We start from the raw sequence: 288358 nt of genomic DNA, 5'->3' as shown, positions 1-288358 counted from the left end.
GACCACAAAACTGACATCCTGATCCTCACCGAAACCGGGCTGAACCGTACTAAAAACAGTGTTCTTCTTTTCCTGCCCACCCCGCCTTCTACTCCATTCTGAGAAATTACCAGGTAGATAAGCAAGGTGGAGGCCTAGAATCATTTTATGGAAACTCTCTGAGCTGTAGGCTTCTCCCCAATACCCACTTTCAATTCTCTAACATCGGGTTGAACGCACCGCTCTCCACCCCGGTAAGATCAGCATCTGCATCTTGGAGTGCACTGAGCTCTTCACTGCTCAATAAATCAGCTCTGACAACATCATCTTTCTCAGTGACTTCAACTTCCATTGGGGTTCCAAAGGAAATAAAACACTGGACAACTTTGCTCCTTTTCCAGCTTTTCTAAAAGACAATGACCTTCACAAACCCGGCCAGATACCCGCACACCTCGAAAGCGCCACTCTCAACTTGAGCATCTCCAGAACTCCTCGCCCATCGACCAGTGACCTCATTACGGTTGATTGGTTGGGTCACCTGCAGATTCCCTTAGAAGTGTCTTTCTCAAACAAGAAGTCCCTTGCACAGCTGAATAAAGAGAACAATTTCGTTCAGAGATACCAATAACATCAATACTGAAACCATCGCTAATCGAGCCCTCTCAACCCTATCTACAATAGATCCTAAACTGGACATCAACAAAGCATGAACAATTTCAACTCCTGCATAGACTCCTTGATCAAGGACTTTGCATCCATCAGGAGCAAGTTCTAAAGACCCAAACCCTCTCCAAAACCCTCTATGGAGAATGGAGACATATTAGAAAGCTGGAGAACGTCTCGCGACAGAGCACCCTCATTATTAAGTCTTTGTGCTGTGAGACAAAACAACAAAGGCCACATCTTTAGAACGAAGGCTTGACATATCGGATCCCTCCTGGATATGGCCAAGAACAGACCTAAATGACCATATGAGATAATTAATCAAGCCATCAACCCTCCCTCTATTACCTCATTTAAGGTATCTGAGATCCTTTACAATACCTTTGCAGAATTCTTAAACAAAAAAGACAAAGAAATTAACACCTCCCTTCCGGTCAATCTCAACATAGTCAAACAAAATCCGCCCTTCAAGGCCCTGCAGCCAGGGTCCTCTTCCTCCTAAATCTTGGAGGCAGATCTTCTATGAACTCTCTTCAAGGTGAAACCTCTAACCATCTGTGACGCAATTCAGAGCTCCACCAGCAAACCTCTATCTAAACTGCTTCTCCTCATTTGGAAAACCCTGGTTAACTTATCACAGACTTGTTCCCAGGCTGTCTAAAAAGGGGTCAAATTTCTCCACTCTTAAAAACTATCTCTGGGCTGTGATGACCTTAACAACTTCTGTCCAGTGTCCACCCTGCCTCTCTTAGACACGGTGATTAAAAGTTCTGTTGCCTCCAAACGGTAATCCCACATCGAGGACAACAACCTCCTGGATGCCCTTCCATCCGGATTCCACCAGGGTCACGGCACTGAGTCTGCCATTCTAAGCGCTGTAGACAACGCCCGCCACATACTCAACGCTGGTAACTCGTCTACTCGTGTTCCTCAACCGCTCCACTGCGTTTGACACAATCAACCATCAGGGTTTGCAGACACCCTGAAGCAGGGAATGGGTATTGATGGTGTCGTCCATAAGGGGTTCACCTCATAGACACCAAACTGCTCCCAAATAGTCGAAATTGGTAACACTGTCTCACAACCAGTCAGCATAAAACAAGGGATCTTCCAATGTTCGATTCTCTCACCAACCCTTTTCAATCTCCACCTCGAACCCCCTACACTATCCTCAGGAACTCATACACCACCCATACACCAATGACACCCCAATCTACCGGACAATCTCATGCCCAAAAGACTTCACCCGCCTATACAACTCCCTGGAAATAATTCAAGCCTGGATGGTAACCTGAAACGTAACCAAGTGAAGATATAATATTTTCTCACCTCCCCAAAGAAAGCAAACTCTTCGATCGAAGACTGGATGGATCTCCTCCCGGACATTGATGGTTGCCCCTCCATCATTCAGAAGGAAAAATCTCTTGCATTTACCCTCAACAGATATCCTAACCTCCAGAGCCATGGCCCCTCCATGGCTAAGAGCGCCCGGTTCCAGCTAAGGCTGTTGGGGACCCAGGAACCTCATCCCTGCACAAGACCTAAATCTGTTGTCCAGGCGCCCGTGCTCTCCAGACTCGACTATGGAATTACACTCTGTTCCGGCATTCCCAAAGTCCACCTACGTCCACTTAGAGCAGTCCTTCATGTGGCAGCCTGTTTTGTGAGAAGATACAAGAATTTCAAACAAATCTCCCCCATTCGATGCTCCCTTCAGTGGCTTCCCATAGAGGTGAGAGCTCGGTTTAAAACCACCTGCATCACTCTTTAAGCTCTTCACTCCTCTTTACCCTCGTACCTCTCAGAGAAACTGAAAATCTCAGACACCGACCCTAAAATCAAGAAATGCTCCATCACTTCTCCTTGAACCCCCAACCTTTAAGCATGAACCAACACTTCTCCGGAAATGCCACAAGAATCTGGAACTCCCTCCCACCGATGATGTCATGTCACCTTGGAAAAAGACCTGACAGGTCTTCTTTTTGAACAACACCTGGCCTAACCCGCTCCTCATGCTCCCGCCAATCGCAAACCACCCTCAACCTACACGTCCTGTTCATGATCCTTACGAGCTGATGTACATGTTTTAACATGAATGTGTGTGAAGCGCTTCATCATTCACTCCACCTTATGTTATATGTTATAGTGGAATTTATATCGCGCACTAATGCTCTGGAGTGTTCTGGCGCGTAAGTGGGCAATGGCAGGAGGGAGCAGAAATATTAAGGCAGCTGTTTAAACAGAAAAGTTTTAAGATGTTTTTTAAAGATACGGAAATCCTGAATATGCTGGAGATCATCCGGTAGAGAATTCCACATCGTAGCTGCTTTGACTGAGAAAGACTGACCACCAATCCGCGACCGACGGAAGCTTGGGACCACCAGCTGACTTTAGGTACATGTCATTTTGCTGCTTCATCGTGAGGCGCTTGGATGCCTTCTGTACATGTATGTTTATTTGTTATTGATATGCTCTGGTTTTATTGAGCGTCAGGACCCCAGGCTTTCCATCCACTAAGGTCTGAACTCCGAACCCTAGACCCAGGATGCACCAACAACCCTGATGAACCTCCGAGCAGCAGCAAACAGCTCCAGCGCCTCAAGACCCTCACAGGGGATGTGCGGCGCTTTACAAATGTTTGATTGATTGATTGAGAAGCACTCGGATGCCTCTGGGCCATGTCCACGCTAAATGAAATCACATAAATAAATAGAAAGGGCACATACAACCTTTATTGCACCGATTCAGAGTTCTTTACGCTCACTGGCCCCAGCAGTCATCAGTTTGGACGGAGAGTACAAACTCACATCTACTGCCCACGTCCAAGGTGCGTTGCCCATTCTCCACACATGTGTCCTAGTGGGAAGCCGGAATCACGGTCCCGCATCCGGGCGCAGCGTGGCAAGAAGACAGGCAGCACCTAGGGAACTACAACTTGTCTTTTGTGCACACAGGATGGATGCACAGTGCTGGAGAAGCATGGCCCACCATGAATCCAGGTCCTCTAGCTCATCATGAACTTCACTGTTTGTCCTCCTCACTTGCTGCTGGGGTTGTAGCTTCCATTGATGCAGCAGGTGCAGTGGCACCGGGGCCCAGATGTCAGAGGGGCCCACTGAATGAATGAATGAATGACTAGGCTTACACAGCACACGGCTACTCTGACAGTACCCCAGCCCTAAGGCTAAATACAGATTATTAACGCTGCAGGCTAAACCAACAGTGGCGGCTGCCTCTGTACGGGCGTGGTGAGGCAAGAGGCATGAAAAATGTATATACATATATTTAAAAAATGTACCTTCGTCATCGCAGCCACAACCGCCGCCGCACATTTCTCCTCCGTCCTCGCTCTCTCTGCAACTGTAGTCACTCAGACTTCCGGACTCTCCCAGTCAATCACGACGCAGCAGGACCAGCACTGTGATTGGTCTGAGCAGCCTGTTTCATCGCTCAGGCAGAACCTGGGAGGCTGGGCATGTTCTCCACTCCGCTGTGCAACACAGCCCAGTGGAGAACATGGCAAGTGCACATGACTGTTTGATCAGCCCCAGGGGTCCGGCCAAGCCGCCATACGCACTTAGAGAAGGAGTGCAAACCACTACTGCTCCCCTTGACGGCGGGTAACCCAGCCCTGCCCCACCCGACCTGACTGGTGTCCTGCAAAGAAAAATAAAATGATAATAACTTCTTATTATAATTCTTTCTTTTGCACGGCTCAACGAGCCGTGGGGCGATGCTCCTCCGCCTTAGCGGAGGGGCCGCCACTGTAAACAAATGGTTTTTTAGCAGTTTCCGAAAGGCAGTCTCAATAATCATGTTTGTAAGTTGGAACAGGAGATGGTTCCAGTCTGTGGCAACACGGACTGAAATAGAAAACCCTCCTCGTCTCGATCGTTTTAAGCGAGGGAGCACTATCAGCGTGCATCACCCGTGCAGCGCCCTGGACCCTGATTACTGCTGAGTTTTATAACACAAACAGAGGCCAGGGGGGCCATTTGCTCCCTTGTACCAGGGCCCGTGACAGACTTGCTATGCCACTGCTTCCTGCACTTCCCAAGCCCTTGCAGGAAGTGATGTCATGTGTCTGCCTGCTATGCTCACTTCCCAGTTTGTGGAAAAGTACATTTTGCCATATTCTGTGTCCCTACGCGTCCTCCATCATATGTTATGTGTGCATGATTAATATGCATACGTATTTCCCATGTTCGATTAAAGACGCAATTACAGTTGTGTCCATCTCTAGTATGCCAGTTTCCAGTTCTCGTGAATACTACGAATATCAGGCCTATGTAAAGTTATGTTGCCACGTTTCTCAGTGTACACGTTATTTCATTGTATAGTTCCCGTTTCTAGGCCTCAAAAGGGCCTGGACACCAGATTCAGCTTCTGTCTCCTGAGCCCTCGCTGAGGAGCGATACAGCCCCCACCTGTGTTCCTGACCCTTCACTTACTTCCTGCCTCACAGTGCCCGGTTCAGCCTGGCTCTGTCTCTGAGTCTGCCAAGAGTATGTTATGATTCCAGTTATCAGTTCAGCCCTCCTTCTCTGCATTCCTCAGCTACTGAACTGCATCAATAGTTTCCGTCATTGTCTAGCCTTTACGTCTCCATGTAAGAGAAATACTGTATTAATGGTCATTTAATATTCTTCATCACGCACTACATGTAGAATAATGCATGCTCCAGTCTTAGAGTCTGTTAGCCTTTACCCCGATAACTTTTGGATTCTATCAACATGTTCTCTAAACATCAGATACTAGATACTGTTTAGGTACATGTCGCCCTGACTCTCCAGACTTCAGTCTCTGCTCCTAGCACAGAGTTCATAGCCCCCAGCTTCTCCTAGTAACACGTCATTGCCAGTTTGCGCGCACCATTAGGTCAGAGGTCCCGGCTCCTTAGGTAGCCCCCTCCATGTCTCCACCCCATTCATGACATATTCTGTTACGTTTGCATCACATGTCTATGTATACGCCTCTGTTACACCTACTTTCACCCTTATCTTTCGCGACTGCTATTGACCACACCCACTGCTCCGCCTATCGTATGTATTGTAATGCAACTGTTTTAGTATATATGATCGTGTATTGTTATTAAATGTTAGCGCGCTCATCCCAGATCCAGCCCCGGCAGCTGCCGGGCTCTGCCATCCTATTCCTGTGCAGGTTGTCCTGTTCCTGTCCTTTATGCTGTAATAAACCTGCAAACTCCTACTACCTCGAATCTTGACTCTTATTTATTGAGCTATCTGTTATTGCTATGCCTAGACAAAAATAGATCCGGTATTATTTATTTATATACCACATAATGGCGCCCGAATAGGGACTTGCCCTTTCCCCACGCGTCGGTGAAGCCACGCCGACCCCCTGACCCTCTGCAGTTGTGACGGAACTCTTCTGCGCACCGGCAGATATTTCTGCTTCAAGTATCCCTCAGGCCCACGGAGGAGACGGAGGAGGCGGTCCAGCATCCAGACGAGACGGTGGAGGAACGCGGCGAGTCCCGACCAGAGCCCAAGCCGAGAGTCCAAGGTCCGAGGTATCCGGAGGCCCACCTGTAACAGAAGTCCGAAGTTCGTCCGTCCAGCGTCGAAGCAGTCCAGTCCAGTCCGAGGCCTTCCGTTCTTGCTGCCCGGTGAGTACCGTTGCTGGGGTAGTATCTAGACAGGGTCAATCTAATTGACTCTGGTCCGTGGGGTTTGGTGGTACACATATCCCAAACGAAGTGTCCACTTCGGTGGATGCGGGTCCTGACGTGTCTCTTTATGAGACCGGTAAGTTTAGTACTGTTTTAGCAGTGCATCTAGTTCCTGTTCTAGTCAGTCCTGTTCTCGAGAAAATTCATGTATTCTGTTTTCCGTATTCCAGGTGGTATTCTGTTCGAACTGTTATTCACAATGTTCTTCATGTATTTTAATGTCGTGGTATGAGTGCGAAGTAATTATCGTGTTTATTGTGTATTGTATTGTGTCCAGATTATAGTTCAGTCATGCCACTCTTTTCAAAACTGCATCAGTTAAAAACCAGAAAAGGTCTGCTAGAAGCAGCAGTTCCTGTTCCGCCTAGGGACAGTCCAGGTCATTTCATGTATCAGAAGCATGGCATAAGCGCCATATTGTATCTAGATTTATGGGTAGAGTATACCAAGGAGTTAGAAGAAAAGTATAGATGGCCCGTATCAGGTACGTGGGATGCCGAGTGCATCATGAGAGTAGAGGAGGCATTATGGAAAAAGAAAGCCAGACAGTCACAGAAAGATGCCATCGAGTTATGGCGCAAAGAATCTCATAAAAGAACCGAAAAAGAAATCAGAAAGTCTGAATTAAGTAGGGAATCCTTAGAACGAGCACAAGAAAAGGAATTAATCGAGATAGGTGAACGAGTCAGAACTGAACAGGCAGACAGACAGAGGCATGCCCTCATTAAGGGTATGTATCCTCTTCTTGCCGAGGGCTTGCCAAAAGCGACCCCGGAGGCATCCAGTAATTTTCCGCCACCACTAGTTCCGACCAAGCTACGTCACAAACCAACCGCAGCTGATATTTTCATTTCGTCCTATTTGGACGACACAGTCCCAGAATATGCAAATCCTGTTCCCGCTCCGCCAGTCCCTGTAAATCAGGCACTTCCCGTTCCTCCAGACACCGGAGTACCTGTTACGGTACCCCCGGTCCAGCCCGCCATACAAGTCCAGCCTGCATTTCCATTTCCCACTCTGCCAGTACGAAGAACATCAGTCGATGATTCTAGTTTAGGGGCCGCAGGAGGAGGTCCTCCAGGAACCCCGCCGCCACACAAGCGTTTAACGTTAGCCGAATTACATGCACAAGCGTCACAGCGTACGCCCAGATATCAGTCTGTTGCAGAAATAAGAAAAGCTCTTACCGAATGTGGCTATGATCCAGTCCCAGGCGAGGATAATATTGTTTTATATTCATTACGCGTGAGAAAGGTGACCGAGTATCTAGTCACCCTACCAGATATGAAAGAAGATCTAGACAGAATATATCGTTTTATCCGTACAGGGAATGATCCAGAAAGTATTAGTGACGTCATGTGCCAAAGAAAAGCTGAAGTCCAGCTCATGCTATTAAAGTTTCTGATTAATTGTTTAATACGAGAACAAGATTATCCGACCAAAGATCGAGCCGAAATGAAAGTCCTGACAAGGTGGAGTGATAATATAGCCGAGGGTAAGCATAAGACCATCAGTAGTATAGAGAATATGTACAAGAAGATTCGTAAAGAAATAATAAGGATACACGAACAACGCAAAGAAGCACGAGTAAGCGAGAAAGAAAGTAACTCTGATACTGAAGAGGTAGACGACGAGAATCCCGCCAGAATAGCGTATGTAGGAAAATCTAGATTTCCAGATCGCCATTTACGCCTAGAACACAAGTCAATTTTTCACCATCCAGCACCAGAACAGGGTTCTCTAGAACAAGTATTCCAAGCTACCGATCACATTCTAAAATCACGAATCGGTTATAGCGAGTTAAGTACCATGCATGAACAAGAACTAGTCCGATCAGCAGTCCGATGGATTACTGATTCTACCACTTTTCCAGACGAAATAGTGGCACAAATGTTTCTGAAATTGCCCCCAGCCGAGCAGCGACTGGTGGGTATGTATATGATCCAACACCTCATTACATTGTATGAGGGTCAACATTCTGATCCAGGTCCGTTACACGATGTCCTGAACGAGTTACTCCAGTATAAATGGAAAGGTTTAGGTACTGATTTAATTAGTGTCATTCTAGAACAGCGGCACAAATACAGAACGTTCTTGAACCCGCATTTTGTTCATGTTTCACCCCCAGAAAGTAAACCCTTTTACATAGACAGACAGAATCCGTTACGAGAAGTGCATCCAATTAAGACAGACGGTGGTGAAATGCAACGAGTATTTGTTTACACCCCGATTACAAAGATGGAACTCTTAGAGATGAAAAAGTTAATTCCCTGTCATGATAAAGATCCAGCAGGGTTCCACCGAGAATTAAAAGACATGCTCCGTATGGGAGAATACACGTATCCAGATATTATTAAAATGCTAAAGGTCCTGTTGCCCGCAGGGGTATATGAGAAACTCAAAGAAAAAGATTGGGAGGTGGGAGAGAAAAAGATCGATTGGACAGTTCTAGAAGCCGAAGATAAGGCACGAGTACCAGGTACCGGTCTTGGAGATAAATGTAAAGAATTACCAGAATTATTGATTCAAGTTTTACCCAGATTATTGACAACTAAAAAGGAAGACTGGGATGCAATCTCAGCCTGTAAACAGAAACAAGATGAAGATATTAGTGATTTTTATTCTAGATTTGAGAAATGTTTTAGCATCAACAGTGGCCTCAAGACAAGTAGTGAATCATACCCTCATCTTTTTGTTACTAAATTAGTCGAGAATTCAAGTCCACAAATTAAAAACCGAGTTTTGAAAGTCGAAAGTACCTGGCAAGCTAATACCCCGTCCCAAATGCTCCAGATGCTTCAATATCACCAGAATAGAATCAGAGAAGAACAAGAACAAGAAAGGAGACGTATGAAAGACACGAAAATGAAAGTACTAGTTGCACAATCTGTTCCTCAAGACAGTCAGAAGAGGGGTCCGAATCAAGCCAGTCATCCTGCAGCTCCCGTTAAAGGAAACTGCAATTATTGTAAACAGCCAGGTCATTTTATAAACGAGTGTGCAGTTCTGAAACACAACATAGCTACCGGTAAGACTAAAGAAAGACCACGTCCGCCTAGACAAGAGCAAGTTTCACAGACTCCTCAGCCACAGAATGCACAACAGACAGTTACAGCACCGCAGCCTATTGCTGCAACACAGCATGTTACACAGCAGATGTACCAGTATGCACAGTCCGAGTATCCAGAGTATCAGCCATATTCATGAAACAGCCTAGAGAGGGAGGTAGGCTTGCCTCTCATCGAGATACCTGTAGATCAAGAAGGTCCCTATGTTCACAGTCAAGTATTAGGGAAAGACAGAAAGTTTCTGATTGATACAGGGGCAAGTAGGACCACCATCAGCCACGCCGAAGTTCCAGGGGCTCCGCTCTCAGGCTCTAGAAATGTTTCCCTTGGATTTTCAGGAAAGCCTATCGTAAATGAAATATCTAAGCCAGTTACTCTAGAAGTAGGTCCATTGTCCCGTACTACTGATCTGTTACTTACTAAGTCATGTCCAGAAAACCTATTAGGCATTAAGACACTGAAAGAGTTAGGTGCAGTTATATGTTGTTCCCCAGAAGGAATACGATTGTTCCTACGTGACTTCAAGGGTCACTCTGTATTACGAGATTTTGATCCTAGATTGTCTAATGTTCCGCAGCATCTATGGGCGCAAGGTCCAACTGATGTTGGTTTTATGCATATCACACCCCATCGTGTGACTCTCAAGCCAGGTGTAGTCCTGCCACGAATCAGACAGTACAGATTGCCACCTGAGGCTGTAGCGGCCTTATCCAAAATTATTGACGAGCTCATGGCTCAAGGAGTAGTTGTAGAAACTGACTCCAATGTATGTAATTCTCCGATCATTCCAGTCATGAAACGTACCGATCCAAATGCACCTCCAGTATATCGATTGGTGATTGACCTTCGAGAACTCAATAAATGTATTATTCCTCAGTACCCAGTTGTCCCAGATATTTCTTCCCTATTGACAGCCATTGATTCCGAAGCATCATTTTTTACAGTCATAGACCTCAAGAATGCGTTTTTCAGTGTCCCCATTCATCCAGACAGCCAGTTTCTTTTCGGATTTTGTTTAAATGGAAGGAGCTATATGTTCACACGCGCTCCTCAAGGTTTCACAGAGAGTCCTAGTATTTACAGTCAAGCACTCAAGAGACAACTAGACAACATTCACATGCCAACTGACACTGCCCTGCTCCAGTATGTCGATGATCTACTGATCACAGCCCGTTCTGAACGTGATTGCGAGCGAGCATCACTTACAGTCTTGTATTTCCTTGCCGAGATGGGGCACAAGGTGTCCCCTTCGAAGCTTCAATTCTGTGTCCAGCAAGTGATCTATTTAGGCCACTTACTGTCCAAGTGGGGTAGGCAGTTGACACCAGACCGTATCCAGCTAATAGCGAGTCTTCCTCAGCCCAAGACCCAGAAGGAGGTACGTGCTTTTATCGGCCTTACTTCTTATTGCAGACAATGGATTCCTCAGTATGCATTTCTAGCTAAGCCACTGATACAGTTAACGACACAGGAGGCAGCCGTATCGACTGTCCTCCCTTGGACATCTGAACATACACTTATTTTCAATGAGTTAAAGAAAGCTTTATGTCAAGCTCCAGTTCTAGCTACACCGAACTACAGTAAGCCTTTTACACTTTTCGTCACTGAACGTGAAGGTACAGCATTATCTGTTCTCACAAAAGATCAAGCAGGACAATACAAGCCCTGTGCTTATTTCTCGAGCACATTAGATCCTGTAGCCCAGGCTCTGCCTGCGTGCCTCAAGTCAGTTGCAGCCACAGCACTAGCTATCAGACAAAGTGATTCCATAGTATTAGGACACTCCCTGACAGTACAAGTTCCACACTCCGTGGAAGTTCTTTTGAACCGAACACAAACTCAGCACTTGACAATTGCACGTTTAACAGGTTATGAATTGACACTGTTCCAGCCACACATAGAGATCAGACGCTGCAACGTCCTAAATCCTTCTACACTGTTACCGTCAGTTACTTCGAATCCTACCACACACAATTGTGTGGAAGTAGTCAACATTATGACAAAACCAAGACAAGATCTGACAGATATTCCATTACCAGATCCCGACCTGACACTTTATGTGGATGGTTCATGTATGAGAACAAGTACAGGAGAACTAGTCGCCGCGTATGCAGTGACTACTGACACCGAAGTTATAGAGACACACCGCATTGACACTCTGTCTGCTCAAGCAGCAGAGCTAGTTGCTCTGACTCAAGCCTGCATACACGCTAAGAACCTGAAAGTTAATATTTACACAGATTCACGCTACGCATTTGGAGTCGTACACGACTTTGGAGTGCTCTGGCAGGAGAGAGGTTTCATGACTTCTCATGGAACCAAGATTCAGCATGGTCTCCTTATTCAAGCTCTGTTAGATGCCATACACTTACCGACATCCATTGCTATCATGAAATGCAAAGCACATACGAAAGTTACTGACATTATTTCCCAGGGTAACGATCTAGCAGATCGCACAGCCAAGCTTACAGCTCAGACTCCAGACATTCCAGTTAATCCGACACAGACACATACTCCAGATCCAACTACATGTATGACAGTTAAGGACCCTACTCAAGATGTCATAGATATCCAGTTACATGCTACTCCCGATGAAATCAAGAAATGGTCCGAACAAGGAGGGGTCCAGACAGATCAGGGATGGGTAACGAAGGGTAGAGCCACATGGTTTCTCCCCGACTCTATGGTTCAAGTCATTGTTAATACCGCACATAGTCCAGCACATTTAGGAGAAAAAGCAATGTTAGACAGTATCCAGAACATTTGGTTCAACAAGCATTTATGAGCTGCAGCCAAGCAGAAAGTCCGTACCTGTATGATATGTTGTCAGTTTAATCCAGGTAAAAGTGTCCCGGTGGAACAAGGTGGATTCCAGCCCCCTGACCACCCTTTTGAAGTCCTCCAGATGGATTATATTCAGATGGAGCGATGTCGAGGTTTCAAGTATGTCCTTGTAGTTGTATGCGCTTTGTCCAGGTGGACAGAAGCATATCCAGTCCTAGATTACACAGCCACGACCACTGCCAAGCAGTTGGTTCGTGAGTTCTTCCCCCGTTACGGACTCCCTAGAGTCGTATATTCTGATAACGGCCAACCATTCTCATCTGAACTCATGAAGCATGTTTCCCTTCTATTAGGGTACCAGTGGAAGTTCCATTGTGTACGCCATCCTGAAGCAGCCGGTCTCGTAGAGAGACATAATCAGACCCTGAAAATCCGTATTGCAAAAGTTTGTCAAGAGAAAGGTGTGGACTGGCTAATAGCTCTGCCAGTTGCCCTGTTCTATATGCGCATGGTCGCACATTCCAGATCAGGTCTGTCCCCGTATGAGGTCGTATTCGGCCGCCCCCCTAACATGTGGGGTACACCTAGACCCCGAAGTATTACCGATGTTTCAAGTAATATGCTGACAGATTACCTAGCTTCCTTGATGTCTGCCCTCAACTCTTGTCGTTCACAGGTTGCTGCCGCATTTCCAGACAATACCGAGGTGGCACCGCATGAAATCGTTCCCGGATCCATGGTCCTAGTGCGAAATTTCGATCGTTCAAGTCCGCTGGAGCCTCGCTGGAAGAAGCCCCGACAGGTCCTCCTCGCCACCCGTACAGCCGTGAAGTTGGAGGGACGCAAAGGCTGGGTGCATCTTTCGCACATCAAAACATTTTATGGATTGAAGCCAGTCTCAAAGAACATTTCCGAGCATTTTAAGGACTGCCAAAGTACTATTCTTAAGGACTGTCCCGCAAAGAACAATGATACTGCACCCTCCCTGTTAGAAAAAACTCCGCAACAGGAGTATAAATTAAAACTAAGGTCTAGTAAAATAAGTCAGCCAGTTTGATTGTCTAAGTCCTCCCCTAGGTGAAACGGTTAGACCGGTTTCTGACATGTATAACATAGACCCCCATAGTGAGAGACTTAGTCAAAACTCAATCCGATGTATCGTTTTTCTAAGTTTCGTTTTGTTTCTCAGCATTATGATTTCCTGCACTAGTTACGCATTTTACCTGTATTTTCCAGTTTCTCATGTAAATAATTCTTCTAATGTTACAGTAGAGCACACGTTTAGTGATCTGCCTCCTCATGAACTCTCTTACCGCCTCGCTATGCGTAACAATTCTTTTATCCGCATGTTACATTATTCACACCAGACCAGCAATGCCACTAATTGTTGGGTGTGTGGTCGACTCCCCCCTTTCCAGACACCGAAGGGAGTTCTGCCACTCTTTCCTTATCCATTTTCACATAATGGTTCGTGTGGAGCATGGTCCACGTTAACGTCATCCTCAACAGATATGTCTTTTCTTAACAGTACATGTTTTCCAGACAAGCAAGGTCTTCCCCACAGAACAGGGTTAGATCTAGAAAATGAAGTTTACAATTTAGGTAATTATTCTTCGAATTTCATGGTCCTGAATGTTCAGTCTGATTCTACTCCAGACTTACCTGCTATTTCAGTACTACCAGTCAAAGGCGAATTATGTGTCCGAAATAATGGTTCCGTACATGTAGGACATAGTGATTGTACTACTATTGTCAAGTATAGTGACAGTGGGAAATCTATTTTCAAAGCTTCACGTCATTCTTATTTTATTTGTGGTCAAACCGCATATGTTCGTCTGCCCCTCGATTGGGAGGGAACCTGTTACATTGCCTTCCTACTGCCACCAGTTTTCCTAGCCCCATCTGATTATCACAGAAACACACATCTAGTACACATTAGACATAAAAGGGAGATCGAGTCCCCAATTGTCGATTATACTGAAACCACTCTAGAACAGTATACAGATTTTAATAAAGGTTTCTTCTTCTTTATAGGACCTGTTCAGAATAGTAAGCTAATCCGTAGGTTAACCAGAACCCTTGAAGCTGTAGTAAATGAGACTGCCTCTGCTCTAGGTAACTTAACCGAAGAGCAATCTGCTATGAGATTTGTCGTTTTACAGAATCGTCTTGTCCTTGACGTCATACTGGCCGATAGGGGCGGGGCATGTAGAGTCATCGGATCTAGTTGCTGCATTTTCATTCCAAATAACACGCCGTCTGTTTATTCAGCTATAACCAGACTTCATAAAATTGCCCATCTGTTACACCAAGATCCAGGCACCTGGACATGGTCCGGTTGGTTCTGGAATATAATTTCCGCTTGGGGATGGAAAGTCTTGTCCTTCCTAGGTATTGCAGTAGCGATCATATTCAGCTGCTGCCTCTGTATACAATGTGGCCCTGCGATTTGCGGCATTTGTGCTACCTCTTGTATTCCTAGTCCCAAGTCCCGTTCTAAATCCCGTTCCAAGAAAATTCGAGACGAGCAAATGATGCTGTATGAAATGATAGATGGTATCATGAATATTGATGTTTCCTGATGGAAACGTAGTGACAAGGAGGGAATGTGGAAAAGTAAATTTTGCCATGTTCTGTGTCCCTACGCGTCCTCCATCATATGTTATGTGTGCATGATTAATATGCATATGTATTTCCCATGTTCGATTAAAGACGCAATTACAGTTGTGTCCATCTCTAGTATGCCAGTTTCCAGTTCTCGTGAATACTACGAATATCAGGCCTATGTAAAGTTATGTTGCCACGTTTCTCAGTGTACACGTTATTTCATTGTATAGTTCCCGTTTCTAGGCCTCAAAAGGGCCTGGACACCAGATTCAGCTTCTGTCTCCTGAGCCCTCGCTGAGGAGCGATACAGCCCCCACCTGTGTTCCTGACCCTTCACTTACTTCCTGCCTCACAGTGCCCGGTTCAGCCTGGCTCTGTCTCTGAGTCTGCCAAGAGTATGTTATGATTCCAGTTATCAGTTCAGCCCTCCTTCTCTGCATTCCTCAGCTACTGAACTGCATCAATAGTTTCCGTCATTGTCTAGCCTTTACGTCTCCATGTAAGAGAAATACTGTATTAATGGTCATTTAATATTCTTCATCACGCACTACATGTAGAATAATGCATGCTCCAGTCTTAGAGTCTGTTAGCCTTTACCCCGATAACTTTTGGATTCTATCAACATGTTCTCTAAACATCAGATACTAGATACTGTTTAGGTACATGTCGCCCTGACTCTCCAGACTTCAGTCTCTGCTCCTAGCACAGAGTTCATAGCCCCCAGCTTCTCCTAGTAACACGTCATTGTCAGTTTGCGCGCACCATTAGGTCAGAGGTCCCGGCTCCTTAGGTAGCCCCCTCCATGTTTCCGCCCCATTTATGACATATTCTGTTACGTTTGCATCACATGTCTATGTATACGCCTCTGTTACACCTACTTTCACCCTTATCTTTCGCGACTGCTATTGACCACACCCACTGCTCCGCCTATCGTATGTATTGTAATGCAACTGTTTTAGTATATATGATCGTGTATTGTTATTAAATGTTAGCGCGCTCATCCCAGATCCAGCCCCGGCAGCTGCCGGGCTCTGCCATCCTATTCCTGTGCAGGTTGTCCTGTTCCTGTCCTTTATGCTGTAATAAACCTGCAAACTCCTACTACCTCGAATCTTGACTCTTATTTATTGAGCTATCTGTTATTGCTATGCCTAGACAAAAATAGATCCGGTATTATTTATTTATATACCACAAGTTCCTAGAGGTCCAGTGTCACCAGCTTGACGACCAGTGCTTAATTTGAGTGGGTGGTTTCTGGTGCGCGATGCCGGCACTTAATTGGCTTCCAGTGCTCGACACCAGAACTTATTGTCACCACCACACTTATGACACTGCTGCTCACCTAATTTATGTGTTTATGAATACAACAAACATAAAAAAAATACTAATACCTGCCTCCCGGCCATTCCTTTAGCTTTGGGACCTGGAATAATCTGAAGGGTAGAAATTGCTGGTGAGAGAGGGTTAGTAGTTATGTCAGCGGTGACGGGAGGTAGGTGGAGCAAGCTGCAGTGGCCTCCTGGTCAGGTCCCCGGTACTTATTATTTTAGAAATAAATGAAGCATGATGTGCCTCTGGTATGGCAATGAGCCTGCAGCACTGTGTACTGAGTTTATTTCATAGTTTTTCAATATAACGAAACTCCACGGAGTATTTAGCAACTCACGGGGGTATTTCGCAGTAGCTAGTTTCTAGTGAGAATATATATTTTTTAATTGCATGCACTGGAACGGGAGAGTTTTTGAAGCTAAAAATAAAGTCATAAAACTCAATATTTTTGCTATCAAAAGCCGCCGCCAGTAAGTGTGCTTCAGCGCGCACGTGGCATTGATCATGAGATGATACTGGACTTTGAAAACCTCACTAGTCCAATGCCAAAGGATGGAGAAAAGGACACAGATGCTCCTTTATTAATTCATTAATGACAATAAAAGGTCCCGCCGCGGCTCCTGTGTGTCCCTTCTGTAGAACAACAGACTGGCCACCAGATGGCGCTCTTCACTCAATAATGCGGCAATACTTAGCTCACTAGTAGGTCTTTAGTATTACCTGCTGTTGTGTGCTGGGTCTCACGGTGCCTGGCCCTGTGGGCTCAGCACAGTAGGGGGCAGGGCTGCGCCCCTCATTCCAGATGCTCGCCTGTATCTTGAGGGCGCTCCTGGACGCCAGAGGCCCCCGTTGGTGTGTCCACCAGGGGCTCGTGCAGGCCAGCAGGGAATCCATAAGGAATGCAAACAGACAGGGCAGCTGGAGTGGGGGCTCCCAGCACTGACGAGGACCCCCCCTGCAGAGGTGCGAGGGGCAGCATCTGAGAGCATCAGGAGGAAAGACTCCCAGGCCAGGAGATGACCACAGGCCACATGTTCAATACATTTACCTTTAAAGGTTCTAAAGAGGAGACATGGAGAACTGAGGATGGAACTGCCCTGAAAGAGCAGGTGACATGCATTTTACGATAGTGCTCGTGTAAGGTGCACAGGGGATGCAATGAATGGTAAATGGTCATAGATCAAAGTACTTTTTGTTTTGTGCAGGTATAATTCAATATAATGGTAGGAAAGCGCCTCTTTTGACATGGTTAGCCTCCACTTTTTGCCTGATGTGATTTCGAACTGTAGGTGCACGGGGTCCCTGCTAAAGAGTGCCAGATCTCCTTTCCCTAAAACCGTACCACGATTGGCAACACCTTGGGTTTTCTCTGTAAACCCCCGGTAAACAGTTCCCCCAGTACCCGGAGCATAGGTATGGAAGAAGGTCCCCTAGGGGCCCCTCTCTCGTGCCTGGCGGTGCGGCTGTCACAGGCTGCGTGTCCCGGTGCAGGAAAAAATGAAGAGTCGACATGCCACACTGTCCTGTGTGCCATACCATCCTTACACTGCATAAGGTATAGATAAGTCACCCCTACTGCAGGCCTTGGGCTCTAAGCCAGGGTGCACTATATTCAAAAAGAAAAAGCACTGACAGTGGAGCCTTCTAGCTACCAGCACCTAACCCGATTTTTCTACTCTATAGATGATGTACCCACTGTATTGGGTGGGAGCTGTGTGCACACTGTTTAGTACCCACCGTCACAGTACTTGTTCCCAACCGGGACTAAACAATTTACAAAAGAAGCAAAGGTGCACCACCCAAAGCACTTTATCAACACGACCAAATCAATTGTCCATATCCAGAAAACATAGAATTCTTCAGTATTTTCTTTTTTCTTTCTTTATTTTTATTTAATTTCCATTCCGGATAAAACACAGCATTCAACACAACAAACAGCCGACGTGTTTCGTCCTTATACAGGACTTCTTCAGGGCACTAGATTAGGATGGAGTAAAGCCCCTCCAAATACTTTTTTGAAAAAACGGGTTCCCTTCTGAGAGCAGTCCCCCGTCCAGTGTAGTGTGGGCATACCAGCATGAGCAGATAGGCCCCAACAATGTCCAGTCTATTCTGAGATGTTGTAAGTGAACAGGGAAGCCATGAGAGTACATGGGCTGGATTCTTGTCAACACGAGTTTCCTAGCTCCATGATAGCTTCACTGACTTCTGAGATGTTTGGTACCCAACATTTTGTCCTTATAAATCCTCACTGATGCCAGTATGGGATTTATTAATACATTCACACAGTAGAGCCTTCAGAGAGTCCCCTGAACCCTTACCTACCACTGGTGTGGGCCATGTCTACTTTTAGCCAGCTTGCCATGACCAGACACGTTCTAGAGCCTGGGCAGACAGCCAGCATTCCTCGGATCCAGAAACAAAGCCTGCTCTGGGCGGAGGTGGTCCCACCTTCCCCCCGCAAGATCTGCTTTGGTAGAAGATGGGGAACTTCAAACGCCCTACAGCCTTTGAACCCTGTCCTTCCCGCTGCTGTTAGATGCAGAAGTAACCCCTCCGCCCTGCCCCATTTTCAAAGGTAGGACTGGCAGGAAAATGATATGAAGTAGTAGGTGGGTCTACATTCACTCTGAACCACCCATCAGGTGAACCCCACTTTGCACTATCCGCCATGTTAAGGATGGGGATCGTAGCCTATTAGGATTCAGGGGTGCCCTTAAAGAGGGTGTAGGCACCCTAAAGGTAAGCAGCCTATTGGCTCCTACCTGTCCTCCCCTAAATTTAGTAATTAAGCAGCTCCCCGAGAACTTGACTTCAGATCTGACAAACACAAGAAGACGATGGAAGAAACCCACTGCAGTTCAAGAACTGAGATCCGACGCAGAAGAAACTGGCACAAACCCCTGCCACTGCTAAAGACTCGACCTCTGCAACCTGCTGTCCTTCCTGACACCTGTCAGGTCTCATAAAAACCCCAGAGCCCTCCAGTCTTCTGCAAATTGCCTAGAACCCCCCTTTGGGCTATGGGCTCTAGTCCCTGGGGTCTGCCGGTAATAAACTACTGTGGTCAAGGACTGGCACACACCGTGTCGATGTGACTCACCACTGAAGAACAAACTTGGCATCAATGAAGGCTTGTTGGTTCACCAGCTCGGTTGAACCGACTCCTGCAACCCTCCATCAACTCGAGGGATCCTCTCAGCCCTATGACCAACCCTGGAAACAGCCCCATGCCCGAGAGCCTGTACCCTCTTGCCAGTGGCATCGACGTTGAAAAGCAGCAGAGTTGACATCGCTGCCTCCTCCGTGGTGACCTGCCCTGCACCCCACCTGTGGCCTGACTGCTACCAGTGACCTATGTAACCAGCACAGACGACCTCTGGTGCATCTGCTCCAGCTACAACGCGACTGCCTGCTGTACCCGAGTCCTGGGCCCCCAAAGACCTTTATACCTTCGGCGAAGATGGTCTCTGACCTTCCAAGGGACCGTGGTCATCCCAAACTCCGTGGAGAGTACTCCTCCCAGCAATCGCGTCGGTAACTGAGTTGACGGTCCTCCCCTACCAAGAATCCATACCACAACCACAACCACTGGGTTGGCGGTGTTCCGAATCTTATAGTGACCTGCTGCCGATGACCACGGCGGTAACCGTGTTAGCGGACGACTGAATGCCATTATGCTGTGCACACAGAGTGCTCACCGCTGATGGTGAAGGTGACTATTTGATGGTATCAACCGCTGAGTGCCTAGATACTGAAAGAAATGCATACTTTGAACTGCACTTTATTTATTTCCATCACCACCAGTATACAACATATTTATTCATATATTGAACCTGTATGAAGTATATTTCCGATTTGAAGTCTTGCTTCTCAAAACATATATAAAGAATCCTGGTATTTTTATACAAAATGTGTCTCAGATTTATTCTTGAGTGTGTGTCACATTTATTGCCTCGGTGAGCGCAACAAACGCTGTCCTCTAATGAGCCTAATCCCTCGCCCACACTACCACAAAAGAGAGTTAGTATTATCTGTTTACTGCCTCTATCTTCCTCTGGGATCCCTCGTACTCTCTACTTCATTTTAGTTCACTGTACAGAGAGGCGGGCTCCTACAATAACGGTACTGGTGAAAAGCACGGTATTTGCGTGTTTGCCGGTTCTTTTATTTTCCTGTACATTATTCAGGGTTGAGGTGAGAGGGGGCTGTCAGCCGGTAGGATCGGTTCTTGCACATGACCAGGACAAGTTGGCCAGACCTGATTGTGGGAAGAGCAGACTTTATTCTTGATGAATGTTCCCTTTTGCAGAAGACGGTGTACCAGGGCATCTTCGATAGCCAGGCTAGGAGCAGCCAATCTTTAACCATTCTTTTAAATTCTAGATTGTAGGCAGTGGCTCTTATTGTCCCTAGGAGGGAATTCCATAACTTGGCCGCTGACTGCTGTTGGAGACAGCAGAGCTACTGACAGCTTTAGTTTTGTACGGTAAAATGACTGACCAATGTGCTGTACTTTGCATTGCAAGTGATACATAAAGTTTGAATGAATGAATACCTATGTGTGCCTGATAACCAATGGAGACCCTTAAGGACAGTGGAGATGTGTGACTGTGTCTTTAGGTGAGTGTGATCTTGCAGCTGAGCTCTCAATTCTCTTGTGTCTTCTCGAGGTCGAAAGAGGAACCCGGTGATGCAGACCGCGCGCAGCATCTGGAGAGAATGAGCGACCTCGCGGCTTGAACCCAAGATGAGGACTATGCAGTGTAGAGTCTTCAAAGTAAAGAAGGACAGCTGTGTTAATTTCAGCACTTGGGCGTTCAGATAAAGTTAACCTCTTCGGTGCTCATGACGAGCTGGGCTCGTCATAGCGGCTCCACTCCGCCCACCCGCGAGTAGTTTCCCGCCTGTGCAGGTGAATTAATTAGTGGGCGGGGTCATGACGAGACCAGCTCGTCATGAGCATCATGGCGCCGCGCTCATCCCCCAACCCCGCACCATGGGGGAATTACTCCTGCAGGTTAGGGGTTACACCCCACAACAATTCCAAGGTTTCACACTTCTTAGATATTTTTGGCTTTGTACCTAGATCGTCTGGCCCATCCGTTAATGGATCAAAACTTTTCCAGGCTCCATAATAAATAAGCATTTAAGTTTTTGTTTCATTTAGCTTAAGATGGTTCCATGCCATCGATGGGTCTATGGCCTTGAGACAGTTCTGGAGTTTAGAATTTCTAATGTCATTGGGGTTTCCCTGTTTTAGTGTTTGGCAATTGAGGATGATGATGAGAAGTGGTGTGCAGGTCGACTGGTGCTTGATTGAGGGCGTATGCGATGAGCTTCTTTGGGCAATCAAGATAGTACTCAACAGACCTTCTCAACGCCCAGCCTCACTGTGCTCTCTGCCCGGTCTGGAGTCTTTGGCCACACTCACTCACGCTTGCCACACTCTCAGACCCCTCATCTGGCCGTCACCTCAGCTGCCGCTTTGTCAACTATTTAGTGGTCTCTCCTGGACCCTCAGAAATCTTTTCCCCCAGCCTCACCTACACATATCAGCGGAGTCTCAATCCCTATTCCCAGGGTCTCTGTTCACATCTTGACTTTCTTTGTCTTGCTCTAAAGCCATTACTGTTGTGCTCCTTGTACACCGCTATCCTGCCCCTGGCGTCTTTTGCCATTTCTTACCCTGCACTGCTCGGGCGCCTTCTGAAGACGACGCAGCACTTTGAGACCCTCACGGGTGAGTAGTTGTGCTTTATAAGATCACTGATTGATTAATTGATTGATTGATTGACCCTGGTGTGGTGCAATAATCATCGGAATCAAGATGATCACAAAGTAAAGTCAGGCTTCGAGGAGCAGTGGAAAGAAGATGCCACTGCACAAGGCCGATCTCAGCCTACGTGCGGCACGCTGTCCACCACTGCCTCGTCTGAAGGAACAGATTCCTGCAAGAGCCTAACTTGACATGCTTTTGGAAACATATGAAAACTTGGCCTTATGTGCAACAGAAATAGTGCGGCCTTTACATAAACGATTGGCTCTTGTGTTTGATATCCTTCCTTTGACGCTTCTCTTGCATATTATAGCACCAAGACGCCCTCGGGCATTCGCTGCGCCTTATAGATTATATCAATAACTTGTCGTTCTCAGAAGATAAACCTGATAATGAAGTTGCGGAAGTACTTTCCCTGCTGTTAATACGCTGCCTGCTCTCCTCATTGTCCAGGTCTCTTGACTCACTGTCCCTGGGAGTCCCTTTGAACCTCAGTCGGGCCGCCACTCACAACCTGTGTCCGGGGGTCTAGTTCGGCCTTTATATGAATGCACTCAACACTGAAAATGACGAATGCCTGCTTCACTGACTACGAAAGGAATTTGAATATATTATTTTCCAGCCTGAAGAGGGATGGAGAGATTCCTATGATAAACTCAAAGGAAGTCTGATGGCCCATTCTCTACAGAACCAATAAAAGGTAGGTTATGAACTAGATATATTTCCTTTCACTGTTCAGAAGCCAGGTGAAACCATTAATTTATTTGTTTCTTGCTTGAACTTGTCCACAATTGTCATTTTGGCAATGACAACAGAGAGGTTCTTCTGTCTCAGATAATCAAAGGTTTCGTCCGCCCCTTTTCATCAAAAGCTGCTACAAAAATCTAGCAAACTAGAAGACATATTGACAACAGTTAGAGCATCACGCACAACCAACTAGTGAAGAACATAAACTCTGTAATACTACTCAAGAACAGGTCAAGTGAGTAAAAGAACTACCTCTGACCAGAAGTGAGCCTTGAAGCAGATGTGCCTGCTACAGTTTCCACCTCCCACACCCAGGAGCCTGCCCTACTTTCCAGAACATACTCCACAGCTGTGGGAAAGTTGTCTGTTTTCAAGACACTTGGAGAAGTCAAAATGAGAGCAATTCTTTTTTAAACCCTTGTGTGCTCAGGACGGCCCCCAGCCATCCTACGTCACACTGGGCGTGTGCTCAGGACGGCCGGGGACCGTCAGAACGCCGCCGCTTCCCCAGCGGGGCGCGAATTCCCCGCCTATGCAAAATAATTAATTAGTGGGCGGAGTTCAGGCAGCCCCCGGCCGTCCTGAGCACACGCCCAGCGTGACGTAGGACGGCCAGAGGCCATCCTGAGCACGCAAGGGGTTACGCCTCCTAATTGACTCCCCGCAACTCGGCAGAATTCGCGCAGAGGGTAAGGGGTTAATACCTCCCTGACCAAGTAGACGAACAACCACAAGCTCAAAGGCGCATCCCCTGTGATACACCAGGCTTAATGCACGGCAGAGAGCAGGCGTGACTGGAACCTTCCTGGTGCCTTAATGCTTGTCCCTGCCAAGTGGGGCATCCTGTGCTGTTCCGTGCCCAGAACATGGCGGCAGCAGGCTGCGGAATGTCGCGCTGGAGGGCGGATGTCAAATGAGGGCTTCTTCTTCACATCCCATGTGAGAGCCATGATTTTCAGAGTGACGGCATGGTCAAGTCTTACAAAGAGCCCTTTCCAAGATGGTGGTCAGCCCATAAGATGTGGTCTTGAAATCCCATTCCAAGATGACGTATGGTCCTTTTCGTGTTATGTTAATAATTTATAGAGCGTGCAAATGTCAACCGGCGTCTTGGCGCAGGTACCCAAACAAGGTCCTAGAGAGAAGAGGGTGACTAATGGCCTAATTAGCAGGGGGGGGAGAATGTTTTTAGTTGCTTTCTGAATTTTAAGAGGTTTGGCTGGGTCCTGAGATGGTCAGGCAGGTCATTCCACCCGTTGCATGTGATATGGGTAAACTTCTTCCTCCCCAGTGAGCCATTTTTTTCCTGGTGATAACTACCCTTCTCACTGTGGAAGCCCGCACGATGTGAGTCGGTGCGGACCACTTAATAATCATTCAGAGAAAGAAATGGCTAACCTTGTGTAGGGCCTTATGGCTTTGAACTGGATCCGCTCCCTAATTGGTAGCCAATGCAGATCAAAAATGGATTGCGAGATTGAGCTAAATTTGGGAAGGTTCATCAACACTCGGGCTGCCTCATTTTGGTGAATGAGTAGATTGTTTTCTAGGCGCTGCAGGGTGTCTATATACAAAGCACAGCAGTAATCTAATTTTGAGATTACCAAAGCTAATATAACTGTTTTCTGCAGCTCTGTGGGAAGAAAAGGAATGATCTTCTTTAAGATCTTGAAGGTGAGGAAGCAAGAATATGTTACCCGATTGATGTGATCAGCAAATTCTAGTTTGACATTAAAAATGACACCTAAATTCTTTGCTTTTTGGACCAGAGGCAGATGCGACCCTTGATTTTGGAGTCACCAGCAGTATTCCAAAAAGAGGTGTCACTGCCAAAAATCAACACTTTGATCATCTCAGAATTTAGTTTCAAACTATTTTTCGGCATCCAATCAATGATGTCACCCATGCAGAGGTTACATTGTTTGGCTACCTTCTCGCAGTTAGGCGAAATGGACACCACTATCTGAGTGTCGTCAGCATAGGAAAGTACTGAGAAGCCACATGATTGTCTAAGTTCAATTAGAGTGGTGAAGTACACATTGAAAAGTGTTGTGTAGTTCCTATAAACCTATATAGGATCTGCATACACTGTAGGATTGGTGTCCAGACTGATTCTAGACACCCCCACTGCATATGTCAGCCTGTGTACCAGCTGGCTCACAGTGCCACTAGAAACCCCTCTTACCAAGGAGAGAATAGTTCTTAGCAACTATCAAACATTACAACCCCGATCCCTCTGTCTCATGGAAACAGTGTACTACTTTTCGCTCCGTCACTCGTGCTCACTTAGGGCCATATATGGTATGTATAAAGCAAAATCTGGTGCAAAACAAGGAATCGTAAAATTTGCGATCCCTTATTTTGCAATTGACAGTAACAGATATAAATGATTATTTTGTACTAACAGAGTAAAAGGATGGTAGATTTCTACCATAGTGCTAAAACGATAAATACAGGCAGGTATATGAAATACATGACAGTAGAATGCAAACTCCTACGATGGGACCCAAACTAGATGTACCTAAGTGTACCTGAAGTGAGAGACTGTGGGACCCCGTCTTGGTCTTGAGATGGGGTCAGACCACTGCGAGCTGGAGTGTCTGCATGCAGGAACCTCAGTGTTAGTGTGTGGGTATGGACGCTCTTTTCGCCTCTGACTACCGCAGCAAGATATGGTGTTTATATAGCCAAAGTGGTACCCTCGGGGGTTCTACCTTGCTGTATCATGTTGGATCTAGGAGAACAGAAGGAATGACCCTTGTACATAGCTTTTATGCAGGAGATGGTATTCCTGCTGAATTTCCAGGAATCCTCATGCATAATGAATGAAGCTAGTTTCAGGGAAAACCCTACGTCCTGTAAGCACTGTCGTAACTGGGGAAAAGGTCTGTCCCATGAACCGTTATGTAGTGTAACGGTAGGGGAGAATATAGGTGAAAGGTTAGGTGACTACCTGAGCCTATATTGGGGTACCTATATGGAACATAACAAAAGGCTGGGACTTAGTAAGGATCCCTGAGGCACCCTGCATGGGAGTCTGAAGGGGTTTGAGGTGAAGTCCTCCAGGGGAACAACTTGCTCTCTGTTGACAAAGGGAGCTGAGCAGTTCCAGTGCCAGACCCTTGATGCCGGGTGAGATCACTTTATTACACAACAGATAGTGAGACAGTTCTGATTAAAGGATGCCTGGCAGTGCATTTGTTCCCTATTTTTAGTTGTGTGATTCATTACTTTCTTCTATTTTTGTCCCAGATTTCTGCTTCTTGCAGATGGACTTTCAATTGGATATTGCACTGGATATTGGTCTAAGTCTTTTTTCCTTCCTGTTCTGTCAGGAAGATTTTTGTGCTTACCTTTCTCATCATTAGCTTGTTGCATCAGTAATCAAAGCTCTTAGATGGCCAGGATGGTTCCCTTGTGGGTTTTCTACCAATGTGGGACTCTCTTAAGGAGACCATCTTCTCTCACCTTTCACAAATACTATTCTGATCTAGGTGACATTGTGGCTACTAGGAGGACCTGCCCTGTTACAGGCGGGCCTGCCTTTTCTTGTGCTTGGATACCCTTGCGGGTGATTAGCCACACTCTACGAATCCAAGATGATTGATTGATGATTGGCCAATCTAGGAGGGGACCCAGAAGACCATTCAGGAGTCGGTTCCTTCGTCAAATTTGTGTAGCTTTGTGTTGTTAAAACTTAGCCGTAAGGCATGAGACGTGTGGCACCCAGAATCCAGGACATGACACATCAATTAAATGAACAAAATACTTCCCAGGTCTGTTTATGAAAAGGGGTTACCAGTAGCTGTATTAGAAGAAGATTCATGCTATCGTACAACTTTTGGTGTGGACTGCGGCCCAGCTCAGGTGCTGTGGTTTTTCAGAAACAAAATGTCATGTCACGCGGGGCATCGCGAGCTGCTGGAACTATGGCAATGACAAACTAATATTGGAAAACCACAGAAACAGCATGATGAGATGCCCAAGGTCCAAAGAGCACTGTGAACAGCAAGCCTGCTGCTTCACAAAGACAGATGTCATTTTGGACATAGCTTGCATGGCACATCTGTTCATGGACGCCACAGAGGAAGCTCAGCTTTCGTTTTTGAGTCTGCCTCAAAATAAATGTAGCTGCTCTTCGCTACTTTTAGGTCTCTCAAGTGAATGTGCTCAGTCCATTCCTGATCAGTGCATCAGTGAGAGAACTCACAGACAACGTGGTCCAGAAGGTATCCGCGGGCATTCGAGATCATGGGGACAGAGCCTGGCCTACCTGGACCCATCCTTACTCTGCGATTTGTAGTGGACGCGAGTCCAGGTGGCCTGGGCGCCATCCTGTCTCAGAAGGACATTGATCCAGGATGGACATGTGAGTAGTTCCATCTCTGATAATCCAAACGCCAGAAGGATTGACAGATGGAGCCTTCATTCACAGGACCATAAGTTTAAAATAACAGCACTGAGAGCCTTCTCTGGAGTGAAAGTTGCACTTTACAAAAGCCTTTAATTAAATAACTAACTGAAATATGTCAATGCCCAGGCAAATACAAAAATCCTGATGATTTGATCTTCAGATTCCCATTTGCTACGTGTGGAACAAAACCATCCATCCAGTCGTCCATGAGCACTAAGTGAAAAGATCATAACACAAGCATCGAAGAAGGAGCCCACTTTGCAGGCAGCATCTAATCTTTTTCTCATAATTTAGGGTGGGTGATAAGTTCCACTTCGCTGGCGGAATTTGAAAGGCTTTGGTCATTCCTCCTTACACTTATAAAGCAGAGTTTCGGCTAAACTCCGACAATTGTTGCAGAGTATTTTCTCAAGGATAACTTGCCAATGGTAAGCAAGAATCGGCGTCCCCTAGAGCCATTTTCAGGCGCTAGGAGTGTACCGGGCAAGATTTTATCAATGTCGGCAGTTGCGACCGTTCGCGGTGAGAAAGCTGCCACTTGAGGAGAAAATCTTCTCGTGCCACAGCAAAGAATCGTTGTCCTCTGGCGAGCCACGTGGTGGGTGCCATATGTGCAAACTTGGCAGAGAAGAATGGGCTCCTGGGGGTGACACTCGCAGAGTGTTCACCCCCGGGCGATTTCGGGCTTTGGTACGCCCTTAGCCTCGTGGGTTTGGGAGCAGCTGTTTTGGCAGGGGCACGGGACACGGAGGCCGGCTCTGACGTCAGCGTTAATCACAAAGGTGGAGCAAGGCGAGAGAGCCGGCTCTCCAGTGTCATCATGTTCAAGGCAGCCTTTCTGTCAGGAGGGGCTGTAGGGAGCTGCATGTGCGATAATTTATCGCTTTATCTGACAGTATGGAGTAAGTTTCTGCTTCGGTGAGAAAAGCGCTACGCATGCTGGCTGAGGCAGGGAGAGAGGACCTGCTGGTTCCAGGCACACTGTCTCAGGCGTGGGTCGGCCTGGAGAGGGGTGAGCGTCCGGCTGCTAGAGGAGTACTCACCAGTAATAGCGCCACGGCTGCCTCTAAGGCCTCTCACATTACAGCTCCAGAACTTTAACTACCCCCGCCACAGACATAATCGCTCCATTGACTGAGATACACGGTCCATGTTCTACACAAGTCAGAATCAGCAGAGGGCAGTGAGAGTGCTTCAGTCAGGTTTCAGGCGTCCTGCTCCTCCAGCAATATGAACATGTGGGCAGTTTCAGCGACTTTCCCGACACCAGTGGCCATCAAGAGAGCGGCCCGCTTTCAGAAAGCGGTAAATTGGAGGAAATTTGATGGAGGTGTAGGGGATGGAGAACTCCCTGGTAGTAGCGGTTCAGGTGGCAGGTCCAGTGGGGGATGTATGATGTTACAACGCATACTTTTACAACGCATACCGTTACAACGCATTTTTTACAACGCAAAAACTTTTACAACGCATACCATTACAACGCATGTTTTTACAACGCAAGTACTTTTACAACGCATGCCATTACAACGTAAGTATTGGTAAGTATATAATATATTTTTTTTAAATTAATTGTAATTAATATAATTTAATTTAATTTAATTTATTTAATTTAATTTTTTTACCCTGTACCCCTGTACCCCCAAAACCCAAATTAACCCAGAAACCTAAAAATACCCCTGTACCCCAAAAACCCAAAACTGTCCCTGAACCCAAAAAATACCCCTGTATCCCATAAACCCAAAACTGTCCCTGAACCCTAAAAATACCCCTGTACCCAAAAACTGAAAACTAACCCTGAACCCTAAAAATACCCCTGTACCCAAAAACTGAAAACTGACCCTGAACCCTAAAAATACCCCTTTACCCAAAAACTGAAAACTGACCCTGAACCCTAAAAATACCCCTTTACCCAAAAACTGAAAACTGACCCTGAACCCTAAAAATACCCTTTTACCCAAAAACTGAAAACTGACCCTGAACCCTAAAAATACCCCTTTACCCAAAAACTGAAAACTGACCCTGAACCCTAAAAATACCCCTTTACCCAAAAACTGAAAACTGACCCTGAACCCTAAAAATACCCCTTTACCCAAAAACTGAAAACTGACCCTGAACCCTAAAAATACCCCTTTACCCAAAAACTGAAAACTGACCCTGAACCCTAAAAATACCCCTTTACCCAAAAACTGAAAACTGACCCTGAACCCTAAAAATACCCCTTTACCCAAAAACTGAAAACTGACCCTGAACCCTAAAAATACCCCTTTACCCAAAAACTGAAAACTGACCCTAAACCCTAAAAATACCCCTTTACCCAAAAACTGAAAACTGACCCTAAACCCTAAAAATACCCCTTTACCCAAAAGCTGAAAACGTAAAAAAAAAACAAACATATAAAATATTAAATATAATTATATACTTACCAATACTTACGTTGTAATGGCATGCGTTGTAAAAGTATTTGCGTTGTAAAAACATGCGTTGTAATGGTATGCGTTGTAAAAGTTTTTGCGTTGTAAAAAATGCGTTGTAATGGTAGTGCGTTGTAAAAGTTGCGTTGTAAATGTTGTTTACCCCAGAGGGGACGGGGTGGTAGCCTCTTGTTCAAGAGATGAGGGCTCTGTCTTTTTAGAAGAAGGGGAACTGTCTGAGTCTGAAGACAGGGAAGTGGTTTTACCAAAACATTTTGGGGGTCCGGGGGGGTCTTCTAGAGAACTGTCCAGTTTTTATTTCTTGCAGGCTAGGGCAAAGGACAACGACACTGCCAAAGGAAAAAAGAGGAACAAAGGGGCGATGGAGGCTCACGTGGCAGAATACCACACTTTGAATAAGTCAGGTAAGCAACACTTTCAGAATGTGAAACGCATAAGATTGGACAAGGGTGTGGGCACTGCACAAGGGGATACACGGTCTAACATAGTTCCAACATTGCCAGCTAAGGATACTGACAAAAAAACAGATTCTGCCTCTCAACAGACTTTTCATTTCAAACGTTTGCCCTACATGGGTGTTGCTATGCCTTTGAGGGCACATTTGAGCAACAAAACAAAGGATAAGCTATGGAAGGGGGATTTCATTGATGTTTTAAACTTCTTCACAGGGACGTACGAGCGAAAGAGGGTTCCAAAGAAGAGGCTTGGGAACTTTCTAAACGGCCAAGGGTTCCTACCAATATAGGTTCGTGGACTTCTGCTTTTCTTATATTTGCTAGCGTATACGGCGAACAATTTGCTGACAGATCTGTTTCCCTTTTTTAAATATATCGATATCATTAGGAAGGCAGCTAACGAGTTTGGTGGGTACGCATGGCTTCATTATGACGAGGAATTCAGGGCCAGGTTATCACTGATGCCGAACAAACCTTGGGGGGAAGTTGATAATGAACTATGGGTTCAATGGATGTATCCTCAAAGGCCACCCCCTTCCTTACACACGGCCAGCGGCTTAGCGGTGACTTACAGGCCCTTTCTGTCTAGACCCACCTCGGGGGGCTGGGGGTATGGAACAGACCTCAAACAATGTTATCCGGCGCATGCTGGAATTTCAACAAAGGCTCCTGCACTAGGAACCCTTGCAAATACAAACACGAATGTTCCAGATCTGGGGGTAGACATGCAGTCACACAATGTTTCGGGGACAATATGCAGTGGGGGAACAGTTTTCCAGGCAGTTTGGCAACAAAGGCTTTTACACCAATTAAGGTGGGCATACTATGTAAATGGTTGCGTTTATACCCTGATACTCAAGTTGCTAACATGCTACACTGGGGCTTCCAAGAAGGTTTTCGGCTAGGTTATCAGGGTCCACGAGGTCTCAGGTTTGCACAGAATTTAAAATTTGCTAGGCTTTTCCCTCACATAGTACGGGAGAAACTTTTGTCCGAGGTTAGTTCAGGCAGGATGGCGGGACCTTTCAATCAATGCCCTTTGGACAACCTAATTGTGTCTCCATTGGGCGTTGTTCCCAAAAAGGCTGAAGGAGAATACAGAATGATTCAACACTTGCCTTGGCCACAAGGTTCTTCAGTTAATGATTTCATTGCAAAGGAGGATTCCACGGTACATTTTGAGTCAGTGGATTCCGCTTAAATCATGATTAAAGACATGAGTGCGGGGTCACAGTTAGCTAAGTGTGATATTAAATCCGCTTTCCGATTGTTACCCATACACCCTTCAGATTTTTCTTTACTAGGCATCTTTTTTGAAGGTTAATACTTTGTTGATAAGACCCTTCCTATGGGCTGTGCCATATCCTGTAAACTGTTTGAAGCATTTAGTTCTTTTCTCCAGTGGAGTTTTTCGTTCCGCACAGGTCACAAGGGAATTACACATTATCTGGATGATTTTTTTTTTTTTGGGGACAAGCTAATTCACAACAATGCATATTTGCCTTATAGGAATTTCAACTACTTGCAGAGACCCTGGGTGTGCCGTTAGCAGAGGACAAAACTGAGGGCCCGTGTTGTTGCCTCACGTATCTGGGCATAGAGATAGATACTATCACGATGCAGGCTAGACTCCCTCCACAGAAGATTACGGAAATTACAAGACTGTTAGTACATGCACGCTCTGTACAGAAATTGACGCTGGTGGAAGCACAACGTTTGCTAGGTCATTTGAATTTTGCTTGTAATGTCATACACACTGGCAGGTCTTTTTGTATGAGACTTGCCTTCTCTATGTCTGGCATACAGCTTCCTCACCATAGGCTTAGAGTGGCGGCACACATGCGAACTGATTTTGAAGTCTAGTCCACATTTTTATCAGATTTCAATGGCATTACACTTTGGTCTCTTGGCGAAGATTTCTTTTGGCAATTGCAACTTTTTTCGGACGCCTCTGGCGCACATGGTTTTGGCCTATTCTGGGACGGTAAATGGTGGGCAGAACGATGGCCTGACAATTGGGTTTCTGAGAAAAAGAGCATTGCTTTCTTGGAGTTTTTCCCCCTCCTCGTAGCACTCACGTTATGGGGTTTCAAATTGGCTAATAAAACTGTACTATTCAATGTGGACAACAAAACAGTGGTGGATTTGGTAAATGGGCAGAAATCAAAAGACAAGCAGATGTTGAAGCTGTTACAGATCTTTATGATGGGATGCTTAAAATGTAACATTGTTTTCAAGGCCAAACACAATGCAGGTACAGCTAATAATATCGCGGATGCCCTGTCTCGTTTTCAGTGGGAGAGATTCCGTGGTTTGGCGCCCGGAGCAGAGTTGCACAGGACTCCCATTACCAGCGAGATATGGAGCTTGGGGATATGACTGCTTATCTGCTCGTCGAGAACTCTCTAGCACACAGCACCAAGTTGGCTTACAGAAGAGCTTGGCTGGAATTTTTGGGGTCAGGTGCCACATTTAGAAGACGCAATGGACCAGGTTTATGTCAGCATAGATATGATGTAGTAAACTTCATTATGCTTAATATCAAAAAGAATGTTTCCTCCACCACTATTGCTGGTAAACTTGCAGGTATTTCCTTTTTACGGGAAATCATTTTGGGGTTATGAGCCTTCAGCTGGGGAGATGGGAAAGCGCATACTTCAAGGTTGGGCTAAGTCCAAAAAACGGGGTTCATGTCAAAGAGAACCTATATCACTACACCTACTTGCTAGGATTCTCAAGGTTCTTCCCCAAATTTGTTTTTCTAAATTCAAATGTCATTTGTTCAAATTGTGCATGGTTTGGCTCTTTTTTGGAGCATTCAGGGTTTCAGAACTCTTGGGGTCCACTCTTTACGATGACTTAAAACTACCCAGCGTTTCAAGGTTTTCCTCATACATTAAAGTTTTTCTTGAACAATCCAAAACTGATCAGACGGGCAGAGGTTCTAAGGTTGTGTTACAGGCTATAGGAGGCCCCCTTTGCCGTGTACAGGCCTGGTCTGACTTTTTGACCATAGGTGGTGCACAGTCCAATTTTGTTTTCCGCCACCCTAATGGCTTCAGACTTACAGCGCCACAAATTCTTGGTATCCTTAGGAAGTCTTTGAACATTATTGGAGAGAATCCCCAGCATTTTGTTACACACTCTTTTCGTATTGGGGCGGCTTCTGAAGCAGCTAGGTGGGGTTTCTCTGTGGGTGACATTAAGAAGCTGGGAAGGTGGTCTTCTGATTGTTTTTTACGTTATGTTAGACATTTGTAAGTTTTAATCTGATTTCAAGGATACTAATTGTCCTTTCTTTCCAGGCACAAAGTCACCTCGCAAGAATGTTTGGGTCATCGGCCATTCGTTTATAAAATGGGCGGCTACACAGGCAAATAAGAGACAGTTTGGCACGTGCCTGGGGTTTTCCTCTGATGCAGTGGCTATCTCATGGTGGGGTAAGAGTGGTATGCGATGGGGTCAGTTTTTACCTTTGGTTGCCGAATTCCCTCCCCAGAATATGCCAGACATTCTGTTAATACACCTGGGGGAGAACGATCTAGTACAGCTATCAGGTCTAGGTTCGATAATAGAAATGAAGACAGATCTAGAGCTCTTCATAAAGACTTGAACGCAATCACGACTCATATTCACTGCTCTCTTGCCCCGCAGAGTGTGGAGAGGGGCGGACAGTCATACTGCCGCGGAGAGAGCACGTAGGAAAGTCAACCGGCAAATGCAACGTTTTTGTTTCATTACCAGAATCTTTTGGTTAGTACATGATGAAATTCAAACTGCGGATTTTCAATTCTTCCGGCATGATGGGGTTCACCTGTCGTTCATAGGGAATTACATTTATTTGTTGAACATTAAAGACATGCTGGCCGAAATTTTGTGCATTAATCCATGGTGGTAAATGGGTACTGTTATAGCGACAGCGGGCCAGGTTTATATTGTTATCAATAGCTTTGTTAGTTTTTGCTATTTTTTCCTTTCTCTGTCTAGTCCATTTCATCCAGGTTTCTTCACCTTTCTGTCCCCTCTCCTTTCCGGATCCAACACCCTTCTGCAAATCCTGTTTTTTCTCTGCCTTCCTCCGTTTTTCATGTTTGTTCCCTCCTTCTTTTCCAATTCTCTCATTACCTTTCTCACTTACTTTATAAGAGCAGTTTTTACAGAATTTCCGTAGGAAAGGGGGGTCTTTGCTATTTTGTTACAATTGTAGTGCAATAATGTGTTTTTGGCTGTTTTAGCGGCAGTTTCAGTTGTCGTTTCTGTTGGCGCACGTTATCGTGGTAGTAATAACGTTTTTCCTGTTTGGCGACAGTGGTTTTCTGTCGGTAACAATTTTAAAAAACCAACGGTTACGGGAGGGGGGGGACAGGAAAAACACCAGTGATAGGGTTTTTCCTGGTGGCAGATTTGGAAGAAAGCAAGACAGGCAGGAAGGGTTGGGGGCATTAGGAATAGGTTTGGGCAGAGAGAAGCAGGGGAGAGTAGTTGGAGCCAAGAGGTAGGCAGGAGACTGAGTTAGGCGTTATGGGAGGAGCTTTGGTATGGACAAGGTGGGGAAATAGTGGTTAGGGGGTCATGCTTAGGGGATGGGGGTGTTAGCTGGGGAAATGTCTGTATATGATATGTATGCATTATTATTATTATGCCTATCTGTCCAATAAAGCGGCCCTTTACCCCACTTTGGCGTGAGGCGTGGTAATTGCCCGACAAGCTCCTGGAACCGAAAATCAGTACGAGTAGCGTGACGTGCTGATTTCCGTCCACTCAAGCAACTCAGCAGAATCTCATGGAGTTTTTATGTAACTCCACAGAATTCGATGGAGTGACACTCCGCGATTTTCGCACACCTCTATTTATATTCAGAGGTTTTAAGTTATATCGACCTTGTCATTTGAAGGATGACAAGTGAATAATGAACTGTGGAAGCATACTGAATAACACAAGTGTATCGAGGAACTCAAATTTATTCAGCATCACAAAGGGCTCACACTCCGAGAAACCTGTTTTTTTTTGTCAAATCTGTTTATTAGCTTTTTGTTTTTTACCTTTTGAAGAATAAAAAAAATATCACATTGCATTGGACATTTCAACAGTATTAGTTCAACAACTGGTCTTGTCATGTACGTATTTAGAGACATTATAACATACAAGTAAGAGGTGCAATATCACATGTGAAATAAGAAAGTAAGAAAGTAGGTCCATGACTGTCTGCACGTTGAGGTTATCTGTATGAGTATTGTCGGGGGGTGGATCTTCCCAACTCCAATATTGTGCATAAAGATGACTTTTATAATAATAATATAATAATAATACAGCATTTTATAAAGCGCGAACAGCTACCTCACAAGGAGGTGTCCCGGCGCTGAAAAGAGCACAGTTGACCAAGAGGACTTAAGTGAAGAAGCCTAGTGTGGTTGGGTGAAGAGCCATGTTTTTAGTAGCCGCTTGAAGCAGATTTCAGAGGGGGCTTGCTGAGTTGCTGGGGGCAATGTGTTCCACAGTGTCACAACATTAGCCGAAAAGGTACGACCCCCCAGTCGAGCCCTTTTCACTCGAGGGGCCGCAAGCTGGACGCGGTGGTTGGAACGTAACGCACGGGCCTGGGAATATCTCAGGAGCCGAGCTTTCAAGTATTTAGGGCAGGAGCCAAACAGAGATCTGAAGGCCAGCGTAAGTGCCTTGAATTTAATTCTGCTGGCAACTGGTAGCCAGTGAAGTGATCGAAGATACGGAGAGACTGAGTGCTTGAAGGGAATCCTCATTAACAGTCTCGCAGCCGCATTTTGGACCAACTGAAGTTTATGAATTAGGTATTTTGGTATTCATCCAACAGGCCACATCTTGGAGACAACCCTTGAAACTCGAGAAGGACTCCTCCGACACCTCTGAATATGGAAATATCAGTGGGGTGTCGTCGGCATATGAAATTGCTTTAACACCCCAATTGGCAATCAACGTAAAGAGGGGGGCGAGGTAGATGCTGAACAAGAGGGGGCTGAGTGCCGACCCTTGAGGGACGCCACAACTAAGAACTTTAGGTGTTGAAGATACAGATCCCAGCGCCACCTTCTGTGTTCTCTCGGACAGATACGAGTTTATCCATCCCAGTGCCTGGTCACGGATGCCTATCTCCTCCAGTCGCATCAGGAGTCTAGCATGATCAACCGTGTCGAAGGCGGCCGACAGATCCAGGAGTACCAACATCGCTGAGCTTCCCAAATCCATCGACCACCTTACTGACTCTGCCACCTCAATTAATGCTGTCTCTGTGTTGAAGCCAGGTCGAAAGCCAGATTGTGTCTCATGCAGTATCTTATTGTCTTCAGTAAATTTACTCAGCTGGCGCTGTAATATTTTCTCTGAAGCTGGGATGGTGCAATGAGCTAAAGAACGGTGTTGGATCTGGCCCAGATCTCTTGACTGGGTGAGAGTATTCTGCTTGGTTCAGAGACTCTGTCCCTCACCACCCCTTGTTGTAATATTTTCTCGAGCATTTTTCCCGGTGCTGCTAGCAAAGAGATCGGGCGTAGATTGCTAAGGTCTTTAGGATCTCCATTTGGTTTCTTTTTTAGCGGGAGGAGTGTTGCATGTTTCCAAATGTTAGGGAAGACCCCAGAAACGATGGACGTATTCCAGATCTGTTGTAATGTGGGTGCGACAAAGTCAGCTATGATTCTCCAGAGTTTAGGGGGATATGGATCATCCGCGGAGCCTGATTTGCAGCAATTTAGTTCTTGCCTAACCACGAGAGGGTATCGTCTGGAATTGGACTAGGGTTTCACTCGCCACCTCTTTGATGGCTAGGTCCGTTTTCACTGTTTTTTCCTCGGGCCCAAAGGACTCATAAACGTGTTAAATTTTTTGGTCGAAAAACTCTGAGATGTTTTCGCACAGAGTGGTTGACGGTGGGACCTCCCTTTCAATACATTTAGGTTTGAAGAAGGATTGTACCACCTTGAAGATCTGTTTGCTCGAATGCTCCGCTTGCTGGATTGAATCCAACAACAACTGTGTGTAAACAATTAAAGGAAAAAGGAAGAAGGAAACCATAGCGGCAGAACCAATATCACCTGTACCCAGTAGCTCTCTCTCCCCCCTCCCCTACGCGCACACCCCTTCCACAACTGTACTGGCGCCTAAATCCCAAATGACCCCAGGAGTCAATGATGGTGTCTAGCCATCCTATTTAGCAGAGGAACAACCCGCTGCACACCTCAATCCCATAGGGCGTCTCTCAGTCCTCCACTCCGAGAAACCTGTTTAGCCATTCTCGTTCTCTCCAAGGCCAAGATCGGCGCATGAGGGCCACAGAGGCACAAAACATTTACTGCAACAAATAGTATTGGTTTCCTGCTGTTGAGGATCGTGCATGAAATAATGGGAAGAATAGGACTTTTGTCAGACAATGAGGAAAGATGTGGCTCCAGAGCTGCTACAAGTGTCAATGCTGCCAACAAACATCTGGGAAGGGGTTACAATTGACGACTTTGGACCCATCACTACAGGGCGACATCTACTGGTGGGGATGGACGAATATTCACGTTTAACAAAAGAAATGGCTGTTTGCAGTATTGCAACATATGTGCTCATACCTGCCTTGAAGAAAATGTCCTCCACCTTCGGCATCCCCTATGCAATAATATACCACAATGAACCCTTTTGCTGAAAAGATTCAAAGATTTTGCAACAATTCTAGGATTTAAACAGAAAATAACTGTATTGTTGTCCCAGAGTAGTGACATCTCAGAGAGATGTACTGGAACATTAAAGAAAGCATTGCAGATCTTTGCAGCATTTAACAGTCTCCCATCCTCATCCAACGCCTACACAACATTGAAACCCATGGATTTGCTCCTTCCTGACTGGAAGTACCAAGTTAGTCAGCCTGGCGCCGGACACCTCAGACACCTGTAATCTCTTCTACGGAGTTTCGCAAGGATTCTCCCTGAGCCCGACCACCTTCATTGCATACATGACCCAACTCGCGAGCATCATCTTCTCTCACAATATAAACATTCTCTCCTACGCCGACGACATGCACCTCATTCTCTCCCTCGTGGACAAGATGACCAGTATCCAAAGATAAACACACACACAAGACCAAAATTGTGATCTCGGGGAAGAGCACATCACCAGGGGACTCCACCTAGTGGCCAACAGAGCTAGGACTGACACCAATCCCAACCAACCACACCAAGAACATCGATATCATCATCGACAGCAAACTCAACATGACCACCGAAACTTAGTGCCGTCACCGTCTCATGCTACCATACCCTGAAGATACTGAGGAAGATTTTGGAGTGGCTCGTAATCAGCACCCGGAAAACCATCACACACGCCCTGATCACAAGCAAGCTGGACTACGGGAACACCCTCTATGCTGGAATCAACAGCATCTCAACAGAAGACTGCAGACAATTCAGAACTTGGCAGTCAATGTTACTCCCATGCCCCACTCACATCACAGCACACCTGAAGGAGTTCCACTGGCTCTCGTCCACAAACAACCCTAATTCACACTCTCACCCACACATTCAAGGCACTACATACCACTGGGCCAGCAGACCTCAACAATCACATCTGCTTTCACAAACATTCCAGACACCTCCACTCGTCTGGACTTCTACGTGGACAAATACCACGCATACAGAAAACAAAATCCGGCCGTCTAGACTTCTCCTACATCATTCCTAAAAAGTGGAATGGCCTACTGTTACACATAAGAGCCTTCTCCTCACTTGTTGAATTTTGCAAGAAGCTAAAGACCTGGCTTTTCGAGTAGTTCTACTAGGCGATGGGTTTGGCTAGACTTGCACCTGCTCAGCACCAAGATGCCCTCCTGGGTGACAGTGCGCTCCACAAATCTATACAACAGAACTTAAAAAAATCAACAAGACCACAAGTTCTTCCATATCACACACTCTGCCAAACACTGTGATTATATAGACACACTACACAGCACTAGTGGAGACTCATACGTAGAACTAGTGTTTCACAAGAACAAAGTATCTCACCTTAAGGAAGAACCACTCTCGACTGTTTCGTGATGCTGCAAAGAAAGAGAGGATGTGGTCCGTCGGCTAGACTGCCAACTTTGGTGCCAAGGTTCGAGCCTCAGAGCTGCGTCCACCTCCTGTGATTCTGGGCAAATCACTTAATCTCCCGGTGCCTACCACAAAGAAAATGTGTTGTTGTGTAATGTAACCTGTGCTCATGTAAAGCGCTCCAATACCTTCGGGTCGAGTTTTCGCTTTGTAAAACTGTAAAAAAAAAAAGATCAGATCTTATGCCAACAGGCGACTGCACACTAGTTCTCTCATTTGCATCAAGGAGATCAGGTAAGGCAGAGAGGGTGAACTGGACTATGACTCTCAGACTTCTTTCATCACCAACAATAAAGGCTCTATGGGCACAGCTCGGTGAGATTTTCATGTCATCACACAAAATCCATTTTACTTCAGACCTCCTCAAGGTATCTCAGTGAACTATTGTTGGCCAAAGCACCTTATACCTCTTAACCCCACCCTGCGGTGCTGAGGCCAGCCTGGACAATCCTTCATCAGGCGGAATTGGACTCACTGCCAACAGCAAGTCACTCTCTGTCTGTTCTTATTCTCTGTTTCCTCCTTTGACCTTTCTCTTTTCTCTGCACTTATCCTTATTCTTGACTCATCTACCCTTTAGCTAAGAGACATTGACCCTCCTGAGTGGCCGTTATTGTCAGGGAGTGACAGCGTTTAGATATATGTTGGGTATGTTGGGGGCTTGGGGAGATATAGAGTGCCGCGTTTCACCTGGTCCAGCGTCACTTCCTGAGTGCAGTTTGGTCCTTCCACTGCACTCAGGAAGGGATGTGAGCCGGGCCCGTGAGCGTGTGCGCCAATCCATGCCAATGAGAGAAGACCTTCTACCAGAGGCTGAAGTCAATATAAAGTGCTGTGTCTTGGCCATAATGCAGTTTCTAATAAGGAAACCTGCTTTACTGTCGGGTAATGAGTGAAATAGAGCTGCAATCTATCCAGAATGCGGCAGCACGTCTTGTTCTAAATCTGCCAATGAGAGCATCCTCAAAGAATTCACTAAATTTACTACATTGGTTACCAATCCAGAAAAGAATCACATTTAAGGCCCTGTGCACTGGGCATTGAATCTTGCATGGTAGGTGTCCACTGTACCTTAAGGACCTTATGACTCCTTACGAGACAGGAAGACAATTGAGATCCACAGGGACACATCTGGTGAAAGTACCGAGGATTAGGAGGGCACGAATGGGAGCACGCTCCTTCGGCTATCTGGCAGCAAAAAGCTGGAACTCCCTTCCCCTGACCCTTAGGGGGGAACCATCAGAGAAACTCTTCTGAAAAAAAATAAAAACATGGTTGTACACACAAGAATAAAATAGCACTTAAACTGGAGTTACAAAGCCCTAAAGGATGCTAAGCAGTCTTAACAGCGCGGGGACACACCAGTTGGTGTAACCAGGCGCTCTACTAATGCAGAAATAATCAATGTAAAGGTGAGAATCTGCAATATATATAATTTCAGCCATGAATAGTTATTCAGAAATTCTTTCTTCCAAAGAGCTACAATTGATGAGTCTAATATTCTAGAGGTCCCCAGATATTATCTCCTTTTCTTCGCCGTCTTACCTTTACATTCATAAGATGCTTCCAGATGAAAGCCGGCTAGGCAGCGTGCCCACCACTGATGAAAAGTAGGGGATCAGCGTCCAGCCAGGCTGAAGTGATGCACGTGCCACCGAGGACTTTAACAACAAATAAAGCATCATGAAATCCACTTGAGCCAATTAATGAGTCATCTATGCCCATGATGAGATCTGAAGGGGGTATAATTTGCTTATGCAGTGTTTTCCATCCAACCAAATATTTTATAACGTTAACCTTGCAGTACTGTGCGATTATCAACCATATGTACAATGTCCGCACCCGCCTGATGACAGTGTGGGCAAATCATATTTACCCTGGCAGCCCCAGTTAAATAATTTAGCAGGAGTATAATACAGGTTGTTTTTAATTTTGAAGCTGTACTTTGCAGAAAGAAGAGGAGCATTCCCTAAGCGAACAGATTACGGAAACTTTACTTTTCCCCAAGTTGAGCTTTTCACTCCAGCTCTATACCTGAGAATCTATGACATTAGTTTCTATTTCAATAAAACATGTATAATATAACTTGATTTTGTGGGCTTTCCAGTTAGCTATAGTATGTATTGTTAGCAAAATGTATTGTTATCCAATTTATATATATCTAATCTCTAACTTGTAAATATTTTTTAAATCTCTCTTTAGGAAGAGCATATTTTTCCTGTAGGTAAGAAAATGTATGGATTGTTTTATCGGTACATATTTCACTTACCCATTTGATACTGGTTTTTCCCCACACTCTAGAATGTTCATCATGGGAGATTTCTATACCTAGTGTTGATATGCATTATGGGGTATAATAATTATACTTCAGAAGTGTGAATATTCTTACCCACATTTTCCAAGTCTTGGTAGCTGACTGTACAACTTGAAGCACACTCTTTTGTAAGGTTCTGTTCTGTGAATCTAACTTAAAAGCTGTTCGCATCTTTACCAAGACATAATTTGCATACAGATGGAAGGCTTAGAGGCTTATGTGATCTGGAGTTTTATCAGTGTGGCTCATAATTTAAAAGCACATATGTTGAATAATATTGTAAAATAATAAAATATGAAATTTGGAAAAAACCGCCCGCCTCTCGTTAATGGTAGCCTGAGGTATTTCAAGGCTTGTCTAAATCGTTTATAACCCAAAGAAAGATATCGCACATCAAATCTATTTTATTGAACCAAGCAGTATGCAAGTCTAGAGGTAATGCTATAAATAAGTAAAAAAACATAAACAATATTGTCATCCTAATGAAACTACATTCACCAATTAAAGCAAAATTTAAATGAATCCATTTTTTAAGCTTTTTATCTTACATTTTAGTAGATCATCATGATCCAGAGATACTACTTTATCAATAACCATCAAGATTACCCCTACATATATTTTATTTTTTATCTTTCTGGAATCCTGTATTTTGGTGTATATATCTGCCAGTATCTGAGATTTGTTGGAGATTCCTACAATTGCACCACATTTCTTTGCCTCATGTTCTATTCCTCTAAGGGATGTTTCTACCGTTGTGGTCATTATGGCAAGATCATCTGCTTATGCTAGCAGCTCAGTCGCAAGCCCATATGTGGCTGTAACTACTCACGTACGCGAGTATAAGTGTATACCAAAGAGTAGAGGGGGGCAGGGGGAGCCCTGCTGGGTCCCAAGCTTTAGCCTTATACTCTCTTTCCCCATAACCTGTCATTTGGCTTCATGTTGGTTGTAAAGAACCTCTATTGATTTAATGAAATGTGCTGGAACAACCATCTCTTCTATGACTCTCCATGAATATATCCATGCCACTCTATCAAAGGTTTTTTCTGCGACGAGCAGGATCATTGCCAAGAAAGAGCCGCTGTTTGCTGCTAAATCAAAAAGAGTGACTGCCCAGTGAATATGACTGGTTGTTTATTTGCCGGGTATGAAACCATGCTCCATGCCGATACATCCTTGCCAATAATCCCTCTCAGATGTCAGGCCATAATCTTTGAATACAGTTTCAAATGACTGGTAACTAGGGAAATGGGGATATGAGTTTGTTGGGCATTGTATTTTGGTAAGAAATACAATTGTATTGGTCAGTGCTCACAACTGTGGAAAAAATTAACCCTTGTTGGACCCTCTTAGGAGTGGACATAAAGAATAATAATATGAGAGAATTTTTTTTATAAGAATTCAGTGGGGGGGGACCATTGGGTCCGACCGCCTTTCCTCTTCGTAAACTTTCCATTGCACATTTTAATTCTTGCAGTGATATCGGGACGAACAGCATCTCTTTGCCCTGGTTCTTGAAATCAAGTTTCATTTGGTCTAAATGCATATTTATCAGCTGTTGTGGGGATCTTCCATCTGGGAAGGAATGCACAGAGTAAGTGTACTGTTCTTAGCCTGTGTTTATGCTGGTGCAAAGACCCATGCCTAAGGTCACACTGTGCATCTTTAGAAAGGCCACCTTGAGCCTGATCTCGAGCGTCATCAGTAGATAATGCAGGTCACATACCAGCCCCATGCGGGCTCTGCACAGTGAGCTGCCAACATCCACCCTTGAGAAGTTGCTATTTTTGGGAACTGTATACTGAGAGCGGGAGATATTAATTACAATGACTGTGCTGAACCGATATTTAAAATAAACAGGGATTGAGCTATTCTTAAAGGAGCGTTGTGTTTGTCTTTTCTCAGGCTGTTCCTCAGTCATTTGGGGGCATATTACCAATGACATGCGATAATTATCGCTATCGATAGTTAGCGAGAAAATTTTTATCGCCTAACATCGCATGGGAATATCGCCGCAGTAGCGAGGTATTACCAATCCTCCGCTAAGCGGCGATATTTCCCCGGAAATGCGATAAAAGCATGCGATAGAAGTAGCGTGACAACGCTAACCCGTCGCACGCTAACGTAAAAAAAAATGCACGTTGGGCCTATCAGCGATGATTATCGCTAAACCAATAGGCCCAAGGCTACCATATAACGCGTTAGCGGGACGAAAAAATGCCCGCTAAACCGAAAATCGTTGCTAACAATGGAAAATACTGAAAATGATGGTGAGCAGCCAGAGACAAGTGCAGAGGGCAGAAACAACACCCAGGAAGGCCAGGCAGACACCCAGGGAAAGGCCAAGAGGAAGAGAAACCCAAAGTTCACTCCAGATGAGAACCAGGTAATGGTTGAAGAGGTGACGCGACACCCGCAGGAACTCTTTGTGAGTTCCACCGTCACCATGGCGAGGAAAAGGGACATATGGCAGGACATCATGACCAAGGTCAATGCCGCGAGGGAGCGCAAGAGGACAGTGTACGAGTGTAAGAAGCGGTGGCACGATACGAAAAGCAAAACAAAAAAGAAACTGGGAGAAAACCTAAGGGCAGCAAGTGCGACGGGAGGCGGTGGACCAGCTCCACAGGAGGAGCTGGATGAGCTGGAGGAGCAGGTGGCGAACGTCATTAGTGAGGAGACTGTTGTAGGAGTCACAGGCCAGGATTCTGCTGTACTGGAAGTCATACAACAACACCAGGGTGAGTGTCAAACAGGAACAGGTGGAAGTGGGTGGATGGCAGGCACGGCCGGTGGTAGGTGTAACTGCAGGGCGGTGATGTAGGGAGGGGGAGGGACAAGGTGGGGGTTGTAATGTATGGATTACGGACTTTGACAGGTAAGTAAACATATAAATTAATAAAATGATTTTCGTTGCGCGCACTGCATCGCATTTGGTGATGCAGTGCACACAACGAAAATCGTTTTATTAATTTATATGTTTACTTACCTGTCAAAGTCCGTAATCCATACATTACAACCCCCACCCTGCCCCTCCCCCTCCCTACGGCACCGCCCTGCAGTTACACCTACCACCGGCCATGGCTGGTGGATGGGCACAGTGGCACTCATGTACCATGCAAGTCATGACATTGCATACCCTCATGTACTGTACAACAAGTCCTGGAGAGCCTTGGTCATGCTGGCATAGGGACACATCACCAGGAGGATGAGGGCAGAAGTGTCGCTGTTGCACAGTTGGCTCATGATGTCGTCAGTGGCGGACATGAGTTCTGGCAGGGTGCTGTGGACTTTTATGATTCAGGCCTGGGATGGGTACAGGATGTTGTTATCTACCAGGTGTTGGGCCAGTTGCATGTTGAGCAAGTCCCAGTGATCGGCCCTGGAAACAGGAGCAGGGAGAAATGCTGGAAGCACTTGAGGTCCTTGTGGCCTGGCTTCAGCTAGTTGAGGAGGGTGTAGATTTAGTTGTGCTCCACGCGCCATGGAAATGTTGTTGTACTGTAGTCAGCTCAGATAGCAGCATCTGCCATGTCATATACGTGGTGTGGGAATAGGTGTGACATGGAGCGTGAGTGGATGGAGTACATAACCTTGTGTATCTTGTTGCTGTTGACATTGGCCTGGGAGGTCAGGTGGCATGCGCTGCTGGTGTACACAGGGGAGGTGGGCCCTGGCATAGTTTGGGTGGGTGTCGTATTAAAGCTGTCATGGATATCAGCGAGCTAGCAGTGGAAGAAGATGGCTAGTGAGTAGCACTGTTCTACTCAGGGAGTCATGTTGTTGGTGTTGGTGCTGGAGTCGAGAGGTCCCTTACGATGCAGAAGAGACCCTTGCTCCCGTGTGTGTTGTCATCCAGTTAGGCTTTGAAGGAGCAACCCTTGGCCAATCACAAGAGGTGGAGATGTATGTGTATGGCATCCTTGTGGTCTGCGTGGTTGTCTGGAGTGCATATGGTGACCAATATCCACTCCTGTTTCCGACATCCAACTCTGGATACACACCAGCACATTGGTGAAGGTGGCAGCTGGCCTGCTGGTGTGGGGGTTACAGGGTTCCTTGAGTGGCACAAGTGTGTTGTCACAGTTTTACATACACTGCCTGAGGTGGCGGTCTTCAGCGTTGGAGTTGGTGGAGTTGTTGTGTGGCCTGTGGGTAAGGGTGGTGATTAGCTGGTCTACAGTCACTCTCCTCTAGCAGTGGTGAGTTACCCATTGTGTGCGGTGGTCTGTGGACTGTACATTGAAGGGGGAATGGATGCAGCACGGTACAGTCATGTGGAAACAGGTGGTGTGTACTGAAGTAACGTGGGTGCCTGTGTAGAAGGTGGTGTCCAACGTGTGACCAGCGGCGTGGGTGGAAGGGTGGGTGGGTGTTTGGGGTGACGAGTTGGCTGAGGCTGAGGTTGGCTAGTGTGGCCGACAGGGTTCTGGAGTTGGTGTTGTTCTTGTTCCTGAGCTGGAATGTCAGCTCCACGAGGAGGATGTAGACTGTGGAGGTGAGTGCATGGTTGCAGGCGACGTAGGCGAGGGATTTGCTGAATTGACATTGTGGTCTGGGGGTGCTGGACATGAGTGTACGTCTGAGGGTGGTGTTGGGGTCGGTGTGGATCTGGAAGTGGAGATGTGTGGCAGTGTTGAGGAATAAATCTGCATGGGTGGTGAGCTTGAGGGTGGCAGTGGTGACCCTGAGGGTGGCAGTGGTGAACTAGAGTGTGGCACAGTTGAACCAGAGGGTGGTGTGAAGAACAAAATGGTGCCAGGTGTGAACCAGAGGGTGCTGTGAGGAACAAGAGGGTGGCGCAGCTAAACTGCCTGGGAGACCTGTGTGTCTGAGCCCCGTGCAGCAGAACTGCCCCTGAGCCCTCCCAGTGTGAATATATTATTTAGCACAATTGCCGGTAAGCCCTCAGGGTGTGAGCACATATTGTGCCAAGTTACCCCCTGCCCCCAGTACATATATACCTGTAACGCACAGCACGATCATGTTCTTGTACCATGAAGTCTTGTGGCTGGATACTCCATATCTGTGTAGTCAAAATGTAAAGTCACAACGACCTACACAGCACCAATAAACATCTGTCCCCCTTGGCACAGGTATGTGCATGTACCATGCGTGCAGCACCTGCATGCCACTGCACCCTACTGCCCAGCTCCAGCATAGTCCTGTATGGGGCATTTAAGTATGAGATGGGATATTGTCCAGCAGCAGCTGCATGCGCATGAACACACTGAGCAGGATCTGAATGGCTAGGTACCAACACGCGCAGCAGAGCAATCTTGGACATCTGAAGGATTCTGGGGTCCAGACCCAAACGTATATTAGCATCCATTACTTTCCCAAGCGCCATCCCTGTGAAGCTCCTGTGACAAGGTGCCTGCATTCTCCGCACCTGATGCTCTGCTTGGTCTCTGACCCCTCCTAAACAAGATGCATGTGAACTCCCATAGAAGCTCTCCCTGTTTGGCAAACTCCACCACACACTAGCAGTATGAAACATCTTCTCGGCCGTCCCCACTATAACGTCCAGTTCACTAAAGGGACCTCGTTGCATTATGGTGTGCTGGCAAAGTGACAGCCACATGTGGGCACATATTTTTTCTAAATGCTACACAAGTACGCCAGCAAATTAGCAAACATGTGGACTGTCTTGCCATCTAGTGCTAAATAGCAGAATGCTAAGTAGCAGATTTGGCCCATACACAATAAATTATATGTAATCTGTCAACCATGCAAGTCAACAGATACCACAGCTAAGGTTTACTTAACACTATACATGCATCCCAGTAACCGGTTGCATCCAAAGTCACACATACAGGGATCACACCACTGATGACCTAAGAAGCATACTATGTGTGAAGACACACACTCTGCAACCTACCTGACAACAATGCAAGTAGTAACAAATTCAAAAGTATTTATTTTATGAAAAATTACCTATCTAAAACTACACTAAACACTAAAAATAACACTATATCTAAAATCCCTACACACATATAAAACTAAACTACACATGTAATACTAACTAAACACTACTACACAAACAAAAAAATGACATCAACCCCCCACCCAAAGAGAAAAGAAACTTACCCCCAACACTATCTTAACCTAACAACATCTCACTACACTAAACTAACTATACATATTCTAAAACTAATCTAATTCTAAATCCTATAATACAACTATCTACAACTAAACAAGTAAAAACAAGGAGGGAAGGCAGAAGAGGGGTGTGGAGCAGAAGAAGTCCAGGTTTACGGAATTCCAAGTTTCTGTCCAATTTCATCCACCCGCCGGCTCAGGGTAATATAATCATTCCTCAGATCGAGGAGCAAGTTATTGTTCCTGGCCAGCTCATTGAGGATCTTGTTCAAGGTGTCAGCCATTTGTGGCGTTGTGGTGGGTGCCCCCAGATCCTGGCTTGTTGTGGTCAGGGCTGGTCCCTGGCTGGGTGCAGCTTGACCCGGCCCCTGGCTGCTGGTACCTGGAATTGCTCCTGTGGTTTGGATTGGGACAACAGGTGAGGCCACTGTCTTTGTGTTCCGGACTCGGCCAGCCTTGCCAGCAGCCTTGGAGCTCTTTGCTTTGGTCTTGTCTCCTACAGTCTCTGGCATTGAGCGCCAGGTCCCATCCTTTCGAGCTGCCGCGTATGTACGTTCCATGGCTCTGTACCCCTTCTTCACCCTGCGGATGTGTACCCACCGTTCCTTGGCCACATTGAATGCATGGGTCTCCTCTGCATTCATGTTGTCTGGAAAAAAATGGAAATGTCAATCCCAAAACAAGGACACTGGGTCATTTGCATATCATCATATTATTTGGCACTAATCACATACCACATGGGAGGCAACACACATGTGACATCCTGTAACGTCTCTAAGTGATCTGACCACATCATTGACAAGCCCTACTTTCCACAACACAGGCCCTGGAACGTGACATGACAGGACATGGAAGGTGTGATGTACTGACAAATTAGATGCCAAATGAGACAGTGATAACATGTCACCATTGTGCATCCTGAGAGTGTGCAAGTAGTCCAATTAACATAAGTAGTGTGGCACAACCCCTCCGTGGGCAGCACCACCCTCATCTGACCCTGTGACACACTGCTGCTACTGCTGTACGATGCACATGTGCAGACATGTGTGTATCTGAAAATGTGTACAGTTCATGTAGTCACTGACATGACTGGCACTCTTTTACATGGTTGCCAGTGTGGCTGTATGTATATGCCAATGGCAACCGAATATAAGCTCAGCCTACATGCACGGGAAGAAGACCGGGACACCCCTACCAACAACAGGTGTCAAGAATATCAAGAAAGTTCTCCACAATATTGCAGCGTACATCGGCAGGAAACAGATGCAAAACACGCTATAAAGGCCTTGACAATATGCACCTGAGAAATCACATAGCTGTCCTGGTCATGGGGTTAAGGATCTGTCCTAAGTCCAATGCTGTTCAATGTATACTTGAGCCTGTTGGGCAAAGTTGGGAATTTGTACGGCTCATCTAAGCGTATTGTATGCTGACAATAACCAGTAACTGAGTACGTGTGGGACAAACGACACTGACACACGTCTCTGTTGTACAAACAGCATGTTTTACATGAGCAACTAGAAGGGCATCAACAAACTCAAACTAAACAGCAGTGAAACAGACATCATTCAGTTTGGCAGCCCTGAGGTATCTTGGTCACCTGAAAGGTGGCAGCTGGAACTGTGCTCCTGTCCCCCTTGCAAACATGTGATCTTTGACCTACGAATAACAAAACTACATGCCCTGTCCTGGACAGAGCTCGTCAGCCAGGTAATTGTCACCTGCTACGGGTTCATGTGTAAAATATGGAATTTCTTCAAATGCCATCCTATTGAAGCAAGGAACCCATTGCTGCAGGGCCTGCCCATCAGCCACACTGATGACAGCAATCCTCGGATTTCATTACTACATTTAAGAATTTGTGTTAAACACCAGACCCTGCTGAATCTGGCAGCCACACTGACTCACAACCTGTCGCCTATAACCCCTTCCACACCTACATAGAAAATACACCACATGCTCATCATGTGGCAGAAAAGGCAGTTTAACAATCAGAGTTGCATGCATGACATCCTGTCTAACCCTGGACCTAAAGACCTCATAAAAGAGAAGAACTGGGATGGGCCAAATAGACCCCTTAGATCCTGGTATAAAACATTCATGACCCAGTCTTGTGTTAGTCCCTCTCAACATGGCTACGCTAGGTAACTGCTCTTGCCCCTTGGCGGTGTAATGAACTTCTCCCTCAACCATTATCCATCTATCAACACAAACTCTCCTGTGAAAGTTGGTAAACTTGACTGTTCCCAATATGTGGTGCAACATTGCCTGGAACCTCTATGGCACAGTTTCATCTGATTTACACTGCAAAAGGACCTTCAAACCTTGTGTGGATGATATGTGATCGATTCATACTTTACACATGACATGACCTTAACCTGGCATGATATGGGAATGTCCCAGGGCATATTAGTAAACCTCTATGTCCGCTTCACTGCCAGTGTACTGCAGATAAAGCGTGGATACCTCTTCTGGCTGGTCTTGATAATATGTAGCCATGTGTGACAATCCTGTAGTGTAATGCCTGCATGATCCCTGGATCATTGGCTATTTACCTATAATCAGTGCTGGATGTCATGCACAGGAAATCAGAGCTGTTGCATTGTCCCTTCATGGACAAAGTCACAACTTAGATAGATATGCGTCTAACCACACTCTTATACATATTCTCTGAATAATAACATAACAATACTCTGCACCTTGTGGCCCCGTGACATGCGGAACACACCAGCATTGCAAAACGAGCGTGTGTTGCATTAGTTAATGACATCCATTACATCACACATGGCAATTTACATAACAATTACTCACCAGTGGCTTTTGGGTCCCTGAAACGATCCACGTCACCCTGTGTGATGGGTCGCCGACCATCTGCGACTGAACCAAATAAAATATGTGTCATTGCATGGCATCCATAAACATTACATAAACATGATGAACAACTTTTCTGTCACAGGAAATGCTACCTCACTTTGTAGGGGATTCACACATAGTACTAATGACTCTGTGCACTTTGATTGGCATGCAAACTTCTTCAGCCTCCAGCTCGACCAAGCAAAAAACCGTCCAAGAAAACTGTTTGAGCTAATCAGAACACAAGCCAAGGAACAACCCCAACCTCTAAGTACTTTATGCGAAGCACCCTCCTGTGAAGACTTTGCCGCTTTCTTTACCCAAAAAACTGACAACATAAAGAGTGATCTCCGCACTGACGCAAGCCTCTTCGCCACACCCAACTGCATAACACCCACCGAACCAAAAAACAATACTACATGGTCTTCCTTTGACACCTACTCCGAAGAAGAAATAGGCAAACTGCTCAGCACCTTGTAACCTTCCAATCACCTCACAGATCCCCTCCCTGCTAACGCTGTCAAAGATTTCACCCCATTGCTCCTTCCACTCTGGACTAAAATTATCAACTGCTCGCTCCAACAAGGAACCATCCCATACTCCCTCAAAGTTGGACAAGTCACACCTTTACTAAAGAAACCTACCGCTGACCCATCCGACCTAAACAACTACCGCCCCATTACCAATATTTCCACTCTAGCCAAACTATTGGAAAAATGTGCACAACTACAACTGACTAAACACATTGATCAGTTTGATCTCCTCAACCCTCATCAATCAGGTTTCCGAGCAGGACACAGTACTGAAACTGCTATGACTCACATAATTGACGACGCCCTTCAAATCCTAGATCAAAATCATACCTGCCTCCTCATCCTTCTTGATCTCTCTTCAGCATTCGACACTGTTAAACATGAGAATTTACTCGAACTTTTGAACACAAGAATGGGTATATCTGGGACTGTTCTCAAGTGGTTCACCTCCTTTTTACACAACAGGTCGCAGAAATTCAAGAGTAACAACCTGATGTCCTCGCCAATACCTGTTTCTTTAGGCGTCCCCCAAGGATCTTCCCTATCAACAACTTTGTTCAACCTAGTTATGGAACCTCTCACCACCTTGCTACAAGCATCCAATGTACTTTTTCACATGTACGCAGATGACACCCAACTATATCTCAAATTACAATCCCCCAATGACATTTTACTCCTGAACTCAACGATCAGAAGCACCCAATCCTGGCTTGCCGATAATCATCTCAAACTCAATGCTCTGAAAACAGAGTTCCTTCTGATCTCACCTCCTGCGAAGATCTCTACCACTCAAACCTGGCTTAAACAGCTAACTGCACTCAATGTCCAACCCACCATAGTGGATTCAGCAAAATCTCTAGGCATAACTTTCGACTCCCATCTCAACATGCAGCATCATATCAGCAAGGCTTGTAAGGGAGCGAACTTCCAAATCAATATCCTGAGGAAACTTAAACCCTTGTACAAAAGGTAAGGGAGGTAGAGGAAAAAGGGGGCTAGGCTCACCCTCCAAATACTATAATCAACAAAAGATTTCTCAGAAGAGAAATCAAAAAAGCCTAACCGATCACTACAGTTCCATTCACAACACTCATTTGGGTTGGACTGGTAGGTATAGTGGATAGAAAAAGATAATTGCTCTTTTTCTTGGTGTCCCCTCACTCACCAGGGTTGCCCCATGGTGACATGCTTCATCATAGGGGCCATCCCAGCCCTCTACTGACTGGGGCGTGCTGCGACTGGCGAATTACGTAGGAGCACTTATAGTTTGACTATGTGTGGTGCGGGTGTGATAGTGGAGTGGGCTAAGTGAATAGTTTAAAAATACCTGCCTAGTAAGCCTTCAATAAACTTTATTCCTGCTTCCAGGTGGTAACCTTAAAATATGGGGTGGTAGAACTAGGATAACCTAAACGCAATGTATCAAGGTGTACCTATCAACTCCTGTCAACATGTTTCGTGCATACCCCAAGCACTTCTTCGGGACTACACAGGGACCAGCCCTGTGTTCGCCACTCCTTAAACGCTGTAATGAGCCTTTTCAATGCAATCAATACATGCATATAATACCTACGTATTCTATTGAATCACGCGGTTTATGTAGTGGGACCTAACTGTGCCCCATGGACTCGAAGGGGATCAGTATCCCAGCGATTTGCTGACAGGATACATCCCTCTTATAAGCACCTACTCGCGCCGCTTCTGCGGCGCGAGTAGGTGCTTATAAGAGGGATTAATAAGAGGTGCTTATAAGAGGGATGAAACCAACCTCCATCACACTTTTTAAGAAAGAAGTAAAAGCTATTCTCATGGCCAAATACACTTGACCTATTAATGTGGATCTGTCAAGACTCTGCACCGATCTGTATTATTCTGCTCGATCCCTACGACTATGTGTTTTACCTGTATTATTGACTTACCTGACTATCTATGCACACATTTATCTGTAATACTTGCATTATTGATGTACCTGTTCTACTTTATTCCCTAATGACCTGCTTTTCACTCTCTTGTTGGTATTCCCTGCTTTGTAAAGCGCTCTGATATCTGCAAAGATCTTGTTCGCGCTATATTAAACCTTCAAAATAAATAAATAAAATAAATGCACACATGGGCTTGCTAATGCAGTGGTGGCCAAACCTAACATTACCACAGTCATACATGCACATAACATTTGGGTTATGCCATTTCTAAGACCCATGTCCACACAGGCATCATGTAGAAGTTGTCCTGCGTATGATGATAACTATGCATTTAGTAAGAGGCAGATACACAGTCCCTTGGGATGTAAAACACTCTGGAGCTGTCAAACTCACACATTGCATAATCACCTGGCAAGGATATATCTACACATGACCCATGTACAGGGGCCGTGTAGATACAGTCCTGCTGCTCATGGATTTGAGCATCTGTCACACTGTGTACTGTCCTGCACATAGGTCACACACACACTGGCATTGCTCAGATGTGTACAGTTACACATACTGGACACACACACATCATCCTGCACACAGTCACTGCTCACATCTCTGACTGACTACAGCCGTGATGGTCTCCTAAATGCAAACATCCTCTGTGCCTTGCCACCCTTACTGGCATGTGGTCATTCACCATCACATAGTAATGTGAATGAAAGTGACACACAGAAAACCTCTGTCCCACATCTGGTCTGCATACTGCTAATATGTGTTCACACCTCAATGATAACGTGACTACTCACTCCAACTGTCAAATCATGGAGCTATACAAACAGGCACATTAGCATTGACTACTCACACACCTACTCTACTGTAGCACACCAAGGGACAGTATTACAGGTAATTGTGCATGCCACCAAATCAGCATGGAGGCAAGAGTAAATGTGCACATAGGAAAAAAGACCTATGTGTAGGGTGGGATTAAACACTAACACACTAGGGATGTGTTTGATATTCTAACCATATCTATGTGTATGGGGGGGGGCAACACTAGTTGTTTTTAGTTACCCTCACACACCCTAGTGGTGTCATGCTTCATCATCGGGTCACCCCGACTCCAACAGGTCGGGGTGGGCTCCACCACAGTGTTGGGAAGCTCTTATGATAGTGAAGGCAAAGCAGCCACAAGCCGGGAAGCGAGACAGTTAATTCCGGTAGGGAGCGTCCTCCAAATAAGAGAGTATGCCTAGCGTCCCACTTACTGAGGTGCCTGCGCCCAACATAATTTTGATGGAGCCTGGCATTTCTCACCAATATTACCACACAAACACGAGAAGCTACTCTTCCCTCGCCACATTGATAGACTAGGGAACTCCCCCTCTTTAGCATCCCCACACATAAGGGGTTCACTGAATCTTGCCCTGAAGAAAGTCCGGGACCTTTATGGCCATACAAGGACTGAAACATGTCGGCACTTCACTAGGGTAATAGGACCATAAAAATCCTAATTGACCACATTTTTACTCATTTATTAACCACCCAACCAGACCCATGAATAAAGGGATACTAGAGGTCTGATTAAGGTTTTTTATATATACCCTTTTGCCTTCACTATCATAAGAGCTTCCCAACACTGTGGTTGAGCCCACCCCGACCTGTAGGAGTTGGGGTGAAACAATGATGAAGCATGACACCACTAGGGTGTGTGAGGGTAACTAAAAACAACTAGTGTTGCCCCCCCATCATACACATAGATATGGTTAGCATATCAAACACATCCCTAGTGTGTTAGTGTTTAATCCCACCCTACACATAGGTCTTTTTTCCTATGTGCGCTACCTACATTGAACTATCAGTTCTCTCAGTAGGTTTCCTTTGGAGTATTTTTTTTTTTTAAAGTATTCGCTGGGAGGACGTACTCCATATACCCTCTCAAATCCCCCAGGACCTTTGGATTAAGTTACAGTGGTCCCTTGTTTTGCAAGAGTAAATGTGCACCATGGGCCAACTCACATGGTGAGCTGCATTTCCCATGCTGCGCACCATGCTGCTAAAATGGCACCTATACATCAGGCATCTGTGCTGTAAATGCAGTGCATTGCAGGAGTTGTGACGCATGTGCGGCGCAGCTCCAGCAATGCTCTTGTTGGCCCTATCTTGTCAATGTTGCGTCAATCCTCATGCCTGCTTCAGGCAGGGCAAGAGTTAAGACGCAGCATTGCCATGAAAGTGACTGACAGAAACTTGATATATTTCACTCTGTCACATTACAGAGGTGTTCCTGTGTATGAATGCCCTCCCCTGCGCCAGAACGCACCCTAACGGTGCATAGCTTAACAATGTGACGATTCTCCCAGAATTGTGATATTGTACATACCCTGCACCATGGCGCTAATCTTGCGCTGACGCTTTGACACGTAAGTAATGCAACTGCACCGCTAAAGAACCCCAAGTGGCTTGTAAATCTGCTAAAATGTGCCTGGAAGTGGGAGTCCAAATTAATCTTAACAGAAGCGAATCATGTGCAAATCACGTAGGGACATATGTATCAACATTCCGTTTAGCGATTACTAAATAGCTAATTTGAAATCGCAAAATGCTAAGTATGTAGGAAAATGCTTATTGTTAGCGATCCATTAATATTCCTAAATTGCGATTAGCAAATTGCTCATTTCAAACTTCCCATTCATTTCTATGTGGCAGGAGGCCCATAGGAATTAATGGGAAATTTGCTATTAGCAAATTGCTAATTGCAATTTGTGAATATTTTCTAGGGTGCAGGGGCGTCATAAGAACACCCTGCTGCACCCGTGAAAATTACATGTGTGCGTATATGGCGCACATACATGCCCTAAGGGCATGTATGAGCGTCACATGGCACCTTTTGATGTTTACAAAAAAGCTTAATTCAAATATTTCGCTAATTACCACCAACTAGAAGTTGGTGGTAATTTGTGAATCCTTAATGGCAATTAGGAATGTTATTAGCCTTGATACATTGCATGTAAGGAATTGCTAAAGTAGCTATTCCTCAAATGCTATCGCTAAATAATGAAAGGAAAATGTAGTGATTCCTTACTTTGCACCAAAAATGTCTCATAAATACCATTTAGCGAAAAAGGGTTCGCTGACGCCGGAAATCAGCGAATGTCTGCGTTAGTGAACACATTTTGGCTTGATACACATGGCCCATAGGGAAATTACATTGTCATCAACACTTAGTTACAGTATCACAGTAACGAGTCAGTTTGTACATGCCATACTCACATGTCACACACGTAACTCACTTACATTACATTTGAATATTAAAGTGAAATTATGGCTTTTAGACTTACCACCCTGTATGCCTGGCATCACTCCGGTGTAATCCAGGAGGTCGGCCTCCCGCGCAGTCATGTCCTGCCAGCGGTGCTTCCACTGGTGCACGGAGCGTGCAATCTGAAAGTAGTGCTCCATTTGGAGCCTCACACGCTCCGAGTGCACATTCCATGCCCCTACAGCATACCCCTGCAGGATCCGCCCCCCCGCCTCCAACATATTTGGCAGATAAAACTTCATCATCCACAAAAAAAAAAACAATGCCTCCTCACTCATCCTCCCTGACCTCCCAACAGCAGGCATCTCCCTGAGCCCCGTAACTCACTTAAAACTAATAAATAAAAACCCAACTAACTATATAAAAAAACTAACTAACCCCTAAATAAACTCTACAAAACAGAGGACACTAGACACTCAAACTGTGTAAAATACAACAAAAACAACTAACAGACACTGCAGACAAACCAGAAGACAGTAGACACACAAACAGTATAAAATACAACAAAAAGTATTAAAAGACACTTCAGACAGGACACAGCACACAGCACCACTATCCAAAACCAACTTCCAACACAGCAACCACCATACACCTCCTCCACTCAGCCTATGCACCAGCAATGCGCTGAAAAGAGAAAGTGAAAGTAAAAAGCACACCCATGTGACAGGAAGCAGTAATACACCACTTCCTGTGTTAGCTGCAAAAAATTCCGACTTAGCGACAAAATTATTTGCGTTAGCGTCGAAAATCGTGACATAAAACGTCGCTATGGTAGTTATATACAAAATCGCTCGAAATGCGAGTCGTTTTTTTGGAATTGCGACGAAAATATACTCGCTAAATGTCGCTGAGCGACAAAATAATAATATTGGAAATCTGAAAGAATAAAATCATGGATTTCATGCAAAATATATAAATAAATAGCAGAAAACATAGGAAAAATATTGACAATATTTTTAATACCACCACAATTTTTTTTATGATTAATAGGTGTAACCACAAATGACAATATATATTTTATTAGACAAATAAATATACACAAGATATAGGGGTCAGGGAACGTGATCATGCACAGATTTCCTACAGGGAAAATATTAACAAATAATGCTACAATACTGTTTCATCGTGGTTCTGTTGAAAAGTATGGCAGGACGTTCAATGATTCACGTCAAAATGCATTTAAATAGACGGTAATGGTCCAAATCTTTGTTTTGCCTCTACATGTCATGCATTGCGTGATAAGTGAAATACCATCATGCAGACGTAGAAAGGCAACACACAATAGGAAGAGGTGTGGCGCCGCGGCCAGGGCGACTGACGCTGGAATCTGGGGACCACGGTTCGATCCCCGGCTCCGGCGGCAGGTTAGCCCAGCACCATGTGACTCTGGGCAATAGCTCGCTTAATCTTCCCGACGGCCCCCAGCGCCTAGAGACCCTTACGGGTGATTGTGCGCTTTACAAATGTAGACTTTACAATAGGGGAGATCAGAACACCACAAACCATACATCATGGTGCAGATTTACTAGTTCCTTGCACCCCTGAAAGTCAGCATCAGCGTAACTTTTTGTGCAGCTGCTGTGGCGCAATCCATGTGCAGCATATGTGGTGCAAAGGATGCCCAATGCTGTGGCAAATCCTCAAGGTCTTGCCTCATAAAGAGATGCACCGTCACTAATGGCTGCCACCGGGGGTGGCACAAATGCACAGAAGGTAGTGTACTGGCGTTGCTACGCGTCATTCCATTGGCTCATGTAATGTAGAATGATACCAGCCACTCACTCTTGGACCAATGCTGCGTCCTATCCCTGCACTTGCTTTCAGCATGCGTGATGCTTCATGCAGGGCGGTTGTGGGGTCACATGGTGCTTTCATTGATATCCGTGTGGTAATGTACATGTCTTGGGCCTCTGGTGGCGCAGGCTCGCACTGGTCTAGTGTGTGATTGCAGCCGAGGCCTCATGTATATCCCATGGTTGCTTCGTTTGCTTTGGGCTCTTACTGCCTTTGTACCTCCTGAGGATGTTGATGTTCCGGTCACACTGTGTGATGGTGGTGTGAAATGCCATATGTGTGCGTTCCCACCAATTGCACATGTTTTGTGGATCCTGCTGCAGGTTGGACTGGCTCGAGCCTGCTACGTGGGGAGGCATCGAGTTTGTTTGGGGTGGGTCTGACTCCCTACATTGTGTTTGGCAGTGGGGCCTTGCTGCCAGGCCCGGACTGACCGTTGTGGGCAAGGGCAATCCCCCAGTGCGCCGCAAGGGTAGGAGCCGGTTTAGGGCCCCTGGGGTCCGTTTTAGCTACAGGGCTGTTGATGCAGCATAGCTGCAAACTCGTCCCTGTAACGAATTCGGACGAATACCGGCCCTGGCAAGGAGCTCTGTTGCACCCCCAACCTCCCCAAGGGGGGCAGCCAAGCACTTTGCCTGGGCCAGTTTTGGTTCCCAGTCTGGCCCTGCTTGCTGCGGCTTGCCGGAGGTCCCTTGTTGTTTCACATCTCGGGGTGTCTGCTCTGCTTGTGGGGAGGCTGTGGTGTGTCTGGACCTCCTTGCATTAGCCTGTCCTCCTACTATGGGTGAGTTAGGACCTGGGTTTGGTAGGCCTTGGCCCCTCGGGTCCCATGCCAGTCATGTGGTCATTTTACCTGGAGTGCTGTCCGACACAGGGTGTGTCCGCATTTGAATCCGGGATGTGTTTAGGATTACGTGGTGTTTGCCTTCAACTAGGGTCGGGCTCTGTCCTCCCTGCAAGCTCTGTGTGTGGCCGGATGGCCCTTTGCCGGTTTGTCGGTTGAGCATGTGAGCCCCTTGTTGTCCCGATGGACCTTGAGTAAAATCCTCCTGGGGCAGGTTTTTACTTCCTTTGCACATTGTCAGAGTATATGGTTCTAATATTGGTCTGTCGTGTACCTCTTACTGATGTGTATGTGCAGGTGCTCAGATTTGCGTTTGTGCATCCTCTGGAGGTGTGCCTCATTCATGCTGTGCCTTTGTTGTAGGGTGGTTATCCCTTTTGGTTCCCTTTGGCCTGGCTGGTCATTATCTGTGGTATTCTGTGCCTACTCTCCATCAGTGGCTGTGTTGGCTGTGGGGCCTGTGTTTCGCCTTGTGGTGTGTTGGCACATGGGCCGTTTGGAGGTTGCTTGCGTTGGGTGTGGCAGATCATTGTGCTTGCTTCTGGAGTAATTCCCTGGCCAGGTTGTGCATGGATGCCGTTGGGTGTTCTCAGAACACTCTAATGTCATGTGGACATAGGGTGATGTGTGGGACTGTGTTTCCTGGCTTTGGGAACGCAGTGTTGTTTAATGCTTGCGTAACTTGCTGCTTGTGCTGCTTCTGTCTGTTTTGCTACTGTGTGAATCCTAATCTTGTTTAGCTATCTGCGCAATTGTAAGGACTGGTACGTGGAGGGCTATGACTCCGAGTAATGTTCATTTGCATAGAGTCACCCGGCAATACTACTCCCCAACCTGCATATCTCAACACCCTGCACATACTACCACTTGCATCTGTACCTGGCTGACTTGCACTTGCAAACACACTCCAGCAATGCCACACATTTACGGCATAGATGGCTCACACATACTGTTATTTTACGGACCAGGCTGCACAACATTAAATACGCATCACATCCATGCTGGCTGTGGCGTTCTGCCCAATTACTGTGGCATCCCTGCAGACATGCAGGGAGCCAACAGGTATTGGAATTCTGCACCTCATTGTGGGACACTGTGGGACATAGGAGACATGTAGTACGCCATAACGTAATGCAGCCAACCATGGCATGGGCATTGTGGCTAGCTGGACACATAGCAACTCCCCTATTGGAATACTGATTTTAGATGGGTGGTAGGTTTGCAGTAATTCATTATTACACCAGGACATGTATCAGCCTTCCATTACTCTGTCCACACTAAGGATGTGTCTGGTGCGTCAAGATAGGTATCTTTTATCCAAATGACATACAGCATGAACCAAAAGCAGAACTAAGATGAGCCACCCACTAAGGGGGAGGTGATGTCAGTGACAGTATTGTGTGGAATGATGAGCATATGAGATGAAGTCCCACAAGGGCTGCCAGATAGCCAGTGTAAATATGCATCACAGTCCAAATAATCAAGCACTGTGTTAACATACACTCCACACTCATTAGGCTATTTCCTAGTGCAAAGGCAGAGCCCTTTTTGTATGTCCCATTGAAAATAGGGCACTGTGAGACCACCATGTACCACTACTACTTCTCATGTGACATCTCCTCAGATCATTTGCCATTTGTCAAACACAAGTCCTTACCTCTAAACAAGTATGATCAGACAATGTCATGCTGTATCAAGGTGTAATGAACAAATGCATGATTGTATGTGACAAACAGTGATGTCATTCATCTCCCATGTCACATTGCAGAGGGCGAGACAGCACCTCCTGAAGAGCAACCTGGCTTGGCACCCACTGATGACACGGACGTCTATGCTACCATCGACATCGACGACCTGCAACTCCTGTTCAATGAAATTGCCTCCCCAGCCCCTGGTGCAGGGCAACCCAGTAGCCCTCCGCAGAGCCCACACCCTGCTCACACCAACGAGCAGCAGGCATCCACCACCCCACCCACCTGCCTGGGGCCAGATCCAACGACACGTGCATTCCAACAGCGGATCATAGAGCTCCAGGAACAGTTGGGGGATAGGGTGGAGCTATTGGCATCCGAAGTTGCAGGCCTACGTGGGTGGCTTACTGACACCGACGGCCCCTTCCATGGTCTCCACCAGTCCATGGCTGACATTGCTGGAGTCATGATCCAGAGGGAACAGGCATTGTCTGCTCAGGGTGGTTCCAGCAGTGTCAGCAAGGATCTTGACAACATCAGAAAGATCCTGGAGAGCATGGAGCGGATGCAGGCCCAACATCTGGCTGCCAGGGCTGAACACATTCGCCAGGTTACTAGAATCTACACTGCCCTGCACCTCCTTGTTGCCTCCTTACTGCCACAGGGTTTGTCGCAGATGGATGCTGCTGCAGCCTCCACATCCTCAGCTCCAACACCAGGTGTGTCAGTGCCTCACATGGCTGCTGCCACAACACCCACTGACACCTGTGAGGCACATGACACCGATGATGATGGAGATGAGGATGACAGTGGAATTCTGCTGAAGAGAAAGCGGTAGTATCCCTCTGTGCCAAAGCCCCAGTTTCTTTTGTTTTGCTGCACTCTGAATCGTGCCACCCATGAACAGCTTGCACTCACTTTCGCTGTCCCCCGGAACATCCTTGGACCCCCCCATGGACTGCCATATGAACCCATTCCTTGCCACTTCAACCAGCCTGTGGAGTGAACTATGCCTCTTCCCTTGAACCTGATAACATCAATAGTCTCTGTCTGGCCATCCAATGGGCATCCTCTGCACTAGCCCTATATGCTCACCATGTGTAAATACTGTAAATAAATGTATATTTTCAGTTTAATAAGTGTTTTGGACATATGTTGCTAAGGAAATAACTTGCTTTTTAGAGTCAAGAGACTGATACCTTAGGAATGTACAACAATGTCAATACGAGCAGTGTACATGTTGATACAGATCCTGAGAGGGTGGAAACTAATGTTGAGATGTGTAAACATGTGGAGCCAACATTGCACCAATGCTATGCTATGACATTGTCACTATGTAAATGGGCCATCAGGTAAGGTCATCTATTGGGACATGCCAGTGAGCATTAATTTGAAAAATGTGATAGGAGAACGCCCCCTGGCCCATGTTTGGATGCAGCAAGGCAAGTACTACTGTCCTGATATCTCGTATGCCATGCACTGCTACATACCACTGGTTGACCTCCATATTGGCATCATACATTAGAAAGGATACACACTGTCTGAAAGAATATTAGTTCCACTCCTGCATACACTGAGTATTCCCTGCCGTCACACTGTTATGTGTGTAGTCTGTGATTCATGAGTCTGTGGCCCTGAGGTGCAATGAGCATGCCTTTCATCAACATCAAATTTGTGGAAGGGTTTCAGCAGGTGTGTAGTTGGGCCACAACTTACCAACATGGGCAGCAGCTCTGCATCCTACATGTGTAGGTACAATTAGGAAGGTAGCTCCAGGCAGCCCCAAGCACGTCAGTACTATTTGTACACTTAGCCACCACACATGCCACGTCATGTTGTCATTGCTCACAAGTGGTCCATGAGTGATGATAGCCCCGTCTTACATGTGCTACTCCCCCATGGTGGACACGTGACATAGGGCCATCACTTCCAGTAAACTTCGCGGTGTGTGCACCTGCATGTGTAATGTCAGATGTTGATGTTACGATGTCACGTAGTGGTTGAAATGCAATGACAGATGTGTCGAACTGGTATCTATGAATGACCCAGGGGTCAGTGTGTATCCACATATACTTGTCTGTCCAGCTGTAGGAGGTGTCTTCACCCAGCCCTGTAAAATAATTTGGATGTTGCAGTTATGCATGTCATGGTGATGGTTATGGTCCATCGATTCTGCAAAGTATCTGGTCAGCATAGTGATGTATGGCCTTGTGGATCTGTAGCTGGTAGTTGTTTCCGGGCTGAGGTCTTGTGACAGACAACCTAATGTTGTACCCACATTAGACGCAACATCAACTTGTTACTCTAATTTGTCCCATTACTTTTAAAGTGGTCTAATTCATAGGCCCTTTCCCCTGTTCATATGGTGCCACTTTTCACCGGCCATAGCAACATTTCTGGCCATTACATGACCTTATAGCAGCTCTTATCACATTCCACACATGCATCTTTGAGGCATTTGTTCAGGAACCTCATTGACAGTATGGCCATCTGTGCAGATATGTACTTGACATTATACATCAACAATGAGCTTGGTAATATTCAGGATATGTAAGTTATACGTGCCCTGGTTATTTATACGGCACATCATGTGCCTGCTTCAATGGGAAAAGAAATTGGCTGGTAATCCGGAACATTGTTCACATTTTAAGGGTCAGTTTACCGCAGCTACGACGGACATGGTTTGGACAAGTGTCTTGATGATTGGCACCATTGTGTATTGGGATGTTGCAATGACTATTGGCATCATGTACACCATTTCACACACTCCAAATTTGTGTGATTCACACAACATACCCAATCCATCATACATGGATTGGGGAAATGGACTCAGAATAGGAATGAAATCCTAATCACAAACAGCACCCTGGTTTGCTAGTATTTGAAGCATGTGACACAACCATATGACATAGTGTAGCCTACGTAGTACCTTGACAAGTAGAGTGTCATATATTTGACACAGTGCAGGGCATAACTGTACTGCGTACACATTCCCATACTCCATTGAGATTTGTCTCATCTGACCACTCATTGGGACACGTAACTGTTTAATGGGTACAGTGCCCATGCCAGACAGTAACACATAAACATGTTATTTATTAGACTATTTTATTTAACAGACACCACGTGACTGACTCAGGCAAAATAATTGTTGATGATGCGGTTTCTCCGTGCAAGTCCTGCAGCATTTGGTGTGGGGTGTACAGCACCAGCCTCTTCTTCTTCCTCATCCTCATCAGGTGGGTCTGGCACTTGGATCCATGGTGCTTTGGTATGGACACATATGTGGTGCAACACACAACATGTCAAGATAATTTTGTTCACCATTTCGGGACTGTACAGCAGGCTGCCACCTGAGATATCCAAGCACCGGGACCTGGACTTCAAGACACCAAATGTCTGCTCTACAATGGACCGTGTGCGTATCTGTGCCGCATTGTACTGCCTCTGGCCAGGAGTGATGGGTTACGTACTGGTGTCATCATCCATGCTCCCAGTGCATATCCTTGGTCCCCTGTTACATACAAGGGAAAGCGAAATTAGTAATTGGTTGTGCTGGATGTGTTGTTGATGAGCATGGATTTGTGTGTTGGGATGGATGTCAAGTTGTATATCAAGTTGCCCATGTGTTTAAGCTGAATGCTGTAGTGCATGTTAGCATGTGATTAAGGCTCACTGCTGTGACTCCATCCAACATCATTTTAGTGTGCAGATGAGCTGCATGTGTGGCTCTTTTCCCATCTGCAACAGACAGTGATCCACCTACTGCACTGTAATTTACCTTAGCTGTATAGGTGGCATGATTACACACAACACACACTTGACCTACTGTGCGCCAGCATACAGCAATCCTACTGCAGAACATCATGGTCTGAACGGGCATGGTCTGAAACAAATCACCAGTCAGCTACCCGTTACATGCATGGACCATTGGGCGCTTGTTAGATTCAACAACAACATCAACTCCAGCATGTGCAACACCATCCACTACATGTACTGTGTGCTCCTTCCTGTCCTGGACTCAAAACCAAATGACATGAGTGCTCAACAGACATAATCAATGTTGCTATATCACATCTCTTATGTTTCTGATCTTTTAGTAATAAGACTTTTTGTTATTCTTGAAAACATACTAAACAAAACTAAGGGCCTTCATGAATTAAGGCCATCCGCTTGCCAAGTTAAGACTGGACAAGTATGCTATAAGTAATAAAGCATATTAATCACCCCCAGTTTTGATGCCATCATGCCCAGCCCATCAATGAACCACAATCGTGCATAAATACTGGTTCATGATTATTATACAACGCCCCATCATTGGGCATGCACATTGACCATCAACTCCCATCCTCCCACCCCGGCCGATGGTGCAGTGGTGTACAATCTATGTGTTGCAAATTCACAACTGATGTGTGTCATGTACCAATGAGTCATCGTACGCTCTATAGTCTTGTTCTCTCTATAACCTCCTATGTTGCGGGTGCCTCTCACTGTGCTTGTCCCTCTCTATCCGAATGGAGCTACTCATGCATGTCCCACCCCCACTGAGGACACAGAACTGCTATCCTCCTCCCTGTCTATTATCCAGAGTCCCGCCACCAGGGCCTCCCATGCACGTGAAGCTTCAAGCACTTTTTCATGATGGGACCTATGCGCCAGCTGCATTCTGATGGAGCTCTCACTCCCCGGACATTTGAGTATCGCTGCCTTCCACCTAACAAAGCTGGGGCAAGCCGCTGCCTTCCAATGTGCCGTATTTCCCTCTTGTCGGGAATGAAGCCTAGATCCACCAACTTAGTAGTCATTTCATTTGTTTATAGTGTGTGCGAACCAGTGCAGCAGGCACGTCCCCTTGTCCATATCAGTCTTCCGTCCAGTCACCTCGCAGAGCAGCCCGGTCACCTCCTCCCAGTACGTGCCCAGCCATGGGCAATCCCAGAGCCTGTGGTTGAGGTCAGCTCCCTCAGCTCGCCATCGGGGCCATATCGCCGTTTAGGATTGGGAAGATTGATGATTTTAACCTGGTGTGAGGTATGCCCTATGTGACACAGAGAAATCGATCATCTGGAAGCTAGCATTCCTAGTACCCTTCCACACCCTTCAAATGATCGGTGAGCAGGCCGTCTACGGGATGTCCCTCCCAAGGTCCTCCGCCCATTGCCCCCTCAATCTTTGTTACGGGGTAAGCCCATCCCCTGACCTCCGTTTAGAGAGGCTGGTAATTGCCTTGTATGTGCCTGCTGCCACCACCACATTTTGACATACACTGCTCAGAGGGAGTTCCTAAATACCAGCACCCAAATGTATTTTATGAGCGGCACTCAAGGCTGCGTGCATCAGAAAGTGGCCTTGCGGGAGGCCAAAGGCTTCTTGCTGCACACTGTAGGGAAGCAGTGCTCCGTCTGCGTACAAGTTGCCCACCATCTGCAGGCACAGTTCCTCTCACTCCGCCAGACCAGACCAATCACACCCATGTTGCAGTGCTGTGCACATGCCCAGTGGTATCTTGGGTGCATGAGGCCTCAGCACTCCAATCCTGCTAATGGAATTGTTCCCAACAGTAGCGAAGGCAATTATCCGCTATGGATAAATCAGCGATCCTGAGTCTCTGCAGCAGTATCAGAAATGACAACACATGTTGCAGTACATTAGGCGCTGTCTCCCTCTCCGGCCCTCTGACCTCCAGCGCTATTGCCAGAGTGAGGGACTGCTACTGCGCAGCTAGATAGTGTAACTTGAAGTCTGGAGTAGCCAGGCCTCCCTCCGCCAGTGGTCTCATCTGCGTATCCAATGCTACTCGACGCCCACCCGCATCACAAATAAAGCCTCCCCCCGCTGGCAAGCATTGTCATCAATAAAACAATACACAATACATAATAATGCCAATTTGACGAATAGGCGCATCAGCAGGCAATGTCCCCCAACCAAACAAATCACAAACCCCAAAAAACCCACACCCCCACTGACCCTCCCAGCCCCACAAGAACAGGCACCTTCACTGTGAATTCCATCAGAACTGGCACAAATGCACACCTCATTCTAAATCAAGGCAAACCTGCCATTACCATCGAATGGAGGTTGGATAGGGCCTAGGTCACAATCTGCTACTAATCAAATAAACACAACATCCAATGCTGCCCCCCATTTCCACGAATCATCCTGCCTCCCAGGACCTCCCTGAGCCCTTCAACGTTCCACCCCAGCACTTCACCCCCATTTGCTGGCGAAACAGGCACTCATCGCCCCCCATCTGATTCATCTCTGCCATCTTCAAACCACTAATAACAACACGTCAACATTATTACTCAAAAGCAAAGTCCCACCTCCACAGACCCTCCTATAGCTACTTATCCAACAATCCGTCAGCTGTCCCAGGGGTGAACAATGGCAGTGCCTGGTTGTCCGATACAGAGGATCCACCCTCCGAGTGTTCCTTTCCACTCCCATGCCACAACTCTGCCGACACAGTGTTTTGCTATTTCCCAGAGATCGCCACCACCGCAGCCAGTGCTGCCTTGCGATCAATGGCAGTGTGCGAAGCCAATGGTTTCCGCAAGCCGCACCTGCCTCGCTGTAGTCGTTGCGATCCGCAAGGCTGTGAGTTGCAGACCAGCTCATCCGCCTCCCCCTCCTGACCATCCTTCCCTGCTTAATGGGACTCCAACCATTCCCAGGCCTCCTCGAGTGTATCATGAAAGTGTGCTTTACCGTCCAACACTATGCGTTATTTGCCTTGCAAATATTGAGAATATTGAATCCCTTCCGCATGCTGTTCTTTCTTCCCAGCTTGGGAGGACATACGATGCCGCTGTGTGGCAAACGAGTAGTCTGGAGAGAGAGTGACGTTGCTGTCGTCTACTTGGAAGGGGCCATGGCAGCGGCCTTTCCGGAGTTGCAGGTTGCGATCTTGTAAGTGCTGTGAACACAACACCTACAGTCTTGGAGCAGGGCCCTGTGCCGGCCGTCTGGCCGGGACATGATGTGCCCGTTCCAGAGTGTAAAAATTGAAAGTCCCTCAGGGGCCACAACTGACCAGAGCCAAGACTCAATATACACCTCTATGTCCGGCCCCTGAATTTAATCAGGCAGGCCCAGGATGCGGATGTATTTGCGCATGTTTCAGCCTTCCGCCTCCTCAGCTCGCCGCTCCACTACTGAGAGACGGTCCAAGAGCCCTTCCATTGATGCAGATGGTGCCGTCTGCGCTGTGCCAACCTCCTGAAGTGTAGCTTCCAACTGTTTTAGTGAGTCTGCAATTCTTGAATGGTCTGCACGCAGTAGGCCTAATCCAGTCGCAACTTGTGCAATGTCCTGCTGATGAGCAGTGCGTGTGTCCGTGATGGCCATCAGGATCTTGTCAAATTGCTGCTGAATACCGGCATTCTGCTGCAATTCCGGTTCAATCCAGTCTTCCACCGGTAGGGATTCTGCCTCCGACGGCGATGGGTCCCCCTCCTTCCGACCTCGGGGCTTGCCCATGGTTGCAGATGGCGATGTACTCCAATCCTGCGCCCCGTCTACTCACACACACTGCACAGTCCTGTTAAGCTGCACCTCCCGTGCCATCCCGGCCTCCTCACGAGCAAGGTCACTCTGCACTGGCCCCTACACTTGCGTCCACAGCTGTGGGGCCCACTCCGCAGCTCTGCCACCAGTAATCCCTCGCTCAGTGGGCAGTTCCGGGTGTGCACACATCCTCTTTGCAGAGCAGATTTCAGCAGCCCGCCACCACTGGGAGGTCTAACTTCCTCAAGGAACTTCCCACACCTCTATCGGTGGCCGTTGCTGGCTCTGCATCCTTTGCGCCCCTTTGCAATTTGCACTCAGTCCACGCACAAATCAACAGGGCAATCCAGTGCCATCACCAGCCTATCCCTCCCTCAATCCACAGTGCGTTCACACAGCTCCAATATTGCTGGAGGTCGGTGTAGGGTCTGCAGCTTCTCGAGGGTCTGTCACCCTCCAAACAGCGCCGCTTTAACTCAGATACATTGGGGCGGGGGGTGCTCCCACCCAGCCACAAGTCTACAGCACAGCTCGCTCTGCCCTACAAGAAGTCCAAACCCCACCTGCTCAGCCTCCACAGTCGTAATCTGCACTTTCAGGGTAGGGGCCATCAGTAGCAGGCTTCAGATGCGACCCACTGCACTCACCGGGGGAGGCTCAGCAAACTTCGCGGGGCATATCACATGGAGGGCCGAGCGGTGTCGTTCACAGTGGGCTTGCTCCGCTCTTTAGGGCAACCGCCTGCCGCTCCCTTCACCAGCGCACCCCCAGCTCCTGGCCATCCGCACCAGTCACCTCAGGCCCTGCCTGTATCTCTGCCGTGCCGGGGGTCAAGTCACTGTGCAGGAGGGTATATCTCAGAGCCCCCATCCTCTTTCGTTGCCCTCCTTGCTGGGGCTGCGCAACCGGCGTGCGATCAAGGCTCCACAATCAGCAGTCGCAGAGCTGTGATCCACATCAGGGCCCACCTGTATTTACAGAGGCCAGAGTGGCTGCACACATAGCCCAGGGTGTGTGCTCCAATGTTCGCTATGGAGGCCCCGTTCCTGCTGTCGGCCGCATCACACTGCCCCCCCACCCTGTCATGTGAGGGTGCCAGCGCTCCCCAGGCAGCCGGGAGCAGAGCCACAGGTCCACACTCCTATATTAGTGGCGTCACAGCTGGGCACAGCCATTACGGAGACTTTGCCCCGGCGCCATATGACTGTGGGTGGCAGCTGGTACTCCCGCTCCATCACGCAGTTAGTGGGGCCCCCACTCGCTCCTCTCTGGGCAAGTCTCGGTGCCCCTCCGCGCCAGGCCGCCCCCCGCTCCTGTGGCTCTGATTGTGGAGTCAGGAGGCATCAATCCTAGGATTACTATGGGGGATTAGGCGCGGAGGTCAGTGCTCACACAGCCTTCCCCATCGGCACAGACACCACGCACCAGTTGCCATATCGCATCTCGGACATTAGGCTGACCACCACCATCGAACTGAATATGGCCTGGTGCCAAAAGGCCACCAGGGCTCCAAACACGCACAATGAAAAAAATACTCCTTTTAAACAAACTGCAATGTATTTACCACATGAGTTTCTTCAACCAAAGTTCATTTTCTTACAATCATTTGTTTACTACAAACATATCAATTTCATCAGTAAATCAGGACATCAAAGCATCATTAGTTCAATCAATGAAACTATGAAACATAATCAAAACATAACAAAAACCCAATGCATTTCGGGGCCCTGCCCCTTCGTCAGGGGTCTGTATAAGAAAAGGGAAAGAAAAAGGAAAGGAGACCGTATTACTTTTGTTGCCAAGGGGGACAAAATGTATATACACTAAAACTTGCGTTTTGTTACATCTGGCTTACCTAGTAATTGTTATATTGCGCGTTGCCAAAATGTTGACAGGGCGCGTAGTTCTCTTTTTTGGCGTTCTATGGGAAAACGAGTGGAATTATGCGTTCATGAATGGTTGACTGACAGTCAAAGAAGTGTCATACTTCAAGTCAATTCAAAAGCTCACCTGAGTATAGAAAATTATGTCCAATCTGAAAAACGCGAATGGACATCTATCAGTATGATTGTAAATAATACTGAACAAAAGGTAACATGAACTGAACCAAGAAAAACGTGCATTTACCTGTGGGGTATGTGTGTATTCTAACCCCAGACAATCAATCTTGTCAACAGGGTTGCCTACAAAACAATAAAATCGAAATGTTGGAACTGAATATATCGCCAAAGGTTATCTGCCATTCTTGCCGCTTTAGGCAGGCACATTTGCTTACCTGCGGGGAGATTAATATTGCCAGTCCCGCTTCGTAATATGAGGTACACTCGTCCGCTCTACATAAAGAGAACGAGTGTTACTTAAATCTAATGTGCACTCGTTTTGGTAACCAAAAACGAGAAAATAAGTTTCTAACTCTTACCGATTTGCAGCCGAAATGTTGGCGAAAATCTGCTCAATCCTAGATGTGCCGAGTAAACCACGGGTACTCATTGAGTCCCTTTACTCTGTTTATTGGAAACTCCAACATGAAAATAGGACTAGGAGCAAAAAAGGCGTCGGCCATTTTTGAGTGGTGTTTTCGCAAAAACGAGTGTGAAAAAAACTTAAGAGGAGAAAGAGAGGTGAAGTGAAAAAAAGGGGAAAAGATTAAAGTGAAAGAGAAAGAATAAAAAAATAAATAAAAAAATAAACACGACAAAAGGAGTCATTTTCCCATCTATGCCAAGCAATTCCTGCCTATTTACAAACTGAATCTCAACATTTGGATGGTAATGGCAATCATATAATGAAATATACGTGACATTAAACCTGTGAATTTCTAGCCATGTTGTGATGGTCAATGTTGGATAATGAGTGTGGGTCATCGTGTGGGAGTTTCCCTAAGGTCCCAAGTAAGTGTGCTTTAAAGGAAACATGCCATGTCCATTTTGTCATTAAGCCCAAAAGGGGTCAGTGTTTGCAGTTTGCGAATCCAGAAGGCCTCTTTCTGAAGTAGGATCTTTGAGTTATCCAACCCCAAACGCTGTGGGAGTAGTTCAATCACCTGGAATCTTAGTTGAGCGATAGTGTGGCCAGCTTCCCACCAGTGTTTTGCGAGTGGTGATGTGTAGTTCTTATTCCTTATGCGGCTCTTGTGTTCCGACAGTCGCAATTTCAATTTGCGCTCAGTTTTGCCGACATATAAAAGGCCACATGGGCATTTGATTGAATATACAACAAACTCAGAATTGCAGGTTGTGTTGTGCCTTAATTGAATTTTTTCGCCTGTGCGAGGGTGTAGTAAAACATTCCCCGGTATTATATTGTTGCAGTTTTTGCAATTATAACAGCGAGTGGTTCCTTTATACACTTCAGATTGTTGGGTGGTGTCCATATGGTGACTTGGTTTATTGAGCAGTTCTTTGAGATTCTGGGCTCTCTTATAAGCAAACAAAGGTCTTTCACTGAATAAGTTACCAAAGTCTTTCTCAACTTGAATGATCTCCCATCGTTTCAAGATGATACGCTTTATGTCTCTGGAAGCAGTGGAGTATTTAGACACAAATACCATTCTTTTGTTCTCAGTTTTGGGTCTTTTTTTCAAAAGGTCTGCCCTTGGGATAGCCTTAATGTGATTCACATGTGCATCCAGTAGTTTACGCGGATAACCTCTGTCTAAATAACGTTGCTTTTGTTCTTCAATATGCTTATCACAGCTAGTTTTATCAGAAGATATTCTTTTTATTCTCATGAATTGTGAGACTGGTAAGTTGTTGACAAGGTTTAAAGGATGGAAGCTTCCATACAGAAGTGAGGTGTTTCTATCTGTAGGCTTTTTGTAAAGAGTTGTAATGATGGAATTCTCACTGAGCGCAACCCAGACATCCAAAAACGGTAAGGCTTCCTTGCTGATATTATGCGTGAATTGTATCCTTGGATTAGCAAGATTCAAACTTTTGATATTTTGGATTAAATCCAGAACTGGTCGTTTCCATATGATGAAAACATCATCTATGTACCTTTTATAATACACTAGGCCTGCCTGCCAAGTGCTGTCTTCCAGAATATAATCAAGCTCGAATTTTGCCATGAAAATGTTCGCGTAAATGCAGGCCCCTGGAAAGCCCATGGCTGTCCCAGTGAGCTGCAAGTAATACTCTCTTTCCCATGAGAAGTAGCTGTTAGACAAACAGAATTCTAGCAACTGCAGAATTAAATATTTCAACTCATCCGGCTTATCATCTAGGAGTAAGGCCCACTCAATTGCTTCTAAGCCTTCCTTGTGAGGAATCGATGTATAAAGAGCCGTGACATCGATTGTACATAGAGTCCAATTTCCTGTATCTGTCGTGTCAATGGTTGAAAGACTTCGCAAGAAATCTGAGGTGTCTTCCAAATAAGTCGGCCATTTTTTGATGAAGGACTGCATGTGTGCATCAATGAAGATGCCCAGATTCTCGAAAATAGAGGCACATCCCGAAACTATCGGTCTAAATGGGGGGTCTTTCAAGTCTTTATGCACTTTTGGCAAAAAATATATCCTAGGTCTTCTTGGGTATATTTGCCTCAAGTAACGCTTGGTTGTGATGTTTATCCAGCCGAGTTCTTCGAATTTGTCTAGTAGTCCATCAAGGTTTTTGGCTATAGCATTCGTAGGATCTTCGTCCAGTTTAGCATAAGTATTTACATCTTGCACATGTTCTGAGCCTTTCTTCACGTAAAATTCCAAGTCCATTATCACAAGGCTTCCGCCTTTATCTGCCTTTTGGATCATGATCTCATTATTGTTGGCCAGTGCGTGTAGAGTGCTATATTCCGCTCTTGTTAGGTTGTTGATCTTTTTCTTGTATTGAACTTTATTCAAATCCATCTTGACAAGTAACTCAAATGTGTCAAGGCTTTTATGAGAAACTGGGGCCATAAAGGTGCTTTTAGGTTTGAACTTAATGGAGGTACTGTCTTCGTTTTCAATGGGGTTAAGCACTGTGAAAAAGTGTCTAAGCCTCAGGACCCTCATAAATTTATACAAGGCTATTTCAGTCTCAAGTAGATTGGTATGGTAGGTGTGGACAAAAGATGTACCTTTGTTAAGTAGATGTTCTTCCGCTTTTGTTAGTTGGTAGTTAGAAATATTAATTACAAGGCTTTGGTCTGGCTCCTTAGGCCTGATTTCTTCTTCTCTACCTCCTTTTCCTTTTCCTTTGCCTTGTCCTCGTCGCGTCTTCTGTCGCTCGTTGTGGATGGTATATCCGGAGGTTTGGGTGGTGCAATGTCCTTGTCTAAAAAAGAGTCGGATGTGGAGGCTGTCGCACCTGTTCCTATTTCTGCCTGGTCTTGCTGGTTCGGTGTCGACTCTTGCTGTTTAGATGTAAACTGTTGTTGCTTGCTCATGGGTTGCCTAGTAGCACTGGTGTCACTATCCGACACTCCGCTCTCTTCTGATGACGCTGTGTGTTGTTTCCTGGTTGTGTAGCGCCTCTTAGCGTAAATTTCAGCCCATGTATATGCTTCGTTCAACTTGTAGTCGATAGTGTCCCGTTTGAATTTGCGCAACTTGGTCTCTTGCAGCTCCTTGCCATATTTGTCAAGTTTAATCTCAAGTTCCTCAAGGAATTTACTCCATGGTTCATCCTCTATTCTTTTAGACAATTCGTTCTTAACATTAAAGATTTCCTCCTCCAGATCAGTGATTGTCTTAGCCAGTTCTTCTACCAATAACAATATAAGATCAAGTGAACACTTGTTGAGAATCTCAAACCATTTCTCCATGAATTGCGGGTTATTGTTTAATCTGTATAACATAGGTCTGATTGCTAGTCGTAGGCCCCTGGGGATCCGCCTCACACGATGGTATTGAATTAGTGTGGACGCATGTAGACGTTGATTTAGTTCACGTCGTGCCAGATATTCAAGTTGTTTTAACTGTTGCGCGGTTGATCCTCCTTGGGTATCAAAAGTTTTGGTTTCCTTTATGAGTTTGTAAATTTGAGAGGCTTCTTCTGCAGAGTATCCTCTAATATTCGCTCTGTTGTCTGTAATTCCCGCTATAGATTCAAACGACATTGTACAATGGTGCAAGCTCCCGTGTGGCAGTGAAACTATAACAATGTATGAAAGGGGGCTGCACTCAAATATTCAAACTTAGTGCAAATTTAAACCAGTGTATGTGCTGTGTCGGGATTAGTGCCTGCACACTGTGGATATGAACTGAATATGGCCTGGTGCCAAAAGGCCACCAGGGCTCCAAACACGCACAATGAAAAAAACCACCATCACCACACTGATCTGCAATGCAGGCAAGACCTTGGACTTGGCATTATGCACAGCTCCGGCCATCACCTTGGCACCTGTCTACGCACAGTCCGGGCCAGTTCTTAAGAAACATACAAGTCATACACACCATCAGAGCATTGGGTACACACCAAATGAACTGCAGAGCAGGTCTGCCACGTTTGTACATGTATGTCAGCATTGGTGAAATGGAGACAAGTAACCTTTATATGGTGGACACAGCAACAATGACATCACACATTTGATTACGGTCACACAACTGGCTAGAGACCTGTCCTTCCGCAAGCTGATTAATCTACACATTAGCTTCCATGATTCTGTATGCAACACCATACACAAGGGACACAAGGCGACGTGAGATGCACATTGTGAAGACGTTGCTTGTTCATGATTCCACCCCTTTAATCCTCAATGCTGTACCTGGAGGCTCGGGGTTTACAAGTGATCATGTGTGACAAGGAGGGATGGTCTAGCAATGTCTTAGAGACTTGATTGCACATGCAAATTGTGATAGAGTGCAATGCAAAGATGTTGAGGATGTGTATCCACACTCAACATCATTGATTGAAATTACACAGCATGTTTCCTGAGTTGCAACAGCAGTGGGCCAGGATCTCACATGACTTACTTGGCTGTTGGTATTCATTTATCTACATTGAGGGACACTTTGCAAAAAGATCCTCATCCCAGATGATCTGTACATACACTTAGTAGGATTTGGGAATACAGGGGTACCATTACTGTGTGACGTGCTCATGGTGCAGCACGTGAAGCAGATTTGATATTGCTCACACACAACAAGTACTTCACTTCCAAGTGTCATTCTTCACTGACCTGACTACCATGGAATAGTTTTTGCTTGTGCCCATTTCCATGGTCATACCAACAAAGTAACACTTTTCCCATGCCATGTCTACTTGTAACACCATGCATGACCAATCAAACAGTGACACACAGGCAGTGGGATGACTCATGACAAGCACATTTTTTGGCGTTTTACATGATTGTGAAAGCATGTTGGTTCCAGACATTGACATAGCCTACAGACGACTATACACCTGCTTCACATTGGCACACAATGAGTTGGCACCATGGTTCACTGACAATGCCAGGGCAGCTATGATGTCTACAAAGAAACCAAACAAATAATACATGTACTCACAGTAGGTACTGCCAATGGTGCAAACACTGGCATTGCCATGTGAGAAGGGTGGTTTCAAGTTCCATACATTTGTATGTCTACTACCTTTGTGTCCAAACACAGTATGCATACAACTGGGTATGACCACATGCCTTTCCACCTCATGTTGCCGTAGTAGACAGGGATGCAGGTCCTACCCCACTACTGAACGTACTTACACATGTGAACAGTCATACACAAAAAACATGTATGAAGACAATACACACCACTATAGCAGTGTGTCACGCAATGGCTAAGCGGAGAGAAGTAACATTATATGCACCTGCACTCCCCCTGCCATGTCACGCAGCACTGTCCGTTACACAGGAGTAGGGTCCTTTGCGGTCTCTCCGTGAGGTTAGCATCGTGCAGATGGTGGACTTATATCCTGAAGGGCACTACATGACAGACATTGACTTAGGCTATATCCATACGCCCTCTCCACTTTTTCACTATTCCTGCTTTTGCCTACAGCGGACTATACATGATCAATACCCAGACTCCCCCTCAGAACCATCAACACTACAGGCCCTGCAGTTGCTCCTTGTCTTTCCCTCAATGAAGTAATACATTTCCTACCTTTAGAAGGCGGTGCAGGAGGAGATGGGAAGGGGACAGACAGAGGCTTACACAAATGGAATACCGTATTGTATCAGCCTGTATCTGAGGAGGAGTGGGTGAACGTCAATCTATCAAATTTGTAGAGCGCACTACTCACCCGTTAGGGTCTGAAGGTGCTGGGAGGAGGGGGAGCCGCTACTGCTCCAAGACCCAAGTCTTGAGTAGTTTCCTGAAGGAGAGAAGGTCCTGTGCCAGCCATAGGTGGTTGGGGAGGGAGTTCAATGTCTTGGCTGCCAGGTAGGAGAAGCATCTTCCTCCAGCGGTGGTTCAGCAATGGGTTTCTCCAGGAGGGTGCTGAGCTCTGCATGTTTCCAGCTCTCCGGAAAGGTGGCGGATGCGAGGGAGCTGTTAATGATGTCCCGGAGTTGGGGTGCCATGATGGAGTAGGCTTTGTTGAAGATGTGTTGTGGACAGGGGTCGGTTGGCGAGCCGGAGTGGATGGTGTTCATCATGCGGGTGGTGTCTTCTGAGCTGACCGAGGTCCAGGTGCAGAGGGTGGTGGGAGGTGGGGCAGGTTCGGTGGTTTGCTGTGTTGTCTGTGTGCTGATGCTGTTGTGTATGTCGGAGATCTTGTGGTGGAAGAACGAGGCAAGTGAGGCGCAGAGGTCTTGCGAGTGTGTGATGTCATTGTTGCAGGTGTAGTGGTATGAGACCTCTTTGACGATGCTGAAGAGTTCCTTGCTGGTGTGGTTGTTGTTGTCTAGTAGTTCTCTGACTCTTGTCCTTTTGGTGTTTGGGATAAGCTGGTGTTGTTTGCGGACGGCGTTCTTGAGGGCTGTCATGTTTCCTGTTGACTGGTCATGGCGCCAGGCTTTCTCAAGGGGGCTGCAGGTTATCTTTGGATTCGGATTTAGTAGTACAACGAGGATTTGTTGCTGCCAGGTCTGCTGGGAGGATACTTCAGCAGTGCAAGCTCATTTGCAAAGTTGTTGATCCACTGTGTGAGGTTTGGGGCAGGTTATTTGGGGTCCGTCGTGTTGGTGGGAGGGTTCTAGGTAAGGGAGGTGGTGAGGTGGTCAGCAGTGATCTTGCTCCAGCTTCTATGGGGTACCTGTTGCAGGTGGTGGTGAGTCGTGGTTCTCCTGAAGTAGAAGTGGAAGCATCTGTGATCTGTCCAGTGATGTACGGTGGAGTGGCTGAAGGAGATGTGCTTGTTGGAGGAGAAGACGGGGTCAATCGTGTGGCCGGCATAGTGGTTGGGGGTGTTCACCAGTTGCTTGAGTCCGAGGTTGGCGAGGTTGGCCAGCAGGGTGGTGGTGGTGTTTTTGTCATTGTTGTTCTCCAGGTGGAAGTTGAGGTCCCCAAGGAGGTTGTAGTCTGAGGGTGTTTGGCCCTGCGAGCTGACAAAGTCTGCGATGGATTTGCTGAATTGTGTGCGTGGTCACAGGGGTCTGTAGATGAGAGTGCCTCTTAGGGTGGTGTTGGGGCCATCCAGAATGTCTATGGCGATGTGGGGGGCAGAAGAGGCATTCATCCATTTTTATGAGCGCATGGCAACATCTGGTGATGTTGTGTCGAGGAGGTTCCAGAGTTCAACAGTGTGCCTGTGGACAGAGCGGGTGTTGAGCAGGATGCACTTGAGGTGGTTGTTTCTGTGGCCTGGCCGGGCGGGTGCGGTGCTGGTCCAGAGGCAGGTGACCTTGCAGGGTGGCCAGGTGAAGGGTCCGTGTGTGCATTTTGGGCTCGCTTGGTGGAAGGTGTTGTTCAAGTTGACGTTGAGTGTGTGGAGGGTGGCGGCATCGTAGTTCGGACCGGTGGCCTGGTGTTGTTGAGGGCCAGGGGTCCTGGCGCTGGGCACCATCCATGCGCAGACGGGCACAGATGGGCTACCTTTGTTGCGCCTTCGACACAACAGCAGTGCGCCCGCTGCACAACAACAATGGAGCAATAGTGTATGATAAATAATACCACTCAACACTCACATGAGGTACAAAATGAGAAGGGATGAGGCCAGGCACACAGGGACCCAGAAGGCAAGGGGCACAGGCACTCAAGGGGGGCCATGCAGCAATGACACAGGCGAATCAGCGTCGATCTGAGGAAGGGTCAAAGCTGGAAGAGCGGACAGGGCAGACGGAGCTGCAGCAGTGGGTAACCGACCTATCCAAGGGTCAAGGGTCGCTGTCTCCACTGCACAGCAGCTGCGAAATAAGGGGAGGAGGGGAGGAGGGGTCAGCTGGGAGGCGTGAGGCATGAGGCAAGGACAGCCAATGGCACCCAGGGTGCGGTGCGGCAGCATGGGGAATGACAACCCCGGAGGCGCTAGCACCGGCAAAGTGTGCCATCGGACAAGCTGCCTCACCCCCAATGCCAACTTTCTGATCATTACTTTACTAACTGGGCACCAAACATACCACCCACCCGTGGAGCTCCATAGATTGGTTCTCAGGGGAAATGATCATTGCAAGTGCTGTGAACAATCCGGGGCAGTGTTTATTACTTTGTCCTGGGTCTGTATTCCTGGTCACCTATGCTGGGAGGTAGTATTGAGATACTTGCACACCACGATGGGTTAGCAGTTTCCGTGTACACCTCTGTTTGACTACTTCATCATACTCTGCACATTAAGGGACAGTGGCCAGGTTGGTCAGATTTGCTCTCAGACTGGATATACGCCACATCTTATTTACATGGGATGGTAGGGCGTAGGCAGGTATGGAGTGCTGGCTGGAAGACTTGGATTACTGTAGGGACCCTGTCAACTTATGCTGTAGAACTGGCAAGGACGTCGGAACCCAAGTACAACTGGGGTCAACTGCTGAGTTGCCTTTCTCCTCCATCACCTGTAAGTGTCACCATTCATTCTTCCACGAGTCATACTTTCCATAGTTAATTGTCAACCGTGGTTGATGCGACACCTATATCATCAAGCAAGAAATAATATGAGGTATGAACCTTATGTTTTTGTCCATGCCCGTGCTGTATTATCCACTGACGTCTCTTGTTTTTCAAGTATGTACGGCCGTAGATTGCAGTATTACTGTGTTATGTTGTGAATAGGTAAATTAAGAATGTAATGAGGGAACAGTCCTGTATCAGCTCCATATTTGAGGCTCAGTCTCCATATACCTAGAGGTGTACCAGGTAGTCTGCATCTGCCTCACATGTGTCGGCGTACTCCATACAGCCTTAGCAATTATGCACACATTGTAGTGTGCTACTGGGTCACGGAGGGTAAGTGACATGCAGCAGTACTACACTAGCACATTAAATGGCAACATGTCAGTCTCTCCTGTGGTATTCATCATGCCTGTCCAGCACAGGACATGCACAGTGAGAGTTGTGTTGCAAGTTTGCTTGTGAGTGATGTTTCTCCGTCACACATGCATGTTTCACACATCTTGCAACTTTGGGGAGGGGGACAGGGATGTACAACTTGCAGTGATTTTGGTCTATGTATCTGGCTACAATGACCACAGTTCATGGTGTCAATGTGTCTGGTGTGGGCTGTTGTTTTTGGACATCTTGGGGCAGATTTAAACGCCCCTTGCGTCTCATTTGCAACATCCTTGCGTCACTTTTGTGCAGGAGTACTTACAACCTGAGGCATCTGGGAGATGCGTAACATTGTAATGACCTGCACCACATGTATGCGTTCCTGTGCAGGGGGGACTTCCGCCGCTGGGACACCTCCTAAAAGTGGCGGAGTGAAATCTACAAGATTTCACTCAGTCACTTTTAGGCCCATGCTGCATCACAACCCTGCGCCTGGCTGAAGCAGGTATAAGGATTGACGCAGCATTAACTAGATGGGGCCCCCAGAGCATTGCTGGAGCTGCGTGGCGCTTGTGACGCAATTCCAGCAATGCATCACTTTTATGGCACCGTTGCGTCACACATCTGTGCCGTTTTTGCACCATGGTGCACCGCTTTGTAAATGGCGCCCATCCATGATGTCGGAGCTGTGGTGCACAGTAACTGGCGCATCCCTGCTGATTAGCAGGAATGCGCCAGTTATTGTAAATGTGCCCCCTTGTATGTGATATGGTGACATTGTAATTGGTACATTTCTGTTATGCATGTATGTGCTGTAGATGGAAGTGGTATGTTGGATTACTACTTACAACTAGGACTGCATTCCCATATCTTCCATCCTGGAAGCGCTGGTTGATGACTGACTGCTGGAAAATATACGAATCATGCACACTCCCTGGGAACTTTGCAATTACATTTGTGAACATTCCACAGTGGTCCACTATTGCATGCACATTCATTGAGTGAGTGTGCTTTCGGTTTCTATATATGTGTGCACTGTCCGCAGGTGGCACTAATCGGATATGTGTGCAGTCTATTGCACCCAGTACTTGTGGAAACCCAGCTACGGCGTAGAAACCCTGCTTGACCAGGAGCTGTTCACGCACAGTATTGGGGAAGTGTAGTTCCTGAGGTATCAGGCTGATTATGCCATCCAACACAATTGGGAGGAATCTTGAAAAGGCTGCCTGTGAGACTCCACCCACTCTGGATGTTGTGGGTTGAAATGTCCCTGAGGCCAGGAAATGCAGCACAGCCAGTAGCTTTGTTCGCGGGGGGATATTGGTTATCCGCTGAGTTGCTGGTGTGAGCCTGTGGCCAATGTGGTTCAGTATATACTCAATAGATGTCCGTTTGAGCCTGTAGTGGGCTATGAAATCCTGGGGTTGTAGATCTCCAAGGAAAAGTTGTGTGCGCATTGGCCGCCGTCGTGTTTGCCGCTGCCTTGGTGGTGGTCCAGGAGGCGGTGGTGGTGGTGGCGGTGGTGGGGGTGGTGGGGGCTGTTGCCTTTGTGGGACTCCAAGCTGTATGATTACTGCTTCCATGACGTCTGCAGGTCCTCAGCTTTGTGGTGGGTCTGGGCTGGCCTATGTCTCCTTTTATTGGATTTTTTTATCTCCAGTTTTGCTGTTTTAGAACTGCTTTCAGCAGTTCTTATTTATCTCCAGCTTAGGGGCGTTAGCGGGAATTTTTTCCCCGCTAAGCATGTCCATGCGTTAGTTGTTAATAGTGCGATATCGTTTTAGCGAGAATTTTGGTGAAATTTTGCGAGGGTACGCCTACCTTGCATATCATTAGCGATATTTTTCGCTTCCGTGTTTCGCGATAATTTTTTCTGTAGCTAACGCATGGAAACAGTCGCTAACAGTAGTTAGCGGCAGCTTGATCATAGGGTGATAGTTTTACCGCCGCATTAGCGGGAAAAATTCCCGCAAAAGCGGCGATAAGGCCCTTGGTAATATGCCCCTAAGTTCTTCCTGCAGAAGAGCAGAATATGACCCCCCCCCCCCCGAGTTTCATAGTGAAAGCAGCCAGTGCACAGGAGAGCTGCACTACAGGGCACCAATTCCAAAGTTGGCTGTGCTGACCTTATGCTTGGCACACATGACTTCATGGTTGGAAAGATTGTTCCTTGTAGACAGCGAGTCCATGGTCTCCTTTACAAGGTCAGCTGGAAAGTTCAAAGGTCAGCTGCATGGATACTAGGATGCCTGTTCATGCGGAGACAGTCATGCAGGCGATTTGTATTTTACTTTTGGTGCGAGTGCATCATCGGGAAGGAGCTCATCACACAGCTGCAGAACATATGACATCCCATAGATTGGACTGAATAAAGGTCATAGCAGTGGCTGTTGGGCCAAAGAAGTGCATTTAGGATATTTAATGGCTGTAAGGTGGATACACAGTAGAACTGTTAAGGATACATTTTTCTAGAATCAGGGTGAGGGAATATTAATGAAGTAGATCACTTTTAGGGCTTATTTCCTCCTAATCTCTAGACCGTGGCTGCAGGGCCCAGAAAGTTTAGAACACAAAATCGATGGGACAACACTGTAGGAGGCTTGTGGTTGGGAGTCTGTTTATTTCCTTTTTGTGCATTATGTGGATTTCATGGCTTCAAGTTGTGCAGTTTTTAGTCGATTTACTAGGTGCCCTGATGAAGTGAGTGTTAGGAACTTTTAAATGATGCAGCTGCTCTTGACGGTGCAAAAAGTTTAAAGTGTCAACCAGACGAGGGATATGATGGTGAAGTTAATGCGGTCAGAATTTCTCTTAACGGTGCAAAGTGTGCGGTGGTCTGTAAATCAGAGATGAGAGGAAGGGCTGCCGGACGCCAGTCAGCATGCCAGCATTGCCACAGTTGATATAAGAGATGGAAAGTACTTTCATTGCTGCTTTCAAGGTAGGGTATTGGGCACCAAGTATGGGGATTCTTCTAAAGCCCTCTTTACATGTCAGGTCAAGTCAAGTCTAAATATGCTTCATTGGATTTTAGCCATTAAAAATCAGAAAAACAAACAGTTAAAATACAAATATGCACAATAAGGCCACAGTTCATTTGATAAAAAGAGAAGACAATACAAAAGCTGAGCATATTAAAACATTTAAGAACAGCTAATAATACGAGCACATTTATTTACATATACATTTTTAACTACTTACCCTTTTCCTTACTTTCATGATGTTCTTTAAAAAAACAGTCATAACACCAATACAGCAACTGCAAATATAAGAAAGCTGGAAGACATTGTCTCCATCCCCCCTCCTTCAATAAGGGCATAATCCATCTAGATGACATCATGTAGTATGTCATCTTGAACTCAATGCATTGGGCGGCAGGTAACTAATGAATCTTTGGGGCCAAAGGTGGCCTGTTTATATATGAGAATTAGACAGTCCCTAGGGAAATGAGGTCTAGGACCTCTGGAGTATAACCTTCCTTCATATTAGGGAGTAAGTGGTCCCTCTGGCAATCACTCTCTCTTTACAACAAATGTAGATCCAGTCGCCTTACTCTGAACTTACATTTTGATAATCAGTTACTGATTGCCGTACATGTACGTACAACAGACTGTCTGAAAAATGAAGAGCCGGTGGAATTCGTTTCCGGACTCCAGATCGCAACATACCGGCTGTCATTGAGTGCAAGCATCTGTCAGCCCTCTAGATTGTGTGTACCTTGGAGACAAGGCCCAGGCACACAATCAAAACAACCAAAGAATGCATGCGAGAGTATCTACATAAAGCTCTTTTAATTAGAGCTTCGGTCCTGATGATGACTCCAAACTATTAAACGAGTTTGAAACGTGTAGATCATATTTGTTGAGCCATAAGACCACAAAGAACTCTCTTTTTAAAGAGTGCTCCAAATATTTAAAAAAAAGATTGATATATCTGCTGTCTATGGTGTTTTGTGAATACTGTAAATGAAGATTTAATTCTAAATATTTTGTGGGAGTTGTGTGTGTGTGTGTGGGACTGAATGTTTGATGTGTGGAAGCATTGTGAGTATGGAATGAATAAGAATATGTAGTGGGTGTTGTTTTATGAAAATGTAACAGTTTTTGTATTTACTGTAGAGATGTTTGTATAGATGTTTAAAAATATGAATTTGGTGAAATTTAACCAAACAAAGAATCTGAAGTAAAGAAATGAATAAAAAATAGATGAACTCTATCCAACTAATCGTGGATCTACCTGTGGTTTAATTCGCTCGCAGTTTGAAATAAGGTTCTGAGTAAAGAGAACAGTATTGGCATTGGTTTTGTTCTATATTGGTCAGAAGCTTGGCTGTACTGTGGAGAGTACAAAAACACACGAAAGATACCAAGGGTCTTATGGAATTTTTACTATGGTCGGTACCTATTTGTGGTATACGGACTCATAAATACCAAAAGGTTATCAAGGTGACATAGGAGAGAGAAAAATGGGTGATCTAAACAGAAGAAAGAAACCCATCAGCCCACCTGTTGGCGGAGCTTCATCATCTGGGTTTTGTGGAAAAAGATGGTATCCTCTAGACACCTCCTCGTTGCATTCCTTGAGGACTGCTAGTGTTGGATCATCAGAAAAAAACATCAACCAGAAGATGAGTTTTGAAGGCTGAAAGGGTAAGTTGCAGTGCTCAAAAATTGTGAAGAAAATAGACAAAGTTAGTGGTGATATAAAAATGCCATGGAGATGACCACTTACTTAAAAACAGTAATCAATACCACGAAGCAAGGTTTCAGCTTCAGTGCTTCGTGTATATGCCAAAAAATGCAAACAGGGAATGAAGATTCAATCTTCAGTAATCAATTTCACCCGGCAATAAGCTTAAAGAAGAAGGGGGAAGAGTTAGCTGTGTCTATGTATACTGCTTTATTCAGTTGAGAACCAAACCAGTAATTTTGATAAATGCATTTGTAATGTGGAGAAGTGTGGCTCAATGGTTAGAACCCTTTATGTAACCACACCCATACGCGTCACACGCCGACTTTGCTGCGGTGAGCACAGCAGTTCAGATAGCGCGTTCGAGCGTTCAAATGATTAAACATTGCGGTAAGAATTTTCTCTCGAATGTTTACATTTTTTAGCGAGTGTACCCATTCACCGCGCTCTAAGATTAAACACAACAGCAGTTCAGACAGCGCATCCGAGTGTTTAGATTACCAAACATCCCCATAAGCATTTTCCCCGAACGTTAAAACCTTTTAGCGAGCACATCAACCGCGTGTTTAACATTTAACTTGCGCTTACTATTTACCATATGTCAACTTTGGTGATCCGCGATATAGTTTTTTCCATCAAATGTGTAAAATGAGGGAATCCCGATTATGTAGGATATTTTTTGCATTAGCCATGTGTCACATTAATCAGAATACAGTGAAATGTATTTATGAGAAAAAATTTGGAAGTTTACTTGTCATCTCAAAAGAGTTTGATTACAACATGTTGATAATTTGTTTTAAAAAAAACGTTGTTCATTGTTAAAAACATTTAAATGTACAATATAGTGATAGACATATATTTTGTTTCACAGATTTCCCTGATGAAGGCCAGTAGGCCGAAATGCATTGGAATGTATTTGAAACGCAATTGAAAAATAAGTTGGAAGGAAAATCACAATTGTTTGATATATACATTTTGAGGCAAAGCAAACCTTTAATATTTACAATAATCAACTTTTATGAGTATGAATAAAATACTTAAGAAAAGTGAAAATGAAAAAAGACTTTGTTGAAAATCTTTATTGATCACACCATAGCTGGTGAGTCCAGCACATTTCATCTGTGCCCTAGGAGACACTTGCACTATCTAGTGCCAGCGCAATCCTTCTTGATTACTTCAAACTCCTGAGCGGGGAGTTATCCCAAGGAGCTCGACTCACATCCTAAACTTTTCATATAATCACACGCAGTGCACGGCCACTATCTATTGTACTTTTCCCACATCTGCTCAGTGACTGTAGCACGCATCCTAAGCAACATGCAGTACGATGAAATCACCAAACTTACGGAAACCAAAGCAGACACGTTTGCATACTCGAATGAGGAATCATCTAAAATATATTCACTCATTCATGAAGAAACCATCGAATACACCACAACTAAATCTAAAGATCAACAAGTGAAACAACTTTTGTACCTATCACGTAGAATTATCAACCAGCGACTACATGCCAGCACAATGGTTAGATATCATAAGGCGTCTAGAATCCCAAGGGGACTGAGAATATCACTGAAACCATCCCTTTGTAAAAACTCAAAGAAGTTCACCGACAAATGGTACGCAATTCTTAATAAGTGTTCCTTAGACTTAATCCTGCTGATCATCGAAGAATTGTCTCAAATCCTAGAAGAATTATAGAAAGACATAATCACGGTTAAAGAAGAACTAGGCAAAATGATGACACCAGAAGAATTAAACAAAATATTAGACGACATCAAGACCCAATTGGTAAAACACACTGAAGAAGTGAATGAAAGAAAACTACGCAAATATCGTCAAGACACCGTCGAATATAAACTGAATGAAGTTTACAACTGGGCAGAAGTGTATGCAAGAAAAAGACAAAGCCGTCCATACACACAACAAACAGACACATCCTCAACAGATACAGAAGGCACATCAGAAACATCCAGAAAAAGACCTACAGTACCCAAGCCAACAGACAATTCTAATACCAAAGTGCAGCCTTTTTTAGAAGCAGGCCCCAGTACAAGAAACGACCCAGGAGGTCAAGAAGAAAACTCAGAACAAGAGAGGGAGAAGGACCCCCCACAAACCCACCATGCGGCGACCAAGAAAGACAAGAAGAAGAATCGATAGATAACTTGGTAATCAATATCTCAGATGTTAATCTCACTAAATTGCAAATTAAAACTCTACAAAAAGGAACATCATTTGTGCCTACTGCACACACTAACCTGCTAGAAGTTAACATCAGCTTGTTCAAACTTATGAGAAAACTTAGACTTCGACACTTTTTCAGTAACATTGTAGGAGAATCTCAAAAGGCAAAGGAAGATTCCCTCAAGGGTCTCACCACCACAAGTACTTACATGGCCCCCATTAGCCATAAGACCTTAGATTTGTTTGAGCAATTAGTCAAACAGGATTTGAACAAAATCAACTACCGAAAACAAACTAAAGTCAAGAACCTTACTCAAAAAGAATTTGATATTCTTAAAACCATAGCAAACAACTCCAGGATCATTTGTCAAAGAGCGGATAAGGGTGGCGCGCTCGTCATCATGAACAGGGACTATTACAACTCACAAGCTGCTTTACATCTACAAGATGAAAATACATACAAGATACTGAACACTAACCCAATGAAAGAAATACAAACAGTACTCCAGAGTATCATTGCAGAGGGCATAACCAAAGGATGTGTAGATGATAAGATGAAAAAATACTTAACCACGGAGTATCCCAAGACACCGAAATTCTATCTGACACCAAAAATCCACAAAGACCCCATCAACCCTCCCTGTCGCCCCATAGTGTCAACATGTGGGAGCATTCAGGAACAAGTGGGCAAACTAATTGACAAGTACCTTCAACCCTATGTCATCACCATGAATTCTTTCATTAAGGATACAACAGACTTTTTGATTAAACTTGACAACATAAAGCTTGATCCAGAAGAACACATAATAATGTGTACTATCGATGTCCAAGCTTTATATACCTCCGTACCCCACCTCACGGGGCTAGAAGCAGTAGAAGAAGCATTGCTTCAAATGGATTACGAAGAAAATATGAAAATATTCTTGATGGAACTACTCAACTTCACCTTGATGCATAGTTTTTTCAGATGGGAAGATAAATGGTACTTACAAAAGTCAGGCACAGCCATGGGAAATCCGGCAGCTCCCTCAAATGCGAATATATTTATGCATCAATATGAGACCAACCACATCCTTCAAAAAGAACAATGGCAACAAGGGTTGCGCCTATATTTACGATACATCGATGATATTTTTCTATTGTGGAAAGACACCAGAGAAAGCTTGATCTCCAACATCACACAACTAAATCAAATAGACCAACGAATACAGTTCACTTACGAAATTCAAGACAGTCAAATCAATTATCTGAACGTAACCATCAAAAAAACGAATGATAAGTTTGAAACAACACTTTACTCCAAGACCACAGATCGCAATAACCTGTTAACCTACCAGAGCTTCCATCCAACTCCCCTCAAACAACATCTACCATATTCACAACTATTACGAGTGAAAAGGATTGTCTCAGACCCTGAAGAATCAAAGGCGCAAACTCAAATCATGCTAAATAAATTTAAAAAAAGAGGATATCCAAATGAAGTGCTAAACGCAGCTTTCGAAAGAGCACAATCCAAAGATAGAAAAACATTACTTTCTACGCCAAAAACTGAAAAAACTAATAAAACTACATGTGTAAGCAAATATTCCACAGTCAGCCCACAGTTTAAGAAAATCATCAAAAAACATTGGCGAATTCTACAAATTGAACCTGATTTCAATAACATTTTCATTGATGAACCTATATTTGCTTTTTCTAGAGCTAAAAACTTAGGAGAAATCATCAAGAATGTTACATGTATGAAACCCAACGTAAGATACAAAGGTACTATCCCGTGCAAAAACTGCAGTAATTGTAATAACATTATGGAAGGCAACACCATCGCCCACCCTATGAAAGGGAACAGAATTAAGTTACAAGTTAATGGTACGTGCGATACCAAGAATATTGTTTACATGATGAAATGCCCATGCGGTAAAGCCTATGTTGGACAAACAGAACGCAAACTTAAAACAAGGTTAACCGAACACAAAAGCAATATTCGTACTAAAGCATTGAAATCAGCAGTAGCGACCCATTTTGTGGAACACAACCATCAAATCAACCAGATTAAAGCGTGCATATTGGAAATTGTGGAAAAAAATGAAGAAACAGACAACAGAAAGGTGCTGTTAAAACGTGAAAACCATTGGATATAGTATTTGCAGACTTTTCGCCCACACGGGATGAATGAACGGACTGAGTTCAGTTGCTACTTATGATTCATTTATTTTTCAGATTTAATCACCATTTGTTGATTTGTGCTGAGCAAATATGTTGCAATTGTTTATTAGTTACCAATCATGATACATGTGTTCAACATTGTAGCAGGATGTTGTATATGGCACACAACAGTGGCGCCGCCCTAGTTGATTTAACATAACTCCTCAGATAGTGTCATTTAAAATATCTACCGGACACTTTAACATTAGTATCATGGCTCTTTAAATTACAACAGCATGGCCCTTTAACTACAACGCGCGGAACCCTTTATATAACCACACCCATACGCGTCACACGCCGACTTTGCTGCGGTGAGCACAGCAGTTCAGATAGCGCGTTCGAGCGTTCAGATGATTAAACATTGCGGTAAGAATTTTCTCTCGAATGTTTAAATTTCTTAGCGAGTGTACCCATTCACCGCGCGTCTAAGATTAAACACAACAGCAGTTCAGACAGCGCGTCCGAGTGTTTAGATTACCAAACATCCCCATAAGCATTTTCCCCGAACGTTAAAACCTTTTAGCGAGCACATCAACCGCGTGTTTAACATTTAACTTGCGCTTACTATTTACCATATGTCAACTTTGGTGATCCGCGATATAGTTTTTTCCATCAAATGTGTAAAATGAGGGAATCCCGATTATGTAGGATATTTTTTGCATTAGCCATGTGTCACATTAATCAGATTACAGTGAAATGTATTTATGAGAAAAAATTTTGAAGTTTACTTGTCATCTCAAAAGAGTTTGATTACAACATGTTGATAATTTGTTTTAAAAAAAACGTTGTTCATTGTTAAAAACATTTAAATGTACAATATAGTGATAGACATATACTTTGTTTCACAGATTTCCCTGATGAAGGCCAGTAGGCCGAAATGCATTGGAATGTATTTGAAACGCAATTGAAAAATAAGTTGGAAGGAAAATCACAATTGTTTGATATATAAATTTTGAGGCAAAGCAAACCTTTAATATTTACAATAATCAACTTTTATGAGTATGAATAAAATACTTAAGAAAAGTGAAAGTGAAAAAAGACTTTGTTGAAAATCTTTATTTATCACACCATAGCTGGCGAGTCCAGCACATTTCGTCTGTGCCCTAGGAGACACTTGCACTATCTAGTGCCAGCGCAATCCTTCTCAATGGTTAGAGCGGCAGACCCTGATGCAGAAGTCTGGCCCGGGACCAGGGTTCAATTCCCCGCCTCGGTGGGCCTTGGGCTCAAAAATTCCACGGACCTGATAATTCTCGCCTCAGTGCTTATTCCAATCATGGAGTACCACTCTGCAACTCTGGGCAATAGCTTGCTTAATCTCCACAACGGCCCCCACAACGCTAAGGATGCCTGGCCTCCACCTTGGGGGTGCCCAGGAGTGGACACCTCACAGGGAAAGCCAGGATGGGTTCCACAGCGGTATTCGTACAAGCGCCTTGAGACCCTTGCGGGTGAGTAGTGCGCTATACAAGTATCAATTTACATTTACATTTTAATTGCAGAAATTGCTTGTCGCTCAGTGGACTATTTTGTCCTGATGATGACCGCGCAACTAAACAGCGGTTGAAACGCCGTTGACACATATGTGGCCAATCAATTTCAGAGGACACATAATCTTTGTATATGTTGTATCTTTATTGTAACATATTTGTAGTTTGTCACCTTGTCTGGTCCTTCTGTGATGTATTGTTTTGTATACCAGCAAATATTTATCTGAGCGTTCTTACTTAACTATATATTTATAATAAATTTGTGAGATTTTTCTAAAGATTTTTCTGATTTATCTGGTTTATGGTTCTCCCTGATTCTTCTTTCTTCCTTTTCCCTTTTCTATAAATACGAATGTGTTTATATGTTGTTTATTAATTGTCTCCTGAACTGTTGTTAGGAATATATATTGACTGCCCCTGGTTCAAGTTGGTGGGTTGCCCCTGTAGTTGTTCATGATCACTAATATGTAAAAATGCATATAGAACTAGTGAAGCTTTTTAAAAAAGTGGGAAATATAGATTTTTCTTTTTTTTTAGGTAGAGCTTATATTAGCATATACTTATATGTGTATGTACTTTGTGGGCTCTGGAGATCAGCCCTAGGACTTGTCTGCTTCCACTTAGGGACTTTTGTTTCTGTTCAACTGCCTCTGTTTAACTGTCTTAATAGAAAAGGACCAGTAGAGGTCAGTAAAATACCAGAATTTCTTTCTACTGATGGACTTAACTTTGATAGCAGACCAGCAGAGGTCAGTAATTTACCAGAATCACTTTAGCATTCTCAAGGTTCCAGTCCATAGCAATTGTCTTCCAAGAGCACCCGTAGACAATATTCTTTTCAAATCTTGTATTTTCAGTGATATTACCACCAACGGCCCTGATTTTATATGAAAAACAGAGCTTTGGACTATACCATTTCCCGCTGAAAGGCAATATTTCTCTCTATGTGTTCCCATACCTGGCTTGTCACGCAGTTTGGTGTTTACTCTCCCTCCATGTTAAAGAAAAGTGGATGTTTCAGCACCCAGGCTAATGTGCTGCATAGCTAAATACATAAAAGGTCCCAAAGGCGAGACCGATTGTATTGCAAATGCTTGTTAAAAATGGCAGAATAGAGGTTTCTGGGCAATAAAGGTGGCACACCCAGGAGCGTATTAGTCGCTGAGGCTAATAGCCCATTGGCTACTTGCATCCACACTCCTAACACACCTAAATCTAAGATTTAAGGGGCACCCCTGTCACCAGAACCTCAGTTATGATTTGAATTGCAACAGAGGTCAAAGAAGGGACCCAATTCTGCGACTTCAGGACCTGCGCAATACAAAGGCGCAATACTATGCACCTCTAGCAACCACCCTGCAGCTGCACGACTGCGACTTGTCCCGGACCACAGACCAGCTCACCACACAGAGGGATCCCTTTGAGAGCCAAAGACAACTCCAACCCCTTGGATTAGTGGCACTAGTCCCCCTAGCAGTCTTCTGGGACCAAACAATCACTGCCCATTGGACCTTTCGAGGGATCGCCCAAAAGTAGATGGCCGAACACATTGTGGGAAACGTAGTCATGACCTCCAGAAAGTTTCAGGTGGCTACCATTTCCCCATGGACCTCCAGACGTCATAATATCTTCTCCCTTACTTTACACGGAACCAGTCGCAGGATGCGTGTTTCCTGTCCAGGGAGGACCTGGCCTGGCCGTTCAGGCTAGACTGTTCCCATGGGGAGCAGGGCCAAGCCTGATTTGTATAACTTCAATTTCATCTGTGGGAATCATACACTCTCTACGGTATTGTCTGTGACTGTTCAAGCACCTTTTGTTTGAACAAGCCATTTCTACAGATTTGCACACACTACTCCATGGAGTAAAAGGACCAACTGCAGGCACCATGGCAGGAGAATGTAGAAAATGACGATATCACAACTTTTTGAAAAACCCTTTACCGCCCCACCACCTCCCTCACCAACTGAGTAGACCAACCCAATAAGGTGAACATTTCAGGAGCCAACATGCCAGGAGGATGTGGAACATAAGAATATCAGACACTTGTCTGAAAAAACATTAGACACTCCCGCCAATCTCTCCCTCTGGCTTGACCCACCCATGGACAGGATGACCAATTAAAGAATCCGTAGGTGAGAGACATAGAGTGAGCGGTTGGTGATGATCGTGTTTGGGGCCAGTATCAGATGCAATCAACATATGAGGATCATCAGCTTACCATGATGTGCTGAGGTTGACCAGTATTATCATGGGGGATTCACGCATATTGAATAAGATCAGGATCGCCTCTTTCAAAAGTAGATTATGAAAAGACTAAATCCATTGCTGCTGCAGATAGAGAGATTTTAGAACTGACTTCTGAGAATCAGAGCAGTGACCCCTCATGTAGAAGTTAAATTCAACTTGGATTCTCAGACTCTCTGAAACATTGGAGCCATGTGGAGACAGATTCAATCGTAGACCACACTGAATCTGGCTTTAATGATGATCAATCTCCGTGCAATAAAGTAAGTAGTTTGGAAGCTGCTGGATGTAAGATAGGCACAGGGGCCACCAGGAGCTAGAACACTACAAATCAAGAAGCCTTTCTATGCTGATATGACCAATTTCAGTATCATGAAATAGGAGATTTGATGCAACATCTATCAGAAACACATCGCAAGAATATCATGACTGGTCAGTCTTATCTTTTGTCCCTTATCACCCCAATGTTTGTCCTGAAATTACTGCCTCACAGTGTTTCACTCTCTCTAGTCTTTCCAGAAGTGTCCTAGTTATTCCCATCCCTCGTGTTTGCAGACCCTGAGAAGTCTCCATTTGCAATGGGCAGGCAGAGAGCTAAAGGAGCACTCCCTCCTCACAAGAACGTTTGGCCCCAGGATCCAGCACGAAAAACGTGTGAGATATCTTGGGTGTGGCCCTTTTTAAACCGTCCCCTGCTCTGACCCGATGTTGAATTCCAGGAAGCCCCAGTTCCTGAGTCCTGTCTACACTTACCATTTTGGCACTCCTCATCGTCCCATCTTTGTGGTCTCTGATCGCTTGTATCTCTAATACTCATCTTTTTTAACAGGAGTATGGGAGTTTTACAGCAGCTAACAGTAGGCACAAAAATCCCTGGTTAATGAGTTTCGCAATGACAAGGCAAATTCCAGCTTCCTTTTCAGGACAAAGTGAATACTGGGCAATGCGTGGCAATTTCTTCAAAGGGGGTCACCTTGATCTTAATAGGTTCACACAAAGCAATATACCCCCCTCATTTGCACCTGTTGACAATAGAGTCATGGGGCTGGCCAGATCCATTCCTTCTGCAGGAGACAGATTTGACTCACACAGAATGTGGTGGTGAGCTTCAGCAGGGCCTACCAGTGCTAGGGGTTCTCCCTTCTCGGCACAGAGTCCTCAGACCAATAGGAAGAAGTTGGCACAGAAACTGGAATAGAAAAGACAAAGTTTATTAAACCTCATGAGGTGGAACTACATTCACACAACACCCTTCGGTAGTGTATGAGGTAGCACACTGACTGGAAGGAGCTTGGTCCTTTTATACCCACACAGGGGCTCAAATGAAGGCGGTACAAAGTACAGAATGCTGGTTTCAAATACATATAAGGTCATACAGAGAGTGTGCTAGCATGTGTGCTAAATATATCTCGTCTCTAGGCAGATTTCAAGAGCAGTTAACAGGGAGGTAGGGTGAGCATGTGGCAAACAAAATGGCTGACAGAAATACAAAATGGATTCCGCAAAACGGACAAGATAGTCTCTAAAACAGGATGTCTTCTGCTAATGCTTAACCTAATCGCTGCTAAATTACAACAGGCGACCCTTTCAGCATTAGCTGAAGACAATCGTTTATCTGTGGTAATCTAAATATGCATTCTGTACATTGATGTTCATCATCTCAGTAATTTCTTTGTTTAAAATTTGTTGTGCGTTTATGTTTGCAGTATTTCCTTTAGCAGGTGCAGTGATGCACATGGAGCAAAGTATAGGACCACATTGTATACAAATACAGCATGTTAATAGTATCACCAGTAGTATACATAGAATAGTCAGTAGCTTCCAGCCCCAAGTAGCAAAGAGTGTCCATATCCAGTTTGAAAATGTCCATGTACCAGTCTCTGAGTAAATTTCTGCAGTAATCTTATGCAGTTTAGAGATTGCATCATAAACTGAAGGTGAGTGATCAGGTATGAAAACACAGCAACTGCTACCGATGATGCGACATGCACCACCTCGATCATCCAAAACCACGTCAAGCACCATCCTATTCTGGAGTGCTACAATTTTTGCAATTTGCAGTTCTTCTGTAATGTTCCCAAGTGCCATGGCTGTCTGATTGGTGACCGTTTCCACAACACGAGTCAATTGTCTGATCTTTCTGCTATTCAATGCAGCACCCACAAAGAAGAACAAACCCAAATTGAAACCAACATATTGTTGTGAAGTGGTATCTGTCTGGTCGACTTGATCTGTACTTATTGTTCGTTTGTATATATTCTTAGAAATATCATTGTTCAACTTTAGGTCAAGGTGATATGATGCGGGTGCTAAAAACTCAGGGGGTAACAAAAATGATATGTAACATACCCCGGACCACCCAACAGGCAATTGATAGTATCCTTTATTACCACACACGAAGTATGTATTGTGCGACAATGTAAAACTACTGTTATTAGCACATTCAATAGTTAATGCAGAAATACATTAACTTCGTCCTACGGGAATTCTCCCAACACTGCCAATACATAAATCTGTTTTACCTCTAGTTACAGAAATTACAAAGGGTCCAGTGTTTTTAATAGTTCTCACATTTGTGAAAACATATGGTGTCGAAATATTGTCCGGTTGGTACTCTTCCCATTCCCATTTAATCCCTTTAGCTTGAGGATAACCATCTTCATCTTGGTAGCATGCTTTAGTTAACCGAAAAATGATTCCACCTACTGAGGGCTTTCCAGAAGCAAACAAAAGGGCATACCAAGCTTGACATGAACAATTATGGGAAAATGGTAGAGGAATATAAGGTGTTCCTCCTTTCTTTTGGTATGCAGGTATCATCCCACACACCCAACAATTGGTAGTGTTAATGGCATTGTGTGTATGATGCAACATCTGGATGAATGTGTTATTCAGGTAGGATTGTCGATGCTTCTGCTCATGAAAGGGAAGCGTGTAATAATGGTGTTCCACTGGAGCTGTAGAAGTGGCAACCAAAAGCTGTCGAGCAGGAGCCACTTTCTTAACAAACCAGGTGATTATTGCCATAACCACCACGGCAACAGAAAACCCTACAGCACAAATAATTATTTTGTTGTTCATTTTCGCAACAGTGATGATTGATCTTTTAAAAAAAAATTGTTGAAAACAATCGTTGGAGCTCTTCTCCCTGGGCAGCCGTTGATTTCTTCACCACGGGCCAAAACGGGTGTCACTAGACTAATGCAGGGCTGATCCCCCCCCTTGCCACATTGGCGCTCCGTTTCACAAACCCAGAGCGGTAGCTCAACCAGTCTCGTTCAACACTGCTAATTCTTTCCTCGGTCTCAAGTGGTATCGCGATGCTCCAGGAATCGTATGGTCCGGGAAGACTTCCACAGATTTGTCAGGTTAGATAGCTTGACCTTTCTTCGTCTCCAGAATCTCTCGATGGTCGGTCAGCACAGCAGGTTCCACCAAGGCGGGCGACACAAGCTTGCAATGCATGCTGTGGACCCAGTTCTTTTTGTTCATCACTCGAACTGCTGTCCTTGTAGCCAAAAGCACCTGCTCTGGATCTCGCCACCTCGGCTCCAAGCTGTTCGATCTGTCGAAGACCTTGACCATCACGGAGTCGCCAGGACGTAGTTTGTGGGCCTCACCTGTAGATCTGTCAGGAAGCGCTTCTCGAACCTGTTGATGAATAGAGATCAAACTGTCGGTTAACTGTGCCAAATAATCATTCATCAGAACACAAGGAACATCATGTATGGGGCATGGCTTAGGAACTCTCCAAATGTTCATCGGTCTCCCAAATACCACCTCATACAGGGTAAGACCTGATCGTGAGTGTGGCACTGATCTTATGGATAATAATGCCAAAGGTAGTGCATCTGGCCACTTTAGGGACGTGGAAGCCAGTATTTTTGCCAGCTTCAATTTTAAAGTAGTGTTATACCTTTACACCAATCCTGCTGATTGCGGGTGGAAGACTGTATGGAATTTCTGTTTGATCCCTAACCCTTTCAGGACATACTCCACAACTTGCCCAATAAAATGAGGTCCGTTGTCACTCCACAAAAGCTTACAAACACCATACCAAGGAAACAAATCCTTCAGAAGCACCTTTGCTGTGGTAAGAGCAGTATTATCCTTTGTAGGGTACGCCTCTATCCATTTACTGAAGGCACATACCACCACTAGGACGTATTTTAGATCATTGCAGCGTTCAAGTTGGATGTAATCCATCTGCAAAACTTCAAAAGGTGCGGTTGGTGTAGGAAACGCCCCTGTAGGAGTTTGTGTCCCTTTTCCAGGATTACACTGCAAACAGATCAAACAGGACTGTACTACTCTTTTAGCTGTTCTGGCAATTTCAGGATGCTCCCAAACTTGTGTAAGCAATTTAGTTATTGCTAGAGCTCCAACATGTGCCAGCCCATGTGCCATTTGAACCATAGGTTGTAAATAGGCTGCAGGCAATTTCCACGTATTCATTTCTTTGTTATGCCAACAACCCTCATCATCTAACATTCCTTCTTTAGACCATTGCTCAAATTCTTCCACAGAGGCAGATCTCTATATATCCAATACTTCCTCTCTAGCATCATGACAACGTTCAGCTTGTGATTTTACTACGTACATGGATGTAGTGCTTCGCTGCATTGCAGTTTCACGGGCTATGCGGTCTGCAAAGGCATTGCCTTGTCCTATTTTGTCAATGATTTTCTTGTGTGTGCTACACTTCATGATGGCAACTTTCTTTGGGTTTGTAAGTGCAGTCAAGAGATTATGCACTAGGGGCCAGATGTAGGTAAATCTCATTTACCGATTCATAAATATCGAATTTTACCGATTCGGTATTTATGAATCGGTAAATGAGATGTAGGTAAAAATTTGGTATTATTTACCGTATCGGTAAGATTCGGTATTTACCGATTCGGTAAATACCGAATCGGTATTTGCTATTGAATCCTATGGGCCCTGAAGCCCATAGGATTCAATAGCAAATACCGATTCGGTATTTACCGAATCGGTAAAAATACCGAATTGCAAAGGGGGACAGGGTGTCACTTTGACACCCTGTTGCAGCCCTGTAACTGGCTTGAGTGCCATGTGGCACACATACATGCCCTTGGGGCATGTCTGTGTGCCACATGGCACAGGTGTACATGCACAGATGTGCATGTACACAGGGATTCGTTATTTACCATGCAATTGTATTACATGGTAAATACCGAATCCTGACAGGCCTGTAGCACTGTTCAAAGTGCTACCTACATCTGAAAATACAGAATCTGTAATTTTACCCGTTGGTAAATTTACCGAATCGGTAACATTTACAGAATCGGTAAATTTACCGATTCTGTAATTTTACCGATTCGGTAAAATGACTGATTCTGTATCTTTTTAAAGCCCCTACATCTCCATAGCCCAATACCGGTCGGAAACGGCCGAAAATCGGTATTTTCGGCCGTTTCCGACCGGTATTGGGCCACCTACATCTGGCCCTAAGTCTTTGTGCATTATCTGCATCCCGTGGGATGTAAGAAAGCCTCTTTCCTTCCAGAGTAGGCCAAAATCATGAACCTCTCCAAAAGCATAGCGGCTATCCGTGTAAATGTTCACATATAAGTCAGTGCTATGTTCACACGCTCGTGTCAAAGATATTAGTTCAGATGCTTGAGCCAACTTCTGAGGTATGCGAGCTGTTTCCACTACTGTCTCAAGCGAGGTGATTGCATAAGCATCTGAAGTCGTGCCATCTGGTAACTTCAGTCAGGACCCATCAACCCTCAGTTCCCCATCTACATCTGGAAGGGGAGTATCTTGCAAATCGATGCAACCCTTTGTCTGTTTCTCAGTAAGGAATATACAATTGTGAGGTTCCTTTGACTGGGTCTGAGTCGCAGGATAGGGCAACAAAGTGGCTGGGTTCAGTGTCACGCACCTCTTCAGGGTAATATGAGGTGCTAACAGTGTCAATTCGTATCCTGTCAGGCGAGCACTAGTTAAGTGTTGTGTCTTAGTCTGAATCAAAAGGGCATCTACTGCATGGGGTACTAGCACCAACAGTTTGTGTGACAAAACTATCCCTTCACTGTGACGTATGGACACAGCTGTTGCTGCAACTGAACGGAAGCATCCAGGCAACGCACGAGCAACAGGATCAAGAACTGCAGAAAAATATGCACAGGGACGCTGCTTATCACCATGTGTCTGTACTAAAACTGACAATGCACATCCATCTTTCTCATGTACATAGAGTGTAAAAGCCTTCGTGTAATCTGGTGTGCCTAACACTGGTGCAGAGCAGAGAGCTTGTCTTAACTCACAAAAAGCGTTTTGGCATTCATCTGTCCATGGAAGGGGGATCGGAGTGTTTTTAGTCAAAAGTGCTAGCAGGGGTTTAACAATGTGTGAAAATCCCAATATCCATTGCCTACAAAACAAAGTCAAACCAATGAACTCACAGACATCTTTCTTTGTGGAAGGTACTGGGGTGTCTAAAATTGCTTGAATGCGATCTGGTGTCAATGCACGGCCCTCCTTAGACAGAAGGTGACCTAAGTAGGTTACCTTCAGACTACAACATTGCAATTTCTTTTGTGATACTTTATGATGGTGTGTAGCAAGAAAAGAAAGCAAAGGCAAAGTACACTCTTCACATAGTTCAGGCGTATCGGCTGCCAACAAGATGTCATCGACATATTGTATGAGAGCCACCCCTTCATGTACAATGCGTGTGAGTGCTTCTTCTCCTTCTAGAGAAATTTTATACTGAGGCTGTCTTGGCAATGAAGCACCCTCCTTGACACTAATATGTACTGGTGGAATAACCACTTGCCCTACATCGGTGTCTGAGGTAGCCCACAATGTACTAGGGAACTTCAACTGATTCCTTACCCCATCGTAGGCAATCCTATGCATAAGCAGAATCTTGAAAAGCAGAGGGCACATAGTCGGACATTTGATATTGGTTCCTTCTATCAAAAGTGTTAAACCCATCCTGCCCACGTGTATTTGCATCAAACCTAGCGCAATCATTCGTGCTTCCTCTAGGCCCTGAATATCCTGAGCGATTTCTCATTTGACCCCGACCACGTGGACACTGCTGAGCACGCAGTACTGGACAATCAGAAAGCCAATGTCCAAATTTCTTGCAGTACGCACACTGGTCAACAGATAAATTCGAACGAGTATAAGAAGAAAAAAGACGAACCATAAGATCCACGTCCGCCTCTATCATTACCTCTAGTAGGCGGTCCATATGATTGAGCTAACATAACCTTTGTTTTCAACTCATTAGACTTTTTATCCTCATTACCTTTAGCTTCTAATTCTTGTCGCTCATAACACTGAACCATGGTTAGGAGAGAAACCGGAGACGAGGTAGTCCATGAACTCTCACTGGCCATTAGGCGACTAGCTATTCCTGGCAAAAGGTTTGAGACATATTTATCGACAAACAGATGCCTACCAGTGTCATCTATCAATGACTGGCCACTAAAATCATGGAATGCCTCTTCAAAGCGTGTAAAGAAATCTGAAACCGATTCATCTGGCTTCTGCTTACACAATGCTAATACAGTCCAATCTATCTTTTTAGGGGGAATAAACGTCTTTAGCTTAACTAATATAGCTGCCGGAAGATTTAAAATTAACTGACAAGGTTTCTGTGCAGGTTCTCTATCTTCATCTAACTGCTCTAAATCTTTCCATAATGCTCCAAATGTCACACGGCCATCAACTTTACGCACAGTTCTCCATATATCAGGCGGTAATATTAATCCAAAAAACAGATCAATATCAGGCAAAGTCATAGTACAAGAACTAATTGCATCCTCATAAAAGGCTGCTGAATTCTTTCGCAGATCAGGCAATGCATTTTTAAGGGCCAAAACATCTGCTCTATTCCAAGGAGTATAAACCCAATTATAAATAAAATATCCTTTAGCATCTACAGAAGTCTTATCATCATTTGTACCCGTTCCTTTAGGAGGAACCTATAAAGGTGCAGCTTCCCGCATGGGCTTCACATTAATTACAACATACTTATCGGAGTAGAAGTTCGTGCCATGCTGATTCGGGATGTTTGTGCAGCTGCGTCTGCTGCCTTTTTCTCCTCTCGCAAACGGACTGCTTCAACACGCAGTGTAACCAAGCGTCTGACCATGTCAGCCACCTGCGAGAAGACAAAAAGACCTTCACGTCGTTTTTTACAATCAGCTGCTACATCATCGGGCTCTATTTCTAACAAATATTTTCTAAACCGTTCGATTACCTCTGCGGCAAATGTATTGGTAAAATATATTTGCTCCCTTTCCTGCCAATCTTTTATACTATCTAAAAGTTCAGAAGCAGTGGCAGTACTACGAACGGCTTTACGCGCAGCAGATCTAATCTGAGACGCACGTTCAGCAGATAATATCGAGCGAGTTTCTCTAGCTTTGTCCTGCTCAATAGGAGAGTCTTCATCTGACTCATAAGGAGCAGAAGGAAGAGTATACGTAGGTGGACAACAATCTAATAAGAGAGAATCATCTTGGGGTTTATTAAGAATAGGATAAAGAGGTCTATGAAAAGCGTATTGGCCATTTACCTGTAAATGGCGCTCCCTATCTTCCCTCTCTTTAATTTCCCTATTTTTAATTTCCTATGCTTTCGCATGGATGTTCTTTCGCTGTTCTTTTTCAATCAAGGATTGCTTACGCTTCATTAGTTCAAGCACTTCTTTCTCCCACATTCGTACACAGTCAAACACATCTTGCCTAGCCTTTCACTTAAACATCCGTTGCTCCACATACTGAATCTTTTGCAAATCAAATGACCCATTCATAGGCCAACGCAACTCAGGATCTTTACGAGTGTATTTGTTCCATAACTTGCTGTACATTATGTAAGAAATACCATACTTAACGTACATGTTATAGGCGTCCCCTCTGAGGGGGCCGGTTGTGCTTCGTCGAATCTCAAATTGGTACCACTACAAAAGCAACACATCCTACGAAGTGTACTGGAAACAGGCATGCCAAAAATAGTGCAAAATATGCAGTATTATAATCAAAAGTAGCGCTTAAGGTACTCTTCGTACGTTGCGCTGCTCAAAAATTTTTAATAGAGAAAAATCTACTCATTACCTGCCTATATGTATTGCAACACATATATATATTTATCAAACGAAATTCAATATTGGCCAATCTTTCAATCAAAGCCGCAGTAAGAGTTACTAAACTACCTTACCAATCAAAGTCGTCAAACCAACAGCAAGTGCCGCAGAACGGCTCTTACCAATCAAATGGTGTCCAGGTTCCAACTGCCAAGTTCTCAAATCGACCAAATGGTCACTGCACGGCGAATCAACAGAAGAGATCTCAGTCGAGGACCGGCACCACCTGGATTGTCAGATCTGAAAAAAAGGAAAAACGCTGTGGGTGCCAAGACTCGGGTCTCCTCAGGAAGCGATCGGGTCCAAAGCGAGATTCCAATCCTTCGTCGCGACGAATCCTTCGGGCATCCGAGTCGCCAATGAGCCCCGCGTTTAAAGCGCCAATTTGTGGTGGTGAGCCTCAGCAAGGCCTACCAGTGCTAGGGGTTCTCCTTTTCTGCACAGAGTCCTCAGACCAATAGGAAGAAGTTGGCACAGAAACTGGAATAGAAAAGACAAAGTTTATTAAACCTCATGAGGTGGAACTACATTCACACAACACCCTTCGATAGTGTATGAGGTAGCACACTGACTGGAAGGAGCTTGGTCCTTTTATACCCACATAGGGGCTCAAATGAAGGCGGTACAAGGTACAGAATGCTGGTTTCAAATACATGATGTTTAGGGCCACACATTACTGGTTTCCCCGAGTATATTAAACATGAAATTAAGACCGTGTGGGCGACGTACCTACTATTAAACAAGGTGGGTAGGACTGTAGACATTAACATAGCGGGAGTTTGCTGACTGTTCCTGCCGCCAACGCCTAGGGAGAGAGGGAGAGCAGCCGGACTCCAAGGACCAGGAGTCCCGCACCCGCCAACCCGTGTGCCCCTCCCCTGACGTCCTTATCACCGCTCGTGGCCCTCGCTTCCCGGGAGCCGCTCGTAGCGGGAGTTTACTGACTGTTCCTTCCGCCAACGCCTAGAAGAGAGGGAGAGCAACGGGACTCCAAGGACCAGGAGTCCCGCACCCGCCAACACCTGTGCCCCTCCCCTGACGTCCTTATCACCGCTCGTGGCCCCCGCTTCGTGGGAGCCGCGCGTAGCGGGAGTTTGCTGACTGTTCCCGCCGCCAACGCCTAGGGAGAGAGGGAGAGCAGGGGGACTCCAAGGACCAAGAGTCCCGCACCCACCAACACCTGTGCCCCTCCCACTGACGCCTACAAAACTGCACACGCCCGCTGCTGCGCGGGACGCAGGCGGGCGTGCACCGGCGTCTGCCGGGCGAAGCCCAGGCCCGTCTTCGCCCATCATCGACAGGAAGGGGCAGGGCCCCCACTCTAACATCGAGGATTTGGGACACAAGGTACTTTTTGTTAACATCGCCATACGACTGTGTGTGAACACCTGTGGGGTCCTGCCACTGACTGACTTATTACCTTTGGGAAGTGACCTGCGGGGGGCATTCTAATATATTTATTGGGTGCTGCTGTCCAAGCTGTCCAAGCCCTACTTGGATAAATACTGTTTTAAATGGGCAAAAGGAAGGCCATGGAGGGTGGGGGTGTAGGCGGAATTAAAAAGGGTAAAAAGTTAAAAAAAAATCTAGACATGCGGCTAGTAATTGTGTTTTAGTTAGAATAGAAAGCATTGTAAGCGAGTGTGAAGAAATTTTAGGAGGCGAAAATCCAGCAGCCGATATAGGTGAACATCAGGAGGTGGGGCTGGGCAGTTATCCCCATAGGGTTATTCCATCTATGTTTAAAAAAATATCGTCCTAACGGTTTAACCACTGCACTTATAGCTTACTGCCAGAAGGTACTGGGTTGTCTAGTGCATTAATATCCCCAGTGCCCCCATCGAATTTAACCGTGAGTGGGAATTCTGGGGATAAGGAAACGGATGCTGAACCCCTCTCACTAATTCCCTGCTCCAATCGTTTTACAGCACTTGGTTGTTCGGAGGGGGGATTGGAAATTGGAGATGAGAGGGCTGGTTGGACCCACAGTGGAATGGGTCTAATATCCTCATGCAACTGTAGAGACTCCCATGATGGGCTATTACTAAAAGTGGAAATTCTTCAAAGAGAGGTTGATTCGCTCAGGAAAATTGTTGAGGATCTGAATATTCGGATCAGCTGTCCCCCCCATGCTTTGTGGCCAAGATCTTCTTCTACTACAGCTACTCAACTTGGGATTAGGCCCTTGATTGGCTCGCCCTCTAAGAGGGTCAATGGGGGTCCTAATGTTTTCTGTAATAGAGCAACTCTTGCTCCTCCTTTGGCTCCCCTATCCAGCCCCAAGAAGACATATGTTGAGTCACTAAAAATCCACGAGGCCTCAGGGGACTGCTTATAACACTAGGGGGGTCACAGGTTCACCACTCGGGTTCTGGTAATGATACACTCAACATCAAGGGGCCACAGGGACAATTCCCCACAGGTAGATTGACCAATACTGGGACTATAGTCTACATGGTGAAAGTCCCAAAATGTTCTTCTAATCAGGGGCATGAAGAAGGCGAATCTCTCCGTAATAAGGCCATACATTGGCTGCGACATGTCAGGGGTTGCAGATCCATAATTAGGGGCGACATTGTCAGAGCCAGGAGGATTGCATCGTATAACCCTGTGTCAGACTGTATTGAGTTACAGCTAACTGATGCTGTCCTTGCAGAGAATTTATTGGCCCTGGAATTCCGTACCTCTTCCCCAGAGACCTCTGCCATTCAGATCAGGGCTTCTCCTCTTTGGACAGCAAGGGGGGCGAGTGTCAACAAACTGCTGGGAGACCAAGAGGGGTGTCAGGTCTGAACAGGGTAGATTGACCATTACCAGGTCGAACTGAAAATTCGAATACTCCCCTATTACCTTCCAGTTGTAGTGAGATTAATGTCTCAGTTGTTTCTTGTCCCCTAGGAACTGTAACTGCTCAGAGCCAGGTGGTTGAAGGGAGGAGGAATCACGTGATGGTTTTGTTGATACACCTGTGGTGGTTGAAATTAATAAAAAATCCCCTTAACCTTCTTTCCTAGAATGTAGCGGGGTTAGAGTAGAAATTATTGCTCCCCGAATGGAATAGATTTATTGAACAGTTTGAGATTTGTCTGTTCCAGGAGACGTGGAGTCTAAACCCCATTCACAAATCAGGCTACACCACTTACTTTATTCCGGCTACTAGTTCAGGCAGAGGCTGCCCTTCTGGGGGGCTTCAAATATCGGTTAGTATCAACTTGAATTGTTCAATCACCGTGAACAAGTCTGCCTTAAGGGATATTCTGCACCTAACCATTAGAGGTATACCTAACAGCACAGCCCTAGAACTTTTTAACATCTATGCAAGGGGCTCCGTGGGTGCTCAGCATTCGTTGACTGTAACAACTCTGGAAAGCATGATATCCTGCATCCCGCCACATTCTAACATCATTGTAGGGGGGGACTTTAATTGTACATTCGAACCTCTTAGTACTGAAGACTTCCTGGGTATGGCTGAAGAGGATGCAAAATGGGACATTCCTGCTTTTAATTTAGTACCTATCAAGAAGTGGTCTCAGAGGGCAATCCAAATCAATGCCCTCTCTCTGGAATTTAATCTTAGAGCTGTAAATGGGAGAACAGGCTCGGATCCAAATGGGGCAAATACCTTTAATAGGATAAGTTCCCCGTCCAGAATAGACTATATTCTTATGGATATTAGACTATGGAGAGACCTGATAGATATGGAAGTTAAATCCTCCATAGATAGTGATCATAATCTCTTATGTTTAAAAATCACTAATGTCTGGCGGTCTTTAGGTGCCGAGGCTTCCAGCTCCCCCGTCTTGTCCACCAGAGAGGTAATTCCTTCTGACTGTAATAGACGCCTTAAATGGCTCAAAGTTTCTAAGCAGGAACACAAACTGGAAAGCATTAGGGAAATCTTAGAGGTTCAGATCAGGGAACTTGGGGTGCTTTCCAGGGAAATGGGGGCCCAACCTAATCTCTACCGGATCTATGAAGATTTAGTAGAAAAACTGAGTTCATTTTTTATCGTTGAGGGGAAAGTGAACTCAAGACGTGATCAGGTAAGGCCCTCCATCCCATGATATTCCCAGAGTTGTAGGGAAAAGAGGGCGGCCCTATCACTCGCAGTTAGGAGGAAAGATTCCTTAGCGATTAGAATCGCAAGGAAGGAGTATTCAAGGGCTCATGTGGAAGCTAAACGTAACTGGGAAGAAGATCATTGGCAGGAATTAAAGCATGCCTCCTTGCAGAGGGACTCAAAAAACTTCTGGGAGCTAATTAATAGTAGGACTCGACAATGGCAGGACCATTTCTCTAATCTTTATTCGGATGCTGATTATTCTGTCCCTTCAGCATCGGATCTATCCATAACCCCTTTGCCCCTGATCTCAACTCAGATGGTTTTGAGCTCCAAGAGGTAGAGCTAGCAATTAATACCATTGCTCCCGGTAAGGCGGCGGGCCCTGATGGCCTTCCTGGTGACCTGCTCCTGTACGACCCTAAGCCTTGGGCCTCATTCATCCTATTGTTAATTAATTTAATAGCGAGGGGATCGCCTGTCCCCGACTCCTGGAAGGGAGCCGAGGTTGTCCCAATCTTTAAGAAGGGGAACAGGGAGGACCCTGCCAACTACAGGCCGATAAGTTTAATCGACGTGGTGCAGAAAGTGGTTGGCAGGGTCCTCCTTGCTCGGATTGGTACATGGATGGAGGATGGCAGCATCCTGTCCCATTATCAAGCAGGGTTTAGGCAAAAGGTGAGAACAATGTATCAGGTGTTCAGATTCTTCATTATCTATTGGAAAACAGTCACTTTGGGGGAAAGGCAGTTTGTATTTGGCCTTCATAGATCTGAAGACTGCGTTCGACCTGGTGCCCCGGGAGAAACTCTGGTATGTCCTCCAACAACTAGGAATCTCACCCCTGGTTTTAGACATTTTACAACGTTTGCATAATGACAACTATGCAAACATTAGGTGGGGAACACAGGGGCAGTTGACGGATAGGATCGTGGTGAACAGGGGGGTCCGCTAGGGATGCGTGCTGGCTCCCACCCTGTTTTCTCTATACATCAACAGGGTGGCTGATTTTTTAAAGCAAGAACCAGCAGACACACCCTCACTGGCGGGGGAGAAGACCCCAACCCTCCTGTTCGCAGACGACACTCTCCTGATCTCTAAGTTTCCGGGGGCTCTCCAAAAACTTCTGAATAGGTTCGGCGACTTCTATAACGACCGGGGGTTGACAATTAACACAACAAAAACCAAACTTATGGCTATCAACCCTTCCAAACATTTTAAAAATGGCATTACCCTAAATGATTCCCCTTTGGACACTGTTGAGTAATTTGACTACTTGGGAATCCGTGTCTCTAAGAGTATGAGGTGGGCTTTCCATTTAGCCAAAATGCTCTTAAACCACAAACAGGTCTCTGGGGCTATCAATAGAGAGCAACATCTACCCAGGAGTAGGCCAGTAGCCCCTGCGATTGCAGTCTATGATGGCAAAGCACTCCCTTCGGCCCTCTACGGGTCCGAACTTTGGGGCTTCGAGAACGTTAGCGAACTTGCCAAATCTGAAAATAAGTTTATGAGAGATCTTATTTCCCTCCCTGTCTCAACACCTCTGAAACCCTTATTTTACGACATGGGAAGGCGTTCCATCCATGACATTGTACGTTTGCGTCCTCTTCTCTTTTGGGCACGCATAAGAAGGACCGCTGAACTGTCCAATTATGCGGCGGCCCTGGATGAATTGATATTAGCCGATACGGGGAACAGGATCAAGTGGATAACGGACCTCCGACACCTTTAAAAGGCCATAGGCCTTAAGGCCTGGGTCAGTCAAGCCCCCCGTCAAAGCAGGATTTCAAACGAGCCTATTGGGATTGGGTCCAGACGAACGTGATTCTGAACACCAAAACGGGGAAACTTACCGAGGGGTTCTTCGAACATAAATTGATCTGTAGATTGGAACCCCATCTGGACTTTATACAGATCCCTAGGGAAAGAGCACTGTTTTTGAAGTTAAGATTCGGGACTCTGCCCATAAACAGTGCAAATGCCTCTTGGAAAGGGCTATATTCGACACCTATGCCTTGCCCTGGTTGTGATTATCACAATGAGTCAACTGCCCATCTTTTATTCGCCTGCCCAGCCTACAGATCGGCTAGAGCCAAGTGGCTCAAGCGGTCTGCCAAATGATTGGCCCAATGAACCATCGTGCTGCACTCCGCATTTTGAGTACAGATACATCCTCTCTGTTACTAATATGCGGGGTGGCCAAGTTTTTAGGCTGTGCATGGTTGATAAGAAATAAGATTTTGGCAAAAAAGGCAGTATGCCCCATCAATCCTACCATCTTATGAGAATAGAGCTTGGGTCTAGCATACCATATGGTCAATTCAATTGCTGCTATGTTCTTGTTACAGTGTTTTAGCTAACAAAATGGCCTATATCTGATTGTTTGTATTCTGTTTTTATATGACTTATATTTATAGGCAAATTAGTACTGTAAAATGTAGTATGATGCATGTTGTATCTTAAAATTGCTGTATAATATTTTAATTCTTTTTAACTCTTTTTATCAAATTGTATATGCTTTTATGATATTTTGTATATCGAATAAAGTTCATACTACTACTACATATAAGGTCATACAGAGAGTGTGCTAGCAACAAGTGGGAGAGGCTGACAGTTAGCTAATTCTGGTGGACACATCCTGACAGTTACAATTTGGGTACAGCTGTAAGCTCAACTGAGCATGTGCAAAGCAGAAGAGGCTAAATATATCTCGTCTCTAGGCAGATTTCAAGAGCAGTTAACAGGGAGGTAGGACAGAGCACATGGTGAGCCCATGGCAAACAAAATGGCTGACAGAAATACAAAATGGATTCCGCAAAACGGACAAGATAGTCTCTAAATACAGGATGTCTTCTGCTAATGCTTAACCTAATCGCTGCTAAATTACAACAAGAAGTGACAAAACTTCCTCTTAATGTTGTTGTGTTGCTAGTACTGAGAATTGCAGATCTGTTCAGCCATTCCCTACCTAACAGATTTCTGGCTGGAGATGCCAACTGCACCGATGGACCAACGTGAGAGAGGGAAGGAGGACATTTATAAGATTGAAGGCAGATCGTCTACTGCCAGTACCAATGATACTCGAAGAGGGTTTTCTGTTAATAGTACACTTCACATAAGGGGCGTTCTAATCAACAGGAATCACAGAACTCATTGTGCAGTCATCACGGCAAGGATGTCTAATATTCGGGATACTGGCTTTGGGTAATTTAGACAAATTCTGGAGGGTTGGATTGTGCAAGGCTGCCTGGAGAAATGTTCCCTCTTCAAATGTTCCAGTTGCTCACAATTAAAACACAAGTCACTCAGGACAGTATGAGCATCTCTCCTGCGCCTCCACCCACTCTGTGAACCCAGCCCCCTCACTGGTCACCCACTTGGGCTCTTTGTTAAGATTCTTGTCCACCAGAACCTCTTCCTCTTCCCTTCACAGTTTGTTGCATGTGCTGCATTTTGAAACACATCAAATTAGACATATTAGATTATTTTTTATGTTCATGCACAGACATGAATGATTTGCTTTTCAGTTACAGTCTTTGTTTTCTATGCATTGCTAATCCTCTGCAGCTGACTATGCACCCTTGGTAGTAATCCATGTATGAAGACAGCTCCCCGAGATAGGTCCTTAGGACGAGAAATAACAAAATATCAGGCTAAATGAAAAGCTGGTGATTCACCCTTGTTCTGTTTGAATTTTGGAAGTTGAGTTGGATCTATCTTGACCAGGCACACCCCCATTACCGCGTTCACTAAATCTTTCTATGCACCATTCAAAGCACCATGATCCTGTGGTGCCTATTGTTGCAAATGACTCCTTAATAACAGTCGATATCCAGATCCACTTGGAACCACCAATAACAATAACGGATTCACAATTTGGCCTATATACTTGAAATACTGTTTGCAGTTCTTCTCAGAACTTAGCAAGATGTTCTTTCATTGTAGGGAATTGCTTCTTTATGTTCGTTAAGTCAGACGGGGACCCAGGACAGGCACGATTACTCTGTCCCCAGGCCCCGGCATTCCCTTAGAGGGAACAAAGCACTTGGGGGTTGGACTGGGGGCTCCTGCTCCATAGCATCCTTGGAAGGTGGGCTTGCTCTGTTGTTCAGTGGCTCCCCCCTGTTTCTGGATGCAGATGCAGGCGTACACACAGCCACGTTCACCGACATGGAAAACCAAGGATGTCAACAACATCCTCATCTTTCCTCTGTTACTGATAGCTTAGTTAAGTGGCAGAATAAGTAAGTAAAGGAGAGATGGGGCAGTGTGGACACAAGAGCTAACCATGTGTCTCTCCTGGGTCTGCTTCATTCCATTGATCTGAGATTCATGTGCACGCTTATTAAACTCTTCAAATCAAATTTAGAAAGGAACCTGCCTAATTTCACCTGCCAGTCCTGCTGACCGGAGAGCCCAGTTGCCGCTGGAGCGTTTTGTTGGAGGAGAGGGGGGGCCATCGCGGCTTAACCCGCCTGCATCCCGCTGCCTGACTCCTTCTTGCCACCTTGGAGTCGGGCTGCCGAGTGGAGAGTGGGCTGGGGTGAACTACAACACCCAGCAGCCCTAGCGGCCCCCCACGACAGTTTACCGCGCCAGGAGGCGCTTAAGAGAAGCGTCAGCCCCGCCTCGCGGAACGCCGGGCGAAGCCTGGGCCAAGGGCGGGCCCGTCTAAGCCCGTCCAAGACAGACCAAGGCTGGGCCACCCTTCTTGGATTCACCACCCAGGACCGCCAGGACTAACACTACAGTAAGGGGAGGTCACTGTTAGAGGTTGAACATAGCTTCTGACCCACTTTTCTTTTTGAGTATTTTGGTGGTGTGCTGCTCATGTTAAAACATGCACACAAAAAATGTCTAGCAAATTGGGCAAAGGTAACTAACCGCAGAAGGGGAGGACTATGAAAGGGACTTTGGACGATTACCTCGTTAAGGCTGTTACTAATTTGGACCATGAAATCTCCATTGCAGAGCGCCGTCTGTCTTTGGAGCTCCAGCTACATACTAAGCGCACTTCACCAGGTCCAATAGTGCCATGCAATGCACCTATGCTAAACAGCCCACAGAGTTCAGGGAACACTTCTATGATAGACAACAGCATTCCACGTCTGCTCCAGGACATATCATTATCCCCCCCCAAACGTCAACTATGAGACCGGTAGATACTATTGTCGACCTCGTGGATTTAGAGCCTGCAATAGATTATATCCTGCAAAGATCACTTAATCCTACCCTAGTGACTAAAAAGAACAACATTTCGAATATGGGGTCAGGGAAAGGAGCCCCACAGAAAAGGAAGAGGGCGGGTCTTTCCCATCGGGGTAGGAGACCCAAGATATCTAGAACAGTCACAAGAACACCTCCTGACATAAGCCCCCCTGACAAAATCAAGCCTGTTTTTCAGAAACAAGTTCCCCCCCACGTATCTATCTCTCAGGACAATGACAAACGGCCGCCTATACAATATGAGAACCCGGGGTCACAACAACAACATTCATGCATGATCCAGAATATAGAGCACCTTGTTAGATCACTCCTGCTCCCACTTTTTGAAAGGGTAAGCAGGCTGGACGCCCGGGTTAGTGCCCTTGTGGATGCGGCAACATCGAATACGGCACTGCTGAAAGGCTTGGTGGCCTACAGGCAGAACGCCGTAAATGATGGGGACAAAGCTACCATCATTCCCACCATGGGGGACACTCCATCGGGCACTGTAACCCTTAGTAATACGAAGTTGGCTGAGCCAACTGCTCCTGGGATTAAGAACAAGAGTGACAAATTATCTTGACTTAAAAAACCTGGTAAGATAGTCGAGGAAACAGCAGCAACACTAAGCAAGCCAAAGGATAGAGATCCTAACAACAAGACATGCCCACCTCCTTTGATAGCACCCAGAGATTCCAATTCGGTCAAGGCTGACCCCCTGATAGGGATTTAAAAAGGATAGGAAGCCACATTGATCTCCCACCGGAGGCGGCCCCATAAGTTACAGTTCTCACAGGGGTCCCTGAACTTAGAGAGGGGAAAAGAGAGAGCTACACTGAGCTAAAAAATAAAATCATCTATTGGCTCAGGCATAATAGACCACTCCCGGCAACATAGATGGGGTAATAGCACATGTGCGTAGACTTGCGTGGGTGGGCCCAAGACCTAAAGACCTCAAAGGGGACGTAATTGTACTCAATTTCAGAGACCGAAGGGCGGTAACACATATTCTGGATTGGTACCAAGAGCAAGGAGGTAGCGGTATAGTAACTAGGCCCCTGACTTATTTCTATCCGGAACCATTACCACATCAACGAGGGCTGGCTAGTTTCACTTTTAAATCCAAACACTCCATGTACAATTCCCATCCTATATATAATAATCATCAAAGACTGATTCACCCGGCCTATAGGTATGCAGATAGGCCCTTTTTCCATCAGGACCTTTACCCACCAGTCCCCAGGGGGCGAGATAATAACACATACCCCAACTTTTCACAAGGAGGTACGTATTATGATCACTACACTAATCAATACAGAATACCTACTTCCAATCGATTTAATGTCCTTCACCTTCAGGAAGTTCTTGAGGGAGTAGATTGACTCCTTAACCAGACTGGTCCATCAGTAACTTGTGATCTACCCGGATTAGGTAGCAGCGCAGTAAATAAGGAACAAATGCATTTGGACAGCGTAGAATCACTCCCATTAATGACTCCGGGGTTAAGGGAAGTGCATGAGAAACACCGGGGGCAATTGGTGGTAGATACTGTATTACTGAGTAAAAATAATTTAGTTACAGTCCCGCCCGTACAAACATGCCAACCGATAATGTCGCTGGAAATTATGCAGAATAATGCCCCGGTTTTAAAAATACTAAGTGGCAGATTTATGAAGGCCTTGCGCCGCCGGTGCGTCACTTTTTCCCATGTTAAAAGTGACGCACCGGCGGCGCAAGGCCTTCATAAATCTGCCCCTAAATTGGAACATTGCGGGCCTTGAACCTAGACTAGCGGATAAAGACTGGGTCGAGTTAATTTCAAGGTACGATATAATAATGTTTCAGGAAACCTGGGCACCCTACGACCTTCATGTGAATGGGTTCCACTGCTATAATATAGCAGCTCGCAAATCAAATTTTGTCCGAGCAGCTGGGGGACTGTTAGTTGGATTAAGCATAAAGGCCGGGGGGAAACACAGAATCATTAATACTGAAAATGGGAAAATACAAGCCATTGAATATACGCGGAAGGTCTCTTTTGTTTTGATACATTTGTATAATAATGATTTTATTTCTATCCCAAATCCAAATTTTTTAGCGCTATCGAAATTCATTACCAAATTAGAGGACACCTGGGGTCAAACTGAAGGACTAGAAATCATCCTAGGTGGAGATTTCAATGCTCAGCTTTTAAGAAATAAATGGCAGGCAAAACTAAGGAAGGGGGATATAGCCAGCCAAAGGGGGCAAGAACTGGAACATTTCCTAGATAAACATATCTTGACCAATATAATGGATTTTGATCAAAAGCCATTATCACAGCAAGTCCCCACGCACAGAGGCTTGGCTAGGACCTCAACTATCGATTTTATTTGTGTCTCTCCTGGTATGGCAGATCGTATAATAGTAACTGATGCACTAGCATTAGATTATGGGGACCACAATCCCGTAACTGCAATCCTGAAGCTTCAACACCGACCTGTCTTCAGCAGCACGCAAGGTGCAAGGGATCTCACTGTATCCACAGACAAGTTAAGGCTGAAAGGGAGAAACATAGACAAAGACGGAATTACAATGTCTTTGATAAGGGATGGACAGACATTAATAGATCGCTGCTCTGATTCTCAAACTAATGGCCAGGCAATTATTTCTTGTTTCAGTAAAATATGTTCCACAGTTGGAGCTCTGCTGTCGGCGCCAGTAGGCCAGGGTGCTAAAGAGCCGAGGTGGTTGGACAACAGTTGTTCCGTGGCGAACAGGAACCTACGCAAGGCCCTGTCAGAGATCCCTAGAGTCAAGGCAAATGTTAGTGCGGCAAGGAAAGCTTATAAATTAGCTCTAGATAAGAGGAAAGCTACACATTTGGGAGAACGTTGGGAGGCCCTGGCCGAAACTGCAGGAGGGAAATTAGGTAACTTATTCTGGCCCGCAGTGAAAGATCTTCGGAATATGGGCCAACAACTTACCCCAATTAGCTGCACAATTGCCAGTAGCTCCTGGGAAGCACATTTTTCTAAAATCTATGCTACACCCTCGAGCGATTCGCCCCCAAACACATTTGAGGCATCCTGTAACCTAGACATAAACTTGGGTGAAGTGGAAGAGGCAATTGCTCAGAGTTTAGGAAATAAAGCCCCAGGTCCAGAGGGGCTACCTATAGATTTAATGAAATGGCAGCCGGATCTTTGGGCCCCAATACTGGTGAATGTCTTCAACAGCTTACCCCAAGCCAAAATGCCAGAAACTTGGGGTACTAGTATAATAGTGCCTATATACAAGAAAGGAGATAGGTCTGATCCTGTGAATTACAGACCAATCTCACTGCTAGATAACTCGTTAAAAATTTTGGGTCGTGTCATTTATAACAGGTTGATTACATGGACAGAAGACAGCGGGATTTTATCTCCGTGTCAACTTGGATTTAGAAACAGGGTTGGCACGATCGAACAATGCCTCAATCTCAAATTAATTATTGATAAATATAACATCGCACGGATAGTCCCTATTTATTTAGCATTTATGGACCTGTCATCAGCTTTTGATTTTGTCAACAGGTCCAAACTTTGGTCCATTTTATTGGAGTATGGTCTGGACGCTCCCCTGGTACACTTCTTGGCTTTTTTACATGCAGATTTACAGTCCAGAGTGAGAATAGGAATGGGTGGAGAGCTGTCAGGGACGATTAAAATAGGAAGAGGAGTAAGGCAGGGGTGTGTTTTAGCACCCTTGCTTTTTATAATTTATATCAACGGTCTCAGCAACCACCTTGGAAAGACGACTCCGGACGTCCCGCTAATAATTGGCAAGCCGATACCCGCCCTTCTGTACGCAGACGATGCGGTGCTATTGGGACGTACACCTAACTCACTACGTACTTTTTTAAATTTCACAGAATTCATGGACAACTTAGACCTGCGTGTAAATTTTAAAAAGTCTTTTATAATGTCTTGTGGGCCAGGTAAGCAACAGATGAACTCCATACGGGTGGGTGAAGGAAAACTTACTGCAACCCATAATTTCCCATATTTGACCTTTGCTGCGAATGGCTCGTGGACTGGGCATTTGGCCCAAGCCACGGGCAAATTCTCAAAGGCCACTATTTCGATTTTAAGTATCCCGAGACCTAAGAGATCTGACGTCGCCAAAGCGATTGTTAACACAATGTGTCCCAGTAGTGACCTACGGGGCAGAAATTTGGGGGATAGGGCAAAGTACCGCTATCCAGCGAGAAGAAAATAGGTTCTGCAGGAAAGTGTTAAGTGTTCCAATCCATACTTCTAATTTCATTGCACATAACGAACTTAATTTACAATTTATCTCTGATTTTGTCAGTACACGCCCAGTGTTATTCTGGCGCTCTGTTTGGATGAATCAGTCAGCGACATTTACACAAGATATAATAACAGACTGTTTAAATTGTGAAAGGGGGATGAAGATTCCGTGGCTTTCATATGTGCACACCCACCTGCGAGAGTTAGGTTTGGAACATATCTTCCTTAATCCCAGTCAAGCCAGCACAGTACAGAAATCCAAACTGAAAGAAGCACTAAAAGCACTTTATTCTTTGCGAAGATTAAAAACTGAATCAGGGAAAAATACAGTTGTTAGGTACCTGAATATAGAGCAACCTTGACACTTTTTTGCACTATATTTAACGTTACCATTGTCAAATTGGGAAAGAAGTTTGTTGTTTCGCTTAAGGGCTGGTACCATTAGGCATTTGTTTAACTTTCCGTTGGGTTACCAGCAAAGCACAGTTAAAATTAGTTGTCCTTGTGATGGACAAAGTACTCAAAACGATCAGCACTTTCTCTTTTTTTGCAAATTTTATCTGAAATATATAAAATGGCTTTTAACCCCATTTTTTAAAAAGCACAGACCCATTACGTTGAATCAATCCGATCAGGCATTGTTATCTCTTGACAATGAGGAAATAATCTGCTGTACCAGTACCTTTTTAAAAATTGCTGTTAGCGCTCGCAGAATGATGGAAAACGCGTAAAAACCTGCCTAATTATATTATGTATTTTAATGTATAACTGTGTTTTTATGTGTATTATGATGTACTTTTATGAATTGATACAATTCGAATAAAGATTCTTTGAATTGAATTGAATTGGTTCCGTTTCTATTTTATTTTAGTATCTTTTGCCTTTTTCCTCAAATTTGATTATTCTTCTAGGTTGAAGGTACTGTTCTCCTGAAAAGACCACTTTTCTTCTTCGCTAGCGAGTTCCATCCACTATTTCAAAAACCTGCTCATGTTTTTAGGTCTCGCCTATGCACTGTGCATGCGCTGCATAAGAAAGAGACCTCTTGAGATCGCTTCAGCTTTCCAGGCAAAAACGTGAACTCCTTGCATTGCTTTCAATGCAACGCATGCACGTTTTGGCGATTTCCTTGCGGGAGCGCGCGGCGCCATATGGTGGCACGCTCCCACAAGGGAAACGCTGCCTGCTCTCGGCCGCACCACCAAACCCCCACCCCACCCACTTGTGCGAGGCGCACGCGCTTTCACACGTGGGTAGTTTCAAACCAACCGGGTTTGAATGCTTTGTTGTGCCGGCTCGTAGTGTGTGCGAGCAGATCGACGTTAGATGGCGTCTGGACCTTTAATTCCATAAGGGAGTATCTTGAAAAGGTAGCCTACAGCCAGTACTTCTTTTTGGCGGGTCAGCCAGTTGTAAGGCAGAGAAAATATCGATTTTTAAATATCGACATACAATAATGTCGATGTTTAAATATCGAAGGGAAAGAATAGAGAAGGTAAGTAATATCGATATTTTTAATATCGATGGGACAAAATTTCGAAGGTAAGTAATATCGATTTTGTTAATATCGATGTTAGTCATATCGATGTTAATAATATCGATGTTAGTAATATCGATGTTACTAATATTGATTTTTATATGATTTTTATGTATATTATTATGTATTTAATATGTATTTTTTATGTCATTTAATAAAATTTTGTATTTTAGTACTGTAGCGTGTTGTGGGTTTATAGGGGAATAGGTTGGGTAGTAATTTAATTATACTAAATTAAGTATTAATTTTAATGATTTATAAATTAATTTGTATTAATTGGTAATTAATTTAAATTAATTGATTAATTGATCATTATGTTTTGTAGCAGTTATGGGTTTATAGGGGAATAGGGTAGGAAGTATTTTAAATGTAATTAAGTAATACTTTATTTTAATTAATTGTTTTCGTTAATTATATTATTGTTAATTAATTATTAATTGGTAAATATTTTTTATTAATTGATAATTATATTCTGTAGTGGTTTATGAGTTGATAGGGGAGTAGGGTGGGAAGTAATTTAAATGTAATTAAGTAATACTTTATTTAAATAATTGTTTTTGTTAATTATAATATTAGTGAATAATTTTTATTTGGTAATTAATTATTACTAATTGGTATTTATTCATTTATTTTGACTTAATTATTCATTGGTAATTATGTTTTAATAAATATGTATTGGTATTTGTAAATAGATTAGATTTATTTAATATTTTTTTTAAATATTTTAGAATAATAATTTATTTATAAGTATGTTACTTTTAACTTTTACAATATCCAACACTTTCCCTACTGTTGCACTCTCTGAAGTGGGAATAGTTATTTTTACCCCTACGCTATCCAACACTTTCCCTACTGTTGCACTCTCTGGAGTGGGAAAAGTCATTTTTACCCCTACGCTATCCAACACTTTCCCTACAGTTGCACTCTCTGGAGTGGGAATAGTCATTTTTACCCCTACGCTACCCAACACTTTCTCTACTGTTGCGCACTCTGGAGTTGGAATAATATTGTTTACCCCTACGCTATCCAACACTTTCCCTACTGTTGCACTCACTGGAGTGGGAATAGTAATTTGTACCCCTACGCTATCCAACACTTTCCCTATTGTTGCACTCACTGGAGTGGGAATAGTAATTTTAACCCCTACGCTGTCCAACACTTTCCCTACTGTTGCACTCTCTGGAGTGGGAATAGTAATTTTTACCCCTAGGCTATCCAACATTTTCTCTACTGTTGCACTCTCTGGAGTTGGAATAGTAATTGTTACCCCTACGCTATCCAACGCTTTCCCTACTGTTGCACTCTCTGAGTGGGAATAGTAATTTTTACCCCTACGCTATCGAACACTTTCCCTATTGTTGCATCCTCTGGAGTGGGAATAGTAATTTTTACCCCTACGCTATCCAACGCTTTCCCTACTGTTGCACTCTCTGGAGTGAGAAGAGTAAGTTTTACACCTAAACTATCCAGCGCTTTCCCTACTGTTGCACTCTCTGGAGTTGGAATAGTAATGTTTACCCCTACGCTATCCAACACTTTCCCTACTGTTGCACTCTCTGGAGTGAGAATAGTAATTTTTACCCCTACGCTATCCAACACTTTCCCTACTGTTGCACTCTCTGGAGTGGGAATAGTAATTTTTACCCCTACGCTGTCCAACAATTTCTCTACTGTTGCACTCTCTGGAGCGAGAATAGTAATTTTTACACCTACGCTATCCAGCGCTTTCCCTACTGTTGCACTCTCTGGAGTTGGAATAGTAATGTTTACCCCTACGCTTTCCAACACTTTCCCTACTGTTGCACTCTCTGGAGTGAGAATAGTAATTTTTACCCCTACGCTATCCAACACTTTCCCTACTGTTGCACTCTCTGGAGTGAGAATAGTAATTTTTACCCCTACGGTATCCAACACTTTCCCTACTGTTGCACTCTCTGGAGTTGGAATAGTAATTGTTACCCCTACGCTATCCAACGCTTTCCCTACTGTTGCACTCTGAGTGGGAATAGTAATTTTTACACCTACGCTATCCAGCGCTTTCCCTACTGTTGCACTCTCTGGAGTTGGAATAGTAATGTTTACCCCTACGCTATCCAACGCTTTCCCTACTGTTGCACTCTCTGGAGTGTGAATAGTAATTTTTACACCTACGCTATCCAACACTTTCCCTACTGTTGCACTCTCCGGAGTGGAAATAGTAATTTTTACCCCTACGCTATCGAACACTTTCCCTACTGTTGCACTCCCTGGAGTGGGAATAGTAATTTTTACCCCTACACTATCCAACACTTTCCCTAATGTTGCACTCTCTGGAGTGGGAATAGTAATTTTAACCCTCCCGCTATCCAACGCTTTCCCTACTGTTGCACTCTCTGGAGTGAGAATAGTAATTTTTACCCCTACGCTATCCAACGCTTTCCCTACTGTTGCACTCACTGGAGTGGGAATTGTCATTTTTACCCCTACGCTATCCAACACTTTCCCTAATGTTGCACTCTCTGGAGTGGGAATAGTAATTTTTACCCCTACGCTATCCAACGCTTTCCCTATTGTTGCATCCTCTGGAGTGGGAATAGTAATTTTTACCCCTACGCTATCCAACGCTTTCCCTACTGTTGCTCCCACTGCAGTGGGAATAGTAATTTTTACCCCTACGCTATCCAACACTTTCCCTAATGTTCCACTCTCTGGAGTGGGAATAGTAATGTTTACCCCTACGCTATCCAACGCTTTATCTACTGTTGCACTCTCTGGACTGGGAATAGTAATTTTTACCCCTACGCTATCCACCACTTTCCCTAATGTTGCACTCTCTGGAGTGGGAATAGTAATTTTTACCCCTACGCTATCCAACGCTTTCCCTATTGTTGCATCCTCTGGAGTGGGAATAGTAATTTTTACCCCTACGCTATCCAACGCTTTCCCTACTGTTGCTCCCACTGCAGTGGGAATAGTAATTTTTACCCCTACGCTATCCAACACTTTCCCTAATGTTCCACTCTCTGGAGTGGGAATAGTAATGTTTACCCCTACGCTATCCAACGCTTTATCTACTGTTGCACTCTCTGGACTGGGAATAGTAATTTTTATCCCTACGCTATCCAACAATTTCTGTACTTTTGCACTCTCTGGAGTAATAGTAATCTTTAATAATCACCTTGCTGCTTCTGTGTGTGTTTTGCTCAGGTTTGTATTCTTTGTTCCAGCACCATGCTTCTCCTGAAAGGTAATCGGTGTGTTAAGAGATTATTTTTCATTTGGTCTAAAGTAATCCTTGAGGCTGATCTCGAAGAGTGGTTTGAAGTGTCTCTGCATGGCGCTCATAGATGTGCTTCGGAAAAGAAACCACTCGCGGCTTTGTTTTATAAGGCCTATTGGCAGAGTAACTGGGCTGGAGGTGTTTGGGTGTTTGGGAGTCTGGGCGCGCCTGGTAGCCAGGTCGATGCAGCGGGCAGGTCAACAAAGGCAAAGCTCCTAAAAGCACGCCGACCTGTTGCCACGGGAGGCGCTTCTCTGTGTATGTTTCCTCCTCGCACACGTCCTCAGATGTCATGCATATTTGAGGGAGATGAAGCCGGCAGAAGTGGTTTATCCGCTTGGCAAACCAGTCCACTTGTCCGCAGGAGGTGCCACAGGCAATAGATCAGATAACAGGTTCACTACAGTGCAGGTTGTGCTCTCTAGTACTGCTGAGTAACCAAAGAGGTAGAGGGTGCAGTCAGTCACTAGAGTCTGAGCAAACAGGCTTATTGAGTCAAAATCCTGGGCCTCATTTATGAAAAGTGACGCATCCCTGCGTGAAAACAGCGATGCGTCACTTTTCACTGCGCACTCCTTGTGACACTAATGATGCGTCATAATTAATGTATGACGTATCATGTCGCAAGGAGTTACAGATACGTCAGTATTTCTGACGTATCTGTAAGCGCAAAAGTGACGCATTGCTGGAGTGTGTCACAAAAGTGACGCAACTCCAGCAATGCGCCCTTTCACATGGGGCAAGCCACATGTGAAAGGGCCTGCGTCATTCTTACGCCTGCTGTGAGGCAGGCGCAAGATTTTGACGCAACAGCGTCCTAAAAGTGACGCAGTGAAATCTCATAAATTTCACTGCGTCACTTCTACGACCCTTCCTTGCGTCAATATGCCCCCCTTGCATACATTATACCTGGCGCAGGTATAATGTGGTACAGGGGTTTACAAAGTGACGCATCTACCTAGATGCATCACTTTGTAAATATGGTGCAACAAGGCACATTATTTACCCTGCTGGTGCGTCACAAAAAGTGACGCACCGGCGGCGTAAAAGTGACGCACAGCCTCATAAATGAGGCCCTCTGTGTGTAACTATAACTCCTTCCCTCTCTCCAGCAAACGCTTTTGTAGCACAAAGTTGGGCAGACCCTGCAGTTTATTGCGCATTTAAAGAAAGTGCCAAGAAGCCACAAGCTTTTAAGGATAATCTGAAAAAGCCCAATGCTTATGTTTGCTGGGTACCCTGAAGATTTGTACATTAAGGTGGTCGTACAGTAGAGGGAAAGCAATTACGTTTCTCCCATTTGCAACTCTAGCTACCATTATAGGATGTTACTCTGACGCCTGCCGAGTGTTGTGATAGACTGTGGCATCATACACCGGATGGGCCTCTACTTTATAAGGCGATTAATGTAGAAACAGAATCCTGCACCTGAATGGAAAAGTATGGTTATAAATAATCATGTGTGAAGATATAACTTACAGCTCCTCTGTCAATCAATATCCCATAAAAAGAATCCTGCCAAAAAATAGCATCAAAATAAAGAGTGACCCGCAGACCCCAGAGGCAGCCATTGTCAGGGCCACTTGAGTTATGTGGCAGGGGTGGGCCACATTATGTGGCAGGGTTGAGTCAATTATGCAGCAAGAAAATGCAAATTATGCGGGGTAATGCAGCACATGCTTGAATGCTGTTACTTTTTAGGTAATTCTATTTAAACTTGGTAACATTCTGGGCATTGGTTGCACCTCATTAGTACCAGTTTAACAGCCAAATATAGCAATAAGAAACAGGAAGGCGTGCAGTCCAATGCAGTGGGCCTTCCTCTGCGCGGCAACACCTCATTGCATTTTTTGTAACTTTTAAACCTTTTGAGCTGGAAACAATTTATGGGTTAACATCTGTAGATTATGTGGCAGAGGATGGGTTATGTAGCAAATGAGGCAAATCTATATTTATGTGAAAATCTCCCAGCTCCACTGCTGCATAATTCCATTGCCCCAGGCCATTGTATACTGACAATATATGCAAGTGTGCTGCAATAGCACTCAGAAGGAAAGTGTCTGTCACTAACCCTGTGTCAGGAAACATAAGACTCGTTTTAGGAAATGTGCCAGGAAACATTGCTCACATTCTAGGTTCATTGCCAGTGAATACCCCATCAATATCCCTGTAAAATGAAATACAATCCTATCAGAGTGTGCTTCCTTGCAGGCCAGGGTACTTCCATCACGGGGCCCCTGTGGATGGCTATCTTTAAACTCTTATCATGAGAAACAAGCATTGGTATAGCCAATAGGGCTCGCTTTTTGGACCGTATAAGTGTTTAGTTATGCAGCAGAATATCCTTGGTGCAACAACACCATCTGTTGCATGGCTAAACACTTATGAGGTCCCACAGGCGAGATCTGTTGGCTATGCCAATGCTTGTTTTCATGTTGGTTCTGCATAGCATGGACAGTTATCTATTTTCCTTGGGGTTCTATCTTGGATATTTTATCCTGCATTTCTACTGACGCTTTGTCACTCCAGAAGGACCTGCCTGCCTTGTGCTGCAGCTCATCCCATGGAGGGAGGGACAGAGTTAGGGGGTGATGGAAGGAAGGGGTAGGGAGGGTCCTTCAGCAAGTTTGATATATATAATAGCAAGGAGGGAGGGAGGAGAGTACCCCTCACTCTCACCTGTTGACCTTTCTTTGGGCCACTCTTCCAATGCGCGCTTGGAGACGCGAGTTAAAGAGCTGCTGCGGCTGGATTAACAAGACTCATTTCCACGCACTCTTTCTAACTGGGCCTATGTTCAGGGTCCTGACACTCTTGTTTATTTCCTCCTTTGTGCACCTTTCTACAACCCACATGCCATATACTGTAGAGTACACACACCTTTCATCCGCGAGACACCACCCTTTCTACCCAACCCTCCTGTCTCATGCAGCTCCCACCTATCCAGACTCCTCTGACAGCACCCTATGTAGCAAGCACAACAACAGAGCAATATTCGCGTTCAGACCCCGTATTACAGGTATTTGGGTTGCACTAATGCTCTCTGAGTCCTGAGGGGGCCCCTTGCAGCTCGGAGCCCCCCCTCCCCGCACTGCGGGGGATGCAGGGGGCCTGTGTTATGCCTCAGCTGGTTAAGTGCTGGGCCGTCCTCCACCCAAGTTACCCTTGGAGAATATCTCCCTTACTTTTGGTGCCTGGGGTTGTCATGTGGAGTTCAGTCCAGTTCTCTTCCAGCTTCAGGCCAAGAGTAGGTATTTCTTGACCGCTGCACCAGAAATATAAAAGAAGAATCACTCTCTCCACTTACTCAGTCTTTAAACTTGTATGTTACAAAAGCAAAAAAGTTAGTCATTGCAAGACAGTGCAATGTAGCTGTGCAATGTAGCTTTTACTCAGAGAATTATTGAGCATATAATGCTACCTCCTACCCAAATTGCGTTTCCTTTATATGATTTCTTCACGGAGGCCATATAAATGTCATATGTTTAAGCAGAAACTTCGGATAATAGAAGCTTAAGATGCTCTTTGATCTCCGAAGAAATCACCAAGAGTCATTGAAACTAAAATACATGGCAAAAGGTTTTCTGCTGACCTAATTGATTCTGAGTTTCTCTTTCCAAGTACCAAAGCCAAAGCAAGACCACTGACTCATTGTCAGTGAAATTGCTCTCCCTCCCTCGCAGCTCCACCATTAAGTGAGGCCTTCCCCCCGAGCCCCTGCACTCTCAACTGTTGGTGTTCAAGGCCCTCCTCCACCCACAGGTTTCACCTGCGCCTCATCCCTGGTGGACCTCTGTCTCCATTCTCTTGCTCCCCTTTTTCTCTCCTTTTTTTACTCGTTTTTCCCTCACTTCTATCTCCCCCCCTTCACTCTCCTTCTGGGTCTCAACATCCATTTTCTGAAGTTTCCCTCATTTCAAGCTCCCCCTTCACTCACCTGTATCTTTCCTCCACTTTTCACTCGTTTTTTACCCTCATCTCAGTCTCCCCCTTTCACTCTCATGTGTCCTCTGTGTCTTTCCTTCACTCTTTCTTGCACTTTTGCTGCCTTATTTGCACTTTCCTCTCTCTTTTTGCCTTTTTCCTCTTGCCTTTTTTAGCCCGTTTTTCCCCGCCGCTGCTGACCCCGTGGCCCCTCCCCCCAGCACGATCAGTGCGACTGACCCAATCCAGCTCTCTTCCCCGCTCCCGCCTCCAAGCTGTCCAGCCCTCCCCGACCCCTACTTAATGGCAGCCACTGTGGGGATAGGCGAGCAAGACCTCTGACTCATTGTCAGTGAAATTGCTCTCCCTCCCTCGCAGCTGCCTCCATTTTTCACTTGTTTTTACCCTCATCTCAATCTCCCCCTTTCACTCTCCTTTGTTCTCTGTGTCTTTCCTCCACTGTTTCTTGCACTTTTGCTGCCTTATTTGCACTTTTCTCTTTCTCTTTTTACCTTTTTCCTCTTGCCTTTTTTAGCCCATTTTTCCCTGCCGCTGCTGCCCCCGCAGCCACTCCCCCCCCCAGCACGACCAGTACGACCAGCTCAATCAAGCTCCCCTCCTCTCTCCCGCCTCCCAGCTGTCCAGCCCGTCCCGACCCCTACGTAATGGCGGCCACTGCACGGCCGCGCCGCCGGGGCGCCAAAGGCAATCCCGTCTGTGCCCATCCACGACCCGACTACGATGAGCGCAAGAAATCCTGGCTCTCTGCACCGCCAATGCTATAACCCAGCGGCACTCCACACTCTCAACCCAGGCCGCAACAACAACTGCAAGCTAGCATCACCAGCCGACACCCAAGGACCCTTCAGCTGTCACCACTGCCGGCACACCTGCAGCACCACCAAGACCACTGACCCAGCGCAATCCGCCTGTAGGAACACAACCGAACCTAAGACCCTGTAATGCATCCTCCTCAACGTACGATCCCTCCACAAACATGCCACCGACAGCACTACCCGCCGACCTTTCGCCAACCCGCCGACCTTTCGCCAACTCCATCACAGACATCATCTCCCCGCATGCCATTGCGTCCACCAACTACACACTACTGGGAGAACTCAACTTCTACCTCGACAACCAACTGGACCCCAGCACCTCATCCCTCCTGGACAACCTCCACAACATTGGACTCCGCCAGATTGTAAGCGAATCCACGCACTCAGCAGGACATACCCTCGACCCCCTCTTCACAACAGGAAACTCCATCACCTTCAGCCACACCACCGAACTCCCATGGACTGACCATCGATGCGTCCACTTCACCTTCAGAATACCCACCATCCACAGACACCAGCACCTGCTCCCACGAAGAAACTGGACCAAAATCACCGACAACCAGCTAACCTCATCACGCAGCAACTCCACCCCAACCATCACGGAAAACGACGACGCCAACACCACAGCCCGAACCCTGCACAGATGGATCTCTGACAGCACCAATACCATAGCTCCCCTCAAGAAAAACAACAACACCAACGCCAAAAAAGCTAGATGGTTCACCACCGAACTTCGAGAGTCCATACGCACTTGCTGCCACCTCGAAAAGGCCTGGAGGAACACCAAATCCACAGAAGCCCACAACAACTTCAGAGTCGCCTCCAACGCCCACCACCAACTCATCAGAAAAACAAGGAAAAAAGTGATTGAAGACAGAATCTCCACTCATGCACACAACAGCAAAGAACTCTTCAACATCATCAAGGAGTTCACCCAACCCACCAGCGAGTCCAGCGACATCCCTCCCTCACAACATGTCTGCGACAAACTCAGCACCTTTTTCCACCACAAAATCAAGAGTATCTACGACAATTTCGGCAAAGACAACCAGTGCACTGAACACTCACCTACCACCCCTAACACCCTGAAGCCAGCGATCGACAACTGGACAGCCCTCACAACCGAAGACACAATGAAGACAATGAAGTCAATCTACTCCCACGGACCCCTGCTCCCACCACATTTTCAACAGAACCGCCAACACCTTCGCACCCATGCTCTGCCACACCATCAACCACTCCCTGGCAACCGCCTACTTCCCTGACGACTGGAAACAGGCTGAGATCAACCCGCTCCTGAAGAAACGCTCGGCGCACCCCACTGACCTAAAAAACTACAGACTTATCTCCCTGCTCCCATTCCCAGCGAAAGTCATCGAGAAAGCCATCAACAGCCAACTCGCCACATTCATCGAAGAGCACAACATCCTCGACTCCTCCCAATCCAGCTTCAGAAAAAAACACAGTACGGAAACCGCCCTTCTTGCCGCAACAGACGGCATCCGTACCTTACTGGACAAAGGAGAAACAGCAGCCCTCATCCTCCTCGACCTCTCAGCAGCGTTCGACACAGTCTCTCACCGCACCCTAATATGCAGACTCCACAACGCAGGGATCCAAGACAAGGCCCTCGGCTGGATCCACTCCTTCCTCTCCGGCAGAACGCAGCAGGTTAGACTCCCCCCTTTCCTCTCAGACCCTACACCTACCACATGCGGAGTCCCCCAGGGGTTCTCCGTCAGCCCTACTCTCTTCGTCTACATGGATCCGCTCGCCCCATCATCAGAACCTACAGACTCAACATTGTGTCATACGCAGACGACACCCAACTCATTCTCTCCCTATCCAACTAACCCAACACCGCCAGGCACAACCTTCGAGAAGGCATGGAAGCTGTCACCAAATGGATGAAAAACAGCTGCCTACAACTAAACACAAACAAAACGGAAGTACTCATCATGGGCCCAAACCCAGATGCCTGGAATGACACCTGGTGGCCCCCTGGCCTCGGAAGCCGGCCTACCCCCTCGGACCACGCACGCAACCTGGGAATCATCCTGGACTCAGACCTCAAAATGGACCGCCAGATCAACTCCGTCTCGTCCTCCTACTTTCACACCCTCTGTCTCCTACGTAATACCTTCAAATGGATCCCACTCGAACACAAAAAAACCGTCACTCAAGGCCTGGTCACCAGCAGGCCCGACTAAGGCAACGAACTCTATGCCGGAATAAACAAAAACTTCACCCACAAGCTACAGAACATCCAAAACGCCGCCACAAGACTCGTCCTCAACCTGCCTAGCCACTGCCACATCCCCCAGCACATGCGCACACTCCACTGGCCACCCATCGAAGCTAGAGTTACCTTCATGATGCTAACGCACGCTCACAAGGCCCTCCACGACACTGGACGAGCATACCTGAACAGCCAACTCAAATTCCACGTACCCCAAAGGACCCTATGATCAGCCAAACTCTCCTACGCCATGGTCCCCCACACCAGAAAGACCAGATCGGGAGGCCGCTCCTTCTCCTTCCGTGCGGCCAATGCCCGGAACGACCTTCTGTTCCACCTCAGACAGATAACATTTCTCCCCATCTTCGCAAGAAACCTCAAAACCTGGCTCTTTGACAGACCCCCTTCTTGATGAACTGGAACCTGCGAACCCCCTCACACCCCCAGCGCCTTGAGACCCTTACGGGTGATAAGTCGCGCCTAATAAACACCTGATTTGATTTGATTTTTGTATGCTTGCTAACAAGGAGGCCTGCACATCCTGGTATAATGAGGAAGTACATTTCAAATGCAGTTTAAACAACAATTATTAACCAAATCATCATTCATAGGCCTGGGCAGAGTTCCACTATGCGGAACTCCGCGAAGTACAAATAACCTCCGGCACGAGACGTGAAGCTCCGCAAGCGGTGGAGTGCATTAGATAAATGTCGTTCACTGTAATTTTCAGTGCCAGATGCTTGTCCGCACTGTGCAAACATCGCGAACAGCACCATGCACAGCGCAAGTGGGTGCTGCTTCCTTTCTGCCACTCGAGTAGATTTTTACTCGAGCGGCAGCTTTCTCAACACAAACGGACAGTTTCTCACTCGCAATGAGAAATCTGACCACCCACGTTGAGAAATCTTGCTGGGAGGTTGATTTCCCAAGCTTGCTCTCGACAACTTGATGTCGACGATCGCGAACAAGGAAAAATCTCGCCGGGAGGTAGATTGTCCTCGCTTGCGGTCGCCAACTTTACGTTGACGAATATGAGTGAGGAAAAAAACTCTGCTCCGCAGAGCGGAGTTTTTCAGGACTCCGGGAGCCCTGTGTAATGCGGAGTGCAGAAAACTCCATGAGCAGCGTGGAGTTCACTGCCCAGACTTGCATTTATACTGATACAGATTCTGCATTCACTCTACCATGAAGGAGATCGTGCTATTGACTGTTATCAACAATTTCACATACTTCATTCACCCAAACACAATATACTTGTCGCGGACCAGCTGAGGTTTTACCCGAGCAATTGAAGGAAGTGGGTGTGGGACACTTTCACCAACAAGTATTGAATAGAATTTGAACATTTGCACCATCATCACCGTCCAAGAAAAACCAACACAAGAGCACACCAATTTCCGCACTTCTTGGAAGAAACAGCAATGTTACTGAAAACACTGTCTCAGTGGCTGACAGTGCGGAAGCAAAGCCTCTTTTGAGGATAACGGCAGCAGGATTTGCCCAGTAAATGCTGCGGATGCAGGGATTGCAAGCAAGTCAGTTCTACCAAGATCTATTGTTAGTGGCAGACACATCTAAAACAGAATCATCTTTACAGTGGTGGAACTCACACATATTCATGTAGGGTAGATCTGTTGTAGACTCACAGTTGCAAATGACCATTACTACTGAAGCATCCCAGATGGGACGAGGAGCACATATTGGGGCACGGGGCGGGGGGAGGTTAATATCTCCATTAATGATTGGTAGGCCTCCGATAAAGCTCACAAAAACATCACAAAAGCAAGGTGACACACTCATATTGGTTGTTCAGGTTAGTGCAAGAAACAAGGCAATTGTCACTGACAAAGCACGTACACTGGTTGCCAGGACTTTTAATGAGTTTGGACAATGATCTTGCAGACATCATGAGAAGACTTGTGTAGGAGCTGAATGTGCCAGTCCTTCAGACACAAAAATACCAAACACCGATCTCTTTGCCACAATAAAGAAGCCCAGTTCAAAGGGAATTTTCTGTAGTATGAATGGCCAGGAATATCTGTGGATGGTTCCCACTTTTACCACTTTTGTACGTAGTGCAGAAGATGTCTTGGGTACCAATGATAATGCTCCATGTAGCTCCTACTTGGGCCAGACAGGCGTGGTACTCACATCTGAGGGAAAGGTCAGTAAACACAATGAAAGAAGTAGCCACTGCAACACAACCTTCTCATTCAGCAGGATACCATCCAGATGCAAAGTCATTGAACGCATGATCCAAGTTTGAAATTGGTTTAACACCTGCGCTTCAGCCATTCAGACACCGAATCAAAGATGAACTAATAATTGGGAAATCTATTCTTTCTGGGTTTCATTGTTCCATTTGATGTATACAAAAGATAAATGTATTAAACATTTTGAACAGATGTTTGAATAAAACTGCTAATGTATATCTGGCCTATAGATGTTGGTTTGTGTTAGACCAATTTCAAACTTCAATCATTTACGCACTGTTGTGAGGGCGTATCTTTCCTCCTTGGGTTTTAGTGTTCTGTAAGGCTGACTGTACGAGGGTTTTAGTTAGGCTCTGTTTTGAATGAGGATGATTTCCAAGGAATGAGTGGTATGTGAGAAGTCTGATTGTGTGATGGTACAGTTTGGGAGAAGGATACTTTTTTTGTATGTATTGATGCTTAAATCACGGCTTTCAAATTATGTATTTTGAATAAATAAAAGTAATAGAGATATTTCAAATATATAGAATTTCTGTGTTGTTGGATTTCATTTTTGACTCTTGATATCAGCATAGATTTGGAGGTGGGTTGTTATTTCTTCTTATTGTAATTAGTTGGATACTGCACCAGAAGGGGCTGCAGCGCCGGAGGCTCTCCGGAAAGTGGGCCTCCCCTTGCGATGCCCCCAGCCATGCGGCGGGACTCGAGGCCCTCGATGGACGACAGACAACAAAATCAAGAGGAATGACTGCTTGATGCAACCCTGTGCCTTGGGCTGCCCAAGGCTCGACTCTAAGGATGGATATGTTGACCCATGGGATCAAGAACAGTCTCTGGAGAATCCACTTTGTGGACCTGGATAAGGCTGTTTCTGGGGAAGGCTGCGGTCACTACGCTGCTACATGGAACCTATCCCCCCCCCCCTTAAAAGGGCAGCCTGTGACACCATGCATCCAGGGGATCAACATCCAAGGGGATCAAGAACGGCTTCAACACCCCAATTCCAAGGTGTCTGGGGGACTGAGGGGATCCCTTCAGTGCCTTGACCAGCGATGGCAGTTGTGCCCTTGTGGACATCTTCACTGCACCTCCATGGAAGCTAACTGAGTGCACCACAATGGGGGTCGACGGGGTGGGTGGACGCCCAAGTACTGTCCTTGGTGGGCTGCATGGGCCTGGATGGCCAGGACACACACCAGGAATGGAGGCTTACTGCCTGCAAGTTGGGGTGAGCGGAGGAAGGGTAAAGTTTCAATGGGGGGACATGTGACTATTGTAACTGTTTACGGCAAAGGCTATGTAGTGATAATGTTAACGTTACCTCTGTACACACAATTTGCAAAATGCCTGAGCCTGTACCCACCCCCGGACACAAGAGGGGCGAACAACTGTACTCCTTTTTGGTGTAAAACTGTAATTAAAAGTCTTACACAAAATTTGTTTTGAAGAAATAAAATAATTTCTCCTTGATAGCTTCTGCCTCAAGGAGGTGGCAATTTTCTGTGTCTACCATTTTTAGTAGAGGGGCTTTACGTCAACAACCATGGGTGTCAGAGTAGGAGCACCCATGTAGCACCCATGGGATGTCCCCTTGACTCAAAATATTGCAAAGAGCGCAAAAAGCTTATTGCGTTACTTTACAGACAACTTTTGCACTGGAAAGCAAATACTTTTCCTTAGGGGCCGATTCCGATTGGAAGGGCTCCGAATCGGAACGTGTCGGCCAGATTCCTTTCCGTCAAAGCCATTCTGATGGGCTCGGTCGGAATGGGATCCGACTCGGATTTCCGGATGGCTTACGACTGGCTCGGAGAGCCCGTCTGCCATTCGGAAATCCTTTAGTACTCCCCCGGTCACCTCTTTACGACAGAGAGAGAACAATGGCAGTTTTTGAAAAGGCAGTCGGAAACTGCCTCTGGGAGCTCCCAGCAGGACCCCCATGGGTGCGAGGCCACCAAATAGTGGCCTGTAAGCACCTATGGTGCCCCTCTGTTGATCCCTGCACCCGGTGGCTGGCACCTTGGGGTGCCGGCCACAGGGTGCAGGGAAGAACTGCACCCCTGCTTTACACAATGCAGGCATGCATTCCGCTTGGAATGCATGCTTCTATTGTGAAGCATACGAATGCGATCGAACAGGGTTTGGTCGCATCGTACTAGCAGGGGCCATAACCGACGACAGCAGGTCGGTCGGTTACGGCTCCTGACCGATGTCGGACGGACCTGAGTCCATTCGACATCGGAATCGGCCCCTTAGAGTGGTTTTGCATCCCGTTTTGTGACCACCCTGTTGCAAGTGTTGTTAAATCTTCCCTAAAATATCTCTTGGACGGAATCCTTACCTGGATGTACTATAGTCAAATAAGATCTTTCTTTTCACTTTTTGGAATGAAAACTCTTCACCTAGGTGGCTTTGTTATTTTGTGTATGTAACAATGACTGCACTGCGACAATGCTCTCCCCCCCTCCTCACTCCTCCGTTCATCCTAAAAAGTATTGGATACTGCCCTAGTTGAGGAATTTGTAAATCAGTAGCTCATCGGAAGAGGGTATTCAGTTCAGGCAACATATAGATTCCAAGTTGGAAGCATTTTTGCATACCCTGGTTGTTCCTTTGTGGTGTCTCAATGTGATGTAAAGCAAAACCAAAGGGGTTGATGGACAGAGTGTTGAACATTGCGAGCACTCACCCCCAGTCAACTGATCTGGGTTTAATCCATCATTATTCTTCAGCTCACTCCACCACCCCAGGTCAGACATGGCCATATGCAAATCAGTCTGACCCTGTGCCTCAAGGGAACAGTCCAGCCCGAACTGCCAAGCCAGGTCTTCCCTGGACCGGAACAAGCATCCTAGGACTGGTTTGGGATAACCCTCCTCAGCCAGGCTATCTTCAATCCAGTGGCAAAGTGAGCAAGGGACCCACGTCTGGGCACACCCTGTGATGTAAGCATGGCACCTGCAGCCCATGGGCTTTCTATACCCAACACTGTGGATGGCTCCAGAGATGTCTTTGTTCAGCCTCAGGCTATGGCAATGCTTGAACTGAGAGGACACTGTGATCCTGCTCGTGGTGACTCTCAGCCAAGCTCCTTGCATTTCTAATGGTCTGAGAATCTGTGATCCAGCCACTATACTGTACATCTTTCTTGTTCAACACTGAGCCCTCCTTCAAACCTGAAATTAACACTGTCTCCAATCCAGCATTCAACCACTTAAGTCTACACATGTACGTCCTACCATTCCTTCCCCTCTGTCAGAAAATATACCTAATCTTTGCCAGTTCCACACCTTGATTATTGTACAGACACCAAAGAACATTAAACCACAAAATCCATAGTGCGGATGCATGCCACTGATTTTCTGTATGGGTGCAAACAGTATAACCACATCACACATTCTGAACTGTTTTCACTGGCTCCCAATAATGTAAATAGCTCATTTATAATCCTGAATCAGAAAGTGTTTCATGGGTGGTGTACCTGGCCAAGTAATTTGGACCTTATTTTCCAAACAGAAGATTAAGATCATTCAATCTTAACTTTCTGTCCCCATGACTGATCTACTACAACAAATGCGGCATAAGGGCCATCCATGTGCAAGGTTCATCCCTGTGGAACTCTCAACCATAACATTTAAGACTGAACATTGACTTTCTCAGATTCAGCTCTTCAAGCAGACGTATGGCACACATTCCATGTGCGACCATTAACCTCTCACTTTGACCCCACAGATAATGCATTCCAGTCTCCACTGTACAACTCTAATAATAGTTCTGTGACAGTGTGAGTGTTTAGCTAACAAAGGATGCCATGTTATGGACATCTAACCACCTTAACCACCTTTGTGTTATGCTCCACCGTTCAAACCCTACACATTCCATATAATAACATGAGCCCATCCAGCCATTCTTGATATGATCCTATAACACCAAAGTACTGTGTCTCCGCCCTACATCCCTCCATCCTCACTCTCCCTTTCACTCCTTCCATGCTCAGGACTGCTCCCGGCCATCATGAGCCACAGTAGGCGTGTGCTCATGATGGCGGGAGCCGTCCGAATATTGCTGCTCCGCACAAGCGGTATTAATTCCCTGCTTGTGCGGGAAAGTTAATCAGTGGGCGGAGTTTGTATGGCACCCGGCCGTCATGAGCACATGCCTACTGTGACTCATGATGGCCATGAGCTGTCCTGAGTACCCGAGCGCCACGCCCAACCCCGCCCCCCCCGGGCACCATGGCGGAATTTGCCCGCGGCAAAGGGGTTAATGGACATATTTCTTGCATTTTCCCCAAATCCATCTGATTTCCCACGAAATCTACCGCACAGCCCCACCCAGTGGCGGCTGACATCACCCTCTCATTGACTACTACCAGCAGCCTCTTGGATTAAAGTAGCACTCTACACACCACCTGACCCACCCATCACCCTATTGATGATATTTATTTATGTCCCATACCCTATACGTGTCATCTTATAGAAACACAATGTAACTCCTGACGTGCAAACTGAATCCATCTCACAATATGTAGGTATGTGGGTTCCAGAGAGAAGCTCGAGGCTCCAAAGCGCAGATGGGGTTGGCATGCTGATGAACACACATCAGTGTGGACTGTAGTCCCCGTAGGGGTAAGTAAGCCTTAACCGGGAAGAAAGCTGCCAACATTTCATCCGTTGGACACGTAATTTCCACCAGTGGCATGCCAGCAATACCCAAAGGTCTAGATAGTTGAGTTCTGGTTGGACTCATCTTGAATGGGAAGTAATGGGTTATGAGTAATTCACATCCACATCTTTATAGAACAATGTTCTTTATTGTTGTCTCAAAAGCAAAAATAAATACTGTGTAGTAGTGCCTACAACCAAGCGACCGGAATATAATGCACACATTATAACGACCCACCCCGACCCTCCAACAACATACGTTCTTTGCATGTGACCTCTAGCTTCCAGTGTAAGTCCATGAAGTGGCCACCCTTATGACTGTTCCAGTCACCCCGCATTGCATGAATTCTGTCTATGCCTTAGCTCTGTGACCCAGTTTACATTCGTTGCAGCCTCTCACCCCGCATTGCATGAGTTCTGTCTATGCCTTAGCTCTGTGACCCAGTTTACATTAGTTGCAGCCTCTCACCCCGCATTGCATGAATTCTGTCTATGCCTTAGCTCTGTGACCCAGTTTACATTAGTTGCAGCCTCTCACCCCGCATTGCATGAATTCTGTCTATGCCTTAGCTCTGTGAACCAGTTTACATTAGTTGCAGCCTCTCACCCCGCATTGCATGAATTCTGTCTGATGCCCTAGCTCTGCGACCCAGTTCACATTAGTTGCAGCCTCTCACCCCGCATTGCATGAATTCTGTCTGATGCCTTAGCTCTGTGACCCAGTTTACATTCGTTGCAGCCTCTCACCCCGCATTGCATGAATTCCGTCTATGCCTTAGCTCTGTGACCCAGTTCACATTAGTTGCAGCCTCTCACCCCGCATTGCATGAATTCTGTCTATGCCTTAGCTCTGTGACCCAGTTCACATTAGTTGCAGCCTCTCACCCCGCATTGCATGAATTCTGTCTATGCCTTAGCTCTGTGACCCAGTTTACATTCGTTGCAGCCTCTCACCCCGCATTGCATGAATTCTGTCTATGCCTTAGCTCTGTCACCCAGTTTACATTCGTTGCAGCCTCTCACCCCGCATTGCATGAATTCTGTCTATGCCTTAGCTCTGTGACCCAGTTCACATTAGTTGCAGCCTCTCACCCCGCATTGCATGAATTCTGTCTATGCCTTAGCTCTGTGACCCAGTTTACATTCGTTGCAGCCTCTCACCCCGCATTGCAAGAATTCTGTCTATGCCTTAGCTCTGTCACCCAGTTTACATTCGTTGCAGCCTCTCACCCCGCATTGCATGAATTCTGTCTATGCCTTAACTCTGTGACACAGTTTACATTCGTTGCAGCCTCTCACCCCGCATTGCATGAATTCTGTCTATGCCTTAACTCTGTGACACAGTTTACATTCGTTGCAGCCTCTCACCCCGCATTGCATGAATTCTGTCTATGCCTTAGCTCTGTGACCCAGTTCACATTTGTTGCAGCCTCTCACCCCGCATTGCATGAATTCTGTCTATGCCTTAGCTCTGTGACCCAGTTTACATTTGTTGCAGCCTCTCACCCGCATTGCATGAATTGTGTCTATGCCTTAGCTCTGTGACCCAGTTTACATTCGTTGCAGCCTCTCACCCCGCATTGCATGAATTCCGTCTATGCCTTAGCTCTGTGACCCAGTTCACATTAGTTGCAGCCTCTCACCCCGCATTGCATGAATTCTGTCTGATGCCTTAGCTCTGTGACCCAGTTTACATTCGTTGCAGCCTCTCACCCCGCATTGCATGAATTCCGTCTATGCCTTAGCTCTGTGACCCAGTTTACATTAGTTGCAGCCTCTCACCCCGCATTGCATGAATTCTGTCTGATGCCTTAGCTCTGTGACCCAGTTCACATTAGTTGCAGCCTCTCACCCCGCATTGCATGAATTCTGTCTGATGCCTTAGCTCTGTGACCCAGTTTACATTCGTTGCAGCCTCTCACCCCGCATTGCATGAATTCCGTCTATGCCTTAGCTCTGTGACCCAGTTTACATTAGTTGCAGCCTCTCACCCCGCATTGCATGAAATGTGTCTATGCCTTAGCTCTGTGACCCAGTTTACATTCGTTGCAGCCTCTCACCCCGCATTGCATGAATTCTGTCTATGCCTTAGCTCTGTGAACCAGTTTACATTAGTTGCAGCCTCTCACCCCGCATTGCATGAATTCTGTCTGATGCCTTAGCTCTGTGACCCAGTTTACATTCGTTGCAGCCTCTCACCCCGCATTGCATGAATTCCGTCTATGCCTTAGCTCTGTGACCCAGTTCACATTAGTTGCAGCCTCTCACCCCGCATTGCATGAATTCTGTCTATGCCTTAGCTCTGTGACCCAGTTTACATTCGTTGCAGCCTCTCACCCCGCATTGCATGAATTCTGTCTATGCCTTAGCTCTGTGACCCAGTTTACATTCGTTGCAGCCTCTCACCCCGCATTGCATGAATTCTGTCTATGCCTTGGCTCTGTGACCCAGTTTACATTAGTTGCAGCCTCTCACCCCGCATTGCATGAATTCTGTCTATGCCTTAGCTCTGTCACCCAGTTTACATTAGTTGCAGCCTCTCACCCCGCATTGCATGAATTCTGTCTATGCCTTAGCTCTGTGACCCAGTTCACATTAGTTGCAGCCTCTCACCCCGCATTGCATGAATTCTGTCTATGCCTTAGCTCTGTGACCCAGTTCACATTAGTTGCAGCCTCTCACCCCGCATTGCATGAATTCTGTCTGATGCCTTAGCTCTGTGACCCAGTTTACATTCGTTGCAGCCTCTCACCCCGCATTGCATGAATTCCGTCTATGCCTTAGCTCTGTGACCCAGTTTACATTAGTTGCAGCCTCTCACCCCGCATTGCATGAATTCTGTCTGATGCCCTAGCTCTGCGACCCAGTTTACATTCGTTGCAGCCTCTCACCCCGCATTGCATGGATTCTGTCTATGCCTTAGCTCTGTGACCCAGTTTACATTCGTTGCAGCCTCTCACCCCGCATTGCATGAATTCTGTCTATGCCTTAGCACTGTGACTCAGTGTACATTCGTTGCAGCCTCTCACCCCGCATTGCATGAATTCTGTCTATGCCTTAGCTCTGTGACCCAGTTTACATTCGTTGCAGCCTCTCACCCCGCATTGCATGAATTCTGTCTATGCCTTAGCTCTGTGACCCAGTTTACATTCGTTGCAGCCTCTCACCCCGCATTGCATGAATTCTGTCTATGCCTTAGCTCTGCGACCCAGTTTACATTAGTTGCAGCCTCTCACCCCGCATTGCATGAATTCTGTCTATGCCTTAGCTCTGTGAACCAGTTTACATTAGTTGCAGCCTCTCACCCCGCATTGCATGAATTCTGTCTGATGCCTTAGCTCTGTGACCCAGTTTACATTCGTTGCAGCCTCTCACCCCGCATTGCATGAATTCCGTCTATGCCTTAGCTCTGTGACCCAGTTCACATTAGTTGCAGCCTCTCACCCCGCATTGCATGAATTCTGTCTATGCCTTAGCTCTGTGACCCAGTTTACATTCGTTGCAGCCTCTCACCCCGCATTGCATGAATTCTGTCTATGCCTTAGCTCTGTGACCCAGTTCACATTAGTTGCAGCCTCTCACCCCGCATTGCATGAATTCTGTCTGATGCCTTAGCTCTGTGACCCAGTTTACATTCGTTGCAGCCTCTCACCCCGCATTGCATGAATTCTGTCTATGCCTTAGCTCTGTGACCCAGTTTACATTAGTTGCAGCCTCTCACCCCGCATTGCATGAATTCTGTCTGATGCCTTAGCTCTGTGACCCACTTTACATTAGTTGCAGCCTCTCACCCGCATTGCATGAATTCTGTCTGATGCCTTAGCTCTGTGACCCAGTTTACATTAGTTGCAGCCTCTCACCCCGCATTGCATGAATTCTGTCTGATGCCCTAGCTCTGTGACCCAGTTTACATTCGTTGCAGCCTCTCACCCCGCATTGCATGAATTCTGTCTGATGCCCTAGCTCTGTGACCCAGTTTACATTCGTTGCAGCCTCTCACCCCGCATTGCATGAATTCTGTCTATGCCTTAGCTCTGTGACCCAGTTTACATTCGTTGCAGCCTCTCACCCCGCATTGCATGAATTGTGTCTATGCCTTAGCTCTGTGACCCAGTTTACATTAGTTGCAGCCTCTCACCCCGCATTGCATGAATTCTGTCTGATGCCCTAGCTCTGCGACCCAGTTTACATTAGTTGCAGCCTCTCACCCCGCATTGCATGAATTCTGTCTATGCCTTAGCTCTGTGACCCAGTTCACATTAGTTGCAGCCTCTCACCCCGCATTGCATGAATTCTGTCTGATGCCTTAGCTCTGTGACCCAGTTTACATTAGTTGCAGCCTCTCACCCCGCATTGCATGAATTCTGTCTATGCCTTAGCTCTGTGACCCACTTTACATTAGTTGCAGCCTCTCACCCGCATTGCATGAATTCTGTCTATGCTTAGCTCTGTGACCCACTTTACATTAGTTGCAGCCTCTCACCCCGCATTGCATGAATTCTGTCTATGCCTTAGCTCTGTGAACCAGTTTACATTAGTTGCAGCCTCTCACCCCGCATTGCATGAATTCTGTCTGATGCCTTAGCTCTGTGACCCAGTTTACATTCGTTGCAGCCTCTCACCCCGCATTGCATGAATTCCGTCTATGCCTTAGCTCTGTGACCCAGTTTACATTAGTTGCCGCCTCTCACCCGCATTGCATGAATTCTGTCTATGCCTTGGCTCTGTGACCCAGTTTACATTAGTTGCAGCCTCTCACCCCGCATTGCATGAACTCTGTCTATGCCTTAGCTCTGTGACCCAGTTTACATTAGTTGCAGCCTCTCACCCCGCATTGCATGAACTCTGTCTATGCCTTAGCTCTGTGACCCAGTTTACATTAGTTGCAGCCTCTCACCCGCATTGCATGAATTCTGTCTATGCCTTAGCTCTGTGACCCAGTTTACATTCGTTGCAGCCTCTCACCCCGCATTGCATGAATTCTGTCTATGCCTTAGCTCTGTGACCCAGTTTACATTCGTTGCAGCCTCTCACCCCGCATTGCATGAATTCTGTCTATGCCTTGGCTCTGTGACCCAGTTTACATTCGTTGCAGCCTCTCACCCCGCATTGCATGAATTCTGTCTATGCCTTAGCTCTGTGACCCAGTTCACATTAGTTGCAGCCTCTCACCCCGCATTGCATGAATTCTGTCTATGCCTTTGCTCTGTGACCCAGTTCACATTAGTTGCAGCCTCTCACCCCGCATTGCATGAATTCTGTCTATGCCTTAGCTCTGTGACCCAGTTCACATCAGTTGCAGCCTCTCACCCCGCATTGCATGAATTCTGTCTATGCCTTAGCTCTGTCACCCAGTTTACATTAGTTGCAGCCTCTCACCCCGCATTGCATGAATTCTGTCTATGCCTTAGCTCTGTGACCCAGTTTACATTAGTTGCAGCCTCTCACCCCGCATTGCATGAATTCTGTCTATGCCTTAGCTCTGTGACCCACTTTACATTAGTTGCAGCCTCTCACCCGCATTGCATGAATTCTGTCTATGCCTTAGCTCTGTGACCCAGTGTACATTCGTTGCAGCCTCTCACCCCGCATTGCATGAATTCTGTCTATGCCTTGGCTCTGTGACCCAGTTTACATTAGTTGCAGCCTCTCACCCCGCATTGCATGAATTCTGTCTATGCCTTGGCTCTGTGACCCAGTTTACATTAGTTGCAGCCTCTCACCCCGCATTGCATGAATTCTGTCTATGCCTTAGCTCTGTGACCCAGTTTACATTCGTTGCAGCCTCTCACCCCGCATTGCATGAATTCTGTCTATGCCTTAGCTCTGTGACCCAGTTCACATTCGTTGCAGCCTCTCACCCCGCATTGCATGAATTCTGTCTATGCCTTAGCTCTGTGACCCAGTTTACATTCGTTGCAGCCTCTCACCCCGCATTGCATGAATTCTGTCTATGCCTTAGCTCTGTGACCCAGTTTACATTCGTTGCAGCCTCTCACCCCGCATTGCATGAATTCTGTCTATGCCTTAGCTCTGTGACCCAGTTCACATTAGTTGCAGCCTCTCACCCCGCATTGCATGAATTCTGTCTATGCCTTAGCTCTGTGACCCAGTTTACATTCGTTGCAGCCTCTCACCCCGCATTGCATGAACTCTGTCTATGCCTTAGCTCTGTGACCCAGTTTACATTAGTTGCAGGCTCTCACCCCGCATTGCATGAATTCTGTCTATGCCTTAGCTCTGTGACCCAGTTTACATTAGTTGCAGCCTCTCACCCCGCATTGCATGAATTCTGTCTATGCCTTAGCTCTGTGACCCAGTTTACATTAGTTGCAGCCTCTCACCCCGCATTGCATGAATTCTGTCTATGCCTTAGCTCTGTGACCCAGTTCACATTAGTTGCAGCCTCTCACCCCGCATTGCATGAATTCTGTCTATGCCTTAGCTCTGTGACCCAGTTCGCATTAGTTGCAGCCTCTCACCCCGCATTGCATGAGTTCTGTCTATGCCTTAGCTCTGTGACCCAGTTCACATTCGTTGCAGCCTCTCACCCCGCATTGCATGAATTCTGTCTATGCCTTAGCTCTGTGACCCAGTTTACATTAGTTGCAGCCTCTCACCCCGCATTGCATGAATTCTGTCTGATGCCTTAGCTCTGTGACCCAGTTTACATTAGTTGCAGCCTCTCACCCCGCATTGCATGAATTCTGTCTATGCCTTAGCTCTGTGACCCAGTTTACATTTGTTGCAGCCTCTCACCCGCATTGCATGAATTCTGTCCATGCCCTAGCTCTGTGACCCAGTTTACATTCGTTGCAGCCTCTCACCCCGCATTGCATGAATTCTGTCTGATGCCTTAGCTCTGCGACCCAGTTTACATTCGTTGCAGCCTCTCCCGGTGCCTGTAAGATGTGAAGAAGATCTGCAATCAGAGACTTGCAGAATTAGGTTTTGTTGGGGGTGGGGGGTGAGACATTTAGGGGTTGTGTTTAGTTTGACATATGTGAGCATTTTTGTGTATTGAGGTTTTAGTTTTGTAAGGCAAAAGGCCCCGGTTTTTATGTGATCTGCACCTGTTTCAATAAAGCGGCGTTGTCCACACTAACCGGTGTCAGTGTTCTGTGCTCCGCCCCCTCTTCCCCAATAGTTGTGGCCTCTCCTGGTGTCTGTAAGATGGGGGAACCTGCAAGTAACTGGGCAGGTCAGTTCTCGGACGTTTGAGGAGACGAGCGTGACAAATGGGACTCCTATTGTTGCAAGTTCTTTCTTTGCAATTCCAAGGCCATAGTCTGTGTCTCCATCCCTAACAGGCCCCGGATGTGGGGAAGCCAAACTCTGTGACCAGGGATTCAGTCCCCCAATAAGAGAGACTCACTTGGCTAGCAGAGTACAAGGACAAGGCAATTCATGTTGCCCTGATAGAGTGAAACTGGTAAGTCAGCTTATTAGGAAGGACCAACAAAATATATATATATCTCCTTTGCCCTTAATTTGTGGACATCATCAAGTACTTCCTTCCTGTCCCTCGTCAGCTTGGGACAGTGACCGCAGGTGAGTGACTGCTCCTGGGATTTCACAGCCTCTCCAGCACAGGGTTGTTTTTGGAGGACACCAATGGGGGCATGTTTATGAGAGCCTTGCGTCACGTTTGCACCAAGGCTCGGAGTCAGGTTCCGCAGAGCACATAGAAGGAGTTTTGTTTATTTATTTATTTATGCATAGTTATTTAAAACCACAACAAACACCAAAAAAAGAACAAAGAATTTGCAAAGATTACACATCAAACACATTTCATCAAATATTATTTCAAAATGATAGAAAAAGAAGGAAGCTTTTATAAAAGCATATACTGTTTGTAAAATGTGAACAGCGTTACATATCGGAAACACGATCTTTTTATCTGGCTATTCCTGATACCTGGAGGTATTTTGTGTCCCTAAAGTGCATATGTGCTCTGCTGTTTTAAAAATGCAATGATATTAGCAATGCTACATAGAAATTAGACATGAGGTTATAAATGATCAAAATATTGCAATATAAACTTCACTTATTTTTTACAATCTCATGTGAAAGCCAAAGCCCAGCTGCATCTAATAGTTTTTTTCCGGTAATATTTAAACATTTTGTATAACAACAGTTGATCACTGGGTCTCTAGATTTTAGACATGCCATGACAGCCTGCCTACAAGTGCGGATTTCCCGCTCATTAAAAAATGTTTTCCGCATTTCTTCTTTCGGTAATTTGTCTCAGGCATGCACATGTAATGTGTATAGTGTTCTCCTCCCCTATGTTACACAGTCTATAGAGAGTTTTTGTAGATATTTTATGCTATTCATTTTCTTCACCTGGGGTTTTGCCAAAACACATGAAATCAACTTTCAATATTCTTGACAAGCCTGCTTCTAGGTATGGTTGAGTTTTGATCACCGACCAGGCATGGACCCTGGTGGTAAATGTTTCTTTATCATTTAATAAAGATACTCCCTTAACTGTAATCATTTTTATGACTCAGACTAGGCAGCGCATGCGCTGTCTCGTCAGAGAGATGCTGTATACAGTATAGTGGGGGAAGCTCCGCCCACTTTCCAGCCATATTTTTGATTGGGTTTACTCCTAAATGCTGCCTTTTGATTTGTTTTCAACTCCTGATGGCCCTGTTGTCTTTTATATCCTTCCCTGGCTATTTGCCCCTTTACTCTGAAACTATTTTTGTCTTTTGTTCCCCCCACCCCCTCCTGCAGTCCGTGACTTTTTGGCCTCCCCCTTCACCCCCTCCCCACTCCCGTTTGTGCCTTCCTGGATCCCCACCCTCCCGTTTCCAATGTGATAGGACTCTCGTAAATACAAGTCCTATTGCATTAAGAAATGCTTGTTTTTTAAGCAGGGAATACAAGGAAGAAAACACCTGTATTGATTGTTTTGATGCAAGAAGGTGTCCCTTCCTGCACAAAAACAATCCTGCGAAGAATACAGATACAACCTTGCACCCAGTCGCGGCTGCTACCTAGAAGCAGCAGTGGGGCGGGTGAGGGCGCAGGGGCTGGAGCAGGTAATAGGTGTAAAACAAACAGATTACTTACCTCCCGGCCGGCCGGCTGGCTGGCCACATCTCCTGTGTCCGGTCCGTCCTATTCCTGGCTTCTTGTGAGAAGCAGGAAGCCCAGGGCTTCCATACTTCCGCAGCCAATCACAACGCTGCCATGCAGCATTGTAATTGGTCTGAGTGCCGTGACACGACGCTCAGCCGGGGCTGGAGGGTGGGCCTGTTCCTCATGCAGGTTTTATGGCAGCCTGCATGGAGAAAAGGTAAGGGCGCATGACTGCATTGGGTGCCATAGCGGAGGGACCGCCACTGCCTGCACCGTGATGCAAGGGTGCCTGAATTGATGCTGAGCTGCGGAAACAGCACCAGTCAGGGGGTAGAGACAGGAATGCACTGTATTGAATAAAAATGGTGCACTCATGTCCTTTCACTTTGACGTAAGGCAACGCGGCATGGCGACTTGCTGCGTTGCCCTATGCCAAAATCCCATAAATGAGGCCCCATATATGTTATCTGGCTGGCGTGTAACACCGGTGCGCTGCTTATTCCATCATTGTTTCTCTGCTTGCCGAGGCGCGTGCTATTGAATACGCCTTTTGCCAAATGTCCTTCCGTTCTTTGTCTGTAAGTGCCTGGTCTAACTCTCCCTTCCATCATGTCTGACCCGTGTACCTGGGGCTGCTTGGAATTGTGGGTATAGATCTGTGATATTCTGATCATTGGTCTTGGAAGCAGCAGTGGTGTCAATAACCTACAGGCTGTTGTTTTATTGCCACTCTTGAAATCCAAGGTTGCACCTGTGTGCATCTGTTCGATTCCTGTAGACCCCACGCCCTCCTCAGTTCATCAGAGGAGCATATCTCCTCCTGAGCCCCCTCCTCGCCTGTATCTTTACAGCCTGCCAATGGCCTAGAGGGGGTACCTTTGAGGTCGGGGGTCAATTCGGGATTGGATATTTTGGGTGTAAGTGGGGAGGGGAATGTCGTGAGCCCGTTTTTACTGCAGGTGAATCCCAGACCAGCGGTGTCGCCATAGAAACTGGCGCTGAGGAGAGGCCTCGAGGTCATTGACCCTGAGTAGCCAGGGAAGTGGCCAGATGTGCCCCCCGCCTCTTGTTGGCCCCTGAAGCCCCAATGTTTCTCCGTCTCTTCTCTCGGACATTAGACCCTGGAGCCGGCTCTGCTGCCTGACTCTATTCCACCAGGTTATGAGCCCCAAACCACGCCCAGTGAGTGTTGTTAAGATAATGTCAGGCTTCTTGTTTCCCCAAATAAGATCGTTCCTTCCTTTCTGTAAGGCTGAGAGGGTCGCAGCACCTGTTGCGGTGGGAGTGTTTGGAATAAATATACAATCCTTGGGAGCTTAGTCATTTAGTGGCTGCAATCCGCCCCAGCCCTACAGTCTTTGCGTTAGTAACGTTTGGTAATTAGCCTGGCTGTAGTTCATCGTGTATTCGGTATATGAATCCCGGGGTGGGTATGTTTGGGGTTAAAGGCGGATGGAAAGAGAGCGCAGTTTGCCTGGCGCCCCATCGACACCGAGAGGCTGAGGGTTGGAGACTTCTGCGGGCGCAGCTTGAACCGGAGCCTTCGGACCGAGAGAGGCGCCTTTCATTGGCCCGGGGGCGCTGGCCTGGTTAGCTGGAAAGGAATCACTTCGGCTGTGAAGTGTTTTGTGTGTGTCACTTTTTGTGCCAATAGCTCCAAGATTGGGCAAATGAAAGGGAAGAAAGAGGGTGTTCCTGGCGCCTCTCGGGAGGGTGTGTTGAATTATAAAGGGGCCTAAAGCCCTCTCTTGACTCCTTGGGCTGGTGGGTGTGGATAGCCCCGTTGTATTCACCTTCAACCCTGTCTCCATCTCTAAACTCCCCGGGAGTGTCTGTGCATCCGGTGATGGATTCTACTGGGCGCTTCTTCTTCTTTAATAGCTCAGAGTAGAGTCAGTCGAGGCGCTCTCTGTCCTTGTTATCCAATCCAGTGTCTTTGATCTGCCCGAGTTTCACCCCGCATTGCTCGGTCTAGACTCGGCTGAATGCTGACCCTCGGTCCGCGCTGCTTCCTCGTTTAGGTTTGGGGCAGATTCTTCCTGGTTTAGGTTTGGGGCAGATTCTTCCTGGTTTAGGTTTGGGGCAGATTCTTCCTGGTTTAGGTTTGGGGCAGATTCTTCCTGGTTTAGGTTTGGAGCAGATTCTTCCTCAGCTGAGGGGCTCGACCGGCCGCGGCTCCTGTGATAACGAGTCGAGTGTGCGGCCCCCTCGGCCCACGAGCAGCCCCCGACGCCGGTCCTAAATCAGAGGATCACGCACGGCCCCGCCTCTCGCTCACTCGTTGTGCGTGACACGCCCCTGACTGATTCGAAGCCCCCAGACGCCAGACTGTGTGTTGTATTTACACACTCGTACAGAGGTTCAGGTGAGAAGTTTGTTTATTGATCTTCTTACAGGAGCAGCGCAGGCAGCTCGGCTCGTATGTTGAGCTGAGAAAGGGGAAAGACGTACAGGTAAAGCACAGGAGACAATAGGAACAGAGGAGTCAGTCCTGTTCTGCGCCTGTAACATGAACCAGGAAGACCAAGCGCGCATAGAGGGACAGACACACAGACACACCCACTGCACACAGAGAGGGGCAGACACACAGACACACCCACTGCACACAGAGAGGGGCAGACACACAGACACACCCACTGCACACAGAGAGAAACTGAAACTTAACTTTCCTTCCTGCATTTCTGCATCATGGCGGCGGCAGCTCAGCTCGGAGACCTCCAGGAAGAGGCCACGTGTTCCATCTGTTTGGATTATTTCACTGATCCGGTGATGATCGATTGTGGACACAACTTCTGCCGCTCCTGCATCACTCAGAGCTGGGGGGGGGGAGGTGGAAACTTCCCCTGTCCTGAGTGCAGGGAAACATCTTCAGGGAAAAACCTTCGACCCAACAGGCAGCTGAGGAACGTGGTGGAAACATTAAAACAGCTTCATTTGTCCCCCGTGAAGCCCCCGGGGGAGAATCTGTGCGAGAAACATGGCGAGAAACTGAGGCTGTTCTGTGCAGAGGATCAGAGGATGATATGCTGGGTCTGCCGGGAGTCCAAGGAGCACAAAACTCACTCAGCAAGTCCTATAGAGGAGGCTGCCGAAGAGCACAAGGTACGTCTGTGGGTTTTCAGGGACCACAAACTCACAATATTAACCCTGCTGAGGAGCCTGCAAAGGTGTACATGTTGTGTATGTGTGTGTATGTGTTTGTGTTTGTGTTCTGGAAGGACACCAGAAGAGGACAAGGTGTATCAGTGGAAATTCAGAGACCAGAGGTCACTCGGTGCTTCACATCAAGGGGCAGCCTGAGCACAGACCCTGTGTGTACAAATGTTCAGGGGTCACAACTCACCCTGTGTGTCCCACAGAGGAGGCTGTGGGAGAGGACGAGGAAAGTTTGTGGATTTCGAGGGATCACGAGGCACCGCGTGGCTCTATATAGGAGGCGGCTGAAGAGCATTATGTATGTGACGCTGTTTACGCATCATATTGCACTCAAAGAGAAGGCGCGACAAGGTCTGTGTGTGGAGGTTCAGGGTCCCAAGTAAAGACATTGTAGGTTCCACACAGGAAGAAGTTGCAGAGGAGCACAAGGTATGTCTGTGGGTGTTCAGGTTATACAAGTGAATTCCTTCGTTAAGTCTTTTAAGAGGAGCTAAAGTTTCTTTTAGGGTGTTAAGGGATCCAAATTCACACTACGGATCCCATAGAGAAGGGTGCCTAAGAGCACACAGTGTGAATGTGGGTAACCAGGATTCACAAGTGAAGACACACTGTGAGTCCAAAAGAGAAATACAAGGAATCAATATATGTCAGCTTTCAGGGATCACAGGTTGTCCACTTACTATGTTGTCTTGGGCTCCCTTCTCTTTGGGACCCTCAGGGTGAATTTTGATCAATTAACACCTCAAACATACCTGAGTATGTGAAGGATGAGCGAGGCCTCGCAGCGCTGGAGCAGGTGCCTAGTGTGACGTGAACATGTGAAGGAGGAGCTAGGCCCAGCCCTGCAGGAGACTACTGCTAGTGTGAGGGGGTGGGCCCGAAGCGCGGGGCCCGCACCGCCGGAGGAGGCCCAGACAGGAAGGGCCGAGCTGCGTGTGGGTTGTGCTGGGAGGCCTCGCATGACTGCGTGACAGTCGGCGCTATAACGCCCTGTGGAGGCCCCGCACCGCAGGAGGGGGGCAGTGTGAGCTGGGTATGTGTAGGAGGAGCTAGGGCTCACACCGCAGGAGGGGGTGACAGTGTGAGGTGGGTATGTGTAGGAGTAGCTAGGCCTCACACAGCAGGAGGGGGGCAGTGTGAGGTGGGTATGTGTAGGAGTAGCTAGGCCTCGCACCGCAGGAGGGGGGGGTAGTGTGAGGTGAGTGTGTGTAGGAGTAGCTAGGCCTCACACAGCAGGAGGGGGGGACAGTGTGAGGTGAGTATGTGTAGGAGTAGCTAGGCCTCGCACAGCAGGAGGGGGGGACAGTGTGAGGTGGGTATGTGTAGGAGTAGCTAGGCCTCACACCGCAGGAGGGGGGGCAGTGTGAGGTGAGTGTGTGTAGGAGTAGCTAGGCCTCGCACTGCAGGAGGGGGACAGTGTGAGGTGGGTATGTGTAGGAGTAGCTAGGCCTCGCACAGCAGGAGGGGGGGACAGTGTGAGGTGGGTATGTGTAGGAGGAGCTAGGCCTCACACTGCAGGAGGGGGACAGTGTGAGGTGGGTATGTGTAGGAGGAGCTAGGCCTCGCACAGCAGGAGGGGGGCAGTGTGAGGTGAGTGTGTGTAGGAGCAGCTAGGCCTCGCACCGCAGGAGGGGGGCAGTGTGAGGTGAGTGTGTGTAGGAGTAGCTAGGCCTCGCACCGCAGGAGGTGTGCAGTGTGAGGCGGGTAGCTGTAGGAGTAGCTAGGCCCCGCACCGCAGGAGGGGGGCAGTGTGGGGCGGGTAGCTGTAGGAGTAGCTAGGCCTCGCACCGCAGGAGGGGGGCAGTGTGGGGCGGGTATCTGTAGGAGTAGCTAGGCCTCGCACCGCAGGAGGTGGGCAGTGTGAGGCGGGTATGTGTAGTAGTAGCTAGGCCTCGCACCGCAGGAGGTGGGCAGTATGAGGTGAGTGTGTGTAGGAGTAGCTAGGCCTCGCACCGCAGGAGGGGGGCAGTATGAGGTGAGTGTGTGTAGGAGTAGCTAGGCCTCGCACCGCAGGAGGTGGGCAGTGTGAGGTGAGTGTGTGTAGGAGTAGCTAGGCCTCGCACCGCAGGAGGGGGGACAGTATGAGGTGAGTATGTGTAGTAGTTGCTAGGCCTCGCACAGCAGGAGGTGGGCAGTATGAGGTGAGTGTGTGTAGGAGTAGCTAGGCCTCGCACCGCAGGAGGGGGGCAGTGTGAGGTGAGTGTGTGTAGGAGTAGCTAGGCCCCGCACCGCAGGATGAGGCGGTGTATGCTTTGAGTGGCAGTAAGGACCGAGCTGTGTGTGGGTTGTCCTGTGGAGACCTCATACATTTCAGTGGAGTGGAGCTTGCAACGCCAGATTGGTGGGTTTTGTGCCGTGATGAGAGTTATTAAGTGAATAGATTAAACATTAGCTGTTCAGGTCTATATTCTGGACATTTTTTAAGCACTGCTGACTAAGCTCCAGAGAGAAATAAAAGATTGTTTTAAAGAGAATTAATGTAAAGCATTGAGCTTGAAGGTACAGTTAGTTAGTTGTTTAGCAGTTATAGGGGGAACAGTGGTTGGATGGAGCAAAGGAATGGTTACCAGTGCAAATTTAGGGGATCAGAGGGTCTATAGACCAAGTCAATATGGTCGACATGGGTGGTTTGACTTGCCTGGAAATCGGACAGCGGTTGGGGATGTGCATTTAAAAGGGCATCGCAAAGTGTCAACTCATGGGCAAGATCCTTGCTCCAAATTGAAAAGGAGCTTCAAGTGTGAGGCTAGTTTGAGTTGCTGCACGGAATGGTATAAAACGATAATGCACTCAGCCTTCTCTCCCTCGTGCACACAGGCATGCATTTCACACACCACAAAAAAGGACCTGTTCTATCTAATTCTATGGACGACTACGAACGTCCACCATATCTTTTCTAATTATACAATTTTATGTGACACGACAGTGAAACAATATCTCACATCTGCCAGACAGTGACCTAAATCACTAATTTAAACCCTGATCTGTGGTGCTGTATCTGCTTGATCAGACCCTCTCACAAGTGTGAGGGGGACGTAGAGGTGAAAAATGGTGAGGAAAAGTTGGCCGCGCCTCACGGGAGTAACACCATGGGAGTTTTCAGACTGGTACTCGCCTGTATCCTCAGGTTCTCATTATTAGCACCTGCCAACTTGAAAAACAATACATAGTGAGGAGAAAAAGAAAACCAAAATTGTGTTCTATGTGATACATGTGACCCTATAAGGAGTACCAGGATCAATCAATCAATCATCAAATTTGTAAAGCGCGCTACTCACCCGCAAGGGTCTCAAGGCGCTGGGGGGAGGGGGAGGGGGTGCCGCTACTGCTTGAAGAGCCAGGTCTTGAGTTGCTTCCTGAAGGAGAGATGGTCCTGTGTCAGCCGGAGATGTGCGGGGAGGGAGTTGCATGTCTTGGCCGCTAGGTAGGAGAAGGATCTTCCCCCGGTGGTGGTTCTGCGGATCCCTGGGATCTAGCATCGAAAACCTGGTGCACCTTAGTTTAAAAATAAAAACGAGCTAGGCCCACAGGCTTTACTACTTTATTCATTGCTGTGTGTCTGCTCAATTAAAACCAACATGTTTCATTGCCTCACAGAATTTGCGGCAATTTCATCAGGGTTAGGGTCAGTGTCCTCACTACACCTCTTTTCTCCGTTTATTGTACCTGCAAAAGACAGCATACCGCATTTCATCAACACATATAACAGACAATGCATCAAGTTAAAAAAGATATATGATATCTGTGGGGAATCAAGGCATCACGTGTGATATATTTACCGGGTAGTTGCCCCTCGTCGGCATACCTGCAACCCCGTAAGAGAAACAACTTTCAACACTGTAATTGTAATTATAATGATGGTATAGAAAAAGTGTTTTAGACCCCTGCAGTTATTCAAAAAGGGAACACACTGTGTTTTTAAAATACCCCTCACACACTGAAAATTAATTCAGTGTCATGCTTCATCATAGGAGTTTTCCCGTCCGTCTACGAGGCGGGGCGTGCTACGACCTATGTAGACGTCAGGGCACGTATTTCAGTGAAAAAAGCTATGTGTAGTGCAAAGGTGGTAGAGTCGGAAAAGATAGTGGTGCAAAGTTCCACAGTCAACCAGTCTGATCTTAACACCCGGTCTTGGGGACAGGGACTAGGGAGGCAGAAGCCACACTAAAGCTCGGCTCGTTATGGGCTCGAGGTCCCAGCAGGGCCTCGAGCTGAACCAGACTTCAGGCTCATGCCTGGCTCAAGCTTTCAGTAGCTCACCCACCTCTACCACAGATAAGTCTTATAAAGGTTTGGGGTGGGGGTTGCCTAGAAGGAACCTATATCTCAGCCAACACAATTTTCACACAAGCATGACAAAATGTTTCGAAATTTGTAGCTAAAATAGCACATTGCACCGGGCCATATTTGAGTTGCTGATCGCAGTATTGTGTGGTGAAAGGTACTTCTGAGGTGGAACCTTTGCACATTCAATGTTAGTATGTGTTAAAATGTCAAAATAGAGAAGTAGTAGTGCCATTGAACGTGACCTATAATGCCACTTAATTTGCTTTTTAGGTCGAGCCTGGGCAGCGCATGCGCTATTCTGCGAGGCATGCTGTATTCTATTAGGGACTTGAAGCTCTGCCCACTCTCCGCCAATATTTAGGTCTCGGCTGGCGCTAGCAGTGTTCATGCGCTGCCCTCGCCATTCGAGGGCATCTTGGAATCAATACATATTCCAAAGCGTGCACGCAGATGGACAGAAGATGTGCACGCTCGGACTGGATGCTTCACTGGCGGCATGACACATTGAAGACTTTTTTTTATCTAGACATCCTTCTGCCGTCACTTGTTTTTTGAGGGTCTGCAATCCCAAACGCAGTGCACATCTGGAAGTTATTTACCGTCCAAGCTCTGTTTTTCTTTTAATTCTCGTTTAACCTTTCCCTTTATTTGTTTCACCACACGTCCACCCTTTTTCTTACGCCTCTCTTTCGCTCTCTGCGGCAGGCGAGGCATGAGGCCCAGAGACCGGTGTGAGTCTGCGCACCTGGGCGTGCATGCTGCCGGCGGCGGGGTGGTGAAAGCGGTGTCTCCTGGCATCGGGGCCCACCATCGGGGCCCAGGCGCTGCCCCCGGGAGAACACAGGGCCAGCGTGGAGAACGCCTGGTGCCCACACGCGCTTCAGCCTGGCACACGTCGCTACATGGACATGAACACACCCACCTTGGCGCAGCGCCTGCCAGGCTCAATGCTTTCTATTTTATGGGGGCATGTTGTGGCAATATTTGCGCCCGTTTTTGAAAATATCACATTTTGTGTGTGTAGAGAGGAAGGGAGGCGATCAATCTTTAAGCGCACCGGCGTCACTGGTGGAATATTTCACAATATTTCTTTCTCGGTTACCGTTCTCTTTCACACACACACACACTCGCATTTGTCTCTCAATGTATTTCTCTCGAGTTCCTTTCTTTCCCTCTCTCTTCACCTCCACCCTTGACGCCTCTATACTCAACCCTCTGGCTCTGTCTTACCACCGCCCCTCGAATTGACGCCGTCTCTCGGGTTGGCACCTCGCCCACTGTTTTAACTATTTCACTACATGTATTGAGGAGAGAGAGAGGGTGCAACCCCTAGAACTCCAACCCAGCATTGAGAGGCGATTTTGGAACCAGGCGTCCTCTGTGGCCTTTCACTCACACAAGAAGGTGATGGTCTGCGCACAGAGCGCCACGTTATTACCACCCGCCCTCCTTCACGTATAGCGCCCGCCGTGAATGTGCTCGCCCCTGTACGTCGCATGCACGCACGCAGCGCCCTGCCCACCTCCTTATCACCTTCTATGTATGGTTTGCTTTATATTTGCACTTAACTGCAACCTGCTGGATGCCCTCTCTTCAACCCCCCACGCGATCCTCCCATAAAGCACAGTCCGAAAGCGTCGCTAGATTTGAAGTCTGGCTTTGAAGCACTAAAGAGCCTTTCATTCGTAATGCGAATATTGCAGACAGAGCCCCTGCAGAAACACAAATAAAGTAAACACGGTCATCGATGGCTGTGTGATGTGTGCAGACAGGGAGGGGGGGGCGATCTGTGCTTTATATGTAAACAAACACAGACGATTATATTTGCTAACTCAGCCGTTTATTTGAATTTCTATTTAATTTTTTCAGGGCTTGGCTGTATTTGATTTTTTTTTAAAGAATTTAAAGTAATTAGTGGTAAATTATATACTCACTGGCAGCCAGTATTATTTTTCATGTCCCTCATACTTAATTTTCTCATGTGACACGTGTGTTCATCTGTAAATACACCCACATACATTCACATCCATCTATCTATCTATCTATCTATCTATCTATCTATCTATCTATCTATCTATCTATCTATCTATCTATCTATCTATCTATCTGCACTTTGGATATATAAACAAACACACACACTCTTATATTATCCATATACATATATGTATAGTTATTCCTACATACAAACACACACACATGGCAGAGGGTTATTTACAGCTTCTTACATTAGAACCGGAAGTCATTTAAGTTTTTAGGTCTCACTGAGGCAGCGCATGCGTTGCTCCTCAAGACATTTAGGAGTGGAGTTTTACAAGTCCTACCACAGCTTTGTGTGGCATACAGTGTGCGGTTACGCGCACAGGCACGAGCAGAGGCGCTATATGACTCAACCGAAAGAAGAAACGTGATTGGTTCAACTAAGAGCAGGCAATATAACTAATATTGTATAGCGTTCCTTAAATACGCCTTTCTGTGGCCCACACACGACTCGTTCTGCGTTTTTCTGCCTATGCACAATTGTGCACTTAGATTACCCATGGTGATATGGTCGGTGTGCAAGACGACAGGAAGTTGGAAAATGAAGTCATTGCACCAGTCGCACTCATTCACCGTAAACTGCTAGTGATTCCGGCATTGCCATACATAGTACGAAAGTCAGTCAGAGTTAAAGAGGGACACACTTAACTTAATTAAAAAAATAACCTCAATGCACAGTAGGTTGCTCGGTGAGACACTTCAGTACCACAACTCCAAAAAGCATTGGCATAGCCAATAGGTCTCGCCTTTGGGACCCTATAAGTGTTTAGTTATCCTGCACAATATCCTTGGTGCAACATCAACTGTTGCATGGCTAAACACTTATAAGGCCCCAAAGGTGAGACCTATTGGCTATGCCAATGCTTGTTTTTTCTTGCCTTTTGTCTTTAATACCTCTTTCACAAAGACAAGAAACTAGTAGTGCTGATCGATAGGCTTTTTTCCAATCTGTGTCAGCCAAGACCTTCTGGTTTACTAAAATTATGTGTATAACATTCATGTGTTCATTCATTTGTTCATTCAGTGCCAGACAGTATTATGGTAAATTGAACTGAAACAAAAAAATAAAACATTTTGCATTTAGTCCCAACAGGTTCCCAAATAATAAAGCTTAGCAAAAAACATAATAAAACAAAAGGCTGGTGGCCAACGCCAGGCCTATTGGCTTTGCCAATGTTTGTCCCTTCGGGTGCTTTTATACCACAGGCTGAAAAAAAGTCAGATTGTCCACCCTCAGAAGGAGATTATCCACCCGCAGAAGGCACTATGCAAAAATCAACCTAATGTATAAAAGTAACTATTTATTTTATTTTATTTTAGTTTCTTCTATAGCGCAGGAATCAATCCCGTAAGGGTATCTCCGCGCTTTGCCAGCTATAGAGTTGTCAGGTAGTGCATCCCTGGAAGTTACATGGAGAGAAATGCTTCTTGATAAAGAAGGGTTTTTAATGTCTTTCTGAAGGATAGGTGATTGGTGGTTGTTCTTACATCAAAGGGAAGTTTGTTCCACAGGGCAGGTCCAACTGAGGAGAAGGCCCGGTCTCCTTGTCTAGACTTCTTTGTGGCCGGGGGTTTTAAAAGGGCTAGGTTGCTTGAGCGAAGAGACCTACTGGGCTGATACAGCTCCAAGGATTGAGATAGATATTTAGGACTTGCTCCATAGAGGCATTTATGAACCGTGCAGCAGATTTATTTTGAAGTTAATGCGCTGTCGTATAGGAAGCCAATGCAGTTCTTTCAGCAAGGGCTTAGAGGGGGTCCTGGCTGGTGCACCCATGACCAGTCTAGCTGCCGTGTTCTGGACTACCTGCAAACGACCTACTACATCAGCATTTGCTGAGAACAAATAGTTTATAGTTTAACTAGCTGCCCAAACCCAAAACAAACTCCAGTCCTTAAACAATGTCTTACAGACAGCTTACCACATGTATCCACCACACCTGACAGCCCAAAAAAATGTGTAGAGGAGCGAGGCAGAGGAGAGGAAAATAAGCCATTGTTAGAAAGTGGCTCTATATATACTGGACTAGAATGAAGTACAGTGTGTATAGAGTCCACCAACCCCAGAGGTACAACAGAGGTTAAAGTCAGGACTGACCTTACTCTCCAAAGCGGTAGCTTGGTCGAGCAGTAAGGCAGTACCAGAGGACAGTGCAAAGCATTTGTTGTACACACTCAGTCAGCAAAGGGTTTCACACACTCAAGGACTGAACTCCAGGCCAATTGTTTTTATATCCACAGATATAGTTGTTTTATTTTTAGAACCAACAGGTATCAAATTATACTTTTCTAAATATGAGTCCTCTCATGTAATTACTTTGCAAAGAGCACATAAAGTTTGTGAACACAGTAGATACAGGAGTTGCAGTAGGCAACACAATTATAAAGCACACTGTAGCATTGAGCTCAATGGGTTTCCAACATAGAAGTACAGTTGGTTACTATATAGATTACTTTAGTAGTTCCAGGACTAGATCCTAGATTCAGTACTGGGGTCTAAGCTGAAACCAGATTAGCAAAAACGTTTTAGTTATTGTAGTGAATTTTCATGAATATAAAGCTGTTTTAAAAGTTCACACTTAGAAACTTTTCAATGTAAATCTGGCAATGTTATTCAATGGGAGAAAATGCAGGTTGCAGGTAAAGTACGATCTCGTTACTTTTGTAATCCATTACTGGGCTCCTAGGGCCAGCACTGGGGTCTCAACTTAAAACAGGTAGGTAATTGCGTTTCAGTATTTTGTAGGATTTTAAAAGAATATTTTAAGTTTTCAAAAGTAGACACTTTGAAGAAATTTCATAGAAAAGCAGACAATGGATTCCTATGGAGAAAATACAGATTACTAGTAAACCCGGAAAGGATTACTTTTGCGGTTCAGTACTGGGTTGCAAGATACAGTTCTGGTTTCTCCCCTGATCACAGGTGAGTACTTCGGAAATCAGAATTCGGTTGGTTTTATATGAATATTTTCAGTTTCCAAAACTTCACACTTAAAACATTTCGAGTCAAAACCAGTCAATGTTATCCAATGGCAGGTAAGTGAGTTACCGGTTTCTAGGTGAGTACTTGGCTGGTGAAGTTAAGTTTCTAGGCAAAGACTCAGGGGTCCCCCAGGGTCAGGTAAGTACAGTTGGTTCACCCTCAGCGGCACAGGGGCAGCCGGGTGCAGAGGTAGTTAGGCCCAATATTATCCAATGAGGGACAGGGGGCCTCTGGTTGGTGGCTGCTGGCTAGCAGGCCACACGGCTGTGGGAGCTGGGCTTCTGGTCACTTGCTCAGGGCAAAGGGGGAAGGAGGATAGGACAATGGTGGCACAGGCTTCGGCAATCCGGTGGCTGGGTGCAGGGTGCTTTTGAGCCGTCGGGCGCTCAATGTTATCCAATGGGAAAGGTCAAAAAGAAACAAAGGCTGCAGGCTCGGGGACGGAGACTCTCCAGGGGCGACCAGCACCTCGAGAGGTAAGTTGGGATCTTGGAGCACAGGTAGGTACCCCAAAGGGAGGCACAGGGGGCTGTAGGGCCCGGTTGCAGGGGTCTCTTTGGGTGTCAGAAAAGCTTACCCTCAGCTGGTCGTGGTTGGGGTGGCCCCTGGTTCTGAGTCTGCAGGCGTCGTCTGGTTCGTCGAGGAGGGTCTTTGGGCACTGGACTTCAGGTCCCAGTCACCGGGGGACATCCTCGTGGTCCTGGTTCACTTGGGCACGGCCCAGGCTCGGCGGGTGCAGAGCGGGCTGGTCCGGAGCGTCCTGGCTGGTGCCAGGGGGGTTGTTGCAGCAGAGCCTCTGCTGATGGGAATCCCAATCTTTAGGAGGGTCTAGGCAGGCAGGTCCTCTGGGTGTACCAAGGTTACTGTCCGCAGGAGTCGCCGGGATTTAGGCAGGAGCAGGTTCCAGGGTCAACAGGCCAGTAGGGCTGGGGCCAAGTCAGTTGTTGTCGTCCTGTTGTTAGCAGCTGAACGGCCGGTCTTCTTCCTCTTGATCTTCTTTCTTTTTTTTCTTTCGGGATCTGAGGAAGGAAGGTTCAGGGAGCCCCTAAATACTGAATTTAGGGGCATTTACACCCCCTAGCCTGCTGCTCTCCTGTGGGAGGGGGGCAGGAGCCTAGCTGTGATTGGGCAGGGCTCCCCATCTACAAGATGGCCGGAGCCCGGAGTCGTGCTCCGCCTCGTCTCCCCCACCTGAGGGGTGGGGTTGGAAAAAGGCTGGCACACCCACTTCCTGACGTAGTTTTTTCCGCCAGTCTTCCCACCAGAGTGGGGGACAGGACTTGTTGGGACCAGTTGCTGGGTACAGCAAATGGCCTGGAGCAGCTCACAGAGGCAGCATGCCTTTGAAGCTTCCCCCTGCCCATCCTGGGGGAGGAGACCTAGCATCTCACCCAGGATGTGCATTGTTGAAGGCCCTGGAGAGCGGGGGGCTCTCCACCCAGGGGTCCAGCTACATGTCTGCTGTGTGGCAGCCTCTGCAGCTACTCAGCCCAGACGTGGATTGTAGGTTAGGGTGTCAGGGAGCATCTCTAAGATGCCCTCGGGTGAATTTTACATTAAATCCCACACTGCCATCAGTGCAGGTTTAATGTGCTGAGAAATTTGGTACCAAACTTGTCAGTCTTCAGTGTAGCCATTATGGTGCTGTGGAGTTCGTAATGACAACCTCCCAGCATCATATACTCTTAATGGCATCACTTCACTTATAGTGCCCAGGAATGGCCCTGGGTACTGTATGGGCACAGGGCTCATGCACCTGTGCCCACACCTCTGGCATAAGGCACCCAGCTAGAGGGGTGACTGAAGTATGCCAGGGCAGTGGGTTCTGTGGGCATGGCACAGAGGGATGTATGCCATGTCGACTCTTTGTTTTGTTCTGTACTTAGACACTCAGTCTGCAAGGGCAGTGTGTGGGTGTCAGGGTACAGGGCCCCGAGGGTGGCACAATAGGTGCTGCAGCCCTCAGGGGTCTTCTCTGGTCACCATGCCCTGGGTACCTAGGGTACCATTTACTTGGGACTGACAGGTGGCCAGAGATGCCAATTGGGTTTTAGTTTCAACACAGTTTTAGGGAAGGAACACAGGCCTTGGGTACCTGGTTGGCAGGAACCCAGGGCACACTCAGTCAAAGCACATCAGCAGTTCAGAAAAAAGTGGGGGCATACCAAAGCAAGAAAGATGGCACTTTCTCACAGCCATTAAGAGCATGGTCCCAATAATATGCATGCTACCTTGTCAGAATTTAATCCTAAGGGTTTCCAATGTGGTCGATGTCCCAAAATTAACTTAAGAAGCAAACCAGTGTCATCAACTCCTATTCTCCAAGCCCCCTCCACCCTCAACTAAAACACCCCCGTCCCCCTGCCCCCCAATCATGTGTGAACAGTTGACAAGCGTCTGCCAATAAAGGTTACCTTTTCACAATATAAGTACTCTTTTAGACTGCAAATAGCGAGAATACAATGTTTTATTCAGAAAGATGTAACGTAGCATAAATATATGTATTGTCTTATTTTTTATTTTTGCCATTTTAAATAGCACGGACATGACCGGAAGCATCAGAGCAATTTACAACAGTAGCAGGATACATAGATTACAGCGAGTTCCATTATAGTAATTAAACTCAAACACTTACATCAGAAGATGCGTGCAGTAGTTACCACATGAGACAATTACAGCATTGATTTAGTTGGTCGGGTCACATAACAAAGGTAGTTCAGAGTGGTGGAGAATAATTAATTATGGTCTTACTTTACATTTTAATACATACCTTCTGAAAACGTGAATCTTGATTTCCAGACCTTTGAAAAGTAGTATATTATCCCGAATACTGAGGTCCCTGGTAGGCTGTCTGTACTGGAAATATACAAGTAAATAGTTCATGAAAAAAACTGAAATTTTTCTTGTATACATTGCAAGAATTATGTTAACATAATGTTGAGAAAATGATAAAACAGAATGGACTTGCAGATAGTGGTGATTTGCATTTGGGATCTGTAAGGCGTGAACTGGGTCTGATGTGGAGGTGTGTTTACCACCGAATGGAGCAGAATAATACCGGGCGTCACATTGAATCGATCCGCTGTGCACCAATTCTGTTATATATGCCGGGCAACGAATGTGGAGATTCTGACAAGTGAACCACACACCGAGGGTATCAGAGCGCTTTACAACATGTATCAAAGATGCAAACAAACATAAGAAGTGACCATAGTAGAGCATAGTGATTCGTAACGAGTAAAGATCGGACACAAAGAATAGCAGAGAGAACGTAAATATACGTGGCGAGTAAAGTTGAAACAAACCAAGTCGCCGATAGACTCCATGGTTCGTGACAAATCCAGAAAGGTGAAGGGGAGCACCGGAGAAAAACGAGAGTTAAAAAGAGGTTTCAGTCCTCTTCAGAGTCTTTGTATACTATCGTGTGCGGAATTAGCTGTAGAACCTCAGCTATCTATTCGGAAGAGATCGTTGAGAAAAAGCTCTTTGAGCTGGCTTTTGAATTTTGGAAAGGAGGGGTTAGTCCTGATATGTACTGAGATGGAGTTCCAAATTTTGGGCGCATTTCCAGTAGTTCTTGTGCGATGGTGGCAGAGGCTCTATGGAAGATGTGCTGAGGGCAGGGGTCCGTGGGTGCTCCTGAGTGGATGCCTTTCATGGCCGATTCAGTGCTGAGTGGGGTCGGCGGAGATGGTGGATTGGCTGGCATTGTTGGAGGGGGGGGGTAGATTTTGGAGTCCGGAGTTCGTTCGCTGAAGTTGTTGTCCAGAGACTTGATTTTCAGTTGGATGTAGTAGCTGAGCTTGTTGCAGAGGTCCTGGGAAGGGGTGATGTCTGTGGCCACGCTGGGGGAGTTTGGTGAATTCTTGGATCATGCTGAAGTGCTATAATATTCTCCAATGATCTCTCGTAAAGAGTACATGGGATGGCTGGAATTTAGTCTAACAGTGTGGCACCCGCTTCCTCTCTTAAGTAACAAATACACCCAGGGTATCAGACCGCATGAGCGCATGAGTTATTGTGTCAATATAGTTTTGGGCCGTTTGCATATTCGTCAAGAGCCTGCTAACGCCAGAAGACCATAAGGTTCTCCAGCTATGCTTCTATATTAAAGGTACAGACTGGAACTATGTTAATTCTTTAATTTATAGATGATAGCCCCCACCAAAATACAGCGACTTGGGTGACCCACGAAAAATGTATAGGGCACCATTTCAAGTTAAGAAGCTTTCTAGAGCAGTACTGTCTACCGGTAATAAAACTTTAACATGAACATTTGAATTTTCATAATCAGATTTTAGTTTTGGGGAGCTTAAGATCCATATAAGACATCGACGAGGAGCAAGAACCCCTAACGTAGGAATTGGGACACTGTTATAAATGCCACCTGTAGAGTGCACAGTACAGCCCTAGCTTTCTAAATAAAGACAAGTGTCTTAAGATATCTAACAGGTAAGAAAACTAGAATAGTCCAGTACATAAACAGGTGAGGGAGGCATGTATATGAATAAAAAGGCCCTCAAGAAATCAAAGGGTTAACAAAACAGTCAAGGGTTCCAACAAATAATAAGCAGGTTAAACCAGGGAAAGAAAACAGCTCTTGGCATCTGGACTAGAAAGAGAAGGCCGGGCAGAGGAAGTTTACTCTATTAACTGGTGAGTGTAAAGGGTTTGCAGTATGATTTTAAGATATGTGTGGGTTTGGAACCACTGGTTGTTTTGACAAAAATTTGACTGAGAATTAACTGATCCTTATAATTGTATAAAACTGAAAACCGGGGAACCAAAATGATAACTTGGAACCCCGATATCCTAATGAGAATGGATGTTAGGTAGAATTAACTTCACTGTGCGAACAAAGTAGAAGGGGGTGCTGTACGAATGCACATGGGTGTTGAAGGTAATACCTCCACTGTATAATGCGTGGGAACAAAGTCCAACGGGGTGCAGGACAAAGGTATATGGTGGTACTCAAACAGTAGGAATACCCCTTTAAGAAAGGATATTAAAGAAGAAATTATTCATGAGTGTGATGTAAAGTATCATGTCTATGTCCTTTGCACTGAGATGTCATGTTTGGGAAATAACAGTGGATTCATTGTTATTTGATATATTTCTCTACACAGGATTTTTTTTTATTATTGTTTTTTTTCATTTTGTGTTGGAGATTGCATTTTATGTTTTGTGCTGAAGAATATCAAGAAAATCTACCAGAACGCGTCGACGTACAATTTTTTAATGCACAATCTACTTGATATGGTAGATAAATACCTTTGTGATAAGACCACGTTCTGTGTATCCCTTGATGAGGAGCGGACCACCACCACTAGAATAAATTCATGTGTAGTGTCTTCTGCTGTCTCTCTAGCATCTATTTCTTAATAGATTATGTGATTTTGTTGATTTTTAATTGTTATTAAATTGTTGCCCCTTGTGGTGAAGGGGTCAAGAGTTGCATCATGAGAACTCAATGCTTTGGGCCCTTCCCATTTGTAATTTCATTCTTGTTAGAACACTATGATGAAATGTGGATTTTGTACTGCATAATGATGTATAGGAGTATTTTGTGAACTTCGGTGTAGAATTGTCTGCAAAAATAAAACTCTGGTGCAAACTTGACATTGACTTGGTATGGATTTATGGCGGTAGATCTTTGTAGTAAAAGCGAAGCTTGTGGAGTGAGTGTCTGAAGATAAATAGGTGTTTTTTCTATTTCCTTCCCCAAGGGGAGAATTGATTTTACTGTTAATACGGTGCTCTGTCCCCTTGTTTTGTGGGCCCTTTCTCTTGTCTAGTTGATCTATTTAAAGTGGTTCCATGTATAAATGTTGCTAAGCGATTATGGCTAAAGTGCTGAACAATGTCTTTATCAGTTAGCAATAAGTGCCAATGATTAAGCTAATTTATCAGGGATTCTGGCCCTAGACCCAAACAGGCCTAAAGAAGTGACACCAGTGTCTGTCTCCTTGTCTATGATACTTGGGACTGGTACCTACAATCTGGATATGTGTGGCCGGTACTTACATTCCTGATATGTATGACTGGTACTTACAATCTGTATAATATGTGCCTATACATACAATATCGTTTTGTTATGTGGATTTGTAGAGCGCTGCTCATCACCCGTGAGGGAATCCAGGCACTGAGTAGGACAGACTTTAGGGTGGAGGAGGATATCATGCCAGTATCGTCTGGAAGAGCCACGTCTTGAGGTTCCTTCTGAAGTCCATGAGTAAGGGGGAGGTTCTGAGGTGTTGCAGGAGGTCGTTCCACGGCTTGAGGTTACTTCTGAAGTCCATGAGTAAGGGGGAGGTTCTGAGGTGTTGCAGGAGGTCGTTCCTTCACGTCTTGAGGTTCCTTCTGAAGTCCATGAGTGAGGGGAGGTTCTGAGGTGTTGCAGGAGGTCGGTCCACGTCTTGAGGTCCACGTCTTGAGGTTCCTTCTGAAGTCCATGAGTGAGGGGGAGGTTCTGAGGTGTTGCAGGAGGTCGTTCCACGTCTTGAGGTTCCTTCTGAAGTCCATGAGTGAGGGGGAGGTTCTGAGGTGTTGCAGGAGGTTGTTCCATGTCGTGAGGTTCCTTCTGAAGTCAATGAGTCAAATGCGTTCTCCGTCAACTGAATCAGCACATGGACAATATCAACATGCTAGACCAACACCAATCAGGCTTCAGAAAAGGCTGTAGCACTTAAACTGCGATCCTTAACATCGTCGATGACCTCCTCAAATCCCTTGACACTGACCAATGTTGCCACCTCATTCTCCTAGACCTCTCGGCAGTCTTTGACTTGGTGGATCACAATCTTCTCATCAAGGCTCTCAAAGACCGGGTAGTTGCAGACGAGGTGGTCCTTCAACGGTTCTCCTCCTTCTTTCACTGTTGCTCCCAAAGGATGAAAATCAAATCCTTTACGTCCGACCCATTCCCCGTCAACAGAGGTGCCCCCCAAGGTTCAGTACTCTCCCCTCAGCTGTTGAACATAAACATGGAACCCCTCACAACCATTCTAAAAAAAGCCAACATACGCTTCCACCTATATGCAGACGACGCTCAGATCTACCTGGAAACCTCCTCCATTAACGAAATTCTAAGACTCAACAACACTATCAAAGAGGTTGAACAATGGCTGGCAACAAATCACCTTAAACTCAATCAAGAAAAAACGAAATCCTCCTCTTCTCCAACAAAGATGAAAACCCGCAAATCGTAGAGTGGCTGAAAGCTATCGATGCCCTCAACTGCAATCTCACCCTGGCTAACTCAATAAAATCACTAGGAATCACCCTTGACCAGAAACTAACCATGACCAACCACATTAAGACCTCCGGCAAGAGTGCCTTCCTTAATCTGAAGCTCCTCAACAAAAGTAAACCTTTCATCCCGCCCATGGACCTCAAAGAAGCCACCCAGTCACTGGTGTTATCTAGACTGGACTATGGGAACACAGTTCTCCACGGTACAGCTCTCTCCCCTTAGCCCCACTCAAAACAACTCTCAATGCTGCTGCCAGAATGGTCACTGGAGTAAAAAAATACGACCACCTATCTCCGGCACTCAGAGAACTAAAATGGTTCCCAGTGGAAATGCATGCCAGCTTTAGAACTGCCTGCCTCACTCACAAAGCCTTGCAAACAGGGAAACCAGAATACCTGGCCTCCAAGCTCAAGAAAGCCGGCATGTCAAGAAACCTTAGAAGTTCCAACACCCTCTTACTAATCCCTCTGAAAACACGCAAGCAAAAAACTGCGGCCCGTTCATTCGCAGGAAACGCACCCAAAATCTGGAACTCCATCCCGGTTTATATCAGGACTACTCCCTCCTTCCTAGAATTTGAAAGACTCTTAAAAAACTTATACCTCAACCGTGCCTTCCCAAACTGAATTCCGAAATGCACAAGCCGGCACCCTCTTGCCACCAGTCAATTGCTCCAACACTCCCCACCTCATCCCTGCCGCCTAACCCCCTACTCTCCTCTACTCCCGGAGGAAGACTGAGCTCAGGACTTTATCCACGCATCAAGACTACCTCGGAACCACTCTACCTCAATGTCCTCCTCGGACGCACAGCACACTGAAACTCTCGAACACTTATGCTTTCTTTTGCCTCTTTTATGTGTTTTTTCTCCCCTATATACTGTAAAGCGCTCCGATACCTTTGGGTCTGGCTAGCGCTATATAAAACCTCTTAAATAAAAAATAAATAAATGAGGGAGGGGGAGGTTCTGAGGTGTTGCAGGAGGCTGTTCCATGTCTTGGCTGCGAGGTACAAGAAGGAGCGTCCTCCGCTTCTGGCCTTCTTGATGAGAGGGAGATGTGCTCTTGCCATGGACGCATATTGAAGGTGTCTGGCGGGTTGGTAGAAGTTGAGACGGTGGTTGAGTTATGCTGGACTGATGCTGTTGTGCGCTTTATTTGCTTGGGTGAGTAGCTTGAACTTACATCTTTCCTGGACTGGGAGCCAGTGGAGGTTTTTCAGGTGCAGAGAGATGTTCAGAATGAGTCTGGTGGATGATTTCTGGGTGATTTGGAGTTTGGCATAGAACATGGGCCGGGGTTCCAAAGTAGAGTGTGTTTCCGTTAGTCAAGTCTGCTTGTAATAAGTAGCTTGGTGACTGTTCGTCGGTTGTTAAGTGATATCGACTTGAAAATCTTGCTGACCATTCACAGGAGGAAGTAACATGATCAGGCAGTGGCATCGAGCTGTATGGTCATGGAGAGGTTGGTGTCCAGTATGACCCAGAGGTCTTGCCATGGTTCATAAGGGTGGGTGGGGGCCAAGTTCCAAAGGCCACCAAGAGGGATCCCAAGGGAAGTGGTTGTTCCCGATGATAAGGACCAATGTTTTTTCTGAGTTGAGCTGGAGGTAGTTGTTTTTCATCCAAGCAGCAATGTTGCGTCTGCAGTTTGCAAATTTTGCTTTGGCGATACTGGTAGAGTCGGTATGGGAGAGAATGAGCGTCATGTCATCAGCGTAGGATACTATGTTGATGCCATGAGCTCTGTGCTGTCCCCGAGGGGTGTCAAGTGGATGTTGTAGAGTGTTGGGCTGAGCGACGAGCCTTGAGGGTCGTGAGGTCAGGGTTCCTGGCTCTGGGAGCGGTCCAGGCTCAGATGGGTGCAGACGGGCTTGCCTTTGCCGTGCCGGCTGTGCATATCCACTATGGGATCGTCTGCAGCCTGCATTAAGTCTGGCTTCGAGTAGGCGGAACTTCTGCCAGTGGGAAGAACAGTGAGTGGGAAAAACCTGGGTGAGAATGCCCAGTCCAGAAGAAACAGGCGTGAACACCTGGGCAATGGCGGTGCCAATTGGTCAAAAGTCGTTAACTGGATCAGGCTGGAACAAGTTGGAACTGGAGTCCACAGGCAAGTGGCGGGCGAGGCTTGAGTGCTACTTAAAGTCTGGGGGCCTGATTCACAAAGGTAAACTTAGACCAAAAGTTCAAGTTTAGACCTAAAGTCTAACTTTACAGGTAGTAAAGTTAGAATTTAGGTCTAAACTTAGACTTCAGGTTTTGGTCGAAGTTTACCTTCGTGAATCGGGCCCAGGGCTTGTCCTTTTAGTGATTCTTTTCTGTAAGTGAGACCGCACCCTATCCATCTTTACATATTTCTTGCACTCTCATCTCCGCAGGTGAAACTTCAGGAGTGGCTGCGTACTCTGAAGAAAGAGGAGGAATATTTCCTGGAGTCTAAAGTCAAGGAAGAGAAAGAATATAAAACCCTGAGGGTGAGTGCCAGCAGTGGATCCTGTGTCTGTTCATGTCTGTGCCCATGTCTATGTGTGAACCTGTTAAAATCGATGAGTCGCCCAAAGGAATGGGTTATCATCCCCACCAGGTAAATTCACTGACCGGAGTCACTGCCGTGGATATTGGGGCTCAAATTTGCCAAGGGTTTGTCCTAAAATAAACAAAGTGTAGTGTGCGCAAAGACCTTTTTGCAATTTAACTTTTCTCCATTCCTAAAGGCTATTTGTTGGCCAACTGAAGGTCAGAAAAAATGTATATGTATTAAGTTTCAAGATAATAGTAGGTGAGTGCTTAAATTGAACCTAGCCACCTCGTATCTTATAATTTCTAAAATAAACAAAAACACTAAGGGGCAGAGTTACAAGCCCCTTGCGCCACTTTTGCGTCACTTTTGCGTCACTTTTCCCATGTTAAAAGTGACGCAAATGTAGCGCAAGGGGCTTGTAAATCTGCCCCTAATTACTCTTCTGACCTTAAGGTAGCACTTACATGGTGAGCATTAGCGTGCGTATGGACAATTGTGGCATTATCTGGCTGTGAGTATGTACTAGTTTGAGTGAGCGTGTTCAAGCTAATGTGTGCGTGTCTTAGTATGTGTTCATATATGGATGGCTCTGGAGTTATCTTTGGGAGTGCATTCTTGTCTGTGCATCTCTGTTTTTGTGGACATAGGTAAGTTTTGTGTGTGTGTGTGTGCATTTATGGATGTTGAGTCATGCAAATTCATGTGCACATTTGTGTGTGTGTGTGTTTGGGGGTTGTGTATGCTTTGATCTGGATTTATTTTCTGTGAGTTGGTACTTGCATATGTGAATGCCTGTCGATAGGTTTGCATATTGCAAGGTCTTATGTATGCATGGACTGGAGATGTCCATCTGTGAGTATGTGCATGCATCTATGCATCTGTGAGTGCATACATTAATGTGTGCATCTGTGTGAATGTGTGCCACTGTGAGGTTATGTATGCATGGAGCAGAGATATCCATCTGTGAGTATGTGCGTGCATCTATGTATCTGTGAGTGCATACATTAATGTTTGCATCTGTGTGAATGTGTGCCACTGTGAGGTTATGTATGCATGGAGCGGAGATATCTGTGAGTATGTACATGCATCTATGCATCTGTGTGCAAGTGTGATCATGCACTTGTGCATATATATGAGTGTGTGCCTCTGTAGGTTTGTGTGCGCATGTGTCAGAACACCGTTCAGAGGGCCATGGGGGATGCAGGAGCTACTGGGCCCATCCGAGGTGTCTGAGGCCTTTTGCTCCTAATGTTCCAGGGCCCGCCCTTCTATGGATGCTGTTCAACTGGGTCAAGCCCCTCCTTCTGCACCTGACTCTCATGTGGGTAGTGTAGCTCAAGCAGGCAAGGCTCCTTCGAGGGAAGCTCATATACAGATCAGTGAACACGACCTATAGCTCAACGTGCGAGCTGTGCAACAATATATCAATGTCCAGTCAAATACTTGTTTTTATATCATAAGAAGTATTTCAATTCTAACTCTACCCAAACAAAGGTAAACATTGTGCAGAAGCAATATCACAGATCCCTTGAGGTCGGGCTCTGATAGTTGTCAAGCAACTCCCTGTCCTCCTTCTTGTAGTGCAACGGGTTCAGTGTTATTCCCCATTCACTGATGGCTGCATCCAGGGGATGTAAACTAGTAAGCCGTACTCAAGAGTTCTTACCTAGGACTCTATTAATAAGTTCACTCACTAGAGCCTAAGGGTTTGCGGCACCAATAGCGGTATGTCCCCAGGGGTTCAAAGGGCCCAGTTCTTTGCTTAACCATTCTGGCATCAGGGAACCCATTGGCGATGCAGCGTGGTCCTCGTCTGGAGCAGCTATGTCGGGCTGCGAACAATCACACGTGGCAGCACCTGGCAGGACACAGCTCTCTCTCGAGCCACTTTATTTGCGGATTTAGACGGTGAGGGTTGCTCCTGCTCCAGCAGTCATGCACTAAGTCACTTCTTTCTCGACAGGGATGGGGGTGATCTCCTGCTTCCAAAGAGGTTCCAGCTGTGTCCTGGTTCTCTTCGGTCCTCCATCAGTGCAGTCCACAGAATGCGGCTTGGTCCCACCTTAGTCAATGCAGTGTCTCAGTCCAGCCCCTGGCCTTCCACGTCTCTGGCGGCCCCTCCTGGTATATCCCCGGTACTTGCATGTCCGGTCACACTGACCTGATGTTGGCGTCCACTGCAGCCCTTTCCAGCATACGGGCTGCTCAAGTTCAAGTTCAAGAATTTGTATAGCACACTACTCACCCAGAGGGTCTCAAGGCGCTTGGGGAGAGATTGCCGCTAAGGCAATCTGGCCCACGGGCAATGGCTTGATTGGTGCGGGAGTGGGTTTCTCACGCTGCACTCCTTATTTGACTCTACGGCGGCCCCTCCTGGCATTTGCGTTCACCTACTCAGTCCAGCACACTGGCTACGGCTCGATCGGAGCAGGGAGCGGGCAGACCGGTCTTGGCGAGCAGGCAGACAGTGCTGCTCCAGGGCAGGTGATCTTCTTTTCCCTGGGGGATATCCCTTACCCAGCAGGGAGACTAGCAGGCTTGGGCCCCGAAGTCTTGCAGTGCTACCCGTGCTCACGCAGCCCATATGTCTCAGACCTTTAGTGTCTGGGTCTGTGAAGATTTATGTTGGTGTTCTGCTTCTTCGAAATGGACATCTCTCCCCTTTCTTCTTCCTCCTGAAGGAGCCTGTCACAGCAGGCAGGAGTTCAAAGCTGATTGACCCACAACAAGACTCGGGGGAGTGACAGAGTTCACACCTGGATGTCAACCTCAGTGTTATGTGCATCAAAGGGTTAATCTTGAGCCCTCAGCCCCACTCTTTATGATTTCCTTGTCAGCCTCACCTCTCACTTCCTATGAGGTGTTTAGGCTCCTACCTTGTGAGCTGTCACTGAATTAAAGAGCCCTCCAGTTCATGTCCTACCCCGCTTATGGGAATGCAGCAATGCACAACTCTGTCTGGGGGGATTCCTCTACTCCTCGTGTTTGCAAAATGGACCCCAAGGTCCTCCAGGTAATGCACCAGTGCAGACTTTTCTGGACTCGGTGTACATCCACAGCACACACATTGCTCAGTACTGTTATCTTCATGTATTATGCTACCGACAGCATACCCATATGTAGCACACTCACTGAGCCGGCGCACACTGTTCAGTACGGCAGTGTCTCTGTGCTGTATCAGAGTGTGTTACTTTAAAAACACACACTGCCAGCACACACATTTGCCATTCGTGCACTGCACCACACTTCACCCTTTGTGTAATTTATTCCTTGTGAGCACACACGCACTCGGCTCATGTTTCCATCACGCATGCACTTCCACATCTACCTGGTGTAGGCCAGGGGTGAGTTCAGCACACAGCAGCAGAACTTGTACAACAGTGAGTGAGCCTCTAGGCCACACTGCAGTGACATAGGGTAAAAAGTAACTGTTCACTACTACTGATCACTACATGGTATGGTGTCACCACCGCGCTTGTGCGAATAAACTCCTTGTGAAGTGCGGTAGCCTTCCACCACTATGAGGGCAGCACTTTCGCCTCTCTCCCCAGTCCAACAAGACCACACTCCATGAGACAGGCCTGTGCCATGCTGCAAACGTATGATAGTTTTTGCCTGTGACAAACAATCGAAAATCAAAGAGGGCCTTGACTCCTTACTCTGGAAGGCTGAGTCCAGCTATACTAATCAAACAAAACAAATGCCAATCCTGGGACTTTGTTCCAAAAACACTAGAATTTCTAAGACAAGCTGTTTTGATTCAAGCAAAAACAACCTTATGAATATTTTAGACAAATTTATTCTTTTTTATGACAATCTCATTTTTCTTGTAAGCACCTTGTTTATCGTGCATGGAAAATACAGAATACAATAAAGCATACAATTATATATACATTATATACAAGCAATTAGATCAAAAATTACAAACACACTTGGCCACTCATTCATACACCATCCATTCTCAACAATAAAACAAACAATATTGGATAACAAAGCGTCCAAGCAACGGAAAGCAATTCAGTCCAAAATATTTCTTTTCATATTTTTGCAAACTTATTTGAAGTTTGAGTTCTCACAAGATCCCTTGTGTAACCAATTAAATGCAAAAAAAGGATTGGCCAGATGCTGGACGACAAAATGGTCGACGCGTTTCAAACCCCTATAATTAGGGTGGGGTTCTCCTCAGGACCGTGTAGGTTCTTAATCCCAGACAAGATGCGGGGTCAATGGTGAATAGTAAAGATGCCAATCAAGTTGTATTATCCCAAAAGGGTGTAATGGCATTAACCGCTGGAGCTCAGTTCTTCGTCTGCCGCTTAGACGTCAGTGTTCATGGTGTCAACTCCTATTCGATGCGGGACGGAGAGCGCAGTCCTTCTCTTCAGACGGATTCCATGTTCGGCAAAACAGGAGGAGTTCTGTTTTGCCGAACATGGAATCCGTCTGAAGAGAAGGACTGCGCTCTCCGTCCCGCATCGAATAGGAGTTGACACCATGAACACTGACGTCTAAGCGGCAGACGAAGAACTGAGCTCCAGCGGTTAATGGCATTACACCCTTTTGGGATAATACAACTTGATTGGCATCTTTACTATTCACCATTGACCCCGCATCTTGTCTGGGATTAAGAACCTACACGGTCCTGAGGAGAACCCCACCCTAATTATAGGGGTTTGAAACGCGTCGACCATTTTGTCGTCCAGCATCTGGCCAATCCTTTTTTTGCATTTAATTGGTTACACAAGGGATCTTGTGAGAACTCCAACTTCAAATAAGTTTGCAAAAATATGAAAAGAAATATTTTGGACTGAATTGCTTTCCGTTGCTTGGACGCTTTGTTATCCAATATTGTTTGTTTTATTGTTGAGAATGGATGGTGTATGAATGAGTGGCCAAGTGTGTTTGTAATTTTTGATCTAATTGCTTGTATATAATGTATATATAATTGTATGCTTTATTGTATTCTGTATTTTCCATGCACGATAAACAAGGTGCTTACAAGAAAAATGAGATTGTCATAAAAAAGAATAAATTTGTCTAAAATATTCATAAGGTTGTTTTTGCTTGAATCAAAACAGCTTGTCTTAGAAATTCTAGTGTTTTTGGAACAAAGTCCCAGGATTGGCATTTGTTTTGTTTGATTAGTATTGTGACAAACAATCAGCCTTGGGGATCCAGACAACATTTGGGCACTGAGGGCAGGGATGTACGTCTCTCACCACACAGAGGACTCTTCCATCCCAACAGCATGGACCTTGAGTTATTTATTCATCCATCTGACTGATTCTGTCATTTTGTTGAATTTCTTGCTGGGGTGTGGACATGGTTACCTATGACCTAGCCATGTAGATGGTATGTGCAGCCCCATGACATCTGACAAACCTGTTTACAAAGAGAAACTGACATCTTGATAGTTTTCCCACTCATAAATTACTCACTCTACAGGGTATTATCTTCTGATTAAAGAAAACAAATATTTATTGTGATTTTAAATCCATGAATAGTTAAGGTATTAGAAACCAAATACCCTATAATCTGGACACGTTTCGGGACATGTGCATACCCTTCTTCAGGACAAATGCATTTCTAATCCTCAAAATGACATGGGCACAGTACTCTTTAAGCCGCTGACTTCAGACATTAGCTGAGCAAGATAGGGAGGAGCAGTTTCGATCACACCTCTGGCCTCCCCTCGGAAGACTGGTTTCGATCGCCCCTCCGGGCTCCCTGAGGGCTGGCCCCACGCCCTGCTGGGTGTCTGGAATCCCCCAGTCCCAACTTCAAAGGATAACAGGGCCGGGTGGCAGGAAACCCCGACAAGCAGCCCCCAGGCTCCAGACCTCTGCCTGCGAGGGCTCCGGACTTCAAAGGGAAACAGGAATATAACAATGGGTGCTCTGGAACTATCGGTTGTTGAATCCTGGACGAAGAGAGCCCTGCTGACCTGGTCGCGGCTCGACGATCATCGAAGAAGAACGCTACTCAAACTTTGGAGTCTTGGAGAGCCCTGCTGACTTGGTCGCAGCTCAAGCTTTGCAGAGACGAACATCTACCTGACTTGGTCGCGGCTCGGAGAGTATTCTGGTCCGGCTGGACCCTTGACTTTACCGTATCTCCCGGCTCGAGGATGGAGAGCCGTGCGCCGGATGTGCTGCTCATTGACCCTAAGTAACAAGACTGTCCCGCTACCCACACCCTTGCAACCAAAACTTTGTGAACTCTTTATCCGAATGTAAATATTTGTCCACGTGTTGATCATAAAGATCCACATACTTCTGTTGGATAAAGAACCTGTTCTCCAGTAAACTACCGTGTGGTGTCCCTTTGTCGAGTGGTGAGATCTCAGCGCATATGATCCTAGATACTAGACTCTTCTCCTGAAGGGTCTCCCGCCAGTGCTCGGCAGCGTTCCTAGGAGAGGTGGGTCACGGGGTGGTCGGAAGACGTCTTCTGTGCCCCCCTGGGATCGCCCCTTCTAACATTGGTGGCAAGCGACGGGATCCGAGCCGACATCTAGAGATCGTACAGTGAGTGGCTGACACTACCTAACAAAGACCGAAAAAGACGGAAGAAACAACCACCATGAGTCCCACTGGAACCAATGCAAGTCCTACGTTCCGAGCGGACCGGTTGGAGGAATACACTCACAGAGACCTAAAACAGTTCTGTAAAGATTTTAAAATCGCTACCACTGGGTTGAGCACCAAAGAAGATCTCCAAAAAGCCTTGAAGGCCTGGGTGGAGTCCGGAGCCCCCCTCCTCCAAACAGAAGGAAACGGCGGAGAGGAGGAGCAGCAAAACAAACCAAGCATCTTCCAGGGGGAGAGCAGCGGCACCCCAGTACGAAGTAACGCGTCAGAGGGGGGCCTGTCCCCAGAAGAACTGACGGACCGAGAAAGAAGCTGAAGCCATGAGCTAGAGCTAGCTAAGCTCAAAATGGAAGGAGAACTCAAATTAGCTGAAAAGAAGTTGGCCGTGGAACAATTAAGCTTCAACGAGAACACGAAGCAAAAAAACTTCAACTGGAGCCTGAACGCAGCCTAATAGAGATCGAACTCAAGGTGAGGAGTGAGGAAACCAGGCCCATGGGGAACCGAGAGACCCCTCCCCCGGTGGAAACTAAAGTACACATCCCCAAGGATGTGGTGAAAGAGTACTACAAAAAAAAGACGACATCCAGCAATGGTTTAAAGCCTATGAAGTAGCTATGACCTCCCACCTAGTCCCACAGAAGGATTGGGGGGCCGGGTTGTGGGGTCAGTTCCTGAGCGAGGGGAGAGACACCCTGCTAGACCTGCCATCCACAGTACTGAACTCCTGCAGCCACATGAAAGAGGCCCTATTAGCCAGGTATGGGGTCACCCCCGAGATGTACAGGCAATGATTCCGAGACTGCAAAACAATTCCCGGCACCACGTAGGTAGAGTACGTGAACTTTTACAGCAGGGCCTTCCAAGGATGGATCAAGGGCAGCAAGGTCACCACATTCGAAGAATTGTTCGACTTAATAGCTTGGGAACACCTGTCCACAAATTGTTTTGTAGAATTACGCCAGCATCTCCTAGACAGCAATCTAACAGACCCTCGAAAACTAACCGGCGAAGCAGATCGTTGGGTAAACAACCGGGTCCCCCGGGCCCCCATGGGAGACTATGCCCGGATCAGTCAAGGACCTCTCCGCCAGAGAGGGGAGGAGGCCAAGGGAGACAGCGGGAATTCCAGTCAGGTCCCCAGCGTAGCCCCCCAAGAAACCAACCCCAGAACTTTCCATCTCCTCCTCCGTCCAGCACAGGCCCCCCAGGTAAGCAAGGGCCCGAGTCAACATAACATGTTACAAATGCCAGCAGCCAGGCCACTATGCCAGTGACCCCCAGTGTCCAATGTACCAAAGGTCCGCGACTGCGGGGCCCCCAGCCCGACAGATGGTCACCGTGGCCCTAGGAGAGTAGGTTGAGGATACGGAAGAGTGGGAGCCTGCAGCCATGTCCCTGGTCTCCCTAGGAGACCGAGAAATGACCCCTGGAGCCCACCTGCCAGCCATCACCAAGAAATACCGGCAGTGGGTAACGGTCAATGGACACAGAGTAGGGGCCCTTCGCGACACCGGGGCAAGTGTCACAGCTGTCCGCTGTCACCTGGTCACCGAGGAACAGATCTTACCCCACATCTTTTGCCCAGTTATTTCCTCTGACAATTCGGAGAGCCTCTACAAACTGGCCCAAATTCCTTTCGAATGGGGGGGGAGTTGCCGGGACATTGCGAGTGGCCGTCCGACCCTCCATGCCTGTGGACTGTTTACTGGGCAACGATCTGGAGAGCTCCCTGTGTGCGCAGGTCGAGAGGAAGGCCGACCGAGGAATGCTGGGCCTACCCAAATGGGTGTGCGCTACCACTCGGTCCATGACTGCCCGACTGCCCCCCCTCCTGGGAGTCGAGCCAGAAATCCTAGGCCAGACCCCAATCGATGGGGACAGGGGCGGGCTACCCGAGCCCCGTGATCTCCCCACGGGAGGAGAGCCCGTCACAGACGACGGCCCCCTAAACCCCGACCTCGAACCTGTCGCCGAGTTAGGCTACCTGCCCGAGTTGGCTCAGTGGCGCCACGAGGGGGGCCCCTCCCAGGAGGAGTTCTGCCAGGAACAAGCTACCTGCCCTTCCCTCATCGGACCCCGGCAACAGGCCGCCGCCCAAGCTGCGGGCGACCAGTCCGGAACCCATTGGGTCTACTGGGAGAACGACCTCCTGTACAGTGAGCAGAAGTCTGCCGAACTAGGGTCAGCCCGGGTGCTGGTGGTACCCCTACGATTCCGAGACTTCCTCCTGGGCCTGGCCCATGACGTACCCTAGGCGGGGCACTTGGGTCATAGAAATGGAAATGGGTGACCTATCACCGATTGGTCACCCATTTCTATTGGCCAAAAACGCGAGCCAACATGGAGGCCCACTGTAAGTCTTGCCCAACGTGCCATACCAGCGGGAAGAGCGGAGGGAAGCGCAAGGCCCCCCTCCAACCCTTCCCCGTCGTCTGTATCCCCTTTGAGCGAGTGGGGATCGACATTGTGGGACCTCTGGATCCCAGGACCACCCAGGGTCATCGATTCATCCTAGTCCTGGTGGACCATGCCACCATGTACCCCGAGGCCATTCCCCTCCGAACAGTGATGGCCCCCGTGGTGAGGCGGGCCTTGATGGGGATATTCTCCCGAGTGGGTTTTCCCCGAGAGGTCGTGAGCAACCGCGGAACCAACTTCATTTCGAAGTACATGATGTCCTTGTGGCAACAATGTGGAGTGACGTACAAATTCACCACCCCGTACCACCCCCAAGGGAATGGCCTTGTTGAGCGGTTTAACCGGACTCTCAAGGGAATGATCATGGGCCTCGAGCAGCCCCTACGGCGCAAGTGGGACATCCTCCTACCCTGCCTCCTGTTCGCCTACAGGGAAGTCCCCCAGAAGTCCTTGGGGTTCAGCCCTTTCGAACTGCTCTACGGACACCCCGTCCGGGGACCCCTCAGCCTGGTCAAGGAGGGCTGGGAGGCAGCGCCCCGAGACCCACCCCCAGATGTGTTTCGATACATCCTGGCCCTCCGTAACCAGACTCGGAAGTTCAGAGAGCTCGCAGAGGCCAACCTACAGGCGAGCCAGGAGGAAATGAAACGCTGGTATGACCAGAATGCCACTCTGGTCGAGTTTCAACCAGGCCAGCAGGTATGGGTGATGGCCCCGGTGAAACCTTGCGCCCTCCAAGACAAATGGACCGGGCCCTTCAAAGTAGTGGAGCGGAAGAGCCAAGTCATCTATTTAGTTGACGTACAGTCACCCCGGAACCCCCACCAGGTTCTCCACGTGTACCGCCTCAAGCCTCACTTTGTGCGGACGGAGTTGAGATTGCTCCTAGCCACCGACGATGGGGCGGAAGAGGACACGGAGCCTCTCCTTGACCTCCTGTGTGCTAAGGAGAAAGATAGCTCCGTAGAGGGAGTGAGCCTCTCCTCCTCCCTCACTCCACAGCAACGCGAGGACTGCCGCCAGCTATTGAGGCAATTCTCAGACCTCTTCTCCCTCGTCCCCAGGGTCACCGACTGGTGCGTCCACGGGGGACAGCCCGCCGGTACGGCACAGAGCCTGTCGCGTCCCTGACAGAGTCCGGACCTGCATCCAGGCTGAGGTCTCTAAGATGCTAGCCCTGGGGGTAGTCGAGCCTTCTGACAGCCCTTGGGGCAAGCCTGTGGTACTGGTTCCCAAGGCACCCGCCCCCGGTACTGCCCCCGAACTGAGGTTCTGTGTAGACTACCGGGGGCTCAATGCAGTCACTCGAGCCGATGCTCACCCTATTCCCTGCGCAGATGAGCTCATTGACCGCCTCAGGTCTGCTCACTACTTCAGCACCTTCGACCTGACCTGCGGATACTGGCAAATTGCGCTCACAGAGGGAGCCAAGGAGCGGTCCGCCTTTTCCACCCCGGATGGACACTATCGCTTCCGGGTGATGCCCTTTGGGATAAAAAATGCACCGGCCACCTTCCAGAGACTGGTTAACCGGGTCCTGGCCGGGCTGGAAGAATTCAGTGCCGCGTACCTGGACGATATCGCGGTGTTCAGCTCTCACTGGACCGAACACCTCCGGCACCTCCGGAAGGTATTGATGGCCCTGCGCCAGGTGGGCCTGACCGTCAAAGCCAGCAAGTGCCAAATTGGACAAGGCTCGGTGGTCTATCTGGGGTACCAGGTCGGGAGCGGACAGGTAGCCCCCCTCCAGCCCAAGATCAATGCCATTCTGGTCTGGGAACCCCCCACGACTCAGACCGAAGTCAGGGCCTTCCTAGGGCTCACCGGTTACTACCGGAGATTCATCAAAGGGTATGGCAGCTTAGTAGGCCCCCTCACAGGGCTGACCTCTAAAAAACAGCCAAAGAAAGTGCATTGGACCCCCTCCTGCCAAGAGGCGTTTGAAGCCTTAAAGACCGCTATGTGCACCGCCCTCGTGCTCCAAGCCCCCGACTACTCTCGAGAATTTGTGGTCCAAACCGACGCTTCTGAGCATGGCATTGGAGCAGTCCTATCTCAGCTCAATGAGAAAGGCCTAGATCAGCCCGTAGCCTTCATTAGCCGGAGGTTACTGCCCAGAGAACAACGGTGGAGCACCATTGAGCGGGAAGCATTCGCAGTGGTTTAGGCCCTGAAGAAGCTGCGGCCATACCTGTTTGGAACTCACTTCCGGGTCCAAACCGATCATCGACCCTTACGATGGCTGATGCAGATGAGAGGAGAGAACCCCAAACTGCTGCGGTGGTCAATTTCCCTCCAGGAGATGGACTTCAACGTAGAACACCGCCCCGGTACTGACCACGCCAACGCTGACGGCCTGTCCAGGTTGTTCCGCCTCAGCGAAGAGAACCCCCAAGGGGATGGGTAGTTCTCCCTGACTTTCAGCTGGGGGGGACGTGTGTTAGACCTGGCCTCGTGGCATGGCCCTCCCTGACCTATATCGCCCCGACAATGACCCGTGCACCGCCCAAACCCCTGGTCGTAATGTGGTATATAAATAAATAATACCGGATCTAGGTTTTACTAGGCATAGCAATAACAGATAGCTCAATAAATAAGAGTCAAGATTCGAGGTAGTAGGAGTTTGCAGGTTTATTACAGCATAAAGGACAGGAACAGGACAACCTGCACAGGAATGGGATGGCAGGGCCCGACAGCTGCCGGGCAGGATCTGGAATGAGCGCGCTAACATTTAATAACAATACACGATCATATATACTAAAACAGTTGCATTACAATACATACGATAGGCGGAGCAGTGGGTGTGGTCAATAGCAGTCGCGAAAGATAAGGGTGAAAGTAGGTGTAACAGAGGCGTATACATAGACATGTGATGTAAACGTAACAGAATATGTCATAAATGGGGCGGAAACATGGAGGGGGCTACCTAAGGAGCCGGGACCTCTAACCTAATGGTGCGCGCAAACTGACAATGACGTGTTACTAGGAGAAGCTGGGGGCTATGAACTCTGTGCTAGGAGCAGAGACTGAAGTCTGGAGAGTTAGGGCGACATGTACCTAAACAGTATCTAGTATCTGATGTTTAGAGAACATGTTGATAGAATCCAAAAGTTATCGGGGTAGAGGCTAACAGACTCTAAGACTGGAGCATGCATTATTCTACATGTAGTACGTGATGAAGAATATTAAATGACCATTAAATACAGTATTTCTCTTACATGGAGACGTAAAGGCTAGACAATGACGGAAACTATTGATGCGATTCAGTAGCTTTAGGAATGCAGAGAAGGAGGGCTGGACTGATAACTAGAATCATAACATACTCTTGGCAGACTCAGAGGCAGAGCCAGGCTGAACCGGGCACTGTGAGGCAGGGAGTAAGTGAAGGGTCAGGAATACAGGTGGGGGCTGTATCGCTCCTCAGCGAGGGCTCAGGAGACAGAAGCTGAATCTGGTGTCCGGGCCCTTTTGAGGCCTAGAAACGGGGACTTTACAATGAATAACGTGCACACTGAGAGACGTGGCAACGTAACTTTACATAGGCCTGATATTCGTAGTATTCACGAGGACTGGAAACAGGCCTACTAGAGACGGACACAACCGTAATTGCGTCATTAATCGAACATGGGGAATACATATGCATATTAATCATGCACACATAACATATGATGGAGGACACGTAGGGACACAGAACATGGCAGAATTTACTTTTCCACATTCCCTCCTTGTCACTACGTTTCCATCAGGAAACATCAATATTCATGATACCATCTATCATTTCATACAGTATCATTTGCTCGTCTCGAATTGTCTTGGAACGGGATTTAGGACGGGACTTGGGACTAGGAATACAAGAGGTAGCACAAATGCCACAAATCGCGGGGCCACATTGTATACAGAGGCAGCAGCTGAATATGATCGCTACTGCAATACCTAGAAAAGACAAGACTTTCCATCCCCAGGCGGAAATTATATTCCAGAACCAACCGGACCATGTCCAGGTGCCTGGATCTTGATGTAACAGATGGGCAATTTTATGGAGTCTGGTTATAGCTGAATAAACAGACGGCGCGTTATTAGGAATGAAAATGCAGCAACTAGATCCGATGACTCTACAGGCCCCGCCCCTATCGGCCAGGATGACGTCAAGGACGAGACGATTCTGGAGCACGACAAATCTCATAGCAGATTGCTCTTCAGTTAAGTTACCTAGGGCAGAGGCAGTCTCATTCACTACTGCTTCAAGGGTTCTGGTTAACCTACGTATTAGCTTACTATTCTGGATAGGTCCTATAAAGAAGAAGAAACCTCTATTGAAATCTGTATACTGTTCTAGAGCAGTTTCAGTATAATCGACAATCGGGGACTCGATCTCCCTTCTATGTCTAATGTGCACTAGATGTGTGTTTCTATGATAATCAGATGGGGCTAGGAAAACAGGTGGCAGTAGGAAGGCAATGTAACAGGTACCCTCCCAATCGAGGGGCAGACGAACATATGCGGTTTGACCACAAATAAAATAAGAATGACGTGAAGCTTTGAAAATAGATTTCCTACTGTCACTATACTTGACAATAGTAGTACAATCACTATGTCCTACATGTACGGAACCATAATTTCTGACACATAATTCGCCTTTGATTGGTAGTACTGAGATAGCGGGTAAGTCTGGAGTGGAATCAGACTGAACATTCAGGACCATGAAATTCGAAGAATAATTACCTAAATTGTAAACTTCATTCTCTAGATCTAACCCTGTTCTGTGGGGAAGACCTTGCTTGTCTGGAAAACATGTACTGTTAAGAAAAGACATATCTGTTGAGGATGACGTTAACGTGGACCATGCTCCACACGAACCATTATGTGAAAATGGATAAGGAAAGAGTGGCAGAACTCCCTTCGGTGTCTGGAAAGGGGGGAGTCGACCACACACCCAACAATTAGTGGCATTGCTGGTCTGGTGTGAATAATGTAACATTCGGATAAAGGAATTATTACGCATAGCAGTACGATATGAAAGTTCATGAGGAGGCAGATCACTAAACGTGTGCTCTACTGTAACATTAGAAGACTTATTTACATGTGGAACTGGAAAATACAAATAAAATGCATAACTGGTGCAGGAAATCATGAGACTGAAAAATAATATGAAACTTAGAAAAACAATACATCGGATTGAGTTTTGACTAACTCTCTCACTATGGGGGTCTATTTTATACATGTCAGAAACCGGTCTAACCGTTTCACCTAGGGGAGGACTTAGACAATCAAACTGGCTGACGTATTTTACTAGACCTTAATTTGAGCTTATACTCCTGTTGCGGAGTGTCTTCTAACAGGGAGGGTTCAGTAACATTGTCTTTTGCGGGACAGTCCTTAAGAATAGTACTTTGGCAGTCCTTTAAATCCTCGGAAATGTTCTTTGAAACTGGTTTCAATCCATAAAATTTCTTGATGTGTGAAAGATGCACCCAGCCTTTCCTTCCCTCCAACTTCACGGCTGTACGGGTGGCCAGGAGGACCTGTCGGGGCTCCTTCCAGCGAGGCTCCAGCGGACTTGAACGATCAAAATTCCTCACGAGCACCATGCATCCGGGAACGATTTCATGCGGTGCCACCTCGGTATTGTCTGGAAATGCGGCGGCAACCTGTGAACGACAAGAGTTGAGGGCAGACATCAAGGAAGCTAGGTAATCTGTCAGCATATTACTTGAAACATCGGTAATACTTCGAGGTCTAGGTGTACCCCACATATTAGGGGGGCGGCCGAATACGACCTCGTACGGGGACAGACCTGATCTGGAATGTGCGACCATGCGCATATAGAATAAAGCGACTGGCAGAGCTACTAGCCAGTCCACACCTTTCTCTTGACATACTTTTGCAATGCGAATTTTCAAAGTCTGGTTATGTCTCTCTACGAGACCGGCTGCTTCAGGATGGCGTACACAATGGAACTTCCACTGGTACCCTAACAATAGGGAAACGTGTTTCATCAACTCAGATGAGAATGGCTGGCCGTTATCAGAATATACGACTCTAGGGAGTCCATAACGGGGGAAGAACTCATGAACCAACTGCTTGGCAGTGGTCGCGGCTGTGTAATCTGGGACTGGATATGCCTCCGTCCACCTGGACAAAGCGCATACAACTACAAGGACATACTTGAAACCTCAACATCGCTCCATCTGAATATAATCCATCTGGAGGACTTCAAAAGGGTGGTCAGGGGGCTGGAATCCACCTTGTTCCACCGGGACACTTTTACCTGGATTAAACTGGCAACATATCATACAGGTACGGACTTTCTGCTTGGCTGCAGCTCGTAAATGCTTGTTGAACCAAATGTTCTGGATACTGTCTAACATAGCTTTTTCTCCTAAATGTGCTGGACTATGTGCGGTATTAATAATGACTTGAACCATAGAGTCGGGGAGAAACCATGTGGCTCTACCCTTCGTTACCCATCCCTGATCTGTCTGGACCCCTCCTTGTTCGGACCATTTCTTGATTTCATCGGGAGTAGCATGTAACTGGATATCTATGACACCTTGAGTAGGGTCCATAACTGTCATACAGGTAGTTGGATCTGGAGTATGTGTCTGTGTCGGATTAACTGAAATGTCTGGAGTCTGTGCTGTAAGCTTGGCTGTGCGATCTGCTAGATCATTACCTTGGGAAATAGTGTCAGTAACTTTCATATGTGCTTTGCACTTCATGATAGCAATAGATGTCGGTAAATGTATGGCATCTAACAGAGCTTGAATAAGGAGACCATGCTGAATCTTGGTTCTATGAGAAGTCATGAAACCTCTCTCCTGCCAGAGCACTCCGAAGTCGTGTACGACTCCAAATGCGTAACGTGAATCTGTGTAAACATTTACTTTCAGGTTCTTGGCGTGTATGCAGGCTTGTGTCAGAGCAACTAGCTCTGCTGCTTGAGCAGACAGGGTGTCAATACGGTGTGTTTCAATAACTTCAGTGTCAGTAGTCACTGCATACGCGGCTACTAGTTCTCCTGTACTGGTTCTCATACATGAACCATCCACATAAAGTGTCAGGTCGGGATCTGGTAATGGAATATCTGTCAGATCTTGTCTTGGCTTTGTCATAATGTTAACTACTTCCACACAGTCGTGTGTGGCAGGATTTGAAGTAACTGACGGTAACAGTGTAGCAGGATTTAGAACGTTGCAGCGTCTGATCTCTATGTGTGGCTGGAACAGTGTCAATTCATAACCTGTTAAACGCGCAATTGTCAAGTGCTGAGTTTGTGTTCGGTTTAAAAGAACTTCCACGGAGTGTGGAACTTGTACTGTCAGAGAGTGTCCTAACACTATGGAATCACTTTGTCTGATAGCTAGTGCTGTGGCTGCAACTGACTTGAGGCACGCAGGCAGAGCCTGGGCTACAGGATCTAATGTGCTCGAAAAATAAGCACAAGGCTTGTAGTGTCCTGCTTGATCTTGTGTGAGGACAGATAATGCTGTACCTTCGCGTTCAGTGACGAAAAGTGTGAAAGGCTTACTGTAGTTCGGTGTAGTTAGAACTGGAGCTTGACATAAAGCTTTCTTTAACTCATTGAAACTAAGTGTATGTTCAGATGTCCAAGGGAGGACAGTCGATACGGCTGCCTCCTGTGTCGTTAACTGTATCAGTGGTTTAGCTAGAAATGCATACTGAGGAATCCATTGTCTGCAATAAGAAGTAAGGCCGATAAAAGCACGTACCTCCTTCTGGGTCTTGGGCTGAGGAAGACTCGCTATTAACTGGATACGGTCTGGTGTCAACTGCCTACGATCTGCAATAAGAAGTAAGGCCGATAAAAGCACGTACCTCCTTCTGGGTCTTGGGCTGAGGAAGACTCGCTATTAACTGGATACGGTCTGGTGTCAACTGCCTACCCCTCTTGGACAGTAAGTGGCCTAAATAGATCACTTGCTGGACACAGAATTGAAGCTTCGAAGGGGACACCTTGTGCCCCATCTCGGCTAGGAAATACAAGACTGTAAGGGATGCTCGCTCGCAAGCACGTTCAGAACGGGCTGTGATCAGTAGATCATCGACATACTGGAGCAGGGCAGTGTCAGCTGGCATGTGAATGTTGTCTAGTTGTCTCTTGAGTGCTTGACTGTAAATACTAGGACTTTCTGTGAAACCTTGAGGAGCGCGTGTGAACATATAGCTCCTTCCATTTAAACAAAATCCGAAAAGAAACTGGCTGTCTGGATGAATGGGGACACTGAAGAACGCGTTCTTGAGGTCTATGACTGTAAAAAATGAAGCTTCGGAATCAATGGCTGTCAATAGGGAAGAAATGTCCGGGACAACTGGGTACTGGGGAATAATACATTTATTAAGTTCTCGAAGGTCAATTACTAATCGATATACTGGAGGTGCATTTGGATCAGTACGTTTCATGACAGGAATGATCGGAGAATTACATACGTTGGAGTCAGTTTCTACAATTACTCCTTGAGCCATGAGCTCGTCAATAATTTTGGATAAGGCTGCTACAGCCTCAGGTGGCAATCTGTACTGTCTGATTCGTGGTAACACTACACCTGGCTTGAGAGTCACACGATGGGGTGTGATTTGCATATAGCCAACATCAGTTGGACCTTGCGCCCATAGATGCTGCGGAACATTAGACAATCTTGGATCGAAATCTCGTAATACATAGTGACCCTTGAAGTCACGTAGGAACAATCGTATTCCCTCGGGGGAACAGCATATAACTGCACCTAACTCTTTCAATGTCTTAATGCCTAATAGATTTTCTGGACAGGACTTCGTAAGTAACAGATCAGTAGTGCGGGACAATGGACCTACTTCTAGAGTAACTGGCTTTGATATCTCGTTTACAATAGGCTTTCCTGAAAATCCAAGGGAAACATTTCTAGAGCCTGAGAGCGGAGCCCCTGGAACTTCGGCGTGGCTGATGGTGGTCCTACTTGCCCCTGTATCAATCAGAAACTTTCTATCTTTCCCTAATACTTGACTGTGAACATAGGGACCTTCTTGATCTACAGGTATCTCGATGAGAGGCAAGCCTACCTCCCTCTCTAGGCTGTTTCATGAATATGGCTGATACTCTGGATACTCGGACTGTGCATACTGGTACATCTGCTGTGTAACATGCTGTGTTGCAGCAATAGGCTGCGGTACGGTAACTGTCTGTTGTGCATTCTGTGGCTGAGGGGTCTGTGTAACTTGTTCTTGTCTAGGCGGACGTGGTCTTTCTTTAGTCTTACCGGTAGCTATGTTGTGTTTCAGAACTGCACACTCGTTTATAAAATGACCTGGCTGTTTACAATAATTGCAGTTTCCTTTAACGGGAGCTGCAGGATGACTGGCTTGATTCGGACCCCTCTTCTGACTGTCTTGAGGAACAGATTGTGCAACTAGTACTTTCATTTTCGTGTCTTTCATACGTTTTCTCTCATGTTCTTGTTCTTCTCTGATTCTATTCTGGTGGTATTGGAGCATCTGTAACATCTGGGACGGAGTACTAGCTTGCCAGGTACTTTCGACTTTCAAAACTCGGTTCTTAACTTGTGGACTCGAATTCTCGACTAATTTAGTAACAAAAAGATGAGGGTATGACTCGCTACTTGTCTTGAGGCCACTGTTTATGGTAAAACATTTTTCAAATCTAGAGTAAAAATCACTAGTATCTTCATCTTGTTTCTGTTTACAGGCTGAGATTGCATCCCAGTCTTCCTTTCTAGTAGCTAATAATCTGGGCAAAACTTGTATTAACAATTCTGGTAATTCTTTACATTTCTCTCCAAGACCGGTACCTGGTACTCGTATCTTATCTTCAGCTTCTAGAACTGCCCAATCGATCTTTTTCTCTCCCACCTCCCAATCTTTTTCCTTGAGTTTCTCATATACCCCTGCGGGCAACAAGACCTTTAGCATTTTAATAATATCTGGATACGTGTATTCTCCCATACGGAGCATGTCTTTTAATTCTCGGTGGAACCCTGCTGGATCTTTATCATGACAGGGAATTAATTTTTTCATCTCTAAGAGTTCCATCTTTGTAATCGGGGTGTAAACAAACACTCGTTGCATTTCACCATCTGTTGTCCTGACTGGATGTACTTCTCGTAACGGATTCTGTCTGTCTATGTAAAAGGGTTTACTTTCTGGGGGTGAGACATGAACAAAATGCGGGTTCAAAAACGTTCTATATTTGTGGCGCTGTTCTAGAATGACACTAATTAAATCGGTACCTAAACCTTTCCATTTATACTGGAGTAACTCGTTCAGGACATCATGTAACGGACCTGGATCAGAATGTTGACCCTCATACAAAGTAATGAGGTGCTGGATCATATACATACCCGCCAGTCGTTGCTCGGCTGGTGGCAATTTCAGAAACATTTGTGCCACTATTTCGTCTGGAAAAGTGGTAGAATCAGTAATCCATCGGACTGCTGATCGGACTAGTTCTTGTTCATGCATAGTACTTAACTCGCTATAACCGATTCGTGATTTCAGAATGTGATCGGTAGCTTGAAATACTTGTTCTAGAGAACCTTGTTCCGATGCTGGATGATGGAAAGTTGACTTGTGTTCTAGACGTAAATGGCGATCTAGAAATCTAGATTTTCCTACATACGCTATTCTGGCGGGATTCTCGTCGTCTACCTCTTCAGTAGAGTCATTTTCTTTCTCGCTTACCTGTGCTGCCTTACGTTGATCGTGTAACCTTATTATTTCCTTACGAATTTTCTTGTACATACTCTCTATACTACCGATAGTTCTGTGCTTACCGTCGGCTATATTATCACTCCACCTTGTCAGGGTTCTCATTTCGGCTGGATCTTTGGTCGGATAATCTTGTTCTCTTATTAAACAATTAATCAGAAACTTTAATATCATGAGCTGGATCTCAGCTTTCCTTGGGGACATGGCGTCGCCAATACTTTCTGGATCATTCCCTGTACGGATGAAACGATATATTCTGTCTAGATCTTCTTTCATATCTGGTAGGGTGTCTAAAAACCCGGGCACCCGTCTTACACGTATGGAATATAGAATCATACTATCATCACCTGTGACTGGATCATAGCGACATTCAGTAAGGACTCGTCGGATATCTGCAGCGGACTGATATTTGGGCGTACGCTGTGACGCACATTCATGTAACTCGGCCAACGTTCTACGTTGGTGTGGTGGCGGGGTACCAGGAGGACCTCCCCCTGCGGCCCCTAAACTGGAATCGTCGACTGATACTCTTTGTGCTGGCAGAGTGGGAAATTGAAATGCAGGCTGGACCGGGGGTACCGTAACAGGTACTCCGGTGTCTGGGGGAGCAGGAATTGCCTGATTTACAGGGACTGGCGGAACAGGAACAGGATTTGCATATTCCGGGACTGTGTCGTCCAAATAGGACGAGATGAAAATTTCAGCTGCGGTCGGTTTGTGACGTAGCTTGGTCGGAACTAATGGTGGCGGAAAATTACTGGATGCCTCCGGGGTCGCTTTTGGCAAGCCCTCGGCAAGAAGAGGATACATACCCTTAATGAGGGCGTTCCTCTGTCTGTCTGACTGTTCGGTTTTAACTCGTTCACCTATCTCGATTAATTCTTTTTCTTGGGCTCGCTCTAAGGATTCTCTACTTAATTCAGACTTTCTGATTTCTTTTTCGGTTCTTTTATGAGATTCCTTGCGCCATAACTCGATGGCGTCCTTCTGTGACTGTCTGGCTTTCTTTTTCCATAATGCCTCTTCTACTCTCATGATGCACTCGGCATCCCACGTACCTGATACGGGCCATCTATACTTTTCTTCCAACTCTTTAGTATACTCTACCCATAAATCTAGATACAATATGGCGCTTATGCCATGCTTCTGATACATAAAATGACCTGGACTGTCCGTAGGCGGGACAGGAACTGCTGCTTCTAGCAGACCTTTTCTGGTTTTTAGCTGACGTAGTTTAGAAAATAACGGCATGACTGAACTGTAATCTGGACACAATACAATACACAATAAACACGATAATTATATCGCTCTCATACCACGACATTAAAATACATGAAGGACATTGAGAATAACAGTTCGAACAGAATACTACCTGGAATACGGAAAACAGAATACATGAATTTTTCTCGAGAATAGAACTGACTAGAACAGGAACTAGATGCACTGCTAAAACAGTACGAAACTTACCGGTCTCATAAAGAGACACGTCAGGACCCGCATCCACCGAAGTGGACACTTCGTTTGGGATCCGTGTACCACCAAACCCCACGGACCAGAGTCAATTAGATTGACCCTGTCTAGATACTATCCCAGCAACGGTACTCACCGGGCAGCAAGAACGGAAGGCCTCGGACTGGACTGGACTGCTTCGACGCCGGACGGACGAACTTCGGACTTCTGTTACGGGTGGGCCTCCGGATACCTCGGACCTTGGACTCTCGGCTTGGGCTCTGGTCGGGACTCGCCGCGTTTCTCCACCGCCTCGTCTGGATGCTGGACCGCCACCTCCGTCTCCTCCGTGGGCCTGAGGGATACTTGAAGCAGAAATATCTGCACGTGCACGGTATGGTTCCGTCACGGCTGCAGAGGATCAGGGGGCCGGCGTGGCTTCACCGGCGCGTGGGGAAAGGGGAAGTCCCTATTCGGGCGCCATTATGTGGTATATAAATAAATAATACCGGATCTAGGTTTTACTAGGCATAGCAATAACAGATAGCTCAATAAATAAGAGTCAAGATTCGAGGTAGTAGGAGTTTGCAGGTTTATTACAGCATAAAGGACAGGAACAGGACAACCTGCACAGGAATGGGATGGCAGGGCCCGACAGCTGCCGGGCAGGATCTGGAATGAGCGCGCTAACATTTAATAACAATACACGATCATATATACTAAAACAGTTGCATTACAATACATACGATAGGCGGAGCAGTGGGTGTGGTCAATAGCAGTCGCGAAAGATAAGGGTGAAAGTAGGTGTAACAGAGGCGTATACATAGACATGTGATGTAAACGTAACAGAATATGTCATAAATGGGGCGGAAACATGGAGGGGGCTACCTAAGGAGCCGGGACCTCTAACCTAATGGTGCGCGCAAACTGACAATGACGTGTTACTAGGAGAAGCTGGGGGCTACGAACTCTGTGCTAGGAGCAGAGACTGAAGTCTGGAGAGTTAGGGCGACATGTACCTAAACAGTATCTAGTATCTGATGTTTAGAGAACATGTTGATAGAATCCAAAAGTTATCGGGGTAGAGGCTAACAGACTCTAAGACTGGAGCATGCATTATTCTACATGTAGTACGTGATGAAGAATATTAAATGACCATTAAATACAGTATTTCTCTTACATGGAGACGTAAAGGCTAGACAATGACGGAAACTATTGATGCGATTCAGTAGCTTTAGGAATGCAGAGAAGGAGGGCTGGACTGATAACTAGAATCATAACATACTCTTGGCAGACTCAGAGGCAGAGCCAGGCTGAACCGGGCACTGTGAGGCAGGGAGTAAGTGAAGGGTCGAGGATACAGGTGGGGGCTGTATCGCTCCTCAGCGAGGGCTCAGGAGACAGGAGCTGAAATCTGGTGTCCGGGCCCTTTTGAGGCCTAGAAACGGGGACTTTACAATGAATAACGTGCACACTGAGAGACGTGGCAACGTAACTTTACATAGGCCTGATATTCGTAGTATTCACGAGGACTGGAAACAGGCCTACTAGAGACGGACACAACCGTAATTGCGTCATTAATCGAACATGGGGAATACATATGCATATTAATCATGCACACATAACATATGATGGAGGACACGTAGGGACACAGAACATGGCAGAATTTACTTTTCCACAGTAACAATCCCTGTCCGATCCACTCCCCCATGACCCCACAGAAAGGACGAGCTTTCCCCGCACCCGCCATCTATCCTCCCGGTGCCGGACGCCCCCACACCCCATCACACCCAAAGGCCTCCGGTCACCATTCCCTCGTCTCTAAAATGGCTGACCCCGGCCCCAGCGAAACCTAGGCCCTAGACGCGCCATGCCCGGCTGGGGGGTAGAGGACTTCCCGTGAGCAAGATAGGGAGGAGCAGTTTCGATCACACCTCTGGCCTCCCCTCGGAAGACTGGTTTCGATCGCCCCCTCCGGCCTCCATGAGGGCTGGCCCCACACCCTGCTGGGTGTCTGGAATCCCCCGGACCCAACTTCAAAGGATAACAGGGCCGTGTGGCAGGAAACCCCGACAAGCAGCCCCCAGGCTCCAGACCCCTGCCTGCGAGGGCTCCGGACTTCAAAGGGAAACAGGACTATACCAAGGGGTGCTCTGGAACTATCGGTTGTTGAATCCTGGACGAAGAGAGCCCTTCTGACCTGGTTGCGGCTCGACGATCATCAAAGAAGAATGCTACCCGAGCTTTGGAATCTCGGCGAGCCCTGCTGACTTGGTCGCGGCTCAAGCTTGGCAGAGACAAACATCTGCCTGTAACCGTCTGAGCCCTGCTGACGTGGTCGCGGCTCCCTTGAACCCTAAAGAAACACCTGAACAACTCGGCTGGAGCCCTGCTGATTGGATCGCGGCTCCCCAAAGACCGAAGGACCCTCCGTTCATTCCTGCTCGAGCCCTGCTGACTTGGTCTCGGCTCGGAGAGTATTCTGGTCCGGCTGGAGCCTTGACTTTACCGTATCTCCCGGCTCGAGGATTGAGAGCCGTGCGCCGGATGTGCTGCGCATTGACCCTAAATAACAAGACTGTCCCGCTACCCACACCCTTGCAACCGAGACTTTGTGAACTCTTGATCCGAATGTAAATATTTGACCACTTATTGATCATAAAGATACAAATACTTCTGTTGGATAAAGAACCTGTTCTCCAGTAACCTACCGTGTGGTGTCCCTTGTCGAGTGGTGAGATCTCAGCGCGTACGATCCTAGATACTAGACTCTTCTCCTGAAGGGTCTCCCTCCAGTGCTCGGCAGCGTTCCTACGAGAGGTGGGTCACGGGGTGGTCGGAAGACATCTTCTGTGCCCCCCTGGGATCGCCTCTTCTAACAATTAGGCCTTATCTTGGTCGTGACATTTAAGTGTTCATCATGGGGACTACAGCGGTCAAGTTAAAGAGAGTTTCAATATAAATATTTTGGTGGTATCTGATAGTCCCTCTCAGAGTTTTTGGGAAGTGTTTTCCTGGTGTACACCCTTCATTCTGTAGTGGTTGTTATTTTACTTGGCGTTATACGCCCAATAGTATTGACAGCTGAGTGACCCTTTCATTGCTGCTAAACTCTGGTCATCGTATCATAGCTCTGCTCACCAGCCTCAGGGTTGCGACTATGCCCCGGCAAGCTGGGCCAAGGACATCCCTTTCTGAACTTGACTCTCAGGGTAGCGAGGTTGAGCAGTCAAAGCCTTCCTAGGGAGGTAACCGGGTGGGGCAAGCACTCAGGACTCACCAGTCAATCAACCAACACAGTAATGTTATGTCTAGCCCAGTGCTTATTTCTAGTTACAAATTTACTGAACAATAGTTCAGTAAATTTATAAATACAGGAATGCTATGTACAGTCCCAAGAAAGTTCCAGCACCCCCTCTGGTGCCGTCTTCCCTCCCTAGGAGGTCTAATGTTTATAGACCCCAGTATGCAGTATGGACCTAGGCATTATTCATGCACAGCTTCCCTTTAACATCAATCTCCTTACTGGCTGCTGCGTAGATCAGTTCAATGGCTTAGGTCTCAGAGTTCACACGGGCAGACACTATAGTGCTTACACTGCAGATTTCTCCGAAACCTTTGCTCTTTCAGTTTATTGTAAGTTAGGCCTCATTTACCTTCTCAGTGGGGTTGTGGCTCTCGTGGAGTTCATGGACGTGCTGCGCGTACCCATTCCTGTAGCTGCACCTTCAGTAGAAAGCTTTTTAATATCTAACCATCTTTTCTTTGCGCCTGACAGGACAAGTTAAGAACTGAGAAGCAGAAAATTGAATCTGAGTTTGAAAAACTGCAGCAGCTCCTGAAAGAAAATAAGCAAACACTGCATGCAAAACTAGAAGAGATGGAGAAGAAAATCACCATGGTAGAAAATGCAAATATCACCAAACTGTCCAATCAAATCACCTCTCTCAATGCTTTGATAATGGAGATAGAAAAGAAGTGTGAGGCACCGGCATGGGAACTCCTGAAGGTGAGATACTGTTTGGTAAATACAACAAAAGAAGGAAGTGAATTAGTCATATTTTGTATACAGTGTTACATGTGTTGACAGAACACACATGATCTCCTGCCAGGGTCAATGCACAGTGACGCCATGCTCTCCGACAGGCACACAACATACAGACAGACATTTTTATACTGTCGCCTTTTATGCTGAGAGCTCAATACAATAATGTTAGAAATGGGATTCTGGTTGGTGAGGGTTTGCGCCTAAGCCAGGCAGAAACCACCTCTCTAGTCAGGGCAAGGGAGTTACACGCTGAAGATAACCCCTGCTCACCCCCTTGGTTGCATGGCCCGAGCTTTGCTGCAATGTGTAAAGCATTTGCGCAACACACACACAGCAGCAACATACTAGGCACACCACAAAGGAACTCCACACAAGGTTATATATAAAAATAGCCTTTGTATTGTCATAAACACATTAGAATAGTAATCACACAATAAACACTGTGCCAACTGGCACAAGGCAATATTTACAGGGGATTATATACATATGACAGGGCCAATTGGGCCACTGTCAGAACCATCACAACGTGAAAATAGTAATTGTAGAACCAATAATAAACATAGAACACAACCAGTAATTACTGGCAAACACTGTACTCAGCATTATATCCTGCAATACAAATCATACTATGCACCATATCACATCTGGCCTAAAATACATTATGCGCCAACCTCATAAGCCTAAACATATTGGACCATAACCTCCTAATCATGAATCAAATCAGGGGCATAAATCACAGTAGAGCATACCCTCACAAGCATAAACCACATTATGCAAATAACCTCATACATAAACCACATTAGAGGCATAAATCAGGGTCCATTAACCATATGTTCGAGGCATATGAGCTGCAGATCTCACACTGAACATTAGATCGCCACCTGGTGTTGGGCTCGGTTGATTGCATGTTGCTGTCGAGATAGGAGACTCCTCCCTTGGACTATAGTGCGCATGGGCATCGACTCCATCTTTAGATTGTTTTTTTCCGCCACTGGGTTCGGATGTAACTTTTCCGCTCCAATTCGAAATCTACTTAATAGTAGTTTTTCTGCGCATAAAAAATTACAAACTTTGCCAAGCAACTTTCGATATCAAAAGGCATCGATTCGACTTCACCAGTTCGATTACGGTCGTCCCCGCTGCCCGTTGGGCCTATCCACGCCGTGAGGCCTACAACTCATGGAAAGGACGCGATTCAAAAGATGCCCCGAGTGTGGAGCAAAGTTTCCACACAGTGACCATCAAGAGGTCTGTAACCTGTGCCTATCGCCAGATCACGACGAGTCCAGCTGTACAGCCTGCGCATCCTTTCGTTCTAAAAAGACCATTCAGGATCGGAGGGCCCATCGATACGATATGCAGAGATCGGCTCCGGAACCAGTGGCTATCTTCGACGAAGAAGCATGTGTCCCAGAGGAAGATTCAGGCAATCTCCAAATCGTATTCGAGGCAGACGATTCCATACCTTCGGGTCAGCGCGTGAGTACTACTGCCCCTTACACAGACCCAACACATAAATCGAAGGCAAAGGCCAACACTCCGCCTCCGGGGCCCAGTCACGACCGAAAAAATACTTCGAAAGCCCCGCCATCAAGCCCGGCTCCGAAGAAAATGCTCAAGCCTTCCGGTAGCTCCGTAACGAGCAAACCGCACGTGCCGATACTACCAGCTCCCTCGGCACCGAAACCGAAGGAAGCCCCGGTTCCGAAAGACAATACAAAACCGTCGACTCCTAAAGATAAGACGGCTCCGAAAACAATGAAGACTCTTCCGACGCTTCGAAGCCGACGAAAACAGCTTCGACTCCAAAGCCTATATCTTCGTGCCAAAACCAGGAAGGCCTGCGTCTGATGCCCAAAAGCCCACGAAACAGGCTTCGACTCCAAAGACAATATCTTCGGTGCCGAAATCTACGTCAAAGGACCTTACAACAGCTTCTAAGGCTAAAGACAAGCACCAACCATGTCTGGAACTGAAAAAATCGGCGCCGAAAGGAGTTCCTCAAGAAGAGGATCTTTTTCAACCTGATCCTTTGCAAAAAAGGATCTACATTGACCCTAAAACAGGACATGTTTCCACTATACCACAAAGAAAGAGAAAAGCAGATTCAGCACCTACACCTACAGTGCCTGTCAAGAAGAAGGACTCTGCCACATCTCCTATGCATCCTTCTTCTCCTGTACCTTCTCCTCCACCTCATTCTCCTTCAGACATTTCACCTCAAAATTCTCCTCCTCATTCTTCACCACATACATCTCCTCAGAATGATGATGAGTATAGCATAGGGGGAGGGGGAGACCCAGATGAGCGTTTTTCCTATACGGTATAAACAATGAGAGAGAGTGAAGGGATTTTATCCACCGGAGTGGACGGAATAATACTCCTGGTCCCCTGGGTTAGGTATCTTAATTAACAAAATGAGGAGTACCACCAGAAAAGGTGCTCAAAGAGCGATTCCGGCGGGATGATTCAATATAAAAAAGAAAAGTCCTTCTTTGGTTATTAATAACCCCTCACTCACCGACCTGGTCGGTGACATGCTTCATCATCGGGGCCACCTCGATGGCCGAGTGCCATCAAGGTGTGCTACAACACATGAACTACAGTGGAGCTGGTATGTGAGTGATGAATGTGAAAAAGAAAAAAGTGGGTGAGTTAGAAATTGTCCTGGTATGACTTATTGGAAAAAACTTTATTCTTAAGACTACTGGACAATAATAAAATGTAAGTGTCGATACAGTTACAGGTATATTTATGACCAAATGTATCTGGAGAAAATGTGGTGGGTCTACATGTTTCAAACCGTAATAGGAATTACCGGTTTTTCTTCAGGACCAGATCAAAGGAATGGGTGGTCAGGGTACACTAACACCCTGCCGTACCAACATCCCTTTGTGCCTAGGTAACAAAAATCGTGGTACCAGGCAGAACAAAATCAATAGAGGTATAACCCGGTGGTGGTTATCCTAAAAAAGACCTGTGGAGAGAAAAGTAATAATCACAATAAAACTCGTTACAAGCCTGCAGCGTAGTGAAGTGACGGAGTCTCCTGTCTTCGTGTCTCATGAATCATCCCATATTAAGTTTATATGGTTTAATTATAGTGCATTATTATTCAGGGGTGCACAGTGCAGCTCAAAAAGTATTGTAATTAATTGTTGGCGCAGAAAACCTTAATGTCTACCTCACACACCTATCAATCGTAGTGTGCTTAGTGGTAGTGATCCAAAATAAATTAATCATTCACACGCATCCCAAATCTATCGGTGCGTGGCTATGCAACACTCACGTAATTCTAGGTGAAGGGCATAGCAGTGTGATAACTGTCTCTTGATTCAACATATGACAATACCAAACGAACACAACATCAAACACAAAGTCGAAAGGCTTACTCCTTATTAAGGGTCATTGGGCAGCACGGGATGAGGGAGGGGAGGCCTGCATTTGAAAACATATTCTGCAAGATAAGGAGTAAAAAATGCTTAAAATAATGCTGATTAACCGATCAGGAGATTAGGGGCACTCGAAAAACTCGAGTCGCGAGGCATACGGATTCATGTTGCCTCGGGGTACGGAGGGTCTGTACTTACAGTTTCGCAGGTCTAAAGAGGCAGAGTACCTATGGGGTCCCTCCACGCGCCCGTAGTCGGAGTGAAAACGGGGCCGGGGATAAGGCGGCCGCCATCGGGGATGTTGGGGGCGTGGCCATTACCAGACGTTGGAATCAGATCCTACTGGTGATCTGAAATCAGAAATTGTGCAACTAGTGGAAACTGCAGAAGCTACTGGCAAGATATCAAAACAGGAAGCGGACTATCTATGTACCACTGAAGAAAAAATTCCCTATTTCTATATTCTTCCCAAAATGCATAAGGGCAGACTACCACCACCAGGACGTTCAATCGTATCAGGGATTGGATCTTTATTGGAACCTCTATCGAGATTTTGTGATTTTTTCTTAAAGACCATTGTTCAAAACACAGTGACTTACTTACAAGACACCAAAAGTCTACTAAACCTATTACAAAACCTGAGTGTAGACGAGCATACAGTACTACTAAGTTTCGACATTGAAAGTCTTTATACAAGTATACCCCAAGATGATACCATTCGAGTCCTTGAGGACACCTTGGCAAATACTGAGTAGCCACATAATACACCAAGAGCCTTCATTTTGGAATGTGCGAAACTAGCTTTGAAATGCAACTACTTCGAATTTGAGGGCACCCTCTACCTACAGACGGGGGTACATCAATGGGAAGTGTTTTTGCCCCTAGCGTGGCCGGACTCTATGTCCATGATTTTGAACAGAAGTTCATCCTCAATGACACCAATCCCTTTCGCAAAAACTTGATCTTTTGGAAGCGTTATATCGACGATGTCCTAGCAATTTGGCAGGGACCCACCGAACAATTGGATATGTTTATCTCCTGGATTAATACCCTTGATGGCAACTTGAGATTTACAAACTGCTATGACAAGGAGGAAATTGTGTTCCTGGACGTGGTGATTAGCAAGGAGAACAACCGACTGGAGACCCGTACTCATTATAAACCAACTGCTAAAAATAACCTTTTAAGGTTCGAGAGCTTTCACCCTCGTCCACTCAGGGAAAACCTACCATACGGACAGTTCCTCAGATTAAGAAGGAACTGCAGTAAACTGTCTGAATATAAGGAACAAGCCACTGACCTATCAGTGAAATTGCAGAATCGCGGATACCCCAACAAGATCATAAATAAGTGCCAGAAGAGGGCTAGGAACCAACCGAGAGAGGTACTCCTGGAAGAAAGAACAAGAGCTAACAACTCCATACCATTGACCTGCGTAACTACATACAGTGCAATATCCAACCAGGTGACCAGGAGTATAAATAAACACTGGGCGATCATAAACTCTGGAAATCTACACTGGGAGAAACCCCTTTTCTCCTTCAAGAAGTCACACAGTCTGAAGGACACCATGGTAAAAACTAGGCCCAAATTTAAAACGGTTCCAATCATCCAATCTATAACTGAGATTTGGGGTCTCCCCAATGTGACTGGTCACTATCGATGCGGCAATTGCTGTATATGCCACCTCACGAGGAATACAAAGACACTGAACTTGGAAGAAGGGAAAGAATGGAGTCAAATTGCACACACAAATTGAATAGCTGCAATGTTGTCTACTTAATTGAATGTACCTGCAAAAAACAATATGTAGGAATGACCACCCGTAAGATTAAGCAACGAATCTGCAAACACCGCAGCACCATTCGCTGTAAAAAAAGTGCAACCAGACTGACTGACCACTTTCTGGAGAAAAATCACACGCCAAACGACATGATATGGACTATCATTGAACAATTACCTACTGGGCCAAACCTACAGAAACGTCTATATGAAAAAGAACAAAGATGGGTGTACAGACTGTCCACACATATCAATGGTCTCAATGATAATATACAATGGGCCAATGTCCTGTAAAACACTCCATGCACTGATGTTTACAACATGCCTTTAGCACTCCAGGCACCTTGGGGCTGTTAACTCCCAGCCTTCGTTACAGTAGCTCATGACCTTCCCTTGAATGGCGTGTCCATGTTAATATATACTTTAATTTAATTTTTGCTGCGTCTGTTTTTTTCTTCATGTAAAAAACGCACGATAAGCTTTACTATCCTGAGCCAGGACACGTCATGTTCTTTTTTGTTTGTGCCTCTTAACCTAAGATTCTCTCTGAAACAATAGGCATCTCCCTGAAGTACCAAGCTTCTCCCTTTAGACCTCCTCTGGATCATTTTCCCCGTGCACCTAATATTTAACCGAATGCATACAACGGAACCATTATTCTGTTTCTCTACTCACCACTGTACTAATGTAAACACCAGAGTGCGTATGTCCATCTGGCGACGTAACTATGGTAACCCTTGTACCCGCGAGGCTTCCGTAGTAAACGGCGTGGCGTCATTACGCCAGGCCGGCCACGCCCCCAACATCCCCGATGGCGGCCGTTTTCACTCCGACTACGGGCGCGTGGAGGGACCCCATAGGTACTCTGCCTCTTTAGACCTGCGAAACTGTAAGTACAGACCCTCCGTACCCCGAGGCAACATGAATCCGTATGCCTCGCGACTCGAGTTTTTCGAGTGCCCCTAATCTCCTGATCGGTTGATCAGCATTATTTTAAGCATTTTTTACTCCTTATCTTGCAGAATATGTTTTCAAACGCAGGCCTCCCCTCCCTCATCCCGTGCTGCCCAATGACCCTTAATAAGGAGTAAGATTTCGACTTTGTGTTTGATGTTGTGTTCGTTTGGTATTGTCATATGTTGAATGAAGAGACAGTTATCACACTGCTATGCCCTTCACCTAGAATTACGTGAGTGTTGCATAGCCACGCACCGATAGATTTGGGATGCGTGTGAATGATTAATTTATTTTGGATCACTACCACTAAGCACACTACGATTGATAGGTGTGTGAGGTAGACATTAAGGTTTTCTGCGCCAACAATTAATTGCAATACTTTTTGAGCTGCACTGTGCACCCCTGAAATAATGCACTATAATTAAACCATATAAACTTAATATGGGATGATTCATGAGACACGAAGACAGGAGACTCCGTCACTTCACTACGTTGCAGGCTTGTAACGAGTTTTATTGTGATTATTACTTTTCTCTCCACAGGTCTTTTTTAGGATAACCACCACCGGGTTATACCTCTATTGATTTTGTTCTGCCTGGTACCACGATTTTTGTTACCTAGGCACAAAGGGATGTTGGTACGGCAGGGTGTTAGTGTACCCTGACCACCCATTCCTTTGATCTGGTCCTGAAGAAAAACCGGTAATTCCTATTACGGTTTGAAACATGTAGACCCACCACATTTTCTCCAGATACATTTGGTCATAAATATACCTGTAACTGTATCGACACTTACATTTTATTATTGTCCAGTAGTCTTAAGAATAAAGTTTTTTCCAATAAGTCATACCAGGACAATTTCTAACTCACCCACTTTTTTCTTTTTCACATTCATCACTCACATACCAGCTCCACTGTAGTTCATGTGTTGTAGCACACCTTGATGGCACTCGGCCATCGAGGTGGCCCCGATGATGAAGCATGTCACCGACCAGGTCGGTGAGTGAGGGGTTATTAATAACCAAAGAAGGACTTTTCTTTTTTATATTGAATCATCCCGCCGGAATCGCTCTTTGAGCACCTTTTCTGGTGGTACTCCTCATTTTGTTAATTAAGATACCTTTTTCCTATACACCAGACTCGGAGTTCCCAATCCCACAGGATGTACCAGATATTCCTGACCCACATACATATCCATCCAAACCTTGCCCTCCAGAAGACAGTATTGGTTTTGGATACTTACTTAATAGAGCTGCCATCTATCATAGTGTCACAATGCACTCAGATGAGGCAGAAGAAGATTTCTTATTAGACACTTTTGAACACTCACAAACATCTGTTCAAATACTGCCTATGATTAAAGGGGTCAATAAACATGCCCAGAAGTGTTTAACCCCTTCCGTGCTCATGACGAGCTCTGCTTGTCATGAGGCACGGTGCTCGTGTGCTCATGACGAGCTGAGCTCGTCATGACCACACCCATTTCTATTATAGTCCTGCACAGCAGAAGGAGATCCCAAGCAGAGATGGTGTTAAAGATCCTGTACGAGCTAGGATCATAAACCCAAGAATAGAGAAAAAGTAAAGACCAGCCCCGGCAGATCCTGCCTACATTAAGGGACAACTACCCTTAGATTCCCTTGTCGTTTCAAATGCTAGGGAAAGGGCAAACTCCCAAACATCAGGGAAGCACCGCCCCCTGATAAGGAATCAAAAATAATAGATGCTTCAGGCAAACAAATAGCTGCCCAAGCTAGCAATACATAGTGCATAGCTAACACACAAGCCCTCCTCGCAAGATATGACAGAGCTCACTATGATCAGTTAGAGAAGCTTTTACAACATCTACCTGACCAATATAAAGCACAGGCAGATGACCTTATACAAGAAGGTAAACTAATCTCAAATGCCTTAATAAAATGTGCACTTGATGTAGCAGACACTGCATCTAGGGCAATAAACACTAGTGTCCTCCTTAGACGTCATGCTTGGCTACGCATTTCAGGAATTAAGCAAGAGGTGCAAACCACTATCTTAAATCAGCCATTCAACCAACAACAATTGTTTGGACAAGAGGTAAACACAGCACTTGAGAAAATGAAAAAGGACACTGATACAGCCAGGTCTATGGGAGCTCTGCAATCCACCCCTGCTAGAGGCTCCTTTCGTCGCTCCTTTTATAGAGGAGGCTCCAAACAAGCTGGAGCAGACAATTCAGTTTCCTTTAAAAATAGTACACAAACATCTTCCGATAGATGATATTTTAGAGGAGGCTATAGAGGCAACAACAATAAGGAGAGAGGTTGAGGAAATAACAATAGTCGAACCTCTCCCACCACAAAACAGTGACTTTCTTCAACTTCCCCAACAGCATTCCACTCCTGTAGGGAGAAGACTAACACAGTTCCTACCTGTCTGGAATTCCATCACAACAGAGAAGTGGGTAAGACAGATTATCCAGTATGGCTACTGACTAGAACTTACAGCAACCCCTCCACACATACCACCCAGGCAGCGTCCAATGTCTACAGAACGTCTCACGCTGCTCGAGCAAGACGTTCTATCATTGCTTCAAAAGGACGCAATAGAAATAGTTCCGTTACAACAAGAGGGAACAGGGGTTCACTCGCTGTATTTCCTAATACCCAAGAAGGACGGGACACTAAGACCGATTTTCGACCTCCGGCCCCTCAATCTGTATATACACTCGGATCATTTTCATATGATCACATTACAACAAGTGCTCCCACTGTTGCAACAAGGCGACTTCCTGACTACACTAGATCTGAAGGACGCCTACTTCCACATTCCCATACATCCTTCTCACAGGAAGTATCCAAGGTTTGTGCTACAAGGACAACACTATCAGTTCAAAGTCCTTCCATTCGGGGTCACAACCACACCAAGAGTGTTTACAAAGTACCTAGCAGTAGTAGCAGCACATCTCAGGAGGCAACACATCCATGTCTTCCCATACCTAGACGATTGGCTCATAAAAGCCAAATCATTCAATCAGTGTGTCCAACACACATCCCAAACTATTTAGACATTACACGCCTTAGGGTTCACAATAAACTATACCAAGTCGTATCTCCAGCCCTCACATGTACATCAATACCTAGGGGCTACAATAAACACGTCTACAGCTCTAGGGTATCCCAGTCCAGCCAGGATACACAGCATTCAGGCGTTAGTCACAAATTTTCTTAACCAACACTCTCTCCCAGCCAGAGTGTTCATGCAATTAATAGGCATGGTGGCAATTTGCATTTTATTGTACCATATGCAAGATTGAAAATGCACCCATTGCAAGAATGTCTAGCACGTCAGTGGAACCAGGCTCTAGGACAAATTACTGACCTGGTGTTGGTGGACAGCCGCACACATCGCTCTCTGCAGTGGTGGAACACCAAAAACTTGTCCAGAGGGCGGCAGTTCCTCAAGCCTGTTCCACAAATAGTACTGACAGCAGACGCATCCCTGACAGAATGGGGAGCCCACCTCCTACACCATACAAGTCAAGGAAGATGGACCACTTAACAAAAAGTGCTCCACATCAGTCACCTAGAGCTGCTAGCGATATTTTTAGCGCTCAAGTCCTTCCAAGTACATGTACAAAACAAAGCTGTCTTGATCCGGGCAGACAACATGACAGCCATGTACTATGTACAAAAACATGGGGGGGCACACTCTCTACAACTGTCCCAGCTTGCACAGAACATTTGGAGATGGACCATTCCACAAAAAATATATCTATTGTCGGAACACCTTCCAGGAGTTCACAATCAGATAGCAGATCTGTTAAGTCGACAGACACAAGAGATTCACGAATGGGAACTACATCTGCAAGTTCTCACACCATGTTTTCAGAAGTGGGGTCATCCAGACATAGATCTGTTCGCCACACATGAAAACACAAAATGCCCAACCTTCGCCGCCAGGTTTCCACACCCGTTGTCCAAGGGCAATGCGATATGGATGAACTGGTCAGGCAGATTTGAGGATGCTTTTCCGCCACTCCCGCTGATACCATTAGTAGTTTGCAAGCTAAGACAACAGTCTCTCAAAATGATCCTGGTAGCTCCCACTTGGGCACGCCAACCGTGGTTCACAACACTGTTAGAACTCTCTCTATTTCCCCACCAAAGACGGTGTCTGACACCATCCATGCTAACACAGAACCATGGAAACATCAGACATCCAGATCCAAGTCAACTGAATCTGGCAATCTAGCCAAAAAGCCCCGACTGTGTGCCTCGATCGGCACCAACTCACCGGAGCCCTCGGGGACTCTTACTAAACGAAATTTCCCCCAGCATTGGAGCGGTCGCCAACGGCGGGACCGCTCAGGCACCAACAATGTGCACATGGAGCCCCCACTCACCGGAACTCTCTGGGCTCCTCTCGTCTCGGGCGGCATGCTCAGGAGAGCCCCCTCTCCTCTGGGACTCTCTCTCCTGACTCTCTGGTCCCACACTTGGATCTTCTCCAGCCTCCCCTGGACTGGGGACCGGCACCGGGGATCCTCTGCCGCATACGCGGGGCTTCCCTTAGCTCACGGGAGCCCTGCTCACTTCCTGCGGCATGCGGCAGGCTCTGCCCACCGCCAGGCAGCCTGCCTGGCTTCCGGTTTGCCACGCTCGATCATGGCGCCCTCCTGGAGATTTCCATATGCGGGGTGGGCACCCGCAAAGTAAATAAGTGGGGTGGGCACCTGCGAGGCAAATATAAACTCCTCAATGCAGACTGGGCACCCGCGAGGCGAATATAAACTCATCAATGCGGGGTGGGCACCCGCCGTAAATAAAGATAATTCGGCATGAGAGCTGGGTGGGCTCCTGCCTCATCGGCAATGCGGGGAAACCCTACGCCGGGGATATCCTCCTCCACGGGCAGCTCAGAGCTGTGAAACCCATGCATTCCTCTTCTTTTGGAAATTAAAATATAGCACTCATGAGGAGCTAGGAGCCATAGCTCCAACAGCAAAAGTCCTGAGAGATCCAGGAGGCAATGCTGTGCTCAGGGAGGCAAGCCCTCATGGCGTTTCCTCCTGGTCTTGCAAAACAAAAGAAGGAGTATGCTCCGACGTGTCAGGTGGGGGTCAACCCAAAGAAAGGAGAAATGATCCTTTTCTTTTATAAACCCCTCACTCACCACCTAGTGGTGACATGCTTCATCATCGGGGTCCACCCTGGTGGCCTAGCGTCACCAGGGTGTGCTTCGACACCTGAAATACAGTGGAGCGGGTTTGTGAAGTGTAAGTGCAAAAAAAGGGGTGATGTTAAAAATGTCCTGGTTTGTCTTTCAAAAATGAGTTTTATTAAAAAGCAACTGGACAATATTAAAACAAAATGCGAGATACTGGAAGGGGGAAGTTACGACCTACGTATCTCTATATGTGTTGGTGGTGTTTTTAGGTCAACATGTTTCTACCTTATGGGATAGTTCCCGGTATTCTTCAGGACCAAAGGAGATGGACGGTATGAGCCTCCTAAAGGACTCACCCTATCCTAAATCCTTGTGCAACCTAAGGCACAGTTGTACCTAGGTAAAATACTCACAACGTTGTGGAGCAAAAATTAGAAAAACAAAAATTATTTTCGTTTTTGTTTGGTGCCTCGTCGGGCAGGGAGTAGGTACATCACGCGGTACAACGTACTAGTTGTCTGGCATGGAGTATGGCCCGTTACCTACATCTACAGTCCGCTGCTCGGCTACTCCTGGTCCCCAGCAGCAGCACGCCCCAGCAGGTTCAGGAACAAGCACAAGCACCCAATCATGGGGTCACAACCCCTATACTTATACTACCTCTCTCCTTTGTCTGCAATGCAGGGTTTGGGGGAACCAGCAAAAAGGGGGAATTGGAGCACTTTGTTTACCAGGCTCCTCTTTCCCTTTGTCAGGTGGGGGCTCAGTGATCAGACACATCACAGGGGGCGGAGCCAGCATTGTACAGGCTAGGCACAGACCTATTCATGGTCAGGGGATTACTCCTCCCACTACTCCCAATGCAGATGTCCCATTCAGCATGTGCTGACTCACCCTGCCCCTCCTGGAGCCACACACACCTCCCAGCCCCTGCCACTCAAAAAACAGACATGCAATTCACGTCAGGCACCTAGACACATAGCACACAGAAAGGCCAACTTCTGAAAGTGGCATTTCTAAAATAGTCATAATAAATCTGTGCACACCATTGCGCAGAATTTATTATTACAATTCCAAATATACTAAACCTGACCATGCTGCTCCTCTCATATCTGGAATTACCACTGAAACACTTAACAGGGAATCCTCAATGCATCCCTATGGGAGGGCAGCCCCACAGTAGTGAGAAACCAAAATGGCTGTTTGTCACTACCAGGACATGTCACACACTCAAGGTGCATGTCCTATATTTTACCTACTATGCACCCCGCCCATAGGGCTAGCTAGGGCCTACCTTTGGGGTGGCTGATATGCAGGAAAAGGGGTGTCACAGACATGGCACACACTGTAGGTGCCATGCCACAGCGGCAGTGACACTACGCACACAGGCCCTGCAATGGCAGAGACCTGGGATAGGTTTACAAGGCTACTTTGGTGGATGGCGCAATCAGCGCTGCAAGCACACCAGTAGCATTTAATCTATCAGCTCTGGGTTTATGAGATATCACTTTAACAAGGGACTGATAGGTAAGTTACATATGCCAAACAGGTGTAGACCTATCTTAACAAATGTAACACAGAAAGTGCACGCACTTTACACTGGACAGCAGTGCTAAAGTGCCCGGAGGCCTAAAACCACCAACACCATGTCAGAGAAAAGGCTAGGAGAAAAATGTTTAGGGATGACCCCGCAAAAAGGGCCAAGTGCAACACATATACAAACGGTTCTTACCGTCACATATTTATTTATTTATTTATAGAGTTTTATATAGCGCGAACGTGACCCACGAGGGTATCAGAGCGCTTTACAGTAGAAGAATATTAAAGGATGAAGTAGACTACAGTAAACAAAAACAAATGTCCCAGTTTATAAAGAAATAGAGATCAGAGAAAAAATAAATAAAAAGGAATACATAGCAAACCTAGAGGACCAGAATAGACACATACATACATGTATATACATAAATATATGTATACACATGTACATACACACAAACACACACATGGATGATCAAGCATATCAACATCCAGCTAGTATTGAGCTGCATGCAGATATAAGGCAACAAGGGTTGTGATGAAAATCTTAAACTCAAATACATCCTGTATTTAAACTTAAACTCAGGACATGAATTTGATCATTAGTAGTCTTTTTACTTCCTTTCTGAAAATAATGAAGGAGGTGATTCCACGCACAAGTGGTGGTAGAGAGTTCCAAATCTTTGGTGCAATCCCTGAGAAAGCTCTACAGCCTGTTCTCTTCTTCCGGAAGGATTGGGGTTTCAGAAGGAAAGTGCTCGCACTTCGTAATTGTCTACAGCCTCCAGATTTTTCCAACTTTACCGCCAGATAACTAGGTGTACTGTTGTGAATTGCTTTATGCGTCATGCAAGCCACTTTAAGGTGAATTCTTGCCTCATAAGGCAACCAATCCAGTGCTTTCAATGTTGGTGAAATGTGGCTGTTTCTTTTAGTTCCTGAAACCAGTCTAGCCGCAGCATTCAGGGCTGCTCTCAGCGGAGCAAGTCTGTATTTAGGGAGACCAGCGAGGGTGGAGCTTCCGTAATCTAGTCTTGGTAGGACTAGAGCTTGTACTGCAATTTTTAGATCAGCCTGAGGGAGGAAGTGTTTGAGTTTCCTTAATATACTCATCTTGTGATTAGCTCCCTTGGTGGCAATAGAAATGTGCGACTGCATATTCAAAAGTTTGTCAATGGAGACACCTAGGGATTTTGCTGAGTCTATGATGAGGGGGACACAGTCAAAGGAGGTTAGGTGTTTTAGCCAGAGGTCTATCTTAGGAGCGTGATTTGGAGGTGAGATGAGAATGAATTCAGTTTTTTTGGTATTCAGCATCAGATGGTTGTTAGTGAGCCAGCTTTGCGTGTTCATAAGCGTAGTGTTAAGAGCAATGATGTCATCAGGTGAGGTGATTTCCAGGTATAGCTGGGTGTCATCCGCGTACAGGTGATATAGAATGTTTGCTGATTTCAATGCATTTGCCAGAGGCTCCATTAGGAGATTGTAAAGAATGGGTGAGAGGGACGATCCCTGAGGCACACCAAGAGTGACCATGGAAGGTTGCGAGAGTGAGTTTTTCATCTTGAATATTTGAGATCTATTGTTCAGGAAGGAAGAGAACCATTGTAGCACAGTGCCTGAGAGGCCCATCCTTCTTTTCAGTAGAGACAAGAGGTTGTCGTGTTTGACCGTATCGAAGGCGGAGGGCAGGTCAAGAAAAATCAAAAGGCATGATTTGTTACGGTCAAGCATAGTTAGTATATCATCCAGAATGTGAGTGAGCGTGGATTCTGTGCTGTGCCCTCTTCGGAATCCAGATTGGTGACAATCTAAGAGGTTGAAGTTCTCAATGTGATTGCATAATTGAATTTGAACACATTTCTCCAATAAGCCAAGGTGGGGATGTTCGGTTATAGGACGGTGGTTGTTAGGATCAGATGGGGAGGCGTCAGCTTTCTTTAATATAGGAGTGACCTGACCTATTTTAAGACAGTCCGGGATGACACCTTGACTCAGGGAGGCGTTTACAATTTTTGACCATAAAGGTAGTATAGAAGTTTTTAAGATCTTGAACAGGGCAGGAGGCAAGGGGTCCGAGAAATGATTGGAGGGGTTGACTGCTTGGAGAGTGTTGTCGATAGATTGTTGAGAAATTGGAGAGAAGGTGTGCCAGGAGGCATTTTTGTTTGTGACTTCCCTTGGGTTATTAAAATGAGCTTCAAATAAAGCGCCCATTTTGGGATCTTGTGCCATGGGTTGAGAGGGGGCCAACTTTGATTGGATGTCTAGCTCAATAGCCCTAATCTTTTCATGAAAGAAATTGGCAAGCACGTCACAAGTAGGCGTGGCCAGATCATTTAGCTCACTATGGTTAGTTGTATTGCATGATTGTTGCTTGACGATTTCAAAGAGTTTTTTTGGACGGTTGCTAGCTTGGTTCAGCTGAGTTCGGAAAAAGTCTGCTTTTGCCTTAAGAATCTTTCTATTGTAAGAATTCCGTAACCTTCTAAGGAGCTCCAGGTTGTCAGTGTTAGGAGCCGATTTCCAAAGACTTTCAGTGGCTCTTAGCTGTCTACGATCCAAGTTCAGATCTTCATTGAACCAGGGCTTGGAAATCTTAGAGGAGACATTTTTTTCCCGTAACGGCGCTATGGAGTCCAGAGTTTCGAGCATCGTGTCATTGTAGAATGTTGTAAGGTCATGTACATCAGTTATATCAGTCATAAGGGTCAAAGCGGAGTTTCATTGGTTTACCAAGGAGATGTGATTGATGTTTTGTAGATTCCGTTTCAATTGCCTTGATTTTGGGGGTTGACTCCTTTTTTGAATAGCTTCGATATTGATGGAGAAGAGGATTGAATAATGATCAGACCAGTCACAAGGGGTGATGGATTCCAGTAAGATGAAGTTTGATTTTGCAATGATGTGGTCCAATGTCTCACCCTTGTTATGTGTTGGACTGTTACAGAATTGGAATAACTCCTGTTCAACCAAAAATTCTTTGAAGCAGCAAACAATCTGATCATTTGCATTGCTCCAGTGGAGATTGAAATCCCCTAGGTAGATATGAGGAATTAGAGAGTTTGAATTGGATGCCATAATCTCCATAATCTCATCTATACAAGTCAAATTGTCACCTGGGGGGTGGTAAAAAATGTGTAACTTACTAGTGACACGCTTAGCATCTGAGATACTAATGCATAGGTAGTCACACGAGGATAGCTCAATGGAATCCGCTTGTTTTACTGATAGTGAGTTACGATAAATGCAGGCTACCCCTCCACCAAGTTTCCCGATCCTATCAAATCGGATTAGATCATGTGAGGGAGGAACCAGTAAATCGAGGATGGGAGATGAGGAGCTGTTTAGCCAAGTTTCTGTGAGGACCATATTGTCTAAATCTTCATCTGATATGAGATTGAAGATATCAGTAGCATGTTTGCTGGCAGATCTACAGTTTAAAAGCCCACACTTCAGCTTGTTAATCAAGGGGATTGAGGAAATCTGTTCTAAATTGATATTAGTGAGGTTAACTCTATTAACGGCTCTATTTTTGGGTGTAGGTTCTCTGAGGGTGTTGGCTACAATGGTTTGAATGACGTTGCAGTGGGACTTACTATTAAAAGAGTCCAAGGCATAGGATGTAAGAAGACCATCAATGTCACTTTGAGAGCTCATGGCTTGAACTCTTTGTCCCCGAGAGGGAAGATAAGCTGCCTGGAGTGGTGGTGATAGGGAGTGTGACTGTGGGTATGAGGCTACTAGGTTGGACATAGTTTGGGTTGTGCTGAGTAATATTGTCAATGGGGGCATCCGTAGGGCAGAAGTTTCTCATTTGGAGATTGATAAGATTCACTGTGTCATTGGTGGCTCTATGTAAGATGGTTGAAATATTAAGAATATCGCCCTTAAGATGAGATAGGCCTGTAGCTAACTCATTGATGTGATCAATCAGGACAGAGGTGGGAGAGTATGTAATGGGAGTTGGTGTATGGACTGTTTGCTGAGGCGAACTACTCGTAGTGTCATTATGCATATCCAATGTGGGAGTGAAAATGTCGCTAGGCAGCCCGTCAGGGTCTCCCCCTTCGGGATGTGGAGGGGTCAATGAATTCTGCGAATTGATGGGCGGATTAAATGTAGCCATTGTAGGGGTTCCCTCACATAATGTGACAGGTAGTGGGAGAGTGGAGTCTGGGCAATCCAATATGTGGGATTGTATAGGCGAGATAAGTGTAGTGGTTGGAAGAATACCCTCAAGCACCACAGCGGATGGAAGGTGCGTGGAGACTAGATGGTCCCCAATGTGTGAAGGAGGTGGAAGGGAGTTGGAGATCTCCAGTATGGTGTTATCCAACGAAAAGGGCCAGGATAACTTTGGAGTATTAGTCAGGATGTGATCAGTATCGAGGCTTAAGCTTGTATCTTCAGTATTGAGGAAACCAAGAGTGGTATCAGTGGGAGGAGGAGCTACGCGGGCATCCAAGATGGTCGCGTGAGCACAGAGCTCCTCGGACCTGTGCCACCCCCTCCGATTATCCTGTCTACATCCTGAAATCGTCGACGGGCTTTTGACCCCCTATCCTTGCTGATCTTCAGGCACTTTGAAAAATCGCATTCGGACTTCGGGATCTACTTTTATCCTGTTTCTCCATTTTGGGGCCCACCCCGAGGCGAGCCGGGGGTTTGGTTTTTGCAGCTGGCTGTGGCGCAGTTGATCAACAATGGCAGCGAGGGTCGCATGGTCCGGTCCCTTCTGACTTTCAGTTTCGATTTTGCTCCCGGCTCCACTGGCAAGGGTACGGACTTTCGCGATCTCCGTCTGGCCCACCGCCCCCCTCTCTTGGACTGCCTGGTGTTTTGCTCGCGGCCTGGTGTGCCCTTGTGATTGCTGTCTGGACTTTCTTTTCCTGTCTGTTTGGGCGTTCGTTCCCGGCCATTTTCACCAGATCGCAGGGACCCCCACGGGTCCCACTTTCAAGATGGCGACCGGACAACCCCTCGAGAGGCGGAAGACTAAGGTGCCTCACCGTGGTGGCCAGCAACAGACTAACACTATGGACCACTATGCTCATGCTAAGGGATCGCCTGGCCCTGCTGGCAGAGTCTCTGATATTGTTAAGGACCCCCTCCCGCCGTCCTCGGACCCTTCCTTGGCGGACGTTATGGGCGCCATCGCTGCTATGCAGGCCTCTATGGGGCAGCAATATGAGGCTCTGGCTACCAAGATTGATACGGTGGCCATCGATATCACGCTGATTAGAGCGGATCTCTCGAAGACCAATGAGAGGGTGGAATCGTTGGGCCTAAAAACCTCTAGTCTGGTCACGGATGTCGCGGACGCCCAGGCTGAGATCACTACTCTTCGTTCCTCTCATGACCATCTGGCTCGTCGCCTGGAGGACTATGAAAATAGGGCCCGCCGCAACAACGTACTCCTCTTTGGTGTTCCGGCGGGTTCGGAGGCGGAGGGAGCTGATCTCCTGGTTGAGGACTTGGTCACCAATTATCTGTCCCCCAAGGGGCTCACCAAGTTTTTTGCGGTCGAACGAGCTCATCGCGTCCCCGGCGGTAAAGCCAAGCTGGGTTTTCCTCCGCGACCCATTATTGCCAGGCTTTTCCATTTCCGGGACAGGGATGCAGTGTTGCAGGCTTCACGGGACAAGGGGCCGGTGAAATTTGAGAACGCCTCTATCTCCTTTTACCCGGATTACTCGCCTCTTGTTCAGAAACAGCGGCTGGGGTTTCAGGGTGTCAAGAGGCGGTTGCGAGACTTGGGCCTGAAATACTCCCTATTGTTCCCTACCCGGCTGCGGATTGAATACCGGGATCGTACTTTCTTTTTTGACCGCCCTGAGGCTGTTAATGACTGGCTGGACTCGCTCCCCGAGGGACTTGATCGCACCGAACATCCTGGTGGCGCTGAAGGTGGTGTGGCCGAATGAGGACAGTGTTCATGGATCCCGTCGTCTGGACTTTTGGCCGATATATCAGCTGAGTCTGGCCTTGGAACTCTTTAGGCCTTGTACTGTTTCGGGGGGGTTGGGGGGTGGTTCGGGGTCTCTTCCTCCTCCTGGGTTCTTAGCGTAGTTTAGTTTAGCTATGGGGCGACAGGCACACTGCAAGTTGGGGTGGCTTTTTAGTCTAACGCAGGGGTGCAGGGTGGGGGGACAGTTCTGGGGTTGTTCTGGGGTGGGAAGGGGGGGTTGGTGTGTTTATGTTTTCTCACAAGGCAGCGTATTGATTGTGGTGATCTGTGTGGTTTCTGCTCCTTTCATGCATTGGGGATGGGGGGCGGTGAGTTGAGACTCTTATCCTGGAACGTCAATGGGTTGGGTGATAGGATAAAGCGGAGCATTGTATTAAAATTTCTTAGACGCCATTCCCCTGACGTTGTGTTATTACAGGAGACACATTTGATAGGTAACTATTGTCAGGCTCTTAATCGACGTGGTTACCGCTTAGCGGCCCACGCCGGGTTTACTTCTGGGTCCAGGGGGGTGGGCATCCTTCTTCGGTCTTCTCTTCCTTTTGCAGTCGACAAGGTTATACTTGACGACAGGGGGCGCTATGCCGTGATCAAGGGCAGGTGGGAGGGGAAGACCTTGTCTATTCTATCGGTTTATGTCCCCCCGGGCTTACAAACGGCGACTTTTGCCGACTTGTCTGGTGTCCTCCTGGACCTTCCCGTAGGGCCCCTGCTCCTGGGTGGGGACTTCAACTCTGTTGTCTCTGGTACTTCTGATCGGTACCCGCCCAGGGACCTACCTAGGGCTCATCAATGGTTGTCTGCTTTTATTGACACTTTTGGGCTTGTTGACACCTGGAGGCTGCTTCACCCTACACAGCTGCAGTATACCTTTCATTCTGGGGCCCATGGTAGTTTGTCTAGACTGGACTACTTTCTCCTACCAGCGGTACAGTCTACTTCTGTTAAAGAGGTCCGTCAGCTCCCTAGGGGAATTTCGGATCACTCCCCCTTATGGCTCCGTTTCGAGGTTGGTGTGGGTGTCGAGGGTAGGGTTGCTCCGATTAACCCGTGGCATTTCCATAATCCCCTGATCCGCTCCGGCCTTGTCAAAACGATTGAGGATTATTTTGCTGACAATGTGGGATCTGTTGCCTCTGCTGTTACATTGTGGGAAGCGTTCAAAACTGTTGTGCGTGGCCAGTCTCTATCGCTAATTGCTGCTGCGAAACGAGCTGCTGCTGAGGAGGTTGTTCGGATGGAGTCTGAAATAGCTGCTCTGGAGGATGACCTCCGTCATGGTGTGACTAGTTCCAAGCTGCATTCCCTAGCTTTGAAGCAGGCGGATTACAGGGCCCTTGTCACGGACGCTGCGAAAATGATGAACAGGGAGCAGCAGGGACGCTTGTATGATGTGGGTGATAAGGCTGGTAAATTGTTGGCATGGCTGGATAGAAAGGAGAGAGTGAACCGTGTGGTCCCGATGGTTGAGCGGCTGGATGGCGAGTGCATTACAGACCCCGCTGGGATCGTTCAGTGTTTCGCGGATCACTTTGAGACTGTGTATTCCTCGGTCTGTGATCGGGATGAGGAGGACTCTCGTTTACTGTTACAGAACATTGCTTTGCCCTGTCTCTCTGACGCGGACAGAGACCTCTTTGACGCCCCTCCATCGGTGGATGAAATCGCTACTGCGATTCGTTCCCTCCGTACCGGTAAAGCGTTGGGCCCCAACGGTTTGCCTATCGAGCTTTACAAGTTGCAGCCTGACAAGATGGCGCCTCATCTTAGAAACATGTTTCTTGAGGCCCTGGAGTCCGGCTCCCTCCCTGTTGACCAACGCCTTGCTACTATCGTTGTTATCCCTAAGGACGGTAAACCACGTGATCGATGCGCCTCCTACAGGCCTATTTCGTTGCTTAATGCTGAGCCTAAGATCTTGGCGAAAGTCTTGGCTAATCGTTTGGTCACGGTGATTGGTGACTTGGTCCATCCGGATCAATCCGGCTTTATCCCACACCGCAATACCGCTTTGAATCTGCGCAGACTCCATGGAGTTCTCGCGAGGGCTGGGACGCTTGTGGAGTCGGCCATTTTGGTCTCACTCGACGCTACCATGGCCTTCGACACGATCAAATGGCCCTACCTGTGGGCTGCCCTCTCGAAATTTGGGTTTGGGCCGGGCTACATTGCATGGGTGAAGCTTCTTTATGAAAACCCCCTGGCCCAGGTGGTGGTCAACGGACGGGTTTCTTGTGCCTTTGAGCTCGGATGTGGCACCAGACAGGGCTGTCCATTGTCCCCTTTGCTCTTTGCTCTTGCCCTCGAACCGCTAGCGGAGTGGCTACGTTGGGAACCGTCTATGCGGGGCATTCGGTGGTCCCCCGACTTTGAGGATCGTGTCTCACTGTACGCAGACGATATTCTCCTCTATCTCACCTCGCCCCAAAAATCCCTCAACGTGCTTTTTGATGTCCTTGCTTCCTTTGGCAAGAACTCCGGTCTCGTCATCAATTGGGCTAAATCCTGTGTCTACGTTTTGGCGGGAGTGCTCCCTCCGTTGCCACGTAGATTTCCAATCTTGGTGGCGCAGTCCGGTTTTAAGTACCTGGGGATTTATGTTTCATTGGACTCCTCTACTCGCTATGAACTTAATTTACTGCCCCCCCTACAGCGGCTTCGACTTGACGTGGCCCGCTGGCGTAAGCTGCTGCTCTCCCCCCTTGGCCGAGCGGCGCTATTTAAAATGATGTCCTTGCCCCGTTTCCTGTATGCACTGCAGAACTCCTTTGACCCGATTGCGCCCAGTTACTTTCGTGAAGTGGAACATCTTCAGAGGCGCCTTCTCTGGGATGGGCGTGCACGCATTGCTCTTTCGAAGCTCACACTCCCTTGGTACGACGGCGGTATCGCCCTCCCTGACATCAGGAGGTATTACTGGGCATCTCAGCTCAGCGCGATTAATCACGCGACGTACACCTCGGGGCCTGCGCCGGCGTTTGCTATTGATAAATTTAGCCTTCCAGGAGGGTCCTTTAGTAGAGCACTTTACTCGGGTGGCCGCCGCGGAGCACTGACCGGCCCCACCAAGATTGCTGTGAGTGTGTGGCATAGTGCGACCGCTGCTTTGGGTTGGCGTGGTAGACTCACCTTGGCTACCCCTCTGTATGACTCGGAATGCCTGGGTTCTCTGTGGCGGACGAAAGGCTTTGACAAATGGGACATGATTGGCATTAGTAGAGTGGGTGACTTGTGGTCGAAGGGGTCCGTTAAATCTTTCGAAATGGTGAGTCAGGAATACGAGTTGAAAGCCACGGAATTCTTTCGGTATGCCCAGGTCCGCCATGCATTGTTGTCTGTGTTCCCTGTCGGCACTGCCGTCCCTGAATCCTCCCCTTTGGAGGATCGCATTCTCGATGGTCCCGTGCCGGACAGTACGATCTCCCTCATTTATAAGAAGCTTATTAACAACAGGGCGGACTTGCTGATTCGCCTTAGGGAGACTTGGTGCTCTGACGGTCTGGAACTTGACGATGAAGATTGGCAGTCTGCCTTGTCTTCTCCCAAGGAGGTTGCCATTCCTGCCCGCCTACGCTTTGTCCAATTGAAAATACTCCAAAGAGTGTATGTCACTGGCCCTTGCTTGGTTCGTATGGGTTTTTCCGTGGATGGGTTATGCAGGCGTGGCTGTGGTGTGACTGGCACCTTTTTCCATATCTTATGGGAATGCCCAGAGGTGGCGCGATTCTGGTCTAGTGTGCATGCTGTTATGGAGAGTGTTACGGGTGTGTCCCTGCTGCCTGAAGCCAGGCGCTGTCTGCTTAATGTGTGGGAGCCTAACGACTACACTTCTGCGCAGACCACTTGGGCGACCCTGGGTAACATGGTCGCTAAGAGGGATATTGCTCAGCTTTGGGGCTCCAATAGACCTCCTACCGTCTCCGCCTGGGAAAGCAACATGGACTGGTGTATGTTTCGAGAAAAGACTGTTTTTCTTTCCCGTGGGCGTCCCAGAAAGTGGGGCCGTATCTGGTCCCAATGGAATGCGTACAGAGGTGACATATGTACTCCCCCTCACGACCTGTCTGTTGAAGAATCCCTGTCCCCCTAATTGGCGTTCATTTACCATTGTTGTTATGATTGTCGAATGTCTCCTTGCCTGCCCCTACCCCTGCTGTACTCGATTGTATTGCTTGTGCCCTGCTCTGGAGCTCGACTCACGGATCCGCGATGATGTCATCAAGTGTATTTGCCTTGTGAAGTTTTTTGTTTATTGTATGTCTGTTTGGTTTTAATAAAATAAAAAAATAAAAATAAAAAAAAAGAGTGGTATCAGCCGGCTGGACTAGTTGGCAGTGATTACTGGTGGTTTCAGTCGTACTGATGGTAGGGGCTGAAGGCAAACCTAGCACGCAAGAGTCAGGAGACCCATGTATAGCTACAATAGTGGAGGCTGGCGGGATAGGCGTCAAGATAGGGGTGGCATTGGTCAGGTTGGGAGGGTCTGATAAGGTATGCTGGAAGGGGGGCGAAAAGGAGACATCTAAGTCCAGGCGATGCAAGGATGTAGAAATTGTGTTATCCCTATTGTTTACTGCTTTCTTGAGAGTGGGGAAGAGCCTATCAAAGATATCTAGATTCTCGTCAGAGGATTGTATTAGGATATTGCCATTATTGTAAATAGTAATGGTGGCATTTAAAGGGTAAAGGTCTGAGGCAGTAACCATCAGTTTGATGGCATACGGAGATTTCTTCATTGAGGAGATATGTAGCATAGCGTGGAAGGTAGTTCTCCATTTGGCACGTTTATTAGTGTGGAAGATAAGGTCATAAGCAATAATGCCCTTGTTAGAGCAGAAGTAGGTATCTAAGACGAGAGTTTCCATATTTGTTTTCATAAGCCGGTGTTTGAATTTCTTCGATGCATTTTTTGTGAGTTTAGCTGGGTAAAGAATTTTGTAGGCATTGTGGCCTGCGGGTTCCAAGTCTAAGGGCATTTTTTTCTTCTTTTTTTCCCTTTTTTTCCCTCCTTTTCCTTTCCTTTTCCCCTTTTCCTTTTTCTATTTTTTCTTTCTTCTTTTCCCTTCCCCCTCTTATCTCTTCCTTTTTTTCCTTCTTCCTTTCCCTTCTTATCCTCTCTTCCACTTTCTTTTCTCTTTCCTTCTCTTTCAATCCTTCAGCAATCAATTCCAAAGATTAGATATGAAGTCCAGTGAATATAGATTTAATAAAAATAAAAAAAAAGTGCCTTTAATATATCCAAGACGTAGTATAGATACTTAGATCTGTTTCATTGTCTAGAATAGTAATGAAAGACCATGTGCAGATGAGTTGAGGTCATGAGCAGGCACAGTGTTAAATCCAAGAAGCTTGATAATTGAGTCTAGACTTGTTTCCATGTTTACTACTAATGGAAATGAGTCACAAGCTGACGCCATTTTAAAGTCAGGCATCAATCTCTTGTGCTTAATTCAGGGGACTTTTAGAAAGCACCCCAATAATCAAGATCTCACCTCCGTAGGAGACAGCCGGGAGAGCAGACAACCCTGGGAGAGATCCATAACAGCACCGATGCAGAGTGAAGGATCACACTATGGAAAGTAGCAGGGCGAGAAACACGATCAGCCCTCCAGCTACTCTCACCAGCAGTAGACTCCGGGATCGTGGCAAAGTGAAGACAGGACAGTGTGTGCGATCATCCCCACAGCCAGGAAGGAAAGCGGCACATGGCAATAACCGAGGAGAGATAGCCGCATCGGACAAGCCCCATCAGACCTGGACATGAATGCGGCAAGCGCGACATCCCATAATGGCCGTCATTCACCCTGTGCGATACAAATACCGGATCGGGCACCCTCTGCTGAGCATGGAGTAAGATGATCGGCATGCGAGGGAGGACAGCGTGCGGCGTGATACGGTCTGTGGGCGGAGCAGGATGCATACAATGATCCGCCCCTAGCATCTGTGTTCGCCAGGATCCCCATTACCAGTGGCAGGTCACCGCCATTTTAGGTGGACATTGCAACCACCGTTTCCGCTGGCAGACCTCCAACAAAAGCAGGTTCCACTCGCAACTTAGATGTACTTGTCATACATGCACACATACATGTCAATAATCCATCTCAATATGAAGATGAGTTGTTTTATATTCATGCATTGTTTCTATTATGGGCGATGCAGCACACCAACCAATCCCAGTGACAGCAATGAACATATGGAGACAGAGGAGCAAAATGTAAAAAAAGCTGAATACAAATGTGCAACATAGTGAGAAGCAAAATCTGTGGGAATTTGAAAGAAACAAAGTTTCTCAGAAGAGTGAACACACTTCTTTCTGTTCTACAGCGCTTACTTTTTTCCTAGTGAAGGACACTACATATTTTTATCTGCACGAACCTCATGTTAGGGTGAAAAGTGAGCTATTTAATTAAGCATTTTGAAAAGGTAATGATTTTTTATGTTTTTATTTATTGCCATTTTGTTATATCACAAACAGCAGATCATATATATCAATAAATATATCAGCATTTGAGTTCACACTGGAAACAGTAGTATTCGATATATCAGCGAGCAATATAGAAGTGGAATTAGTGTACATGGAAACATGTTGTTCAAACAATATAGCAAATGGATTTAACAAAGTCGTTAACGCTCCCTCAGGGTGATGCCAAAAATAGAAAATTATGATTATAATAACAAAAAATACCAAAAACAGATTAGGTCCTCGAGGGCGGGAACAGAAGAACAATAACATGATCACTGTAAGAAAAGGGTGTATCGCAGGAGCATCTGTGCGAGGGGGGATGCGAAGCGCAGTGCACACAGAACATCTGGCCCTAGAAAGCACCCAATGGGGCGTGGAGACAGACCAGGTCTCCTAGGTCCCACAACGAAGTGCACAGTCGAGGCTAGCATCGACGCAGAGCCATCTCACAAAACCAACCATTCCGCAGGTGTGTCTTATTTGTCAAGGAGTTTAAGCACTTAAGTATCCCAGAGCCTTGCAGGTCCACCATCCCCGTTGGAGCTGCAGGTCAAGAGACATGCCATCAGCCTCCGCTACTGCCCATTTATGTGCCACTCGGAGGCAACTTTCCACTGAGGGAGGCTGCGCTGCCTTCCAGGACATTGCAATCAGACACTTAAATAGAGCAGTGGCCCAGTCCACCAGTTTCATTTAGTGTTTGGTGTGTTTCATCCATGGCTTAGTGCTGCCTAGTAAATATGGAGCAGGCTCCTGCGCCACGGAATGTCACAAAATGTTCCGAATGTGCAAGGACTTCATAAATGAGGCCCAGGGTGTATCGCAGGAGCATCTGTGTGAGGGGGGATGGGAAGCGCAGTGCACGCAGAACAGCAGGCCCAAGAAAACACCAAACAGGGGGCATGGAGACAGACCTGGTTCTTAGGTCCCACAACAAAGTTCTCAGTCGAGGCCAGCATCGACGCCGAGCCATCTCACAAAACCAACCATTACGCAGCGGTGTCTAATTTATCAAGTAGTTTAAACACTTAAGTATCCCAGAGCCTGGCAGCACCACCTCCCCCTCGGAGCTGCAGACCATAAGACATGGTGTCAGCCTCAGCTACAGACCATTTATGTACCACTCGTTTCGTCCATTTTGCAAACTCTTGCGAGCACGGCAGAGGATCGGGAGATAAGTGCACATCAGTTACTGCCAAAATATGTTCCATCACCTGCACCAGGATGTGTGATGGTACGACGCGTACCGTCACAACGCGTGCTTTAACAACGCGTCCCTTACAACGCAAGTCGTTACCACGACTTGCGTTGGGGGCACGGATTGAGAATAGTATAATTTACTATTCTAACACCAGTCCCCGTGGACACTAGGGAAGGTGTTGGAATAGTAAATATACTATTCTTAATCCTCTAGCGCCCTCCAGCGCAAGTCGTGGTTTGACTTGCGTTGTAATGGACGCGTTGTTAAAGCCTTGCGGATTAAAATCCGCGTGGTAAAGGATGTTTCCCCCTGCACCAATACCTGTGCTAGTGTCGGACAATCCCACACCATGTGTAAAGTCGCTTCTGAGGTCCAGAGCGTGGGCACAGCGGGCCACCCCTGGGAACATCTTGTGGAGTCGTTGCAGTGTAAAGTAGGTTTGATGTAAGTAATTAAACTGCGTAAACCTCAGGAGGGCATTACATAAAAACGCTCTTCATGTGTTCCACTGCCATCCCCCACTGTTTAACTGTCAATGCCCCCAAAACACTCCTCCCATCGGGGCTTACTGTGTACTGCATGGTCAGCATCAGCAGCCTGCAGAGATGTGTAGAGCATCCTGACTGCCCTTCTGCCCAATCCATGTGTTAGGGTACACTGTATCTTACAGTTTGATGGTGGTTCCTCTTGTTTCACTGCCCAGGTGTTCCCGACTTACAAAATAAGTGCATTATAACGAGAAAGAGATCAGCCCCCAGTGCCTTAGTTATATTAGTCACCTCTGTGGGACACTCCCACTTCTTGCCACGGTGTTGAGTCATGCACTACCAGCAGGACTCTCATCCCTGGAGCGCTTCACAGCAGTAACTGCGGGGCTTAAGGCATCTGCCTGTGTCGAGCTGGATATACCAATACCAGCAGAGTTTAGCAACACGCCCCAGTCTGCCCAGTTTCCTGGACAGGCCCCCAGGTGTCACTAGCCAGTACAACACTCCAACATCACCCAGCTCCTCCTGAATTGCTCTGCTCTTCTCTAATATGTCGCCTATCAGTTAACGCACGGGCCTCTCTATCAGTGCGGCCACAAATTATACCTTGATGTCAAGTGCCCCCACACCTCCCTCCAACAGTGGCTGCTGAAATATCTAAAGAGACACCACTTTTAGAGAGCTAGTGTGGTCAGTGTGTATGTGTCCAGATGTCCAGCACGAGGAGCGTGTGATCACTACCTGTGGTGTGTATGTTGTGTCCCGATTGGTTTTCTACATTTAGTATCTAACTTTGTGATCATTTTGAAGAGCACAAACCTTTGGCCAAACGTGTTTTATTGGGTCCAATTTCCTCAGACCTGTTTGTGGTGCAGCTATCTATCTGTTGTTTTCTCTGTGTGCACATATGTCTTTTAGTTAAGCGAGACCCCACCTGTGACCTGATATTCGATAGGCGTGGGGGTGGTTCATAGGAGTTGTCTAACCACTTATCTCTGACTCAGGGTTGTTGGGGAGGTCACCTTGGGTGAATCCGAGATAAATGAGCTGAGTTCATTACAACTCCTGGAAATAAAATGGCAGTCACTGGTATCATTTTTATTGACATCCTTAACATTGTGCATACAGTTGTCATAGCATACATTGACATTGTTCTTACTGGTGTTGACACAGTTATGTTAGCTTAGGTCGTAACGTACAATGACATTGTTCTTACTGGTAACGGTATCCTCATTTGTGCATGGATTCTTACATACATTGATATCATCCTTGCCGGTGTTGGCGCTATTGTGCGGATGCAGGTTATGACATATATTGATATTGAATTGATGGATGTTGGCATGATCAAGCCGTCACAAGTTATGGCATACACTGATATTGCAGTTATTGGTATTGCTGTTGTCGGGCCTGCACATATCATGGTATTCATTGACATCATATTCACCCATTCCAACAATAGGGAGCAGCCCTGGTGGGTGCCTTTGCTGTTCTCAAACTGACGCAATATCTGTGTCTGGTTCTCTCTCTGGCTAGCGGCATGTAGAGCAATCGTGTAGAGCAATTGGACCCAACCGATGAACTCAGGTCCCATCCCCAGGACCTCCAACACCAACAGCATATACAACACCCTTAAGGTGTCGAATGCCTTCTCAAAATCCAAGGAGACCACCATTTGAAGTCCCGCGCTTCCCTCCACCTTTCCCATAATGTGACACAGCCGACGTGTGTTACAGTAGTTTGTTCTTTGGGAGATAAACCCACATGGTCAGGATGGACCAGTGACCGAAGCAGAGGAAGCAACTGAATGGCAAGCACCTTGCTTTAACTTTTATAATCAATGTTACGCATTGACAATGGGCGATAAGGGTCCTCCTCCAAGGGATCCCTGCCAAGCGTGGGCAACAATACTATGATGGCCCCTTGTAAGGAATCACGCAGAATTCCCTGTTGATGTGCCTCCTGGTAAACTGCAAATAAAATTGGGGTAAGAGTTGCTCTGAATGTAGCATAGTATTCCACGGAAACCCGTCCATTCTTAGAACCTTGTTAGGAGCCATATGACATATCGCCGCCTGTTTCTCCTCTATTTGTAGAGGTTTTTCCAACTCTTGGAACTGCAGAGGCATCATGCGTGGGAGGGTAACCCCACGAATATAGTCCAGAATGGGGTCTGAGAGAGACCATTTATGTCCGCATGTGTGTTTACAGCGTTGCCAGCAGGAGTATGAATTTCCCCCATAAGAGTTCTAGGGATTGCTGATCGCAGCAGGCATCCTAGAGTATGCCCCAGCTTGTTACCGTCTGCATTATGCGAGCCAGAGAGGCCTTATAATTGATATTATTAAGATGGCATACCTCTTCTCTATACTGACCATGAAGCTCAGTTAGAGGCATCCGTGCCTCAACCACTGTTATCATCTCCCGCCGGTGAGCATTCAACACTAACACTCTGCGGAGGAAGGAGTGCCTCGCCTCTCAAGAGGTCTCAATACAATGTCCCCGCATGACCACCTTCATTGCATCCCATTCTATTCCTTTAGACCCAACGGATCCTTTGTCCTCCTCAAGAAGCCAGTGTGTGCGAATGGTGCCTCTGTAGACATTGTCAAGCAGGTCCTCTGTCCGCAGTCACTGCGTTGGTATCAGTGCCTTAACTCTCCACCCCCCCCCCTCTATCAGAGGGTAACCTTGAGGGGGCCGTGATCTGTTGAGGTCCGGCCCAAGTACTCAGAATTGAGCATCCTAGGCCAGAACACTTCACTACAGAGAATGTAGTCTAATCTGGTATGTAACTGGTGCCCCAGAGCATGTTAAGAGAATTCTACAAAACGGGGAACCAGGAGCTATTCAGGTCCAGCACACAAGCTCTCTGTAACAATAATCTTAAGAAAGATTATAGTTCCAGGGAGAGGATTGTGCTCCAATAGGATCACGGGCCCTCACACACCCGGATGGTTGATTGTAGAGTGGTAATAAGGTAAAATAGGGATGGTGATGCTCAGGGTCAGACTATTTAACAATTGAGCTCACTCACCTAATTAAAAGTGCAGCGCTAATTAAGGATATAATGGTCCTAGTTAGCATGGTGAATAAATTGATCTAAAACACGGTCAACATGTTTCTCGCCTGGTATATGTCGTAAGTGAATATGTGATCCTTCCAAACAAGGGCACCATTTGTGCCCCCTGCTGCTGCACTGCTGCAATAGGAAGACATTCCTCCGAAATATACCATATTATTCTCTGTAATCCATAGTGTTCCATTGTAATCCAATAAAGTAATCCAATTTATCCCAGTTTATTAAATCACTGCGGAAACAGCCTGATGGTACTGGAATGTTTATTATGCATTTTCAGATATCAGATGTCGCCAAAGTAAGGTTAAACATTGATACGTGCTTTTTTACATTCCTTCAAGTCAGCAACTTGTAAAGCCCAATGCATTTCGAACCCTTATAAGTTCTTCCTCAGGGGCACTGTAATACATCAAAAAGGCTGTGTAAACAATGAGACAGAAACACAAAGCGTTTCCTACCTCTAAATTTCACGATTGTCAGAAATCTCATCACAAACTTTACCAAAACCCACCCTCTATTGCATTCCCCTGTGAGCTCGTGAGCTCCCCTGTATAATTAGTCAAAGTAAACTAAAGTCCTCTCCCAAACCCTTGCGCTCTGCGATCATTAAAACAAAAAACATATCCCAATAATCAATCCTGTTTGCTTGCCAAGTGTTCATAACAACTATTCATAAAGAAATCAGACATGATATCATGCAAATGCTCTCCCCTTTCCCCATGCTGTTTAATCATTCTTACGAATACTACGATGTTTCCCTTTACCTCACTGTCAGAACCGTGGCTCCAAAAATATGCATGTCTTGTTCCGTGTGAAACGAAAAGGAATAAACCAACCTCCCACCAAAATCTTCTTTAAATACTACTCAGCTCGTCATGAGCACCTGAGAGGTATATGCTATGACGAGCTGAGCTCGTCATGAGCTCCGAAGGGGTTAAAGGCACACCTGGGCATAAGTACTGGTTCTCTGACCACACTAAATCAGGCTCTTCTAGACCTGTAAAGAACCCCTTTCAGAAGAACTGCGGTGCTGCTAAAAGGACTGTCATCTGCCGGATGTATGACGGTACCACGCGTACTTTTACAACGCGTACCGTTACAACGCTACTTTTACCACGCAAGTCGTTACCACGACTTGCGTGGAGGGGCGCTGGATAGTAAATTTTTTAATTTACTATTCCAACTCCAGTCCCCGTGGACTCTAGGGAAAGGAGTTGGATAGTAAATTAAACAATTTACTATCCTGGAGCGCCCCCCAGCGCAAGTCGTGGTAACGACTTGCGTGGTAAAAGTAGCGTGGTAACGGTACCGCATTGTAAAAAATGTGTGGTAACCGTTGTATACCTCATCTGCCGGACTGCTTCTCTGGAAGAACTGCCTTTCTGCTGTGCTGTCCTTCTGCCTGCTGCTCTCTGACCCTGCTGAGGGAGAGCTGGACTCCGCCTTGAACCCAGAAATATCTCCAAGGGCTAGTTGGCTTGCCTCCTGTTGCTTGAGACTCAGGGATATCAATGTTTCTACTCCTGCGTCTGTGCCTGGTCCATTGGCAGTGGGCCCAGGTGCTTGCACCTGTGCTCACTGCATCTCCAGTCTGACTGTAGCAGAACTGGCACATTAACCCTATTGAAGGAGCCGAATAGGCACATCACTTCACAGAACTGTCGCATCGCTGGCGTTGCAGTGGGAGCACATTACATCGACTGAGAGGAGAATCCTAGGGCATCGTCTATGGAACCAATACCTACCGCTCAACATATCGTCGTCAGAACCACAGCTTCATCACCACTGCATAAAGGGAATCAACGCATCAAGGTAGTGTGTTCACTGGGCCTCCGTGGCTCCTGTTCCAGCCCGCACGCCATTGTGCTCGGCCTGAATTCTTCACTTTGTCCAGGTCCAGTGTGACCAGAAGACTCCCATTGGTGCTTATTGCTTCTAAGCACTACGGACACTTTTAGTCTTTAAACATTCATAACTCGACATCTACCTATTGAAATTGTGTTGTTTTGGTATTGTTTTATTTATAAAAACAATATCTATTGTTCTAACCTGGTGTGGACTCGTTTAGTGGTGCTGTCATTGTGTTACTTTGTGTTCTGTTGCACAAACACTTTACCCTTTTCCTCCTAAGCTAGGCCTGCCAGCTCAGTGCCAATCTACCAGACCGGATAATTTATGGTTTGTGACTGACTTACCCTGACTAGTATTGTGGTCCCTACTTGGTTAGGGCTCAAACCTCTGTCAACTAGAGACCCAATTTCTAACGCTCAGTGCACTACATGAATGTCTGCAAATTGCTGCCTGGCAGGAAGTAACTTTGATTTATAACTGAATTTTCTGGACACCATGAACTGTAACCAGATATGGCTTAGGATAGGAATAGAGGTGCAACCCCACTTATGATGGGGAAACGCTGTCCATTTGATGCTCTGTTCAAATAGGATGATTAGTTCACAGCCGAGAAGCTTCCTGAGAAATGGCTCCATGCAAAGGAAACAAAGGGGCATATGTAACATTATGGATGACATTGAGGAAGGCAAGTCCTAGAGATCGACCGCATGCTTTGGTCCTGACATTGAGAAGGAGGCTGTCAGTGCACTTGGAGGCTAAGGAGACAACAGGCGGGGGGTGGGGGGGTGGGGTTTCTATTTGAGTCTACGGGTGTCTACTGCCTTATGTTTATTGTTGTTAACCTGGCGTGATGACTTGCTCGGGTCTTTTAAACCCTTGTGAAGATAGTTAAATCTAGTGTAGACAGGCTATGGGGGCTTCTAATTGGGTTGGGAAAGGCCCGTTGCAAGAGGTGTCTGAAGGAGCATAGGTTCTGTGCAAATTGACAACTTTATGTAAGACTGCAGATGAGTAAGCGATTCTTGTGGGTACCTCAGTTCTGATGTACGGGAAGCAGGGATGCTTGTGATGGTTGGGCATGGCCAGGCACAGATGGATGTCTGCATTGTAAGCAGGATTGTTATTGTTTACGAAGGGGTACCTACCTTCCTGCACAAAAACAATCGCCTGAGGCATTTTCCTCTTTCTCTCTCTGTTGTACTCTACTCAGACATAGAAACACTTCTTTTGAAGCCTAATGGTTCACAAATCTCGGAACGGTGCCCTCACCTCTTCCTATAAATAACCCCACATTCCCATGGAAAGGCCTAGGTTTTTGTGCACACACTATATTACTGTGTTACAGGGCCACACAAATGTCAAGTTATCAGTTTCACATGCATCCGGATCCCCAAGACAAGGGTGCATGACCATACTCCATACACTGAGGATATTCCTGTTCCATCATCTCATGAAGCAACACAACTGTAACCAGATGCAAGAGGCCTTATGTGAGTTATGTTCCCAGAGCAACTCTCTCTTTGTTTACACTGTTTCCTAGTAGAAACCCTGTTTGACCCGCCACACATGGGTCACCTTCCCTCTGAGCCTTAACAAACGTTAGACCCACAAAGATGGTTTTTAATCAGGTGCCTGCTCCTCCTGGGCATCTGTCTTTTCCATTCTGGGATACAAATGTGAGGGAACGTCTCCCTGACATGGCCAGGTTTCGAACATACGTCTGGTCCTGCCCTGGGTGACTGGTGCAGGTGCTGTGGTCTCTGGCAGGAAATTAGCAAGACACTCAATCAGAGCCTCCCAAAGTCTGCACCCATGTTAATGTGGTTTGGAGCACGCAGCTGCACAGAGAAGCCCCTGCCTTAGAGGTGGCCATAGCTCTTCGTTCTTACCGGATTGCTGCAATCTCCTTTCCTAGACAGTCTTCCTGCAAGGCACTTCTCATACTCCTACCTGCACGTACTTCCTCCTTCAGGGCACCCTTAAGTTACCCTTCTGCTTATACATCCTCCTGCAAGGTGCTTTTCTAGTGTACCTCCCTGTTTGTACCTCCTCATGCAGGGCACTCTTTTCGTACCCCATCTGCTGTACCTCCTCATGCAGGGCACTCCTCTCTTACCCCATCTGCCTGTACCTGCTCATGCAGGGCACTCCTCTCATACCCCATCTGCTCAAACCTCCTCATGCTGAGCATTCCTCTCGTACCCCATCTGCTTGTACCTCCTCATGCAGGGCTCTCCTCTCTTACCCCATCTGCTCGAAACCTCCTCATGCAGGGCACTCCTCTCTTACCCCATCTGCTTGTACCTCCTCATGCAGGGCACTCCTCTCGTACCCCATCTGCCTGTACCTGCTCATGCAGAGCACTCCTCTCGTACCCCATCTGCTCGAACCTCCTCATGCAGGGCACTCCTCTCTTACCCCATCTGCTTGTACCTCCTCATGCAGGGCACTCCTCTCTTACCCCATCTGCTTGTACCTCCTCTTGCAGGGCACTCCTCTCGCACCCCATCTGCTTGTACCTCCTCATGCAGAGCACTCCTCTCGTACCCCATCTGCCTGTACCTGCTCATGCAGGGCACTCCTCTCTTACCCCATCTGCCTGTACCTGCTCATGCAGGGCACTCCTCTCTTACCCCATCTGCCTGTACCTGCTCATGCAGGGCTCTCCTCTCTTACCCCATCTGCCTGTACCTGCTCATGCAGGGCTCTCCTCTCTTACCCCATCTGCTTGTACCTGCTCATGCAGGGCACTCCTCTCTTACCCCATCTGCTTGTACCTGCTCATGCAGGGCACTCCTCTCGTACCCCATCTGCCTGTACCTGCTCATGCAGGGCTCTCCTCTCTTACCCCATCTGCTTGTACCTGCTCATGCAGGGCACTCCTCTCTTACCCCATCTGCTTGTACCTGCTCATGCAGGGCACTCCTCTCGTACCCCATCTGCCTGTACCTGCTCATGCAGGGCACTCCTCTCGTACCCCATCTGCCTGTACCTGCTCATGCAGGGCACTCCTTTCGTACCCCATCTGCCTGTACCTGCTCATGCAGAGCATTCCTCTCGTACCCCATCTGCCTGTACCTGCTCATGCAGGGCACTCCTCTCGTACCCCATCTGCCTGTACCTGCTCATGCAGGGCTCTCCTCTCGTACCCCATCTGCCTGTACCTGCTCATGCAGGGCACTCCTTTCGTACCCCATCTGCCTGTTCCTGCTCATGCAGAGCATTCCTCTCGTACCCCATCTGCCTGTACCTGCTCATGCAGGGCACTCCTCTCGTACCCCATCTGCCTGTACCTGCTCATGCAGGGCACTCCTCTCGTACCCCATCTGCCTGTACCTCCTCATGCAGGGCACTCCTCTCGTACCCCATCTGCCTGTACCTGCTCATGCAGGGCACTCCTCTCGTACCCCATCTGCCTGTACCTGCTCATGCAGGGCTCTCCGCTCGTACCCCATCTGCCTGTACCTGCTCATGCAGGGCACTCCTCTCGTACCCCATCTGCCTGTACCTGCTCATGCAGGGCTCTCCGCTCGTACCCCATCTGCCTGTACCTGCTCATGCAGGGCACTCCTCTCGTACCCCATCTGCTGTACCTGCTCATGCAGGGCACTCCTCTCGTACCCCATCTGCTCGAACCTCCTCATGCAGGGCACTCCTCTCGTACCCCATCTGCCTGTACCTGCTCATGCAGGGCACTCCTCTCGTACCCCATCTGCCTGTACCTGCTCATGCAGGGCACTCCTCTCGTACCCCATCTGCCTGTACCTGCTCATGCAGGGCACTCCTCTCGTACCCCATCTGCTTGTAACTCCTCATGCAGGGCACTCCTCTCGTACCCCATCTGCTTGTACCTGCTCATGCAGGGCACTCCTCTCGTACCCCATCTGCTTGTACCTGCTCATGCAGGGCACTCCTCTCGTACCCCATCTGCTTGTAACTCCTCATGCAGGGCACTCCTCTCGTACCCCATCTGCCTGTACCTGCTCATGCAGGGCACTCCTCTCGTACCCCATCTGCCTGTACCTCCTCATGCAGGGCACTCCTCTCGTACCCCATCTGCCTGTACCTGCTCATGCAGGGCACTCCTCTCGTACCCCATCTGCCTGTACCTGCTCATGCAGGGCACTCCTCTCTTACCCCATCTGCCTGTACCTGCTCATGCAGGGCACTCCTCTCGTACCCCATCTGCCTGTACCTGCTCATGCAGGGCACTCCTCTCTTACCCCATCTGCCTGTACCTGCTCATGCAGGGCACTCCTCTCGTACCCCATCTGCCTGTACCTGCTCATGCAGGGCACTCCTCTCGTACCCCATCTGCCTGTACCTGCTCATGCAGAGCTCTCCTCTCTTACCCCATCTGCTTGTACCTCCTCATGCAGGGCACTCCTCTCGTACCCCATCTGCCTGTACCTGCTCATGCAGGGCACTCCTCTCGTACCCCATCTGCTTGTAACTCCTCATGCAGGGCACTCCTCTCGTACCCCATCTGCTTGTACCTGCTCATGCAGGGCACTCCTCTCGTACCCCATCTGCCTGTACCTGCTCATGCAGGGCACTCCTCTCTTACCCCATCTGCCTGTACCTGCTCATGCAGGGCACTCCTCTCGTACCCCATCTGCTTGTAACTCCTCATGCAGGGCACTCCTCTCGTACCCCATCTGCTTGTAACTCCTCATGCAGGGCACTCCTCTCGTACCCCATCTGCTTGTAACTCCTCATGCAGGGCACTCCTCTCGTACCCCATCTGCTTGTACCTGCTCATGCAGGGCACTCCTCTCGTACCCCATCTGCCTGTACCTGCTCATGCAGGGCACTCCTCTCTTACCCCATCTGCCTGTACCTGCTCATGCAGGGCACTCCTCTCGTACCCCATCTGCTTGTAACTCCTCATGCAGAGCTCTCCTCTCTTACCCCATCTGCTTGTACCTGCTCATGCAGGGCACTCCTCTCGTACCCCATCTGCCTGTACCTGCTCATGCAGGGCACTCCTCTCTTACCCCATCTGCCTGTACCTGCTCATGCAGGGCACTCCTCTCGTACCCCATCTGCCTGTACCTGCTCATGCAGGGCACTCCTCTCTTACCCCATCTGCCTGTACCTGCTCATGCAGAGCATTCCTCTCGTACCCCATCTGCCTGTACCTGCTCATGCAGGGCACTCCTCTCGTACCCCATCTGCTTGTACCTCCTCATGCAGGGCACTCCTCTCGTACCCCATCTGCCTGTACCTGCTCATGCAGGGCACTCCTCTCGTACCCCATCTGCTTGTACCTGCTCATGCAGGGCACTCCTCTCGTACCCCATCTGCCTGTACCTGCTCATGCAGGGCACTCCTCTCGTACCCCATCTGCCTGTACCTGCTCATGCAGGGCACTCCTCTCGTACCCCATCTGCCTGTACCTGCTCATGCAGGGCACTCCTCTCTTACCCCATCTGCCTGTACCTGCTCATGCAGGGCACTCCTCTCGTACCCCATCTGCCTGTACCTGCTCATGCAGGGCACTCCTCTCGTACCCCATCTGCTTGTAACTCCTCATGCAGGGCACTCCTCTCGTACCCCATCTGCTTGTACCTGCTCATGCAGGGCACTCCTCTCGTACCCCATCTGCTGTACCTCCTCATGCAGGGCACTCCTCTCTTACCCCATCTGCCTGTACCTGCTCATGCAGGGCACTCCTCTCGTACCCCATCTGCCTGTACCTGCTCATGCAGGGCATTCCTCTCGTACCCCATCTGCTCGAACCTCCTCATGCAGGGCACTCCTCTCTTACCCCATCTGCCTGTACCTGCTCATGCAGGGCACTCCTCTCTTACCCCATCTGCCTGTACCTGCTCATGCAGGGCACTCCTCTCGTACCCCATCTGCTCGAACCTCCTCATGCAGGGCACTCCTCTCGTACCCCATCTGCCTGTACCTGCTCATGCAGGGCATTCCTCTCTTACCCCATCTGCCTGTACCTGCTCATGCAGGGCATTCCTCTCTTACCCCATCTGCTCGAACCTCCTCATGCAGGGCACTCCTCTCGTACCCCATCTGCTTGTACCTCCACTTGCAGGGCACTCCTCTCGTACCCCATCTGTTTGTACCTCCTCATGCAGGGCACTCCTCTCGTACCCCATCTGCCTGTACCTGCTCATGCAGGGCACTCCTCTCGTACCCCATCTGCCTGTACCTGCTCATGCAGGGCACTCCTCTCGTACCCCATCTGCCTGTACCTGCTCATGCAGGGCACTCCTCTCTTACCCCATCTGCCTGTACCTCCTCATGCAGGGCACTCCTCTCGTACCCCATCTGCTTGTACCTGCTCATGCAGGGCACTCCTCTCGTACCCCATCTGCCTGTACCTGCTCATGCAGGGCACTCCTCTCGTACCCCATCTGCTCGAACCTCCTCATGCAGGGCACTCCTCTCGTACCCCATCTGCCTGTACCTGCTCATGCAGGGCACTCCTCTCGTACCCCATCTGCTGTACCTGCTCATGCAGGGCATTCCTCTCGTACCCCATCTGCTCGAACCTCCTCATGCAGGGCACTCCTCTCGTACCCCATCTGCCTGTACCTGCTCATGCAGGGCACTCCTCTCGTACCCCATCTGCTTGTACCTCCTCATGCAGGGCACTCCTCTCTTACCCCATCTGCCTGTACCTGCTCATGCAGGGCACTCCTCTCGTACCCCATCTGCTCGAACCTCCTCATGCAGGGCTCTCCTCTCGTACCCCATCTGCCTGTACCTGCTCATGCAGGGCACTCCTCTCTTACCCCATCTGCCTGTACCTGCTCATGCAGGGCACTCCTCTCGTACCCCATCTGCCTGTACCTGCTCATGCAGGGCTCTCCTCTCGTACCCCATCTGCCTGTACCTGCTCATGCAGGGCACTCCTCTCGTACCCCATCTGCCTGTACCTGCTCATGCAGGGCACTCCTCTCGTACCCCATCTGCCTGTACCTGCTCATGCAGGGCACTCTTTTCGTACCCCATCTGCCTGTACCTGCTCATGCAGGGCACTCCTCTCGTACCCCATCTGCTTGTGCCTGCTCATGCAGGGCACTCCTCTCGTACCCCATCTGCCTGTACCTGCTCATGCAGGGCACTCCTCTCTTACCCCATCTGCCTGTACCTGCTCATGCAGGGCACTCCTCTCGTACCCCATCTGCCTGTACCTGCTCATGCAGGGCATTCCTCTCGTACCCCATCTGCCTGTACCTGCTCATGCAGGGCACTCCTCTCATACCCCATCTGCTTGTACCTCCTCATGCAGAGCACTCCTCTCGTACCCCATCTGCTTGTACCTGCTCATGCAGGGCACTCCTCTCGTACCCCATCTGCCTGTACCTCCTCATGCAGAGCACTCCTCTCGTACCCCATCTGCCTGTACCTGCTCATGCAGGGCACTCCTCTCATACCCCATCTGCTTGTACCTCCTCATGCAGAGCACTCCTCTCGTACCCCATCTGCTTGTACCTCCTCATGCAGGGCACTCCTCTCGTACCCCATCTGCCTGTACCTGCTCATGCAGGGCACTCCTCTCTTACCCCATCTGCCTGTACCTGCTCATGCAGGGCACTCCTCTCGTACCCCATCTGCCTGTACCTGCTCATGCAGGGCACTCCTCTCGTACCCCATCTGCTGTACCTGCTCATGCAGGGCATTCCTCTCTTACCCCATCTGCCTGTACCTGCTCATGCAGGGCACTCCTCTCGTACCCCATCTGCTCGAACCTCCTCATGCAGGGCACTCCTCTCGTACCCCATCTGCCTGTACCTGCTCATGCAGGGCACTCCTCTCGTACCCCATCTGCCTGTACCTGCTCATGCAGGGCACTCCTCTCGTACCCCATCTGCTTGTAACTCCTCATGCAGGGCTCTCCTCTCTTACCCCATCTGCCTGTACCTGCTCATGCAGGGCACTCCTCTCGTACCCCATCTGCCTGTACCTGCTCATGCAGGGCACTCCTCTCGTACCCCATCTGCCTGTACCTCCTCATGCAGGGCACTCCTCTCGTACCCCATCTGCTCGAACCTCCTCATGCAGGGCACTCCTCTCGTACCCCATCTGCCTGTACCTCCTCATGCAGGGCACTCCTCTCGTACCCCATCTGCTGTACCTCCACTTGCAGAGCATTCCTCTCTTACCCCATCTGCCTGTACCTCCTCATGCAGGGCACTCCTCTCGTACCCCATCTGCCTGTACCTACTCATGCAGGGCACTCCTCTCGTACCCCATCTGCTGTACCTGCTCATGCAGGGCACTCCTCTCGTACCCCATCTGCCTGTACCTCCTCATGCAGGGCACTCCTCTCTTACCCCATCTGCCTGTACCTGCTCATGCAGGGCACTCCTCTCGTACCCCATCTGCCTGTACCTGCTCATGCAGGGCACTCCTCTCGTACCCCATCTGCCTGTACCTGCTCATGCAGGGCTCTCCGCTCGTACCCCATCTGCCTGTACCTCCTCATGCAGGGCACTCCTCTCGTACCCCATCTGCTTGTACCTGCTCATGCAGGGCACTCCTCTCGTACCCCATCTGCCTGTACCTGCTCTTGCAGGGCACTCCTCTCGTACCCCATCTGCTCGAACCTCCTCATGCAGGGCACTCCTTTCATACCAGTCTGAATAGTGAATCAGACTCTGCCCTCAAGATAGATTCAGCAGCTCCACCTGGGTTAGGCCCCAAGTGCCTTGCAAAGCTACTTAGTCACCAGACAGTTCTGCTGATGGATGACCTCACGAAGCAGGTGTCTGTGGGGATGCTGTCTACTAACCCCCTATGTCCTGCAGGTAGTTCCTGCTTTCTCCGGGCAGTCTACAGCTCACTTTATAGGGCTCCTACCTAGGAAGTCAGCAATCAGGCCTCCTGGCATTGAAGCTACAATATTTCGCACCTGCATTTCTTTATGATCCTGACAATGGTCAGAGAGAATCCTGGCACTGATCTGGGTTTCCAACCAATATCTATCCAAGTTTTGCAGACATAGATGCAAACTCCAGATGTCCATCCCAGGAGCTGGTTTCAGGCAGGCCCTGATAATGTATGTTCGAGGCATATGATCTGCAGATACTACACTTTGCATTAGATCGCCACCTGGTGTTGGGCTCGGATGATTGCATGTTGTTGTCGTCTTGGAAGAAGTCTTTTGTAGTCACGAGATAGGCGACTCATCCCTTGGACGATAGTGCGCATGGGCATCGGCTCCATCCTTAGATTGTTTTTTACCGCCACTGGGTTCGGATGAACTTTTTCCCCTCCGGCTCGAAATCTACTTTTCAAGTACTTCAAAGCACAAAAACGTATTAAAACTTTACCTAACTACCTTCCATATCGACTAACATCGTTTCGACTCCATCAGCTCGACTCCAGTCGTCGACGCGGGCCAATGGGCCTATCCACGCCGTGAGGCCTACACCTCATGGAAAGGAGGCCATTCAAAAAATGCCCCATGTGTGGAGCAAAGTTTCCACGCACTGACCACCACGAGGTCTGCAACCTGTGCTTATCGCCAGAACGTGACAAATCTAGCTGTACAGCCTGCGCGTCCTTTCGATCCAAGAAAACCATCCGAGATCGGAGGGCCCGTCGACACGACATGCTGAGATCAGCTCCGGAACCTGTGGATATCTTCGACGAGGAGGTTTTGTTTGTTCCCGAAGAAGATTCCGATGATCTCCAAATCGTATCAGAGGCAGACGACTCAGATGACTCCATACCATCGGGTCAGCACGTGAGTACTACTGCCCCTGCACCACACACAGCACCCAGATTGAAGGCAAAGGTCAACACTCGCCTCAGGGGCCCAGTCGCGACCGAAAAACCACTTCGAAGCCCCACCATCGAGCCATTCTCCTAAGAAAGTAATTAAGGGCCAGATGTAGGTGGCCCAATGCCGGTCGGTAACGGCCGAAATTACCGAATTTCGTCCGTTACCGACCGGTATTGGGCATTTGGGATGTAGGTGGCCAAATTGCAAATTCGTTAATTTACTGATTCGGTATTTTAAGGAATCTGTAAATTACTGATTCCTCAAAATACCGAATCGGTAATGTTCGAGGCATGTGGGCTGCTGAATTCATATCTATAGCATAGATCGACGCCTAGTGTTGGGTCCGGATGATTGCACATTGTTGTCCTGGAAGAGTCTTCGAAGTATCACGAGATAGGTGGCTCCTCCCCTGGACTACAGTGCGCATGGGCATCGACTCCATCCCCAGATTGTTTTTTTCCGCCATTGGGTTCGGATGTATATTCGTTATCTCCAGTTCGGAATCGATATAGACTTTTCTTAAGGCCTGGAGGCCTTTTCCTATACCGTCGGTATTGTTTGCGTTCGGTGCCCAGCTCTATTCCGGCTCAGTTCCCGAGTCGGACATCCAGAGGAGTCGCGTGGCTCTTCGGTGCTCGAGGCCCAGTCGACGCAGCAAGACTTTCGACAACACATCATGGAACGGAGTCCGTTCAAGAAATGTCCCGTGTGCGGATCTAAATATCCCCACATCGACGTCCACCCGGTGTGCAACAAGTGCCTGTCGCCGGACCACGATGAAGCCAACTGTATGGCTTGTTCCAGGTTTCGATCGAAGAAGACAATTCGACTTTGGCGCGTGGCGCGCCTGGAGGCCCGGCAGTCGGCCCCGGCACCGGTGGACATCTTCGACAGAGAAGAAGCAGACGAACAAGAAGTTCATATGCAGATTTCCCCTCCAGCCGAGGAGATCGACTACGACTATGACGCGGACGTCGAAGTGCTCGATGCAGAAGAAGTCGTCGACGAGGTAGGAGACGACAATTAGGCCTATGGGGCCACGGAAGATAGCTCATGTGAGGAGCTAAGCCCCGATCGAACACTCACTAAGGCTCAGGTCGAGGGATCGCCACACGGCCTTACCCAAGACCTTTCACCCAGATCCACGGCCTCGCCTACGGGCCCGGCTACGGACACTTCTGCGGAGCCGCCGTTGGTCAAAACAAAACCAAAAGTGAAACCTTCGGTGTCGACGAAAACGAAAGTAATAGAGACGCCGTCGAAACAGAAGACGTCTGTCCCTCCGGCCGCCTCCTCGTCTTCCGATACGTCGGGGCAGCCGAAGCCGAAGAAGGCTGTCGACCCCGGGGAAGTCGACCAAGGGCGCCGATCCAAAGTCGGTCAAGGGCGCCGAGTCAAAGTCGGTCAAGGGCGTCGAGCCAAAATCAACCAAGGGGGCGTCGAACCAAAGACTAGGACCCCACACCCAGTAGTCAAGTCCCCCGACTCGAAAACGTCAGCGCCAAAGGCCGTCGGCACGGAAGGAGGGCACAGCGCGCCGAAAAGGGCTGATCCTGTACCTCGGCCGGACAAGAACAAGGCATCGACGCTCGAGTCTTCACTCGCTGGTGGACCGAAAACGTCTGTCGGGTCGACAAAACCGTCTGCTTCCTTTACGAAGCAAGTGTCGGACTCTCTACAGCGCATCAGGAACAAGGCTTCCACGGCCGCTCCGAAGGATGCTTCCACCCCGAAGCCAGCTGCCACAACGCCAAAGTCTTCGATGCCACTCCTGTTTACGTTGCCGCCGAAGGTAGCACCGAAGGCCTTCGCACCACGGTCGGTCGCAGAAGCGCCCGTGCAAGTGTCTTCAGCGTCAAAGCCTTCTCAGCCACTTGGGAGCTTAAAGCATCGACAACCCTTGGTGGAGGAGCAGTCGGAAAACTTTATCGACGCCGACACCGGGAAACTTACCCTCTACAAGAGAAAGATCACGGCAACCCAACCTTTGGAGTCCTACACGATTCCTTTGAAGCGCAAGAAGCCTGCTACGGACTCCCCAGTTCTAGTGGAGCCGCTTGCTCCACGGACTCCAAGAGTGGCTACACCCTCGCCCACTTATTCAGATGTGGAGGGTGGAGAAGGTGATGACGAGGAGTATACCTTTCCTGCCAACACTGATCCTGAGGATCACCAGGACTCATGGGCAGATGCAGGTGACCCAGGGGATCAGCAAACTGCCCAGGACCCTCAGGTGTACAATGTCAAAACCTCTCCTACTGAGGATTCAGCTGCATTTAATGCTCTAATTGAGAGGGCGGCTAAAAACCACGACGTCCAGCTGCATGCCGACCCTATCGAAGTGGACTTCCTCTTTGATACCTTTTCCACAGCAGAAAAGACTGTCGTGACCCTCCCCATGCTGAAAGGGGTTCTAAAACATGCTGCAGACATTTTAAAGAACCCACACGGGCCAGGGAGATCAACCCTAGGATTGAAAAGAAATATAAGCCGGCACCTGGCGACCCGACCTACATCAAGGGCCAGTTGCCATTGGACTCTCTGGTCGTTTCTAATGCCTGGAAAAGGGCGAACTCGCAGACCACTGGTGATGCTCCTCCCCCTGACAAGGAATCTAAAGTGCTGGAGGCATCAGGGAAGAGGGTGGCGGCTCAAGTGGCCAATATCTGGCGTATCTCAAACACTCAGGCACTCCTGGCCAGATATGACAGGGCGCACTATGACACACTAGAGACCCTGTTACAACATCTTCCAGATCAGTATAAAGAGACAGCTGAGATGCTTATTCAAGAAGGGAAGCTCATCTCCAACGCTTCTATTAAATGTGCACTGGACGTAGCGGACACCGCGGCCAGGGCCATTAACACCAGTGTGATGTTGAGACGTCAGGCATGGCTCAGAATCTCCGGTTTCAAGCCGGAGATACAAACCACCATCCTCAATCAGCCAGTAAACCCAGATAGGTTATTTGGTCCTGAGGTGGATAGCACCCTGGAAAAGATAAAGAAGGATACCGAGACTGCAAAGTCCATGGGGGCTCTCCTGTCCCAGCAGTTTAGGGGAAGTACTTTTCCTCGCTCAGTCAATAGAGGCGTTTCCAGAGGCCAGATGTCCCAGCAAACGCAATACAATAAAGGTGGGGCGTAGTCCTCTTACACCAAGCAGAGTAAAGGTGGCTATCGGGGCAACAGCACCAAGGGCAGGGGTCGTGGAAACAACAACTCCCGCTCCTCCGCCACCAACAAACAGTGACGCCCTGTCACTGCCCCCCGACCATACACGCCTGTCGGGGGGAGGCTCCAGCAGTTCCTGCCGGTCGGGAAATCCATCACCACAGACAGGTGGGTCAGGAAACTTATCCAGTTCAGTTATTGTCTGGAGTTAACATCCACTCCACCCAACATGCCACCAAAACACCGTCCTATGTCCACAGAGCATTTGCACTTATTGCAGCAGGACGTGCTCGTCATGCTGCAAAAAGGGGCAATCGAGCTCGTGCCGGTGGAGGAAGAAGGCACGGGAGTGTACTCCCTGTACTTCTTAATCCCAAAGAAGGACGGGTCCCTCAGACCCATACTGGACCTCAGACCCCTGAATCAGTACATTCTATCAGAACACTTTCATATGCTCACACTGCAGCAGGTTCTCCCGTTGCTCAATCAGGGAGACTTCCTCGCAACCTTGGATCTCAAGGATGCATATTTCCACATTCCACTGCATCCATCACTCAGAAAATACCTCAGGTTCACCATTCAGGGTCGGCATTATCAGTTCAAGGTCCTGCCTTTCGGGGTGACCACGGCGCCCAGGGTGTTCACAAAATGTCTGGCGACAGTAGCTGCGCACCTCAGGAGGCAGAACATTCACGTTTACCCTTATCTGGACGACTGGCTTGTCCAAGCAAAGTCGGCCCAGCAGTGCGCCGCCAACATGTCCCACACCATTCACCTTCTTCACGATCTGGGATTCTCACTAAATTATCCCAAGTCGCACCTTCAGCCAGCCCATGTGCGGCAATATCTGGGTGCGACGATCGATACTCTGGCAGCCACAGCTCAGCCAAATTCTGTGAGGCAGCGACAGCATTCAGTCACTGATCCAAAAGTTCAGACCGCAACACTCGCTTCCTGCAAGAGTGTTCATGCAGTTGATAGGCATGATGGCCTCCTGCATCTTCATAGTCCCGCACGCGAGGCTACATATGCATCCGCTCCAAGAATGCTTGGCTCATCAGTGGACTCAGGCTCAAGGACAGTTGAACGACCTAGTGTTGGTGACCGGTCGGGCATACAGCTCTCTGCATTGGTGGAATCCACACAACCTTTGCAAGGGCCGACCGTTCCAGGAGCCTGTGCCACAGATTACCCTGACGACGGACGCATCTCTCCTGGGATGGGGAGCTCATGTACTCCACTACACGGTGCAGGGACTATGGACAACGCAGCAAAAGAAGATGCACATCAACTACCTAGAACTGATGGCAATCTTCATGGCATTGAAGGCATTTAAAGTGCATCTGTGCAACAAAGTTGTGTTGATCCGGACGGACAACATGACGGCCATGTACTACATTCAAAAGCAGGGAGGTACACACTCTCCGCAGTTGTCTCATCTGGCTCGGAGCATGTGGAAGTGGGCCATTTAGAGGAACATCTTCCTCATGGCGGAACACCTCCCGGGCAAGGACAATCAGATGACGGATCTGCTCAGCAGGTACAGCCACCAAATACACCAGTGGGAGATACATCCATCAGTACTCCGCCCGTACTTCCAGCAGTGGGGTCATCCAGAGATAGACCTGTTCGCCACAAGGGAAAACGCAAAATGCCAAAGCTTTGCCGCCAGGTTCCCTCACCCGCAATCGCAGGGCAATGCGATATGGATGAACTGGTCAGGCAGATTTGCGTACGCTTTTCCCATAGCACCTCTCATACCGCTGGTGGCACGAAAGCTAAAGCAACACTCGATGACACTCATCCTGGTTGCTCCAACGTGGGCATGCCAACCATGGTACACCACGTTTCTAGAACTCTCTGTGGTACCGCATCAAAAGCTGCACCTCACACCCAGACCTTTGACACAAAGCCATGGCGACATTCAGCACCCAGATCCGCAACAGCTCAACCTGGCGATCTGGCTCCTGAGGTCTTAGAATTTGGCTACCTTAACTTGCCTCCTGAATGCATGGATATCATACGGGAGGCAAGAAAGCCCACCACCAGAGCCTGCTATGCAGCGAAATGGAAGCGGTTTGTCATTTACTGTACTGAACACAACATCAACCCGCTAGATGCATCCACTCCCAACATCATCTGTTATTTGTTACATCTTTACAAATGCAATCTAGCATATGCTTCCATTCGGATACACTTATCCGCCATAGCGGCTTATCTCCAAAACAGGCAGCATCTCTCCTCTTTCAGAGTGCCTGCCATTAAAGCCTTCCTGGAAGGAATGAAACGGGTCATCCCTCCCAGGACCCCGCCAGCTCCTGTATGGAACCTCAATGTGGTCCTCACCAGGTTGATGGGCCCACCTTTTGAGCCTCTACATTCCTGTGAGATTCAGTTCTTAACATGGAAAGTGGCTTTTCTCATTGCCATTACGTCTCTGTGACGTGCTAGTGAGCTACAGGCGCTCACAATACAAGAGCCATTTATACAAATTCACTCAAACAGGGTGGTTTCGCAGTTCCATGTCAATCAGACCATTGAGCTGCCCGCGTTCTTTCAAAACCCCGAGACGGTAGCCGAAAGAATGCTCCACACTCTTGATGTCAAACGAGCTTTGATGTACTACATCAATAGGACCAAAGATTTTAGGAAGACACATCAAATCTTTGTTGCCTTTTCAGCCCAGCACAAAGGCAACCCCATTTCCAAAGCAGGTATAGCCAGGTGGATCGTTAAGTGTATTCAGATTTGCTATCACAAGGCTAAGCGCACTTTAACGTTCCCCCCCAGAGCCCACTCCACCCGCAAGTTGGGGGCCTCCATGGCTTTCATTGGTAATATCCCTTTGGAAGATATTTGTAGAGCAGCCACATGGTCTACACCACACACATTTACTAAACACTACTGTGTAGATGTGCACTCCAAGCAGCAAGCAGCTGTAGGGCAGGCTGTTCTTAAGACACTTTTTCAAACGTCTGCAGCTGGCACAGGCGGCCGCCGTTAATGGAGGGACTGCTATTTATTCTATGCTATAGATATGAATTCAGCAGCCCACATGCCTCGAACTGAATATGCTACTTACCAGTATGCATCTGTTCTTGGCATTTAGGGCTGCTGACATTCATATCGCCCGACCTCCTCCCCGGCGCCTGTAGCGGCTGCAGAATTTACACTTACTCTTAGCATGGTCATCGCTCACACTGTTACACTCCATCTTCGCCACAATGGCTAAAAACAATCTAGGGATGGAGTCGATGCCCATGCGCACTGTAGTCCAGGGGAGGAGCCACCTATCTCGTGATACTTCGAAGACTCTTCCAGGACAACAATGTGCGATCATCCGGACCCAACGCTAGGCGGCGATCTATGCTATAGATATGAATGTCAGCAGCCCTACATGCCAAGAACAGATGCAGACTGGTAAGTAGCATATTCATTACCGAATTTGCAATGTAGGGAGCACTCAAAAGAGTGCTTTTGCCATGTTAGGATTCGTTATTTACCACCAACTATAAGTTAGTGGTAAACAAGGAATACCTTAGAAAATGCAAATCTGTGAATTTTTAACTGTGCCATGTGGCAGACATACATGCCCTTAGGGCATGTATGTGTGCCACATCTGCACACAAGCACGATTCAGGGGTGAAACAGGGTGTCAAAGTGACACCCTGGCACCCTTGAATGTGTCCCCCATTTTACCGAATCGGTATTTACTGATTCGGTAATTGCTATTCATTCCTATGGGCCTCCAGGCCCATAGGAATGAATGGCAATTACCGAATTGCTAAATACCGATTCTGTAATTACCGAAACTTACCGATTCGGTAATTTTTAACGAAAAATTACCTACATCCCATTTACCTATTCTCAAATACCAAATCGGTATGATTCTGTATTTAAGAATAGGTAAATTGAGATTACCTACATCTGGCCCTAAGCCTTTTCGTAGCTCCGTACCGAGCAAGCCACACGTGCCGATCCCACAAGCTCCCTCGGCACAGAAACTGAAAGAAGTCTCGGCTCCAAAACCGTCGACTTTTAAAGACAAAGGTATGAAGCCAGCGTCCGACGCCTCGAAGCCGACGAGACCAGCTTTCACTCCGAAGCCATCGTCTTCGGTACCGAAACCGACAAGGCCTGATTCTGATGCACACAAGCCCTCGAAACAGCCTACGACACCGAAAACAACACCTTTGGTGCCGAAAACTACGCCAAAGGACACTGTAACACCTCCTAAGGCTAAAGACAAGCAGCAACCTCGTTCGGAACCGAAAAAATCGGCACCGACAATGTTCCAGAAGGAGAAGAACTTTTCCAACCTGATACTCTGCAAAAGAAGATCTACATTGACCCAAAAACAGGTGCTGTATCCACTATACCACAAAAGAAGAGGAAGGCAGATACAACACCCACACCTGTAGTACCTGCCAAGAAGAAGGACTCTACCACATCTCCTATGCACCCTTCTTCTCCTATACTCCCTTCTCCTTCATCCCCTGCTCCTCTTAACAATTCACCACAGATTTCTAACCCACATTCTCCTATTCTATACACTTATAATAACCTTATAATAAAAACTAAGTCCTTTGTTATTATAAGGTTATTATAAGTGTATATTGAAACAATATGCCCATTAAGTAATTTGTGTATTTCTTGTTTTATTTAATATTTAAGTTTGATGCATAACCATCAGTGACTCTGTGCTAGAATACCGTAATACGGAATTGTTAGAAAAAGGTGCTAATTTTGTACCAGAGCACTGTACGAAGATATTCGCAAAATGTTTTTAATGATGAATGAATATGTTTTATGAAAATAAACTTTGAGAAACTCAAATCTAAACTAGTGTGGTGCAATTAGAACTCTCAGTGTCACGGCTAAAAACAAAAGTCATTCGATATGCATGTAGGCCTGTTGGTCACTAATATAAAAGCCTAATAACACAGAAAGGAATTTTTTTCAAATTATTGTATACCCGGTCCTTTCTGGTCTCTGGGAAACTCTCTTCTTTGCAAGGCCAGATATTCCTGACCCACAGTCATACCCATCAAAACCTTCTCCCCCAGAAGATAAAATTAGTTTTGGACACCTGCTGAACAGAGCTGCCATTGACCATGGGGTCACTATGCATTCTGATGAGGCAGAGGAAGATTTTCTGTTAGACACATTTGAACAATCGCAAAGGTCTATTCAAATTCTTCCCATGATTAAAGGGGTCATCAAACATGCTCCGGAGATATTTAAAGACCCTGTACATACTAGGATCCTAAACCCTAGAATTGAAAAAAACATAGCCCTGCACCAGCCTACATTAAAGGACCGCTACCATTATATTCACTAGTTGTATCAAATGCTAGGAAAAGGGCAAATTCACAAAACATCAGGTGAGGCACCCCCACCTGACAAAGAATCCAAGGTAACAGATGCTTCAGGCAAAAGAATAGTTGTGCAAGCTACCAACATATGGCATATAGCTAACACACAAGCCCTCCTTTCAAGATATGATAGGGCTCATTATGATCAGTTAGAGAAACTACTAGAACATCTACCTAACCAATATAAGGCGCAGGCAAACAACCGTATACAAAAAGGCAAGCTAATTTCCAATGCCTCAATCAAGTGTGCACTTGATGTAGCAGACACTGCATCTAGAGTTGTAAACACCTGTGTCCTACTTAGAAGACATACGTGGCTACGCATTTCTGGATTTAAACAGGAAGTGCAAACTACCATTTTAAATCAACCACTTAATCAAAATCAATTGTTTGGACCAGAGGTAGACACAGCACTTGAAAATATGAAGAAGGATACAGATACTGCCAAATCTATGGGAGCTTTACAGACCACACAAGCTAAAAGTTGCTTTCATCGCTACTTCTATGGAGGAGGCTCCAAACAGTCTGGAGCAGACAACACAACATCCTTCAAATCTAACAGACAAACATCCTCTAACAAGGGATATTTTAGAGGAGGATAAAGAGGAAAAAACAACAAAGGAAGAGGTCGCGGTAACAACAATAATCGAACCTCTTCCACCACAAAACAGTGACTTTCCTCTGCTCCCCCAACAGCATTCCACTCCTGTGGGGGTTGGGGGCAGGCAGATTAACACCGTTCCTACCTGTCTGGAATTCCATCACAACAGACAAGTGGGTAAGACAAATTATCCAGTATGGCTACTGCCTGGATCTTACAGCAACCCCTCCACACATACCATCCAGGCAGGGTCCAATGTCCGCAGAGCACCTTACTCTGCTTAAACAAGAAGTCCTGTCACTTCTACAAAAGGACGCAATAGAAATAGTTCCTTTACAAGAACAAGGAACAGGGCTTTACTCGCTGTATTTTCTAATACCCAAGAAGGACGGAACACTAAGACCACTTCTCAACCTCAGGTCCCTCAATCATTACTGACAATCAGATCATTTTCTCATGATCACTTTACAACAAGTGCTCCCATTGCTGCAACAAGGTGATTTCCTTACAACACTAGATCTAAAGCACGCCTACTTTCACATTCCTATACATCCTGCTCACAGGAAGTATCTAAGGTTTGTACTGGAAGGACAACATTATCAATTCAAAGTCCTTCCATTCGGAGATACAACAGCACCAAGAGTATTCGCAAAGTGCCTAGCAGTAGTAGAAGCACATCTCAGGAGACAACAAATACATGTCTTCCCTTACCTCGACGATTGGCTCATAAAAGCCAAGTCATTCAATCAGTGTGTTCAACACACACATCAGACAATTCAAACATTGCACGACTTAGGGTTTGCAATCAACTACACCAAGTCGCACCTGCAGCCCTCTCATATACACCAGTATCTAGGGGCTACAATAGACACATCTACAGCTCTAGCGTATCCCAGTCCAGCAAGGATACAGAGCATTCAAGCCTTAGTCACAGTCTTCCAACACCAGCAATCTCTGCAAGCCAAAGTGTTCATAAGACTAATAGGCATGCTAGTATCTTGCATCGTCATTGTACCATGTGCAAGACTGCAGATGCGTCCGTTACAGGAATGTCTAGCACGACAGTGGAACCAGGCTCAAGGGCAACTAACAGACCTGGTGTTGGTAGACAGCCGCACATATCGCTCTCTGCAGTGGTGGAACACCAAAAACTTGACAAAGGGGCGGTCAATCCTTGAACCTGTTCCACAAATAGTACTCACAGCAGACACATCTCTCACAGGATGGGGAGCCCATCTCCTACATCATACAACTCAAGGACAATGGACCATTCAACAAAGATTGTTCCATATCAACCATCTAGAGCTGCTAGCAATATTCTTAGCACTCAAAACATTCCAAGTACAAGTACAAAACAAAGCTGTCTTAATCCGGACGGACAACATGACAGCCATGTACTATATACAAAAACAGGGGGGACACACTCTCTACAACTGTCCCAGCTTGCACAGAACATTTGGAGATGGGCCATTCCACAAAATATATATCTGCTAGCAGAGCACCTTCCAGGAGTTCACAATCAGATAGCAGATCTGTTGAGTCGGCAGACACAACAAATTCATGAATGGGAACTACATCCGCAAGTTCTTCAACCAGTTTTCCACAAGTGGGGTCATCCAGACATAGATCTGTTCACCACACATGATAACGCAAAATGCCCAACCTTCGCCGCCAGGTTTCCACACCCGCTGTCCAAGGACAATGCGATATGGATGAACTGGTTAGGCAGATTTGCGTACGCTTTTCTGCCACTACCACTAATACCATTAGTAGTACGCAGGCTCAGACAACAGTCTCTCAAATTAATCCTGGTAGCTCCCACATGGGCACGCCAACCGTGGTTAACCACACTGCTAGAACTCTCTCTAGTTCCACACCAAACGTTACGCATGACACCATCCATGCTGACGCAGAACCTTGTAGACATCAGACATCTAGACCCAAATCAACTGAATCTGGCGATCTGGCTCCTGAAGTCTTAGAGTTTGGTTATCTTAACCTACCACCAGACTGTATGAACATCATTAAAGAGGCCAGGAGACCTACTACCAGAGCTTGGTATGCTGCTAAATGGAAGAGATTTGCCATGCATTGCAACAATAACCAAATTGATCCCCTGGATGCTTCTATCCAGAATATAATTTGCTACAGCGCGGAGGTCATTGTGGAGCTGTTTTTCAACTGGACTAAACCTTGCTAAGCCCTTCCATGAACTGCGGGCTCTGGAGGATCGTCGTGGGGCCCTTACCTGCATCCTGGACTTGTAGAGTCACGTCGGAACACCGAGGCAGACTCCAAGTCCTAGGATTCGGTGCCTGATAATCACCTGGACCGGGAACAAGCCTCGCCCCCAGCTTCAGGCGCTTACTAGACCTCGCCGCACCCGCTTTGCGGGTGCCGCAGCGCAGAGGTCATTGTGGAGCTGTTAATCAACTGGACTAAACCTTGCTAAGCCCTTCCACGAACTGCGGGCTCTGAAGGATCGTCGTGGGGCCCTTACCCGCATCCTGGACTTGTAGAGTCACGCCGGAACACCGAGGCAGACTCCAAGTCCCAGGATTCGGTGCCTGATAATCACCTGGACCAGGAACAAGCCACGCCCTTCGAGTCTCCTCCTATATAGTCACTCTTTAGTACCCGCATCACGGGACAAGGGCGGGACAAGGGCGGGACCGTCTGCGGCCGTCCGGGGCCGACAGAGGCCGAGCTGGGCCACCCCTCTAAACCTTCCCGCAAAAGATATCTTGGGTGAACTCTATAGCGGTACCTCGTTTTAATGTTATTCTATAATATGCAGTCGAAGAGACTAACAACACTTCTTGTTGTTTAAATATTTCTACTTGGCCACTTTTGTTATATTGTTATAGTTCACTGTGTTCCTGCTCTTGGTGTAACTTTGTATTTTAGGTATTTTATTTCACTCCCTAATTGGCTGTAAGTAGCTGAGAGCAGCAGCATGTGCAAGGGAGATAAGCCGACTGCCCACCGCCCTATGACCAGGCTATTATCGGCTTCCTACCTAGCCGTACGCTATTGATAAAATGCTTCAAAAAACAATAGGGGTTGTGGCAAACGCTATAGAAAATACGAAAAGGCGTCTTTCGATTACCCCTGCTATGCCCTCCTCTACTCTTCTGGAAGACTGCTCCGTAGCTACAGCTTTCCCTACAGATTTTATGACCTCCCTTATGCCCTCATTCTCAGACCTACCTGGTGCTCAGATTGTGTCTGATTCAGATTTTGCAATTGAGAGCGTGCAATCCCGACCTTCCTCTTCCCCCCCCGGGCCCCACCTCAGGAGCACGTGCGTTGTGCCAGACCCATAAAATCTAAGAAAAAAGGGAAACCCACTAAGGCACCAGCACCTACTCCTGCTTGTGGAGATTCTGAGCAGGGCTTTTGTGACCCCAATCCCAGTCCTCGTGTTTTCTCTGGTCCCCTCTCTGGGCTACAAACCTTTTGTTCGATCTCCAGGCCCATATGCAACTGTTCATCATTACCCATTTTAAATCTTTGTCCTCTAAGATTGACAGACTGGTCTCTTTGATAAATAGTAAAGGCTCAGGGAAAGCACAGACAGCCACTGCATCGGGGAATACTATTTCGGCACCGGCCAAAGGACCCACCAACGTGGCTGCGAAGGACCAGCCTCCGGCCAATAGCCTTTGCCCTAATCCCCCCTCCCCTGTACTGATCCCTCCTAAGATCACGACTCCCACATTAACTACTAATGGGCCAGGTCCCATTGGTCACTCTATTGCGCCTCCATCTGTCCCGGGATGTAAAGTACAGGAACCACCAGGGCTGCCAAAACCAACTGGGCTCTTAGAGTGCCCGCTAGGAAATAACAACATGCTGGGCTCTTCCAAATACACTCCCCTACCCCAGGTTCCGCCGGAAGCCTCGCCCTATGTGGTGGTGCTCACAGGCGTCCCTGCCCTCCCAGGCGATACATGGGAATCTTTTCCGGAATTGAAGAACAAAGTTATCTTCTGGTTAAGTAGGCATAGACCTTTAATGGGTGCCGGGCAGGGGGAAATTATGTTTGCACATAGAGTAAGTTGGTTGGGGACGAGACCTAAGGACATTAGTGGTGACTGTGTGATTGTGAATTTTCGGGATCCAAGGGCTGTTGAACATGTATTACACAATGGAGGGTTTTCCCACGCGAACTCTATTAACACCGTCCATTTGGGGTATTTCTATTCACAACCTCCAGCTTTAGGGGGGTATGACCCATTCCACCCCTTTCTTGCTGGTTATGATCATGAATTTAACATCGCTATGGGTAATAGATACTCTGCCCTAAGCAATATAGACTGACCCCTATTAATTTTCTCCCCCGTAGGATCTGTTTTGCCCCACACGGTGTGTGAAGGTGGGGGGAATCCTAGCAGAGTGAAGTGTGCTCCAGGTGAGAGAGTCGGTCTAGAAGGGACACATTTTATTATTCCCCCGCCCTCTTCTAATCTGGGGTTAGTTAGTTCTGCAGAGGAAGTGGGTATAACCATTTACATTCTAAACCTTCCTGCTCTATCGAGCCTCTACTACTGGCGGACCCCCGGTTCCTGCTTCAACTCACTATCCACTTATAGCCTCTTGGAATGTAGCAGAACTCGAGAGAAAGCTGCTAAATCCGGAGTGGGGAGAGTTGATGGAGTGCTATGATTTATGTCTCTTTCAAGAGACTTGGATGCTGTCCCCACCGGTCAAGGAGGGATATGCGTCCTTCCATATCCCAGCAGTACAAGGCTTGAGGGGCAGACCTTCAGGGGGGGTTATGTATTTGAGTTGCTGTCCATCTGGGATGTACGGTTAAGGTAGTAGATTGCCACTGCCCGGACATTCTCCGTGTTATATTGAATTTCAACAAGGGGCCTTTGTTGGCAGTGTTTAATATATACCTGCGCCCTCATCCGCTCCAGCTGGGCCTATCAACCTTGGAAGCACTGGAGACTCTTTTACAATCTCTTCCCCCGGGTGCTCATAAAATTATTGGTGCAGACCTCAACTGTCACTTTGAGCCATTTTCGGGGATTCCCTCTATTTCCACGGAAGAGGACGAAAGTTGGTTCATTCCGGACTGCACCATGTACCCAGAAAAGCACCTACCACCACTGGCCCTTGCGATTAACAAGTTCGCTTTTCTATATTCACTAACGGCTTGTAATGGTAGATTGGCCCCAGATGTTCCAGAGACCAGTACATTTAACAGACCGGGGGAAGCTCTACCATAGATTATATATTGGTGAATTTAGAGTTTTGGGCTTGCCTCAGAACTTTTTCTGTGATCCCAAGGTTCGATAGCGATCACAATTTATTGTCATTAGAACTGCTTGTTCCCCTTGGTTGTCGCAATGATTCAGGACGTGAGGAAACGGCTACTGACTTTAATCTAGTCATAGCGGCGGGAGGGAGAAGAGTTAGATGGGAGAGGATTGCACTGGCTCCTGAGAGGCTGGCAGAATTATATCAACTTGTTGAAAGCTCTCTCACGGAGGTTTCTAACCTCCCGGTTGCAGGTTGCGAACCTCTCCCCTCCCACTCCCAGGGGCTCCAAGATATACATAACAACCTTTTTGGCTCCCTGGCCCGCTATGTCTACTCTTTGGATGTTAGGAGCGGTGGGTCAAAGAGGCAGGATCACTGGTTTAACAAAGAATGTAGCCACGCAAAGAGGTGCTTGATCAGGGAGGTCAAATCGGGTTCAATCTTTAGCATTAGAACGGCGAGGCAGGTGTATAAAACTTTGATTAGGGAGGCAAGGGCTGAGTAGGAAGCCGCCAGGTGGGACAATATCCGAGTGGCATTGGGAACCCGAGATTTCAGGTCATTCTGGAACCTTGTGCGAGTCGGGTCGGCCGAGGGGAAGTCTGCCATCATCCCTAATCTGAGTGAAGATGCGTGGCTAGATCATTTTAAGCCCCTGTATTCATCTGGCCATAGTGACCACCATGAGGAGGCTGTTTTGCAAAATCGCCCTACAGAATTGGCTCTCCTGGAAGCCCCGGCCCTGGTCTGCCCACCTTGCTCTGTCCATGAAGTGTGGGGGCCCCTTGGTAGCTTGAAATTAGGAAAAGCCCCGGGCCTGGACAGGATCCCTGGCGGCCTCTACTGTAGCAAACAAAAGGTATGGGCTCCCTACATTTGTGTTTATTTTAATGCCATTTTGCAGGGTCTGGAGATCCCGTAAACCTGGTTGGGAGCCGAAATAATCCCCATTCACAAGAAAGCTTCCCCCCTAGACCTGTCTAATTACCGCCCCATAAGTTTGATGGACGTCCTCCAGAAAATCTTTGCCCGCCTTTTGTTATCAAGGTTGCAGAGTTGGATGGATGACCAACACATCCTAACCTCCCTTCAGGCGGGCTTCCGAGCAAAGGTTTCTACCATAGACCAACTGTTTAGACTACAGTTGGTCTACTGGAAGACGGTCACTATTGGGGTGGGTAGTTTGTTTTTGATCTTTGTGGACCTTCGGTCCGCGTTTGACCTGGTCCATAGGGACAAGCTGTGGGCTTTACTGCTGGCGATGGGTGCCCCCTCTTACTTGTGCCACCTATTTAAACGACTGCATCAGGGCACATATGCTAGGGTGAGGTATGGGAGGAGTGGGGAGTTGTCGGCCCCCTTCCCGGTTGAGAGGGGAGTAAGGCAGGGGTGCCTCTTGGCTCCTACCCTCTTCTCCCTCTTTCTTAATGGGCTAATAGACCATCTCTCGGGAGCAAAAGACTTGGACTCTCCCAGTTTAGCGGGGCGACGGATACCGGCCCTAATGTTCGCCGATGATACACTCCTGGTGTCAAAATCGTCAGGGGGTATACAGCGCACATTAGACGCATTCTGCTCCTTTTGCCATCTGAGAAATCTGGAGATCAACATCTCGAAAGCAAAGTTAGTGGTCTTTAACTATAAATCGGCCAATTGCCCCCGCCCGCATATGTATGGAATAGTGTTGGACCGTGTGTCCACCTTTGAGTACTTGGGGGTCACACTGAATGACAAGATGGACTGGGGGTCCCATAAGGCTAGGGCCAACCTAAAGCTGGCCCAATCATCGGGTGGTATTTTAAAGGTTTTTAATGACACCTCATTGAAACTCCTGAGCCCGCCTCTTGAGATCTATAAGGCCCAAGCAAGAGGGGGCGCACTCTATGGCGTAGAGCTATGGGGCCATACATCAGCTGCCCCTTTGATGCTCACGGAAAACAGTTTTATTAGGCGCTTGCTCCATCTCCCTTTGAGCTCGCCTTTGATCCCTCTGAGGTTGGACCTGGGCCTGGTCCCAATCCAGGAGATCGTAGCAAATCGTCCTTTCCTGTACTGCAGGCGTCTTTTGGGTGACTCCTGAGCTTTCGAGCTATAGGGATGACCTGAGAGACATTCTGCATAGGGGGACCTCGGGGAAAATACCCTGGTTGAATTACATCAAGCACCTCTGCCATGCTTTAGACAGGGGAGACATGTGGTCGTTTCCCCAAGATTCCTGTCCTTTGCTTTCTAAAAAACTACTGAATGCAGCTCTTAGAAGGTACCGCATGGTGTCTACAACATGCAATCTCTCGACGGGTAGGCTAACGGACACTTTCTTGAACATCAAGGCTTATCCCCGCTTTGAAGTCTTTTTGGACGATATCCAGCCCTCCTTGGCTAAGAAACTTTACACCCAGTTCAGACACAGCGCATTGCCATTGAGGGCGGTAACGCACAAATGGCGGAACGCTTCTTCAACGGCAAGTACCTGCCCGGGGTGTTCGGGCAGCAGTGAGACAGATCTGCACGTTCTGCTCTTCTGCCCCACTTACGCTAGGGCTAGGGAGAAATGGATTTTGCAGCTATGTAGGGTTAGGGGCTTTAGGGATTACAGGGAGGTATTCAGGATTCTTAAATATGACACTTCCCCCCTGATAGTTTTTGCCACAGCAAGATTTCTCCAATCTATGTGGTATATGAGATGTGCAATACTAAAGCTGGAAGCTCATATTTCGTACTAAGGGCTACTTTTAGGAGGTGCCACACTTTTTATCCAATTTTATATATTTTATATACTGACATTTCGGTGCAATATCCGATGTTTTTTTAATATTTGCAGGAACTGTTTGTATGTGATTTTTAATACATGGTTTTACCTGTTTTATCCTTTGCTATTGCGTTATGCTTATTGTGTATGTATGGCCTTTTTATGGTATGTTACCGAAATAAAGTACTTTGACTGACTGACTAATTTGCTACCTTTTACATTTACAAAGATGTAACTTGGCATATTCATCCATACGCCTGCACCTTGCAACAATTGCAGCATATTTACAAAACAGACAACATCTGTCACTTTTTAGAGTACCTGCTATTAAAGCATTTGTGGAAGGATTAAAAAATAATCATTCCCCCGAGGTTACCACCTTCTCCAGTGTGGAACCTAAATGTTGTTCTTACAAGACTCATGGGACCACCTTTTGAACCTTTACACAAATGTGAACTGCAATTCCTCACATGGAAAACAGCTTTCCTTATTGCTATTATCTCTCGTAGAAGAGTAAGTGAGATACAAGCTTTCACAATACAAGAACCATTTTTACAACTACATCGTAACAAAGTGGTTCTAAGAACTAATCCTAAATTCCTTCCAAAAGTCAAAACTCCTTTTCATTTAAACCAATCTGTAGAGTTACCTGTGTTTTTCCAAAATCCTGACTCTGTAGCAGAAAGAGCTCTACACACACTAGATGTTAAAAGAGCTCTTCTCTACTATATAGATAGGACTAAATCTTTTGGAAAAACAAAACAATTGTTTGTATCTTTCTTTCCACCTCACCAAGCCAACCTCATCTCTAAGGGTGTAATTGCAAGGTGGATTGTAAAATGTATACAAATATGCTATCAAAAACCAAAACGTACATTAACAGTTCCTCCTAGAGCACACTTCACACGCAAACTAGGAGCCTCTATGGCTTTCTTACGGAACATCCCCTAGAAGACATATGCAAGGCAGCAACATGGTCTACAACACACACCTTCACTAAACACTACTGTGTTGATGTGCAAGCCAAGCAGCAAGCTGCAGTAGGCCAAGCTGTCCTTAAAACTCTCGTTCAAACTACTGCAACGGTACAGGTGACCACCGCTAGGGGAGACACTGCTGCACAATCGATGCAAAGTGTAGTATCTGCAGCGCATATGCCTCGAACGGAAAATGCTACTTACCAGTATGCATCTGTTCTTGGCATGTAGAGCTGCAGATTACTACACGCCCTCCTGCCTCCCCGGGACCTGGATCTGTTCCAGTTTTATCTTACTTAGATGCACACGCATGGACATCCTTTTCTTTACTTCTACTAACTGCATCATTTCCCATCATGGCGGAAAACAATCTAAGGATGGAGCCGATGCCCATGCGCACTATCGTCCAAGGGAGGAGTCACCTATCTTGTGACTACAAAAGACTTCTTCCAAAACGGCAACAACATGCACTCATCTGAGCCCAACACCAGGTGGTGATCTAATGCAAAGTGTAGTAATCTGCAGCTCTACATGCCAAGAACAGATGCATACTGGTAAGTAGCATTTTCCTTATTTGCCCAGAATGGTCCAGGCCAAAGTTTTGTTTGCTCAAATGTGGCAGTAAGTGGGAGCAGAGGTTAGTGTGGCTTGATGGAATCTGAGACAAAGGCACAAAAGAGGGAGAGGCCTTCCAAATCACTGCGCTGTCCTCAGCAACCATGCTGGACAAGAGTGTAGCGGGAAGTGGTCCCGGACTGTCCTGGCACTTTTAAGTGGCACCTGTCTCCCTCCCTCCTTTCAGAGAAGTCTGGTCAGCTTCAAAGGACTTTTATGTACTCATAACTTATCTCCTTGTTTGGCACTCTTGACACACAGCAGATACAAAATGCTGTCCTTTTAGGTTATCGCACAACAGACAAGTTCCACGCTCACCCTAATCCACACATGCAACACTCAGAGTGCACACATAGTCTTTAGACAGGTCTTCTGTGACCTACCCAGAGCCCCTTACCCTAACTGTTCAAGCATAGCTCGCCATATATTAAAATTCAGGCTCTACAGGTTGAAGCTCCTAATTCCATTTTAGCAGCAATTGCAGGGGGTGAGACGTCTTTAGGAAGGCTTACAACACAGGAGAGGTCAAAGACCAGTGGTGAAAAAGTGAACTCCTGGGGTTTTCCGGGGTAGAGATCCTTTTTATATTACTCAGAATATCAGTTTCTGTTGTGTCATGTGACCCCATTCAGAATATTTCAGATTGTGCTGTGTCATGGGATATCCACTCAGGATGTCACCGCCTGTGCCGACAGAATATCTGACTTTATACGAGGATGTGGGGGGGAGCTCCCAGAGTCTTCAAACTAGAGATAGAAGAGTTCAATGGAGCTTAGATTTCCAAACACATTTCCATGCTAAATGAATACAAAATGTTAATATATTCAGTGGAAACTGCATTCATTGTATTTCTTTTTCTGTTTTGCAGGATGTCAGAAGTACCCTGAGCAGGTAAGGCTGATTTATTATCCTCCTCTCAGTGTGAAAGGAGCATGTCTTGCTGCTACAGGGGATGGATGGAATTTTCTCCAATCTATGTTCATTAACTGTCAACTCCCCGATTCCTTTGCCTTGGTCAGCACATACACTTATTCAGTTTAGAATCACTTGGCCCCATGTTTATCCCCCAAGGCCACCTACTACTAGTTCCCCCAAGACATTACGCAAGTGGGGCGACATGCAGGAGCACCCAGATCTAGTTAACCGTGCATTACGGCTTAGCCCCACCTTATCAGTCAGCACCTCTCAGGATAACCAGAGCTTTAACCATTGGATGATCACTGTTAGTAATATATTCACCCCCCATAATTCTTTGAAAATGAAATCGATCACTAAAGTATCAGCCCCCTGCTATACTCAAAAACTAACTGAATTACACCTTCAATGTAGACAATCTGAGAGTAGATGGCAGAAAGGATACAATTCAGAAGACTAAGCTCAGTTCAAAACAGTTCTGTAAGCTTATCACAAACAAATTTAAGTGGAGAAAAAAGCGTATTACACAAATCTAATTACATCAGCTAAATCAGATAAAAAAATGTATCTTTAAACTCAAAATAACCCACTTCTCAAACATTATTTGACAATATTGTTAACTTTTTTTTAACCAAAAATCCAAAAGTTACAAACAGATTTTATATGGGATATGTTCTTCCCATAGACACGTCTTCTGTATCTTATAAGGTCATCTCTAATCTGCAAACCTTCCAGACCATTAGCCTAGAACAGTCACGGCAAGCCATCCTTTCCTGTGAGTCGGGGTCACCTTTCTATGCTTGCCTGCTGGAAGTTCTTCACACTATTATTGATGTTATCCACTCGGTTATCAATGAAATAATCAATTCTTCCCTGTTAACTGCAGAAGTTCCCACTGACTGGAAAGGTTGCTGCTTTAAAACTCCTTTAAAAAACCAATTAAAGTACCGTACTACTCTCTCCAATCTACAGCCCATCTCTTTGTTGCCCTACCTTAGTAAGATCACGGAGAAATTAGTCAATAGTCAATTGACCACTTTTGTTGAAGCGACCAACCTTTTGCACCCTCGCCCGTATGGTTTTCGACCTAACCATTCCACCGAATCCGCTCTTCTTGAATGCACTGAACCCTAAATTTGCCGTTGATATGGGTAAAAATGCAGTCTGGTCCCATTAGATCTATCAGCTGCATTTGACTCGATCTCCCATGATATTCTAGAGCACCGCCTGAAGATGTGCGGCATTTCCCATCTAGCCTTGGCTTGGCTAAAGTCCTTCATTGCCGACCACAGGCAGGTGGTTACGCTTGGATATTACCAGCCAACTGAAACGTCACTCAAGTCTGGCGTTCCTCAGGGATCTGCCCTCAGCCTGGTTTTATTCATCATATATATTGCTCCCCTCATTGAAAGAATATTATCCTTTAAAATTGAAACCACTTCATATGCCGATGATACTCAGTGTATCTTAGTGCTGGAAGAAAATTCTACCGTCGCAAAAGAGCAATTTCAACTATGTCTCACAGACGTCATCATGACCACAGAGATTCACAGGTACATGACCACAGAGATTCACAGGTTCATGACCACAGAGATTCACGTGTACATGACCACAGAGATTCACAGGTACATGACCACAGAGATTCACAGGTACATGACCACAGAGATTCACAGGTTCATGACCACAGAGATTCACAGGTTCATGACTACAGAGATTCACAGGTTCATGACCACAGAGATTCACGTGTACATGACCACAGAGATTCACAGGTTCATGACCACAGAGATTCACGTGTACATGACCACAGAGATTCACAGGTTCATGACCACAGAGATTCACAGGTACATGACCACAGAGATTCACAGGTACATGACCACAGAGATTCACAGGTACATGACCACAGAGATTCACAGGTTCATGACCACAGAGATTCACAGGTTCATGACCACAGAGATTCACAGGTTCGTGACCACAGAGATTCACAGGTTCATGACCACAGAGACTCCAAGATGCAGGACCACAGAGATTCCAAGGTGCAGGACCACAGAGATTCCAAGATGCAGGACCACAGAGACTCCAAGATGCAGGACCACAGAGATTCCAAGATGCAGGACCACAGAGATTCCAAGGTGCAGGACCACAGAGATTCCAAGGTGCAGGACCACAGAGATTCCAAGATGCAGGACCACAGAGATTCCAAGATGCAGGACCACAGAGACTCCAAGGTGCAGGACCACAGAGATTCCAAGGTGCAGGACCACAGAGATTCCAAGGTGCAGGACCACAGAGATTCCAAGATGCAGGACCACAGAGACTCCAAGGTGCAGGACCACAGCGATTCCAAGGTGCAGGACCACAGAGATTCCAAGATGCAGGACCACAGAGACTCCAAGGTGCAGGACCACAGAGATTCCAAGATGCAGGACCACAGAGATTCACAAGTGCTGGAATCTAGAGATTAATTACAAGACACGCAATTAAAGACATTATAAAGTTCTGCTAGTATATTCCCCAGTGGAGTGACCTGTCTTTTCATCTTTCCTTTTCTCTCATCTGCTGTAAGCACTGGGCATAGTTCGGGAAGCCGTCCAGTGTGCTGAGGCAGCCTTCTCTCTAACTCAGACTAGTATGTTTGTACTGAAGGACATTGTCACCTCATACTCCGAGAGTCAGCTGTGTTTCATGGCATCTTGAGCAGTGTGGAGAACTACATGTACATGTGGCGATAACTGAATTGGACCAGTTTGAATCGAGCGTTGCCCAATAGTCTTTTTCCCCATTGACAGGCTTTATTGGCTGCCAATCTATGTCCCTTCATCATTGCAAGCAGCGGGGCCTTGTTTTTTTTGGTATTCTGTGATTTTAGTGGGGTGTCGCCTGTTATCCTCACCCAGCCACTGCTCAGCAGGTTGTAACTGGGTTGCCATGTGTCATTGGAGCTTTGATTGTTGTTGTGTCAAGAGTAACACACTCTTTGCACTGGTCCACAGGAGCGCCTGGGATCACAGGATTACTTTTTTAATTACAGGCTGTATCTGGTGTTCCGTATGTTATCCTGTAAACTGTGTTTGTTCTGTAACACCAACATGATTGATGTGTTGTTTCAGGTGTAATAATGTGAAGCTTCAAGGCCCAGAGATGAAGCGTTATAAAGGTAAATACAATTGGGTTTATGTATGCATGTTTGATACTGTTTATGAAAATGATATCGTTTGTTATAGCTATATGCTTTATAAAGTGCGCACGTATGCCAAAACAGACAAGACAACATCTACATGCAAATGAGGGCTTTACCACCACCTGACCGTGACAGGCAGACAGTCCTGGTGGAAGGAATTTCCTGCTAGTGTAGTGAGAGTCCCCACACATCACTGCCATGCTCAGTGGCAATGGTGCCACAAAATCAATGCTTAATTTGAACCAGTGGTTTTAATTGTCAGCATAAGTACTCATGACAGTCCACCACATGGTGGCACTACTGGTCTAATTTAGACATGAACACAACAGCACTTTTCTTAATCCAATATACATTAAAGAACAAGTTACTTACCTTCAGTAACACCTTGTCTGGTAGAGACAATGTCTAACTGCAGATATCTTAACTTTGAATTCTCTAGGCATCAAAAACTCTCTCACAGACTTTCACAGACACTCTCACAGACACTCTCTCACAGACTCTCACAGACACCCTCACAGACACTCTCTCACAGGAACTCTCTCACAGACACTCTCACAGGCACTCTCTCACAGACTCTCACAGACACTCTCTCACAGACACCCTCACAGACACTCTCTCATAGACACTCGTTCACAGACACTCGCTCACAGACACTCACAGACACTCTCACAGACACTCTTACAGACACTCTCACAGACTCTCTCACAGACACTCTCACAGACTCTCACAGACACTCTCTCACAGACTCTCGCAGACACTCTCACACAGACACTCTCTCACAGACTCTCACAAACACTCTCTTACAGACACTCTCACAGACACTCTCACACACTCTCACACAGACACTCTCTCACAGACTCTCACAGACACTCTCTCACAGACACTCTCACAGACACACTCTCACAGACACTCTCTCACAGACACTCTCTCACAGACTTTCTCACAGACACTCTCACAGACACTCTCACAGACACTCTCACAGGCTCTCTCATAGACACTCACAGACTCTCACAGACACTCTCTCACAGACTCTCTCTCGCAGACACTCTCACACAGACACTCTCACAAACACTCTCTCACAGACACTCACAGACACTGTCACCGACACTCTCATCGACACTCATAGACACTCTCATAGACATTCATAGACACTCTCACAGACACTCTCTCACAGACTCTCTCACACAGACACTCTCACAGACACTCTCACAGACAATCTCTCACAGACACTCTCTCACAGACTCACACTTCATGTGTGGTAGTGTGATGTAGTGTAGTATACCTTGTGTTGTAGTGTGGTGTTGCATGCTTTATATGTGGTAGTTTGATGTAGTGTAGTATGCCTCGTGTGGTGGTGTGATGTATCATGCTTCATGTGTGGTAGTGTTATTTAGTGTAGCATGCCTTGTGTGGTAGGGTGTTGTAGCACGCTTCATGTGTGTTAGTGTGATGCAGTGTAGTATACCTCGTGTTGTAGAGTTGTGTAGCATGCTTCATGTGTGGTACTGTGATGTCGTTTATTATGGCTTGTGTGGTAGTGTGGTGCAGCATGCTTCATGTGTGGTAGTGTGATGTAGTGTTTTATGGCTTGTGTCGTAGTGTGATGTAGCATGCCTCATGTGTGGTAGTGTGGTCTAGTGTAGTATGCCTCGTGTGGTAGTGTGATGTAGTGTAGCAAGCTTCATGTGTAGTAGTGTGATGCAGTGAAGCAAGCTTCATGTGTAGCAGTGTGATATAGTGTAGCAGGCTTCATGTGTAGTAGTGTGATGTAGTGTAGCATGCATCTTGTGTAGTAGTGTGATGTAGTGTGGTATGCCTCGTGTGGTAGTGTGATGTGGCATGCTTCATGTGTAGTAGTGTGATGTAGTGTATTATGCCTTGTGTGGTAGGGTGTTGTAGCATGATTCATGTGTGGTAGTGTGATGTAGTGTAGTATGCCTTGTGTGGTAGTGTGGTGTAGCATGATTCATGTGTGGTAGTGTGATGTAGTGTAGCATGCTTCATGTGTGGTAGTGTGATGTAGTGTAGCATGCTTCATGTGTAGTAGTGTGATGTAGTGTAGTATGTAGTATGCTTTATGTGTGGTAGTGTGATGTAGTGTATTATGGCTTGTGTGGTAGTGTGGTGTAGTATGCTTCATGTGTAGTAGTGTGATGTAGTGTAGCATGCTTCATGTGTAGTAGTGTGATGCAGTGTAGCATGCTTCATGTGTAGCAGTGTGATATAGTGTAGCAGGCTTCATGTGTAGTAGTGTGATGTAGTGTAGCATACTTCATGTGTAGTAGTGTGATGTAGTGTGGTATGCCTCGTGTGGTAGTGTGATGTAACATGCTTCATGTGTAGTAGTGTGATGTAGTGTAGCAAGCTTCATGTGTAGCAGTGTGATATAGTGTAGCAGGTTTCATGTGTAGTAGTGTGATGTAGTGTAGCATGCTTCTTGTGTAGTAGTGTGATGTAGTGTGGTATGCCTCGTGTGGTAGTGTGATGTGGCATGCTTCATGTGTAGTAGTGTGATGTAGTGTATTATGCCTTGTGTGGTAGGGTGTTGTAGCACGCTTCATGTGTGGTAGTGTGAAGTAGTGTAGCATGCTTCATGTGTAGTAGTGTGATGCAGTGTAGCATGCTTCGTGTGTAGTAGTGTGATGTAGTGTAGTATGTAGTATGCTTTATGTGTGGTAGTGTGATGTAGTGTATTATGGCTTGTGTGGTAGTGTGGTGTAGTATGCTTCATGTGTAGTAGTGTGATGTAGTGTAGCATGCTTCATGTGTAGTAGTGTGATGCAGTGTAGCATGCTTCATGTGTAGTAGTGTGATATAATGTAGCAAGCTTCATGTGTAGTAGTGTGATGTAGTGTAGCATGCTTCATGTGTAGTAGTGTGATGCAGTGTAGCATGCTTCATGTGTGGAAGTGTTATGTAGTGTAGTATGCATTGTGTGGTAGGGTATTGTAGCACGCTTCATGTGTGGTAGTGTGATGTAGTGTAGTATGCCTCGTGTGGTAGTGTGATGTAGCATGCTTCATGTGTGGTAGTGTGATGTAGTGTATTATGGCTTGTGTGGTAGTGTGATGTAGTATGCTTCATGTGTAGTAGTGTGATGTAGTGTAGCATGCTTCATGTGTAGTAGTGTGATGCAGTGTAGCAAGTTTCATGTGTAGTAGTGTGATATATTGTAGCAAGATTCATGTGTAGTAGTGTGATGTAGTGTAGCATGCTTCATGTGTAGTAGTGTGATGCAGTGTAGCATGCTTCATGTGTGGTAGTGTGATGTAGTGTAGTATACCTCATGTGGTAGGGTGATGTAGCATGATTCATGTGTGGTAGTGTTATGTAGTGTAGTATGCATTGTGTGGTAGGGTATTGTAGCACGCTTTGTGTGGTAGTGTGATGTAGTGTAGTATGCCTCGTGTGGTAGTGTGATGTAGCATGCTTCATGTGTGGTAGTGTGATGTAGTGTAGGATGCTTAATGTGTAGTAGTGTGGTGTAGTGTAGCATGCTTTATGCGTGGTAGTGTGATGTAGTGTATTATGCCTTGTGTGGTAGTGTGGTGTAGCATGCTCCATGTGTAGTAGTGTGATGTAGTGTAACATGCTTCATGTGTAGTAGTGTGGTGTAGTGTAGCATGCTTTGTTTGTGGTAGTGTGATGTAGTGTAGTATTCCTCGTGTTGTAGTGTGAGAAGCGTGGCTCAGTGGTTAGAGGCGGCAGACCCGGAAGCTGAGATCGGCCGTGGACCAGGGTTCGATTCCCCGCCTCGGCGGGTCTCGGGCTCAAAAATTCCACGGACTCGACAATTCTCGCTCCGGTGCCTACTCGACTCACGCGGTCACACTCTGCGACTCTGGGCAATAGCTTGCTTAATCTCCACTACGGCCCCTCGCGGCGGGATGCCTGGCTTTCACCTTGTGGATACCCTGCCGGGGTATCTCACAGGGGAATACCAGGACGGGTTCCCTAAGCAAGCGCCTTGATACCTTCGGGTGATACGTGCGCTATATAAGTCGCAATACATACATACAATATATGTAGTGTGTCTCATGTGTGGTAGTGTATTATGGCTTGTATGGTAGTGTGGTGTAGCATGCTTCATGTGTAGTAGTGTGATGTAGCGTAGGATGCTTAATGTGTAGTAGTGTGGTGTAGTGTAGCATGCTTTATGCGTAGTAGAGTGATGTAGTGTATTATGGCTTGTGTGGTAGTGTGGTGTAGCATGCTTCATGTGTAGTAGTGTGATGTAGTGTAACATGCTTCATGTGTAGTAGTGTGGTGTAGTGTAGCATGCTTCGTTTGTGGTAGTGTGATGCAGTGTATTATGCCTCGTGTTGTAGTGTGATGTAGTATGTCTCATGTGTGGTAGTGTGATGTAGTGTAGTATGCCTCGTGTTGTAGTGTGATGTAGTATGTCTCATGTGTGGTAGTGTGATGTAGTGTAGTATGCCTCGTGTTGTAGTGTGATGTAGTATGTCTCATGTGTGGTAGTGTGATTTAGTGTAATATGCTGTGTGTGGTAGTGTGGTGTAGCATGCTTCATGTGTGGTAGTGTGATGTAGTGTAGTATGCCTTGTGTTGTAGTGTGATGTAGTATGTCTCATGTGTGGTAGTGTGAAGTAGTGTAGTATGCCTTGTGTTGTAGTGTGATGTAGTATGTCTCATGTGTGGTAGTGTGAAGTAGTGTAGTACGCTGTGTGTGGTAGTGTGGTGTAGCATGCTTCATGTGTGGTAGTGTGATGTAGTGTAGTATGCCTCATGTTGTAGTGTGATGTATGTCTCATGTGTGTAGTAGTGTAGTGTGCCTCGTGTTGTAGTGTGTTGTAGTATGTCTCATGTGTGGTAGTGTGATGTAGTGTAGTATGCCTCGTGTTGTAGTGTGGTGTTGCATGTCTCATGTGTGGTAGTGTGTAGTAGTGTAGTATGCCTCGTGTTGTAGTGTGGTGTAGCATGTCTCATGCGTGGTAGTGTGATGTAGTGTAGTATGCCTCATGTGGTAGTGTGATGTAGCATGCTTCGTTTGTGGTAGTGTGATGTAGTGTAGTATGCCTCGTGTTGTAGTGTGATGTAGTATGTCTCATGTGTGGTAGTGTGATGTAGTGTAGTATGCCTCGTGTGGTAGTGTGATGTAGCATGCTTCATGTGTAGTAGTGTGATGTAGTGTAGCATGCTTCATGTGTAGTAGTGTGATGCAGTGTAGCATGCTTCATGTGTAGCAGTGTGATATAGTATAGCAAGCTTCATGTGTAGTAGTGTGATGCAGTGTAGCATGCTTCATGTGTAGCAGTGTGATATAGTGTAGCAAGCTTCATGTGTAGTAGTGTGATGTAGTGTAGCATGCTTCATGTGTAGTAGTGTGATGTAGTGTGGTATGCCTCGTGTGGAAGTGTGATGTAGCATGTTTCATGTGTAGTAGTGTGATGTAGTGTAGCATGCTTCATGTGTGGTAGTGTGTTGTAGCATGCTTCATGTGTGGTAGTGTGATGTAGTGTAGCATGCTTCATGTGTGGAAGTGTGGTGTAGCATGCCTCAAGTGTGGTAGTGTGAAGTAGTGTAATATGCGTTGTGTGGTAGTGTGGCGTAGCATGATTCATGTGTGGTAGTGTAGTATGTAGTATGCTTTATGTGTGGTAGTGTGATGTAGTGTATTATGGCTTGTGTGGTAGTGTGGTGTAGTATGCTTCATGTGTAGTAGTGTGATGTAGTGTAGCATGCTTCATGTGTAGTAGTGTGATGCAGTGTACCATGCTTCATGTGTAGTAGTGTGATATAATGTAGCAAGTTTCATGTGTAGTAGTGTGATGTAGTGTAGCATGCTTCATGTGTAGTAGTGTGATGCAGTGTAGCATGCTTCATGTGTGGTAGTTTGATGTAGTGTAGTATACCTCATGTGGTAGGGTGATGTAGCATGATTCATGTGTGGTAGTGTTATGTAGTGTAGTATGCATTGTGTGGTAGGGTATTGTAGCACGCTTCATGTGTGGTAGTGTGATGTAGTGTAGTATGCCTCGTGTGGTAGTGTGATGTAGCATGCTTCATGTGTGGTAGTGTGATGTAGTGTAGGATGCTTAATGTGTAGTAGTGTGGTGTAGTGTAGCATGCTTTATGCGTGGTAGTGTGATGTAGTGTATTATGCCTCGTGGTAGTGTGGTGTAGCATGCTTCATGTGTGGTAGGGTGATGTAGTGTAGCATGCTTCATGTGTAGTAGTGTGATGTAGTGTAGGATGCTTAATGTGGAGTAGTGTGATGTAGTGTAGCATGCTTTATGCGTGGTACTGTGATGTAGTGTATTATGGCTTGTGTGGTAGTGTGGTGTAGCATGCTTCATGTGTAGTAGTGTGATGTAGTGTAGGATGCTTAATGTGTAGTAGTGTGGTGTAGTGTAGCATGCTTTATGCGTGGTAGTGTGATGTAGTGTAATATGGCCTGTGTGGTAGTGTGGTGTAGCATGCTTCATGTGTAGTAGTGTGATGTAGTGTAGGATGCTTAATGTGTAGTAGTGTGGTGTAGTGTTATATGGCTTGTGTGGGAGTGTGGTGTAGCATGCTTCATGTTTAGTAGTGTGATGTAGTGTAGCATGCTTCGTTGGTGGTAGTGTGATGCAGTGTAGTATGCCTCGTGTTGTAGTGTGATGTAGTATGTCTCATGTGTGGTAGTGTGATGTAGTGTAGTATGCCTCGTGTTGTAGTGTGATGTAGTATGTCTCATGTGTGGTAGTGTGATGTAGTGTAGTATGCCTCGTGTTGTAGTGTGATGTAGTATGTCTCATGTGTGGTAGTGTGAAGTAGTGTAATATGCTGTGTGTGGTAGTATGGTGTAGCATGCTTCGTGTGTGGTAGTGTGATGTAGTGTAGTATGCCTCATGTTGTAGTGTGATGTAGTATGTCTCGTGTGTGGTAGTGTGATGTAGTGTAGTATGCCTCGTGTTGTAGTGTGATGTAGTATGTCTCGTTTGTGGTAGTGTGATGTAGTGTAGCATGCTTCATGTGTGGTAGTGTGATGTAGTGTAGCAAGCTTCATGTGTAGTAGTGCGAAGTAGTGTAGCATGCTTCATGGGTAGTAGTGTGATGTAGTGTGGTATGCCTCGTGTGGAAGTGTGATGTAGCATGTTTCATGTGTGGTAGTGTGATGTAGTGTAGCATGCTTCATGTGTGGTAGTGTGTTGTAGCATGCTTCATGTGTGGTAGTTTGATGTAGTGTAGCATGCTTCATGTGTGGAAGTGTGGTGTAGCATGCCTCATGTGTGGTAGTGTGAAGTAGTGTAATATGCCTTGTGTGGTAGTGTGGTGTAGCATGATTCATGTGTGGTAGTGTGATGTAGTGTAGCATGCTTCATGTGTGGTAGTGTGATGTAGTGTAGCATGCTTCGTGTGTAGTAGTGTGATGTAGTGTAGTATGCTTTACGTGTGGTAGTGTGCTGTAGTGTATTATGGCTTGTGTGGTAGTGTGGTGTAGTATGCTTCATGTGTAGTAGTGTGATGTAGTGTAGCATGCTTCATGTGTAGTAGTGTGATGCAGTGTACCATGCTTCATGTGTAGTAGTGTGATATAATGTAGCAAGCTTCATGTGTAGTAGTGTGATGTAGTGTAGCATGCTTCATGTGTAGTAGTGTGATGCAGTGTAGCATGCTTCATGTGTGGTAGTTGGATGTAGTGTAGTATACCTCATGTGGTAGGGTGATGTAGCATGATTCATGTGTGGTAGTGTTATGTAGTGTAGTATGCATTGTGTGGTAGGGTATTGTAGCACGCTTCATGTGTGGTAGTGTGATGTAGTGTAGTATGCCTCGTGTGGTAGTGTGATGTAGCATGCTTCATGTGTGGTAGTGTGATGTAGTGTAGGATGCTTAATGTGTAGTAGTGTGGTGTAGTGTAGCATGCTTTATGCGTGGTAGTGTGATGTAGTGTATTATGCCTTGTGTGGTAGTGTGGTGTAGCATGCTTCATGTGTGGTAGTGTAGTGTATGCCTCGTGGTAGTGTGGTGTAGCATGCTTCATGTGTGGTAGTGTGATGTAGTGTAGCATGCTTCATGTGTAGTAGTGTGATGTAGTGTAGGATGCTTAATGTGTAGTAGTGTGATGTAGTGTAGCATGCTTTATGCGTGGTACTGTGATGTAGTGTATTATGGCTTGTGTGGTAGTGTGGTGTAGCATGCTTCATGTGTAGTAGTGTGATGTAGTGTAGGATGCTTAATGTGTAGTAGTGTGGTGTAGTGTAGCATGATTTATGAGTGGTAGTGTGATGTAGTGTATTATGGCCTGTGGTAGTGTGGTGTAGCATGCTTCATGTGTAGTAGTGTGATGTAGTGTAGGATGCTTAATGTGTAGTAGTGTGGTGTAGTGTTATATGGCTTGTGTGGGAGTGTGGTGTAGCATGCTTCATGTGTAGTAGTGTGATGTAGTGTAACATGCTTCATGTGTAGTAGTGTGATGTAGTGTAGCATGCTTCATTGGTGGTAGTGTGATTCAGTGTAGTATGCCTCGTGTTGTAGTGTGATGTAGTATGTCTCATGTGTGGTAGTGTGATGTAGGGTTGTATGCCTCGTGTTGTAGTGTGATGTAGTATGTCTCATGTGTGGTAGTGTGAAGTAGTGTAATATGCTGTGTGTGGTAGTGTGGTGTAGCATGCTTCATGTGTGGTAGTGTGATGTAGTGTAGTATGCCTCATGTTGTAGTGTGATGTAGTATGTCTCATGTGTGGTAGTGTGATGTAGTGTAGTATGCCTCGTGTTGTAGTGTAATGTAGTATGTCTCATGTGTGGTAGTGTGAAGTAGTGTAGTATGCCTCGTGTTGTAGTGTGATGTAGTATGTCTCATGTGTGGTAGTGTGAAGTAGTGTACTATGCCTCGTGTTGTAGTGTGATGTAGTATGTCTCATGTGTGGTAGTGTGTAGTAGTGTAGTGTGCCTCGTGTTGTAGTGTGTTGTAGTATGTCTCATGTGTGGTATTGTGATGTAGTGTAGTATGCCTCGTGTTGTAGTGTGGTGTAGCATGTCTCATGTGTGGTAGTGTGTAGTAGTGAAGTATGCCTCATGTGGTAGTGTGATGTAGAATGCTTCGTTTGTGGTAGTGTGATGAAGTGTAGTATGCCTCGTGTGGTAGTGTGATGTAGCATGCTTCATGTGTGGTAGTGTGATGTATTGCAGTATACCTCGTGTGGTAGTGTGGTGTAGCATGCTTCATGTGTAGTAGTGTGATGTAGCATGCTTCATGTGTGGTAGTGTGTTGTAGCATGCTTCATGTGTGGTAGTGTGATGTAGTGTAGTATAACCTCATGTGGTAGTGTGATGTAGTGTAGCATGCTTCATGTGTAGCAGTGTGATGTAGTGTAGCATGCTTCATGTGTGGTAGTGTGATGTAGTGTAGCATGCTTCATGTGTGGAAGTGTGGTGTAGCATGCCTCATGTGTGGTAGTGTGAAGTCGTGTAATATGCCTTGTGTGGTAGTGTGGTGTAGCATGATTCATGTGTGGTAGTGTGATGTAGTGTAGCATGCTTCATGTGTGGTAGTGTGATGTAGTGTAGCATGCTTTGTGTGTAGTAGTGTGATGTAGTGTAATATGTAGTATGCTTTATGTGTGGTAGTGTGATGTAGTGTATTATGGCTTGTGTGGTAGTGTGGTGTAGTATGCTTCATGTGTAGTAGTGTGATGTAGTGTAGCATGCTTCATGCGTAGTAGTGTGATGCAGTGTCCCATGCTTCATGTGTAGTAGTGTGATATAATGTAGCACGCTTCATGTGTAGTAGTGTGATGTAGTGTAGCATGCTTCATGTGTAGTAGTGTGATGCAGTGTAGCAAGCTTCATGTGTGGTAGTGTGATGCAGTGTAGTATACCTCATGTGGTAGGGTGATGTAGCATGATTCATGTGTGGTAGTGTGATGTAGTGTAGTATGCATTGTGTGGTAGGGTATTGTAGCACGCTTCATGTGTGGTAGTGTGATGTAGTGTAGTATGCCTCGTGTGGTAGTGTGATGTAGCATGCTTCATGTGTGGTAGTGTGATGTAGTGTAGGATGCTTAATGTGTAGTAGTGTTGTGTAGTGTAGCATGCTTTATGCGTGGTAGTGGGATGTAGTGTATTATGCCTTGTGTGGTAGTGTGGTGTAGCATGCTTCATGTGTGGTAGTGTAGTGTAGTATGCCTCGTGGTAGTGTGGTGTAGCATGCTTCATGTGTGGTAGTGTGATGTAGTGTAGCATGCTTCATGTGTAGTAGTGTGATGTAGTGTAGGATGCTTAATGTGTAGTAGTGTGATGTAGTGTAGCATGCTTTATGCGTGGTAGTGTGATGTAGTGTATTATGGCTTGTGTGGTAGTGTGGTGTAGCATGCTTCATGTGTAGTAGTGTGATGTAGTGTAGCATGCTTCATGTGTAGTAGTGTGATGTAGTGTAGCAAGCTTCATGTGTAGTAGTGTGATGTAGTGTAACATGCTTCATGTGTAGTAGTGTGGTGTAGTGTAGCATGCTTCGTTTGTGGTAGTGTGATGTAGTGTAGTATTGCTCGTGTTGTAGTGTGGTGTAGCATGTCTCATGTGTGGTAGTGTGAAGTAGTGTAGTGTGTCTCGTGTTGTAGTGTGTTGTAGTATGTCTCATGTGTGGTAGTGTGATGTAGTGTAGTATGCCTCGTGTGGTAGTGTGATGTAGCATGCTTCATGTGTAGTAGTGTGATGTAGTGTAGTATACCCCGTGTTGTAGTGTGATGTAGTATGTCTCATGTGTGGTAGTGTGATGTAGTGTAGTATGCCTCGTGTGGTAGTCTGGTGTAGCATGCTTCATGTGTAGTAGTGTGATGTATTGTAGCTTGCTTCATGTGTAGTAGTGTGATGTAGTGTAACATGCTTCATGTGTAGTAGTGTGATGTAGTGTAGCATGCTTCGTTGGTGGTAGTGTGATGCAGTGTAGTATTCCTCGTGTTGTAGTGTGATGTAGAATGTCTCATGTGTGGTAGTGTGTAGTAGTGTAGTGTGCCTCGTGTTGTAGTGTGTTGTAGTATGTCTCATGTGTGGTAGTGTGATGCAGTGTAGTATTCCTCGTGTTGTAGTGTGTTGTAGTATGTCTCATGTGTGGTAGTGTGATGTAGTGCAACATGCTTCATGTGTAGTAGTGTGGTGTAGTGTAACATGCTTCGTTTGTGGTAGTGTGATGTAGTGTAGTATGCCTCGTGTTGTAGTGTGATGTAGTATGTCTCATGTGTGGTAGTGTGATGCAGTGTAGTATTCCTCGTGTTGTAGTGTGTTGTAGTATGTCTCATGTGTGGTAGTGTGATGCAGTGTAGTATTCCTCGTGTTGTAGTGTGTTGTAGTATGTCTCATGTGTGGTAGTGTGATGTAGTGTAACATGCTTCATGTGTAGTAGTGTGGTGTAGTGTAGCATGCTTCGTTTGTGGTAGTGTGATGCAGTGTAGTATTCCTCGTGTTGTAGTGTGTTGTAGTATGTCTCATGTGTGGTAGTGTGATGTAGTGTAACATGCTTCATGTGTAGTAGTGTGGTGTAGTGTAGCATGCTTCGTTTGTGGTAGTGTGATGCAGTGTAGTATGCCTCGTGTAACATGCTTCATGTGTAATAGTGTGGTGTAGTGTAGTATGTCTCATGTGTGGTAGTGTGTAGTAGTGTAGTATGCCTCGTGTTGTAGTGTGATGTAGTATGTCTCATGTGTGGTAGTGTGATGTAGTGTAACATGCTTCATGTGTAGTAGTGTGGTGTAGTGTAGCATGCTTCGTTTGTGGTAGTGTGATGCAGTGTAGTATTCCTCGTGTTGTAGTGTGTTGTAGTATGTCTCATGTGTGGTAGTGTGATGTAGTGTAACATGCTTCATGTGTAGTAGTGTGGTGTAGTGTAGCATGCTTCGTTTGTGGTAGTGTGATGCAGTGTAGTATGCCTCGTGTAACATGCTTCATGTGTAGTAGTGTGGTGTAGTGTAGTATGTCTCATGTGTGGTAGTGTGTAGTAGTGTAGTATGCCTCGTGTTGTAGTGTGATGTAGTATGTCTCATGTGTGGTAGTCTAGTGCTGCGCTCTTTAGTCTAGTGAGCGGTCTAGTGCCGCACTCTCTAGCGCCGCGTGCTCCTTCCAGATGTGGTGTAAATTAATCAAACAGAAGCAGTAATTACAGCCTTTCTTTGTGTCATTAAATCTCTAATTGTGAATCTCTTCTCTGCAGTGATGGTGACTCTGGATCCTGACACGGCTCATCCTGGGCTCCTCCTGTCTGAGGGGGGGAGACACGTGAGATGGACGGACACAGCACAGACCCTGCCGGACACCTCGAAGAGATTCACCTCCTGTTCCTGTGTGCTGGGGAGCGAGGGGTTCACCTCCGGCAGACATTACTGGGAGGTGCAGCTGCTGCAGGAGGGGGTGCTGTGGCGTGTGGGGGTCGCAGCAGAGTCTGTGGACAGGAAGAGAGGGATCATATGGTCCCCTGAGGGGGGAGTCTGGGCTGTGCTGGGGTGGGGGGGTCAGTACACGGCTCTCAGCTCCCCTAAGACCCCTCTGTCCCCTCGTGAGAAGCCCCTGAAGCTGAGGGTGTATCTGGACTACGAGGGGGGGCGGCTGTCCCTGTACAATGCTGACTCCATGGAGCTTCTCTTCTCCTTCCCGCCGGCCCCCTTCACACAGAGGCTCTTCCCGTTCTTCCTGCTCTGGGGAGGAGCGGAGCTGAGGCTGGTGTGAGAGCTGCAGGGAGCTTCAGCCCCTCATCCTTCCCTCCCACCCCCCTACAGGGGAGGAGCGGAGCTGAGGCTGGTGTGAGAGCTGCAGGGAGCTTCAGACCCTCATCCTTCCCCCTCACCCCCCTACAGGGGAGGAGCGGAGCTGAGGCTGGTGTGAGAGCTGCAGGGAGCATCAGCCCCTCATCCTTCCCTCCCACCCCCCTACAGGGGAGGAGCGGAGCTGAGGCTGGTGTGAGAGCTGCAGGGAGCTTCAGACCCTCATCCTTCCCTCTCACCCCCCTACAGGGGAGGAGCGGAGCTGAGGCTGGTGTGAGCCCCCCCTCCCCCCTCAACTGTCATCCACGGTTCAAACCCCAACATTCCAAGAACCTTCTTCAATGACCCTCTCACCTGTTTCCATGGCAACCAGAAGCCTCAGTGAAACTATGTATCTCTTTTCCTTGTAGATTTTATAAACAAGGGCAGACAATGTTTGTGTGAATCATGCACCAAACTGCAGAATTAAACAAGCACTGGCATAGCCAATAGGTCTCGCCTTTGGGTCCTTATAAGTCTTTAGCCAGAGCTATTGGCTGTGGCAATGTTTCTAAGGTATGTTGTAGAGCAGTGTGGCTGCTGTGCTCCGTACTGCAAACCTGGTGTCTATCAGGCATCTTAACTTCCTTCTCTTTCCTGAAAGAACATTAAATGTCAAAGTTACCTTTACATTTTTATTGTCACCTGAAAACCTCTGAACACGCAAGGACATGTTCTTTGCAGCAGGCACCTTAATCCTCTGCGCTACTTTAGCATCAGTAGTAGCCGCCACTAGAAAAAGCTTCCATCTCCGTCCTGCAGGAACCTCACTCGCCAAAGTTACCTTTACATTTTTATTGTTGCCTAAAAACTTACAGACACACCAGGACATGTTCTTTGCAGCAGGCACCTTAATCCTATGAGAAACTTTAGCGTCACTGGAAACAGCCACTGGATAAAACTCAGATCTATCTCCTGCAGGAACCTCACTCGCCAAAGTTACCTTTACATTTTTATTGTTGCCTAAAAACTTACAGACACACCAGGACATGTTCTTTGCAGCAGGCACCTTAATCCTCTGAGAAACTTTAGCAGGAGTGGAAACAGCCACTACATAAAACTTCTGATCTCTCCCACAGAAACATTAATTGTCAAGGTTACCTTTACATTTTTATTGTCGCCTGAAAACCTCTCAATGCACAAGGATATGTTCTTTGCAGTAGGTATCTCAACCCTCTGCGCTACTTCAGCATGAGTGGAAACAGTCCCTGGAAAAACGCCGATCTATCTCCTGCGGGAACATTAACCGCAAAAGTTACCGTTACATTTTTATTGTTGCCTAAAAACTCACAAACACACACGGACATTTTCTTTGCAGCAGGCACCTTAATCCTCTGCGCTACTCCCATCTCTCTCCAACAGGAACGTTAACCGCCAAAGTTACCTTTACATTTGTATTGTTGCCTAAAAACTTAGACACACAAGGACATGTTCTTTGCAGCAGGTATCTTAATCCTCTGCGCTACTTTAGCCTCACTGACAACAGTCACTAAATTAAACTCCCATCTCTCGCCAGCAGTTACATTAATCGCCTAAGTTCCCTATACATTTTTATTGTCGCCTGAAAACCTCTCAATGCACAAGGAAATATTCTTTACAGCAGGTATCTTAATCCTCTGCAAAACTTTAGCTTGAGTGGAAACAGCCCCTGGATAAAACTCTGATCAGTCGCCTGCAGGAGCATTAACCGCCAAAGTTTCTTTTACATTTTTATTGTTGCCTAGAAACTTACAGACACACAAGGACATGTTCTTTGCAGCAGGCACCTTAATCCTCTGCGCTACTTTAACATGAGTGGAAATAGCCACTAGATAAAACTTCCATCTCTTTCCCGCAGATACATTATTTGCCAACCAGTGGCGTCACTGGGGTTGGTGTCACCCGGTGCGGGTAACTCATGGTGTCACCCCCTCACGACTTACAGCATGGACCACCTCTGTCGGAAATGTACGGCGCTAGGTACTGTCTTACTCCCTCTAGCTCCCTCTCTCTGTCTAGCTCCCTCTCTCTGTCTTACCCCCTCTAGCTCCCGCTCTCTCTCTTACTCCCTCTAGCTCCCTCTCTCTCTCTTACTCCCTCTAGCTCCCTCTCTCTCTGTCTTGCTCCATTTAGCTCCCTCTCTCTGTCTTACTCCCTCTAGCTTCCTCTCTCTCTCTCTTACTCCCTCTAGCTCCCTCTCTCTGTCAAGAGCCCTCTAGCTCACTCTCTCTCTGTCTTACTCCCTCTCTCTGTCTTACTCCCTCTAGCTTCCTCTCTCTCTCTCTTACTCCCTCTAGCTCCCTCTCTCTGTCTAGCTCCCTCTCTCTGTCTTACTCCCTCTAGCTCCCGCTCTCTCTCTTACTCCCTCTAGCTCCCTCTCTCTCTCTTACTCCCTCTAGCTCCAGCTCTCTCTCTTACTCCCTCTAGCTCCCTCTCCCTCTCTTACTCCCTCTAGCTCCCTCTCTCTCTGTCTTGCTCCCTTTAGCTCCCTCTCTCTGTCTTACTCCCTCTAGCTTCCTCTCTCTCTCTCTTACTCCCTCTAGCTCCCTCTCTCTGTCAAGAGCCCTCTGGCTCACTCTCTCTCTGTCTTACTCCCTCTCTCTGTCTAGCTCCCTCTCTCTCTGTCTTGCTCCCTCTAGCTCCCTCTGTCTCCCTCTCTCTCTCTTACTCCCTCTAGCTCCCCCTCCCGCTGTCTTGCTCCCTCTCTCTCTATCTTAATCCCTCTAGCTCTCTCTCTCTGTCTAGCTCCCTCTCTCCCTGTCTTACTCCCTCTAGCTCCCTCTCTCTCTGCCTTACTCCGTCTAGCTCCCTCTCTCTCTGTCTTACTCCCTCTAGCTCCCTCTCTCTGTCTTGCTCCCTCTAGCTCCCTCTCTTACTCCTTCTAACTCCCTCTCTCTCTGTCTTACTCCCTCTTGCTCCCTCTCTCTCTGTTTTACTCCCTCTAGCTCCCTCTCTCTGTCTTACTCTCTCTAGCTCCCACTCTCTCTCTTACTCCCTCTAGCTCCCGCTCTCTCTCTTACTCCCTCTAGCTCCATTTCTCTGTGTAGCTCCCTCTAGCTCCCTCTCTCTCTCTTACTCCCTCTAGCTCCCTCTCCCTCTGTCTTGCTCCCTCTCTCTTTATCTTAATGCCTCTAGCTCCCTCTCTCTGTCTAGCTCCCTCTCTCTCTGTCTTGCTCCCTCTAGCTCCCTCTGTCTCCCTCTCTCTGTCTTACTCCCTCTAGCTCCCTCTCTCTCTGTCTTACTCCCTCTAGCTCCCTCTCTCTCTGTCTTACTCCCTCTAGCTCCCTCTCTCTTACTCCCTCTAGCTCCCTCTCTGTCTTGCTCCCTCTATCTCCCTCTCGGTCTGTCTTGCTCCGCCTAGCTCCCTCTCTCTCTGTCTTACTCCCACTAGCTCCCTCTAGCTCCCTCTCCGGCTTGGTCCCTCTAGCTCCCTCTCTCTGGCTTGCTCCCTCTAGCTCCCTCTCTCTCTCTCTTACTCCCTCTCTCTCTGTCTTGCTCGCTCTAGCTCCCTGTAGCTCCCTCTCTCTCTATCTTACTCCCTCTAGCTCCCTCTCTCTGTCTAGCTCCCTCTCTCGTTGTCTTACTCTCTCTAGCTCCCTCTCTCTCTGTCTTACTCCCTCTAGCTCCCTCTCTCTGTCTAGCTCCCTCTCTCTGTCTAGCTCCCTTTCTCTTATTCCCTCTAGCTCCCTCTCTCTCTGTCTTACTCCCTTTAGCTCCCTCTCTCTCTATCTTACTCCCTCTAGCTCGCTCTCTCTGTCTAGCTCCCTCTCTCTCTGTCTTGGTCCCTCTAGCTCCCTCTGACTCCCTCTCTCTCTGTCTTACTCCCTCTAGCTCCCTCTCTCTGTCTCGCTCCCTCTAGCTCCCTCTCTCTCTGTCTTACTCCCTCTAGCTCCCTCTCTCTTTCTAGCTCCCTCTCTGTCTGTCTTACTCCCTCTAGCTCCCTCTGTTTCTGTCTAGCTCCCTCTCTCTCTCTGTCTTACTCCCTCTAGCTCCCTCTGTCTCCCTCTCTCTCTGTCTTACTCCCTCTAGCTCCCTCTCTCTCTGTCTTACTCCCTCTAGCGCCCTCTCTCTCTGTCTTGCTCCCTCTAGCTCCCTCTCTCTTATTCCCTCTAGCTCCCTTTCTCTCTGTCTTGCTCCCTCTCTCTCTGTCTTGCTCCCTCTCTATCGTACTCCCCCTAGCTCCCTCTCTCCGTCTAGCTCTCTCTCTCTCTCTGTCTTACTTCCTCTAGCTACCTCTGTCTCCCTCTCTCTGTCTTTCTCACTCTAGCTCCCTCTCTCTCTGTCTTACTCCCTCTAGCTCCCTCTCTCTCTCGTCTTCTTACTCCCTCTAGCTCCCTCTCTCTCTCGTCTTCTTACTCCCTCTAGCTCCCTCTCTCTCGCACATTAAACCCGGGGGGGGGGGGGGCAGGACCCCCCCCTTTACACTCTCTGCCGCTTTCATATGGTTTCTCTTTTAAAGCTTTTCAAAATGCAAAAAGAAATCTGTGTACAAGGCACCAGCGAGTTTGTAGACGTGAGAATTTTACGATATGAAACAGCTAAAGTAAAAGCTAATTTCCAAGCGGTTAATACCCCCCTCCCTGGCCCCCCCTCTTTAGCACCGTGTCTTTTTCCATATAAATGGCGGGGGCCCCTCATTACTACACTTTTCAAACTTTAACTAATGAGAACATTTTAATTCGAATAGGTGAGAAAATATCTCTGTTCGCTTTTGTTTTTAAAGCGGATCGAGTCTCTCCGAGGCCTTCGGGTGCGGTGCAGGGGTGCCATGTACAGAGGCCTGCTGGGGGGAGGGGGGGGGCGCAACCAGATGGTGTCACCCCCATGTGAGGGTGTCACCCGGTGCGGTCCGCACCCCCCGCACCCCTCTAGTGACGCCACTGTTGCCAACATTACCTTTACGTGGGACTTTAATGCTGTTAGATGTCGGTTTGGACAGGTCGCACCCACCCCTGCACGGTACTAATAGTAGTAAACAGGCGGATGCTCTAAGAAGTTGGGCAATGGGATGGAATATTGGTGATTCCTGGAGAATGAAGCATCCAGACAGTTTGGAATACTCCTCCTACTCCCACCCCCACGGCCTCCATACACGCCTTGACAGGATATTTTGCTCTATGAGGCTGATGCCCAATGTGACAGACACAATGTACCTCTGGAAGACCCTTTCAGATCACAATCCACTGGAAGGTACCCTCACGTGGGGGCGGATACCCACACCAATACCTACATGGAGATTGCAGCCGTCGTTATTGGAAGATTCTGTCTTTCAGGTACTCGAAACAAGGCGATTACTAACTATTTTACAGAAAATGCCAACACCGCCAGCACAAGACCGATGGAATGGGATGCTTTTAAGACAGTTATTAGGGGAGTTGCAATCAGCACAAGAGTAGGGGAGCCCTCAGCATTGTTAGATAAACTCACAGCACTAGAAAACAGGTTAGGTACTCTGGAAAGGGGCGCATTGACAAATGACACTAGTAAGGAGGAATTGCAAGAAGCACACATACAACATGCTGAATTATTAGAAGACCTTAGAGTATTGACTACCAGCTGTCTACACAAAAGCAGCATGTGGAAGCAGGTAGGGCGGGAGTGTTACTAGCGAGAATTATCAGCAACACACTGACGACGTCTCCTATTATAGCAGTAATTAACTCAGAGGGGGTTATTGTCAATACACAACTGGGCATTAATGAAGCATTTAAATTATACTACGAGACACTCTATATGACACCGCCACTCCTTTCCGAAAGGGACTTTGACACATTCTTTGAGGACCTCCAGCTTCTGCAATTGTTGGCAGGGCATAAGGAAGAACTAGATAAGCCTATTACGGAAGCGGGAATTAAAGCAGCAATCAAAGCGCTTCCTAGGCATAAAGCTCCGGGGTCGGATGGGCTGCCCGTAGAATTATATGTTACATATATGACAATATTAGCCCTGCACCTTCAAAAACGATATCAGGCATTGTTAGAAACTGGCAGGTTACCAGGCACAACACTTCAGGCTTTAGTGTTATCCCTATTGAAACCTGGTAGAAATATCAGACATGTCAGGGTACAGACCTTTATCACTGTTAAACACAGACTACAAGGTTCTCAGTAAGCTACTGGCTATTAGGATACAACAATGTATACGACAATTAATACATGCAGACCAACGTGGATTTGTGCCCGGCAGAAGTACAGCCCTAAATATTCATAGACTCCACCAACTAATGACAAAAGCATCTTCCCACATGAATACACAAGGTTGTATATCACTAGACTTGCAGCAGGCGTTCAACTCTTTGCATTGGGGCTATATGTTCCGTGCTCTACTGAGCAATACATAAAATGGTTGGCTTTATTATATACTAACCCAACTGCGCGAGCCCGCACGGGGCCTTATATATCACCACAATATGTAGTGGCACGAGGTACGCGGCAAGGTTGCCCATTATCTCCTTTAATATTTGTCCTGGCCTTAGAACCTCTGTGGGCCAAACTTCGTCTACTTGCACCACAACACGGCACACGTATGGGGAACGAGACCCACATTGTTTGGGCTTACGCCGATGACATTAGATTGTATCTCGAGGACCTTAGCAAAGACCACACGCCTCTCCCGGATATATTTCAGAAGTTTCAATTGCTGTCTGGGCGCTCTATCAATGATACCAAATCCTACGCATATTCCTTTCTGGGTCAAAGGTTATATGACTCGCTGTATTTTGGTCCATGGAACTTTCAAACACCACAAACAACATTTAAATATTTAGGAATACATATCTACAGAGAGACGGCAAATATGATAGATGGCAACATAACTAGAGTGATTAATACACTTCGATCACAAATTAGGTTTTGGACATCTTTACCTTTGTCAGACGCTGGGAGGATAACAATCACCAAAATGGTGATGCTCCATAGATTACTTTATTATTTTACGAACCTGCCTATAATAGTTCCTACACACATATTTAAAACACTTGACACCTTACTGGTGGAGTTAATTTGGGGCACTGGAAGGCGCAGGATAGGATTATCCAAGCTACAGTTATACAATAGAAGCGGAGGAATGGGAGTGCCTATCTTTAAAATATACTGCTACGCCAGCCAATTACACTGGATGGCCTAGTGGCTCGTGGGCCAGAATTTACAAAAACTCGGTATGTCCCAAAGAGAATGGAATGGGAGTAAGTTACATACACTTCTTCTGCCAAATGCAAGGGTGCCACCAAACACACCTCCGTTACTAAAAGTGGCTTTGCAATACTGGAGAAAGGCACTGTGTTATACTAAACAACAAATACCGTATGCTCCAAACCTACCGCTGATAGGCATACCCTTGCCACTAGAGATAGTGTCTAAACGACGAGTTTCGGTCTGGTCGGAATCAGGGGTGAATACAGTAGGAATGCTGTTTGCAGACGGTACGCTGTCAGACCGCGCTACCTTTGTGAGAGAACAGGAAGTGCCAAGCGTACTTTTCTTGATGCATGCACATATACTGAGATTTATTCGTAGTACCTGCGCGCCGGATGGCCAAGCACCTACGACACACGAGCTGGTGCACATGCTATACTTGATGGGGAATGGGAGTTGTTTAACAAAATGTTTAGCTCATGGGATTAAATCGCGCACAGCAACATCACTACAGACTCTTAGGGAAAGATGGAATGCGAATGTAGGCAGGGTATTAACAGACAAGGAATGGTCAACCATTACGGAATATCCTAGAAAGGTGTCGCGTAACCCGAAGTTTAAATGTATTCAAATAATGATACTACACCGCGCATATTTATCCCCCATAGATTCAGTGTGATGTTTGCGGATGTGGCTGATCTATGCCCTCGCGGTCAGGAACCAAATGCTGATATGGTCCACAAGATATGGTCATGCCCAAAATATCGCATTACTGGTATACAATACATACCGTATTAGCTACGATAGCACTGGGGAAACGAATAAATACACTAGACTCCTGCTTGCTGGGTGTGGGTCTTAAAAGAAAAAGTGGGAGCCCTACAACTCGCTTTCTTACTCTGATGCTGTTACTGGCTAAAAGAACAATAACAATGCGCTGGAAAACGAAGAAAGCGCCAACGGTTTCAGATTGGTATAACGAAGCCCTTAGATGGGGAGAGCTGAAGGTATAGAGGTATAACGAAGCCCTTAGATGGATAGAGCTGAAGGTAAAGATATACAAAGTGAGGAACGTGGGGGATTACGTAAGAAACCTATTTCACTTGAATGGAATGTACTAATGGAGGAGTTTAAAACGACAGAAATTAATGCATTCACATAGGACAAATGTTTAATTGTAAATATACATATAATTAGTGTGTGCAGTCAGGGCGGAAGGATGTTGATACTGAAACACAAGTATTATGCTAAGGTTGCACCTCACAGGGGACTGGACATATAATGGTGCCTCCTGCTCTTAAGAGGCATATAAGCGAGGCCGAGCTGGGGGGGGAGGGGGGAGGGGAATTACATTATATGTTACTTTGGTTTATTAGACTAGGACAGGGACAGGATTGTATGCTGTAATACAAGATTTTGTTGAGAGTCATATATATATATATGTAGTGGCAATATGAGTGTAATAGAGATATATGTATGCAGCAAGAACACCAAGTGAGATGTTATAATATTGTGATGCTTAATTAACTACTGTTCAAGGTAACTCATTGACAGGATATAAAGTTATACAATAGAAATGTCTAATGTACAATCTAATCACTTGCTGTTTGAAACATGCACAAAATCTTAATAAACTTTGTTTTAAAAAAAAGGTTACCTTTACATTTTAATTGTCTCATGAAAACCTCTGGACAGACAAGGACATGTTTCTTTGCAGCAGACATCTTAATCCTCTGCGAAACTTTAGCTTGAGTGGAAACAACCACTGGATAAAACTCCCATCTCTCTCCTGCAGGAACATTACCCGCCAAAGTTACCTTTACATTTTTATTGTTGCCTAAAAGCTTACAGACACACAAGGACATGTTCTTTGCAGCAGGCATCTTAATCCTCTGCGCTACTTCAGCATAAGTGGAAACAGCCACTAGATTAAACTCCCATCTCTCTCCAACGGAACTTTAATCGCCAAAGTTACCTTGACATTTCTATTGTTGCCTGAAAACGCCTGAACACACAAGAACATGTTCTTTGCAGCAGGCATCTTAGGGCCATATGTATCAAGGCGAATTGTGATCGCTAACACTGAAATTCACAGATTTTTAGCGTTCGTGATCGGATTATTCAAAGTGGCATGTGGCGCACACACGTGCCCTTAGGGCATGTATGTTCGCCATATGTGCACCCATGCTCATTTCAGGGGTGCAGCAGGGTGTCCTTTTGACACACTTGCACACTTGAAATAGCATTCTCAATTTGCGATTCAATAATTGGGAATCACAAATTGATAATGTCTTCCTATTCATTCCTAGGGGCCTCTAGGCCCATAGGAATCAATGGGGAGGTATTCTTTAATTGCGATTCGCAATTAAGGAATATGTAGGATTCACAATATGTACTCCAAATCTACATACGTAGCGTTTTGCGATTCTCAAATAACGATTCTCAAAAATTGCTATTTGAGAATTGCAAAACGTAACATTGATACATGAGGCCCTTAATCCTCTGCGCTACTTCAGCTGGAGAGGAAACATCAACTAGATAAAACTCCGACCTTCTCCGGCAGGAACATCATTCGCCAAAGTTACCTTTACAGTTTTTAATATTGCATAAAACTCCCATCTCTCCCCAGCATAGACATTAATCTCTAAAATTACCTTCACATTTTGATATATATATATTTTTTTTTTACATGTTCTTTGCAGCAGGCATCTTAATCCTCTGCGCTACTTCAGCATGAATAGAAACTGCCACCAGATAAAACTCTGATCTCTCTCCAGCAGGAAAATTAATCGCCAAAGTTACCTTTACAGTTTTATTGTTGTCTGAAAATGTTTTAACACACAAGGAAATGTTCTTTGCAGCAGGCATCTTAATCTTCTGTGTCACTTTAACATGAGTCAAAACAGCCATTAGATAAGACTCTAATCCATTTCTCCAGCAGGAGTATTAATCGCCAAAGTTACCTTTACATATTTATTGCTGCCTGAAAACCTCTGAACACACAAGGATATGTTCTTTGCAGCCGGCATCTTAATCCTCTGCGCTACTTTGGCATTAGTGGAAACAGCCACTAGATAAAACTCTGATCTCTCTCTATCAGGAACTGTCGTGTAGCTCCTTTTTACCCTATATACGATCTGCGCGTTTAGACAACATACACTGTATGCCTTGTGTCCAGACTGATTCCAGACATCCCCACCGTGTATGTTAGCCTGTGTACCAGCTGGCTCACAGTGCCACTAGAAACTCTTCTTACTAAGGAAAGATTAGTTCTTGGCAACTATCGAACATGACAACCCTGATCCCTCAGGACCGTGGAAACAGTGCTCACTTTGTCTCAGAGAGATACACAGAATAAACGGTAGGGACGTTTTCAATAAGCATATATTGAACAGTCGTTATTCTAGTGTAAGATAAGTGTGCTGAAACAATCGTTAGACAGAAACAGATATAAATTACTAGAAGCACTAGAAAGGTAAAAGGAATGTAGATTTCTACCATTTTACCAAAACCATGAATACAGGCCTGTATATAAAATACATGACCGTAAAATGGGTACTAGTGCGAAACAACCCTTACTAGATGTACCTAAGTGTACCTGGCATGTCAGTAGGTGTAAAGCCAGGAATACTTTTAGGATAAAGTCAACCCCATTACCTAAAGTCTGAGACTGTGGGTCCTCGTCTTGGTCTTGAGCTGGACACCCCGCAAGGGATGTTCAGACCACTGCGAGCCGGAGGGTCTGCATGCAGGAACCTCAGCGTCTCACATCAGTGTGTCGGCAGGGAAGCCCTGATCTCCTCTCTCTGTCTCACCAAGATGTGATGTATTTATACCCAGAGGTCTCCCCAGGGGTTCTACCTTGCTGTGCCACTGTCGGACTTGGGATGAATCTTGTACATAGTTATTATGCAGTATCAGGTCCTGCTGAGTTTACAAGATTCCTCATGAATCCTCATGCATAATGTATGAGGCTATTATTCAGGGAAAACTCCACATTCTGTGAGCAGTACTGTAACTAGGTAAAGGGTCAATCCTAAAGCCCGTTATGTATGTAGTGTAGGGGACGAATATAGGTGAAGGGTTATGATGTTACCCGGGCCTATATTAGGGTACCTATACAGAATATAACACCCACTCCTCATCCGACTGGACAACATTATTAAATTCTAATGTACTACTAGGTTGCCTAGACAGTGGTATGCAAAACACCTAGTTTTAAATATATAGTTGTTGGACTTGACCCTTTTTGCAGGGTCATCCATGAACTTTTTGCCTTCCTCCTGTATTTTCTCTGACCTGTTTTTGTTGGTTTTATGACTCTGGGCACTGATAAGAGCTAAAGTGCATATGCTCTCTATGTTAAATTGATGTTTTGATTAGTGACTCCATGATTGACTTATTTTATTTACTGTCAGACCATCATATCGTGCACCGTGTGAGCCCAGGGCTTGTAAATCAAATGCTGCTGGTGGGCTTGCAGCACCGATTGTGCCACCCACCAACGCAGCCTGTAAAGTGTAACTCGGGCCTGCCACGGCAGAGCCCATACACAGTCTGGGACTGTTGTGTCGACTAGGCGGGTGCACCCACTCGCCAGTCCTTAAACCTTCCCTTTTCTTCATAGCAGTCACCCCTACGGTAGGCCTACGGGCAGGGTACGTTGTATGTAAAAGGTAGGACATGTCCTGATGTTCGTGGCATGACCTGATAGTGAATTACAACCTATTTTGTTTTTCACCATTGCAAGGCTACCTGTCCCCATAGGCCAGAACGGGCGGTTTTGTTTAGAACATCCTATAATTCTAACTGACCCGGGGTATGAGGTAGAGATTTGAGTTTAGTATGCTCGAACTCAGAATGATAAAATGCATCTTTTAGTAAAGTTGGTTTTAACATTCTGTGTTTGAAAATACCACTTTTAGAAAGTCTGTATTTTCTTACCTAACTATCTAGCCTGCCTCTGCTAGCGTGTGTATTGAATGTCTTGTTTTGTGAGTGACAGGGTCTGGGGGGCTCCAGGAGACAGGGTGAGTCAGCAGTAGGCTGAATAGGTCGATCTACCTGAGGAGTGGTGGGAGGAGTAGCGCCTGGGACTGAATAGGGCTATGCCTGCCTTCCACATAGCTGGTACCACCTCCTGTGGTGCGTCTGATGACCCTAGCCCATACTGACAAAGGAAGAAGTTGTGCACTGGCATAATGCACCCAGAACTGTTTTGGACTAGGTACATGACCCTCTGCCTTCAGAGGACAAAGGATTTCTGAGTATAAATATGGGGACCCAGACCCCAAGAAGTTAGATCACTTCTGGGAACACAAGGACAAGCCTGTGCAGAAGAGAAGAACCGAAGGAAGCTGCAGGAGTTTGGCCTGCCCCTCTGCCAGCGTGCTGTTGTTGGGTTGGCCTGCAGTGGTGTGTTCATTGCCTCGCGATTAAATCATGCTGACGGTCCCGCCGTGGCCATTTCATCTCCACCGAGAGGTAACTTTCTGCACAAAAAACTCCCCCCGTGTACAGTGTCCTTGATCTCTCTTGAGAGACCCGCCTTAAATCTCTTTTCCATCTTTGCTCCATTCCCACAGAACCTTGCTATACAACATTTGAAACTCAAGTTGTATGATATTGTATATACTAGTGTTTAAACTGTGTTGAAAACTGAAAATTTTGGAATATATTCCTTCGTGCAATACTGATTTATAGCAATTGTGTGATTCACAGAGCAATCCGAACTTTCATTCTATTTATTTTCTTTATACTGACACATCCGGGACTCTAGGGTGTGTCAGGTTTTGTATGAGTGGCTGTATGTGTATTGAATGACTGTGACATGCCTGAATAGAGTAATTGTGTTCATATCACCTTTTTCGTAATATGTTGTGTCCAATGTTTCTTTAACTTAATGTATATCAATTTTTGTATCACATTGTTTCTATTTAAAATGATTAAATAGCTATTAAATAGCGAATACTCCGGTAGAAACGAGTTGTTCTTCCGTTTGAGTCACATTAATCTTTGAATTGTGTATCAGTTTAGGCAATTTTTCTTGTTATATTGGTATTAGTGCTCAGCCTTACTGATTAGAGCCAGCTCTTGTTTGATATTGCAACACGCTATCGACACCGCATCTCCAGGACACTGTGAGCTGTCCATGTTTCGCTTTCCAAGGTACTGTTCTGTGGGGTCTGTTTTAACTCTGGGCCCGATGCTGCGCACCTCGCGGTCGGCGCCGTACTTTGGGAACTCTTTGTCCTTGAGGTCGTGATAACTCCCGTTGGGTTTATCTGTTGCTAATTGTCAAGATGGCGACGGAGCGAGATGTCCTTTTTTTCTCCTCCGTCTCATCTGGATATCAAAATCATTACAGCGCGGGGATGCCTTCGGGTCACCAGGCGCTCTACAAGTCGTTAAAATAAATAAATAAATAAATAAATAAAGACTGATTAAGTGAATGACCTATTTTTGAATTACTTCTACCATTGGGAAGTATTACTTGTGATTACAGTATTGTGGATTTTTGTTGTTGGTAGTCTTGTGATGTGTCTATATAAAGAATATTTATTTTTATATAACCCGTGTGGTGTCCATCTGTAGTGTTTTCACTGTATTACTGAATGTGTTCACAAATGCTTAACACACTGCCTCTGAGATAAGCCTGTCTGCGTGAGCAGGGGTTATCCCGGAGTGTAATCCCCTTTCCCTGACTTAGAAGCAAGGGTCCCTATTTGGTCAAAGGTGTATACCATTGCCAACTAGAGACCCCCATATCTAACATTGGTGTTCAGCGATGAGGTTTCAGACTTGCATTTGTGGCTCATATACAGTGATTGGTGTACACTACTAGTGAGTGCAGACCAAACGCAACCACATACTATTTTTCTGTTTTCTGGTGTCCTCCTGGAAGTCTTTTTGATACTAGGACTCTGGTTAGTTGTTGCAAAATGGAACTCGACTTCTGGCACATATTTGTCTACACAATGAAGGAGCTACGTGTGTTTTGCCAGGAAAGAGGGCTGCCTGTGAAGCGAAGGTCCACGGACGATCTAGAGGCATCCCTATTTCAGTATGAGTTACCCTGCTGGAAGGCAACACTACCAACTGAGTCTAAGGAGGAGGAATTCTCTAAAAGTGAGGAGGAAACAGAAAAAGATACCTGGTTTCTGGCTTGTGACCAGAGGCTGAGAGATTGATGAGGAGCTGAGAAAGCTTAATGAAGCCAAAAGGGAATTAAGCCCAAAAAGCAGAAATTGGTATAGCTCAGGATGTGAGCTTTGCTGGGTTGGAGGAGGAATCCAGCTCAGATGGTGGCAGCAAGATATAATTTTCTAATGCTGAGGGAATAGTACACACACCCAGAAATTTGGTGCCTGACTTGTAGGAGGGGGTTAATATACACCAGGAAGTTCAAGGACATGAGGTAGTTCCAGTGGTGTGCAATGTCCCTGAGCAGATTGGGGAAATTGACACAGGGGTTCATGGTCCTATTGGTGGGAGGGACACTCTACTGACTCTAGATGGGAGGTGCAGGGAGAGGGGTTCCCCCAACGTTGAAGTCCTGGTATGTGAGTGTGAAGACCGCCCGTAAAAGTGTGGGTTGAGTGACGGAGACAGTCAGATACTGTCTTGCCAATCTCAGGAGAGTGGTGTGGGGTACATGTGCGAGGCACTGGATGGGGAGGTGAAGGGTAGTTTGGTTAACCCTTGTAGGGGGCTGTGTGATCCAATTGTTGGAGAGCATATTATAAGTCCCTGTTTTCCAGAGCTATGTCAACACCTGTTGGAGTGTGAGTTCTCTGATCCTTGGAAGCTTCCACGTGAGGCACACCTTGTGGTGGATTCCAGAGGGTCTGGATAGACATGGGGGAGTGACCCTAAGAGGAATGGTGCAGGTATCTTTCAACCCAGAGTGGTGGAAGTGGTTCAGAGTAGCCCCGCTAGGTCCCCTTATAGTGATGAGGTTATAGGGCCTCACATCCTGTCTCACAGAAGAAGGAGTGAGACTGGGCCATATTCTGAGCCCCAACCTTAGTCTCCAGTACTGGATGGTTCCTTAAGGGAACACCAGGTAGGGAGCCTAGTCTGTCCTGATGGACCGTCTGTTGAGAGGGATCTCCCCGAGTCAGGTGAGCTGGGAGAGTCTGTAAGTGAACCTCCATCATTTCTGGTGCCTGGCGGGGCCAATCATAAGTGGAGGGTGCAGGAGTCCAAATTGAGGGGCGAGAGGGGAAAAGAGTCCCCAGTGGAAGAACCAGTGGGTCTGGGGCTAGTCAGAAGGGCTAAGTCACCAAGGAGTGACCATGGTGACACCACTTCTGTCCTGAAGGATCTTCACGAACTGTCAGATGGACAGGGGTCGGGAGATCTGTGCCAGGCAGACTGTCACACGACACATGAGTTATGTCTCACCCTCGGGGAGGGTATATGTACTCCCAAGGAAGTCCTGCTTCGCCAGGCATTTGCTCAGCCTCAGGGTTTCGTCCCTGGGTTGGAAAGCCAGGTTCAGGTGTTGCCTGACCTGGAGGGAAGGACAACTGTAATCAGTGTCCATACCGGTTTGTCTTCTGGGGCAACCGCTCATGGTGGGAAGGTGCTGGGCCCCAGTAAGGGGGGCAGGGAGAAGGCAGCCTCACCCCTGACCACTGCCCAGTCTAAGGTTACAGACCCTATGCTGGCATCCGATTTGCAGGATATAACCCCTGAACTGGTGGGCGAATTGTGCAGGACACCTGCCACAGGTGCCCTGACAATTCTGGAAGGGGATACCGCTCCAGGTGGGAGGATACAGAGCCCAGAGGAGGAGGAGCGGGTGTGGGAAAGCTCACCCCACTCTCCAGTCCAGCCGCTGGGTACAGGCCCAGGACTGGTGGGTCAGTGTCAGGATGTCATACCTGACAGGAGGGAGAGTGGACAAAGGGTGCCAAGCACCTAGGGCTACTGTCCCCCGCTCTCTGACGTCACCGAGGTTTGAGAGCCCTGAGAGGCATAAGGCCTGGGTCTAATCACTGACCACTGTCAGTGGCCACCATGGCTTGCTGTCTGTTGGTTGGGACACACCTGTGAGCAAGCTAAGGTCAGGTGATGCACACATGGTGCCCACAGGCGAGGAGAAGGGTTCCCCATGGGTTAGCTTGGTGGGCCCTGAGAGTATGGACAGAGGGATCCAAATGGGTTCAGATTGGCGTAGAACTGGAATATGCCCCTGTTGTTGCGGGCATGAGTCCATGTTCTATCGCCCAAAGCAGGGAAGCCCATCAAGGAAGTGATTGGTCTCCCTTGCGTTTTAGCAGGAAGGGGGTTGTGTTGGACTTGGCCCTTTTTGCAGGGTCATCCCTGCAATGTTTGCCCTCCTCCTGTATTTCTTTTGATCTGTTGTTGGCTGTTTTATGACTCAGGTCACTTTACCACTGCTGATCAGTGCTAAAGTGCATATGCCCTCTATGTTAAATTGATGTTATGGATTAGTGACTTCATGATTGACTTATTTGATTTACTTGTCAGACCCTAGTATAGTGCACAATGTGTGCCCAGGGCCTGTAAATCAAATGCTGCTGGTGGGCTTGCAGCACTGATTGTGCCACCCACAGAACCAGCTTGTAAAGTGTGTCTCGGGCCTGCCATTGCAGAGCGTGTGTGCAGTCTAGTAGTTCCATGTCGACTTGCTAAGTGCACCCACTTGCCAGTCCCTAAACCTTCCCTTTTATACATGTTAGTCACCCCTATGGTAGGCCCAAGGTACCCCCAGGGTCAGGGTGCATTGTATGTAAAAGGTAGGACATGCCCTCATGTTTGTGGCAGGTCCTGATAGTGAATTACAGCCAATTTTGTTTTTCACTATTGCAAGGCTACCTGTTCTGATAGGTCAGAATGGGCAGTTTGATTATAGAGAGAGAGCAGTAACTGCTGGGGATTTTGCATTAGCAGAGGTGGCGCTGTTGAGCAGTTGAGCACTGAGCAGTGAGCAATTGAGTGGTGCACGCCAGCAGAGTCGGGAGCCGGGAGCTAAAGGTGTCGGATCAAAAAAACCTGAGTCCGCGCCCAAAGCTGAGGCAGGTTGGAGCAGGTCGGGGCTGAGTTAGAGCCCACACCCCACACCCAGAGACTCGGTGACTCGGCGACTCGAGAGAGAGAGACTCACTCGGCAGCAGAGGCAGCATACACCGGGGAGGGCTGTCTGCAAGCTGCAAGTACGCGGTGAGGTGCAAGGAGTGGCGAGGGGGGCCGGGGGAAGGTGGAGGCGGCGGGTGGCTAGTCCCGCGGGAGTTCGGGGGTGACTCGGGCTGGTTCACGGGTGAAGTCCTGTGCAGCCCTGTGTATTCCAGTATAGCTCCGCCCTGCCCTGCCCAGACTCGCCTCGCCGAGATTTTCGAGAGGACGCAGAACGAGAGGCAGTTCTGCCCAGCACCCCCCACCTTCTCCCCCCAACGGGAGCACCAGCAACGCCACCCCCCCACCTATCCTGTGTGAAAGTAGGACAACAGGACAGTAGCATTGAAGACCAGCAAGGAGACGGCGGCGTAGGAGGGAGAAAAAAGTGACAGTCACCAATTTTACCACATCAATTGCCCGATATATAAGCCAAGAAACTGTCAGCAGTGTGTTAAACAGGCTCACACCATTGGGATAGAACTCCATTAAACTCCATTAAATCCCTAGCATAATTTTAAAAAAAATGCGCTTTTCAACGCCAGAGTGAGTAGTCGCCACATACGCAACAACCACGCTGTTCCTCCCTGATGGCAGTTGCTCCAACCCAAAGGGGGCAGACAGGCTTGGGAGGCGGAGTGGGAATAGAGCGGAGGTGTTGATGTGTTGCGCTTACAGCAACTAGGAATCACCAGGTTGTTAGTGAGAGTACGCAAGAGAACTGCAAAACCCTACGCAAGCTCACGAACTCAAAAAAAGATCTCAAAAGAGAAGAGGAGGTGCTGAGCGGAGGGGTCCTTGAGTGATCTTGTGCGTTTCATGATGAGGTCTGGTCTCCAGCGTGGAGCCCCGCAAAAATCTAAACGAATCCAGTCGATTGAGGTGAAATCAGAAGTGATGGTAGAGATTGGAAAAGACCCAGCCGGACTTAGCTGGGATAAGGGAAATGGAGAACAGGAGGGAGACGTGTTAATTAACAGAAGAAGCGCCTGTTCAGAGGAGAATCAATTTTTCCCAGCTGAGGAAAGGACTTTATCCACTTCTCTAAGTAATGACTATGTTCATATGAAGTCTCCATGTGTGGCGCAGCCGTCTATAAAGAAATACTTCTTTAAGTACCATCAAATACAGTCAGATAAAGATATTCACAAAGAAAACCATAAAAGAAAGTTCTCTGAGAGGGACGAACCTAGCGGGGGGTTTAGTGAGTGCATATTGTCTTCTGCCTTGTCCTCCCCAGTGTGTAAAAAAGAAAAAGAAAGTTGCCCTGCTAATGATCTGACCCAAACTAAGCTGCCTGTAAAAGTGGATGTTGTATCGGTTAAGCAGGACAGGAAGATTTTAGTCGAAGAGGTTGTGACAGATAAAGCACTGACACCCACACTCGCTCCCTCATTCCATTCCTTAATTGTAGCAGGGCGGTTACAAGCTCAGGCGTAAATTCACGTCTGTGACTCTACAGCACAGGTGGGGCCTCGGCCGGCTAACGATTCTTAAATTGCCAGTCAAGAGTTGGGTTTTGAGGGGCTGGATGTAGGGAGTGATTTGTCTCCGCTGAAGGCACTGAATGAAAATAAATATGATAGTGTGTTTGATAATACGTATGTACAAGTAGCTGAAGCTGGAGATGGAGTTGAAGTTGGAATTCCAGCTTTCAAAGATGGTTCCAGCGAATCCATTCTAGTTACAGAGGACTTACAGCCTGTCCCAAATAGTTGTTCAATTAAAGATGGTAATGTTAGCCTGATTAATCTGGATCAATCAAGTATAGTAACGGAGAATAGCTTTAATAGCCTCACTACTAATAACTCATTGTTCGATCAAGATGTTGGTAGCTCTGAGAAGACTTTCAGTACAAACGATCAATGTAGCTTAGACCTTAAAGAGAATATACCTTCATCATCTAAAGCTGAGGTTAGCACAGAGCAGGGTTTATGGGATTGTCTAATACATACCATGGGCTCAATCACTTATGCGTTAAATTTCCACTCAGACAAATTGGATGTTCAGGTGGATATATTAAACACTCTAGCAACCCATGTGGCGGGTATTGACACAAAACTCTTGCATCTAACCAATCTCATTATGAAAGTTCAAGCGGATAAGGATACTTCATATATAACCTGCACCTGTGCACAGTTGATTGATAAGATCTCGGATCTGCCTTCAGTAGTAAGTTCCATGGTGCAAGAAGTAAAATCGTTGTCGGGTAGAAATGGGCAAGGAAGGGATGAAATGACTGCACCATCTAATATTGTAGGCAGTCCGAGTGATGATGTAAAACCTCAAGCTGTAAAAGATGCTAGGAATACACAAGCTCACACTGAAGTCCCTCATTTAGATTCTTTAGAAGATAGCTTGGCAATAGAAGGGGGAGCAGTGATGTTTCTGGTGGAATCAATGACTCAAGTAATTTGGAAAAGGCATATTCGAAACAAAGCAAAGAAATAAGGGTTTCACCAAAACTGACAAAACTGTCAAAAAGGGCTAGGAAAAAGTTAAGGAAAACTCACAATAAAAAAGCATATGAACTACAAACTCTTAGTAAAGAAGTGAGTGTAGATCCTAATTCATTGAAAGTAAAGGGATCTGAAATAAATAAATACTTTCCGATCTTTGGCCCCAATAAGAAATCAGGACTAATTGTAAATGTAAACCAATTATTGGAGTGTTGTACAACAAAACCAGGGGAAGTAGAGGGCACATCCGGTTCTGTCCCCATAGGGGAAGTGCCAATAATAACAAAGGAAAAAGTATCCGATCAAATGATAAGTGTAAGGGCAGAAGTCCATAATTTGCAATCTGGACAAATTAAGAATCCAGCTAAGTTTAACAGTCATTTAAAAAGCCTGAATAATGAACTAGGGATTGAATTAAGTCGGATATCAAGTAATGAACTAGTGGTCGACCAAGGAGCTCAAAACAGCATTGTTAATCAGAAACTAGCAAATCACACTGGCCAGCAAGGTGATAATAGAATCACTCAGGGGGCCCATTTAGGGACACAAGAGTGATTAATCACGGAAGGTGAAGAAGTGAATTTGCTGATGGAAAGAGAGGGGTCGCCAGTTATGGAAAATACATGCCCCCCAGTTATTATGGAGAAAGAGAATATTGAGTATTTAAACATATCGCCCGAAACAAGGAAAGTAGCCTTCAGCCCCCAATATATACAGGCCTGCACGATATTTTAAACCGTGGTAATATCTTGAAATTACTACGTGTTATTACAGATCTTAAAGATGTGGTAACTACGGATCTGGATGTAGTGGAATTTAAGAAAGAAGATGAATACCCCGATAAGGAGATAACAATTACAACTTGGCTAAACAGGAACATTGCTGACAAAATAATGGCGAATGTTAGCGTATTTGAGAAATGGGGTATTAAAGTTTGGCGACCACAAGCATCTTGTTTTCCAATGGTGTTGATTCCAAACAAGCCCCTTGATATAATGCAGCAAAAAAGTGAGGATAATAAAATATGTATGGCTAGTCAAAAACGAGATGATAGAAAAACAGCCAGAATAGAACAGGTTAGAGTTTAAAAAAATGCATCAGACGCATCTAAGGAATTAAACATAGCATACGGCATCAAGATAAGGAGTAGCCAGTCTGGTGCGCGAACCTGTGAAGCATTGAAGAAAGTCCCAGAGTTACAAGACGATTGGAGTTGGCTACAATACAAAATTGGGAACCAATGGTGGACAATATTTAACGGGGTCCACAGTACATGTCCAGACAACTGATAAGCAAAGGAGTACTGAGTTCCCCAGGGACAGGAAAGTATGGAGGTGTAAGGAAATGGAGACAGAACAGAAGCAGGGAACAGGGGTGTTCCCTTGTTGGAACTAGGAGACCTCACACACCCAGGAACCTAGGTGTCAGGCTTCATCATCGGTCTCCTGCTCCTCGTCAGACTGGCGCTGCAATGTCTGACGGGCGCCAAAGGCGCTCTTTGTTGGAGATCTTTTGTTCC

At 46.8% G+C, this 288358-nt stretch overlaps 1 protein-coding gene and 2 long non-coding RNA genes across 5 annotated transcripts; 2 read left to right on the top strand and 1 right to left on the bottom strand.

Moving 5' to 3' along the window:
* Positions 1 to 93221: 93221 nt before the first annotated feature.
* Positions 93222 to 142509, bottom strand: LOC144754100 (uncharacterized). Its single transcript, XR_013594660.1, has 3 exons — positions 142444 to 142509; positions 101274 to 101631; positions 93222 to 95675 (listed from the first exon to the last, which is right to left on the bottom strand). It is a non-coding gene; the product is annotated as an uncharacterized LOC144754100 (long non-coding RNA).
* Positions 142510 to 145080: 2571 nt separating this feature from the next.
* Positions 145081 to 267575, top strand: LOC144754098 (E3 ubiquitin-protein ligase TRIM39-like). 3 transcript variants are annotated; one of them, XM_078641668.1, is made up of 7 exons: positions 145081 to 145554; positions 164547 to 164642; positions 189647 to 189877; positions 251167 to 251189; positions 254321 to 254367; positions 266540 to 267041; positions 267276 to 267575. In XM_078641668.1, the coding sequence occupies exons 1-7, from the start codon at positions 145141 to 145143 to the stop codon at positions 267283 to 267285; spliced, it is 1323 nt and encodes a 440-aa protein (XP_078497794.1). In that variant the 5' UTR covers positions 145081 to 145140; the 3' UTR covers positions 267286 to 267575. The 3 variants fall into 3 exon arrangements, with proteins under 3 accessions (XP_078497794.1, XP_078497793.1, XP_078497792.1); XM_078641667.1 differs by having other exon boundaries at positions 266540 to 267119; positions 267354 to 267575; XM_078641666.1 differs by having other exon boundaries at positions 266540 to 267197; positions 267354 to 267575.
* A 3518-nt stretch (positions 267576 to 271093) lies between these two features.
* On the top strand, positions 271094 to 275455 carry LOC144754099 (uncharacterized). Its single transcript, XR_013594659.1, has 2 exons — positions 271094 to 275244; positions 275287 to 275455. It is a non-coding gene; the product is annotated as an uncharacterized LOC144754099 (long non-coding RNA).
* The last annotated feature ends 12903 nt before the right edge of the window (positions 275456 to 288358 follow it).

This window comes from Lissotriton helveticus, chromosome 5_1 (assembly GCF_964261635.1).
Source record: "Lissotriton helveticus chromosome 5_1, aLisHel1.1, whole genome shotgun sequence".
In the NCBI taxonomy this organism is placed as follows: domain Eukaryota; kingdom Metazoa; phylum Chordata; class Amphibia; order Caudata; family Salamandridae; genus Lissotriton; species Lissotriton helveticus.
Note: the sequence above shows the minus strand (reverse complement) of the source record. Positions and strands in the feature narration are given on the sequence as shown.

Bases quoted from the DNA above. Each gene is read 5' to 3' on its own strand.
- LOC144754098 (XM_078641668.1), top strand. From the start codon at position 145,141: ATGGCGGCGGCAGCTCAGCTCGGAGACCTCCAGGAAGAGGCCACGTGT. The intron at 164,643-189,646 runs GTGAGTGCCAGC...TGCGCCTGACAG, and splicing joins AAGAATATAAAACCCTGAGG to GACAAGTTAAGAACTGAGAA. The intron at 189,878-251,166 runs GTGAGATACTGT...TCTGTTTTGCAG, and splicing joins CGGCATGGGAACTCCTGAAG to GATGTCAGAAGTACCCTGAG.